Genomic DNA, 243962 nt, shown 5'->3' on the forward strand with positions numbered 1-243962 from the left:
AGTCTATTTGTCACATAAAGGCAGATTTGTATTTGATACTTCTTTTGGTGGAGGCATCAACAATAGCTTACCAAGCTGTTGCCAGTGGCATTTAGTGAATGATATGTCCGGAGAATTGTCTGGCAACAGTAAACAATCCCCATTTTGTTCCTCAAGTTAATGCTGAGTGACATAGCTGTGTGGGGGTATGTATTGTCTTGTTGAACATAAAGTCTGGTTCATTTAGTGGAAATAAGGGACAAGTGAATGATGGTACCCATGGTCTGAACCTAAAACATCCAGTATGTTACCCTTGTTTTTCTCCCCAGTTTATAATGTTCAGTTATGTCTCCTTATCACAGCAATGTCCCACAACAGCTCAGGAGAACTGAAGGTCAGTGGATGTCCTCCAATCCCAACCCCCCCCCCCCCCCCCCCCACCCAGGACCCAGTGAAGTGAAAGAGTACCCTCAGGAGAGGTAGGCCAATGCTCTCTGGGACCCCCCAGTGAAACCTACAGTTGCTTCAACATATAAACAACACTCACATCCTGTTGGTCTCTTCTGGCGATTAAGATACAAGTTGTTCTATGGTTTTACTTGCAGTGGAGGTCATTCTGATTGCTGAAGTCTAACTCATGTATAATGTAAACCTTAAAATGGATCATCTGGATCAAGAAGCATGTTTAAATTGTGGAAACAATCAAATAGCACCTTGGGCTGTTCCATGTGGTTCCTGCTAGTGGTGAGAGTACAGTGTAAGCAAATATGGCAGGCATTATTCCATGGAGTCTACAGACATTTACAGTATACACTTCACATGGTGATACTAAAAACATCTAATGGTTAGGTGTAATGGTACAATCATTCAAGACCTTATTAAAGTCCCACAAATGTAGCAAGCTTTATATTCTACACAGGGCTTCATCTTCTACAGCTGAATCGGGCTTATAAATGTGTTGGCATCACTATTCCTGCACTTGCCACCTTAATTACATTCTGGTTTTGCATCACATGGTTTTGCTTAGCACTGTTGCAGCGGAGTGAGGGGTGTAAACATGGCTATGCACCAACTAAAAATTTGTCAAGACATCTTTCAACAGACTGAAAGAAGAACCTGCTTTGAAGACGTCAGCATACAGCAGTTTTCTGATACACATCCCTATTAAAAAATGTAAAATGTGTTCCTATCAGCTGATTTTGACCTTCAGTAGCAGAGTTGATAGATACTGCAGACAGTTCAAGGACAGATTATTTGCAGTAATTTTTCTGCTTATACAGGCAGCCTTATCAGTACTGAGAGACAGGTGTAGAGTAATTGTATGTTAGCACAGCTGCGGTATCGCTGGTGCAGATCTACATCACAAAACAATTGTTTGAATGTCATACACTTACCACAGCCAACAGCTGGGTTGTCCCTGAATTGTAAACGTAGTAGAGGCTTGCAAAAGGGAAATAATGCAGATCATAAAGTAGCTCTAAATATGACCTCATTGACTTTCAAAAGTATCACATAACCAGGGGACTGGTTCGTGGGATCGGTTTTCTTTTTTTTTTTTTTTAACAAACCTGCATTGCCATTATGTACATCAAAACCCATACTTTATTTTATGTATAGCAATACAATTTACATATTAAATAACACTATAATAGAATGACTTGATATAGCTTTCAACGGAACAAAAAAGCAAAACACCACATTTTTCAAATAGGTCAATGGGACAAACTTATTCAGGGACTGGCTAGATCTATTCCTATTGTACACACTGACAACAGAATTGTAAAATAAAGAAAGCATGAAAGAAAGAAAAATAAGATTCACTATCACTGCCCCAAAAGTAATTGTACATGTGGAATTATTTTGGAATGTGATGACAGTACTCACTACCTCAATGCACGGAGACTTAGTTTCCACATATCCACCACAAAAAAACTATGAAGGAATTGAAACTAGAAAAAAAAAAGCTTTATATGAAAATATAAAATTCTATGATTATATACCATAGATACAAAGTTACCAGAAGATTGGTTATTAAAGCAACAACATATTTACATTTTAATGATATACACTAGTATGGAAATGAAAATGAAATAAAAGGAATTTATGACTTAAGAGATTTGTTCAATCCCTAAGAAACAACGGCTGCATGTAATTCTAAACGAAAATAAATTCAATCAAGCCATTACTCCAAATGTTGGAGAGTTGTAACTTTTAATTGACTCCACTTCTGGAGACAAATAATAAAAAAAAAAAAAAAAAAAAAAGGTTGAATGTTTTCTATTTTTTGAAGTTTAAAAAAATTAAATTAAATTAAATTAAAAAAAAACATCTCTCTGAAAAATTAAGAACAGTACTACATTTCACTAAACTTTCCATAAGCACAATGTTATTGTAAGCATTTGTGTCCCTACTGTTACAGCTTGGTTTGTGGTATGCCCTTAATTAAAATTAAATTAAATTAAAAAAAAACATCTCTCTGAAAAATTAAGAACAGTACTACATTTCACTAAACTTTCCATAAGCACAATGTTATTGTAAGCATTTGTGTCCCTACTGTTACAGCTTGGTTTGTGGTATGCCCTTACATGACAGGAACTGTGGTATGACTTGAGTTGGAATAAACGCTCTTAAACAGCAACTGAAGCAGTAAGTTCACAGGGTTAACATGTGGTGTTATGAGTAGCTTACATAATATCATTTAATAGTATAAAATGAAACACATTAGTTAACAAGTAATTCCATCACATTTCAGAACAAAAAACAAAAAAAAAAACACCTCACCTAAAACAGTCAAGCAAACCTGACATTTCTTTGTCAATAATTGATTAACTCAAATGTTTGCAGAACGAAAGCTCCTTGCAAAAATTAGTAATACTATATATATATATACTATATATATATATATATATATATATATATATATATATATATATATATATATATATATGTTTTTTTTTTTTTAATTTTTTTTTTTTTTTTTTTTAAATAAATACAACACAATAAAAATAATATCAAGGCAGTTGTGCTGTGTAATTAACATGTTCAATTGGTTTAGCTTCTGATATAGATCTATTTTCCAATATCCCCAATATAGACCCAAATATCAAATTGTTAAAACCAGACACTGTTGTTATGTAGCAACAAACAAGTCAAAGCATTGATCCACTCAGCATGAGCCTAGAGCACACTGGTAATAAATTTGGGAGAAAAGGAATAGAAAGCTTTCAGCACAAAAACAATATACCAAGACATGTTGAGTCTGTGGGGCCAAGCTTGCTCTTCTAGAAACCCATGGGTCAGTGTTGCACTCAGTCACGTGTGATAGAAAACGCCTCTTCACTGAGACCAGATAGTTTTAACAAGAAAACACCCTTAAAATCACATGTTACATATCCTGCTCATCTTCAGCAAATGCAGACTATGGAGGGAGGGTATGCAACACATACAGTGTTGAGGGTACAAACAAATAAAATCAAATACAAATAAAACCTTACATTTCTCATGGTGAGGGTTGAAAGTGTATTATTGTCCTTTTTAAAAGGCGAGGGTGGGGGGGGGGGGGGGGGTCAACGTACAGTATATGCTATGTTACAAAACACTAGTGAGAGTTCAGTTTTTAAAAATGGTTCTAACTTCATAGAATTATTTATTTATTTAATTTTACCAACTTTTAAAAGAATAATATGATGGGCTTGACTTTTATTAAGAATACCTTATTTAGAATAAAAAAACAAAACAAAACAAAAAAGAAAACATTTATTTACTCTATTGCTGTAGGTGTAGAAAGTAGCCTGATAATTTCCTAAGCGAAACAATACAATGTTTTCCTTTATAAAACAAAGCATAGTTTCATCACACTGAATCAAAACTTCTTAATGAGATGTATGCATTAAAACACATTTAAAATGGGGTGCTCAAAAGCAAACCCAGCTGTGACTGCATTACACAAGTTTCATTGTACCATGGTAAACTGCAGACGATACACTGCCAAATGCTTGTTCTGATCAATTCAAGAGCACACACGCTGAGTGATGCCATGGAATGTTACATTAGGGCTTGATTATCAGTTCTGTAGTTTTGATTATTATAGGCAGTAACACTGATTATATAGTGCAAACTAGGAAAAAAAAATTGTGTTTCATTGTGTGAAATTAAACATAGGTGCAAATGCTCAGTAGGATAACATTAAGACATAAAATGGCAAAAATAAATATCAAAAACTTTATCAGTGTAAAAAAAGTAATCAGGTTATTTTTTTTAACCTAGAGTCTGGCAAAAAAAAGGCCTCAAAAAAGTCTGCCTAGTCCTTGAAGTTTTCCAAATGAACAGCCTCTTCAAGGTTTTTCAATCTTCAAACGAGAGACTCCATGCTTTCTGCTGGGTCCGATTCATCCATAATCACAATAGTGCCATTTTTGTCTATTGACACAAGGCCATTTCCATTCTCCTTGGTGCTGACCAAACTGAGCATTGACTTGTATAGATACTGGTACTGTTCCTAGGATTAAAAACAATTCAGTTAGCAATTACCACCACAGTGATGTATGTGTGCACAATATCAGTTCCAGCACAATATCCTTGACAGTGCTGAGAGCAGCACAGAGAAACAAAAATAAAATCAAACACAAAACCTCATCAATCTTCAAAGCATTCAGCATTGCACAGGTGAATGCTGGTTGAATTAGTTTTACAGGGACCACCGTAGCACCAAAAATTGCAAAAGCTAATTTCTGATGCAGGTGCATTCCAGAGGCAAGAGTAATGCTCAAGTGTTGTTTCTGAATATGGCCATTACTGCTGTAACACATAAGAAACACTTCTGGTTTATTCATATCATTTGTTCTTTATTAGGCTAATTAGGTTATGAGTAAACTTATAACATTGATTTGCTCTTCCCTAGTTACAGTGCCAGTGATGTTAAATTGTTTGCTGTCCCCTAATCTTATTCTGCATGAAACAAGTTCTCCTCTAATTCAAACAGGCCCTCACATAAATAAAGAAATAATAACACTTACGATATCTGTAAAAACTCCTGGCCTCATGAGGTTTATCATTTTTGCCACCTGATAGACATCCACAGCATTTTCACTCTCTAGCTGCTGCGACAAGGTTGTAAGGGCACAAAGCATTCCAGCCGAAACAGCACCACACCTGGAACACAGAGGTCAAGCATGATCGCAAAGATACATTATACTGAAAGCCAACTGGAGTGTGCGGTTAACTGCACTTCTGTTTGTTACTTTACCAGTTTACTGCTGGATTGAAAATCATTGGGTAGAAAAGCTATCCTGATCTTGTAATTTACACTAACATAAAAGATAATAAATATGTTGATCCAAAAGAATTGACAGTTATATGTCATTCGAAAACTAATGACAACTGTAAATCTTTAGTAAGCCCCTGTTGGTTGCCATTAATTAGAATGACAGATGTGTTAGGTAAAAGGGCTGCCTTGAATCTTTCTGTCCTTGCTTGGTAAATATGCTGTAAATCATATAGACGGACATTTTAAGCTTCTTAGGATTCAAGATTATCCAACTGCTCTGTACTTTGCAAAATATAAGTTTGATAATAAAAACATCTACAATGCGGATGGTTTTAAACAACTGGAGGGGGTGTGGGTTGTCTGAATGAGATTACGTGTCAGGGCTTTTGGATCAGTGTTCAGTTTGGCAGCGCTAGACTAATTCGTACAACACAGAGTTGCCCTGAAGCAATAAACCTGACAGCAAACATTTCTCAACAGCCCACCTTCTGTAGATACAGAAACTAAAACTATGATCCCAGTAATTATGATACTAAAACAAATAATAAAAGGCAGATTTAAAACAACCACCCCTTAGGCATTTGAGAAATAATTTACTGAAGAGCATACAAAGCTCTCGGGAGTTTTCATTCATTATACAGTTTCTCTTGGATGACTTTGTTGCTCTCGGTATGTTGTCACGACGCCAGGTAAATGCAAAGACAACACATACTCATCATGAACGATGGTTGGTCCATCTCGGGTCATGGCCTCTTCCTTAATTACATTGATAAGTTCAAAGGTGCTGCTGAGTGGCGCATCTGGGTTTGGCCATTTAGGGCACTGAAAGTGACGCACTTCAAGGACATAGTCATCCTGAAACGGAAAACAAATGTAAACAGAACCAAACCTAAATATATGGCATAGCAACTAGTTTTGTTTCATATCTCCTACAATTTTATTTATTTATTTATTTTTTAAATTGCAAAGCAGGCCCAGTATACTACAATGATGCTTTCCTTTCTCTGGGTAGCCTTTGACCTTTGATCTCACAGGGATTGTGGGTTTCTTTAGCATTGATGCCCACAAAATAATAAAGGCAAACTAAACTGAAGTCTAAAAAACAATTAGCGAATCTTCCAAAAAACCTGATTTTTTTTTTTTTTTTTTGCCATTACCAAACTGCAACTTTGTCATTCCATTAATTAACAGATAAAATGAATATTGCTATTTGCGAGGCAAGGCTGCTGAACATAATTAACAACCAAGTTTTAATGACACAAAATTGAACATATTACAATTAGAAGCTGCAGCACGTTAATGGGTATATGAATGAAAATGTTTTGCAGGCATCTAATAAAAACGGCTTTGACATCTTAATACCTGAGTTGCCTCTAGGATAAAGTCATGGATGATAATTTGCTCTTCGTTTGAGAGGCACAATCTGTCTTTGCTGATAAGGGTAACGGTAAAGGCCTCACAGTTCATAGACTCTTCACGGCTTGGCCAATACACAAATTCATCCTCTGCCTGAAAGAAGAGGAGACCGCAGGTCAGTTGTAAAGTGGAATCCAGAATTGGTGTTCACATACAGTACTGTGCTAAAGATAGAGAAACGATAGGCTTTGCCCTCACACAGCACATTTTAATAAAACTTAACACTCAAGAATAGCCTTTCTAAAAATGTAAATGTAAACTGAACAAGCACACACACACAAAGAACACAAAACATTACCTTTTAAGAAATTGGATATATAAATGCTTTTATAAACAGACCATCACCAATATCACTACAATTACCTATGTAACCTCTATAAACAAAATACCTGAATATACAAAGTCATCCTTCAGATCCTTCTAACCAAGAAAAGCATTGTAGCATTTCGCATTTCTGATAGCTTCCCTGCTGAGGAGTATCTGTAAGTTGCAGCCCAAACTCACAAGGGAAAATGAATAAGGCTCTTGTTTCTTTGTCAGCTTTAACCTTGGGATCTCTGTGTTGTAACTAAAGAAACCTGAACAGATTCTGTCTGTCTGAAGAAGGATAACATAACATGCCTCTTTGCCTCCTATAGACCTTTTTAGATTGCATTTGGGTAAACACCAATTGATTAGATTTTTTTAACCCATAGATTAATAATGTACAGCAGTCTGAGATTATGAGTGTGTATAAGATTATTCAGTGGTATTGGTATATAATACGAGGTTCTGAGTACTGCAGTTCACTTTTAGGGTTTGCTAGATGCAATATATTTTACAAACACTTAGTGGCAATGTTAAACTGCTTTTTTTTTTGGTCGGGGTGTGGGGCTTTATGCATGCCATAAAGCAGATTTAAAAGCATTGCTTGCAAATACATTATTGCAGTACCGAGTGAAAGAGCTAATTATCCTTCAGGCACCCTGCTGGCAAAAATCTACCAAGAGACCATTAGCTTGTATATTCTATAATCTTCTTTTAAGTACATTTTAACTTGGTAACACATTCTTTCTCTCAGTAAATCAAACGCACTCGAGAATTCTGCCTTTAGATCTTTCAGGACTTTACTGAATGAGCCAATCACAATAACCTAATTCACTGATAAAATGGCTTCAGTGTAATGCAGAGAAAGAGTAATAACAATGTGCATTAGATTAGCTTTTATACTACAGCAGCACTCTGTAGAGTGACAAACAGCATATGCATGCACGGACAAAACAAACATTGAAAGCATCTTGTTGCCGGGAATATGCATCCCCTGCTGGGGATCCATATACACTATAAACAACAGCTCCCATGCCCGGTTTGAAATAACATAACATTTGAATTAATGTTACTTGGTTTTGTAACACTAACACAGCTGAGAAAAACTTCAAACTAGTAACTTCATCAACACAAGGATGGATATTAACAGTGAATGCATGAAAGTGAAAAAAATGAATGTGTTATTCTTTCTCTCTGATTAGTGTGAAGGGCATGATGGCACTTAAGCTTGCTGACACTCACACCCACAAAACTTAAGGCACAATTCAAGTGTAAGAGGACATATGGGGAGTAAGGTGTTGTTAGTATCATAATTAACAATCTTCTCATGTCACTGTAGCACTTGAAGTGTAACTATTGCTTTGGAAAATCATTGGCCAACCTTTGGCTGAATGCAACACTTACCAAGCCTTGGTTATCTGGCAACATGACAATGATTTGCGCATTGTGGTCCCAAATCATTCGCCAGAAGTCCTTTGTTGTGTGAGGCAAGGGGTGTTGTGTAATGATGAATTCGTTGCTTCTGTAGTAACCCTGGGATAATACATGGTTTGCCAAGTTACTGGACCAGATACAACCTTCAAATTGTAATAGCTTGGCTCATATAATAAAAGACATGTCACATAGCATGTATTATTATTATTATTATTATTATTATTATTATTATTATTATTGCCTGCTGAATGTTTTTTGAAAAAAAAGTAGAGCAGTAATTTGTAGTCCCTTACCATAATATAGGAGGCATTGATATAATCTGTTCCTTTCATTCCAGGCAGTGGTGCAAGACCCACTCTGGCACGTTCAGCTGTATTGGGAATTACAAACATAATAAGTTTCACATGTTAAATCCCTTAAGATATAAACTTTTTTTTCAAAGTGAAAATCTTTTTGACATCTTTTTTTTTCTTAATTTTAATTGAAACACAGCACCAGTATTGATTCTGCTGTGAAACCTGAATGAACTGGTCTCCAGTGGGACTGAACATTTGCAGCTTATTAATAAAGATGACTGCTTCCTTAGTCAATTGCATTGAAGAAATAAAGTAGCTGGTATGAGCTGGTGATCAGTAATACGTTTTTTACAATGCTCAAATATGTTATATAGTGATACATTACTAAAAACACACAAGGATACTAAAATCACACGATTTTCCCCTGCATACAATCTTCCTTTCGAGATAAATACTAAAAAAGCAGTGTGTATATTTTTCTTAGTCTCCAGTGTTTTGCCATTTAACAACAAAGCACCAGTGACAGGAAAATATAAAAATAAAAGCTAGAGAATAAAGCTTACATGGTACCACAGAAGAGTTTCTGTTTTTCTCTTTGTTGCATTCTTTCTGGGCACTGAAACATTCCACATATCTTGCATTGCACTGCGTCACCAGCTGGAAAGAAAGAAAGAGAGAAGTGTTTCAGAGGGCTGTACAGAATCGGCAGGGTTGGTGGTGTGCGTGCATCCACGTATGTGCAATTTCATGCAGTTTTTCAAAAGTGAAAAATAATATTTGCAGGCATAGGCTACAATGAATGATAATTTTAGTTTGTTATTACAAATGCCCTTGCATCTCAAGGTTCACATTTTTGAAGCAAAGTAATGAATTATTAAAACACGTTATTATTTAATACTAGATATAAAAAATAAAAAAAAAATCCAAAAGAACATTTCTGAATCCTTCTACCCTGGCCACCATTTTAAATTCAGAGCTACCTACATTGCTGTCTGTGTATTTGAACTTCTAATATGATCTTTAAGAATTTCATACGCACTGACTGCTTATATAACTTGCTTTGAACTGTAAAAAAAGATATTGGTATTCATGTGGATCTGTAAAAGGCAATGGCACTGCTGGAGGCAACTGAGATTAGAAACCCTTTCAAATCAAAGAGACGTTTATCCACTGGTGGTTGCCATAAGGTCACTTTGTAATCCAACTGAAGCAGTAAAATACATTCATTCCTTCCTCATGTTAGACATCGCTGTATTCTCGGTCAGTATTTTAGAAGAACCCATTTTTTCATGCACCATAACATTGCATGTGCTTCATGCGTAAAGTTTTTTCAGCATATGCAGAAAAAGTAAATATTTGCTTTTTTACTACATAAAAATAGGTTGCTTAAATGGTCATGTAATACGTCTTTTTTACCTGTTTACAGATGATTGTTAATTGACAAAAAAAGCATAATAACATGAACGTTTATAATTGAAAAAAACACAAAAAACGAAACAAAGCAAAGAGTGATGTAAACACTGATTGCTATGTTATAAGTGCCACATTGTTTCCAAAATTATAGGGGCGATAAGGCTACAGATCAATATCTCATTACTGGTTAAATAAGAACACTTTTTGTTTGATGATGCTGTTCATACAAAGATTAAAGCAATGCCATCTCTTTGACAAGCTGCCCACGATCAAACAACTCCTAGCGACAATCAGAATGAGGAACACCTTTTTTTAACTGGTATCTATGGAGAAGTAATCATCTTCTGAATGAGTCAGTAAAAGTATTTTCAAGCTTTACAGACTGAAATGGGTTTTATTTCTGTACTGTTTTACAGAACAAAATAAAAAGCTTCAACATAAAGAGAAAATAATCTTCAAGCCCACTTGCTTGAAAAATAACGACAGCTTATTACCATCTGTGTGTCACCTAATTCAATTTGAATTCAGGTACCATGCTGGGAGATGATAGTGGAATTACTGAGGGTACACATTTACTGCTATTTATAACTGTGAGGTTTGTCGACTGTTAATGCAGGTCTTGGAAACACTTGCACACAGCTCTGTGGTGGAGAATAATTTGCAGATTTTGAAGACTATCTTGCAATATCCATTTGATATTAATGAACACAAGTTTGTTAGGGAATACAAGTACAAAAAGAAAATAATGCAACAGGATCGCATACCCTAAAATGTGTCCACAATCTGTATTCATTGCACTATGGCATTTACTTGGTTTTCTGTGAACAAGAAGCTTTGCATTAAGTATAAACTGCCAGCAGGGGCTGCTGACCTTAAATTGCTTTTCTAGTCGCGTCTTCCCACCAGCCCCTAGGGTGAGGATGCTGTTAACATAGCTGTGCAGCTGATTGGCAAGTACTTCTGTTTCTTTGCCAAGGATTGCTTCCAGCAAGGCATCGTGGATAAAGACGTACTGCTCCTGCACAAGGGAACAAATGAATGTATAGTTAGAGAAACATCTTGAGGGCTGTTAACCTTCCCACTATACTTCCTTGTGTACACACTTATTTTGTTACAGTGCAGCTTTCAAGAGCATTCTGGCACAAGCCAGACTGTCACGGCACCTTTTCTGCTTTTCCCACTTTCAACAAAAAAAAGATTTGGCATGCAAGCATTTCTTTTGTCATGCACTGACACTGAAAAAGCCAATTCAAAATGTGAATGTTTGAAGAACACAGTCTGAACCACAATAACCCCTAATAATGCTTTTTAGTTGGCGGAAGTAAAGGAGGCCAGGATAGATGGCACACTACCATCTCCCCCAAAGTGTTCATTTCCTCAACAATATGCTCCTCCAGACCTTTAATGCTGGTTAGGTGCCCTGCATTCAACATTTGTATTAACTACTGCCAGATCTGCTCAGTGCAATGAAGGCACTGCAATCTTGTAAGCCAGTTAGTCACCCTGACCCCGACCTCAGCTGACATGTGTTCTGGGTCATTGTCTTGCTGGTAAAGTAAGACAATGACCCAGACCCTTTCATGGCACTATATGTCTTTGACAGGCAGATGTATAGTTAGTTCACTTTTGTCTTGATTTACAATTATCATCCAGTGCAAAAGCTTGCCCATTTAAAAAGTTTTATATCCTGGCTTATGCTTCCCACTGTCACTACTTTATTGATTTATAGATGGAAATGAAGCATATTCTAAGGTTTATTCCAAGTATTTTGATTACTCCACTGATCAATGCAGTAGCTGTGAACTGGTTTAGTTAAATAGAGCTTGGCATGTTCAACTTGATCTGTACTATTTGGCTGAGTAATCCAGGTGGTTTATTAGTGGAGACATATTTAGCGAACATTTGGTGAAAATCCAGCATGGCACAAATAAACAAAATTATATATGAAGAGAATGATTCTGACGCACAGTTGGGTTCCTACCTCAGTTTGGACGAGGTAGTTGCGCTGTGTCCTGATGTGTTTGAGGAACCCCAGGACATTGACTGTGCTTTTATCTTGTATCTGTTGCAGCATGCTATCAATTACTATATAAGTTCCAGTTCTGCCAACACCAGCGCTAGACGGGACAAAAGACATCAGATCTTTTAGGATTCATGAATTAAATGAAGTATACAAGCCAGAGATTTGCAGTTCACGACCCCCTGTTGTTTTAAACTGTAAAGAGATCTGCATTTGCCGCACACTTTTTGTTCTCCGGTTTGCTATGTTCACAAGCACCAAATTAAAAAAAAAAAAAAAAGTGCTGCCCAGCAGATTAAAATAAATAAAAATTTGCACACGTTTTGTAACTTTAAATGCTGTTTGTATTAACAGCACCTAATAACTGTGACATTAATCTAGCAAGCATATAGTTTCTGTTACAACTTAATAAACTACTGGTTTAACAAATAAGCAAATAATAGAGTCTGGTACCTGCAATGGACAAGCACTGGGCCCATGTCTGGAGTCCTGTCAGCTGATGATCTTCTCACAAAGGTGAGAACTGGCAGAGCGTACTCTGGTACTCCCATGTCAGGCCACTGCGTGTAGTGATACTGAATCACTGTCCTCTCATTCTGACGCCCTTTGGGGTTGCCTTTCTGTCCCTGGTGCAAACAAATAAATAAACCTGTTTTACAATACTGTACGATTCGTGAGATATGTGTTGTTTACACAGCGATTCAGTTTCACTCTACTGACCTTTTTTAGTTTTGTATTCCTGATTGTGAAACGGCGCAGGGTATAACAGGCGTGTACTTTTGTGCTCTTCAGTGTAACAATAATGTTTCCATATTCTTCACTGTTCTCAGACGGCCAGTACTGATCACATTTTCTCTGGAAAATTAAGCAAAAAGAAAAAAAAAAGTTTAGTCAAGTCAGAATAAGTTTTTTTTTTGTTACTTTTAATGAAGTGTTTAATTTGGAAAAAAAAAAAAAAAGCATCCATCCATCTATCTATAGGTATACATATTCAATGAATATTTAGAAATACAGAATGGCACCTACTCGTCCTTTTTCAACTAAATTTGTGATCATAACGATGATTCCAGTATTCTGCTCCCAAATCATTCTCCAGAAATCTTCAAACGTTGACTTTAAAGGTCCTTGTGTTGCGATGTAGGCCTTTGATTTGTTGTAACCCTGCAGAGAGGGGGAAGACAAAAGAGGCAGGACCTTATTTAATTACTGTTTCCAAAGACAAAAACACACGTTACCACACAAACAATTACCTTAAATGTCAGCCTTTTACACGTGACAGTTTCAAAGGATAAATGTGTTTAACCAATCAAATTACTTGTGGGGTTTCTAACATTAACAGCGCACTTACGTCAACATAATTGCCGTTAATGAAATCACTGTGCTTTGCATCCTTCCCTGCTAAAGGTCGCAACTTCACTCTACTGTGATCATCTGGGAAAAAAAAGAAATAAAAAAGTATGAAACAATTCACTGATATTCTGGGAAACCAAAATTTCAAGCTGTGTAGAGACAGACCCTATGTTTTTTTTTTTTTTTTTTTTTCCCCCCCAACTATTTTAGCTGTGACATAAAAACAAATACCTTTATGTTCCAAAACCCTTTGAAAACAATCCTGCAAAAGCAGTACAACAAAATATAACATTTTCCTAGGACTCAAATCCTGTTATCCTGCGATAACTCCATCGGGTACAGTTTAAATAAGCAAACGTTGCAAACGGTACATTGACAGAACAGCGACAGTATCTGTCGGTGAGCTGGACGTCTGTTTCAGTTGAAGTCAAACTAAGAGTGGACACTTGACCAAAATTTTGTTTTTTTAAATTGGACCTTTAAGCAAGGTGACACTCGTCAAATAATAGCTGCGTATCTGGAGCATGCATCTAGTGTCCTTGGAGACAATGGCCTCCCTCTCTAGTATAAAATCCTTGACTCTCAAATGTTATCCACTTGGAAAACTGTCATCTCTTCATACACTTGATGCGTCCTGAAGTTCTTGCTTGATAATAAACAGTTTATACAGTGTCTTGGTTTAAACTTACATGCAACAATGTTGATGTATCTGTTTTTGTGCTTGTTTTCTGGGTGACTGGAGTGCTCTGCTGTGATGTTCATGTCAACAGTACAGCGTTGCACTTCCTATGAAAAAGGAAAAAGAAAAATAACCCGTCAACTAAAATCCTGTCACTGCTTAAAACAGGAAAAAAAAAAAAAAAAAAAAAAAAAGCAACATAACGTATTCATTCCAACACTTTTAATAACATTTATTAACAGCATCTTCCTTTGCCAATAGAAACTGTGCAACCACTGTCCTTGCCTTCCATGTGATGGGCTGCACACAGTATGCTTTGCCCTTGAAAAATGAAGTTCAGTAGCTGGGTGAGGGTGTTATCTCTGGAGTCTAAGGTGGCAGTTTTCCCAAATGGGTTTACATTACATTAGATGAATTCTCACTTAGGAGAGGAACCAGACAGGGATGCCCGTATTGCTCCATCTGTTTTTCTTCACCCCAGAGCCCTCTGACACTACAATCTGGGCCACTTCCAACATCACAGGCATCTGCTTCCTTTTACAAGCTCATAAAAACGCATGTTTTATGCAGATGACAGTCTGCATCTATTAAAAAATAAAAAGGCCTTAGAACTGTCAACACGCTCTGTGGCCAAGACAGTCATTTGTTTAGGACTTCTATTAAACTGTGACAAATCAGAGCTAATATTAATTGTCTCCAACGTTTCCCAAATTTGTTCTGTCTTTGAACCATATTTGTACCCATATGTGATTAGAGGACTAGGTATTTTAAATAGTGGCAACATACATTTACCCGATTCTGACAGACGGACTCAGCTTTTTGTATCCCTGAGACAGCAGATCATTGGTTACTCCTGCCTAAAATGCTGCAGTCAGGTCAAAGCAATTACACTACAGCGTGGTCTCTTGTCAATTCGTCTGTAATAACAATGAATGGCTGCCCATACTCTCTCTTCTGTGTGGGGTCTCTTGTGGTCAGTTTTAGAGCCTCCACTCATCTAACAGCCGAGATGTTTTAAATATGACTGATCGTTTGCAGTTGGTTAGTTCTCTGAAGAGAAAACTACAGAATCCTGTTTTAATTTGCTTCAGGCTCACATAACATTACACCTATAGCCTAACAATCATCCTCCATGCAGAATGCTATTTGCACATAAAAACACTACAGCTGATTCCTGCTTGCTGCTCAGAAAATTAGCAAGATGGGACAACAGAAACCCGAGAGCAAGCATCCCAAGTAAGAGGAGCATCCCATTAAAAAGAACCCAAGCAGCCTTTTACAAAACTCATTGGAACAAGGTTGTTTTTGCTGGATGACATTCATCTTTACAATGAAATTGTCTTTTTGTTGTTTTTTTCTAATGAGGATCTCTGTGAGCTGCGTTCCCTGATAGTATCCTGAAATATGACGTGCAGCCGGTCAGAGATTTCTGTTTCTTATACAAATGACAGGATTGAACTGATTATGCTAATACAATACATCGAAAATTTCACCATTTAACTTGCATTCCAAGTCACTCTTAAAGTAGAAATGGACTGAGCAGATTTCACAGAACTTACTATATAAATGGATACATATTTACCATGTAAACAATGATTTGGACATTCTGGCTCATATTTAACAGATTGTAGTTCAACGTGTGGCACCATGTGACTCTACAGCAGCAGTTACAAATGAATAGCAGACACTCCTCTATTCAACGCCAACTGCAGTTCTACAGCCACAGCTATACACTAGTGATGGAACTTGGCTGCCTAACCAAAAGGTTTTGCTCTGTTGCGTTCCATGTTTTTCCTTTTCTACCCCTCTGGTTGAATAAAGGCTTTTGATAGGACACAGCCTTTCATTGAGAAATACCAACCCTCTCTTTAAAAGCAATTAAACCACTTCATAGTGTACAATAACAATAAAAAAAAGCCTGCCAGTGTAATGAGGAAAGCCATTAACACAGTGATGTCTTTACAGCTGCTCCCGGGAACAAGGGAATTAAAAATAAAATGACAAAAACATGAACACTGTGCCAAAGTTACTTACATGTATGGTTAGAATGTGTTCCTGATTACAAATCACCACACTGACAAGTTATATAAAACTACTTAACTGTGAATCAAAATCATTTCAATTATACAAGGAGGAATAATGCATCATTTAGTCAAAAGGAAATGTAACGAACTATCCAGGAAGACAAGTCACCGACGACCCTGGTGAACTTGGCAACAGTCTAAACAAAATGGCTGCTTTAAAAAGAATTTGAATGGACCTTAACTGTGTCTCTTCTGTGCAGGAGTGTAGCTGTCCTGCAAGTTGTATTGTTAAAAAACAAATTCAGTGCCTAACCCCGGCTATCATCGTTTCTCTCTTCACATAAAAATCCATCTGAGTTAGTGTTGAAATCATATTTATAATTTCCTGTGGGAATTTGATTGAAAAGCCTTATTTGAAATGGTTTGAAATACATTGAGCCATGGCAGGCAGTATCTAAAGACCAAGCGTGTAGATAAATACTGTTATTCTGCCCTATTATTTACTGGTGTCAGAACCAGATGTGACTAATAAGACAGGAGCCTGAAAATCACGAAAATCATAAATAATATATCCATCCCGATTTGATTGTTCCAATCAAATTGAGCTCTCAAAAGGGTAAATGTTAATCTTGCATACCATCAACATAGTTAAGTGACTCAATATTCTTGCTCAGCCAACCAGCCAGGAGTCAGTCAAACAAAATCGCTTCCATTCCACAAACATCTGCTCCCACCACGAACAGGAAAACACATATACTCAACCACATATGTGGCTAAAATAAATTGTGACCACATTGATAATTACGTTTTTCTAGTCCTAAATTAGAAATATCCTGGGAAAATGTGTTAAACAAAAAAGACAAAAAACACATTGCTTACATACACACACACACACACACACACACACAAACATAAATATGGTGACCAGACACAGTACTGTATATTAAATAAACACACAACAAAATTCTGAATTTCCACCGCTCAACTTTCCAGAAGGAAGCTGTAATTATCCCCCCAGAAGAATTTAAACACACAGAATTGGTCAAATCAATGCCATCACTCACAGAGCAGGGGTTTCTTAGTCCTTTTTTTAATAAAATATGCTACCCTCTAGCAAATATTGTGACTTAATATTTATGCAGACATTTGTTGGAGGTTTAGTGTGTGTGTGAGTATACAAATGCATAGTGCATATCTATATTTCAGAAGCACTGAATTTACAGCCATACCTCAAAATCCTCTGAAAATCCATGCTGGTTATTGGAATACAGCTCGCTGACATGCTTCATAAACTGCTTGACTGGAATGGCTTCCATGTCATCTGAAAAGAAAAACAGCACTGAGTGTTGCTAGGAAACCAGTAGTCGCCAATGCCTGCAATAAACATGCAGAAAAAAAGAGGAAATGCAAAAAAAAACCGAAAGAAAGGAATGAATGAATCAACACCAAGTGAACGTTACAATGAATAATACAAGAGTGCAGTTATAGAACAGCAAATCTGAATGACGATCTAAATGAATGAACTAGGCTTGCAGACACATTTTTCTTTAAGGTAAAATAACTTTTTTGTGTGTCTTCAGACAACTGAATTTCAAGCTATGCAACACTACTCTCATTTGTAAATGTGCTATTCCAGAAGAGTAACTGCTTCAATGAATTACTTAAAAGTTACCCTTAAAAATAATACTTAAAAAGGTGGCATGCAAGGGATGTATGTATGCGCGTTTTCTTGTAGCGCAAGCAAATAGGAGGTCTGACTAGTCTTTGTGTTACTTTAACTGGATCTCAATCCCTTGACTTATGAACACATTCAGCTTCCAGTAACAAATGATAGCAGCAAAAGCAAAAGAAATTACATTTGGATCCATTTTTTTTTTGGGATAACACCAGGATCTGTTTCTTTGTCTTTCCAAAAATGAATATCCCAGCAAGGTAACTCAACACAGAATGAACATTTTCACAGGTACTGTACATTAAAAATGTGTCAGACCTCTTGAAACAAACAAACAGTCAGGAGGTACAGTAAATGATTGACCACTGACAGCATGTATTCCTAATGATTTACAGCCCTTTACCATAGTTACCCTGTTCCTTTCATTATTGTACATTTACCAGAAATACATTCTTTAGTGACTGGCATTTACCACACCTACATTATGCCCGGCTATAAAGTGCCAATCCATGCTTGTTCTTGTGCCTTGGCTGTAAATGGCCTTTGTTTATTCATCCTGTTAGCCAACAAAATGTCAAAGCGCAGTGTTGCTTCAGTGTATTCTTTGTTAACTGTCAATTACAGCAAGTGATGACAGCATTCTTAAATGCTGATAGGTTAATCGAGGTACAACAATTCCACAAGTAAACAACATGGTGCTAATTACATGAATAATTCAACACTTCCATCTAAACTCCTCAAATTCTCTGTGAAACACTGATAAACTTAATTACACTAAACTGCAACAATTCTAGTTAAGGGAAAATGCTTGTGCTTTTTGATATAGAAAGTATTTACAAACCTTCTGTCACAGCAAAACTACAACAACTTTTGATTACCCATGCTGGTAAACATATAATACTGTAACAAACTATAAATACAAATACCAATAGACATTAAGGTTGCATCTTAAAGTGTATGGGAGGAGTCTGAGGTATTCACACAAGCTTTATTATATATGACTTCCCCAATAAATTGACAATGGTATTATCAAAGACAATGGTATTATCTAGAGACAACTAATCCAACATCAACTGGTTCAAAAAACCCAAATGAGCATTAATGTTGCCTTAGTTAAGTCCATGATTAGTGCTAATCAGTTCCTGTGAAACCAACCGTACAATATGTGAGAGTAAGGGCAATCTGTAAAGATCGTAAGAAAACCCAATGGGCAGGATTTTCAAAAGGTCATAAATGAGAACTCCAGTGTTAGTCAACAAGTCGGTATGCAGTGTTGATTTTGGCATTTTCAAGAGGTTGTTATGCCTGTCTTATTATTAAATAATCTATGCTAATGTGATTTCCGAAATTATGTTTATTATTAATATTTTAACAAGATGCGTTTTTTGCAACTATTTCTTTTGCTTACGTGGGAATTTAAAAGGAAATCTGTGTTAATTGTCATAATTTATCAGGAGTTAATGTGCACTTGGAAAAGGAGGATTTTAAATGAATGAAAGAGTATATAACTCACCTTGAAACAGAAATGAAACAGACCGCGGCTGAGACACCGAAGATAGAGAGGGAGTGAACAGGACCAGGTTTAATTTCTTACAGACTACCTAGACAATTCAGTATTTGTAGTTATGAAAATATTAAGCCTTTTCTACACTTGTGGTTATGAATGAGGTGTGTTCACTTGTCTTAATCATCTGTAAACTTACATAACGTTTGTTGTATTGCTAAAATGATATACCATTATTTGCATACAGTGTATTGTTACAGAAATTATCAATGCAACCGTAGCTGAACTCTGGATACGTACATTATATGACAACTGACCTCTACTGTAGATTTTAATTATACAAGTAAAAACCTAAGAGTAAATAATGAAAGTTGGTATATAAAACAGCATACTAAATATTACAATAATGTTTTCTTATCCGATCATTGATTTTGCCTACATGTATTTGTAATGTTGTCAGACTCCCCCCCACACTAAGTACAATGTACACTTTCACCTTCACATGTTTGTATGAATATACAATTTTCGTATAATACTGTAAGTGTTCAGTGGCTACTTCTAATCATGTTGGGTTTATTTATCGCGGAGGGGAGCAAATAGTACCAGAGAAAATGCATTCAAAATGATTAGAGGAATTCCCCAAACAATTATAAACAAATTGTGTATTGGGTTAGGATGTTCTATCATAATTTTAAAAGTGTAATACATATATAATGAAATGTTACATACAGGTGTATATATAATAATATATATATGTATATGTGTGTATATATATATATATATATATATATATATATATATATATATATATATATATATATATATATATATATATTAATCAAATTTATTTTCTTAACAAATTTCATTTGAAAATCATTTGCTACTAAAGATGTCGCTACTGTACCGCGAGTTTGATACAATAATACTGTTTTTTGAAAATCTCCACAACAGGCAGGACATATCCCAATTGTACCTTTCTCTTCCACAGTTAAACTCTTCGTAACCACTGCTACAATATGAGAAACCTTGCTTGTCGCATAATATCTAATAATCATGTTCATCCATGAATAACCAGATCAATATCATCCAAGAATAGCCAGTGGGTGTAAATCATGTCTGAGATTGTATTCTTGGTTAATAGAGTGCAGAGCACACAACTGCTTTATTATATACCAAGAAAAACAGTTTCTCAGTTAACATAATAATTACAAAATCAGTAAAAAAAAAAAAAAAAAAAACAAACAAAATAAAATCATGCAATTCTTGACTAAACTGCTTTTCGATTACACCTATTGCAACAACATTGGACATCTCTGTTCTGAAAAGAAGTAGGGAAGTAATAACTGTTTATGACACAAATACAATCCTGGCAGAATAATAATTGGGAACAAAAGAACATATGACACCTATAATGAGTATCACTGGAGCAGTGTCTGCTCAATAGCCTGTATAAATAAAACAAGTGAGCCACATGGTAGGTATTGTTCCCTGGGCTCCCAGGCTGCGTGCTCAAAGGCTGTTAAATGCCAGCACCCTGCTGCAGCAAGCGACCTCAGAAATATTGATATGAATTTTAATTATCAAGGTTCAAGTTGATCAAGTGGCTAGTTAGGCACGCAAGTACCGTATTCTCCTGTGTTTGGTCAATCAATCATCACTCCAAATTAATAATACAAAGCCTAGATCACTGCACTTAAAAAGAACGGTCAATGGAAGTGAACGTTTGTTTTAAAAATCAAATGGAGGAAATGAAGCTTGAAGCTTTATGCCACAGGAAATTGCAATTAATTGAAGTCATCCATAACTCCAGCGATAAATAATTATTAATTATAATAACAGAAAAATAGAAAATATCAGAAACCAAGCAGGCGACTGCACAGTACAAAACAGACATTTGATCTCATCACTAACTTCAGAATCAAGGTTGATACTATATCCAATTTAATGACAATTTCCATCACATAAGTCAACTGCTTCATGATGTTAAGATTTTAAGGCTGTAATGCCAGTTCCTCCCAACTAGCAAAGGTGTGATAAAAGCAGCCTCATTAACAGGCTATGTGTCAGTGAATTTTACACTCAGAGGCTAATAAAAATGATGGGATGTTGACAGCCCATTAAAAACTTTGCATACATTTCCACACTGCTCTCTCCCATCCCAGTGTGTACACTTGTCACCAATTATTTAAAATGGAAGGAAGGGAGGACCAGGGAAAAAGAATTGCACAATAAAAAATCCTAGATGGATAGTCAATAATGACAATTTATCCAGGCAACAGCTGTTGTCTTTCACTAAAGCACACAGCCATAAAACATTAGGCGGTCATTACTGTGGTGTATTTAAAGAAGCAGTATACCATTCACTATTGACTGGATGTCACATTAAATGTAGAGCTAAAGCCAAACAGCAAAATAATTGTGACTGTGTAAAACAGCTGTCAGAGGTTCAGGAATAACTAGCCAGCTAGGACTTCATTAACTAAACTACCTGGAAAACAGCATATACTGCAAGAAAGTGTATAAGCGTGCCAAAGAATTACATTTTTGAAAGGGCGTTTCTTCTTTTTATAATTACTATTATAATTTCAATAATTACTATTATTGAAAACCACATATTTCCAGTATCTGTGGGTTACAGAACATGCACATTCATAAAAAAAGAGCCTTAATTTCATCTATACATACTATCGGAAGATGTTTTTAGTTTACAGGTGCCACTTTCATATTGCAAAATGTATTTATTTATTTATTGTTTTTACGTCTATGCATCACACAAGACATGGGTCTTCACTTTATTATTTCATCCTTTAAAAACTGTTTAAATGAAACAAACTGTATTGTACCTTGCTGGAAATCAGATGTCTATTCTACATTATTTGACCCATGTGCGCATAATTATACAAAGTGAGGAGTGTTAAAGCCAATGGAACATATCCACAATGTTTCAGAATACTTCATTTTGATCAGATAGGACATTGTTCAGCTCATGTATATGCCACAAAAGCGAGGAAGTAAACTATAGTAAAAAAAAAAGTGTTCAGCTAGTTTCATATTGAACAAAAAAGTCACGTACAGCACATGTGTTTCTTCCGCTATATAGTGCAGTGTATTGCTACAGTAATCTATCAGCCAATGTAGCCTGGAATTTGACATTCATTGTGACAACTGGGCACACACCTGTTTAAAGCTGAGGGGACTTCTCTGGCTTAAAATCAGATCTTTAGGTACCTGTAGGGTTAAATACAAGTTTCACCCACCTGGAATAGGGATAATTGGGATGCTTTCATTGGGGACCACCCGGGGAGAGCTGCTGTCTTCCACATAGAAATGAGCCGTTTGGAAACACTTTCTGTAGGGAGATGAGAAAGAAGGCAAGTTAACAGACACGCTTCAGAAAAACAAGTCATTATAACGATAAAATATAATAAAACTTTACAGACCCAATCCATTTATCTGTCAATCAATCAAATAACAATTTCAATTATTTGTTTACTGCGATACCATGAGCAGACTTTGTGATATTTCTTAACTGCTCAGACAAGGTTTTTTTTTCTCATTTCTTTAAAAGGTCCTGTTTCAAAACATGTGCAAGTGCTGCCCATTCCTAAAAGGAAGCACAGAAATCAATCTTTAAAACACAGAACGTGAGAGATCCCATTTCTACATATACAGTGCACTTCATCTGCTAGATATATTGCTTCAATCACGTTAACAAGATGAATCCTCGAGCTGCAAGTGGGAAGATTAGAAATGAAGATAAGCTTGCCTCTACCCACGAAGAGATAAAGAAAAGTGAATTACAGACACTGAAATAGAAAAAAAATCAATAGGTAGGAATCTGAATGGCCCAAGGAGCTGCCTGAGAGCAGCAGCTGTGCCAGATGATCTGATAGCTCCCCAAGTTAAACAATCAGAATGAACACAGCATCAGAAAATGACAAGCGGTCACCTCAGTAGTGGTGGTTGTTTTGTTATTTTACCTGTACTTGATGCAAAGTAAAGAGCACAGGCTGGTCATCATAGAGAAGGCACTGAGCAGGAGAGAGCTGAGAGTTCCAGACAGCATTTGCATGGTGCTGTTGACTGCGGCTGGACTCTCAAGCTCCGGCGTTACAGCTCATTGCTGATTTAATGACTTGCTTGGGGCCGGAACTGAATAGCTAATGAGAAGAGCCTCTGCTGGCCGATCTCTACCTTGAGGAGGGGAGGGACTTTCACAATCTACATGGGCGCTGTCTCCTTCTCAATAGAATTACCACGACACAATAGTGCCCCTTCTCACCCAGACTACTCTTAATAAACTCTAGCACCTGCTCTTTCCTCCCCATGCTGCCAGATTCTTGCCTTCATTTTTAGCTTTATTCCCTGCGGTAAACATTTGCTAAACAATAATACATCTGTGGACTGAAACATCACATGTGGCTACATGAGAAAACAAATCTGTTATGGTCTAGCATGATTGTTACTATATAGTGTAGCGTATGCTGTTCTGCTTTTCCCTTGAATTGATCAAAAAGTTCTAAATATCACCACTGTTTAAATTAAAACAGAACCATCCTTGGCATTTTACATACTCAAATATTTTAGAGATGTTGTTTTTGATACCTTCGAAAACAAATGGCCCAATACAACCCCTTTTTGATATTGGTAAACACTTACAAGACTCTTACAATGTTGTTGTCGTGCTTTACAATAACAGCTACGTTATATAGTTTCAAAATGGCAAAGATGCTCAGAGTGTTGGCTAGTGGACTTTAAAACTGAGAAGGTAGCACATCCCATGTTTATGTTTAAAATAAATACATATATACAGACATAAATACATAAAACATTGTATGGTCCATATCCCTTTCCTGCAGGTTTTATGCCAAATACTGAATCACACAAGGGTTCATTAACGTTGCAAGCAGCCAGAGGGTATCACCCCCACAATTCTACTGAAGCAAAAAAGAGGAATTTATTAGCTCTTTTGGAAGGGCAATTTCCCTGGGGCAATAAAACTGTGTCTAGGGTCCCATCATACACCAGACAGTGGTTTAGTCACATATGGGCTCCTGGTAGAAAACAATGCAAATTGCCATTTGGTTGGAATCATCTCAGAAACACAAAGCTGACTCCAAATGCCCATTTACTCCCTTGCTAATTAGGTTTTAATTAGAAACCTTATTAAAAGCACCCCTAAATAATGCCATACACTATTTCAGGAATAAAAACACACACACACACACACACACACACACACACACATCTCAAACAAAGGAAAGCACTGGAATTGTGAAAAGAAAAATGTATCAAAGAGCCTGTAATAAAACATTTTGTTTTTTCTCATTGTTTCCTTATTCCTCTTTTGAAGCAAAAACAATGCAATACATTTATTCAAACAAACTCTATGGCAGTAGCATCATATATTCCACATGAATAAATCTCACTGAGCTGTCAGATTAACAGCTGAAATAAAACAGGGTCACAAACAGCTAACCCAAACTTCTGTTAACAGATCTTCGGTAATTGAACTATTGCCTAAAGAAACCTCCTGCATAACTTACAAAGATTACAGAAAAACACAGGTGTTCAGCACTGAAACTCAATTTTCAGTAGACCATCAATACAAATTATCATTAACCAAATAGTGACTTAACCCAATCTAGCCCATCTCTAACACACAACACTGTCTGCTCCCATATCTCAACTAAACACCACCACCTCCCTCCCACATAGAGTATTTTGTTCATTAATCCTATTTTGAGGGTACATGACTCAACAGGAAACTGATATCGCCTTTTTGAAACTTCTGACACATCAAGTAAAAAAATAAATAAATAGTGCATTACCCATTTTAGATCAATACTGGCAACATCTGTTTTTGGTTTTTTGTTGTTGAAGGGAAGTGTTATTCAAGAATTCATTTTAGTACCATATATGTGTGTTGCAATTGGTCTACAAGTGCAGGCTTCCACACATGCTGACATCACAGTATACTCATTATAAATGACAATCTTGCCTCCCTTAGATTTTCTTCTGAAAGCAAGCACATTACTACAATGTTATAGAAACTAATACATTTTTTTTTTTTTTTTTGCTTAAAATACTTACTCAGAAAAGTAGGAACCTAAATACTATATTCACTATATTGAAGAGTGAATTAGCAAGGATACACAAGTGCATTATACCAAAGAGGAGATCTTCATTTTAGCAGATTGCAGTTAGGAGAGGACACAGCTGGATTTATAATGACATAACGGGATGAGGAAGTTCATTTCCCACCCCAGTCGGCACACGGCTATTGTCTTTGTTGTACGCGTGTAAGCCAGCCTTTGAAAGTATCATGCAGCATGTTTCAAGAAGCCGTCAATCACTCAAGGATCTCTCTTTTTTTTTTTTTTGCTTAATGAGTATGAGCTGGTCTGCTCCTAAGCCCAAGCGGACATCTCGGAGCACAGCCAACAGCAGGGGGTCCGGCTACCATGGCAACGGACAACCCCCCCCCCCTACCCCCGAGTGGGCATTTGGAAAACACTCGGATAAGTAAAAGCTGCAAAGGATTGATGGAATTAGTGACTATGTGACAGGGTGCCCACCATACACAGCTGCACACCATTATGTCAAGAACTGAAGCAAAGCAAAGAAAACTGCCGCCAGCTTGCAAAAAGTTGAGAAGCACAGTACAAAACTTAATTTATAAGAAACATTAAAAGTACACAATAGAACCCAGCACATACTGACAATGTGTGTATTAAGCCTAGATTTACATTAATAAATGGTAGATACAATGCTTTCATGTTCGTTTATTGATAATATTGCAGTTCTACTTAACATTTCTTTGAATTTGTACACAAACACAGGTTTGACATTAAACCAGACAGTGAAGAAAATTGCTATTCATGCAGCAGGGCTAATGGCAGTTGACTTCCTGCTTCATGGTTATGTTTTGCTTGCACTGAGAAGCTGGGTAAAAGATAATCTAATGAATGTCTATTTTTGTCAGTTGCTGTACAGAAGGTATCAAAAGGTCACACTGTATGCATCGTAGACGGCCTCCAAGTGCCAACTGCATTTTTAAGTCATCTAGATAGTCAAGCACTTTTTAGTAGGTATTTTTCAAATATATTTCGTGAACACGCCACCCCCCCCCCCCCCCCCCAAAAAAAAAACTATGATGGGAATAGAAAACTGTATGTCTTATATCTTCTATCATACACGTTCATGTAGCACATTCTACATTGAATGAATACATAATACATGCTAAAACATGTCCATAAATGTGTTTTAATTTGATTCCACACAGCTACAGTACACTGGATTTATCAAAAACATGGATCATAAAAACAAAACCGTAATTATCAACCTTCATTAAACTTGCATTCCAACAAAAGGCTCTCAATACTAGTGAATGCCGTTCGTCTAATCACAGGCTAGCTCATAAAACTGTGTGATGGCACAAATGGACTTGATAATCCACATTCACAGTTTTATGTACCACTGATAGTAATTTTGCCACTGATGACAAAATAATGTGTCCCAAGGGAATCTCAACACAATTCTCCCTGCAGCTTCAGTGTGAAATGCACATCACACAGCTTTACTCTGGACTCATTTACTTCGGTGTAATCACTAGCTAGATATACAAAGACCATTATGAAATATAAAGAGAATGGCCTGTATTATGGTATACCCACATTACTAAGAAAATGCTTTAACTCAGTTTCTTACATTTAATCCGGCATAACTTATACACAGGAACATAACACTTGGGAGAATTCATTGTTTTGTTCAACTCTGCTTGAATGAAGCCAAGCTATTTAACTCTTTCAGCACCAAGTCATTTCAAGCTAGAGTACATGAACAGCTTCAGTATCTCCTGTAGAAAAAAAGTCATACAGATATGATATACTGTGGTGGCATACGACTATAACCCAGTTAACACTGCTGTGATAAGCAGAAAGTATTCACCACAAAGGATAAAAATAACACAGTTCCTGAATCTGAATGCTTAATTTCCCTGTGATGTGTTCCACCTGGATAGTATATTCAATGATTTATTGTAACAACAGGATGGGCACAGTTTGATAAAATTGAGCAGACCAGTTACTCAGAAATCTTTAAACAATCACAAACCTGAACTCTCAACAATTTGGGCTAATCAGTGGTCACACAACGTTTCATTTCCATTGGACGACCTGTGCTCTAGATACAGCTAATATATGTGACATCCATCGATCTATACAGAGACAGTGTGCAAGACTTACCTCCAGTAAACCAGCACAGCCACAAGGAGAATGAGGCACACGAAAGTGAGTGCAGAGACAACCACTAGCGGGATGATCCACTCCATCTTGTTCGAAGAGTGCCCCGGGTTTCTTGCCATATTTGAGACGCTATTATTTTCTGTAGAATAAAAAAAGAAAGAAAACTGTTAATACTATATCCTGCCAAAAAACGGTAAGCAATATTCCAGAAACAAGACAACATAATGTTAAGAAGGATTTAATTAACCGTGTGAGTGGAGCTTTTTTTTAAAAAAACAAGAAAGAAAACAAGGTCTTGTTTTCAACTGCCCAGTGTCCAATATATCTGACACTGAGAAAACAGGCATGGGAAACATACCCCGGTTCTTTTGTGTCTGTGCTGCCTAAAATGGATCTTAAGCAGCACAAACAAACACCCACACACGCACCACAGAAGCAAAAAGTCAGTAGCGACTGTTTTCTTAGCCAGGGATCTAAAAATGGAGCAAAGATTCCGTGCTGCTGCAGCACAGCTTTCTGCTCGACTGTTCTAAAAGTAGGCCAGGGCTTTAACAGGCAGGCCTAGCAAAGGTGCTAATCAGTGTGTAGCAGGGTGCTGAGCATTTATGGAGTTCAAAATACACAACTGAACAGACGTGGTTTACAGAATGTTCCTGGCATTACACCAAGCAATGACAACAGAGACCAGTATGAATGCAGTCAAATTAGACACCAGCTTACAACACAGCATGTGGCAAGGGTTCTTAATGCATGTTTCATCCACATAGATATACTAAAATATTCTGGTAAATGGTTTTATTATAAATTATATTGCATCTATAAATGTACCATATTGGTCTCAAAAACACTACAACTAAAACTACAACTAAAAATAATAATAATAATAATAATAATAATAATAATAATAATATGTGCTAAGGCAACATAGGATTAAACAACAAATTATAAGAACTATAATTACAATATAAAATATTCCACTAGTAATATGTAATTTAATCAAATGAATTTGCAATATTCCCTAATAATAAATTATAGATGTCTTAACACTAAAATTATGAATCATCTCAGTTTAACAAAACCACAAAGATGGGCTTATAAAATTGGAGTTCAAGAGGTCACGTCTTTGACGCTCATAGTGAGCAGGTGCAACAACTGAACCATCCCTCCTACACTGGGTGAATGATGACTCAACAGCTTGACTCGCCCCAGATTGGGTTCAAGTTCAAAGTTGAAGAGGTAAAGTGCCCAGATGCATCTTGTCAAAGTAACTGTTCTTATAAAACGGACCAAAAGTGATTTCAGTTGTATGATGGGGAATGAGTCAATCATACTTCTAAAACTGGAGCCAATATGGGATGCCATTTGGTCTGTATGTACTATGACAACTCAACTGTACAAGGTTGCGCCCCCAGGGCACCAGCAAATATTGTCTGTAGTTATTATATAGTCTTGCACAGTTACTGTATTGTGAAGTACAATAAAAATGACTTTCACATAACTCATGTCACGTCAGTTATGAAACACAGCTGTGTACAAAATTAAAGGTTAAGCCAAAGCAGTTTGATCCATTCCTGGTTTTACTAGAGAGCTTAATTAGAGAGATCGTTGCAAACACACTGGCTAATCAAGTTTGTATAAAATCCTGCAATAGGGGTCGTATTTCCATTTTTGTACATAATCTAATTCGACTAATCATCGACTAGTTCATAAGGCATGACAGGTCAGAGGTCAGTATCAAGGTGACACAAACACATTTTGGGAGGGAAGTTATTTTAACCCTACAAACTTAAAACACAACAGCAAAATCTGTATACCGAACACAGGCCAAAAGAAAATCCAATGAAGCTGAAAAATGCAGCACTTACTGAAGTCTAATGATTAGGACGTAGCTATACAGTGTCATTTCTATTGAGTTAAAATGCAGGCACAGAACCGTAACCTAGATACATCTGCCTAAATAAGGAAGCACATGTTTTCTTATCCCCCATGGCTGTTCAGTATATGTGATTAACACACTGTATCATACACATTTTAACTCATAAGCAGGAGGATAAAACACAGGGGGCGGTCATGAAGCTACATATTTTTTTTATTACTTTTACTGCACTGCTAGTGAATTTTAAAAGATTTAAAAATATAATCTGTCTACTGATGTGATTGTTACTTCCTCTGCTACTTTTGCACCAGTGTTACTGAATGTCCTTTTAGATACTGACTCCTTACTGGACAGCTGCAGGCAGACTTTGGTAACCGACTGTATATTGCATGTAACCTAAAAACTGATCAACCAGTCTTTTAAGCTGTACTGAACTATCATGCACAATGCATCTAGTTTTCAGAAACCCTAATGTAAATAACGATTCAATCAGGAATACTTTAAATGAACACTGAGTAGTGTAACTAATTACAAGGGTTAAAGGCTACCCACTGCTGCAGTGTTTAGTATCATATCGGGGAGCCAACAAAAACCATATGGTGTTTGAAACCTGCCAGGAGAGCCAGAACACACAGCTGTCACAGAGAAAGCCTTTTCTATTCTCCCCAACCTAGCAGCCTTTTCACAGACCATTTGCTCTTTTCTAATATTATCTTTACTAGAAGACAATTTCCAACCATTGTTGAAGAGTGAATAATGACAATTTCTTAAAGATAAAGCTCCAATTAAATTAATACATTTATTATTATTATTATTATTATTATTATTATTATTATTATTATTATTATTATTATCATCAAGGCCATTAATAGTAGTAGTTCCGGTAATAGGTTGATATGTTCCACGGACAGGTGAAACTTATTTTTTATATAAATTTGATTAAACATATCTTTATTTGGAAAAAAAAAAAACAACAAAAATATATGAAAAACCAACATATATGATATCACATCAATAACCTTCCCAAGAATACTGACATTGTTCAGGCCCGTCTTTGTTGAAGAAAAAGCTCTAATAACAATTCTGACTTCGTTTCAATTACTTTGCAACACTTCACCACTTACAATTTGCTGCCCTCTGTTGGAATATTTAAGAACTACAGCCTACAGAGGTGAAAAACAAGAAAACATTGGCTCTTGGGTCCCAATACAGTTCACTTTTAGCTGGGAAAAAAGTCAATTAATGCAATAAACAAAAGCAAACAAGTAGTATTTTTTTAAATTTGCAATCGATTAACATCTTTTTTTTTCTTAAATCATTTTCTTTAATTGGTAAAATATACTAATGAATATATAAATGGCTACTTGAGTCAATAATGGAAAGAAACATAAAAAGTGTGGGTCGTTTTATGATGTAAAAATATTTATTTACCAACATACAAATAAATAAATGAATAAATAAATATATACAAAAAAATCCTCACCTTTATCAACCAGAACAAAAGTCTTTTTCTTTTCACCAGTTTCTTCATCTGCGGTCATTGTTGGCCTTTTTAAAACCACACCTGGTGCTTTGTGTGTAAAAGTGGACAACATTTGGGTTGGGGTCACTGTCTCCATATCAAAGGCTCTTTCTATCTCTTTAGCAAGCTGGTGTTTAACTGTTCCCATGGGGATCACGTTTTCCTCCACTTTCGGGGTCTCGGATACTTCTTCCTCTTGTTCTTTCTCTTTCGCAGTTGCAGTCGGCAAAGCAGTGGTGGCCTCCTTGGTTTCGGACTTGTTCTCCTGTGTCTCTGCAACTTCAGTCACCACTTTCTTTTCCTTTGCCTCATTCCCTTCTTCTCCCTCCTCTTCTCCCTCTTTCTCCCCCTCCTCACCTTCCCCTTTCCCATCTTTATCCCCTTCTTCGGCCCCCTCGTTGTCTTTGGAGACTGTGGAATCCCCCTCTGAGCCAGGGGAGGATACAGCCTCAGTGGTGGGCACAATGGGCTTCACCACCTGTTTGGTGGTTGCAGAAGCAGAAGGGGGCAGACGGGTAGGCCAAGCTGAACTGGGAAAGGAAGAAATAACACCCCCGCTAAACCCAAGGCCTGCCAGGAATGTACTAGTCACCAAAGAGGCCACAGTTGCTTGACTCCCACTGGACGAAGGCCCAATTCCAGTTGCTATAGAAACAAATGAGAAAGGGAGGCCAGAGGAAGTCCAGGTAGAGGACCCAGAGCTTATGGGCGCCATGTCTGCTGAAGAGGCTGGGGATGCAGTAGGCTTCAGTGGAGATAAAAAAGCATAATATGAAACAGTCATAAATAGTAAGAGCACTGAAATAGATGTTAAGCTGTGCAATTCAATTTAGACCTAAATTAATTATACAGCAGTCAGCACAGATATTTTATGTGGCACTGTAAAGTACCTTCTACCTCATGCAGTCTGATGTCAATGGTTTTGTCAACATAACGAACGAAAGTACAAGTCATCACTAATGGAATAAAATACAAAACAGGGACAAACTGTTCACTGATTTTTTAAACATATAGTGCTACCTTCTACTCATCTATGTCAACTACTTCAAATAGTACGTGAACTTACAGGTGTAAAAGCTGTTATAGTGCCATCTTCTGGCAACAACTAGAAAAACCTGCACAAGTCATCCACTTACCATTCCTGTTTTCACAATTCTGGTTCCTTCAAATATCCTTGTAGTGTTGGCTGGAAAGTAAAACATTATTGTTAATTTAACAGCAGAGAGAATTTTAGAATTACATTAAGTAATTTTGCTTATTATTATTATTATTATTATTATTATTATTATTATTATTATTATTATTTATTATTGCCTCACACAGTATTGTACTATTATATTTAGAAACTTAAATAGAAACAGAACGTACAAGAATTAGACCTATCTTGAAATGTTTTCTTAATGTTTCCCACAATATATACATTCCACCTTCTTAAGAATGTAATTTAAAATGCTATCTCTACTTCTCTCTTGTCCAGTAGATATAGGACTAAGCCTTCATAGTTGAAAGATGGTTTTGCTGGGAAATGTAATCCATGTGTTTGGAGGAGATAACCACAGCAGATTCATCATTTCAGAGCTTCAACAGCAATAGTAAAAGTTTGGAGAATTGAATATTACTAATTCCTTGGGACTTGTATAAAGAGCTACAAACAATGAAGTCTTGAGTAATTTTAATTGTGTTTCTGAACAAGTAAAAAAAAAGAAATCAGAAGCACTGCTTTGCCCATTGAGTACAAAGATTTGTGCTGTGTGTTTATATTACACTTGCATGCATATCCACCTCATTTTAATTCACATCCTGAACCTCTGAATATGAGCAGATTCTAGTATTACAGTACAGCACTGTCCTATTTTATTATTTTTTAATACAAAGCCCTAACAGAAGACATATTTGCATGTGCTTCTCAGGCAAGTTATTTGTTAAGCATTTGTCAGCATCAGGCTTTGCCAATTAATTAAAAGGTCCTCCACCACTCAGGTACATTTTACAGTGAAGGGATTTAAAGAATCTACATAGTAAACACTCAAGACGCTTAACAGACTGGAAACTGGCATTGCCTCCTGTTACTGAAGTCTGTCCGACAAACTCGAATAGCCTTATGTGCTTCCAAAACTCAGCAGGAGTAATTAATATGCACAGTTTGGGAGTGGGTGGCTTATAGATTTTCCATTAAGATTTTCTTTTTTTAAATATCTTTCATGTTCGCTGTGGGGAACTGTAAATGCACACAGCTGTTTAACCCAATTCAGCTACCCAGCTTCCGATCGCAGTCATCAGTTTCACTTCTGAATATAAATAAATAATTATTTTTTTAAAGAAACCAAAAACAGCCTTGCAGGCTACCAACCCCCCATCCCCCCCTTAGAATTAATGCCAGCATTAACAGCTTGCCAACTCCCCAACAGACAAGCAGATTGTAAAATGCTAAGTAAACCCAAGATGAGCCACTGTTTGTCTGTGATCAGAGGCTTTTAGTTATTTTTTTAGGAAGCTGGTAAAACTGAGGTCCAGTTTATATTTCTTGTACTACACCTAGGTAAGAGTTCCACTGCACACTTTGTTCAATTACTGGTTAAAGCTTTGAAACATGTAGCAGTTTATATTACTTATGGCTGGATTCATGTTATTCGCATGCAGTGTTGAATTCATCATGAATCGATAATGGAAACAGAACAACGTACTATTTTAGTTCACTGTAATGTACTACAAATGCCGGAAACTGGATTTCCAGTGCTCACGCTGCCGTTTACCCCAAGTTGATTCAATATTGTACGCTGTTTCCCTGGGTTTAAGCTGGACAGCGTGGCAGTTCTTCTGAACATTATCCTTAGAAAATCAGTGTCAAATATTATAAATGTTGGCAAAGGTGGCTTGACTACTGTGGGTACTCATTTTATTCCCACAATAGCAATTTTTATCACAATTGATAGGTTGTCTACCGATTCTGACAAAATTCAATGCCTCCACTGAAACATCAGGGGACCAATTTCCAACTTTAAAATGTAACATTTTATTAAAAACATTTGTACAGTTACTGTATATACAGGGGAATAGGCTTTTTTTTTAAGCTAAAATATTTAAGCAATATATATATATATATATATATATGTATGTAGCAGTAGTAGCACAACTTTTGATTTATTTCTAATGTAAGCTCACCTCGAAAGAGCATGGTCTGACTGAAGTCACTTCTCATGTCATTCTGGCACACAGCTTGGACTCTGAACAGGTAAAGAATGTCCGGAGAGACAGTGTTGATGACGGCCTCCTGCAAGTGAAAACAAAGAAAATACCTCTGGGTAATAATGCAGTCTGTCACATGACTCTGCCTCCAGATTCTACGCTGCCCTGGAAGTGTGCTACTGAACCTCTCTTTTGTTATACAGGAACACTACAAACAGGACACACTCATTGTGCTCCTCCTGTTAGATTGGTGTCAAAGGTTATACTGTTCAACCATTCAAAAGGAAGCCGGGACTATATACAACGGTTTCAAAGAATATCTGCAATCATAAAACATTCAGTCTTACTCTGACACAATAAAGAATGGATGAAAAAGTTACAAAAGAACAAAGCACAATAGTACCCTTTATACTACTGTATATTACATTCATTGAAACTTGGGAAGCGGCTTTAAACAGACAGTACTGCTGTTAGATTGGCACCTCAGTAAAAAAAAAAAAAAAAAAAAAACTGGGTAGCCCCTCCCTCCCCTTGCTGAGGCCAAAAATGACAGGCCTGAGAGTGTTTGCCACCACTTAAGGGATGTTTACTGCCAGCACTTAACAGCGTGAGGGCTCAGGATCATTAACTGTTAAAACTTTATGAAAGGCATATGCATATCTTATCACATTCCTTATAGATGGGTTTTCAATACAATGTTAAATGCATGAGGGGTGACTATTATCATAATTTACTTTGAGAGAATCCATTCATCAGACGCCCTGCAGCCCAAGTAAGTCTTACATTAAGTAATGGCGTTTGTTCTTTGTCCACGTCTCCATCTCTGATTTATGCAAGTGCCACTCTGTTTAATTTTGTTAAGGATCTTGTTCAAGAATGGCCAATTATTACAAGTGGGAGGCTGTAAAACACCCAGGTCTTGAGTGCTTTTGGATTGATTTGACTGTGATTTTATAAAGCATGCCAGTCCCTAATGTGACCCAGATAACAACGTCTTGGGAGCAAATTGAAAATAAAAGTGCAAATGAAGTGAGGGGCCATTGTTTTTCAAACTGATTGCGAGGACCCAGCACATGAAGAAAAGATGACAAGGAATTGCATTCAACTCTCCAGTGTTTTTCCTTTTCCTTCTAGAATCACAGACTTAATCAATTCTTAGTCCTCCTTTAATAACTTTACAGAAAGAAAAAAACAATTCAAGGTGCTTTGTTTCAAACATTTGATCACCTTATTCTTTAAGATTGGAATTCAAATTTATTTTTTCCACTAGATACTTAAAGCATATCTGTAATAAAAGAGTTTCATACCAACTTTCAAACTGAAATTAGCTAGGAAAAGAAAAAAATCTATATATTCTCGGTTAAAAAATTATAAAATATGTGGCATCTGGAAAGTCTTGCACAAGGTTAAATGTGAGAGTAATGTATTTTAAACCAATAAGCGGTGATTGTACAGTATGCACATAAAATGGTTTTCATTGTTAAACCGTACTGTCTAGACAACTAATCAGATGCAGTTACATATTATTTTCAGGTCCATTCCACATTGTATTTAACCCTAAAAATAATCATTCATTGCTCACCAGCAGACACATATTGTATTGTACAACCTCAAAATCCAAGTGACACAACTTCTATGTCTTTATACCAAAGTTTGCAAACTACAAATCCAGTACAATGCTGTAGGGAATGTGTGAAATATTGAGCTTTGCTCATCCTGCTAGTGTGTAACAGACTGGATAGAAACAGAATCAAAGGTCCTTTCTGTAGCTGCATTGGATGCATTCCTAACAGTACTTACCAGGTCCTGGTCACTGTCCTTGGTGAATGTTTGGTCGTTTGGCTCTTCGTTCTTATTCCAGCTGTAGGAGATCATGAAGTTGATGATGGGAGGGTGGTAGACAGTTTCAGGTCTGTTCCAGCTTACTACTAATGCAGTTTTATTTACTGGCTGAACCTTCATATTGATTGGAGGAGTGCTGCATACTATAAAAGAAGAAAAAAAAACAAACAACAACGTCTATTTAGTATTCATACAATTACATCTATAAAGAATGAACGAATAAAAAGCTAGAGCAATGCTTAACCACATACATTGGACTGAACACGAACAACTACAAAAATTGAAGTTTCAGAAAATTAGCACTTGACATAAGACCAGGTGTCTATGTCAATAAATAATAATAATAAAAAAAATCTTTATTGCAATGCAGCATACTCTGATTTACTATATTATCCCCATTGCTGTATCAGAAATGTCAAAATACTGCATGTGGCTTCCTTGCTGTGCAATGATGTATGCTGTAAACACGTCAAGTGTTTTAATACAAGGGACCACTAGATGACACTAGAATACAGAAAGAGGATTCGTCAAAGTTTCTCAATGCATCATGGTTCACTAAACATGGCCATTATCCAAGCTTCATGTAATCTCAAAAGCAGAAGGTGTTCAATCACTGAGCATGCCGGTAAACTGAATAACACTGCTGAAAACCAAACTCTGCTTAATTCAGCAGGAAGCCGAGCTGAAATCCTCTCCTTTTCGTTATTGCTGTTTGTTTACCCTGCGTTGTTCACACATACCAAGGGAGGAAGTGCAACTGATACGAATATGTACATTATTCGTCTTAACTGTTTACAACAGGTTCCAGAGTTAAACACAGATAATTATCCTCATCTAAGCCAAAATGTGTCAGTTTCCCTTACGTTTTCCCCAAATGGGTTTGGTCTTCCCTTGTCAACATAGCCAGTCACTCCAACCATGCATTTCAGACATTGTTTTAGCATCTAGGTTCTGGTGAGGTGTTCATTTCAGTCAGTGCATGTTACAGTCATCAGTATTTTTGTCCTTGTTTTAAAATACATGAACACCCAATTTTGAGGAATGATTCTCTTTTTTTACAAGGACTTTTTATATTATTTTCTCTCTTTGCCTCTCTCCCTCTCCCTCTCTCTCTCTCTCTCTCTCTGAAATTGCGGTTCCTATGCAATTTGGACAGCAGTTTTCATTCTCATTTGTGTATTCTGGTAGCACACTGCAAATCCCAGATGGATTTCTTATCTGGTAGGGGAAAAAGAAAAGCCGATATGTACCCAATTTTTAGACGTGAGCGATAGACTTTCCATTGCAATCCTGGCAGCCTGAAAAATGTCTGCGGCAGGTGGAGGCATTTTCTGTGATGAAATGCTAAATAATACCCGTCCATCCAGAATGCAGTCGGCTCACTCTGAAAGCTTTTCAGATTGATGGGTGGGTAATGGCAAGTTTTATAAAACTAAACATACGGTATATTAATTTGTAAAATCTGCTATTTTTTGCAATAGGTTCCAAAGCCCATTGGTTGTGTTTGGGGGATTAAATGTGGTGGCACTGAATAATAGAACTAGAAGAGTGTAATTTGGAATAATAAAAAAATACACATGGAGCAGAGGGTTCTGTAACCCTCCTCAGGGTCATAGGCCAAGTAAGAATTTGAAGAGCTGTAAATTAAAACAGAACAACAGCGTTAAATTAATGGCTGGAATGGCAATACAAGAAGGCGAGGTCAGACTCATGGGGAAACATAATGAGGGAGGCATCACCTGTAGAAGTCCCTTATCTCCCCTTCTGGCCGCTCGCTTGGAAAAGCAGCAAGATTAATATTAGTAACTGATCAAAAACAACACCAGCATGCAGGTTAAATAAGGGAAATGCTTTATTCTTTGGAACAATACAGCACTAGCTGTTCTTATAATCTTGCCAAAAGGCAGTCCAAAAGAAGCTCGATTTAGAAGTATGCCATCTCCTGTTTCCTCCCATTCTCGTATGATGATTAAGATCCTACTCTTAGTTCAAAACACAGCGTTTCATTAACTTGGGTTTTTAAGACTGACTTGTTATGGTATAATCAACACAGACAACACCACAAAAGCCATTTCACAGTGGAGTTCCAATTTCTCTTGGTCTATTTTTAGAGTTAATATTAATGACACACACTCTCAGCTCAATTCCATCTCCTCACTTTATCAAAGTAAAGAGGACAATGGGTGTTCACAGCGTACAGTATCACACTTTTTTACTCAATTTTTGACGTCTAAATTAAATAAAGAACGATTATTCAGCAGAAGAATCATCTCATAAGCTTTGGAATATCGACTGACAGAAATATCAAGATAATTATTTCAAAAGAAGTCTTTATATTTTAAACATACAACTGAAATTATACTAAGCATATACCAACACTCTTGTAAAGTATATTAAGATATTTTTTATCAGTTAGTGTATGGTGTCAGGAAAAACACACCAATCCAGAAATTTATAGAGAAGATGACAAAAACACAACTTTAAAATGTTAACACCAATCAGTGTGGAAATAGGATATACTGGTGCGATGAGCCACACAGCACAGCCGGATTTTATGACGTCTCTAATAAATATCCTGACCTTAATGCTAAACACCCTTGTATGTCTGTGAGCAGCCATATGGCAATGCAGATCTCTGTAGACCCATCATTATACTGCATGTTTTAAGTCTATTTCCTATCTCAATTCACAACTCTGTATTTAAAATGCACACAGACCCACACATTGTTCATATACAAATTTTCAAAGGCATTTCACCGAGTTTTTTTTTCTTTTCTTTTAAGGAAAAAAAGAACATGGGTTTTATTTTGTATGTCAGTGCAGCGGCTTGAAAACTACTCAACTCAATGAACAGTCATGGATTTTGCACCCTAGTGGCATCAGTAGAGCTGGGGTCAGCCTGTGCTTTTTAAACTCCAAAGAATCAGTAAGGAACATGACTCCTGACACATTGAGTCAGAGTTCCAGATGCCATTATCCAAGAGGGGTCATTGTTTTTCAAAGTTTTAGTGGCTTTGGAGGACACAAGAAAAACACTGCAAAAAAGCAGAGGTCTGAAAAATATAAGTGGATTAACTTTTAGCATGACCCCCCACAGAGCATCACAAATTCCTTAAAGAAAAGCAGGATCACATAGGCCCTCTTTGACCACACTGAAATCTAGCAAGGCTTCTGTTTGCACTGTCTTCATAACCATGGATTTATAACCTCTATATCTCCCTTTACACACATTTATTATATATATCTATATATCTATATATATGATATATATATATATTATATATATTATATATATATATAGGGTATATATCTAATATATATATAAGATAGATGTATATATACTTTATATATATATATATATATATATAACAGTTGTAAGTCATTGTAGCTTGACACTAATAGTCTAACAATTCTTGCAATGGCTGTTAAAAACCATAAGAAACTAAACGTACAGCATTTTTAGTTCATTTGAATTTGTATGTTAAAATGAATGTCATTGTTTATCATTTGACAACAGACACAGCAATCACTTTTACTCCTGCGTGAAACCAGGTAGCGAGAGAAGTGTTGTCGGTACACTACACTACAGGAAATGCTTTATTACCAGAGGACCCTGGGAAAAAAAATCTGGCAGAATATTGTTCTGAAACTTCATAAGTGGAAATGTTATTCCTATCAACTTTTCTCCTCCTCTGTGTCTTTAGACAGCAAAACACTTTACCGTGGGTAAAACCAACATTGAATTGTACTTTGTAAAGATGCAAATGCACAGAAAACTCAGTGTACCTTTTGAGGAGTCAGTTCCATACGGATTCCCAAGGCTGTCGGTCATGTCTTGGATCCAAGCATCTCTGACGGCTGACTTGTAGACCACCCTGCCTTCCTGGCTCTGCAGCGGTCGGAAGTTGTTCCTCAAGTACTCCACTGATTTGACATGGTCCTGCTGTTCAGTGGTAAATATGGAATAAAATGCCTCCAGCTGCACCCAGCAATCAGAGGGAAAAGAGAATTAGAACATTCATTTCAAAAACAATGTGGTGAACATCCAGGAGGCTGATATGGATATAAAAATGGCAGGAAGTCCTGATGCCAATACTGATAGTCCATTCAGGATACTGGACTGCCCACTGCAGGCTGTGCCAGTGAGCTTATCTAGCAACAGTACTCACCCTGCTGCACACTGGGAAACACGCAACTGGTGCTAAGCTAAATTCAAGTGTTCGACATCTTCATTGCACAGAATTGACTTTATCAAGATAGTTCCCCCCCCCCCCACCCCCCCAGCCCAGCAAACTTCTATAGTTCAGTAAAGGCAAAAAACAATCCTGTAAACAGGCTATTCCCAAATCCTGTAAAACTATTCCCAAAGTAAGCAGAATGAGCTAAAGAAATATACCTTGGCAGAGAAAAGAGTAATATCTGAAACCCAGCTGGTTGTTTCTTAGCAGTAAGACCTTTTTGTTAACACTCAAACTTGTTCCTTTTCATTAAACTGTGCCGTGTCTTTAGCTACAGAAGAGGCGCAGGGCTCTATGCAAATCAGGATTTAATACAGTGAGTGGAGGGTTGATGGTTTTCCATGTCTTAGTTGCCCTAGGAGACCAAACCACAGAACTGTTGATAAGCAGGAGCCTTTTTATAGGGTTTTGTGGGGTATTTCTAAGCTTGCACAAAATATAAAATATGTATAAGGCATATATACATAGTTTTATTATTAGAGTTTAGTTTAACAAGCACATATTACAAAAATAATAAAAAATAAATAAAAATAAAAAAATGCTATGGATCTTTCAGATTTTGTGCAGTATCTTGGTTCTCTTGCAATTTCAAACCTACATTTATTTTCTAAAAGAATCAAGCACCAAGTCCCCTCAACTGTGTAATGGTTTTCCTGGTCTTGAGCTTATGCACAGTAAGTTTTTCGTCAGTCCTCAGTGAAGGGACACGTGGCAGCTGTGCTAACACAATGTGCTCCCTCGAGCTCTGCTCTTACTGCTGGTCCTTCAGGGGACACAGGCATTGGAAAGATTAGACCGTTCGACAGCTATGTGCCAAACCCTTATGCCAAAACATAACACTTGATAGAAATCATAAAGTATTAACTCTATAGCAAAGAATATCAAACACTACAGGTAAATCTTTGCATGTACTGAACATATGTAAATCTAACAGCACATTTACTGCAAGTCCTCAGAGCATTTTTGTCAGTCAAAATAGTTCTTCTTCTGTTTACATAAATAGACCTCAATATTTTAGTGGAACAACAATTTAGTCCTGCTAGTCCCATGGCTTTGGCATTTTTAAGCAGCTGTCCTACAAAACAGTAGCTATTCTGGTCTTAACCTCTGCAACAGTTAATTTCCCTAGTTTCTTTGTGTGCACAATTTTTAAAACACTGACATTAATGCAAACTGTAATCATACCTGCTAAAAACGTGCTGTAACAGGTGCATACAATATGACTTAATATTTTATATTTCACTGTTGTGATTTCATGCTGAAAAGATCATATTAACAGTCAAAAAGGATTTGGAATTAAGGGGTTAACAAAGCAAGAACCACCTGTTCTATGCAAAGACGTTTCAATTGCTTAAAAGCCCAGTAGCGGACAAATGTTGTTGTTAGGCTGCACAGCTGGGTGTACACTGTCTGTATGAGGTCCAGTGTTATAAATGGAATCACTTTAACAGGACTGACAATACAAAATAGAAAAACACTGATCGATTGTATTAGCAATCCACCCCAAAACAGCAGATTTCACCCAGCATGACATGACACTTATGTTCAACAATAAGGTAACTTATTAAAAAAAAAATATATATGAGAACAAAGCCTCTGCCTGTTCAAGCCGCATCCAGTGTGTAACGCTGTCCAATAACCAATGAACTACACTATTTTCTGCAGTCATTGTGAGTAAACAATATACAGTGTAAGTACTCAATATAGTTTGCTAACTATAAAAAACAAAAAAACTAATCCACCCATTTTTCCCCTCAAATGCTGTTCATGGAGTACAGCTGGTCCTTCTGGATCAGTGTGTTTTTCTGAGATGTTGTGTGACCAGAATAAGGACCTACTTATGAGTCAGCTTTCCTCCCCCTCAGTAAAACAGGAGCACTTACTGAAGAATCACTGGAGCAGTGTCCTTCGACATGCAGCCTCAAACTCTAAGCTACTTCAGCTTATTTGTATTCTTTCTCCTCAATATATCTTGGAACTTCAAGACAGACAAAGACAGAAGCTACTGTACAATAACAAATATTTTGTTATGATATTTCTGGTAACTTTTATATTAATTTTAGACATGTTCCCTTCCTGCTTGCTGCAGTTAAAATAGAAGAGAACTTGGAAAACATACATGTGCTTGATACCTGATCTACATTGTTTGGGAACATCAACACCTGTACAACTTGGTGGCTTGCAAGTTGTGCTTCCAAATTGGGTTAGTGTGGACCAAGCAGGTTTACACAGACTAATCCATTATTTCCCAATTAAATCTGTTTCAGAAGTTAATAAAAACAGTGTTGGGTAATTGAACTGCAGCAAAAAACCAAGCCTGGAAACACTTTGACCAGTGTTGGTTTAAATCAGCTTTCCTCTGAAGACCTGTCTGTCAATTTACTAGGCCCAATTGTGGTTGAATTGCTATACCTCAATGGACTTTGAAATGCTTTCTTTTCTTGGTTCCTAGTCTAGAATCAGTTATAATTTGATGTGAAGAGCTTATCAAAGTAATTGTGAAAATTGATTAGAAGAGCTAGCACTGTAATATACATACATTAGCTTTTAAGACCAGTATAGTACAGTAAATTAATTCAGTTACCAGTACAAGCATACAGAAAAGAAATCAATTCAAAACAAATGCAGACAACCCTAACACACACCACCATTTTGCATGATGTTCGGTACATCTGTGGTACACTTGTTACTATTTGAGATCTTCTATTCCCTCACTCAGTGTGCTGTGTAATTCACTCTGCATAAAAAGGGTGAATAATTGTGGCCCGATGATGACTCACCATGTAATCTAATCAAGTTTCACGGTTCCGAACAAACCAAGTTTAGAGTCTTGCCTGTCATTGAACCAGCACTGAAGTACTTGAAATGCGTAGTGCTCAGGTACTCAGTGTTTTATTTCAAAATTCACCCTTTCATTTTCCACTCCAATAGAAAAAAAAGAAAGTAAAAACAGGTCTCTTGGCTAGCTAAAGACAAAAAGGACTGAAGGCTATTGTAATTAAATCAGCCATGAAAAAAGATATAATTTAATAGTCAAGGCATAATCAGAAGAGTTGTATTCATGGCTGGAATTTTTTTAATCAGCATCTCTTACTCTTGAAGTTTAGTGCTATAAAATTATACATAATTCATATAATATATTAACTATGTGCCTTATTAGAAGGCTCTCAGGTCTATTTTCATTTTAGATTTTGATATGTTTTGATTGAACATTTATCAGGAAAACATTACATCATTTCCATTTATAGGGCTCTCTGGAATCTATTAAAAAAACAAAGCAGCTGTTATGAAGTTAGTTCTTGTCGATCTTTAAGAAAAAAAGGCGCTTTTTAAAATTGTTTTGAATAATAAAAAAAAATCCTCAGGCATCAACATTATTATGATAATTACCGGCACGTAATAATTCAATATCTAAGAAAAAACTAAAATCTGTACTTTATCTGAGAATGCAGTGCTTCATAGTCAGTATCAGTAAAGTATGGGGGGGATGTAGTATTCTAGGGTCACTTACTTTAACTTGGGTTGCCCAATTGTTGGAAATTAATAAGGATTGTAATATAAAAAAGGACAAGAACAAAACATAAAGTGCACCTGAGTGTGTTAAACACAGTGCAGTAGGAACAGCACCTATAAGCCATGTGCCCAACAGCAACCTGCCCTCTTGACAGCCTTTTACTCTTTGACATTCTTTCAGAAAGAGTCTGAAACACTGCCAATAATAGAGCAATTCTACAATGAAGACCATGTGCAGGTAGGATTCTTGTTGGCACAGCTTACCTGCTGATATGAGACAAAGACAGGCCTGCTGAAGACTATCCACTCCACAATCTCACTACAAGGCGGGGTTGTCAGGGAACCAGTGTAGCGGTAATAGCTTCCAAGTGAGGTTGGCAGCAAGTCTCTCAGCACAAAAGGATCCAAAAATGTTTCCTTCTCTGTGGAACAAGAAGCACAAGATACAAAGTCAATGAACAGGCCAAGACGTATTAGTATTTAAACCAGGAAGGAACATGTACTGAATGGCGTTTTCATACTTCAGGCATATCAGAAAGACACACAATCATATTTCCCACATGGGCCAAGGCCAAGCCTTTTTTAAATATATATTTATGAAGCGTTTTGCATATGTAAGATTTATTTTATTTTTAATGCCCATGCCTCTTTATAAATGTTTTTATGTCTAGAATTACAGTGCCAGTTATACAAGGTATTAGATGTACATATGAAGATTTTTTTGGTTTATGTGATAGGCTAGAAACCTGAAAAACATGATCACATCAAATCTCCCTTTTTAAATCTTAAGTTAAAACAATTATTCAGTGTTTTTATAAAGGTTATCCTTTTTTTTATAGCTAACTGATGTCCTGTTACAATAGATGGTGACTTGTATATAGATGGTGTGCACTGGTTGCTTGATACACACTTACATTGTCTTTTCAGAAATCATCTATTTGTGATTATGATCATCAAACCCTACATAAGCCCCAGGGTGAATCTCTTCATTTACATATGCAACACACACATAGTAGTAAGACAAACATATTAAAAGATGTGTTATGTTATAATTGGTCTTAGATCAGAACATGAACATTTCCATTCATTTTCTGAAAAATTTAAATCATCCCCATCTCCAAGCACAGGAACATTGGCAAGACACACGCGTAATTCAAACCACTGTAAACACATATTGAACAAGGACATAACATTCAAAGACTTTACAGAAACAGCCTTTTGGTTCAATATGTGAATCTGACAATTTCCTTGTCCCCACCATAATGAATTGCATTATTAGCTTTTAATAATGAATTGCTACATCATGAAAGATATACAAATTGAGGTAATGAAGAATACACAAATAATATTAAAGTATTTTTAAAAATATCCCATGTGTTTGTGAAAAATCAAAAAAAAAACTTGTGGGCAAATACCACCAGTTGGCTTGATGTGGTCTGAACCAAACATTTTAAATATTACAGTCATACTCAAGCCTTGAAATGGGGCAGTACTCACAGGTACAGAGTCCTGCCACTTCTCAATTTCAAATATTTGAGTCCCGCCACTTCTTAATTTAAAAGTTTTGAGTAGCACTTCGGCTCTTATCACTGGCTATCTGCCCATTTTCTTTTCCAAACTGTCAGCTGCATTTGTGTGACTTTCTAGTTGTTACTTTTTTGTCCCAGCAGCAGCTGCAAGATTTAAGTCACAGCAGAGCATAGACTGCAACTCCCAGAGTGCACTGCAAAACAGAGCGGGGGAATTTATTTTGAATGTTCCAGGTCAAGTCGCGATTAGAAGAGATGAGCTGGACATGGAGAGAGGGAAAGAGAAAGCTGGATAGGATGCCTGAGAGGCAGCTGGACAGGCAGACAGAGCTAAAGGTGGAAAGGGAGACACAGAGAGAGAGCTAGATGGAGACAGAGTCAGAGCGAGCTGGACAGGGAGCCTGAGAGTACTGTGAGTACTGGCACTTTTTTTTTTCCATTTCAAGCACTGGTCATACTTTTCAATTTAGCAAATTATATTTGCAAGGCCCAACACAATGCAGACTCTTTCATGATTGATATATCTGTATATCTGTATAAATTACATACTGTTAAATGTACTAGAGAGACTTGCCATATTTTAGTGTTCTTTAACAAATCAAGGGATTAAAAACTGGTAATCATTCAACAGTGAAGACACACCCATCTCTTACAACACCTTACTAGCTTGTCATGTTAAATGGCTGATGTCATGGCTTCTCATTGTGGTCTTCCACCCTATTGCTGGTGCTGTAGCAGACATTTTTACAGTATATTATCCTCACTTCTCTAAATTAGGGGCACTTTGTTCCTGTGAATGCACACAGTCAATAGTCACTATTGCTTTTATTTATATAAAAGTAATGTTCAAGGAAAGATACAAGCATCTATTGTGTGATGGATATAGCTTGCCAACAAATAAGCAGCAAAGTCAAGCTTTTCTGACAGAGGATACAGGAATCATCATATTGCCACATGAACCATTTACTGAGCAAGGTATGGAATTAATGTCTCTTTATAGCCCTCATAAAAATGAGCAATGGACACCTATCAGAAAAAGAAAATTAAATAAGCACAGAACTGGAACACACATACAGGCAGCACTTAATGTACCTGTTATTCACAGCTGATACCTTAAATCAAGTTTGTGCGAGACCCAGTAAATAAACATTTTATGGGGTTCTTGAACAAAAACGTACCATATGCAGGCTGTTTCTTTAAGTTACCAATATTTAAAGTATCATGAATATCTTTGCAGTACTGAATACTGACATAGTAACTGTTGTCGAAGTCAAAGAAGAAGGATGTGGAATTCTAAAGCATGTATGATGGATAGTTCACATAAAAAATGCCATGCACCATAAACACAGATGCAGAGTTTGCAGAGTGTTGCCCCCGAGTCTGGAAATGTTAGGAACTGCTAAATGATTCTGGGATAATTGAAAAATATTGGCCTAATTATTTCAATATACATTTCAGGCTACATACCTAGAATTCAGCTTTTAAACCACATGCATACTATTTCATATTGTGCATTCAAACGTTCATATTTTACAACAATGAAAAACAAATCTGTTTACAATGCCAGGGGCAACGTAAATCGCAACGATATACTTGGATTACAAATTTCACAAAAAACAAAAGGCATATTACATGCCTAAATCTGAACAGTGGTTTAGTTATCGTTCCAGGACTACAGGCTGAAGCAGGGAGGCCTTCAGCCGTGTTTATTTTTTGTTTTCTTAGAGAAAGAGATTGTTTTAATGCACTTATACAAGGTTAGGAAATGGAAATATTGTCACAAGGCCCAACCAGTGATGTGATGGGATTATTACAAGGGTCTGGCCAATGACCACAGCTTGTCCAAGCCATTTTATATACATAATGTACTGACCGATTCAGAGGCAGTATTCACAAATTTCAATGAGCTACACTGTACTTTAATGCTTAGTAAACAGCTTTAAACATATTTATCTACATTGCAAAATCCTTGCAGGCAGCACTATGATGTTGCCTAGGAGATCATCTCTTTCTCAGCAATACAGTTTGTGTCGCTGGTGAATTAATTTTACACACAACTGTCCAGATGTATATTACAATAAGCCCTTTTTTGTTTTCAAAAGGTACAGTACATTTCTCTAACAAAACTTCTTAAAGAAAATATTTACTTTTCTTTTATTAAGACATAGCTCAGTTTTTTCAGGATTTATCATGTATCACAGCTGCAACATTAAACGCCCCTGAACCAGAAAAATTAATCCAAAAAGCTATGGATTTTCATCAAAGACTGTCAACTTCTTTTAAGCTTCCAGTCAGGAGAAGAAATGTTTGTTAGATGTAGTTGTATTAGTCAAAAACAAAGAGCATATACTGAACATAGAAGATATTTTCACACAATTAACGTTTTAACGTATACCACTGAGGTTTACTGTTATCTTTCAAACAGATATTACACAATCTACTGTAATGTTGTGAATCCAAATCCATTAATGCTTATGTTCCTGTCTAACACTGTTCAATAAGGCTAGTCCTACGGGCAGGAAGCGATAGTACAAAAGGAATATATGCACAGGAGAGTAACACAATACACAATTTTTGCTCAGCAAGCAAGTGCGTGTCTCTATTTGTCTGTGCATCGATCTACTACAGCTACCACGAACAGAATGTCTAAAAAAAAAAAAAAAGTACAGATTTAAGTAGCACACCAAGGAAAGAGCTTTACAACATTGCCTTTAAACAGAGTGAATCAGGACATATTATATAACTTGAACAATCACAGCCAATGCAAATTGAAAATTCCTGATGAGTTTTTCATCTGGGGTTTTTAACAGCTTTAGCAAACCAATCCACCCTCTTGGAAAAATAAAACCTTTGTGTTTTCAATATATTGTGCCAACTGTCTCCATGGCTTTTTATTATTGAATCTGTGAGCGCAAGCAGCAGGTAGACAGACATGAGAAAAACACAGGCTTGATATACAGATATATCAATCATGAAAGAGTCTGCATTGTGTTGGGCCTTGCAAATATATTTAAGGTGCATTAATTCATTCATTAGGTATAGTACACTAGCAACAATCTCTGTATATGAAAACATCTTATAAAAAAAAATCTCTGTTGTTTTGAGCTAAACCATTCCGAGCCTGCTGAAGCAACAAAAAAGGAAAGGGCTTTGTCAGCTCAACGGATTAGCAAGGAGATATAAAGCCTTTCACAGCGCAGGGTCGCCAGTTCAGTTTCATCCTATTTCAGTAGTAACTGAAAATCATTTCTGTCAGCATCAGTCAAATAAAACTCTGGTGGTCTCTGGACAAACTATCATCACAAGTAGCATGGACATGACAGTCCTTCTGCACACCAAAGTAATAGGTGGGGATGAAGCTTGAGCATTGCTTTCAGCAGCATGTGTGTGTGTGTAGGTAAAAGGTTGTAAAGGAGCTGCCATGCTGTACCAGTGTCAAGGATAAACAGGGCTGCAGGATCCGGGTCTGTCCAAACAGTTTTATATATTTTACTCTAAAATGAGAAGTAGTTTACTCACCGTGATGAACCACCCCTTTCAGCCCATGGATAATGGGGTCCACTGCTGGATTGTCCTTCAGCCCAACCTACATGCAACAATACAAGCCTGGTTTAATCTTTGTCAAGGTGTAGATGCTCTCAAACCAATACTCCACAGTTGAAAAAGGACCTTAGTTAGTAAGCCTGATAAAGCAAAAACAGCAAATCAAAAATGATGCAAACCCCACATTATAGGATATTTAAAAGGTAAGACATGAAATACAGATCCATACAGTATAAAATACATGTTTAATAGAAACGAGAGTATAATTGAGGTTAATAAGCAGCAAGGGTAAAAAGCAAGGGAGGTAGGGTCATACTTAGGGGTCTACCTAAATCGCGTTTTTGCAGAAATCTGGAAATTGAGGGTTCAACGCAAAATTCACCTCTTTTAGGGGCCAATGCATACCGGACAAGTATGGAGAGAAAAAAAAAAAAAAAACCTTGTTTAAATGAACTACTGCACAACGCAAGTAGTTTTTTATTCCTTCACGTGCTGTGTGTACTGCACTTAGGCAAAAAAAAAAAAAAAAAGTCCTTAGACAAATAACATTAACAAAAAATCTAGTTATCAGCATTGGAGGTAAAATACCAGAAATAGAAGACAAGCAAAAAAAGCAAAGTATATAGCTATTTCGCTTCAGAATTACTCAATAAACGAAAGGCTACTACAGAGGCTGCTGAATAGAACATAAAATAAAACAGCTTTCAGAAAACAAGATGGAAAGTCAGCGCAGACAAAATGTATGCCTATCGGTTCTGTCGGTTGTAGCCAAGTTAAATCAGTACTACAGATACAATCTAGTACAGCCACCTCGCTTCAAACAACCTGCTGCTTACTTTTTAAACACAGTTAGAATTTTAGACCTGAATAGGCATGTTTTCAGTCTTTCTGGGTGGTATTTATTGCACTTATTCATATTTCTGACTAAGTGCTTGGACCTTCTTTCAGTACTAGAAGTTAATATGTCACGCGAAGGTTGTCTCTTGCACCACGGTCCCTGAATAATGTGTACAGGCCTACAGGCGCTGCGTCACTATTTATTCAAAAGTAATGTGCAGCCGCAGAAGCTTGCGTCAGTAGCATTAAAGAATAATGACGCATCATTATGAACAAAACTGTTGAAGTAACTGGTGCTTGGATTTAGCAGAGGTAAAACAGTTTGCATTTGGTTAAGTTTGCATGAAGCAAATAGTTTGACCTATTTTACAAAAGGTTTTTGTTTTGTTTTTTTGAACATTGGAATTAGGTATGGTGTTTTCTGCACTGGAAGTACAGTACTGGGATTTTGGCAAATATTTTACTGTGATTGGTTGATTTCTGACATGTGATTTATAATTCTGTTCTACAGACATATCCAACACAGCTACTGTAACATGTATTTATAGAAGCAACTGGCAAATCACAGCTATGCACAAGATGGCGATGGCCTATAAAAACACCATTATTTGATTATTGAAAAAAGATCTTAACTATAAAGAATTATAATAATAATATAAAAAAACATCCAGTAGTTTTGACGTCAAATTATTCAGCCTATTTCCCTAGATTTTATGAAAGCGAACACTCCCTATATCCTGCTGATGTAGCAAATGCAAAAAATAAACAAAAGGATTTCTAAAGGATTGATATGGTAAAGAAAAAAACGACATTGATATGACTGATTTTAAAGGCACGCTGGCAGACAGTGGAAGATAGAATTTTAAAAGCATAGGGGCAGGTATTTTGGAGGGGCATTCAACTGGAGTAACATGCAGAGGACACCAAAGTCTACCAATAAGGTTTTAAAAAAGGACTGCTGTCAGATTCAGCTGGAAAACTCACAATTTACAAAGAAGTGGCTGTGAACGCACATAAACAATACGTCTCAGTATGGCACCGGTATTACTTTACCTACTTAGGTAGGGTTTCTAACAAAGACATTTTGGGGAAAAACAGAGCAATCATGCCAAACAAAAGAAACATTATTATTATTATTATTATTATTATTATTATTTGGCCACACAAAATAAACAACACTTTATTGTATAATTTAGTTAGTAACATTTCAGTGAAACTTCTAAACACATTTGAAAAAAATAAATAAATAAATAAATCAAAACAGCAGTTATGTTTTAAGAAATAAATTTTCCCTGAACTACTGAATAATCCACTTTAGTGCCACCTTGAACAGCAACAACAAAAGTTTGACAAAAAGGCCCAAGATGACATCCTTTGATTGTGGTCAAACTGAGAAGTTCAATACAATATTTAACATGGCACAGCTGTATGGAAGATCAATTAAAATCACAGCCCATGATAGGCAGACACACCAGTACAGCGACAGCCATGCAATATTGTGATAGACAGAACATAAAGCAGCTACCAGAACAAAATGAGAGATATTAAACTCAAACCACTTGGCGATACGACAGCACACGTCACTCTGCAGTACAAAAATAACAATATCTCCTCTGAACTGGGAACCAGCTTATTTTAGAAGCATTTTGCCAGATGTGGCTGCCTTAACCCAATCTAGCTAGAACAACACTAGTAAGGGAATGTTTTCTCATTATAAAAGGTCTGCCTTATAAAGTATGTCTTCTGTGAACATCAAAAAAAAATTAGTACGCTCTCTTCATTTGCAAACACAATCCTGAATGAGCCAGTGCACCTGTTGCAACTGCTTGAGGAATCGGGTTTTGGTCTCAACGGTATTAGATATCTTTAGCCAAATGATAATATCTGTTCCTTCTCAGAGAAGCTTCCTTATTTCTTGATTGAATTGTCACTTATATTTATGCATATTCAGTTTAATACCGACTACAGTAGTTCAAGGAGAGAAATAAGTCCTTTCTGTAACATGAAAAGATACATCTTGATACAGAGTTTGCGGTAACGACATACTGGGGTCTATTTTAATGATCTAAAGAGGAGTAGGTATTGTTACCACCTGCCCAGAATTCATAAACCTGCTTCATATTTGATGTCTCATTACTTTTTATCTGATATTTGGTTAATACGTTCAATAAATTAACCAACACTTTAAGTAGCAGTATTTAGATTTACCTCTGTTAAAACCATTCTAATACAGCTAGTCCCACTGTGCTCAACAGTTTTAAGTTCCACATCAGTGTAACAGATCATAATGCTCTCTGGATAAGGTTCCACAGCATAATAAACTGATTTCTGTTTTTACATCCCATGTATAAAGTGGTTTAGATTAACCTACACCTCTTCAGCCATACACTTCACACAAATAATATTAAGGGCAATAACCCCAAAGAAGTACAATCTTCAACAATAATAAATTAGATTAAACAAGATTGAGTTAGAGCAGTTCTACCCTAGACTAAAATAAATGCACTGTTTATGTTGTGAGTGTATTAGTTGCTTTTCTTGCAGAACTTCACTATAAATTGCCTTGTCTTGTAGTATGCATACTTGGTTTATCTCCCACTTGGTTTATCTCCCACAAGCACATACAAACTGGGTGTTGAAGATATCTTCATTAAAATCCTTCAGGAAAACCCTCTGGCAGAATGTGTTTGTGTTGCATACAGCACATTATCCAGCCATGACAACATCTTACCAAACACTTAGAGAATTGGGTGGTGAGGCTATTGTACCATAAATCTTACTGTATACACTTTAATTCAACTTGGGCTATCAGTAAAACTGAGAATTTGACAATTTTCAGCTAAACAGAGTAAACAAATGGGTGAATATTATTAAAATATGTAAAGGAAGCAGTGTGTACTTTTAAGTGCCATCAGTTTTACTTATTCTACAGATAGTGACACAAAGCAGTTTCTTTTTTGTTTTCCAGAACAGACATTGGGCTGCTCAAAAAGAAAAATAAATAAAGACAATACATTTGCTTGACATGTGGATTTTTCTTCAATTTTCCACGCAGTGCCTCCAAAAATGGTTCACAGATATACGCACAAGTTGGCCAATTTGGCAGTAAAAGTGTTGGCGGAGTTACGAAAAAAAAAGCAGCAAGGCATATTATTAAAAAGGGCAAATGCGAGGCTGAAAGGACCCAATCAGGCCTAGTCACAAGCCACCTGGATCAGTAGCCAAGCATAAAACACAAGCAGACTTTAAGGATATGACGTGTAAAGCAAGGTTTGACTAACGTGTTGCCTTGTCCTGATAATGGGCCTCAGTGGACATACCGCCATTCAATGTAGCTTAAAGGCACACACCACGACAGGTAACCAGACTGAAAGTGGAGGCTGTGAATCAAGTAATGCTGCACTTGCTGGAAACAAATGAACACAATGCAACCTCAAAGAACAGGCTGGATAAATGAGTTTGTTTGCAGTATTCCATTATAACCAAACTGTTTCTGCTAAGCCCTGCTATCCACAAAGGTATGGGTTTACCCTACAAAAATAACACCACTGAATTAGTTCAGGTGTGGTACAATATATTTACAGAAATGGATATGAAACATACTAACTGAGTTGCCTCACGTGACTGATTCATTAGTTATGCAAATCTAATAATCCAGGAATTCTAAGGCAGTTTTAAATCTCAAAGGTTTGTCAGGTGGTATTCATGCACTGTGTGTGTGTGTGTTTTATTTTTTTATTTTTTATTTATTTTTTTTCTCTGTTAACAATGTGTGAATACTATAAATCGTGCATTAAATGTCACTCGCATGCAAAAATTGGATCTTTGGATTTGTATAATGCATATTAAGTTAAATAAACCAAAAGCATTGAAGCAAAACAAACAGCCCATAACTATTAACATTATCTGCTTCTTTCACAGCCTGACTTGTTCTTTGGTAGCGGATTCGACATATTGCAATTTTTTTTAAATCCTGCATTTTAACAAGCTGTTAGTTAGTATCACACATCTGCCAGCAAAGCAATCGCATGACCTTAACATGACCTATTGCCAGAGCGCTTGAATGATTTTCGAATTTGTGTTTTCAGTAACAGTCCGCCAATACTATCTTGTTGCAATTTTTTGAATCCCAGTAGTCTAGACAGCGCCTATATATATTTTTTACGTTTAGTCGTTAAAGTGGGCTCAGAAAAAAATGAACTCAGTGCTGGGTCCGGGTGCAATTGCAATTGTATCCTCTGTCCTTTAAATTTAATGGAGTGAAAAACAATTGTACAACAGACCACCACATTTGGTTTCTTTGGTCTAGTCTAGAAGGGATCCAATTATGTTAATATTTATTTTTCAGGTTGTAAAATACATCGTACAGGCCTAAATCAGTATGTGAAAAACGAGACTTGCATTGTTATAACTTTCAGAAATTCCTTTTTACTCTCTTGTTGAACCGCATTTCATTTTGCATTCTTATTAAAAGTGGCAGTGAAACATTCTTTATTCACACACTGTACGCTTGTGACACGTCCTGAATTCTAACAGGACACGCTAAATGCACAAAGGATCTTACCTGAAAGAACACAGACATTGCTCCTATTATTCTCTTATCCAAAATTGCTGCTTCAATGTTGTCAAAGTCGTCTGAATTATACAAGTAAATCTGCATCTGTAACAGTGGAGAAATACAAAACAGTGTTAGGAGATGTACAGCACACTGCAAACCAGACAAAGATTTTCACAGTGATAGAATGTGAACCCACTCTTTGGAGGGCAAAAACTATCCCTGCTATCCTTCAAGATTGCTATAGTATCTTTTATATACTGTAGAACTGTGTAGTATGTTGGTATGTGCCCTATATACAAGCTAGGATATATCTGGATGTACTATACACTCCCTATGTAATTCCATTTTACAATTACTATCACACACAGTCTGTAAGAGTGCACTATAGGGGTCTCTTAATTGAATGTGACCAAAAACACAAGGCTAATACAGGGTCACTCTCTTACCTTTTTAGTGCTATTGGGTTATTTAATAGGACTTTGCACAAATGTGTTAGAATATATTCTACCACCAGAGGTAGCCCAGGTAGTGAAAGAACTGAACATTCTGCACTGACAAACAAAATAAAATCTAGAGAGTATTAGGGCTACAGACCAACAAACAACAACTTTGTGTTCCCAAATTAAAATAAATGGGTGTGAAAATTTTCACAAAAAAGAGGCTGTTTTTCAAACACTCCCAAGCACGTTAATAAAATAAATGTGTGTACCCCCCCCAATAAGTGGAAGTTCTGCATAAAAACAGTGCTTTGTCAATCTCTGCCCACACAAACTTAAACATTCTATTAACCTCATTCTCTAATCAGCAACATAACTAAAACAGCACCATCTTTTTTTGTTTGTTTTTTTGATGACTGCAATGATATTTCAGATTGGATTAAATGCAAAGGAGAGAAAAAAAGATTAAACTCTTATCAACATTTTTCCTTATACTAGACTAAATGAACATCTGAAAATGCCTAGTGCTGGCAAAAAAACAGCAATCTCAGCTAGAAGGCTAAACAGAATAATACAACTGAAGGATAGCAGTCTTACACAGACAATACTCAAACTTTGGGCAGAATTTTCAGCATCCCATATTAATGTATTTCCAATTTGCTCACGACTTGTTTCCAAGACAACAGGAGAAGCAGGCAATATCATGCACACTCAATTAAACACTGTTCAGTTTCAACAAAGTCAAAAACATGGAGAAAGTGGGTTTCCAATACATTATATTGTGAAACGCCTTAAACAAGTAAAAACCTTGTTCTACAGTGTCTAATGCATCCCATGATGCAGCTGCCCTTGAAACAAATCACAATGGAGCTTCCAGCTACACTCATTAGACAGCATTTGCAACATATGCCCACATACAGTCCATTATAGTAGAACTTACTCTATATCACAGCAAAGCACCACAAACAAATAGGGTACCAGTATTGCTACCGAAAGTCTACAGGAAGAGATTGCTCTATACGCCCCCTACTATATAGACTTTGCTAGAAGAGAATGAAAGAGCACCCATGACAGACAATTCCAAGCTAATTTTATGTGCTGGAGCTTTCAGACATTACATTTCAAAGATATGAACATGAGAGTATCCTGATTCACAGTGAGGAATATTAACATATGGATAAAGTGCATTGTAATGGTGTGCACTGCAGTCGTCTCTTTTATTGTTTGCACAGTATGTAACAACGTGTTTAATTAGAGCTATTCCAATAAAGTGTTACCAACACTATAAACAAATGCATGCAGAATAGCATTTGGTATATACATACAATATGGTTGCTTTGGGCTTTTTATTGCACATGGATGACAAATCAGATAAAACAATTACAAATACCTGCCCAAGTGTTTGACAGACATGTCATTACACACCTGTTCATTAATTGCAAAACATATGTTTGGGTTTTCTCTGTTGCCTACTGTCATGTGTGTGGTGTCAGAATTATTCTTCCACATCTGTGAACACTCCTTAAAAGTTACCAAATCCCAGAGTAGCTCAAGTCGTTACGAGATAAAGTAGGCGGTTTTATACTCCTATGAGTATCTGACAGTTCTTTAACCAGCCTCTCTTTACTGTTCAATCCCATTTAAAGTTTTGTTCTCAAGTGTTGAGCTGTCATCTACCTAAATCTATGATACATGCTATCAAACTTGTCAAATGGCTGCTGTAAACAGTTACTTTACTAAACAATTACAAAGTGGTGCTTCAGTCACCGACACACTATTGTGTATCTCTGGGATTTTATGGCTTAGTTTCCATTTGACAAATAAGACAAGATTCCAAGTCTATTCCCACATCAAACCATGAATGTCTGTTTCCATCAGAATCAAACATACAACTCGCTGGAAAGTTCATCGGCTTTGCAGTGAGTCGATCTAACATCCCAGTGAAAGCATTTACTGGTCCAAGGTTTTATTTATTACATTTTTTTATACTGGGTTTATCAAGGTAAATCGTGATAATAGATTCAGAGACTGCTTATTAGACTAACTGTATGATACAAGCATTAGCTTTCAAGACTTCAACAATATCTTCTTCATGTGCACATGGATATGAAAATGAAACAGTTGTTATTTTTGGCATTTGCTTATCAGATGAATTGTCCTTGTGAAATTTATACCCACGAGAGGTACGCATCAACTGGTCAGTTAACAGGACCAAATAAAGGAGGAATTGTGTGGTTACACTGAAGCATAGAAAAATAGCATGAGATGATATCACTGATAGTACAGCTTCATTCACTTTTTTAATATTCTGAACCATCATTCTGAGTTACTGTATGCTGTTCCAATATTGACACATTCTTTTTTAATGTTTGGCTATTGTCTGGGGTTCCTGATTCCAGAGAAATCACATCAGACTGATTTTCCACTTCAAACTACCACAAGGCTTTCTCATAGGAAGTTTAAAGACAAGTTTGAGGAACTGCTGAGGAATATTTTTAAATCTTAATACAGTATATGAAGAACAGAATTCTGACCCATGACAGAAAACATCAAAAGGAAAGAATAGAATGAAAACATTAAATTGGCATCTAAGGATATAACCTAAAGATATCTAATTTACAACACTTTTCTTATGTAGAAATAATAATGCAGTACTGGCCACAGGCCTATACTGAAGAACCACTAAATCCAGTAGGACTTATTACAGAGGACTTTGATGGACAGGGTTCTACTGAAGATTTTACATACACACATACATACATACATACAACAGCTTTGTTGTGATCCAACATCAGAATTAAAAACACATTTTTGGTTCTTTTTTATTATTATTATTATTATTATTATTATTATTATTATTATTATTATTATTATTATTATTATTAACTCTGGAAACAAAGCCAGCCCTTTTGGCGAATTCAGAGAATAAAATAAAGTAAAATAAATTATATAAGAGTATGAAGGAGAATTACTGTACCATACAGTCCTTAGAAAATAACATACACATTTAGAGTATGCCAATAGTGTAATAAAATAATGTACTGCGCTGAATTTGTTAAATAAATAAATGCATAAATAAATAAAATACATAAACACATTAATAAGTAATTAAATAAATCAATACATACATTGATAGTTTGTAGACATATGATTACTTGTTTGATACTTACGCCTCAACTATATTTCAGTCCACAAATTCAGTCTAGTTTAAGTCAACAGCTGTCATAATGCAGCTCTGAAGTGCACAGTCTCTACAGTTGTAAGAAAGCTGAAAGGAAATCAAAAAGGCTGAGCTGTACAATGAAGATCAACAGACCCCCAGCTGACAATACAGATCGCTTGAAGAACAAGCCGACGAGGTGTGCAGAATATAAACTAGTAGTGATGCAACCAGCTTTGCTACCTAAGTTACATTGGGTTTTCAGCACACACAAGCTACACCATTCACATCAATATTAAATCCTGAAGTAAAACATTAAACAAAAATATGAAACAGTGTTATAAACTGATGACTATCAGGTTCCTGCAGTCCAGGTCTTGTACACTATATTTATTTCAATATGATTTTGTAGGTAATTAAATTGATATTTCTCATGCTTTTCTCTTTATGTTTAGAGAAATGTGAATCAATTTGTTAAGATGACATGCCAGTGTCTAGATGGTGCCAAAAGCAGTTTAATTCTAGGCATTTCTGTTTCCAATGCCAAAGTCACTTTCAATGCAGTCTGCAAATATTTACAATATCTGACATGTTTTATAGAATGGTGACACCTGAAAGAAGCCCTGGCTGGAAGAAATAAATGTACGGTGACAGACGCATTAATGAATCGGTGAATAATAAATTATACAATTTGACAGAAAAGGTTTTTAACATCTTTAAAGACATGAAAGTACTTCAGGAGTTACAGTAGTTAAGGGGAAACCAAATTTGAAGGGCAACATATTTACACAGAAACAAAAAGACACTACCATATTTCAACAAGAAAACAAATCTGAAAACTCAAATCCCTGCGTGCTGTCAATGCTATTAATTTACTGAGGCAGCTGCCAGTGTTGCTTGCTGTTTTTCCTCTTTGTTTCTAGTGTGTGATATGTATGATGTGTACAAAGGTGATTGTTACATCCAAGTATTTGTATGATGTACAGTATCTGGGACACTATTAGAAATACGTTGCTTGTCAGGGAATCAATTAAATTCAGTCTGTCCTTGATAATAATAATAATAATAATAATAATAATAATAATAATAATAATAATAATAATAATAATAATAATAAATGACATAGCTTCAGTTTAATTCCCAGAACCACAGGTGTGAACCAGATGCTCTGGTTTGTCAGCTCTGTAAATACGTGTGAGCGCCCTCACAGAACACCAGGACTGTCTGAATACTAATAGGAGTTTATACCATTACTGAATGTCAATCAACATTTGTTGGCTGAATTAAAGAACCTGTAAATGTAACTGCTCATAAGCCATATTCACAATGCAATAACAGTGACACTCTGCTCCCTTACAGATTCAAGGGAGGGAGAGCGGGCTCTGCTGAACACGCAGAAAATCCCAGCGGTAAGTCAAGAATATGCTCTGTGCCCCGCTTTGAGATCAAGTGCATACAATCAACCAAGATAAAGCACTTTACTGTGTGCCACATGAATAAAAGAACCATCCTTAACACACTACATGACAACCACTAAATGCATATATTACAGAGAGCCTGAAAATACATTTCAGAGGAAGAAATACATCACAGCTTTACCTCATAGCAAAACAGACATCGGTTAGAGACACGACTAGCACAGGATATGACATACAATGCCGCTGAGCTACTCCATTGTTGCAGAGGCAAAATATAGCCATTACTTTTTTATTGTTACTTTTTTTTAAATTATAAACCCAATAACAACCTTGTATTTATTGAAGACTTTGTTAAAATGATCATTATAGTGATTGCTTTTCCACTACTTCCAAAAACTGCATATAGTTTATTAGACCTTTTTGTTTCTCATCAAAAAATGCCTCCGTAGCTCTGAGTTTCTATTATTTTTCTTTTGTGAATTAAGAATTTCCATGACTTAATTTATTGCTCTTTTCTCTACTTTTTGAAAGTTTTTATTTATCTGTTTGTCTAATGGGCAGGTCATAGTGGAGGAGTTTGATTGAGACCACAACTTAATAAGAAACTTTCATGAAACATCCGAAACACACAGAAACATACATTTCAAAATACAATAAGCGTATAAGAGGATAACATGTCTTTTTTATGTCTTTTTATCCAACTTTTAACCCTTGTCACAAATCTCTCTACAGTACATGCTTTGCACATCATATTCTACTGCATCTGACGTCACTCATTAGATTAAAAGAAGGAAAAAAAGATACTTAACTGAGCTATCTTATGCATAACAATAAGGAAGCTTTGTGGTCTCTAATATATTCCACATTTTTTTTTTAAAGCTTAAATAAACCTACAGTCTCTTTGTATGCTACAGCTGAAGAATGATAGGTTGTGGCACATTCTCCATCTGCATTCAGCAAAAAGATGTCTGATGCTGACAGAATACAAAGCAAACACATATTCAAATCGTCTTGAAAGCTGCTGGATAAAAAGCTTCTGGAAAACGCAGTCTTTTTTTTTTTTTTTTTAATTGGGTTGAGCGTTGCGAGAACTGATCCCAAAATTGCAAAAATACGGGGGGGGTGTTATTGTAGGAGGGGATAACTGACCATGATAATGGAATTAATCATGCAGTATTGCATTGCTGAAACAGATTATGCTTAATGTCAAATTAAATTCACATGTATACTGACATGCCAATAAGTCATTTAAAAACATAAGAAAAAAAAAAAAAAAGTTTCTGCACCATCAACAGCTATTCCAAAATCCATTATCAATATTAAATGAGGCTGCTGCTGGGTAAAATAGTGTTTTTGTGCATCAAAATAAAATACATCACTGTGACATGCTGAGCTAACAGCAGGGATCCAGCTTCAATATATATCAAGCAGCCCTGATACATTGATGATAGGTTAAAGATACGCTGCTCCTATCCCGTTGTCAGTCTTACTCAAACCATTTGCTTAAGATAATCAGCCATGTGTTTACCATATAAATCATAGCATGTACTTTATAAATCAGAGCAGAAGCTCGCTATTGACTGTTAAGATGAACACTTCTTAAAATGCACTGCCTTTTCCCAGCTCTTTCAAAAAGCCTTTACAAATATGCAGAGACTTACAAGGGCAAGCAGATTTCTATCAGATCCATCTCAATGTTGACTTCAATCCCACTGCTTTATGCAGTTCAGGGAAAGGCCATGCTAACAATATCAACAAGCGGGCAGCATTTGGTTTTGTTAGATCATGCTTTGATTATCTTCCTGTCAGTTCTTTCACTGAAGTATGTACATTGCAAAGGGACCGACTCTATAAGACTTTAAAAAAAATTACTTAAAGAGCACTAGATGTCAGGGGATCATTTAAACTAATTTGGATCTCAACATCAGTGTGAGTCAGCACATGTGGAAAGTGCTGATTCACAATATTCACAGCTGTTGATACCATTAGTATCTGTAAATGCTCCAATCACTCCACATATGAACATGCATGAGTAAATGGTTGTTTTCCAACTACGTTGAAAATGCAAAGACTGGTAAGAGCTGTTAGGTCTTCACATTCCTGAAGAACTTGGGTGCATGTTGTATTATACAGGTCTTGTGTGACATTCCAAGTATGAAATATTGGGAAAACATCATTGCCTTTATATTCAACACTGGGTAACTGATATATTATTATATCCACCTTGTAGTATTTTTTTTTCTCAAATTGCACTGTCTTTGTGTGTTTTTTGTTTTTTTTCAGCAGCCACTAAAAGGAGGAGTGCTGATCTATTGGGACCGGTTTTAAACTTACAAGACCTGACCCCTTTGGAGGCATTCACATCTAACTGAATTTGAACCTAGCTCTCAAGGAGTCAAGGTTACAGTCTAAAAATACTTCACAAAACCTAGAAAGGACTCAAAAGCAGACTGAACCCCCCCCCCCCAATTAAAATGTCTCGAAGTAAAAACAACAAACCTCATTTCATAATATCAAAAGATACAAAGAGGAGAAAACCTCCAATATACTAATTCAAACTAATCAGATACTTCCAAAGTTCCTTTAACTAGAAGCAAACAGAGATAATTTATTGTCTGTCTAAGTGTTTCAGGGTAAGTACACGGACCATCAATCTCAATTCCAACATTCTTAACTGCGTTTGGCAATTATCTTGCCCAGGGGTATAAATTACTTGTTTTGTTTAAAGGAGGTAATCTATACTCTCCGGAAGGATACATTTACAGATATCTAATACTTCGGTATTAAAATAGCTTCAAAATGATATGATATTAAAAGATTTTTCAGAATAATAGACAAACATAATTAAAACACTAGCCTTTAATATGTTGAATCTTTTAATTTGTGCCTTTTCTATTTGAGGACCTGATTTATTCAATTATAAATTGTTTACCTGCAAAATACCCTTGAAAATAACCAATTTTTACTGGTTGTATTGCAGAAATGTTGTAGCTTGTTTCTTTTTTTTTTTAATGGAGTTACTTAGCTTTGTATGGATTTCTCTAGTAATCTATGGCTTTTTGCATCAGCCTTTGTGCCGTTATGTTTCATAAGATTACACCCAGGAGTTGTGTGTGCTCCAGAAAGGACACCCCTTCAAAACCAGGATAATCCAGAACTGACCAGTACAAGAAGCAAACAATCACAAAGGAAAACAGCATGCCTACTCTATAATGAAAAAAATTAAATCTAGTGCAGTGTACACATGTACACTATAATAAAACAATCCACAGCTCTTTCAAAATGCAATGTTAATTTAACTCCCCCTTCCTAGAGAATGTATTCATTTCAAGTTTAAAATATTTACAAGTGTCAAACAGTGTTGCAATCACACATTTAAATTTACAAAGCCTTTTCATACATCTCTTGCAAGTGGACTACGCAAGTGAATATTTGTAAACCCGTTTTGTATTTTCATTTGAAAATAAGATACTTATAAGGCAGTTCAACTGTAATTAACCCGTTGCAAGTATATTTAGAATGTATTCATCCAAAATGCTAAAAAAAAAAGAATACCAGGAAGAGGTAAAAAAAAAAAAAAAAGTGATCAGATATCAATAAATAATTTCATAAGGGTCATATGTGTCACTTAATTACATAGAAAGAACACACTTGGCCCTGAATGACTTGAAGGCACAGGCAAGGGTGAAAACTGATTAATCATGTACTCAGGTGACATTTTAATGCACATTATTACAGATATTGTAAACACTCTCATGGGAGCACACACGGTTCATTTTTCATTATGTTAGATTTGAACAGCTCAGCAATTTTATTGATTTTTATACTTATTCATTTGAAAACAATGTCAATGTCACAGATTAAATACATTATTTTTTAAAGATTGAATAGCCCTGCATCAGATCCCCTTACTTCTCACCTGGGATACTAAAAATCTGTTGGCTTAGTGAAGACTTTGTCTTGACAGATATTGTTTTATATTTTGTGGGGAAATTAAATTTTTGGTAACATAAGCAAGACAGTTATCAACACCATGAAATCAGCTTTATCTTTCCATGCTTAATATTTCAAATATTTGCCAGCGATCGTTATACGCGACAGCAAAAACGTGATTAAGAAGACATACATTTATAACTATTGATTCATATCGTGATTGGCCTTGGTATATTATGTTCGGTCAACTCTGACTTAGAGAACACTTTGGCTAAGAGAAAACTTTGCTTGCTTCCCAAGGGGTGTTCTCTTAGCTGGAGACAACTGTATTGACACATTTGTTTTTCCACACTACATGCTACAGGGATGGAAATAAGACGCACCTTGCATAAGAGTTTGGACCATTTCATTTTTTATTATTTATATATATGTGTGTGTGTGTGTGTGTGTGTGTGTGTGTGTGTGTGGACTGGTGAGGACGGCTATAGTGTACAATTATCAACCTGAGGGAAGACCACTGTTACTGACAGGGGACTATAATGTCCGAATCCGCAGGCCTGGAAGTAACAATAGTTCCCGAGGGGCATTTCATTTTCCACTATTAGCCGAGTCTGTAGTACATAGTTAATATATGAGTCAGTCACAATAATAAGAGAAGAGGCAAGTTTGGATAGTAAATATGACTTTATATACTGTAAAGTCATAAATATTTGCAAGCCTTTTGTTATGCGTTTTTCACGTATGAACAAAAAATGTAAAACAGAATTTCCAAGCACGCCTGGCAAACAGAATTTCCAAAGCAGGACCGGTGTGTGTCTGTCTATATATATATATATATATATATATATATATATATATATATATATATTATATTATATATATATATATATATATATATATGTTTTTAATGATGAAAGCTAATTTCAGAAAAAAATGTTTTTCACTCTGGATATGGAATTCTTATCTCATTTTAATAAATAAAGCACAAGCCATCCAGCTGTTTCCAAATAAAGTTTTCACCATTTTTTTATTACACGATATTAATAATAAAATAATAACTACAAAGACTAATTCGAGATTAACGTTTAGTTGAATTTTCGGGAGAAGACTCCAGCCTTTATCAAAGCTAAACGTAATTATTCTAACGTGAAGCTAGCTAAATAAAATTTAAGACAATCCATTCTACGACATATAAAAATAATAGTGTTCTTATAATTGTTACATTTGTAAGATTTCATACCAGTGTGTTTCAATGATTTGAATTTGTTTGAGATTTTGCGATTTTTATGGATGTCTGCTCAATATGGATTAGGCTTTGTTTTTGTACATCATGAGTTGTACGAGATATGACCAAGACAAAGGTCAGTTATATAGGCTAAACAATGTATATATTAAATTACGTCAACGTTAATTACTAATACAATATTTACTGTGTTGACTCGCTTTGTTTCCTTGTATAAGGAAAAAAATACAAGCATAAATAAATCAAACAAACAAAGACAAATATGTTGATTTTCTATCAATAGTGTTTTCTGGACTACTGTGATTTACATAGTTTGTATATGCGTGTGAAGTCTGGTAGAAAACTTTTGGGCTCACACTTTAGGGCCCCCCTACTTTTTACCCCATAATTCAAGCACTGGATCCTAATAAAATGCAAAGCAATTCTGGTTTTCCCTGCTGTCTTTTGTTTCCTCTTCATGCAAATACATCATTATCTACTATGAAGTGTCAATCAAAAACACAGTCTGTGACTATCCCACCCTTAAAATACTAATCTGACTGGCATATTTTATATGTATTAAAAAAAAAATTAAAAAAATAAAATAGTCCAGATACCTAATACATTTCCAAATTTGGATTTAAGAAGCGGCAGACCTAAAAATTGATTTATATCCAAGGATTGCATGTCAAGTTTGAAATGCTGTTGCGTAAATCACGTCAGTCTTCAAGACTGACAGAAATAACATTTCAGCTACAGTACAATGTATACTGCTTCCTTCACAATACATTTATTGCTGAGAGGTAGATCTAAATTCCAAAGCATGTCCTTACTAAATCTATTTTTCTTCTTTTTGATATGCACACAGATGTCCATTTCAATCTGCAAGGCTCCTTTTAAAACATGCCATAATTTGCCGGTAATTAAGAGTTTTTTTTTTTTTTTTTTTTTTTTTTTTTTTTTTTTTAACAGCCTGCCCAAAACTAATCAGAATTTTTGTTACCATGGTTTTTCCTGTTATGTATGCTTACTTTAGAGTGAATAATGATGTTATGACAGATAAGACTGTCTTGGTCTATGAAAACATGCTAAATTAGAGCTTTCCAGTCAAGCTCAAATCATTTAAAACATTTACAGTAATGTTACACAACAAAACATAAACAGCAGAAAATATAAAAACAATTTGAAACGGTTGTTTTCAAGGGACTAAATTCTACAGACTATTCCTATTTTACATCAACGCTTGTATATAAACATTAAGCCGTTATAAAACAGTTTTCGGCAAAACTAAAAGCCTAAAGCTCATGTTCAGCCTAGCATTGTGAGCCGTTGTCTGTGTTGACAACCGCCCAAGAATCTGACAGGAGATTACCGTAAACCATGAATTGTATGCATTAATGTGAAATGTCTGAAATAGTCCCCATTTTCTGGTGATGACTTAAAACAATGTTTATAAATTAAGTCAGTACATGAATCATTCTACCAGCTTGAAGCTCAGCGCCAATTTAAAAGGCAGAAACACAAACTCTTCTCATTTTTGTTTTGTAAAGCGTAAACTTTCTTTAAACACCATCATTTAGTAAGGCTTGTTGGGTTTTTGTGATAAGAATATTAAAACAAATATTTAGAAACCGTATTCACTAAAATATATTTAATTCAAGCAGTTGCTTTTTGTTCTTCTGAAAAACCAAGACTAACCAAGCTAAACTGAGTGGCAGGCTATAGTGCAGTCTAATACACTGCATGAAGCCTGAAGTAAAGATGCTGAATATTGTCACCAGCATAGAATACTGGATTCAATGGGTTGGACTTCAAAAGGCATATGCTGAATTCTGCTGGCTTATATTTAAAAGTAATAATCCATAAAGTGTAAAGATTTATTTCCGTACCCATATTTCAAGAACTCCTAACTGATAGCAATAAACGCGTTTGGAGTCAAAAAGAAAAAAAAAAAACACAACTTGTAGCATGTACATAAAGATAATGTTTTCCCCCGAAAGGTTACACTCTATAAAATTTGGACCCTGACCAAAAAACACAGGCAATCCTGGACAATCATGTTGCATGAGATTAACAGATTATTTGGAATGAGGAGCAAGAAATAAAATAACAATCATATATTCATGACCTACACGGACTGCAATTTCTTTTTTTTATTGCACAATAATATATACATCAAATTGCTTCAGGGTAGTTAAATGACATGAATGACCATTGTATTGTTTTTTCTTCCTTACTGTCATAATAATGATCGTTTTTGTTAATGTATCTTTGTTTTGTTTTTTATTCTTTCTATACCTGTGCTGTAGCAAGTCAAAGTGGCAGTTACTGTTTACAATAAAGTCAATGCTGCCAAGGACGTTGGGATTACCCATGGAGGCATGCATATTTCAAGAAAACCTGTTTTCAGTATAGCATATTTCTTTCCATACAATACAAAGCAATACTTAACGTTAACAGTCGCATTTACAAAACAATTAAAGAAAAGGCCATTATACAGCACAGCGAGAACAAATGATACAATATTGATTGTGCTGCCAAGAATCCTATAGATTATTCACTACAAAACATGCTTACTATGGCAGTACTACAGATATGCACTGGGGTTGTCTGCATCCACAGATCTATGTACAGTAATAGTTACCATTCTATAGTGATAATGCATTTTCATCTTGGATACGTTTTGCAATACCCCAAATTGAAATACAGTCTGCTGCTGAGAAGTGGGCCAGTTTGGGCAGGAGGAGAGACTTGGGACACCCAGCCACCTGGAAACATGGAAACCCTTTCTGGGAGAGTGTGGTGGTCATATTAACTAGCTAACCACCAAGCATTATTTTTATAGTTGTCTAGAGCCAAGAAAAAACAAAGCAAGCCCACCACTCTATAAATCCACACACACACACACACACACACACACACACACACACACCACTTCTTGTTCCAAATGATTGAAAGTCATCAAAAAAGATACATTACTCAGAATTATTGTTCAACTTACAATTAAAATTCCCCTGGAAACAGCATACTAAATATAACATATTTTACAGCTGTAATTACTCATAATCCCTTTGTCACTTACATTACTGTATTCTTCAAAATGTAAACACTACATTGAACTCCATTAGCATGGTGATTTTGACTGCAAAGACTTCTCAACTGCCCTGAGAGATTACTAGAGCAGGACTACTAAAGTACCACATGACAGATTAAAGCAGGTCTGTCACTCATGCTGTCACTCATTAACTCCAAAAGGATATTAACATTTCATAGCCTTATTAATATACATGGACTGGGGTTCCTATAGGGAAAAGAGAAAAAAAAGTAAATTAATAAAAACTACTTTTATTAAAAGTTCAAATGATCTTTAAGAGATGTTAGTATACATGTTGAGAGGCAAATGATGACTCGCACATACAGTTAATTATAAACATAAATTAAAAAGTCTAAATATTAGTAATGAGAAGTGTCACGTTTATTCAAGGTGATCGTGGTGCAAGAAAGATTATTCTTCAGATGCTCATTCACATCAATTATACTCACTCAGGCTGTCCTTTCTACTGTAATGGCTAGTTCCCATAAGAGAAAAGGATGTGTCACATGACTACGAAACAATTAACTTTTTACACATTTGTCCTATTTTACGAATTAAATTGTCGGAGTTGAGATTCCACCCCCCTCCCCCAGCACTATACCTGAAAATAATAGCCACATAACAAAAAAGGTCCTGTTATCCTATATGAATTAAATTCAACCTGTTTTATTTGTGAGAGTAAATGAACCATGCTAAATTATTACAACAAACTGCAAAAAAAATAATAATACATTTAATTGAATTAAGGTTTGATTTATGAAGCACACCAAAACTGCTCTTCAGGTTATGTATTACATACACTATAAACACCTGCAGATGTACCTTGCAAGCTGTTTAGATTAATGTTTTCATTATAATAAGTAAACAATGTTTCTGCAAGATATTCTTCTATGTGTTTTCCTATTAAGCTCCATGCTCCTGTAATTTCTCACCAAAACCATGCTCTTATTATTATTATTTTTTTTTTAATAATGGAAGGAAATTGTTCTTGCCATAACAACTCATGTTTGACTGTTTAAAACTAAGAGGTCACTATATTTAGAAACAGCTGTTCCAGGAAAACTACAGTAGTTCAAATAAATAAATGCAAAATTAGTAACTCTTGGAAGCTAAAACACCTGTCAATCTTCCATTACACCTGTCAATCTTCCATTACATCTGTCTCTCTAGTTGACTGTTGCTCTGAATTAGACTTCAGATACTCTGGGGCCTCAGAGATCACAGCATTTTCTGAAACATGAGGCTGTGTGGTCCAGTGGTTAAAGAAATGGGCTTGCAGCCAGGAGGTCCCCGGTTCAAATCCCAGCTCATCCTTTGACTTATTGTGTGATCCTGAGCAAGTCACTTAACCACTGTGTGCTCCGTCTGCCAGGTGAGGCGTTGTTGTAAGTGACTCTGCAGCTGATGCATAGTTTACACACCCTAGTCTTGTATCTTGGAAAGTGCTTTATGATGGTGCTCCACTAGGAAAGGTGCTATATAAAGATTATTGTTATTGCTATTTAACCAAGCCATTAACATTACTTAAGGTTTGAAACAGCATTTTCACTGAGTATACTGACTGACCTTCGTTTTCTTTGAACATTTAATTAAAAGTTTATTAAAGTGCAATTGGTAAATGCCATTTTTTGTAGATCATAAATCACTGATGTTCAATTAAGCTTGTATTAAATCAGCACACAAGATGGCTATGCCTGAATAAAGATTTTTCACTGTCATTTACTTTTTCCGCCATGAATATTTGTGCAAATGAACCAGCACAATATTTTTTTTTTTTTTTTTTTTTTTTTAATACAAGTACACTCTATCTGATAGCATCATATAGACTTAAGGAACACAATTAAAACAGAAAATATTTCACAACACTTAGTTATAGCTTGCTTTTATTTATTTACTTTATTTTTCATATATCATTACTAAAGCATGCACTACAATTCAGACTGAAAACGTTCAGAGATTCTGCAGTACATTTAAGTGCAATTTTATTGCCACTGTAAAAAGAAAAAACTAATAATAAACTTACCATGAAAAGAAAGCCAGCAGCACTAAAGAACAGAGCAGGCTCTGGTTCTGTAATGCATTACACTATGTGTAGACAGTTAAACTGATGCTACTCTTTTCTGTATCTTGCTATTAGATACTATGAACCAAGGAAAGAACTTCATGATCGGGTCATAATAATACTCTGTCGTTTTACCAACTTAATTAGAAAGCTAATAGTAATTGCTGGAAGTTACTTTAGAAACAATTTTACTTTCATTAGTCTCAAATCAACCGTGCTTACATCAAATTCCATTGCACATATGGAAAGACACCAGCTGGGTCGCGATTAACATGGAACTGCAGGGTTTGTCAGTGACATAACATGTAAACCATTTAAATGCATCGAAAGGTACACTTTACTTTTCCCTTGTGACACATCAGCTTACTAATAAGTTGTGCTGCCAACTGCTCTCATCTGCAATCGTCCTACCCATCACTGTAAAGCACAGAACCACCATCTGAGCCTCTGGGTGCATTTGATGTGTCAGACAGATTGTAAGTCGCTCTCAGATCACAGCTACCTGTCGACCCTGATCTGCTGCCCCATCTTTCAGTTTATAATCTACTAAAATTTAACATCTCCCCACCACAGAAGCGATTGCTTTCTTATGCCAGGCAAGTGGCAAGAAAACAAGACTTCAGTACCCACCAAAAAGATGCATTCCACTCATTTCTAATAAAAAAAAAAAAGAAATGTAACTCAACATTCAGAAAGAACGCATACAGAATAACTAAGACTGGCATTTCTGTATTCAAAAACAGAGAGGTGATGTTTGCTGACAAGAGCTTAGAAATGGTGCAAACTGTGTGTCTTCTCCAATAAATTGTCCATTGCACTCTTTCAACTTTCAATTAATTATCTGTTTTATGAATTATTAAAAGTCTCCAAATGTGTGTCGCACAGCCCTAGTGGTAATCTGCACTACAGAAATTCCACCTTGCTCAGTGACTTTCCCAAAGCATAAAATATGCCGGTGACTTATACATACATATATTGAAAAAACACACAATGATTAAATAAACAAATAGACATATCCCACCAGGTCACGATAATTCGCTTCAAATCACAATTCTGCCTGAAGTGCAACCTTTTTCAGGAGACTGTTTTCATGTAATATCTAAAATAAAATGCAAAATTCTGCAGGGCAGTGTACAGATGCTTAAATAAATACAATAAAATAAATAAAATAAAATCTTATAGTGTATAGTCATATTACTATATCAGATCTTTCTGGAAGAAAAAAAACAAAAACAAACCTATAAAAGGATATTTTAATTGTCCCTTTTCCATGGTGTACAATTACTAACAAGAAAGAAATTTAAACCCCAGAGTATCTTTACAAATGATGTTTCAAGGACAACACATTGACTTTTTTGCTGCTATCTGATGACAACAGCATGGTCAGCCTTGAGACAAGTCAAAAAGCATTAATCCCTCTTCACAACTGGTTCCACTGCAACTGACGTGACAGGTCATTGCAACCTGTCAATCTCCTGCCTGTAATAAAACCCCATAACCAACAAAGTATTGCCAAATGAATTACCACACTACAACTGGATTATTTAAAATAGCAATGTCACGGTCTGACTCACAACTGAAGACGCTACATATATATATATATATATATATATATATATATTATATATATATATATACATATATATATATATATATATATATCAAGATTTTGGGGGCTTACTGTTTAGTTATGAATGCACTAAAATAGAAACCATGTTAATCCAATTGAGCGTTCCAATGACACCCGTTACCAAAGCAACCTTTCTATGGTTACAGAGGCTTTATTTTTTAAATCATTTAGACTCAGTATCAGGGGAAATACAGATTTCAGAACTAATCAACTTAACCATCTGCAGAGTTTCAGACCATTTAGATTTAATGGCTTTTTAATTTCACTCACAATCAACTGGCAAAATGGCACCACACAACAGTACAGAATCTCCTTTCAAAATGTAACCTGTGATTAAAAATGCCCTAATAAAACACGTTCATATCTCTATATAGTGCTTGTCCACTACACAAATGGGATTAGCAGAATAGATGCAGTGTTTTGCAGCAAGCATTAGGTGCTCTTTAGGAGTGCTAAAGTGTATGCCACACAGTAGCTGTAATTGACTGCCACTTGTGTTGCTGTTTTGTGATGTTGACCCATTCCTGCTTTGTGCCAGATGGAGAACCAGAACTCAAATAATCGAATCCCCAGAACATATTCAAACTGAGTTCCAGGTGCGAAAGCCAAATGTTCCTCCCAAATACATATTAACTGTCCCAGCCAGGCTGTCAATGTCAGACATGTCAACCCCTAACTGGAGACCCCTTACAAAAAACCTTCACCTAGACCCTTTGATTTTGTTTTGGTGGGGGTGCTGGTGACGGATCAAGTTTTTGCACATGGCTGACAGCCAGCTACTCCACTGACCTAGACTTAAGGGCTATGCACACCAGAAGCAAAGCAAAAATACAACTGTAGCTAGTCATGAAAAGAAAATACTGACTGCTTTTGCTCCTTTTGTGGAGACGAAATTAAATAAATAAAACAAAGAAATAGTCTGGGTACACCACACACACACACACACACACACACACACACACACACACACAAAAGACATCTGACAGTGATGTCAAAAAGAATACATCTACACATTTCTTTGTAAATACTGAGAATTAGTCTAATATACTTTTTATTGATTTTCAGTTTTATTAAAATCTTTAGTTAGTGTGTGAATGTGATTATCGGTCAACATTATTAAAACAAAGAAGCATCATTTTACAGAAATACGAAACCAGTGTGTGGCGCTCCCTGTCACTAACTAAAATTAAGGTGAAATAGAGATAGATATGCCATTATTTCCAACTGTTCTGTTATTTCTTAATATATAACATATTTATTGTTATTGTCTTTATAACCACTGACACTGGCATCATAAAGAACATAATATTTTTCAACTTAAATAATTAAATTCTCATCGATGTCCGATACAGTGACAGTCTGACAGCCTCTCCTTCAAGAAACATAGAAGGCTTGCACAGACAAACTGTCAATTAGAGACAAGGGGGGAGTTTGCATAGCAGCTACAGGACTATAGAATTGTAATTTACACCTGTTCATGGTGACCCCCCCCCCCCCCAAAATGAAAAATATGCTTGGACAGTTGTAATGGATTTACTGCTGTATCATTTATAAAGGGTTTTGCAGCCTTGCAAACAATAACAAACCTATGCACAAACGTGAGAATCCACTGCATGGCTGTGAGACTCTCAAAATTATGAAAAAACGGGTAAATCTTAAGATTTGACACCCATGCAATGTATTAATCCTGCCTGGCTGTTCAAGAAGGCATTACCAATACAATGTCAAAAAATATATGAATAAAACACACACACACACACACACACACACATTTACGCAAACTTACAAACCAATAAAAATTATTATTAAGTAACAATTTAATTGAACTCTTAATGAGAAAGCCTTGCCAGAGACAAATTAATGTGATTATAATAAATACATCCAAAAATAAATAAAATCAACAAACAAGAGACTGCATTTCATGTGACATCTCCAATTAATTTCCGTATTCAATTCATCCTCCTTGACAGAACACTAATTGTTGATATTCTGTTTTCTTAATGCATGGTACCACTTCATGTTTATAGAGGGGGCTGTGTGTTGAAAAGTGGTCTCATTTGCATTCTCTGGGGCTGTGCTCTGAAAGAAATGGACTCCGCTGCTTGCAAAGTCAGTCTACATTTGGTTTCTTAATTAAGTTCGGAAGAGTCTGTGGGAAATGAATAGACATTTCAGAAGCAGCAGCCGTGCCAGGCTCTAAATATCCAAAAGGATAAGCAGCTAAGACCAAGCGCTCGAGTCCTTTTCAATTTCTCAGATCATGAAAATGCTGCTGTTCAGATCTATCATGCAGTTGTGTTTCAGATGCCTCTGTGACACAGTTTTTATTTGTTTTTTAAATGGCAGAATAGTCTCAAGACTACTTTTCCATTAGAAGGCTGCAAACAATCATTGCGCCTAACAGAAGACTTGCTTTAGTGAACACGTGATGTTAATTATTTTCAAAGCCATAAAGCTCTTTAAAATTTTGTCTTTCGAAGTTTGGAAATGCTAAACCGAATCTGTGATATGATGTTATATCTAGTGTATACTGTATCTAAAGTATACTTTTCAGCTATGTTTTAACACGGTGGTCTCTTGTTATTTCACACAAGTTCAGTTAATTCAATTATATTTACAGTAAACTGTATCGTACTTGTCAAGGACCCCATCAATCTCTTCTCTCAATATTTCTGTTTGTACATATTATATACCTTAATTAAAACAACTGTGGGAAATATTGTTTCACACATATATATCCATTCCATTGATCTAAATGTTGGCAGATTAAAATAACATTTGAGAACCAAGGTTATTTGAATCAAACAATTAACAGTAGATGGGAAACACTAAAGCCTATTTCTTCTGTAATAATTAATACAATGCCAGAGAGGGTCCTATTTAGTGATTACAGATACTTAGAAATCTTCAGTCAAATGTAAAGCCTCTCAACCCCAACCAGAGTTATACATAAAATATAAGACTTTGCTAAATATGGTACATTGAACAATTTGGATGCCAGGTTTAATCTGAATGATAATCAAATACAGATCAAATTGCTTTCTTCTATCTGCAATCTTGCCTAACCTATTGTCAATTTGAACAAAATTAGAGCACAGTCACAGATTTGGAAACATGACGTCATAATACAACCAAGTACAGTTACTCTAAACATTGACCCAAAGTATTTTAAGACCGTGGTTCCCAACCTTTTTCAATGGAGGGACCACCTTGGTGTTTCCCACCACTTTGCCAACTTCGCTCGATGTCCATATAAAAAACACACCGGAACATGAAGACAAGGTTGGTGGGAAGCAATTTGAAAAATAAAAATATTATTGGAGAGTGTGAAAGCAAGTAGAACGAGCACAGATTAGAACAATGTGCATTTACGTAAATGCTAGATGTAGATTGCATTAAATAATGCTAGCTAAAAAAAAAAAAGTATGTGTCTTCATAATGTGTAACAGTTATTTTGTTAGTATTTGTTTCACTTAAGAAAGCTGATTCAGTTAATGGTGGCTTTGAAGGCCATGGGAGCTGTAATATGTTACTTTATAAACACAATATCGTAATAAAAGAAAACAGATAAAGGGGAGAAATGCAGACTATATACATATCTTATTATTATATAGAACGTGGTTACGTTTGTTTTGTTGTTTAGTAATACATATTGTAGTTACATAACCGAACTTCTTAACCAAATTTTGTGAGTTGTTGGTGGACCACCTGGAGTTTACTCAAGGACCACAGGTTGGGAACCACTGCTCTAAGGGGATTCTGCATCATGTTAATGTCTCCTCAGAATCATCAGATGAGAACACATTACTGTACAGCTTGTGTGACAAGGAAACGTGTCACATTTTGCTTATTCATCTTTATTGCAAGCTGTGGACTTCTCTCACCTCAACTGGGAATCTCCTGCCGTTGACGCTGTGTTCTGAGCCAGCTGAAGCATTACTCTGACCCCAATGGAACTCCACTTTCTCTGCTTTGAATCTGCCTGGCAGTCCGGCACCACTGACAAAATAATCATCCTTCAGCAGAATGGCAACTAGAAAGGATTCAAGAGGCTTAGTAAATCATCATATTTGCTTTTATTAAAACTCAAGACACACTTCTATCTAAATATTTGGCACAGCATGTAAACTGAAAACAATTTGGAGCAGCATAGCCACTGAAAATGTCTAGTTTATCTGTTTATACTCTGGAGTACTTTAGGGCAACGAGCAGTACATTAAGTGCACTCATTTGTTCTCTTGTCTTTAACCTCAGAGATGTGGTTCCATAGAAAATTGCTAATTTGATCAGCAGTAGCAATTTATCTTTCTGTTTTAAATCTATACTTACAGTCCTATTGCACTTAAAATAAGCAAGGAAGTGTGTTTTCTTTTACCATCATATCCTGATGGCAGATTATAGAACATGTACTGTAAGGCAAGGACATCACTTTATGTTTAGTTGAAGTACATCACCATCGATAGAAATGCCCCCTAAACACCACTTCCTGCTGTACCTGGAATTTTCAGGGAACTGTCCGAAGGTTAACTAAGGCTGAAGGTGATCTGTGTTACAGGCACACTACCAAAGGGAATATTCTGAAGTTTTAGTCGTTTAAACTGGCTTTAGAAGGGATGCGTAGACAGGGGGTTAGTTTTGATGAGATTTAACATGGACGATATAGGTGCTCTTCCAGTCTGACAAACTGCCCCTCCCTCCCCTCCCCAGAGTATCAGTACAATATTCAGTAGATCACTTCTGATAAAACATTGTATACAGGCTTACGTTTTTTAACAATGCAAATTTATATTTCAAGGTTCCTACGCTTTTGCATTCACTAAAGTGCAGTCTTGACATTCGACTTGAATGATCTTTTTCCTTTGTAAAAAAAAGTAAATTGTCTAGTGTCATTACAGCTTGAAGACAGTTGACTATTTGGGGAAGAATGAATAAATAGACAAATACAAATAAATAAGAAAAAATGCTAAAGCTCTGATTTAGAAAACGAGCTTCCCCTCAAGAGTTGAAGTACACTGAGGACAGCTGTATTCAATTGCAGTTTATAAATAGTTCAAGATCTATAAATCATTCATGGCACTATAAGAGGTCATTTTTCTTGTTTCAGATAAATAATTTAAAATGATAATTAAGAGGCTGTACATTTTGAAATGTTGCAGTAAGTGTTAATTTTACAAGATTTGATTGCTTGCTGGGAGACATGAAACAGTAGATACTGACCGCTGCCACCCCATTCCTGCCAACTGTAGACTTTTGCCATTGTTCAAATTAATTGATGCTCATCGTTTATACTGCAGCAAGTCCTTGGGATTTCATCCGCACTACAATCTGCACATTCACGAAGAATGGCAAAACCCCTATTTAAAATAGCTCTGTGGACATTTCAAAGCAACCCAAAGCCATTTCAGAGGATTGCATTATTAATAACCCTCTTTCTAGTCTTATTCAACGACATCTGGTAATGCATTTTCCATGAGTGGGATAAAATGTACAGTTATCATATCATAAACACAGCTAATTCACTCAAATGTTACGCCAAAATATTATTTAAAAAAAAAAAAGCTTAAGTAAATCAGACTTTAATGTAATGGTAATGTTCGATGTACATTACTCAATTCTTTTCAACTTGACATTTATAGTTGTGCTCATTTCATCCTAAAATAGGTTCAGTTGCCTACGATGAAAAGTTATTTTATCCTGCAACATTTATAACCATGAAAGATGAAAAACTGTCATTTCTGGCCTAGTTTTATAATGACTCTCCTCCCTCCCAAATTTAGATAAAAATAGACAATACTTCCTGACAGATTAAGGAGAATAGATGCAAAATACATTCACATATTCTTTTAACTTACAAATAACTTCTTTAACTTTTTAAATCTGAATCCAGATAGTAAACACAGACACACATGCACATATGAAAATACTCTTAGCACTGCATGCTAAGCACTTACCAGTTTTCCCTGTATTCTTCATCCATGTTTTGTTTGAAGATTCAGCTTCAAACCCCTCAAGGATGAGTTCTATGTTTTCTGGTACAACTTTAGTATTTTGGTCTGTGATGTCTATGGGGGACTGGCTCGTCCCTCTACATTCTGCATTCAATGAAACCCAGTGCTCAGGTCCATAGGTTCCTAAAAATAAACAAACAAAACATGTTTTAGAAAAAAAAGGTGTGCGGAGGGTCACCGCCACTGGAGCTATCAAAAATGAGGAAGAAACAAACATCTTAAGGTGAAATGAAATGCTACGGTATATAGAATAGAAAGGGTTAATAATAATATAAAGTTTGCTTGCCATACTAAAATAAGGTCAAGCTTGAGGTATATTATCACTGGGAGTGAATTGAGCCCTTCACAATTTGACACCACAACAACATTGTAATATAAAAATGCTTAAGAAATAAGCAGTTAATAATGTTCGCACCTGCTGGGATTCTGCTCCATCTGGCTTATGAAAAGCCCATTATCCTCACTTTAGAGCAATCCTCACATTAACTCAACCAGGTGTTTCTTGAGGTCTTTGGGCCACAAAATGGCCATGAGGGACTTTACCTCCATGATTATAAAGGTCACATGCACTGAATGATGGGGTGTGTGATAAAACTACAAAAACACATTGAAGAAAGAATGCTCTGCAGAAACTGCCCTTACTCTTTTTGAAAAGGTTACAATTCATGTAATAAATACTTAGGGATCGAAAGTAATTTATGGTGAAAATTGACAAAACATAGCCTGCAGAAAGCGAGGAACAGGGCCACCTTATTGAAAAAAATAAACTTCTAGTTGAAGGTTAACTACTTGTCTCCACGTAACCTTTTTACAGTTGTGGTGATGGATAATAGTTAAAGGCAAACGTGCCCCTATTTGTCATCTTGATGTAATTTTAATGCATTCAATACATAAATAAAACCTAATAAGCAGAGTTTAAAATGCAAATCTTTCAAAGACAAATAGACTGAAAAGATAATAAAGTAAGATTAGGGATCCTGTCATTCAAAAAACAGGGTCTTTGAACGTGAACGTGAATGCGAAAGTCTTTGAACATGCCATTAGTTACCTAGAAAGCGTACAAAATTGCTCATGGGGGTTACAGAGCCTAAAAGGCCTACTGAAAATGCAGGGCTGGCTTGAACGCAACCTGAATGGTGCAAAATTGTGTTGAACTCTCCTGTCCAAGTAACCGGGAGTTTATTATTGACTCAAACGTGCCGCCTTTTGACAGGCATTCATTTCATGCCCTTCTCAATAGCCTGAGGGTGTTCCTCTCCAAGACCAACCTTGAGGTCATAACCAATGCCTTTATTAATTCACTAGTCGACTACTGCAATGTCCTTTCTGTCGAGTCTCCTGATAATACTCTGGAAACTCTGATCTGGTGCCAAACATTCTCTTATGAACAAACTGTGATGCCCCAACAGTGGTTTACCTGAGGTCCCGACACATTTCGACAAAGAAAAAAGACACTGGAAAATGTTTATGGCAACGTAAACCTCTAAATTAGTCAATGGCTTGAAAAAGGCAGAGAAAAGGCTTTACTTTTTAAAATCAGGCATACAGCTAGTACTAGGTTTTATATATTAATGCTGCTACAGTATGTAAAACACCTTAGGATAGTCGGCAAGAAAGGAAAATACATCTTATATACTATATACAATATTGATATTGGTATCTTTAGAGTGGAGGAACACTGGAAATGCTTATAAAACCATACCAACACACAACAGCAATAGAAAATTGAAGATTTGTAGAGCCTTTCAGAACCTAACAGGCAATTGGCTTTGCATTTCTTTTGATTTTTTTTTCCCTTTATCATGTAGAGAGTTAAAATAAACCAAAATATATCAAATATCAAGAAGCAAGGTATGTTTTTTTCACCAAATCCCTTCTTAAACCAGACCAAGGAGTGGCAGCATGTCAAGCTGTCGAAATGCAATCTAGAACACGGCCCAATGGGATTCCGACTGCAGGGAATCATTCTTATACACCACACATTCAAGTGCACATTTAATTGAAAGTGATCTTTTAAATTTAATTTATTGAAAACGGCTCAGGCATAAGACCAAGTGCAATACCTATTTCATTAAAAGGAGGAAACAGATTTTTTTCTCTCACACAGCCTTGTGAGTATTGATAAATACAAATCTGGACTTCATATGAAAGCATACACTATCGATTTCAGGAAACAGAACTGCTAATGAATGCTGCAACAGTCACGAGACTGCTTTATACTATTATATAACTTCAACTAGACCACCTTGTTGGTACTCGGGGGGCAGGCGGGGGTTGCTAAATATCTTATTTGTGCTGGGAAATTACTTGTACGTGGTTTTAAAATCCTCTGTGGTTTAATTAAACTTAAGTAAGTCTTGCACCATATTATACACACATACAGTTGGTATCACTCCATCCACATATCTGTAAATGTTACTGAAAATAAATAAGCAAAACAGACAAATCTGAAAGTGGGCATACCACTATATGCAAAACACTGGTGTTTTTATAGATTCTCAAGCTGTTTAAAAACCAAGAAAACAAAAACTTGATAAATCTGCAACTTAATACAGAACTGTCCGATCAATGTAAGCACCATCAAGCACCTTAAGTTTAGAGTTACACCTTAGGTCTATAACCAAGCCACAGGATGACACATCTGTGTAAAATAATTACATCACTCGAAACACAAAGACAGATCAAGTGCAGGAGTAACGTTGCACTTTCTATACAGTCACAGCCTTCACAGATTTGTATTTGTACAGATTACCTTGGATATGCCACCCTCATGGGAAGGGGTATTTGATATAAGTGCCACCAGAATCCCCAGGCAATCTTGTAAAGAACATGCTCTTTAGCAAACCAAATGCATAATTAAAAAGCAGTAGGAAGCTCAACTAACAAACCCTGTGTTCACAAGCTGAACAGTGCAATTAAACAATCAAAACACAAGTCACATAACAGGATGATGGGATTTGGAAATATAAAGCGACTGTTCCATTCTCTTCCTTTTAACTGAAGATAATAAATTGGATTATTTCATTATTAAACTGATAATAACGCTGTATTCAAATATATTCTGTTGATAAGAATTGTAAGAATTGCTGATCAACAGACTACAGACTTTCAAAGAAGATCATAGGAATGTTTTGCACACTGTAAAATCAACAATATACTTTGGGTCATAATAGTTATGCAAAAGAGCTGTATTGGATTACAAGCCTTTTGAAAGACATAGTTTAAAGCATTTTTGCTCTACAAGGATAGAAGTACAAGAACAGCACCTCTAAGTAATGTTATCATATAAAAGCACCCAATGATGGATTCATATATTAAGAAATGAAAACCACATGCTGTGCAGTTATCTAGTAGTAGTTGTGTCATAAAAAAAACATATGACCTCTTTTAAGCATTTCAGCTCACAAGCACGTATACATTTACAGTATATTAATACACAGCACACAGCCAGCATGGTATACAGGAACCACTAGCTAACCCTTAAGCGTTTTTTGTTTGTTTTTGTACAGCAAGTATTATGAAAGCTGTTTTTTTTTTTTTTTTTTTCTTACAACGATATGTTATCAAAATGTGCTCATAGATTTGTAGTCCAAATTAAATTGTGTGTGTCTTGCATGATAATACTTGAAGATTATGATCTGGTAAATCAAGTTCATTTGGCAAAAGCCTATGCCTCAGACTCAGCCTGGAGCCACGATGGAATCAGGTTACCATCTTCGAGGCCACTTTGTGATAATAAGGTGAGTCGACAACTACTGGTACCCAATTTAGTCTTCAATTTAAAACTCTCACCTCCAAGACTGACGAGAATACAAGGTTGAGCTGGTCCAGCGACGAGAGCACTCACCAGCCTCTGAAGCACCACTGTAAACATCTCTGAAGTAAAAATTGCTGCCTACTGTATTCTAAAGATTCAAGGAGAAATGTTCCCTCTGAAAAGGATGACAATTTAAAAGCAAGATGACAAAACCTATCCTTGAGATCTGTTCCAGGACATGTTTCTTTGTAACATGGATTTTAAATGCTTTTTTTTTTTTTTACAAGGCACATAATAATAATTTTAAAAATGCCTTCAGTATTTTGTGTACAGAGTAAGTTGCTTCAAATTGTATTTCATTTTCATTACAGGTTGTATTAATGACCCTTACCTGTCTACATGGTTTGAAATCATTCTAAATGTTTTTTATTCAATTTATTTTACGAGTTAGTCTTGGCCTCTTCACATTTCATAGAGCCCATGGCTAGCGATAACCAGTTATATTGTAGAAAATTAAAAAGAGAAAAAAGTTGTTTTCAGCCACTTACACAACAGTGATTGATGTAATTTAAAAAGTGAGTTTGTGTTTAAAAAACTGCGCAGACTCAATTTCTTTAATAAATGTCAGGTTTATTTTAATATACTGTATGCAGAGAGTCATTCTCAGATCCAAAAAAAAGATTCTCTCTCTCAAAGGATTCAAAGACAGATTCAATGAGCAAAAGGTACCCAAGCACCCAAAACTACACCCGACTGATTTATGGCTGTTTCAGGGTCCGTGTGTCGTGTGAGTGGTGCCGTGTGCATAAAATCTAGTGTTGTGTGCAAGCAATCCAGCCAGTTAAAACAGGACTCTATCTTATGGCCTATTCTGACTACATCTCTCCTTAGAGTCTTGGGCCCCCTTGTAGCTTCACAGTTCTGTTATTTATTATCTCCTAATGTGCTTGCGATCCTCCTGGTCCACCGTGCTTTGCATTCTAAAGAATCTCCTTAGAGCCTGGGCACCTTCCAGCCCATAGTGCTGTTATTTATTGCCTGCTTGCTGTCAGTGCTGGGCAAATAACCCGTTAGGCCTAGTCTGTCACTCTGGACTTCACCAGTTGACAGCCATACGTGCATTTTGGAACTATCAATCTGCCACCTCCAATGTCAGTCGCTTTTCAGAAAATAACACGTGTAGTTTTGCCAGTCCGCATGCATAGCAAACTGCTACACAATTCTTGTTCCATGTTTTCCAACAATAATAATTCACACATGACCATAACTATAAATTGGATTTTCCTTTGTGTGATTATTTGAGAATTAAGAGAATTGAGCGGCTGTGAAGTTTCTAAACTCTTGGCAATGGTGACTCACTTTTACAAATGAAAACCACTAACAGGAGTTTAACCAGGGGTGCTCAGCACATATGATTGTTACTGGTGGTTTGCACTCATATTCAGAACAAGCTGGAACTAACATTAACGCCATGAAAAGGATGCTGTTCACCTCAAACTTTTCTTCACTAGGTTTCTGACACAAACACCTGTACCAGGTGTGTCAAATGAGGATCTACTCTAGACTGCCCAGGGTAGCTTTTTAATTAACACATTCCCTGTTAGGAGATTACAGCTCTTAGATGTGCAACATATCAGAAGTGTTAAAGTAAAAGCAGTTAGATCACAAGGCGAGAACTGTATTCCCACAAGTCTATATATTTTCAGCACATCTTTTATGCTGTTGTTACTGTTGCTCTACAGCTTGAGTCTGCTCTTTATTTCTTCAGTGTCTTCTTTTCCCAAATGTAAATATATCTGGGACTCAAACTGTATTTATTTTTGTATTTAAAACCTTTTAAAGATGAAATTATTGATTTGACACAATTGAAAAACTGAATGAAGTTAAAATAAAGTTAATTAGCTTGGCCTACATTCACAGCATGTGGAATAATGTAGAGTAGAAAATAAACCATTTGCATTTTTAAGAAGTCTTGGGTCCAGTTAAGAGGTTCAGAAGAGTAAGCTGAAAATGCAAGTACATGCTGTATGTGGGATGCAATATATTCCCAATTCCGGGGAGAACATCCTCAGAAGGGAATCATTTAAATATACTTAATTTTATAGGAGGACTATGTAATGCATCACCAAAGAATTGCCCCCAGTGTACATACTGTGCACGAAAGCTTTTTGTTACTTAAATGTCACTATTAGATCCTTGATGCCTCCAGGATTTATTGTACAGAGACCCATTAGGCTTTGATGGTGCCAGCAGTATTTCCTGGCAAACAGAAAATAAAGCAGCTATTGTGACTAGTCCTGTTTAGATGATAAAGTAAGCAGCTGATTCCTCTCACTTCTTCTACAATGGTATGTTTGTCAAGTGCATTTTTAAATTTTATTTCTTGCACATTAAAATGTTTGTATGGAACACAAGCATTCTATACAAACATTCTAAACAGGGCTGACAGATTTCGGAACAGACAAAAAAGAAAAAAAAAAAGCAACCTTGCTCTTCACAACAAGCCAAACTCTAGTCACTCACCATTTCCGACTGGACTGAAAGAAATTAATTTACAGGACACCATTTTTACCCAATTGGAATGTTGTGTTCGGGATACCTTAAACTGTGTTTGTAAAACATTGTCAGTACAAAACATAGCCACACAAAAAAAGAAGAAAGTGGGAGAACACAAAACAAATTGGGCAGTAGACCTCTTCATTTTAATTCAAGTAACAGTAGTTAAAAAAGACACATCTGAAAAATCAGTAATCTGTATTATTTAAAATCAAATGAACACATTACTCAACAGGTTTCAGGTATGAATAACAGAAATATATCAGAGACCCGTTCCCTTCATTCACTGTTCTGCTGACTGCTGCTACAAAGGACTGCATTTAGAGCAGCCCATTGGATGTTCTGCAATCATTCGATGTCTAGGTTAAAAATGATACAACAAAGCATACCGAGCAGAAAATAAGAGCTCTTTATTTAAAACTACAGTATGCCAAACCCGTGCATGATGTATGAATTAACATGAATTGTTAATATTACTTTTGACATGAGCAACCCAGGAATAAAAACTAGCCCAAACTACAAAAGCGAGAAAGTACAATTAAAAGCGACTGGCTGCACGGGCAAGCCCAATTTCGCTGGTTTTAAGTGGGACCGGCAACACTGATGCTAACCTCCTCAAAGAAATCAAGCAACAGTTATTACTGAACTTGGCTCAAGTAGTATGCATATTTAAGGTCTCTAAATCATAACTGATTTAATGCTGTGGGCCTCTATTTTGAAACATATGCAAGGCAATTAAAAAAAAACATTGGGGTAAAAAAAGTCATATAGTAAATTGGTCAAGTCCTATAGTAAATTGGTCAAGTCCTATAAAATATCCTATAGGATTTCTTTAAAACCTTTTTAGTCCTATAGAGTGTCCTATAGTACTACTGTAGGGAGACCCTTTTGAGTACAATAGGAGGATATTTTTTTAAAAGAATCCTTTAGGATTTCTCTAAAACCTTTATAGTCATACAATATCCCATAGTACCACTATAGGATCATATAGGACATTTCTGTAAGGGATGTTATACTAATAAGAAAAAGAGAAGAAAAAAAAATGGATCCCCTTGATTCTCTAGTGAGTACCGACACATTTGTATCTGAAGCGCAATAGATCAAAAGGTGTAAAAATGTACTGCCCTTCTAGTTGACAGCTCCCTGTTATGGACTCAAGACTTATGTTCAATGTATTGACCTCAAAAGAGGCTACCATAATAAAGGATTCGTAATGTTTCATCCTTGTGGATTATAAAACTCTGTCAAATGCTATTATACATAAAGGCATTGATTCAATCCACCCAATGCGAATTGTAAGAGCTACCAGATGCATTTCTAGTGAAATATAGATGTTAGATAGAAGAAGAAAACCAAAATGAACAAGGTAATATTAAAACATCACTATAGTAATCTACAGAATCCTTGGGGTCGTCAAATAAAGGAGAAAAACATTTATAGTTTCCATTATTTTTCAGTGGGAGTGAATTGACTTCAATCGTCTTATGTGATAGAATGGAAAATGCTGGGGTTTAATTACTTGGTCAATCTTCATTTTCTGACTGATTCTTCAATACCCGAACAAGTGTACAGGTTTTTAAAATTGCCTCATGCTCTAGCTTTGCACTGAAAAATCCTGGTATAGCTATTCTAATGATATTACCTTTAACAAATGTTTTTGGTGCTTATATTCTGGACATCAGCCTTCAAAATGTATTCATCAAAATAATGAACGTCTAGTTCAGCGCTACTCAATAGCCATTCATGACCTCGGTCAATTAACATCTCAGTTATTTTACTTTAACATAATTATGGCATTATTCCATAGATATTGTCCATGGTTAGCAACATCTTTTTAAATGTGTGAAAAGTAAAGACTTCAAGGAGGGCTTTTCCCCCCTTTTGCGTTAAAGTATTTTTTCCCACAACTTTGTTCCAGTGTGACTAAAGGATGACCAATTCCCACACAGCCTCGCTGTATCTTTATTTACAGTAGACCTCCAAATGCCCGTATAGCCTATGCTTGTTGCATATCACTCGTCTCCCTGGAGTCTGGCCTCATATCTGCTAGGGCTCATCAAACCCCGGTGTATTGTCTTTACATGCCGCTTGTATTTGTGCACAGCAGACCTGACAACTGTGAGATGAACAAACAAGGCAGCACACAGGCAGCCTCTGTCTTCACTATCTCATACTATAAGAGGCTTTTTAAAAGTCAAGTAGCAGCTTACATTTTCTTAATGGAGGACAACAAACAATTAGGCCTTACCCTTAGTACCTATTACACAAGCACTGCTAGTAGCATATACTGCATTAACTACAATTTAGAGATGATTTGTGGCCTGTGGATCCTGTAGAAAATAAAACGCAGCTTCTCTGGGAATAATTAATCAAAAAGTGCAATAGGATTTTTCACAGAGAAGAAAAAACTGCAGTGCAGGGTAGGAAACCCCCCCCCCCCCCCCCAAAAAAAAAAAACAAAAACAAAAAAAAATCTTGTTTTGTCAGAGTTTCTGACTAACAATGTGAATTCATTGTGTTGAGTAACATTCACTTTATCCCACATCAATCATGGTGTGGAAGGGGTGTGGGTAATTCACTGACTAGGAGACAGACAGGTGTACTTGAAAACACCACACAGGTGCCCAGTTTTATTTGCAAACAGTTCTTGCTTGTTCCGGTAGAGGACACTGTTGACCGTGGGCTGCCTATCAACGATGATAGACAGCATCACGGAAATACCACAGCTGGTACGTGAACAGCAAGTGCACTCTCAGGTGCTCAAAGAAATAATAATGAAAACAGAAGGCGAAAAGAACAATGGAAAATAAAACAGTAATAAAACTACAAATAAAAGGTGCTGCACTCGGCAGCGTTATCCCGGTCGCCGCTACCCGCACGACCCGGATCACCGTCCTACTCTGTAGGCTAACTAGCCTGTTCTGTCACAATACGCCGGGGTCTGCCCAAGGGTTCCCCGCTCTCTCTGTCTCGCTATGAAACTCTTTGTTTCGTCTGATTCCCGGTCCTGGATCAGAGCTTCCGCACTCTCGTTGCGTCTAAGTGGGCAGACCTGAGGAAACAGCAGAGCATTTTTTTATAGGGCTAGCAATCTGCCAAGACTCGCCTCTCAGCCATTCAGAGGGGGAAAGTCCGCACACCCACTTTCCCACCTCCCCGTGTCACTGCCATGACTCACAGGCGGTTGTTGGACGACTGCCGCCCTCTTCCTGCAGCCCGTGAACACGCCAGCAGAGTCAGCACAGATCTCTCCCTGTTACACATGGATTATTGATTTGTTAAGCATTTTAAGTTATTGTACTGTATAATGAATAACTTGTACTGTATATCATATTGCACTTGCTCTAAATAAACACGTTAGGCTTATGATACATACTATTGTAAACTTACTACAGATACTGTGCTTGCATAACACCTCCAATAATTCACTACACATCCTGTTTACCCTATAAAATGAAACATGCTTGGACACTGTGGGTTGTCGCAATGACTCATATTGCCAGTTATGTTATTTCTGCCATTTTATATTGCTTTGAGTAAGAATACATGTTTTGTGTCTTGATACTCATGGCTGCATGTCAAGATTTGATATAGCCAATGAGGAAACTTTAATACAGCAGGAAATAATCAACCAATTAAAAATAGGAAAGATTAAGCACAAATGCATGATATACAGTAAGGAATATCTTTATTTATTTTTACTTATTTGCTTTACAGCATAGAACTACATTTTTGTTTTCTTTCTAGATTTGAATTCTAAATTGAATTCTTAGTGCACTGAGCATTGGGAATGGCAATGACACAGGTTAATCCTGCCCAAACCCAAAAGAAAATCTCTTACTTTTAATTTCCTAACAGAGACTGATTTAAGTTTTACAGTAGAGTACACACACTTTTGGGGTGAAGTGTCTCAGATTGCTTACATTATTGTTCTGTGGAAAAATTGCCCCAGAAAAATGGACCTTTCTTTTATAACACACAATAACCAGTACTATAAAAACTCCCTCTACAGCAAAAGACAGGACATACACACACACACACACACACGACAGCTCTTTATCAAGGGTCAAATCACATTGTGCAATCCTAACTGTTGACCAGGGCACCTAGTGCTGGCACAGACTTCCCTTGTCTGGTTGTCCTTTGAGTCAGGGGATCATTAATACAGATCTAAGTCACAATTTAAACTTGTAAAATCAATTGTGTTTCTAGTACTAATACTGAACTAAGCTCATGTAAAGAAGACTCTGCCAAACTCCTAACTTGCAGAAGGGCTTGATTTTTAGTCAATTGCTCCTTAAACACTGAATTCCAGATTTTTTTTTATACAACCTACCACAATTTTCTTCATATTAGGGGGAGAAAAACCCCAAAACAAAACAAAAAAAACATTGTCCCTGAGCAAACAAAACTTTTAAATTCTTATGGCAAAAAACACAAAATGATCGCCAGATCAGATAATTTTCAGCTTTCCTTGCATAAAGTCCAATGAACAAGATATAATATAACCATAATCCCTGAGATTTCAGGAGAACCCCTGAGCCAACTGAAAAATAAATCTAATTCAAGTCCAATTTCAAAAGAGATTTTAATCTTGTAAGGAGGAAAAGAAAGCTAATTCAGCTAAAACAGAAATGGAAAAAAGGAGAAACACTTCTGTGACAATAAAGCTTTCACAATACACTGCCTTTGGCAAGATTCTCATTTAAATGAACAATAAAAAAAAATTTAAAAAATCACAGCCAATCACATTTGCCTCTGGACGTCTCTTAAAGCTACCCCCTGTACTTTCACCAAGCATGAAAAAAAAAACACCACTGTATTTGAATGTGATGGTTCCTTCTCTCCATCATCTTAAAGCTGACCAGTTGGTTTTGTAATTTGTCACATTCAAGATGGACATTTTTAATAACTTAGTTTATGAAATGAACATCTTTGAAGTCCATATACTGTATCCCAAAAGGCCTTGGTAAGCTGCATCACACCATATCTGAGTACAACCAGATTTGCCTGCTAATTTCTTGTTTCCAGGGGAGGGTAGAGAAGGGGAGAGGAGGGGACGAGAGATCATTAAACAGCCCACTCTCTCTGGTGTCTAAAAGACAGTTTTCAATCCTCTCAACATTGGTGTCTTGCTGTTTGTTGTTGCCTCTCGCTGCACACACAGGTAATTAGCTCCCTGTTCTCAACCGCGTACTGACACACTGTCAGCATGGAACATTCCATCAGTTAGTATGTTGAGTTAAGAATACATATATTTATTTATTTATTTACTTATCCATCCCTGTGCTGTCAGCATGGTAGAAACTAATTTAATCTGATCATTTTTATGGTACTGCAGATTATTTTAAGATTATCTGAGCGTCTTGCAATTAGACTAAAACGTGTGTCCCAGTCACTAGAACTCTGAAAAACGAAGCGAGAATGCCAAGCTGCCGAACAAGACTCAAAACACATTTCTATTTTCCTGCCGTGTCTGAAGCTGCAGTATTCTTTTTAAATTGGATACATACCCTGTCTACAGGATCAATTTCAAAACAGTGTAGTGTTTGCTTAATAGCAATTTGTACACAGATGCATTCTGTTCACAACGTATAACACAGTTGTATATTAATCCATTTCCTGCTACCAACTGCACCTATTAATGACAAATTTCTAGCTACCTACAGATCAACACCCAATTTGAATATGTGATGGATTGAGACCAGTTTTATTGACAGTCATATCATGGTCCCTCTTAAACACTTCTTCACACTGCATTTCACTATTTAACCAAAATAAACTATAAATCCCCACCAGCAATACAATTCTCAACCCCAAACTGAGATGCATGGTCCTGATGCAGGAGTGTCCATGACTGCAATTATGCACAGTGCCTCAATAAATTAAATTCCTACTGGTAGTACAAGAGTACCAAAATAGGAATTTAAATAATTCTTGTTAAAATTGACACTTTCTGTGTAAATGTAACCAGTGACAGATTTGAAATGTTACATTCATTTTCCTTTCAGAAATAGATTACATTCCATTTGCCAGGATAGAGATAATGTTAGCCATTAAGCGAACAGAAAACGGGAGGGGCTGACCTCAAATCAGATAATGAGGATTGCTGAGCGGTTGATTAATGCTACTCACGATAATCCATCACACAGATCACTTTTATTTGCTTTGCATATCCACTCAGCAGCCAATGACTCCCTTTTTCAAATACGAAAGTAAGCCACAAGAAAAAAAACACCACCAGAATCAATCTCCTCAAACACAACATTTGCTACAGCAATACAGCCCAGGGAATAGACATATTCTTTAGAAGGTGCTTTTGAGCAGAAAGCCTTTGTGCTTGCTTTGAACCATATCAAATTAAAAGAAGAAACAAACTTTAGGGTCTGATTTTAAAGAACAGATAGGCACTTTAAAAACCGAGGCTGGACACAATGTAGAAAGCTGTTTATTACTAGATAGCTAATTGCTTTTGTTTTCTGGCAGAAAATCAGAAACTAAGAGGACTAAGGGAGCTGCTTTTGTAGATTCTGGGTTTGTACGTGCTGGGGAGGCAGTGCTGTAGCCCTGTTGTGCATTGTAGTCTTGGATGTAAAATACTCATTTGCACTAAGATGACAGTGTTTAATGTGTTTAAGTTAATCACCTTTACAGACTTCTCTACTTTCCTCCCTGGTATCAGATTGCTCACCCTCCCCATAGCAAAGGTGATTCACATAGCATAATGCCCATCATGGTGTACTTCAACTTACTGTCATTTCACTTCAGTTTTGAAGCTTTGTCGCCTTTGCTAATATAAGCGAAGCTATATCAGGAAAATTGTATGCAGAGTACAGTGGCAAGCATAACAACCTGTGTCAGTAATATGTAAATGTTTTACCTTTAGAGTTACTATGCCACCCACATACAGATTTAAAAAGTCAAGGAATCCGTTTTAATTTGCCTTGTCTCCTCAAATATACTTAACTGCCATTTATGAGCGAGAAGCCTCTCTCACCAGGCCGCTGTAAAATTGCCTCTCTGCTGGTTTCCTATTAAGAACACACAGCAACTCTCCCGAAGGATTTCCAGCTCTCACTCTTCGCACAGGCGGAATTCGAAAGAAAACCAAGTGCTATATTTCAAATAGACCGAGAACGACAAGTATCAAGCCTCATCCCAATTGCTTTTAAGTGATTTTAATTAAAAGATACAACTCGCTTCAAATTCAGAAGCAATTTTTCTTCTTCAGCTGACATTTTGGATTGTTTCAGCAACTCAGACCTTTACAGAATGACTTCAGTAAACAAGCAAATGTTCTTCATGCGACCAATGTCTTAGATATCCAAAAACTACAAAATACTACAAAACACAAACTGATATAGTATTTGCAGACTCACAAAAAATTGCATGCACAAAATGTATTAAATTATTTTTTTTTTCCCAATATGGAAAGATTTTCTACTGTGTGACAATGTTAGAAATATAGTTAATCTCATTTACATGTTGCAAAGTGATTGTTCATGGCTATAAGAAGGCACAACAATCTTTTAAAAATGTGAATTGCACATCATTTTTATTGATTTTTGATGCAGAATAAAATATACATCTTATTCTCAAGACAGACGTTTTGCAAAAGGAAAATAACAGTTCTCCCCATCTGTGAAACATTATCCAATGCGTTGATTTCTAATATAATATTTAAAAACACAATGAAGGTACTTTGTTTCCTAACCCCAGTCCCATCACCTTTACCCCATACGAGACATATTATAAATCAAAATGAGCTGTAAACAACGTTTCAACCATCAAAAAATGGATTACGCCTTTCACTAGGAATGCAAGATCCATTAAAATTCAATTTAGCCAACATTTACTACTCAAAATAAGTAAAATTGCCTGTCGTCAGTTTCCTGAAACACCTCCTCCATACTCCTGAGCTCAAAAGATTGATGAAGACGGAGATTGCTACTTTATTTTCAGATGGACTGCAACAAAGGCAATTTGCACATGAAAGAATAAAAGGCGCAGCTGTGCTAATCTACTGTACTCAGCAGAAGGCACTGATATAAGGTAGGGGTTGCATTAAAACAAGCATGCAATCACCAGGCACAAAGTACTGTACTACTATCCACGAACGTAGCTCACGTTGAAGCAGCACACAAATTATCACAAGTTCATTTCCCCCGATATTAGGATTGTTTCCAGTCTACTTCAACCCACCCCCATGACAAAGTTGTGTTGTTTAAGCAAACCTCTGATGAATGCAGCCTTTTCTCTTGCATTGATTTCTTTTCAAGGCGCTCTCTTCCATTTGATTTGTTAAGTACTAGCAGACTGCTTCTGCTGACTGCAGTTCCCATGTGCTTTGGCTCTCCTTACACTTTCCCTGCAGGCCTGTCCAGAAATGGCTGCAGATGATTTTTTACTAGACGTTTTTTTTTACAGCTCAGTTGAACAGTGATAAATGTTTTTCAATGAGTGTTGCCTTTAATAATTCTCTTGCCCCTTTTTTTTCTTTGCTTACCTGGCACACATTTGGCTAATCCAGTCACCATGCACTATGAGAAACCTATTCATAATGGCCAAAATAAAACACTAAACACACTGACAACCCCCTGCTAATTTTCAACAGCTAAAAGTGAAAGCAGATTGTGCTACACATCATGTTGCATGAAACACCCAGTAGGTGGTTAAATTAAAGTTTTGACAAAAAATACTATAAAATGATACAGTGATAAAGCATCCCTTATCTTCTGTGTTAACCTTGAGCAGCTACATAAACTTACAACTGCATGGGTCACAATGGGAAATGGCAACCCCACTTCATTGGCTCAGATAATACTGATATCAAAGGTTGTATGTTACTTGGATTTACACTCCAAAGAAACAGCTGACAAAACCTCTACGATATAAAAGAGTCTGAACTATGGATAAAAAAAATTAAACATGTTTTGCTGTAAAACATAAAAATACAAAAAAGAACAAAACAAAACACAACAAAATAAAAAGCATTGAGGTCGGTTAGCTAGCGACTGGCTCGAGGGCCATATAAAAGTACAAACTATAAAAGTTTCAAATTCGCTCGTGCCACGAAGGCGTTCACTCACTACTATTACACCAGACAGACTTTCACTCCTCTCCTGCAAACACTCTGTCTCCCTTTTATATGTGGATATTACTGATTGACAATTAATTATTCATCCCCACCTGGCCACATTCCACACTTTTCTCCCAGTCACTTGCACAGTCAAGCAATTAACCAATCACACAATGCCATCACCATGTAAGCATCCAAACTCACCCACACACGTGCACAACCATGTGTATTGCCTATGCTCTGTCATATATACCAAGTACCCAGTACTGTAAATTAATAAGCATACTAGAGAGGCTAACATTGTAACACCATCACATAGTTTTTATTCATCAAAAATTTAAATATGGTGTATCAGTGGTCAATGTGTTAATTAAAACAAAACAAAACAAAAAAACTGCTACCCAATCTATACCGTGTTATATTCTCCTTATCCAACTTCCTATTGATATGAAACACGTAATAAATAATAATTTATATACAAAAATGTCAACAGTAAAATATAAGTGGTTTCTTTATTGGTCTTTTCGATCCAATATTTGTTTGTGTCAAGAATAGAACACATATACAAATGACTAGAGATGCACTCCAGGTCAATGCTCACTAAAGACTTTGCCACTGTGCAGCTAAGTAGCAGGTACTGCGTAATTAAATGTACTGCACAGCAGTAGGAAGTTTCTGAAGGAGAAAGGCCTGTTTCAGCACAATCACTTTGAGAGGAATACACAGGGTACAAGTGAGGTGAGGAAGTCAGCCAAAAGTTTCCTCCGACCAGCTCAAGCTACCATCTGTCAGTAACCAGTAAATGAAGTCTTTTATGTACCAATGACCCTGGACTGAAAACCCATTGAAAAAGTCAAGCCAGTAAACAGGACTACTAGACAGTTTCATTATGCTACAGTCAGAACAGCTCCTGGCTCCAAAAAATCTATGAATCTAGAGTCTGACAAGCTTGTTACAGAATGTTTAATTCAAATCAGTGGTCAAAGATTAATTAATTCCTGCCTTTGTGCTTTATCGTCCATGACAGCCTTATAGATCTGTGTATTAACAAGGGAGCAGGTTATTCCACACCCTTCTTAGAAACAGGAAGGCGATTCCAAATTTTTGACACATAACCCCAAAGCCTTTGCTTAGTTCAGATTCCGATCATGCATTGAAAGGCCAGGTATATATTCACCTCAGTGCACCTCACTAGATTTCATTTACCACTAGACCTACACAGATAATATTCATCCTTCAAAAGACCAAGTCAGTGTAAAAAGGTATATGTCACATATTTTGACTGAACTTGAACTCCAGCCACTTTTGAAATACTGTACGTGTCTAGAACCAAGCAACCATAATAAGTCGCCGTCAATCTGCATAACCTCCTTCACTAACTACATCAAGTTACGTACAGATTATTTACGGTATGCACCAGTTACAGTGGTTTATAAAGGTCATTTGTGTGTCCTGTTGAAAATAGATTATTCCACAAGCATGGGATTAAGCTGGGGGTGTTAGATTCTGCCCTATTAAATGACATTCCCTTAGTAAGGACAAAAGGTGTGTAAAAGGGAGGAGCCTTGAATCCGTTGGAAGAGCCTCCACCGGCTGGTGAATAGCTGGTTCTAGTAACGTCTACTACCAACGATTGACAGGCTGGATTTACAGTAGTCAAAAACTCAGGAGAAGTGAAGTAGACACGTGTTTCAGCAAGTGCCTTAATCAACCAGCTTTTAGAGTAAATGATTCAAAATACAAAAATTCAACAACTACAAGACAAATGTATTTTCACAGCATAGTGAATGGATAATATTATCCACCTACTAATTCTTTGTGCTGTAAAAGCTTCCATAATAGTCACCTTTCATTTCATATGTTCAACAGTAAAGGCCACTTCTACAGCAGCTACACCATCAATTCCAGCCACCCGTCTGTATAATCATCTGAACACCTGGTTACAAGTATGAAAGTTGAAACATGTGCATTATTACAGGCAGATATTTAAACATCCTTTAGATCTTAGCCAGACGACGAAGCTGTTGATCAAGAAGCATGGTGATGTATATCCTTTAAAAGGAATGGGACAAGAGAGCAGGGGGGTATCTTTAAATATCACTGCTCTTGTGGAACATTAGGACATTAGACAAGCACAATGCATATAAAACAGTTCTGGGAACGTTACACAATGACAGATATTTATAAAACCATTAACCACACCAATACCCAAATGACACAGAGTCTTATCAGAAAGCACAGACATTCAGAGTACTGGATCTGCAGAATTCCTGTCCTCCACCACCTTGCCATTGCAGCAATGAATCTCATTAGAATTGGTTGCATTTTATCAGGCTGCTCTGAGATCAAAATTAAGTTTCTTCATCGAACAAATCACAGGCTGTTAGGAAAGGTAAATATTTCACAAATACATGGGTGATCAATATGGTTTTAATTCAGGTAGTCACTGAAGGACAACTTCAAAGGAAGGAATGGTTCAGGTAGTGAAGGTATACATGTAAATAACATGCAGAAAGGCTTTCTACGTCCTTCGGAGACTGGCTTGTTGACCAGTATTAAAAAAAAAAAAAACTTTGAAGAATACAATACAAAATCATAAGAAGTTTCCATGTCAGCAAACCAGAGGGTTACATCACCCTAATGTCTCTATATATTTCCTCCCTTCATACTTTCATCTCATTGAAGATATTGAAGAAGACTTTACTACAGTACCACAGATCATTTTAATATTAACTCTTTAATATTAAAAAAAATGTTCTACATTTATGGATGGTAGGCACTGTAGATGACTCACCTTGATAAATAAACTTATTTTTAAACTCTGTTGTTCTCTATATACACAAAGTCTGGTGTATATGCCTGACTAATGTATATTAGCCAAAACTCAGGTCAAATAAATCCTCAGTCTATATTTATATAAATGGTTCAGAAAAAAGTTTATGCCCTGTAAATCAATGCATGCTGTATTAAATGCTCCACTGTTACGTGAAAAAATGACACAATCTTTGGGAAAGATTTGCCTTAAGAACACAAGGAATTTAATTAAAATCTTCCATTAGACAAAACTTGCCTGTAATTAGATTTTTCTGAAAGTGAAATTGTGCAATTAAAGAATACACAGGGGGAAATTATTTTTTTTGGCTCAATCAATTAGTAGTGAATTATGTAAAGAAATTATTTATTACTTACTAATAAAATGTTAAGCTTGGTTAAATCTCCAATATATACTGCATATATAAGTGTGAGTTCTGTCCACCAAATCACTGCAAGAAGAGCAATAAAAAAAAAAAAAAAAAAAAAGTGCACATGGATAATGTACTGCTGCATTACCGGCTTGACAATGTGGACAATAATCCGTGCACTCTAATCCTTACACTATCAGTGCACTAGAGCGGCCAATCTGAAAAGTGCTTTGAAATAAACTTTAAAATGTTTAAGTATAAAAAGGTTTTCAGGATGTTAACAATTAAAAGAAAAACGACAGATACATTATTTAAACAGTAGTAGCAACACGTGGGGATGTGTAACGCTATATTTTTCGGAACCCCGCTACTTACTCTGTTATGTTTAAAAACAAAACGCTTATCCAGAGATGTGACGAAGGTCAACCAATTTTCTCAGTTAATTACTGTAGATGAATTCGAGCTGGTATATTTTGTAATGAAGGTATTGTTAATAATGCAATGCCTGCATTTCAACAGTGGTACTCTTTAAATCCAGAACTACTGGAACATTTTAAACATGCCATACATCTCCTGAGATGCACACTGAATCCGGTTAAACTTGCATAACCGAACAGCCTATTAAAGTATACATGCTACAGTAAGCCAAGCTCCAAACTCTGTAATGATAGGAGAATTAGTTCAACCAGAAAGGCCTGTTGTACCGAACCAGTGCTGTAATCAACACCTGTACATAACAGATATTTTCTTAAACACTTAATCTTTTTCCTTGGTATCTAAATGATGATAGATATTGCTCTAATTTGATTGTCCGCAATGAGCCAGTCTAAGTGCTAAGTGCTGTAAATTATTCAGCCCAACATGGCAATTCAATGATGTGGAGCAGCAAGAAGGGGAGGAAAAGGGCTCACGTGAAATTCAACTCTTCAGCAGCATAGTGACAAGACGCAGGCCTGGCCTGGCGTGACTTACAGCCAAATTGTTCAGGCAGCCCAAATGTTGCATAAGCATGACCTTGAAGCCATTCTGTTAAAATCTGCCTAATTTAAATAAGATTTTATAAACCACACCATCTTTACGCAGTACAGAGACATAACTCATTTGATTTATTAGGGGTTGTTTTCTACATGTGCAAGTATCTTTGCTGGAACATAAGCCATTCTCTCTGCAATCTAATTACATGATATTTATAGGACACAAATGTTATTGTAAATTACTACCTTTTCCTCCAGACTGCGTTAGTATCAACCACTACAGTAGCTCCATGCACCACTGCTGTTCATACGTATGGGACTTAAGATGATATTTAAACTGTACATGTGCAAATACACAGCAACTTCAGTGTGCCGATTATTTTTCACTGTGCCAAATGAAAACTAGCTGTGCACTGAAAGTACGTCTGTGGATGCCAAATATCTAAGAGTGTTTAGCCCATTGCAGACTTTTAATATTTCCTTGGCCAAAAGACAAAAACCCTGTGAGAATATGCAGGTATCGCCAAGCCTTTCCCAAAAATGACTCAAACGGCTTCAGTGAGCTAGAGGCTGTTATCCCATTAGGTTGCCTCAGGTAAAGACCTGTTCCATTCAAAACCATGTTGACACCACCATCTGCTTCATAGGGCACAGTGGGAAATTATGGTGCGTGAATCTCTAGATTTTTCACTTTATATTAACATACTTGAAAACCGACTGCTACTTTTTTCTTTCGTTTTTACCTTTTTGATATACGTTGATTAATAAAACTACCAAGCTTCAGTTAAAGCATTATTCAGCTTTTAATGCAAGTAGTCTATTTAATTTCAAATTACTTTAATCGACTGAAGTAGTCAAATGGATGCACGGTTGTATCCATTAGCTCTGAATAAACATATTTCTGTTCTGTGACTACTTCTATAGTCAGCACTCGGTTATCCATTACCCAGATACACACATCAGTCAGTCACACTTTATCGGCCTTGTATTAAGAATGAAATATATATATATATACACACACACACACACACACACACACACACACACATATAAAAAACAAATTAATGCACTTACTATTTTAACTCAAGAAACAGTGTTGTTTTTTTATCTTTTGGTTTTGCTAAATTTTATTGCCTTTTACATTTTATCCAGTTATGTGCATCGATAACATTAATATTTCATTTTGCTGTTAGGTCGTTTATGGGAAATTTTACATACTCCTACAATACGTTGCGGTTTTAAAAGTATGTACTGTTTTGCAGTTAACGTGTCGTCTCTAGTTTTGGTGAGGGATATTTTCAGAATCATATCTTCCTGAATTAAAACTTATTCTGTTGAAAATATAGAACTGTACCAACAAACCCAATAGAGTACATCTAAAATGAAGCCAACTTATTTTAAAACACAATCCTTTCGTATATGCATTTTTGATAGTGTATTTATTTATTTTTTTTGTATGTGTTGTTCCGTGAAAATAGGACAAAGGTTGGAACGGGCCAAAAATGTAATAAACAGATATGCATCACTCACGTTTAACCATCACTGAAGTCCAAATTTTATTGGGTTGGATATGAAAGTGCTGACTGTATTTCTGCACTTCTTTTAAGTGGCAATAAATACAAAAAAAACTGGCAGACATTCAATGCCACTGTATGGGATATCCTCTATCATCACCCCAGTTGCAGATGCTAGCGCATTGACATCCCTAAATAAAAAAAAAAAAGACTGTATTACTGTAATGACAAAAGGGTGACAGTCTGTGCAGGAAACTGCCTTTCCTTTATTGTAAACCTAGCTTTAAACAGTGAACGAAGTATAATGAGTCTTAAATCATTATTAATACAATAAATAGTCTTCAAATGTGCAATTTATTAGCCATAGCTCAAGACACACAATCAAATTATTCCGTTTTTAAAAATCATTAAAAGGTAGACGTACAGTACAGTGATCTGCTTTTAAAAAAATAAATAAATAAAAATACATGCTCCTTAAATGGTAATCCCTAAAAGCCTGGGTTACGTCCTACAGACTTAACACATAAGGCAAAAGATCAAATAACCTACAGCACTGTTCAGTGGTCTGCAGTATACGGAATCACTCATTTTGACAAAGGCAGTTATTTGACATTAAAGGGTAATTGGTTTGTGCTTATGTGAAAATCTGAATGTTTCAGTTCAGTAACCAAGATCTAAGATTTAAAAGAGGCTTAATGTTTGAGTGAGTATGTAGATCTTCAGTTGTGTAATTACTATTTTTTTTTTTTTTTTTTTTTTTTAATGAAAACATAAGCAGCGCAGCATGCATGAGCTTTATTTGTTCATTTGGCTTTTGTAAAGCCAAAGCTGTTCTCGGTGGACATGAAGAGGAAAACTTTCCTGTTCGTATTCTTCTTGAGTGAGTTACAGCGGGAACATTACATTGCTAGGTTTATGTAGTTGCTAGAGTTGCACTAGTACAATTTATCCAAAAAGACAATGCAAGCCAAAAATAAACATTAACTGTAATTTTATTTTATTAAATACCAGTACAATAATAGAAACCAACAGGTGACATTTTATAAGACTGACAATTTCCATGAAAAATACTGCCAACTTATTATTTCACTTCCATGTACTAACTAATCCAGCTATAATACAGTACACTTTAGAACTGTGAAGAAAAAAAAAACTAAAACACTGCTCTAAAAAAAATAATAAAAATAATAATTAGTAAGAAATAATTTGTGTCTTGGATGACCTGTTCAGAAACTGGAATTGGTAGAAATTGGTAGAGTGTGCGTGTGTGTGTGCGTGTGCGTGTGTGCGTGTGTGTGTGCGTGTGTGTGTGTGTGTGTGTGTGTGCGTGCGTGTGTGTGTGCGTGTGTGTGTGCGTGTGTGTGTGCGTGTGCGTGTGTGCGTGCGTGTGTGTGTGTGTGTGTGTGTGCGTGTGCGTGTGTGTGTGCGTGTGCGTGTGTGTGTGTGTGTGTGCGTGTGCGTGTGCGTGTGTGTGTGTGTGTGTGTGCGTGTGCGTGTGTGTGTGCGTGTCACAGTAGTAGGTAATATAAACTGACGGAGATAATGATTGCTTTTGTCACACAGCTTCCCATCATCATGGGTATTTGGTGTTTTTTTAACAGAATTTGTTCATGGCTTGGTACAGTATCAAATTCAAGGACTTTTGAAGAAAGCCTAGGGGTAAAAAGTCAAAGTCAGATAAGCTGTAACATCTGTTTTTGAATCTGATGGAGAGATTGGGAGACTCAGTCTATCCATTACTGACATCTGGTTGGTAAATGGTTTATAATTGTCTGAAACCACCAGAGTGCTCTGTGAGATACAGTAACTGGAAAAGACCAATTCGCTCTGAACAGCCATTTGTTTTCATCGCTGTTGCGCTTTTTAATACAATGTTTAAGATAATCCTTCTGCTTTGTGATACAGTTAAAAAAACAGAATCCATAAACAATGGGTTTATCTACTGGTAAGTGCAGTTGGTAACCTCAAAACACATTCTCCTTTTTTACATGTGCAGGTATTTTAATGTATTTGTTTTTTTAAGTAATTTTTACTGATGTGAAATAAAAAAAAAGTGAGTTCTGAAAAGTGTTAGGATTTATTTAACATCATGTAGAACTGTATAGGGATAATTGTGGTTCTTATTATCACACCACTGTACATGCAAAGCCATTTTTATTCAGTTTTAAGTTTACATGTCTGACTGTGTGGCTGGCGTCTCACAGTTATATTGTTACAAAAATTCTTTCAAGTCAATAAGCAGTAGGCGATTTTGGCTAAATAAATTATACCTAAAAATAACCCATTTTAAACAATTGCCGTAAACCCAAGAAATAACTTCTGTGTGCTGTTACTCGTACTGCAACAGTCATGTAATCCATCTGAAGTGCAGAAGCCCCAAAACAGCAAGGCTCTTGTAATGAATGAAGATATTTTTGAATCAGCTGTACTATACAAGATATACAAATCCAACCAGTGTGCCTTTCTACCCCGTGTATCCAGCTATTGCTGGACACCACTAGCATACATAGTGAAGAGACATACAATGGAAAAATTAAGGCAGACAGCTCCTGCTAGCAGCTAATTAGTACATGCAAATCACTAACTACAACTACATACTTCTTACATAATACCATACCAATACACCTGGTATGTATGTGTCTGAAAGTTTTATTAGAATACAACTACAGTATCCAGACACTAACCAACTTGAAAAGTTTAAGTTGATGACAACTGTATAGTAGCAGGGAGTTTATCTCTAACCTGCAGATGTGTTCACTTAATATTTTCTCTTAAGCCTTATATATTTTGGTCAGATTCAGTACAGTGTTCTTCCTGTTTGTATGCATGCCATGTATATCAGGATAATTATCCTTGGATGTTATTGAGAGAGAGAGAGAGAGAGAGAGAGAGAGAGAGAGAGAGAGAGAGAGAGAGAGAATGAATAATAAAAGATTTTGATAAGCCAAGATACAGTTGTTATTGACATCAAATGTTACGGCTTCAGTACATTATTTCATGCGTGCAAGGTTAAAGATGCTGAAAAACCCTGCATGGTGTTTTCCATTTAATGTTAAGCTGTGTGGCTCAATGCTTCATTGGGTTGTTGTTAACTCACCATGTCATGGATTTGTCACACTCAAATGGGACAGCTATAAGCCTCAGTGGAAGGGGAAAGTGACAGAACAGTCCTGTGTCTCAAGGTGTTACCAGCAGGAAGCAGAGACTCAGAGATAGAAACTGCTGTCTAAAGCGCAATGCACACATTTATTAAAACACAAAAAAGAAAAAGGCACAAAGGCCCAAACAAAAGGTTTACACAAAATAACAACATATAGACTGGACATTCACCTTGACTATATAGTTCTCAAAAACACAGTACACTCACCTAATTCCTTCTCCAAAAAAAGGATTCCTGCACCCCTTTATATAGATGGCCATTCCCAATTAGCACTCAATTACCTAATTGGGGAATGGCCACACCTGTGATTGTAGGCAGGGACAGGATTTAACCAAATCCCTGCCACCGGGACATTGGGGTTTGTTCAGTCGGATACTCGACTCTGGAACTGTTGGCTGGGACCTATAGTTTGTGGAGGAACAGACAACTTTCCCCTGAGGCTAGGGCCTTCGTTCCTAAACCAAAGCTGCTTTCACAAGTCTTGATAATTTGACAATGACTGAAGCAACACAAATCTCCATGCTAATGTTAAATTAGACTCCTCTGATAAAATGAAAAAGCAAGAGACCACGTTTTCACGTCATACTTAATTTTCTGCGTGCAATACAGACACTTCCTCATGATTCAGCAGTAATTTCTGTAGTTTGTACATGAAGGCTAGCCAAGTGCCTATTAGCTGCCCTCTGAAATGCAGATTTTTATTTATTGCAGAATACTTGTCAAACATGTTAAATGTGTAACAAATAAACCAGTCATACTGCAGGTGTTTGTAATGTAAATTGACCTCTGGAGAATAGTTTGTGCTTTTGTTTATGTGTTTTTGTTAATGCCAGAAGTAAGTTCAATATTCAGAGTATCCATTTAGTTCCAGGAAAAAACGCCATAACAGTGTATGATATATGATAGCACCTATGTATCTTTCATTTCACAGTTGTGAGTGATCTACAGCTACAGTCAGACCACAGTGAGACAATAACAGCTGATTTTCCGACTGCAATACACATACCAAACCTAGCCATCAATCATGATGCTAGCAATCAGAATTTACAAAAGAGCTTCTTACTCATGTGTTTAAACAGGATAATCCCCATATATAATATTCATGGATACAGTACAGCTTGTACAAACTCATCTATGCAGATATTTGCACAAACTGGTTTGATCTTCCTGTACCCTGCTGAATTTTAGTAAATCCACAATGGATTATCTGTTCTTTACAATGTAGTGTCTAGAAGATGCTCAGTATTCATCTCATTTTGACTCATCTCCCTGATTTATCTATTTCATTTTGGCATTTACTATATTACTGCTGAATATTGCTCTAAATGACAAGACATTACTTCTCTGTTTGATTAAAAATAAAAGCTCTTTGAATCAATTTTTCAATCTGAACCACATAATTACAACCAAATACCAGGCCAACATCTAAATCACTGCTTCAACTCCATTAGCATGAGAATTAACAGCGTTGTATTGTAATAAGGTCCCTTGATTATAGAACTTCAACTAGACTGGTGTTCATGTGTTGTACAAAATGAACCCCCTAAGAAATTACATAAACCTTTCAAATAAATGAGAGGCTTCAAAGACTCAAGACCAGTTTAAAGTCTTAGCAAAAGCAAATATTCTGAACAATTCATCATATAAAAAACTACACATATCAAAAGACACAGATTTATGTGGTTCTTATATTTATGAATCATACTGCTTTTAAAATATATTTAAGCAATTTCATTTACTCAACTGTCCCTGTTTATTTTAAATATATTATAATTTCAAGAACATCTCACATACCTAGATCAGTGCCATCTTGGGACTTTGGCCCATTTTTCTTCATTTATTACTACAAATAGACATAGTCTATATACGATTTTGCATGCTTCTTTTACATATAGCAAAAAACAACAGCTACAAAGTGACTGGTAAAAGATAATAAATTAGATTACCGATATTAGTTCATTACCTAGAAGAAAACAACCCCAAAGAACACTTCACACTGAAAGGACTTGAGAGAGATCATTGATTTGCAGTGGACACAAAGACATCAGTTCAAATAAAAGTTATATATAATACCAGTTATCTGAAGAACATTTTTGTTTATATAATGTAATCAGAATTAGCAGCTATTCAAATTAAATTCTCCTTTGCTTTCAGAGGCTAATTATGGTGAGATTAAAATAGAGTGTTGGGGCAATAGAGAATTTTTAATCAATTGAATTCTCTCAGCCTCAAATTTTACATTTCCATTCGAAGACAACTGACAGTAGGGGATGAATGAATACTTTGAATTAATGGAACCTTGCGACGCTTCTACTGTAGGAAGGAGAACAATATGGTTAGTAATAGGGGTGCAAATAGGTGTAAATGTAATTTGCTTTGTCAATTTTAAGAATCCAAACTAGGATCAGAGTAGAATTAACTTTTTTTTTCAACATTAAAAAAGATTATAGCATACAGTACCACTGTAATCAGTCTTTGGCCAAATTAAGTGAATCCCAAACTTGAATCCAACAAGCGCTCCTTAACCACTGGATTGAATTATTTGTTTAAGTCGATGTCTGCACTGATCAGTTTAAAACCAGTCGTCAAGCCTAGGAAGGGCAATTTCCTCTAAAAAAAGTTTAAATTGTATACATTTCATGTTTAAAGTTAAATTATAATAGTACTTACACATGAAGGGTAGCAAAAGCCAGTTATTAGTGCATACAGAAACTTGCTTCCCCTCTTAGTCAAAAACAATTTCTACATTTTCAATGACAACGTTAGCTAAAGGTTATTCGCTGTATATTTGAAATACTGAAACCTTTCACCCCATGTTCATTATTCCCGTTAGAGAGGGCTTCTCCTGTCTTCCCTTACACAGACAGAATCATTATTAACCAACAAGATGATTTTGCTAACTGACACATTTTTATACACCCCCAAATTAAATCACAGCATCTTTCTTTTTTTTCAATAATGATATGTAAATGTACTATAATTGAGGAAATGCATCTGCAAATAAATAATCCCTTCCAATTTAACATTTACATTAGGAACGCAGACCAAAAACTAAATAAATAAATATTGCAAAAGGAGTGGTTGACAAGCCATGATTAATTGGCAACATTCTTTAGGCACTTGCATATTTATCATTGGCCTGTGTTGATGACTGGAGCGATTGAAGTGACATGTTAAGAATGTGTCTACCTAATTGGCTCAATAAATAAGCCATCAAATGAGTTCAAATGAGATCATTCAAATACACCCCAGCATTGTGGTACTTCTACTACTGTGTTAGTGTGACATTCTTGTCAGGTATGTCTTCCCCAGTCATTTCAGACAACATGTTTATCTGAGGGCCAAATTCACAAACTACCTAAAAAAAAAAAAAAAAAAAAAAATATTACAAAGAGAAAGATGTGCCAGGTCTTCAAACAGAGCCTACAGCGCGGATGCTTTGTTCGAAATGCACTCAAACCACAAGCCCCGTCAGTGAAGCCCTATTAAAATTATTTTTAAAAGCCAAGAAGATAATGGCTATAATCTGCATTTGAATCACACTGGTGAACGTTTCTCACATGCACCCATGATGTATTTTTAACATTTAAAATTATGAACATGTGCTTGGTTTATAATCTTAATTAAAACAGCTCGAGCTCTTTCCTGTGCAAACCTACCAAGCCAACGAGATGACTTACAAGTATACTCCTGAATCCCTATGGATTCCTAGTCGAGAAAAATAGACTCCAATTAACAAGACACCCTGAGAATCAAGGAGCCTGGGGAATACACAAACACTAACAGCGACACCCCGGATAAATTCAAGTGTAAGGACATAGTGGTGCCATAGTTTTAAAGGTTTCTGATGTTACACTGCCTTCACGGTAAAACAATTAAATTAGAGAAGCTGCACAACCTGTCTCCCACAGTATAACATGTTACATCATCTCAATTAGGTAATTGTTCCGCTTACTGAGTTAGTGTTATTTAGTTTAGATTTCAGCAAGGGCTGATGCAATAAGCCAAATTAATTTAATATTTCAAATCAACCCAGTCAGGTTCCCACACAAGGTATAAGAGCATGGCATGCAAACTCCACTCCACCCGACCCAACCATTAATGAAAAAATACATGCTTTCACAACCGAAAAACACAATCAGCCACAGCACGTCATTCTCAAAAGACCAAAAAAAACAAAAAAAACACACAAAGTAAAATCAGCAGAACCAGGACATTTTCCAGTATTCCTTCATTCCTTCACCCTAAAATCAAGAAACAAAACTTACTCATAATTATCATTCTTGTTAGGCTAGAAGCTATCACGTTTGCAATGATGAGATTTCTAAACCTCATTGAGGGATTCAATTTTGCTATTTTTGAAGTCACTTAGCTATGGTTTGCTCTGCTGCAAAGTGGTTGCTGCAGAAACATGCTTCATCAAAACAAAACAAAAAAAGGTGTCATCTCAATACAGAAACCCTTAATTAGTCTCTTTACTCCCAAGCAATTATGTTGTAAACAGGCATTACTATGCATTTTGCACACAAGAGCTAATAAAGATTTATTTTTTAATAATACAAGGCTCGGAAAACAGATAACGTAGAAATAACTTGTCACTACAAGCATATTCACAAAGCAAATCAAGAGAATATTCTAGTGGAAGCACTGCTTTGTGCTGCTTAGAGGACTTTCATTATTCTAAAGTGCTCAGTTAACACAGCCTAAACGTACAAGGCGGATATCAAAGCTATTATCTGATCAGCTGTTGAGGATGGGCATGAAGCTGTGCAGGTTAGGGAAAGGATAAAGGGGAAATGAAATAGTCACAAAACTAAACCTGTAATACTGTTTGGTTTTTCCTGCAATTACCGGGTAGACTTATTTGGGCGAGTATTGCTTAGGTCCTCCAGTGGTTGGCTCATAACTTCTTCTGAGCTTCCTAAATATTAAAACACATCAACCTGTATTGCATTACATGCACTTGATTAACTCAGCCCAACAAATTAAAAATACATTAACAGGCCAATAAGATATCATACTAAAACAAGTAAACTTGCCATTACAGAGACAGAAGGCTTAAGAAAATCCAACTGTTATATATATATATATATATATATATATATATATATATATATATATATATATATATATATATATGGTCGTGATTGCATAAATTTTGAACTCCTGGACAAGTATTACTTGTCATTCTTCCAAAGAACTAGGGCAGAATGCAAAAATGACAGCTCAACTAAATCTTTCCTATTTCCTTATTACGTACTTTCTGTTGTTCAGATCAAATACTTTTTTAGTTATCCTAGAAAAATTATTTAAAATGTTTGGGGGGTTTATTACATACAAGTATATTTTTAACATAGACACCACGGACTTAGAGAAAGCAAATTTGCCTATGAATAAATTTGCTTTTAACATAGACACCACGGACTTAGAGAAAGCAAATTTGCTTATAATACTATTAATAAATAATAATAATAATAATAATAATAATAATAATAATAATAATAATAATAATAATAATAATAGTTATTATTATTATTATTGCTAGTATTATTTACTGCTCAAAATTGGTGCAGGGGATCATACTTCAATGAAAACAGGGCCTGAAAAAAAGCCTGCCCCTTTTAATCAAAGGTATAATTGTTGTAAATCCTTAAGGGGCTGCTCTCTGTAGTTTTCTCTCTCATGTTTTTAGTTGTACTGCTGCGCATGAAGTCCTGTCCTTTATCTCCAGAGAAATTACAACATAAAAGGAATCTGATGAGGCTACATTTATAACAAGTCTAGCTTTGTTAATGTTGTCTGGACCAAAGAGGCATATACTCAGTATAATATGCTGCTGGCATATTTCATTTTGAGATCAGATAAGTCGCAGCAGTTTTTACAAGATTGATGCAAAGACCAGGAGTCGAGCTAATTAGCAGGAGATTCCAAAGCATTGCATCTACATAGTTAATTAGGTCACTGCTTGGGAAATTAAATGGTTTGAAAAACAGCAGCATTTCTTGTAATCCCATCCTGCAAAGGCCAACACATAGCCTGATGCAGAAGCAGAAATGCATTGGGGGTCAAGTTAGGGTTACGAGTACCCAAGTACTCAAATAAAAATCTTACACGTTACTTAACAGCAATTCAAATGTGTCATTGGCAGAAGGCACTGACTTCAGCCAGGAAACACTAAGGATTTAAGCAGCAGGTTTTTTAAAATTTTTTAATTTTTTTTATTGAAACCCTGAAATACATACTGTACGCCCGAGAGGGCTGCAGCATACAGTTGAAAGGCGAAATGTAATCACATACCCATTACTGTACATTCACGGTTCATGTATGGCATGGGCACGGATGTATTTTGCTTCTAGCAAAATAAAACCACAATACAGTCCATCTTGGTGATAAATGGGTTTACATAACAAAGGCTCATCTGAAGGCATGTAACCTGCATCTATATAGTAAGCTCAACATTATTTGGACACCACTTAGATACAGCATTTCAACTCGTTATAGGCAAAAACAAGTGTAGCCATATAGAAGAATGGTTGGATGAATGGTCTTTATACTTTCACTGCTTGAATTGTATTACTTTTAGGACCTAATAGTTTTCAACAATTTGCATTCTAATACAGTATCTGGAATAGCAGTAAAAGTAGTTAAAAGAAACATTTCTGTCCTGATGTGCGCTGCTGGAGTACCATATTTTTAGTCTGCACCTGTCTGGGAACTCGCCACAAATATCACTTAAACATAACACTGCAAACCTCTGACAGCAACCTCTGCAGAATACAGCTGACACATTGAGTTTCTATGGAAATGTAACATACAAATATGGAGAATTGTGGCTGCATCACATAACCACAAGAGACTCTTCTGCCTACATTTATACCCACAGTGAATGTTGACTCAATATTTTCAGTATTTTACACATGGAACTTTTAACTGTTAGGCAGATACTTCAATAGTGTTTAGCAGATGCTAACAACATTCAGCCTACATACAAGAGCAAAAATGCAATGTTCTTAACTTGCTATTCCATTTCCTGGACAAAGACGCCGAAGGGAAACTGTCACTGTATTCAAGCAACGGCTATCAAAACACAGTACTCTCTGTGTTATTCATCAACAGGGTCTTTTTAAAAATCAATCAATCAATAAAAAGGACTCCAGGACCTTATAAACCTTGCCTCTGGTTATAAATCCACACAACAAATGTGCTAGTCCTACACATATGCTCACAAGTATTCTAAAGCATTTACATTATAGAAAACTGCATTGCAGCCCTATGCATTTACTATAGTGTGGGTCTGCTTCATTTTATTTCAGGTCTTTGGTTCTGTCGATTTACTTCATGCCAACAAAGTTGTAACCAAATGCTTCACACAACAGACATTTAGCTTCAGTGGGCTGGTAAAACTATTACTTTTAATTGATAGCTGACAAAAGTGTTCTATGGAAGGATAGCCAGAATGGGTGCTAACAGTGTTCTACAATAGACTGTCAACAACAATTTAACACACCTCTTTAACCTCACATCTTCTGCCCTCTATGTGTACAACCAGGACTCCCCCGAATTTAAAGAGACTTGCTTCTTAAGCTCACTTAGGCAGAGAAAATAAAGCACCACCTTATCAGCATAGCACAGATATTCAAATTAAGTAAGAGGGTTTACATTTTAGTGATGTTTCATACTTGCAGAAGCAAGGAAACCCACTCTGTTGCTTGCCTATATATATATATATATATAATATATATATATATATATATATATATATATATATATAAAACTGGGTACATAAACTACCTATATTTTACCACTGTTAAACATTTTAATAAATCTATTGTCTGTCCTGCTTGGCACTTTTAGTCTGATTTCATATATTACAGCAATATAAAAAAGGGGCCCAATTAAAGTTTTTTTTTTTTTTTTTTTTTTCTTTCTAATTAAAAAATAATAAATACAAACTAAATACATTTTTTACAAGTTACAACATTAAATAATGACGTTCCAGGGTTTCTCAAATGAACACGACATAATTAAACCGCAGCCTTACTCTGTCGCTTTAAAATACCATGTGGTGCACGGCTGTTCTACCCTTTTGTGATTTGTGATGACCCTTAACGGCTAGTCACCTCAACTATAAGAATCACATATTCTTCAGGTCATTCCAATTTTAAAGCATCCAACCTGCTCACAATTACCAGCGATTAATGTAATCAATTCTGCAACAATTTTGTAGCTCATAATTATTTCGGCACTGATAACCTGTTACTGTTATCTCTGCATTCTAGATATATGGTGGGCATGTTAACCAAGTTAGGTGCTTCATGAACAATGTAAGTTCTGTTTTGAGGAGATTTTTCCATTTCAGTATCGCAGAGCTGTTACTCTATATTAATTCATTTTTCTAATGAAAGACTCCCCAAGCTGTTTGATGCAACAGAGCATGATATAAGTTATGTAAGAGTGAAACTACTTCAATTTCTACTTTAAAAATGCAATCATGTCATCTAGTTTATAGAAGTTTTTTTTTTTTATTTATATTTTTTTTGAACACACTGCTATCTCTTACTTTCACCTGTTACAACTGATCTTGTTTACTGCACATTTTGACATGTTTTCTTGAGGATCAAACCAATTCATTACAATCCAGTTCAGCTTGAGATCAGCGGAGGAAAGTTTTCTTCACGGGAGTACGCCGGCATTTCCATTAAACAGGAGCTGTTAAAGCTTGAAAATCCACCGGGAATGCAGAGGAACTTGAAATAGAGAACACAATATTGTGACTACTGTCAGAAAGTCAACTCAGCCAAACCAGATATCTAGGGCAAAACTGCCTTTCAGGTCTGCTGCCAGAGTTTCACAGAAAGGAAACTGAAGGCATGCTTGACTGGTGCTATCCAATGAAGTATTTCCCTTTCAATTCAAAGACGACCACCAAAACATTCAGTATGGGATATGCTTGGTAGGTGTTCACTGAGCTCTCTATCCCCTCTTCCTGGATGATATCCGCCTACCAAGGGGTTAAAACCGTCATTCCTCGGATTCCGTGGAATGATGGTTTTAACCCCTCGGTAGGTGGGACCGAGGATGTTATCCAGGAAGGGGTCTATCGGCAGCTGTGGTACAGAGAGCTCAGTGAATACCTACCAGTAGGCAGGAATATCCCATACATAATGTTTTGGTGGTTGCCCGCAGATCTTTTTAATTACCACATAATGTAATACAAATGCCTTTGTTATATTCCAGCACTAATTTATAATAATGTTCAGACTTTATGCAAATGTAATCGGATTACATATGTGTTTACAAAATATTGTGAAAATGGTGGTGGTGCTGCTCTTAAAACAAACAGGGAAACCATGGGCTTGTCCCATAAGGGTATATGGGATTTTCACAGCCAGCAATAGGGACTATAAAACACTTCCTAGCAACATCAATGTTATTATTATTTACTCCACCTGCAGTACTGTATACAAGCAGACTTAGCAACACTCTGCATTTGAAGTCTCATCCCCATTAAAACTGTAACAACACAACACGCTTGCAAACTGAAGCTTATAGTTATAGATAAAAAAAAAAAAAAAAAAAAAAAAAAAACAGATAAGTTTTGCAGGCAAATGTTCAATTTTAAAAGAGAAAAACCAAATTTAATATAAATGACATAGATATCCAAATAAATGCGTTGCCTAGCATATTTCCATGTTGACAATACATATGCTTGGATAAAAGGGTCTGCAAAAATCTGTAAAAAAAAAAAAAAAAAAGAGGAGGACATTTTTACCTTAATTTGGCAACTTATTTCTCTTACTACATGACAGGTATTGACCCCACCCCCCTACATTTGACATACGAGTGTTGGGAACTATATATTAAAAGTAAAATGGTGCTTTTGGCTGATTCACTTTTGCTGCACAAACACCCTGAATACTTGTAAACTAATCTGGCTGCTAAAGAGTGTCTAGTAGTTCTCGCTGGTAACTACCGTTCCTCTCCATTACTGCCCACACTGTCAAAGAGGTAACACAGCAGTAATAATTCATGATGTGGCACAGAACAGAAAAGCCAGAGGACTTATGTTTTTTTTTTTTTTTTTTTTTAATTGCTCTTCCTGTTTTTGACTTAAAGGATAGATCTCAAACCCCTTTGAACTAGAGTGGCCATTTTGAAAAGAGCCTTACAACTATTTTCAGCAAATAAATAATGTGCATTTTGATGTTGCCGTTATAATTCAGTTGCCACAGTCCACTTAAATCTGATCAACTGGCAATTTAAATATGTTACAAGTCAGCATTGTATAAAACTCTCAGATGCATTAATTGAACAGACTTTATATTTAAAAAAAAAAAAATAGCAGTGCTAAGTGGACCAAACAAATCATATTTGCACTCAAGTACAATATGCGGTCTGTTTTTATTTAGGCGTTGCATTAAAACATAAAAACTAGACAGGCAGTTTATTTAGCTTTGAATAAAGTATTTTGTTTTTGCCAGCGTGGCACGAACAAAACACTCAGGTATAACGTCTGCTAAGAATACATTTTAAAGTCCTCAGTTTTCCCCCCAAAGGATAACAGTATTTAAACACACAAACATGTCCTTAGCATGCATGCTTGTGGAAACTGTTCTAAGCTGAATTTCCTAAGTCCCAGGCCTCCTGTATACTTTGGCAGTGGTCAAGCAAGAGAGTAAGGTTACAATCAGGAAGCTGAGATATGCATTTCCAGCAGTAGTCTTTCTGGGGCCCCCGTTATTGTTAATTGATTCCATACTGTTCCCTAGACATTGCTGCTATTAAAAGCATTCCAGAAAATCTGCTGTGAAACAAACAAGAATATTTTTTAGAACATGTTAACAATGCCGTACTCCATATTATCTATAACTCAATAATAATAAAAAAAGAAACAGGACATATATCATATTAGTTTTTTTTTTTGTTTTGTTTTTTTGTATGTATAGTGCTGGAAATGTTAGAAAACAATTAAATAACGATACATTCCAAATGGTCAAAGTTTCCTGGAAGGAATTCTACTCAGTTCTGGTGCGGAAGGTTCTGCTTAGTAGAAATATAACTGTGAAAGATTTTAAAACATGCAAAAAGGCAACACAGCAAAGGGACGCAATTTCTTGAGGTGTGATAGCGTGCATTCCCTCCAGTTATTGTGAGTAAGCCATCCACGACAGAGCACTGTTCTGAAATGAACCCTGCTTTCTCCAATCGCTTGGCTAGGTAATGTTCAGAACAAACAAGGATTTAAAAAGGTGAGAACATACCGTTAATGCACATCCAGATCTACGGGTTATTTAGGGGAATGCATGCAAAGTAAAAACATAAACCATTTAGCAGTAGAGAAAGCAGCATATCCTGAAGGCACAATATTAATGTCCGTTATATAAAATATCTGCATAAAAGCCTAAATTAGCTCACCATTCGTATTACATGATGCAGATCTGAGGTTCAATTGACAGATGGTTTAATATTACAAAACTCTGAACAGGGCAGCATAAAAAGAAGAAATGTACCGCATCCAAGCTTTTTAACCTTACCATCCATCCTCATTACAAACCAATGAGAACTGTATGTTTAGAGCTGTTTGTGCTGCAAATAAACAGCTTAAAAACCCTACAGGGCTGTTGCTTTGGCAGAGTTGTGGGTGTCAGAGCTACAACCATAGCTCTATATTTTTCAGTTTGCTGTTAGTTTGTATCATTGCAGCTTTACACAAGGATTACAATAAGGAAACACTTCCCTTCACATTAGCTCTGTCCAGGGCATTAGCTTGGTTAATGGCTTCCTGTCCGAAAGCTATTTCCCGTTGAAGCCGGTGGAAAAGAAGAAAAGAAAATCCCATCAAATACTTGCTTCAAGAAGGACTTAAAAGGACAGTAATGGCTGGGTTTCTTTGGCTACTTTAAGGCAACTTTGCACTCAGAGCATGTGTCAAACAGGAAACACAAAAGTGTTCCTTTTTTTCACATCTTTTCAAGTTAAAATCCTATGATTTACATTGTTATTTACCATTTGTTTCGGTTTTTATTTTCTATTCAGAGCCACTGAAAGCCATGATTTCAAACCTTTGTTTCAAGCTTTAAAAGCACTCTCTGGATCTCCCTTCAGTACCATTATTTAATGTCAAGGCCCAGGTTCAGAAACCGTACCTAAAGCCATAATAAATAGTAAACAAAACCTCAACACAGCTCAATAAAATTGACAAAAATCATCTGTTTAATGCACATAAATAAACTCAAAATCATAAATCTTAAAATTGCATTGAAAGAAACACATTGAAATACAGTATGTCATATGTCCATTGCAGGGATATACATTTGTTTATTGCACAGAACTTACTAATTTAAAATCTCACAACATCAATAAAATTCTACTTAGCAACTGATAAATGCTTAACACTGAAATAAAATGAAGTATTACATGTGCAGCCTTCACTTCTTGTCATTTAGTCCAGATGCCTCTTTAAAATGCAGAAGCCTCTGTCAATTAGAAACATGTTCATCTTGAGCTGTCTCACTGCTGCATCTAATGGTTCTGGTAACAAAAAGCATCTCACTAAGTGAAGGGTTCAGAAGATGCTGTAATAAAACACTACAGTACCTAAAAGCTTCTAATTGCATTGTGTTCATTTGTATTTACGGGAATAGCCAGCCCAATACCACTTACGAGTAATAGGAGGCATTGTTTCTTATTTAAACACATGAAGTCTATATTGAGTGCACACCTGATACACTACCCTTTGAAAACATATGTGAAAAAATATAACTAGTATACATTATATCTTAAGATCATGTTTTGATGTTACAGATACAATACTACTTAGATTTATAGAGCACCTTTCACGCAATTAAACTTCCCAGTCTACCACAAAACAGCATTTTCTATGTCCCAAAATTGCTTTTGCTGAAGTGACCAGGTGAGTGCTGGAGAGACCAGTGCTAGCTGGATACTTCAGTTACTTTAAAAGCATCATTACCACACAACGGGTTTCATATGGAATGACCTCTCAATTCAAAAGCCAACAAGGCTATCTTGCACCTCCAGTTCGGAAGAAGTTAAGCTCACCCTGAGGAACTTGGGAATTCACTGATCTTAACTGCAACCTAAATGATGAGCTCTTTCATCTGTGATGACACGAGCAGCTAGGCTTGCACATTGATTGAACTGAAGCACCACCAGCTTCAATTGGTAAGGTTCCCGCTGTTCCGAGTCTCAGGAGATGCCACTGCCTTCAATGCCATTTACACTGCCCTGAGGCCAATCAATCCCCATGGATAGCATGGTAACGAACAGAAACAATAAGTGCAATAATGCATTATCTTCACCACCCCTCTGCTACAAAGTACATTGTCTGTCCATATATGTATTCTACAAATAAACTCAACAGCAATATCTGAATTAAAATAATTATTAATAGGGACAATTCAGGTATATCAACTCTGTCACTGTTTGTTTGCTAAAATAGGAAACAAAATAATACAACATTTGTTAAAGCTGTGAACACAGTTTGGAGCATGAAGAAGATATTGTAGCCCCTGAACTTTCAGTATTCTATTTCCCAGGCTATGCAAACACACACAGTTATTGTAAGTAATCATCCTCAAAAGAAAAAGAGGCCCATTCCACGTTCCGGGTGTTACAACATCAAGGATTCTGAAATTTTTAAATCAAGAAAATGTTCCTTTAGGAAGCATTTGGCTACATAATGTTCAAATATTTTTCACAACAAGTTTGTAGCCTACATTACAATGTGTGGTCAAAACTGTAACACGCGTTAAGTGGACTGGTCCAACATAACAGTCTGGTACATGAAAAGGAAATCGTTCCACTTCAAAAGTGACACAGCCAAGCTCGACTCGTTGCCCTGGAGGTCTTGTGTTTCTATTTAGAGCAATGGTTTCCTTTCTGTAAATCTATTTGGAACATTTCAGAACAGCGTTTACTGATTCATCGCATCTTCTAAAGTTAAAGTATTTAAACAAACAAAACAATCTATATTGAGTTAGTCAAAATATATTTTAATGTAACAATTTAAGTAAATCATCAGTTACAAAGTCTCATTAGTGGTTTAAATTGTAGACTTGGGAAGATAAGTTCCAAATGTAAAGGTAGATAACCCCATTGCCAAGCACGTTTTAAGATGCCAAGGCAGAAGGAGGACCGAAGAAAATATGTGTTTTTCTAGGTTTCAACCAAACACTAATTATGCACTTACCTCAACTCTTAACAGTGAGATAGTGCAGTATTTGTGGCTCCCTCTGTACGCAAAAACCAGAGCTGGTACTCTGGTATGCAAAACCAGCTCCACCACAGATACCAGTCCATTTATTGAAGCCCTGTTTTTAGTATCTAGTTTAATACAATATTAAATCAGTGAGCGTGAAAGCAAAAGTACATAACACCATTTAGTTTCAAAGCCCTATATGGCAAATATGGTAAACCTTATTTTTATATTTTGTAGGTCCAGCAGTCCACTAAATACATGGAGTGCGCTACTTCATCTTACCCTTTCAGTCTTTCATTGAACAGATTGGATCTCAGGATATTCAACTGGCCTAGTGATTGGTTTAGACCCGCTGTGTCTAAAAAGCACTCCCATTGTGAGTCTAGCTAGCAGGTCATAGACATTGCCTTTTTGCTGGCACCTCTTATACTGCCACTGTGACAGTCATCAGATCTATAATTGTTATCAAGTCAAATCACATCGGCATGGGAAGGGGCGGCTGTATTTTAATAGTGGCTCAGCAGCAGTCAAACTTAGCAGTCCTTAACCTGTTGAAATAATACATCAAGAGCCTATCATTTTCAGGACCATTACTTCCAATCCATGTACCTTGAGTCATAAAATTAATGAAATTACATCTGTACTTTTAATTCATGCTTGTTTTTAAACAAAAAATAAAATCCTTATTAATGCATGATGAATTCAAGTAGGAATTTTATAGAAAGCTACTAATCACTTACAATATAGTTATTACCAAATTGTGTCTAATTCCAAGCAGAGTAAATGCTCAATACTGTAGCTGCAATTTACTTTTCTTTCATTGGATGGTGCATTTGGTGATGCAGGTATTTTGACTGATTGGCTTAAGGGGTTCATGATAAACAGCGACTGTGCTTTGTGCCATCAGCTAAGTGTCATACAGGGCTGGCCACTGTATCGCAAAAGTCATTCATCATACAAAGCGAGCAAACAGACTGCAGCTTTGAAATAAATCACAGTCATTACGGAAACTCACTGCATACTGGCTTTTCCTTCTACACCACACGATGCTGGCTCTTCCACATGGCCCAGGCATAGTGTAAATGTGCTTATAGATGATCAGATTGTACTTACTGCAGATAACAGGTACTGCAGCTGAATCACATTCCCAGGATTGTTCCTGCTACTCACACAAACCAAACAGACACTCATCCAAAGCATGTTCTTTAAATAGCCTGCAGCTCGATACCTTTCTGCAAGGGTGCATTGACAAAGATCCTTACCTAAGTTGTAATGGCCCAAAAAAAAAAAAAGACACAGTTGTATGATATTGTGGACACTGCAGAGGATTCTGACTTTAGTGCATCTCTACACAGAGTTGGTAGCAGCTGGTGAGTCTACTGTTTGTTTTTCTACCACTATTTTTCTTTCGATCTTTGGTGTGATTATTATACAGATTTAGAGAATTAAAACATTAGTGCGGATGCCCCTGTAGGTTTGTGTAAATGCTAAGGTCCTACTTGCCAAAGCATTCTAAAGTAATGCTTATAAATTATGCATACTACTTTCATAGTTAGTACTGTAGTTTTTAATTAATATTTCGGTTCAAGTGGGGGGGGGTGGTGGTGGTGGGGGGGGGGGGGGGGGGGATAAAAACACACACAAATCCCAATGAGTTCTACATTATTATAATTAGGGCTTCTGATTTTTACCGATAAAACACCCCCGATACAAAAAAAAAATAAACTATTCAGTGGATGGCCAATAAATACCGGAAAAGCTGTGTCAATGGTTAATCTATTCACATTGACTTTGCCCTTTTCCCATTAAAAAATAAAACCTACTACAAAAATAATAAATACATTTCCCAGTGCTGCTGGGCGATGTCCTGCCTTCCTGACTTGTATCTATCATTGATTCGTTCTGAATACTTTAAACCCACCCCATTCCTACATTCCTATTGGAAACTCTGCTTATGAGATTTAAAAGGAGATTACAATCAGGATGGAGGCTTGTTCGCAGGATCTAAAGCTGTATTACAGCTAAGATACAAAGGATTTAAAACAGAATTGTGGCTAAATGTGCAAAAATGCCTACACACAAAAACCCCAGAAGAATGTGCCTGTGAACATAGGACTTTTGTTGTGGAAGACAGCAAAGAAAAGAAGTTACAACTTAAGTGTTCAAGTACTGTCGAGTTACTATACATATTTTGACACACACAAAAAAAAAAAAACGCTCAAGCATTTTAGAAAGTAACCGAAAACACTAATTTCATATAGCATATCAAAAACGAAAGCACCGAAAAATTTTTTTTTTTACATTTTTTTAAAACTCAAAAATAGCTAAAAATAAGCACCGAAAAATACAATTAATAAAACCCAAAAAACAGAAGCCCTAATTATAATTCACAACATTGTAATAAATTTATTTTAAATTTAAAATGCAAACTAATTTGTTTATACATTACTATGTTTAAGGAATTGTCAGATATAAAAAGTATATAATAGAGTTGGCCAAACCATGGCTCCTGGGCAGTTCAAGTGAGTCTGTTGCTGAAATGTTGGGTAACGCATGTTTGCGGCTCATTTTTAAAACAATGATAGTATTAAAATTGTCTTGCTCGCAAACATTTCAATGACAATTCTGGTAAGCGGCTTGTAGGGTCCTGAAGTTTGGCCATATCTGGTACATAAAGTCCGTTTCACACTGGCATGTTCTACCCAGGTCAGAACCTATCCAGGAAGGACCCGGTGTCATGCAGGTTGAGTATGCAATTTCACATTGCTTTTTATAAAGCAGGGCTGACCTGGGTGACATATGCAAGTTTCAATGCCCCAGAAGCAGCTTGTTACGGACGCTTCCATCCAAGCTTCTCTGGATTGAACCGTCCATCCAAATGTTGATTAGAGCAAATGTTTCTTCATCCCTGCTGCAATCTAGCTCATGGTGTGTGTCAAGAAACAAAAATATGGTGAAACAGAAATGCTCCTTGCGGAAGTGAAACCTTCATGCAGGCATGGCTCTTTGTTATTGCGTCGGCTCACGAACGGCCGTCAAGCATTATGTCTCGCTTAACCCGGGTCAAAATGTGTCAACCCACATCCCGAGGTGGGTCACTTGGACCCAGGTTAACCTGTGTCCGACCCAGGAACATGGTTTAACACTATGCGTGACTGTGACCTGGCTAGCCAGGACCCGGGTCCGGCCCTGGGTAGGAGTGCCAGTGTAAAAGGGGCTTAAGATATCTTTGTTTACTGTAGTTTGATTTATGTTTAACCTGTAAAATAAGCAAATCAGAATTGGTCGGCCTAGACTACCGTACATTTTCACAGGATGTAAGGCGGTTCTTAGTCAAGGATGGTTTACTTGGCGTTTACTTTAGTATGCTCAACTAGCTGCTGAAGTGGAACAGTGAGAATGGAGAGTCCAGGTTTACCCAGTGGAGGTGGGCTAACGAGGATTTGTGGCACACTCTACAACAGTTTTTCAGAGATGTCGGGTTCAGTGGCCAAGAGTTGCGTCGCACAGTGAAGAACTTATCTGAAACAGCAGAAAGGAGCAGCAACTGGCTGTGGTTGAGAAGGAAAGAGTCTTGCTGCAGATCTCAAGCACAATAGAAAAGAAGGCAACGCTGGTGTACAGGTAAGTAAGCTGGGCTGAGCTGAGTGGGGGACAGAGGGGGGTGACTCTGGGACACCCGAATTACTGTCGCGCCCTCTTGAGGTGTCGTGGGCTAGTCAACAAAACACCGAGGATAGAAGGTGCCCACTTGAAGACCCCAGAGATGTACCCTACTTAGCTCCATCCAGACAGTTGTCATGCTGATGCACTGGGGAGACCGAACTATGGCTGATCCCCGGAGCCAGCTTCGCAGTCATTGTGTGTGTTGATGTGCTGGGGATGCAAAATAAGCTGATCCCTGGAGCCAGCATTACACTTCAGCCATCAACACCAGGCAGAAGGATATCTACATCATCAGATGGAAAGAAACACAAATGGATGGAGATGCAGATGGATCACATTAGTTTACTGTAAAGCTACATCTTAGTTGGTACTTATCTTGACAAGAGCAGAGTTCAAATCATCATGAAGTTTTAACAGCTACTCTCATGTAGTGGAAATCATTATGCTGTGCTTTTGGTATTGCACATACTAACAGAGTTACACAAAGTTCTTACAACACCCACAAGCAAACTCTCACTTTCTACAGAAACTGTATCTTTGCAGTACATCATACATATGTACAATAACACAGTTCGTAGGTTGCTTGGACTATCCCAAGATTATTTACCATCTGCAACTTTCTCCTTTGACAACTCATCCCCTGTTGGTCATCCTAGCCTGTCACAATCATTCCAAACCCCCATTAATCAAACTCCGGACACCTTCCGTCAAGACATTCTGCCTTTACCAGCAAAATGGCTACATATCTACATTTCTTTTTCAGCCTACAGTAAACTCACACAGCAGAAGCTGGGAGACTCTAGCAATACGTTTCACAAGATGAATGTCTGACCTCCCCTAAAGTTGCCAATCGACACACTTCTCATTAGCTGCACTGCATGCTGGGGGCACAGTTTTATGTTCAGAGGACAGCTAGCTAATGAGGATCGACACAGGTCAAGTGGGATGTGCAAGGACACAGGCAAATATGACAGCTTGCACATAATGTGGAAAAATTCCTTCCTCTTTTCTCTCTCTCGCTTGATTCAAGACCTCACATCTGCAGTACATAACATTCTGGAGGCGGGCTTACAGTCAAGAGCAGCGCAAAAAACATTTAAAAAGATTATCTTGAAAATATGGCACAAAAAAAAAAAAAAGTGGTACACACTTAAATTTACTGGCACTGACACCATTTCATTAAATCTAAATTGAAAAGTACATTTTCAAAAAGACAGCTGCTTTATAGTAACTGAACATCTTTAACATAAACACGCAAGCCTACTAGTGTAAAAACGCTAACGTATTTTATATACTGCATTTTATATTAAAGTACCTTTTTGCTCCCAACTGTATGTGTAATCCACAGGTGTCTATTTTGTCAAAGTGGCCAGTTATTTAATACATAATGGTATTTAAGTTTGGAAACTTTACCTCTACTGCAGCAGAATATCAAAATGTCCAGTTAATTATTTAGAAGACACTGTCTAATTTACTGTTGACTTTTGGCAATTCCCTTTGAACTTGATGAGATGCCAGCAGATCAGTGGTTAGAGTGTGACTGCAATGTAAATGGCAATGGGTTACAAGCTTGGGACTCAGTATAACCCTGCTTGTAATGATAGTAGTGGATTTTATATTTTACCTTCTGTACTGAGACAGTACGCACCCCCATAGTGTACATTGTGCTATACAGATCAAGCAGGCCTAGTGCTTAAAAAAAAAAAAAAACACATGCCTCTTGTTCTTTAGATTTCAGTACAATTGACAGAACGTTCTCTTCGTCCTGCGTTTTACATGCCAGCCAGTATGGAAAATGTCTCTCAACCCCATGACTGTCTAGAAATTAGACTTTAGTTTTAAGGGCTACTCATCCACATAAAATATTTTTTAAACAAAAAGTTTGGGGGGCAAAAAAAAAAAAATGTGTTTAGAAAAGGTCATTTGCCATGGGAAATTGGAATTATGCGACTTGCAGCGGCAACGTGAACGGACGTTTTCAATAAGTATCCTTTTGCTTGCTTAGAGATAATTTAGTCTTTGTGGTTTGCACTTCAGTGAAACATACTTACATTTTATACAGATAAAGGAATTTAGTAACAAAAAGGTAAGCTTCCCAGCAAATAGCAACTGTACTGTACAGTAACTTGGTTTCATTGGATCAAAATTGCACATATTATATATTTTTTGTGTGCATTAGATGTTTCAATGTTAATTGGTAGTAAGCTATTTCATAAACTGAAAAATCAATGTTCCCTTATTAAAAACACTTTTGCTGGGCAGTGCTTTGTCACTTCCAATCTATGGTATTGTATGTTCAGTACAGTCTGTGGGTGTGATCAGTTTATAGCTACAACTATAAATAAGTTCGATTTAATAGGGCCCTTTGTGTATGCAAAATGCAAGAGTGTCGCTCTAATGTCTTTTTGTCTTTCAAAAGTAATCAGAGCTTAGAACGATGTGACCAGAAGTAAAGAAAATGTGACATATCTTTTCTCAGGCAGACTGGCAAGGAAAAGTAGTTATTAACACTTTTGCCACTGTGACAGAGAGTGAATTAATCCAAGTCAACACTCTCCCTCCCGATCTGTGAGGGCACTGTATAATCGGAGCAGTGCGCCCCATAATGTATGGTTTGGCAGTTCGTTCCAGGTCAGTCGGAAGCCGGCCATCCAGGAAGGGGGCGGGGTTATGACACCAGAAGTCACTGCCTTAATACGGTAGGTGAAGTGTCAGTCACGAATTGGAGTAGATGTGATTGGCCGCGCCACCGAAAAAGGGTGTGGTGGAGGGTATTTAGGGGAAATTGCCCCAGCAATCTGTTCCTTTTGATGTGGTTACCACTGGGACCAAGAAAAGAAGTGATCCATTTGTAAATCACGAATTAAGCATTTTGTTTATTTTTGTAACTGTGTATATTTGTCTTTGCCAGATGGCTAATAAGAATCTGGGAGATGCCGCTTTAAGCCAGAGCTAAACCCGGATTGCACTGCACATGTGTTCAAACAAACACCATTGTCTAATCACCACACCTACACCTAGACCACTCACTGTCTGGAGACGTATCTGTATCTGTGTTGGGTATCTGTGTTTTGTATTATTATTTTAGGACTGCAACCCCTTGGTTTGTACGCAGGCAACACCCATAGTTGGGTAGAGCCAGTATTATTATTTCAACTGTCAAGCCGACCACTAAAGAAAATAAAAAGAAAATACTTTTGTCGTTGTCTGGAGCACCTGCAGCACCCCTACACCTACTCACTGCAACCCATACGTTCACACCACCCATCGCAGCCTACCTGAAATAACCTGCAGCTATTACCACTATCAGTTCCAACACTAACAAAGTATGATTAATTACTGTGATTACATTATTAATTTCAGCCCTAGAAAAGATAACACAAATTAATATGAAAATATGTTTAATAACCAGTCTCCACTCTGTAATTACTGGTAGATGCAGTATGTGCAAGGCTTTCTTGGCATGAAGAGTATGACGAATGCTATTCCTGATAGAATACGACATTAACATTTTGATTAATATCACATTTTGCAAATGAAAGGTTGTGCAGCATTTGTCACATAAAAACAAACAGAAAGCAGCTGTGTGTTATTATACACTCTCACATGTGCCAAATGACCATTAGAAGGACTGTTCTTAAGTTTTTTCTTCCATCCTGCAAAGCCAGAACTTTAACTTAAAACATATTAGTTTATTAATATATTGTTACAATTCTCCACCGTTAAAATGTAGTAAACAGTTTAATACTCTATTTTGGTTTACATGGCATACATAATGCACACCCAAAGCTCTAGAAATAGGCTTACACAGCACACACAGGTGAAAGTCTGCCTCTATGCCAATGATATAGTTTTCCAAAGCTGTGCTATTGCAGAGAGAACAGGGCATCAATGTACTGTGAAATGTTGTCTGGGGACAGTCATTAAGTATAACAGGTAAATTAGGCATACACTTGATGTACCTACTGTAGTAAAACTGCCAAATATGCAGAGCCCATGCTGTCTGTCTTGCAGCAGATGATCTTCCAGTGAGAATGAAAAGCCACAGGATGCCCAATTGTACCTCATTATCAATCCTATTTTACATTGCCAACTATAAAAGACCTGGAATATCTACTGTAAAAAAAATACATGCAGTACATATCAGAAAACACAATTTAACGAATCAGCAACCCCTGAAAATCTGATTCATCTTAAACTGATGGTTTTTCCTGTTTGATTGTAGCGCTGTGTTAATTAAACATGCCTTTCGCAAAAGCCAAACATAGTCTTCCCTTAGAAAATGCAACTACAAAAGTACAGCTCTAAGTGTCCAAGGGCTTTCACACAATTGGACATTACAAACATGATTCCATTGAAACAGCAGCTTGCTAAAAGATTTCAGCTTTTTAATAAGTGTCAACATTTTAAAAAGAGTAAAACTAACAGATGCTTATCCCCCAAGGGTATACAGGTTTGTATCCAAGAAGTATAAAACCGCAAACAAGCTTTTCTTAAAGACCCACAACCAATTTTAAAATTAAACTGGCATTAGCTTGACATACCTCATCATAGATTTAATGTTCTTCAACAAATAAAGTGGAACTGTAGATTTTTTTTCTAAATGAAATACATTTAAATTTGCCATTGAAAATGACAAGGGCTCTTGACAATGTACGCGTATCTACTGAACGAATGTCTGGCATACCCTAATGTTGCCAATTGACACGCTCCTCAAAAGTGTATTTGAGCAGGAGGATAATTGATCAAGTTACGGATTTGTAACACTTTAGTAGCAAAATACTATTTTTTTTTTAGGGGAGGTTATGTATGTTTTTTTGTGGCCATTGCACATAAAAAAATATAAACTGCTTAAATACGAACTGGTTGATATGAAAATGACACCCAGCTAAAACCTTCCCTTTCTATTAACCATGGTCCAATTCAGGTAAAGCATTAATTGTACAGGTGCTGTTCTTATCATTCTGAAAGCACCAACAGGGAGTGATGAATTTCAACCTCAGCATTTAGCATCCATCTGTTCTACTCTTGCACAGTCACTATTCCAAATAGTTTATTGCAGCTGTATGTTTTCCAGAAGCACCCTCTCCACTACATGTTTGATCTTTTTGGATTTGTATGCCGTTTCCTTGGTCACATATATTCACTGCAAGTTTAGGTTTAAATACCCTTCAAGCCAATAAGCCACTGGAATGAGTATTCTGCACGTAAATAATCTAATGCAAGCTTTATTAAGGATTTTAGTGCTTGAATTTGATATTGTTAGCTTGATTAGTTTCTTTTTGTTTTGTTTTGTTAATTACTGCAGTAGTCTTAAACAAATCCTTTTCTAACCTCACTCTAAAATGGAGCGTTCCTCTGAATGTGAAGACCCACTCAAAAGTCTCAATTTAAGAGATTTTCTCGTGAGGTCTTTCCTTCAATTTGTTAGAAGCAATCTGATTCCTCCATCTGCATAACCACATTATTGAGTTCAACCCTCTAGGCACCTTGGCTCGTGCTTATGAATCTTCCCACTAGAACATCACGCTTTGGAAGGAAATCTGATTCTGATCACAGTGCCACAAAGAAACCAAAAATTAGATTTTTAGCTATACAAGCTACTTTTTTTATACGCACCTTCATGTAGATAGGCTTTTCAGGAAAAGCACACAACTAAAAAAAACAAACAAATGACATGAAAATTCGAATTGCTCAACCAAGTACCACAGGATTTAAAAACAACAGCAAAAACAACAAGCCACGAATGTCCCTTTGGTGAATGGATAAATCAGAGTTCACTAAAGGATGGATTGGCTTGATCAGAGGAAGTACTGTATACATAAAAACCTTAAGGACTCAAACTGATATAAAAAAAATATTATTAGTCTGTACCTGGAAGAAAATGACAATATAATTGAACTGTCTCCATTTCAAGTTGCAGGCAAAAACTATCTATTCACATTTAGAGGTGCAAATGGCAAGTTTCCCACTTAGCCGACACGTTTACAACCACCTTACAATACAAAACATTACTTGAGATCACACAGCTTGGCACTGTAATCCTAGAACACAGAACCAACCACCGCAGCAAGCCTTTTCTACGTCTTAGAAATACTGCATGTGGGCTGCTGAGAGATACATATTAAAACCAGCTGCTGTAGCAGGATTTCATTGTGAATTCTTAGTCAATTTAAAAAATGATCACCTGATCATCAACGGGATACACCTAACCCTTGTGTAAAAAAAGGGATTTTCACTTTAAAACAAAAGAAAACAGTTTTTTTGTTATTGTCAGAGTAAAGCCAAAACAATCGGATTGATTCAGTTGATCTAAACATTGGCAGATGTAATAAGTATACAGCAGAACCATCAGCTACGGTATAGGAATAGTTATGATGTTGCCAAAATAATTTTTACCCATTAAGTGCCAAATATATTTTTCTTTGAAAAAAATCTGAACACAAGCTGCATGTATATAATTTGATACATTTCATTTAGACTTAACGTTTGCGGTTAACAAAATTAGAGTAAGTTCTCATAACAGTATCGTTAAAAAGAAAATATAAAACAGGTAGATGCCAGTTAAAAATGCTCCAAAAATTACACAGTAGCCAAATGAGGACAATGACACTTAATCCAGGCCCCAGTGCTTTCTTGCAAACCAGAATATAACCATGAAATACATACAGTACTGGCATGCAAGATTGATTTATCATCCCCACAAAAAAAACCCAGTCTAAAGCCTAGGGATTTAATTTATTAGTTTAGCACTCATAAGTTACTAATTTATTTACATTTCTAATATATTTACTTTTTTAGAAGAGCAAGCCAGGGGGGGATATGATAAGATGATTTAAGGCTCAATTCTACAACTAAATTGGTTCCTGCCAAGTCAATACATCATGCAGAATTAAAAGGTGATTCCACACAGTCCTTAACCTCAAATTCATAGTACACAGCTCAAGACCTCTTGGCAAATCATTCAAGAACCTGTCCTATGACAGAGATGTATGGTGTAGTCAAAGTTGTAAATTGCTGATCTGAGCAATAAACGAGAACCAAGATGAACCCCAAATGAAAATGTGAACAGTGACATTAATTTTTAATAATTAGGGTTTGGGCAGTAAAGATTACAAAATAACAGGTCTCCAGAACTAAAACTGAATCCGAAGTCAGTATTGAAAATTGCAGAATACAGTGCTCGATAAGGCCCTAATGTCACAGTTCACTTACAAATAAAAATGTACAAAAACTAAAGTTTTTTTTTTTTTTTTTTAAATGCATCACAGTATATAAAACTGTTTAATGACTAACTGTTACATAACCTTGCCTTGTTCGCTTTGCTTTTGGAGGAAGCTCTGTGTAACTGCAGTGCACAATAAAAGACTTAAAAAAAAGACAAAAAAAAATACTCCGGGTTGAGATGGTTAAACAAGTATATTGTAACATTGAAGATATGGGCTTTGTATCAGAGAACTGGTCGTGTGACGGGTAAGTGCATTCATTTGTTACATACATATAACGGGTATTGGTTTTATTCTAAAATACAAGGACAGTAAAAAGCGACAAACGTGTATCTGAGTGTCGTATATACGAGTCCTGACTGTGTCTGTAGGGTAGGGGGTAGGTTACAATGTGCTAACCTACATACACCAAATCAGATATGCGTCACACTCATTTAACTGTCACATATGCATATGCCTACTACAATATGATGTTTATTGTCAGCAACTTGTCTTAATCACTGGATTATAAGTGTACCTACAAAGTTAATTTAAAAAAATATACAGCATAAAAGTAATCTGCTGGGAAACGTGAGGCATTTGTCATGTTTTAGCTTATTTTGACTTACTTTTTTTTTCATTTTCCTTAACTGTTCTTTTTCATTCCCTCCCTTCCTCTCAATCTCAAATCCTTCCCATGTCCCTCCAGGCCTATGAACTATTGAGATTCTGCAGTTTCCTAACCCTCTACAACCAGCCTCACACACCTGCACAGAATGTTAAAAATCCTTACTTTTGGCTTCAATGACGATTGCATTTTAAAGTGATCTATTGTATCTGCCATACACAGGTAAATGGTAGGTGTTTCAGATCTATAGAGAAATCCAATTCTCACAACCCCTCTGTGACAGAGATTGAATGATTCTTGGTGTTAGACCTCCCTCCCGACCTGTGAGGGCACTGTGTAAAAAGGAACAGAGTACCCTGGACTAAATGGCATGACAATTTATTCCTTGGGTTAGGTTCAAGTCGGCCATCTAGAAAAAGGGCGGAACTATGGTAACCAAACTCAGTGACCCAGTCGGGAAACGGCATGGTATCTGCGGATTGGAGGAGCGGATGCGCTCGTTAACCTAAGGGTCACGGGGGGGGGGGGGGGGGGGGGTATATAAGGGGTCGTAGTGTGTAAGTAAATGGTTAGATTCAACCTACAAGGAGCACTGGTTGTAAACTGCGAAACCAAAAAGTGTTGTGTTTGTTTGTCTGTGGAAGTAAAAACTGTTGTTGTCATTTCTACACTACTAGCACGATCCAAAGCTGTCGCTACTCAGCCAGCATCAAACCCGGACACCAGCACTTTCCCTTTGTTCATGGAGAACTGTCTTTGCACCACGAGCACTAATATCACTCACTGTTAACGGTGTCTGTGTTGTGTGTTACGTGTCAGTGTGTAGGACTGGACTTTTGGTTACGGGTCAAACCCGGTGATTATAAACAGAAAGTGATACACGCCACTGTATCACTCCATCATTATTATTTACAGTTGTTTGCCGTCAGGCTCTGGACATTGTTCATTCAATAAACACCCTCGCACCTGGAAATCATTGTCTGTCTGTTCATTCTACCCTGCTGCATTGCCTTCACCTGCATTCACTTACCCACTTGTCCACACCCTCCTATAGGAATCCTTTCTGCATTTGCTGGCACTGAAGATGGGCACAGTGTTTTATGCAGAAATGGCTAGCAAACAAATTGATCTCTGTGATTGATTCTGGGCTTCTGGCAGTTTTCGCTTGAGTTTACATCCAGCCTTGGTGTACAATACAATGCAATACAATACATCAAACCACAAATTGCACTGCTGTAGTTCTGACTGATGTAAACATGCCTGCTCTGTAGAGACCCCATGTTTCCGACTTCTCTTCAACAACTGTAACTGCACTGACGTTTGTGAGCTTCTGCACGGTGAAGAATGACCTTGGTGAATCTGTTTTTGTTAAGTGAATTGTTTATTATAAAACACAGCACATCAGAAGAGGGGTTTAGGGGAGGTAACTATTAATATAGAAAATGCTGTGGTCTTGTGTGGAAAAGACCCCTCTGGTCCTACGCTAAACCAGCTGGCAGCATTTATAACCGGTGGACATCTAATTTAACACTTGATAAATAACATTTAATTAACTGAACAGCAAAAGGAAATCAGTTCTGACCAATATTCACATTATTTAGTCCAGCTAATTCAGTACAGTTCTGCCAGACCGAAGCCGACTGTGTGAGCACAACACGTCACTTTGGATGCTGAGCCGTGTTGTGATTAGAATATTCAAGTTAGAAGAGAACACTCTAAGACACTGGTCTCACCAGGTCAATTTAGGGTCCCACTTAAGATCTGCAGTATGTTCCTCATAACTGTGCATTTTCTAAATTACAAACAGTGCCACCTCTGAAGGGTTACCAAAGGTTCACCACTTTGGACTGACATTTTCAGCAACAAGCACAGAACCAACTGGGGCATTCACATCATGCAGTGTTTATCTCATGCAGTCATTATCAACACATCATGAGAGCTGACAACACCACTTAAATACAACGATGTGGAAATCTGCCAGCCTTGCTAGAATGAAGACTCAGCATGGAAACATTTGCAAAAAACCTTTTGTTGTACAGTACATTATGTGTTTTCCTAGACCTGATTCTGCCAGTTTTGAGCCTGGCTGTGGCGAGATGTTTAACAGATACGAAGCCTGATGTTTTCAAAAGCAATGCCACTGGCAGAGAATTGTGTGCTATTGTTTAAAACTGTACAGATACACCACTTCCCTATAAACATCTGCCACCACCCCCCCCCCACACCCCCAATCACCATTCTTTCATTACTAGGTCATTAGAATTTCTACCCACAGCTTAATGTCAAAAATAAACTGTGTCTCTAGAAAGAATTGAAGATATTTACCCATGTGGTTTCCACTTCTTTTGGAGGGGGGGAGAGAGAGATGACAATTTTACCCAGTTGGTTTTCTATTACTGCTCACACTTTCTTTGAATATTTTAAATGTACTTTGTAAAGTGCTTCCTGGAACCAGTTATAATGCGATTTAGCTTATAGTTGTTATGTGAGAGCAACGTAGAACTGAATTACAATGAAGCCCACAGACACGTAGAGTAAAAACAATATTAACACCCAATATGGAAGCGCAATCTATCTACAGGAACTGCTCTGATATATACATATATTAGATAAATGCTAGTCTGGACAGAACTGAGATTGCTCCCAAGAAATAAAAGCATGAGGGATTGTAGCAGCAGCAGATACTGTACATTTGAAGGTTATGATAATGGCACACTGGTCCTTCAATAGGATCCTGTCAGAGTTTTGTCCTAACTGATCAAGCAATTACACTGGTGACATCCTTGTAAACTTAAGTACCATAATATGTCATCCCCCTCAATATCAGAAGATTGTAAATGACATGCAGGGGAGTTTAATAAAATCTGTGATCCTCTGGGAGTCCAGAAGAAAAAGCACAAACCAAGACGGCCGAGAATGATGTATTCCCTCAGTCAAACCAAGTCATCTGGATTTACATTGGCAGCAACTTGTCATAAAGCACATAGCAACTGCATAAGCAGCTGTCTGGTCTGACGTAAATAGAGTACGCTTAACTACAGCAATTCATTTGTGAATAAAAATAATGCAGTCGTATCATGGTTATGCTTACACACTTTATAAATCTGTGTTCACGCGAAGCAATTGTTCTCACTCGTAATGACCAGCCATTCTTGTTCTACACAGTTAGAAACAATAAAACAGTCTCACACTCTCCAAACATACATTTATTTCAGGGCCTTGCAGAAATGTTTACAGCCGTGTCATTCTGTACTTCAAGCACTATTCTGATGATGTACGGCAACATTCTGAAAAATGTAAGCAGGATGATCCAAATGAAATATTAATTCATTTCACAGGTGAAGTGTGACTGAGCCTGGTTTATATTTCAGGTATAATTAATGGATTCATACACCTTTTCACAGGGAATTGCATCAGCACAGACACAGATATGGAACAACATGTCTGCTTTTTAAACATCTAGGGCTCCTCTTAAAAGAGGAAGCAGCTCCCAAGTCTTTTCATTGGTTAAAGTTCTTTGAAGTTAAAGTTCATGGAGCCACTTGTCCTGCACGCTGGCATTATCTGTCAATCAATCAATCAATAGTCATTACATCATAGTTCAGCCAGCGTGTAGGGGCATGTGACGGGGTGCCCACCCCTTGTGGATATTAATTTATTTTATGTATGCATTTTCATTTGTATTATTTGTATTGTATTTTTATAGTTGTGTTTGTGTGCGGACAGAAGAAAGCCGGCCAACGCTATTGTTTATTATTGGAGACGGGCGAAAAGCCGGTCCTGTAAAATGTAGTCAGCGTAGACGGGGTTAAATCCTCATCCCGACAGAGCTTGTGGGAATGTGGCTGGAGCCTTAAGGTAATTGTTTAATGGGTCATTAAAGCTCCAGCCACAGAATATAAAGATGCACTCCAGGGAGTTGAAATGCTGAAAAAAGTGGTAAGAGTGAGAACGAATGCTACCAGGACGCAAACTACGTTACTCGTTTTATAAAAATTATTTTTTGTTAGCGTTTACGTTATTTTGGCCAATGTTCCTGTTTCTTTGCGTTTTGTTCAAGCTGTTTATTTTTGTTTAATTAATAAAACACCGAGCACCACAGAGCCTCAGTTTTGCCCCATATATTTTACGTTTTGGTTTAATTTCCTGGTCTAGCGTCACCACTACAGCCCTCACTGCCACAGGCTCCAATGGACAAGGCCATGGGCCAAAGTACATTATGTTTTATTATGGGCTTGTCTGATATAAAGTGATTGTTAGTGGTTATTTACACCTCTTCAATGTTTCCATTCATTAGACTTCTGTCATCATCAGTCTGCTTACTAAACCTTACCTGACCTACACTGGTTACTACCTGAATGCTTGCCAAACACTGCATATTTAATCTCTATGCTTGAATTGTTAATCCTAAAATTAAATTAAGGACTGAGCCACTCATAATCCAAAACGTACGTTTAAACCTTTGACGTACCCAGCACAGGCTAATCTCACTTAAGAACATTAAATGAGCTGCCACCATATTGTCACAATAGCAACAATGTAATAACATACAGTACTCAAATATATAGCAAACACTGTGCCATCAGCACCACAACTGGCATCCACTGCATGTAACATACATGTGTAATGTACACTAAGTATGAAACACCCACACCATAAGATCAAAATACTGTCCCACAAAACTACACATTCATATCAAATATTGTGCTCTTGTAGGTAAACGGACAGCAAATGGCAAATTGCTCTGGATATTCTCCCATTTACTTTAAGAACATTCTGTAGAATGTGCTGTTATGTAAACACACAACCACACTGGAAAAATCTGAAGACTTGACATAATCCCACACATATTGCAAATTATACCAGGTCTCTGTTGCAATAATTTTTAAACATATCTAAGAAAAAAAAAAAAAAAAGAATTCCAAAAACACCTTACTGCTCGAGTTAAAGCACATATGTTGACTTGTGCAATTTTCATCAGCTTAAGCTACTGCATTTAAACCAGGGCAATGAACACCATTTCTTTCGTGGAATTCTACATTTTCTCAGTTTCACATACGGCAGGAAATCATTAAAAAATGGGTGAAAATAAAACCTCAAGAAACTGTGGAGATCTCACAGAGGTCTCCTGGTAATTGAGGATTTCCCCAGCGAGCTGGGGCTGGTTGAACCTTTGAAGTTGGCTGGCATTCACATGCAGTTAAGGCGCACAGAAGTTAAACACTCAAAGAAAACCTGCAGAAAAGCAGGAACTCACAAGAACAATACACAAGCAGCAAGGGCAAAGTGATTAGCACCCCAGAGGGGCATCAATACAAATTACTGCTCTTAGTTTCAAACGTTTCCAAAGTAAAAAGTAAAAGAATGCTCTCTGTGTCTGAAAACATACACAAGCCTGTGACAGAAAGACAATGATTATTGGTGGTAAATCTCCCTCTCGAACTACGAGGGTGCTAAGTAAGGGGAACTGAATACTCTGGACTACGTGAATCTGACACTTCGTTCCGAGGGTAAAAAGGAAGTTGTCATGAAGGAAAGAGACAGAGCTTCGGTACACTAACTCATTGACCAGGAGGGCAAATGTGGCAGCTCCAGATCGTAAAAAACAGCTGCAATTGTTTACCAAGTGATAGGTGATGGTATAAAAAGGGGGCGAAGCAATGTGCCCGTTCCTTCGTTTTTGGTTATTAATAAGTGACCTGGAAGCACCTGTATTTGTCTGGTGAATAATCGTGTTTGTTTTGTTCTATCTATTGTTGTTTTTAATCACTAGGCGGCTAACATGTTCCAGAGCTGTCGCCAGAGGCCAGCACAAAGAAGGGACAGCACTTCAATTGTACCACTGTAAACGGTATTGCACCACAATCACGAATACACGTACTAAACTGACTTGTGTATGTGTTTAATGTGGGGATACAATAACGGGACTGTTATTTCGGGACCAGCCAGAGGATTACAAATGTAAGTAATACACGCTGCTGTTTTACTTACCAGCATTATTATTTATTGTTTGTTTCGCAGTCATGCACTGTATTTAAGGAATAATAATAAACAAACCTTTTTCAACAGGATTACAAATGTCTGTGTTCTTTGATCACCTGCACACTATTAACCACTTTGTCACAAAGCCCTATTGTAATTTACACTGATGTAAACTGACACTGTTCTTAGCAATTTCTCAGTCAATGTGATTTATGTTTAACCTTCATAAGACAGGCAAGAGGTCACAATGAAATGTCTCTATGCTATAGACCTAGACATTGTATCTACAAAGCCTGTCATCAAAATACAGGTCTTACACACTTGAACAACCAGCTGAGCAGTGAAAGAATAGAATGTACTTCTCAAGAAAGCAAATGTGTCCGTAGATTGTCTTACAGGCCTCCATTTCCAACGCTGTCCGTGTATGTGGCTTTTATATACAATAAGTGTACCGACACGCTTCATGGATATGCTGGGTTAGTCCAACAATACACTTTGTTTTCGTTTCGTTTATTAATAAACATGTATATGCTTAGGCATGGTTGCTCTTCTTCATTCTGTATGCTAAGCAAAAATTACTTTAAAAGGCAAAGACAGCAGCTCTTCAAAGCATTCTCTTTCAAATGTAGTTTGCGATCAGTTGCCAAACTAATAGAGCACAACCGCCAATATCACAATCACCTTTAGTTGACTCTAGCTGAATCAAGTTGACTCTAACACTTCATTACATAAAAGTGCACTCTAAACAGGCTTACCCTAGTTTGGCGGTTAAACACATTTTCTACACTAGCTAACAGATAAACAAAAACAGTACTCAATCATAGTTTATTCTAATACACTTAACTGTTACACTCTGCCAGCGTATGTTTAAAAATGCACTGTACAGAACATTGATACAGCATTTTGATTTCAAGACCACATCACAAACATACTTTGCATTAAATATTTTCTAAACAAAGTTGTTATGGAAGGAGAAAAGCAGGCACATATCAAGAACATCCTACACAGACTACAATTTACTAAAATTAAATAAATAACCAACAAAATAATTATATACCGTACAGGGGAAAAGATTTGTTCCCTGAAAAGTAAGCTCTCGGTGTAACAATGCAAGATGCGTACGGGTGCGCAGTGTCTTCTGGGAATAGTAGTTTATCTGGTACACGCTAAAAGGTGGTTCCAGTCAGCAGAAACGGGAATGAAAACTACAAATCCCGCCATCAGTACATGCCAACAACATGCTGACTTTGTATTTAACTTTCTGTCAAGTTTTTTTTTTTTTTTTTTTTTCCTGCCATTAAGATGGATTTCTATTATTATTATTATTATTATTTATTATTATTATTATTATTATTATTATTTTTTTTTTTTTTTTAAATCTCCTATAGAAAATGTAATACGAAACCAAATTAAGCAACTTCCATTACTAAACACATCACTCACAACCGAGCACAGAGTAGCAGTGCTTCAAGCATGGGGCGGGGCAGTATGAGTTGCTCCTTCAATTGACCAGGGCTCAGACTACGTCACTGGTGGTTATAGAGAGTTTATAATCAGATGCTTAGATCCTCTGAGGGGCCAGTACTGCTGTTAATACAGGAATGCTGAATCTGGTTAAAATGTCATCCCCCCCCCCCCCACTTAGAAATTTTGATGAGTCCCTACACACTGAGAAGTGTGTGTTATGTGTCAAGTAATAATTGGTTTTGGGGGTGTTGAATTATGTGATTGTGTGACTGAAAAGTGTGGAATGTGGCCAGGTGGTAACTGAATGATTGCGATCGTCAATTACCCCTGATCACATCCTATAAAAAAGGGCAAAGGAATGAATGGTTTGGAGTGGGTTGTGTAGGAGAGTGAGGAGCGCAGAAGGACTGTAACAGTGAAGAGAGTGAGAAAGGTACCGCGATAGCTGTTTTGTTGATTTGAAGAGTTGTGTGTCGTGTTTCTATTCAAACTGTTATTTTGTTCCTGTGTGTTTTGATTTAATTTGTAAATAATAAGTATGCAAAACTGCAGTTAATGTGTCTGGGTTTCTTTTACTGTCAGTCATATATATGGTCAATGAATCTATAGCAGATGTGGATTTGAAAGAACTAAAGGGAACACGACTGGTATCAACTACTTTACAGAGTAGCATTACTGTCAGGAACAGCTGTCGTTAACATACAGTTTATCTACCAAGGCAAGTTTACCATAGCAGGAGAAATGCACTTTATTCTATTAAAATAGCCATTTAGATGTGCATGTAAAGATGCTATATTATTACAAGGGATTCAGCCCCCACAATGTATATCATAATACTACAAAATCCAACAGGCACATTAAAACCAGAAGGAAATAAATTGTATGATGTACAATGGGGAGTATTTGATTTAAATGTACTGACTAATATGTTTGTGTGTGTGTGTATTAGACACACACACAATCAGTAAGGGTTTTAGTGTAGTATAGACTGGGGGATGAGTGCCAAGTTAAAATTACTATCAGCTTTTTCATACTATGAATTATTAGTACACTTAAAATGTACTTGGTTACATAAGCATTATTATTATTATTATAGTAGTACTGTAGCACGGTGTTTTGTAATGCAGTTATTAACACTGCCATCTCTTAGAATAATCACTTTAATTCTAACTATAATCTATAAGTTAATTTGCTAAGCAGGGAATGCATTTAATTACTGGACCACAGGATGTCATTTCTCGGACTTAATTGGCCCAAAATGGGCTCCCTATGGATTTTTGATCAAATCAGACCTGCAGGTTTAGAAATCTGAGAAATTAGGATCGTAAACTAAAACTAAAGAACCACTTCAATTCACGGTTTGGGAAAGACATCTCAATACACACAGTAATGTGCCCAGTTAGAAAGAGGAAAAGGCTTCGAGCTCTGCAAACTTCAAAACACAATTATTGCACAAACTAGATTAAGGTAGACTGAATCAAATATTTTAGGTCACAAATATCAACTGTATTGCTCCAAGCACGGCTTAAAAGGAATCTTGTTGACACTGCCTAAATACTGTTCAAGCACAATATAACAGGATAATTCCTAAAATGTGATTCATTGTGTACAATATGTGTTAAACGATAGTGGGTGTTAATCTGCAATTATAATTAGTATAGCTTCAAGGACTACAGAAGCTGACTACTTCTACATGTTATATAGATTTCTACCATTGATGAGAGGGGATGGGTCCCTAAAGCAATTTTTTTGAATTAAAAAAGGCTGCAGTGGTGAATAATGAGAAAAAAAAAACACCCAAAAGGATAGCTGGCAATGTAATCACATTTTGCACGTGACCCTTTTAAATTTATTTAAATGGATCAAGGAAGTGTCATTCAGCGAATCAAAAAAAGTAGTTTTGTCTTTCCTCAGGCATTCGCCCGTGGGATTGTTCAAACAAAAACAGAAATTGTTCAAACAAAAACATTGTGTGTTTGCTCACAGCAATCCAGTACAACACTGAAGGGACCATCTCAACTGTCACTTTCAGCCATCTGAGATTAATTTGAGAACGTGTGATAGTGTCAGGCGTATTTTACAGTTTAAACAGAGGAAGCAAAAACACTTTAGGTTGATCTGACTTCAATGTATTAGGATAAGACTAAACAACACAAAGATCTTGGGTATGATATTAGTCAAATATTAACAGTATACAACAAGTACTATTTTATACCTTAACACTTTCCTGTCTCAACTGACCACAAACTGCAAATTGTATGTATGATGTCTGAACTCATTCCAAACGGTTCAGTTTGCTCCAATATTAAGATATTTATTCTTGGAGAAGGCATTGTTGTTTGGACAGTTGCCTGTGTTACCTGATTCCATAGAAATTTTACTAACTTTTCAACTTGGTACCAGATACTGAACTGCAGAAGCAGGTGGAACATGCAGTGGGAAGCTCTATGTGTGACCTGGTTTTACTTGAAGCAGGCATACAAACAAAAGGCTAACACAACAAGGCCTTGGTTTCCACGTGACCATTGCAATAATCTTCAGGATAAGCCTCTGTAGTCATTTAGGAGTTGCTGGTAAATCATTGTTCTTCCTTCCTCGTTACACTCACTTCATTAGCAGCCAAAGTATCAGGGAAACACTCTACTAAGTCAGCACTAAATCAGGAAGAACTGTGGTCAATTGACAACTATGGAGTCGCTATCTTCTCTACACGTAACAAAACAGATTGACCATTTCCTTTTTGGGGCAGGAGATTTATCAACAAACAAAAGGATGCAAAAAGCAAATTGATGAGGTGTAATTACAGATCAAGTGTATATATTTTGCTCTATTGAAAATTTGAAAGGATAAAGTAGTACATAATTCTGTTCCAAAATGCCTCAATATTATTCATTGGGAAACAAAGACTATATGCTGGCTTTATGAGGGTAGAGAATGTAGGCTCTAGAGCACCCATTTGCCACACGGTGTATTTTTATGAACTGCAGGAATTGTAATTAAGTAACGAGTCCTCTGCAGCTGCTTCAGCTGAAAGGGGTTGCAGTAATGGATTGAGACAGGCTAATTCTGCTGATGTGATAACCACCTTATATGGCCGTTCTTAAACACTGTACTAAAATGATTATGGTTTGGTTTGCACACTGCTTATTACTGTTGTCCTCAGGCATAACAACATTAGATATTGAATACATTTGTTAGATCAGAATAGTTAGATAATCACTGCTAAGTTAATTAATAGGGACCATCACAGTTGCAAGGAGTACTGATAAATGTACTGCTTTAAAAATAAAACGGCTGATTTTCGAAACCTTTTACTCCAAAGACTAAAATTACTATTTTTTTTTTTTTTTTTCAAAAGATGATAATTTCTGCAACAAGAATTTTAAGGCAGTTAAAATAAGTCAGGTAGTTAATTTCTTATTGTGTAACATACCAATTAATTTCAAATGGGTGAAAATTACTCTTGTACGTTACACTGTGGAGTAAAAAGCATTGAAAATCAGCCCCAATATGTTTTGTCCTTTTGGTACAAAATTGTATAAAAGTCAAGAGAGAACAGAATTTTTTCCAACAAAAAAACATCAAAAATTACATCAAAAAATGCCATCACTTTCTGAAATTCAGATTCAGGCAATAAATAGTTCAGTATACATTCTTCACATCATACTTTCTACATGTTAAATCAGAGGCACATACAATGAACAGTATGGACAGGATAAAAGACTTACAACAAACAGACTAATTAATTTAATGAATAAACTAAACAAACAGATAATGTAAAGAAAAAACAAACATTCAGGCCCAAAGAAGGGGCTGAAAACGTCTGCCACAAAATACTGTAAAATATGTATTACCCTATTTGCCATATTTATCTCTGCGGAATAACAAAAGCCTTGTTTTTTTTTTTTTTTTTTTTATTTCCCATCAAAGAAACATTCATATAAAATCCAAAACGAGTCTCTAAAGCCAAGACAACGTAAACAACCCTATGTGGGGGAGGGCTGTTAATAATCCCTATCACCAGAGGAGTCTTTTACTTGTCAGGCTGACAGTCGCTCTCACCTGAATAGGCCCAGTAGGGATCTCCAGATGCCCTTCTCCTCCTCCCTAGCAGAGCAGCTCTTCCAGGCTGCTTTCCTTGTAAAGATCCAGGCTGACCTCCTGTCAAAGCTAATAAAAACAAAACAATGTTAGACAAACATTATATAGATTTGATATATATATATTTTTTTTTAATGAAAACCAACTGCCGCATTTAAAAACACATGTGAAGAACTACTTTAAATGTAGCAATCCAGTCAATAAACCTGTATATTTGTCACTTAATTCTCTTAAGACATTGACATGCAAAAACGCCCTAAAAGCTTTTCATTGGAACTTAAATTTATTCAGTGCACGGAAAACCACCAGTGCTTGCAACATACAGTGTAGGCCAAGTAATCTATCTTCACTCATGACAATGTATTTATTTTTAAACTGTATTAAAACACTGAGTGGGATGACCGTTTATTCAGTGCCAGTTCATTTGCTTTATTGTTTTTTTAGTTACTTATTTATTTTAAACACTTATGAATCTCTTATGTTCATGACTATACATAATTCCATTTGTCAGTTCCGATAACCAGCCCAGTTTACTTTGGGATACTCTGATGTGAAGAGGATTGAAAGTATTAGGCTGGAATCACTTGAGTAGACTTCAGTTCACTCTAAAATCAATGCAGTGTGACAGTACCTAGGGTTACTGCCAGTAACCCTAGGTTACTAGGAGATGAAATGCAAAACAAATAGCATAAAATCTATAGTGCAACATATTTTTTTGTATAAAATACTGGACCACTTCTACAGAAACAAAACACTTTCAACGGCACAATTCATTGCATATGATATCAATTTTATAGAAGGGCAGGGTTTCTTTTTAGCGTCAGCAGTTCTAACCATGTTTTCTTATAATGACACCACCCCATCTTTTGGCTTTTGTTTCCCTCCGCTAATTTTTTGGGGATGTAAGCTCAAAAGTACCCCTGCATGCCAACGAAGGCGCATTCTATGGCTTTTCAAGAATTACATTATTCATTGCCAATGTTCTTAAATATGTAAATATGCCATTCCTACTGGTTTTAAAGCTCCTGCCCTACTGCAATACATCTGGTTTGTCCCAGCCTTGTTGTTCATTTTTATTAAATCTGTCTGAGCCACCAAACCCCTACTATCCCTTAAAGAATAATAATAAAACATGTCTACAGCATTGTTTTGCACTCTAAAAATAAGGTCATCCAAGCCATTACACAGTCTACTAGAAGAAATGATTAATATTATATTCGTTAAACAGTTAACAGTGGCCATGCTAACTCTTCTAATACAGGATCCTGTCTACACCCAGTTTTATAGCTGGGTGTTACCAATGCACACCATGGTGAAATCAGTCGGCCAGGATTGTTCAGTGATGTGGCTCTGCTGGCATTCAAACTACAATCGACCACTTCTAGGCAACAATTCCTTACGAGAAATAAATAGGTTTTCAATCTGAAGCTAATGTAACAGGGGGATAGGGCGCTTCAAGAAAACAAGGCTACTTCAGACGGTGTTTGAATATTCATTCCTTTATAACTCAGCACTGTACATCTTTGATTTTTAAAACAAACGTACTGAAGCTTTTAGAAGACACCAAGCTATAGTTTGTAGTCTTGTAAGGATAAATGTATTGAGGCTTTATATTTGCATTTCAATAATAACATTAACATGCTTAGAACAGCATGGCAATAATGCTGAGACCTGTAATTGGGACAGCATCATAATGCTTTAAAAAGTCCGCAAGCTACTGTTTAGCATAAATGTTTTCCCAATATAGATCGCAAAATTATAACGTGGGTTGGAAATGTTTAGTCAGATAGTGACAAACCTGTGTGGGTTAAAAAAAACTAAACAAAATGAGTTGGACACAGAATGAGCCTCCATTAGCTGGCCAGGTAAATCACGGGCAAGCTAAAAGACTGCTTCCCTCTGCTCCCGTGTTAAGGCACCAAGCTCAAGGAGGATGAAGGGGAATGTAATCCAGGCCTCTCTAATTGAAAACTGCCTGTTGTGTTGATTCAGCATCAGTGGAGGCCAGAAGTGCACTTATGCACAACAGGCTGGACTGCGACCAGCTAGATCTCCTTCAGCCCCAAAGTTAGCCAATACAAAAAAGTGCTGTCACCTTTTTGCAGTGCTGTAGCCAGTTTATTATTGAATGCATTTATAAACACTTACAAAATCAGAGAAGAAAATGAAATGCAGGAAATTACAATGTCTTCAGAAGTACTACAAAAGAAACGTAATACAAATGGTACTAGCTTTAACAGTAAGTTTATTAAAGTCTTAATGCTGAGCATTTCAGTACTTGTCAAAAGGTTTCTCAAAACTTTAAACTTTTTTTTTAGGACGATTGGGTGTTTAAAGGTATGGGTGTTTGAGCTATCCAGGGTTCTGTCACACAACATCATAAATAAATTAATATCCTGGCCCCTGCGTTGTAGATGGTATGGTCGCTTTGCAGCAAGACCAATAGGGTGTGTTGCTGCACAAAGGGAACAGAGTGCTCCGGACTGGATGCTCAGATAACTCATTCCAATGGTTAGGTGGAAGTCTGCCATCTAGAAAGGGGGCGGAGCTATAGTACACCAAGTCGTCGCTCCAGAAGTAAAGTGATGTGGCAACCGCAGATTGGCGGAGAAACAGTTGAATTCGCTAACCAATGGGGCGTGACTAACGGTACAAAAGGGGACGTGGTCAGGTGAGTATTTGGTTTGTTTGTATCGTCTAAATTGTACTGTTCGTTATTCATTAGACGACTAACACAATCTGGAGCTGTAGCTACAGGCCAGCACAAAACCGGACAACATTTCACCACTGTGTACATCATTGTGTATTGACAGCCCTCCATTTCTTTACTGTTGTCATCAGACTTGATTATAAATAAACTACCATCTCACCAATACTTTGTTGTTTGTCATTGTCTTGAGCACTGCACCACCTTTACACCTGCACAATGCAAAAATTAGGTATTATTTATTTCCGTTGGGAGTCAATAATCATGTAGCTAGTAATAACATTGATTTTAAGCCTTGATTAGATATCCTCTGAATTGAGACACAGTACACAAAAAGAAAACATTTGGAACACAGTTATTTTGTACATATAATTTTTTTTTTTTTTTTATTTGCCATACATTCTTAAACCTTCAAAAGTGAAGCCCAATTTGGTAACAAACAACTGTGTCCCAGATAAAGCACTGCAACAGCCAAGTCCTTCACACAGGATTCTGCCCTTCCAAATCAATAGGTCTACCTCTCTCGATGCCAAGTCAAGAAACTATTGAATCCTTCATCTTAAGTAAGGATTACAACAGAGAATCCATTTTACATACACTTAACCTTCATTTGTTTTCTTCTTTTATTTTGTTGCAGGAAGGACATTCACACCTACAGAGTAATGACTGAAAGCGATCCAGGGCAAACATCACTTGAGTGACATATCAATTCTCATTAGCATTCTTTAGATCTCACTCCAATACCTTCAGCTGAAGGACATACACGTTCTGACATAGCAACGCAGTCTGCTTTACATTCCTGCAAAATAGTCGAGGTAACATCTGTCAGCATCAAATGTTCACGGATGATGTTAAAGTGACAGTGTCCCCTTTCTGACAGACTAATGTTGGAAATACTAAACATAGAAATAAATGACAGGCTCTGCCAAGATCTGAACCCTACTGTGTAGCAGCAGTGCATTGTATGACAGAGTGCTGCCTCTCTTATCATGATAGTATGTGCTATATCAATAAAACTGTGGTTTGAAAGCTTTCATATTTATTTCTAGTTCATATTTTGACTCCACGTCTAACTGTTTAACAACAGCATATGAAAATTACGATACTGTTCTGTACAAAATGAATCAAGTTAAGTAATAACAGGCAGTGCAAGATGTCTCCAGTTATCGTCTTTAAATAGTTCATATTGGGCGTAGAACCGAAGCAAAACAGCCACAGAGTTAGCCACTGCTATCTGATATTCAACACCAATGTTAAACATCAAAGTCAAGAATATATTTCACAGATATCTCCCTGCATTTGTCAAAACACGTTTCAATCCCCCCCCCCCCCCCCCCCCCCAAAACATTAACGTAAATGTCGAAGCTGATTTTCCAAAAACATGAAACTAAAAGAAACCTGTTATTGGCTACTACCTTGAGGAATTCATGATAAGCCCCCCTTCAGATGCATCAATGCGTCAGTTATCTTCAGTAGGAAACTAGTCTATTAAAAAAAAAAAAAAACTTTATACTACTTGACTTGTAAAATCAATACAGAAACACAAGAATAAAAATATTTTAAAAAAATATACAGCAAAGTAGTAATGTGCGCCCTTGAAATATGTCAAAAAATCTGAAGCATTCTGAAATGCATTAATGCACTGTGAAACGTATTCTTTCAGTGCAATTGCACTTTTAATAATAGTACTGCTTCAGTTCTCTGGGGAATGCATTTCTTACTCCTCTGTGTTAGCAAAGGAACTGGCAGATGTTGTCAAGGATAGCCAACTAGATTCGATGAAAGTAACATAGCATATACAAATTAAAGAAGGGACTGAGGAAAATCTCATATAGAAACAACCTAAATGAGGAATTAAAACCAAACTTTCAAGGGACAGAAATAAGACGATTTGTAGAAGTCGCCCCGTAAAGTGTGCACAAGCCAAGAGAAATGAAATGAATGCAGAGCTATATCAGAGGATCTCGAAGGTCAATGAATCTATAGCAGATGTGGTTTTGAAAGAACTAAAGGGAACACGATGGTTATCAGCTACTTGACAGAGTAGCATTACTATCAGGAACAGCTGTCATTAACATACAGTTTACCTACCATGGCAAGTTTTTCCACAGCAGGAAAAATGCACTTTAAATTATTGTATTAAAAACAGCCATTTAGACTTGCAGGTAAAGATGCTATATTATTACAAGGGATTCAGCCCCCACAGTGTATATCATAATACTACAAAATCCAACAGGCATATTAAAACCAGAAGGAAATAAAGTGTATGATGAGCAATGGAGAGTATTTGATTTAAATGTACTGACTCTTGGGATACATTTATACTGTACATCTAAGATAAATAAAGCAGAAAAGAAAAATCAGCTGGTTGTGATGCACTGCTGAGCATAGAAACCTCATGTGCAATGTAAAATATATATATATATATATATATACATACATACATACACACACACACACACACACACACACACTTTACCAGTACCAACCATGATTGTTCAATATAGGGTTATTGTATTTATTCTTAAAGTACTGTGCCTGAAAGTTTGAAAAAAACATAGCAGACAAATATTTTAGTTTTTAACATACAACTGAATTCATGAATTGAACATTATTCCCTTAAATACAAATTCCCAGGTCAATATAAAATTAACCACAGCTGGAGGCCAAGTCAGCCAAAAAAACATCCTGCGAGGACTAGAACCTTGGCAAAAACCTGAAATATTTATCTTCCCGGGAGGTACAAAGTAAATATTTGAAAATAAAATCACATTTAAAAAAATCCAATGCATCAAGTCTGGTGAAATCAAGTAGCCTGCTAATATTCCTCCAGAAGCTTATGATGCTCCACGTGATGATTTTTCCTGGTGACAGGCATCAATTTGTAATAACATAAATGGAGGTAATGATCACAGTTCTTTAGGGGGAACCTAAAAACTATTATCCCATTTTTACATTACACAGTTTTTGTTAAAATTCAAAACCTAGGGACCATTTGGCTTTCTCCAAAGCAATAGGGCATTATAATGCAATTACACTCCTCCAAGGATAGTTAAAATGTTTAACAAGAATTGTAATAACTAGAGATTAAGCAGCTAAAAGTAACTAAAGAGCCATGGCAGACATTTGTTGGCAAGTCACTTCATGTATTCTAGGCCATCTTGTTGGATGGAATCTAGATTTTAAATGCTGTTGAACAAGAAGACACCTGCAGGTCTCTCTTAAAAGTATTCATCTATTAGCCAATACCAGCTTAGATTGGAGGAGTCAGCAGTTAGTGACTGGTAAGTGCCAATGAATTTGAGGTACCAGTACTGTTTAAAGAGGCATTAGATACCCCTCACACCCACCTCCCCCTGCAGGATGTTAAGGGTCACTGTACGGTCAGCATGGTCATGCCTTGTATTAGGACCTATTTCGCATCCATGAAAAGCGGGTGCAACTTCCTGTATAAACGCTGCAAATATTAACAACGACAACAATGCAGATCATTCATTCATTGCTTTGCAGTCAGTACAGCCCACACAGACAGTAATACCACCAGGGAAGGGAGGGGAGACAAAGCCCAAAATAGCACACTTCCTAACTTCATGATTTACATACAAATGCTAGGCATCAGGCCACGGTAGTTAACAAATCCGGAGTCGTTAACCTGAGGCTGAAGGCTTGTACAGCAGAGGGAACGATGCAGATGTTTGTCATCACAGAACTCCTGGCAGTAGACTTATCCCTTCATTATACAGTCGCTCTAGCATCTCATCATTACCAAAAGGTTTGTTTTTGAGAAGTGTTACGCTGGGATTCCTTGCATTTCATAGACAGGACCACAAGCACGTTCTGTCCCTTTAGAGCCATAAGGCTCAGCATGCAATCTGATTAACCACCAGAGAAGGAACTTCGAAAGGCTTGGCGACAGCACTGCTCTGGAGTGTGCACAGCAGGACACATCGGGACTTAAACAGAACAGAGAGCAAACCTGCAAGAAGCAGACACAAGCCTGCATACAGCAGTGTTTTAAAAGGCAAGCTGCATATCGAGGCCACTCTGCAGTGGTTTGGTATAGGATCGCTGTATTATTAAACACCTTTAGCTACCCATCTGAGCATTCCTAGTATGAAACAGCATGCCAGAGCAATGAGATCAAATGCACTACCTTTTTAAATCTCTGAAGTGGAGTAATCTCTGTATGTACTGCCATTTCAATTCCAGTTCCACCTTGTATTGCCTGCCTTCATGTTCTACTTCTCACTTGCAAGTTAAACATGATTAAGAGAGAATAGAGTTGATGCATAGTATTAAGATAATTATCCTACTATGTTTAAAAAAACGTATTTTGCAAAAGAACAGTTTTTTTGTTTACCAGTATCATTAAATACACATTTAAAAATGTAATAAAATAGCCTGGTAAAGAAACAACACAGCACATCTGTGTCACACTCTGCAAGGTATTACCAATGGTTGCATCACTACACAGGGAATTAATTAAAAGCTTATTTATTTCCTTACAACAATTAAGCCTGCTATCCGTGTACCTGTTTATTCCAGTTTATGAACATTGAACCAAGTACTCCTTGTTAAAAGTAAGTAACTTCTTTCCTTGACATTTTTATTTTCATTTTTTGTAAAACGTTTTGATAAAGTAAACTTTTGCCAACAAAGTCACCTTTACTATAAAAGAAATACAAGCTTCAAGTGTATTTCCACATAAATGTTCTTTCTATAATTTTTAGATCTTAAGGTATGGAACACAATGTCATGGGATATTCACCATTATTACTGCTTGTGTGTCTACCTTTAAATTAGCTCTCCAAACATTAGTTGGTTCTAATTAATTGGCCTGAACCTTAGAGGGTTTAACAAAAACTGCCACATCATCAACGCTGGATAGAAATTGAGAACAGGCAGTAGTTCTTCCTTTCTTTTTTTTTTCTTGGCACAAGCTCTGGCAGTATTACCAAAAATGAATGAGCTTGAGGGCTACAAGTGATGATATGTACCTTTTTTTAAATAAACAGAAGTGAACAGGGAAGCATAACTTCAGTCTTTAATGTCTGACTGAGTGAAAAAAATATATTGCGCCTGCAGGTTGGCCTGATTACTATCCATCTTTACCTCCTCTGCCCAGTTAGAATGAAATCTCAACATGCCTTTTAGTCTAAAAAAAAGAAAGTCTAAAAAATATTGTTGTAGTTCTACTGCAACACAGCAGAGCAGCAAAGAAAAACAAATCTGATTCCAACTGAAAAACAATTGGAGAGTCAGACTGATTCAGAGAAAACCTTGACCTATAATAGAAGACCTTGGCCTACCTTTATTAAATGATGAAATCTGATTTATATATAGCTATCAAAAACTGGAAGTTCATCACATTTTGCTGTGCTTATCCATCCATCATCAATTTGACAACAATTACCAATCTGCCTAAAGCCGTATTAGACAAGGTTAAAGGTAGGAGGATTTTTATTAACAAATGTTTTTTTTTTTTTTTTTTCCTATTGGCAACTGCAGATTGAAAGAAAGTCATTCTTCTGAAACTAAAACCTTGAGCAATAAATATGTCTGAGAAAGAAAGCAGAGATGTTTTAATTTAAATGTGTCAAAAATATATATTTCCTCAAAATTATACATTTGTGAGAAAAAGGCTTTGCACTAATGGCTCACAGCAGTTTCCGATAAAGCAGCTGTCTGGTGAAGTGAATCCATCTAATAAATGACTATAGCCAGTGCAAAATATTTTTAGCACAAGATAAAACACACCTTGGAAATATTTCTCTAGAGACACCCAAATCTAATTATTCTTTAACAAAATTCTATTAAAAAAAAAAAAAAGTCAGCTCATAAAACAAGGATGTACCTATCCATATTTCCATAAAGGAAACTGGAGTTAAGTTTCTATTTGGAAGACGCATATTCCTTATGACTAATTCATTAAAATAATTGAACTACATTTTGTGTACATCTTTATGGAACCATAAAATAGCCTCTTCTTTCTTCAATAGCTGGCTATAATGAACACGCCAGTACAGTTATCATTAGTTTTTAATACTCCAGAAGAAATGCAATTGTGCTTTCCCATTATGGAAGCAGATGAACCTTGGCTTGCTTTTACAACTTTAAAATCACAGTAGTGAATGCAAAATGATCAATCACCAGAAATGTAGGGGTTATGTCTGTATGCCGACAGATCTTAGATTAACATTTGAGGAAAACTAAAAAACTAAAACAAGACTGACCTCCCCAGCACCCATTCGCATTGTATGAAAGCATTAAAACTATATAGGAATGTATGGCTCACTATACTGTACTAATCATCCTTGAAGAAGCCATTGGAGAAGAAAAATAAATGCGGAATGTACTGTACTTCTTGTACAGGGATGTGTGTGCTCCCCTCTCAGCCATTATCACCACCAGAGCAGCATTCCCCATTCATCAAAAACTACATTCTGGTACGGTCGAAGAAAATTAAATTACAGTCAGCACAATTCACTTTATTTGATTCGATTCTCTGTTTTTCCCTTCCTTCATCTGTTATAATGCTTTTCAGACATTAATAAATACATAAGGAAAATACACAAACCATAAAATATTGAGCCATTATTCATTTTAAGAGCAAGAACAATTCTTATGATTAAATTGCAGGCCTACATCTGATATAGTTTTGACAACGAATTGAAACCGAATTCCTGAACAGATGCTGAATGTTAAATGTGTTTCATTTTTTCTGTATCTTGTAAGCAAAGCGTCCCAATAGTTCAAAAGCACCAGAGAAATAAACCAAAGGAAGCGCTTGTACTGTAACTTCTACAGAAAGCCTCCAGAGCTGGAACCAATTCACATTTATGAAAAAATTATACACTTTCCATTGAGTCGAGTGCTTGTAAGACTTTCATCCAGGAATACGAGTTATGCAAGTCAATTATTTGAAGACAGAATTTCAAGACATCTCAAAACTAGACAGGAAGTCAATTCGAGATATCTCAAATTCAATTTGAGATATCTCAAATTAACCCAAATTTCAAGATATCTCAATTCAATTTAGGAGTACATTGCAATGAAAGCACTGCTCACAAGAACACTCTCATACAATACAACAGAGTGAACTGGGGATAAAATGTTATTTAGCTGGGATCTCAATTCAAAATGTGAATCCTTATGTCTGTCTGTCACATTCCATACGATGAACATGACAACTGCCCTGAATTTATTTACTATTGTTAGTTTGTATATATTGATTGACAATTAGACCTAAAGATCAACTTGGTGAGGGCCTGAAATAACTAAACTTACATAAATGTGTTCTTTACTTTAGATGTAGACCAAACTAAAAGATTAGGTTCAGGATTGCATGGCCTGTAAAAAAAATTAAAATACTTGGCCTTGAAGGACAGCTAACCACTGCACTTTTTATCATCTCCCAAATTGGAATATACTTTCAAGGTCATTTCAAAACAACAAAAATTGGATTTACCTTGTAGTATGCAAAAAGAAACCGATAGACTTTCATATAACCTTTAAAAAGGTCCAAGCACTTCCTGTCTTCTAAAACTCTAAAGGGCTTTCTGAATTAATCTTGCAGTATTCATCAGTCTGCTTCCTACTCTCTGAAGTCTGTCTCAAATAATTATCAAAACCTCATCTGCACGGTATTAAGGGAATGTCAGCAACGCTTTGATTTTGCTTACAATAATCTATGATGAAATTCAAGAAGTTGTGGTTCAGGCTGTACCTTCCCCAGGGTTTGCAATGACCTAGCAGAAAGGTGGCGTCTGTCAGCAAAGCAACACCGGTAAATGGAGGTTTAGGCGTACAGTAAAAGATGACTTAGATAATGCAAATAATGACCCTCCTGAGTGTGGTGCCTTATATGTGCAGTGCACAGTAAAACAATGCAGACTTAAAACTGAAACAATACCCAACAACCTGGTCTCTCTCTCTCTCTCTCTCTCTAGTCTAGCCCTAAAGCTGTAAACAAACATGGCTTCCCCCAGAGCCAGGAATGCTTACTATAAACTCTCCTTCACCCTGTTTACAAAATAAACTTTAATATTTAAAAATATATTATAAACCATAACCTAGGTGAATATACTTTTGTAGAGAAAATGACTGAAATACATAAATTAAGTCATTACTGTGCACACAAACATTGCCTAGCACTCAATAAGCATTTAGTATTTAGACCTAGTTGTTTTTCCACCCTATAGCAACAAATTTCAAGACAGAACACAGATTTTCGTCCAATACAACAAGGCTTTACAGAAATACATTACAGGTCTACAGCTAGCATTGTATATGGTAATCCAACATTAGCAATGCAAAGAAAGCATCACTTTTTCATAATCTTTGGGAATAAGTGAGCCATATGTTTTATGCCTGCAAAGAAAATATGCATCTTGCATGCCCTACAGTACAGACATTCATAACCTCTTTCTGAATTCAGCGCTTAAACATATTCTTTACCTAAGGTGACATGCACACAAGACTGTTTACAGAGCAAGAGACTCCAGTCGAATTCAGGGACTGGGGAAAGACTGGAGTGCTGCCAAGGTCTGGGTTATATCAATAGTTAGAAATCATTTCACTCAACAGTGCTTTGACAGCATTAGACAAGCGAAATAAACAATTCATATCACCTCTCTAACACCCTCTAACAAGTTAAATCTATGAAAAAAAGGACATTGGTTTTAACATAAACAGTGAAATGTCCTGTTATTCTTTAAAACTTAAATTTATTTATATAGTGAAAAAATGACTTCTCTATGAGAAATTAACTTAGCTGGGGATGTGGGCGTGTCTACCCATGCCAGTTTGTTTTCTACCTCCAAGCAGCAAATTTTGTTGCCGTAACAGTAAATATGATTTACTAAACATAACAGTGCACAGCTTTGACAAAAGAAATTGGACACATTATGAATTACATTTTCATAACAGTCATTGAGGTGAACAGTAATTGCAATTCCTGCAATGGCCACCATGCACCAGGGCTTCAGGGAAGCTACAGTATGTTCGATTCATTTTTTAAAGACTGGAAAGGATGAAAGGAAATCAAACATTCCTTTGTCAACATTGATATACTCTGCCTAAGGCTGGTGTTCTCAAATGTTATACCAACCCAGTAGGAAACTTAATGGCAAATAAATGAATGCTAGTCATAGAATCAGCTCAAGCTCATGTTTTACCAATGTTCTTTCAGAAGCAAAACACTGCCTTGCTACATTACATTATTTTAAAGAGCTGAAAGCCAAGATGCCAAACACACATTGTACTGCATTACTCTTTTTCATTATTCAGAGAATGGGTTGTTTTTGCAGCAATAATTTAAATCGATGAATTTTGGGCCAAAATGTTTATCTATACCAGCAAAAGTGTTCTTGTCATTTGAAAAACCAGAGCTACAGGAAAAGCCTTTTTTAAAATAAAATTAAAAAAATAAATACACTTTGCAGCTCTGCATAATACTGAACATGTGATAGTGCAGCCAAAAAGCTTTAAAGCCTTTACTTTCATAACACTCTAACGCTTGACGGCAGTGGGAGATCGATTTTAACTTGCCAGTCATTATAGCCTGGAAAACAGAAGCTACAGTACCCCCTCGGAGTGAAAAAGGTAATGGGAGCAATCAGCCTCAAGAAGGGTAATGCCTCTCCTGGTGACTTACTGTTTGGATTCACACAGCCTCAGTAACAAAAGATATTGCAACATTACATTCTAACACCACCAATCTTTTTAAAAGGTTATAAAAGGTGGCACAAAATGACCCACTTCCTTTTCATTTTAGATATTGCTTTCCCCCAGTTTTGTTTGTTTCATTCAAGTAGAAAACAGAAGGATATAGGCTAGTCATTTACAAGGTTTAAATTCTTAATCCCTTTAATGTACTGTACATGTATGAAAAAGGTTTGTGCAACAGTGCAAGCAAATGTATGCCTTGTCTTAAAGCCCATGAAATCAGAAAATAAAATAAAAAAATTTAAAAAAAGAAATTTAATTGACTGATCAGGTCTATTAGCCATGTAGATACAAACACGCTTCCTGGTACAGAGTCAAACCACAGTGGATTGTATCGAGAGGTTTTATCTGACAGAGTTCTTGCTTTCACCTTTATGCAAACCCAAAGTCTTTGCTGTGGGAAAGCACAATGAACTCAAGATGAACCAGTGCTAGGGAGAACACAAGAAGATGCTGGGAATGTGCCACAAGCAGGAAATCACACAGTTTTTTTTGTTGTTTTTGACTGAGAACATGAACATGAGTCATGAAATGATTCTAGTCTCTGCCTGCAAGGCCTTGAACAACCTGCTTGTTAAAACTTAAAGATAACAGGCATCTGAAATAACTTTGGAAATAAGAATACTACGTGATGTAAGTCCAGTATACAGCATACTGTACAAGGCACAAAACATATACTACAAGCTAAACATCTAGAAACGGTAGAAGTGTGATGATCAGCTGATTAAGAATACCCTGTAGGCCTCATGTAGTGAAAACTAGTGCACTGTGCCACTACCAATATCAGAAGCAGTATGGATCCCCTGGCATAATGCATGAACTCAAGTATAACTGCCTACATTCTCAAGCCAATGGTCAGGGAACAATGCACTTTTGAGGATGAACATTGAAACATGTGCTGTTCAACTTGGAATTTCCAGAGAACAAGGCATCTGTGTAAAAGATGTTCTGAAAAAGTCAATACATTGATAGGCGTTTTAAGAACACATTTTATAATATGCCGAGGGATTCCATGGTTATGTAATTACAGTCAGTGAGCTAATACAGCTTAGATTGTGTGGCTCGCGTCTTGCAGGAAAAAATGAAAAGCAGTGAATCTCAGTTGTCTAGGAGGAGGTTCCACTGTTCGCTGAAAATACCTAGTATTTATTCTTAATGAGTCAAGAGTGCAATGCAAAGAAAACAAACACAGCATGTACTTTGCGGAGACTGTGGCGATTTCCTGACATAACTAAATAAATACAGGGTTACTGGGGAAACTTGCTGTACAAAATAGGGGCCAACTATAACCAGCCAACTCAACAACCCAACAAGAGCACCGCTGTGAGTGAAGAAGACGGTGGCAGAAGTCAAGACCAGGAGCAGGAAGAGAGGAAGCTGCCAGAGCCAGCTTTGGGAAGGTTGAGTGTAGTTATTTGGCATAAAAGTGAGAAAGTTAGGCAGTTGAATAGGCCTAGCGCTGTATGACAAAATAGAGAATATATGAACACCCCCATTCTCTTTCTCTACATAGTTCTTGTTGGGTATTTAGGTTTCTGTTACAAAGAGGCTATGCTGCTGTTAAAAATAATGGATACTGCAAAAAACTGGGAGACATCTGACTGTAGCATAACAGGTACACTGTAATAAGAGGAGTCTAAAGAGTTATTGTAGTATAGGGTTGGCTTTTGTCTAGGCCTGTTAGTAGTGTATCAGGTAGCAGAATATAGAACAGACTTTACACTTAATCATAGTTGTATTTTATTATTATAGGTATAGTATTAAAGCTTAATTAAAAGTATGTATTGCTTTGAAATGTAATTTTTTTGTTTTACTTTGAAATTTCAAAATGCAACCATGTGCTATCTACACTACTTACAACTTTAACCTTAAAATGTGATGTTTATGACATTGGTACCTTGTAATTTTTTTTTTTTTTTTTTTTTTTACTTCAGCACTATATATGGTAAAACACCACATTTATTGAAATCTAAGAAAAAAATTAAATACAATAGAGCTCATTAGAGTTACACATATTGCATTCCTTTGATCTTCACATTTCATTTTATAAATAATTGACCAGGTATATAAACTACTAGACCGTCTAAACATATGCAGTGCAGAGGAAACGTATTTAGCCTGACAGCTCCCAATGATCCAAGGCTGTTTTTTGTAAGTAAAGCCATTAAAAAATATAGAACTACATAAGGCCAGGCACTGAAACATTAGATATGAGAGTTATAATTTTACACAAAAGGAGCTTCTAAATGATTGGGCTTGATGTTAGTGCCAGAAAGGTGCTACTGTACTATAATTTGGGCCACTGAAATAAATATAGGAGGCTTTAAAATATATAATTTGGTCAGCAACCCTTATGGAAATAACCTATATAAAGTCCTACAGTAAATTGGCCAGGTCCTATAGAATATCCTATAGGATTTCTTTAAAACCTTTTTAGTCCTATAGAGTGTCCTATAGTACCACTATAGGATCCTATAAGACATTTCCATAACTTTACCACTTGTACCACACACAAATGCTTTTAACAGCACAACAATGGGTGGATTTAAATATTAGTCATATCACATATTAGGTTTTTTTTGGTTGTTGTTTTCTTTACAGAAGTCATCATAGTATAACAAAATAATAATAGTTAACTTCCAGATACCACACACACACACACACACACACACACACACACACACACCTTTGCAGTGGAAGGCCCTACACAGAATTGGCTAGCAACATACAAAAGAACACAAAACACTTCTAGAATGTGCTCAATTTTGTCTACTGAGAAGCCAGTAGAAAAAATGGCTCTTGTGGAACATATGTTAGCAATAATATTACCTTTTCCCTCCTGAATGAAGAACAAAGCATGGGGTACGACAATGAAACCTTCACCTTTTTCTCCATGCCTTGAGCTAAAAGTATCCTCCACATCGATTAACTGTAATGTTTAACAAAGGTTAATTGTGACCAAGAAGCTAACAACTCTATAGTGGCATACACTGTACTGTATAGTCTTAGGGCTCACTACAGTGTAATAACTCTAATGCAACTAACATGCAGAAGGAAAGGGTGGTGTATAGCACATTTGAGATAGGAAGGGGATAAGGCCTGGTCTTAGAGCTGGTAGAACTCTTCCTTCTTCACTGCTGTAGAACAGGGTGATTCAAGAAGTCAAAGTGGGGTTTATGTTCCTTATTTGGAGACAATTAAAAGCATTTCCTATCCTGCTACCACTCCTCTGCCTACTCTCGCTGAGGTTCTTGATACAGTACAGCCTGAATCGTGGGAAAAATACAAAAAAAAAAAAAAAAAAAGCAAAACAAAACAACATGATCCTAGAAACAACAGGATGATCATCTCAGGCATTATAATCCAGTTCAAGGTTAAAAGATTTGCTGTTTCTTTAGCTTAAGCAATGCAAATCTTGTTTTGGTACAGAAAGTGAATAGCTTCTACAGTAATCCAATTAAACAGAAGAATGTTGTTGATACACACTACCTGGCCACTTTACTATAACTTGTCTACATTATTGGATTTCACATTTGCATCTCAAATGCAGGGCAATTAAATTTATCATGTGATGTCACATGTGACCCCTACAGCACTATAAAGCTGCCTTACTTTACTGATGTATTATTTTATAAAGGGGGTAAACTAATTTACAGCCAACAGTTGATATGCAAAACTACTGCGGCTGCAGCACAAACATTATTTTATACGGCAAGTAAAACAAAAACAAGCAAATAAATAAAAAAAACAATAACTCTGCAAAGGGATGGTAATTGGGTAAAGGTAATAATTCTAGGCACAGGAAACCAAAACCGTACATTAGCTGAAATTACTGCAGATCTGATTTTGCTTTCAAATGATAATCACAGAATCAATACTGCTGCTGAGCTTAAATTATTGAACAAATATGGGATGCCTAGCCATTAAGCACGGCAAGTAATCAGTGATTGACAATTCACTGCTTTCACATCAGAATCCAGTTACAATACCATAACGCCAACAAGGTCAATGCAGCAAAACAAATTCCGCAGGTGCACATATACTGTATAGCATGTGTGAAGCACACGAATACAGTGTGTAGTACTTACAAAAAAAAAGTAAATCAGACAAACAACCCTGCATGCACTGGAAAATATTTAAAACTGGTATTAATGGTCACCAGTTATGTGGACATCCCTTGACGCCATTTGTCAGTACGTTTCTGTGATCTCACTCCAGTTTGTTAGCTTTATTGATTGTATTAGAAAATGTTTTAAAAAGTTGTCGATTCCTCCATGTCGTTCCACTACCCTCGACTAAAGAACAAATTTCTCATTATTCTATTTGTAATGTAGATATATTCCACTGGGACACCAACTGAATAAAGTGTGTGCAGCTTGTTAGATTTGGCACACTACTCAATTGATTTCAATCTTCATTGCCAAAACTTACAGCAGCCAGATTGTTGTGTACTACAAGGCCAATTTATTGCATTTAAGTTGCATCAGGAGAAGAAAGACTGCAACTATAGCTTAAATCAGGATTTATCAACTTATGCTGTGCAGAGCTTTAGTGTATTTGTAAAGTTTACATTTCACACAAAGGCCATTTTGTTTATACAAGAGAGACAATTCTACTAAGCAGCAAAACTCATACAGCAACTTACTTTTAGGTGACTTGTTGTGGGAACAGCAATCACAATGAGTTATAGTATTGATGTATCCAACACAGTACCAAACAATGATCTTCTAAAGACATCTCTGCTATGAAAAAACATAATTGGGCTATTAGCTCCAACATCAACTTACTCCAGGTCTCACTGCCATTACTTAGACTGTGCCCTATGTTAAATTTATAGTCCAAAACGGTCTTACTATGTGCTGATTAAGAAGATTCGCTTTCAGTAGACTAATTAACAAGATTAATCATAAGCAAGCTGTATAACCACAGGTCGCGAGCCTTTTTCTACTTATTCACCAAACCTTCATTAATTTGTCTACACTGTGAGAAAGTAACTATTTATCAACAGAGGCGCATTCGATTAACAAAACGATATGGTCATTATAAAAATCCATACTGCATATTTTAGAAAGCTATATTCAAGATTTATTATGAAAGGAGGGTCATATTAGTCCACAAGAGGTATACTGGTCTATATTATTAGGTCCAGGGTCAGTCAGCAGGATATTTACAGGAGTAATGATAACTGGCATGGCTAGGGAAGGTTAGCTTCTTTTTTGCTGTTCGATTGATGCAGAGTACTTTGATAGTTAGCATATGCTAATGTTTAATAAATAGATTTAACAAATGACAGACTCATGTTCTTGTTTATTTTAAGCTATTGACTAAGGCATCAAGAAAGGGAAATCAAGAGTGCAAAAAAAAGCAAATATTTTTCAAATAACATCAGTTTATACTACTATAAGCGATCCCTTAAATCTTACAATACTTACAAGTTAGAGATAGACTTAAAAGTTAAAAGACAGGGGCAAGGAACCTACATTTCACAATACAGTATACAAAAACGTTTCCAAAACAAAAACAGCAGCTTCTTGGAAACGGTCGCCATAGCTACTGATATAGCCAGCCCCACCACTTTCATTGTCACCTGCATTAATATTTGCGTCAAACCCTCTAGCTGCTGAACATGACAATGAATATCCATTACAAATCCATTTGGGCTACATTATTATCAGTTCAGACTGCAACCAAATCCCATTTTCCCCTTGCAAATTCAATTCCCATCAATAGCACCATGTATCACTGGCTGCTTGCATTTTCTGCCTCATTTTCTTTCACACAAGAAATAGAAATATACTCTGAGCATACAGTATAATACACAAAGTGCAATTTCAATTCCTCCACATGCCAGAGAAAGAAGAAACAAATGCTGGGAGGAGAACAATGCAAATGAAGCCATGGTTATCAGCTAAAAATTACCCAAGAGACCGATGTGCTTTATTTCTCCAGTCACGTACTTCAGGAAGAATCACGTAGGCTGTCACTCAAGCCAGTCTTTCTGTTTTTATTTCAAATGTACTCCACCTTCTTTAAAACAATGCCCTTTGAAGCCAAAAAGTAATGACCATATCATGCAGACACGGTGTTAATAAACGACGATGTTAGTCATGGGACTAAACATGTTTAGGAAGCCTAGTTACAACAGGATCATCTACAGTAGATGAAAAGAAGGGGGGGGTTAACAGCTGTTTTTTCTTTAAGTATGCCATTTCCTAATGCTGTACTCTTTTATTGTCACATAATCAACCACATTACTATTAGTAAGTGCCAAACATAAATTATGCTCAGGATGGGGGGTTTTTGTGTTGTTTTTCTTCTTTTTTTATTCAGGGTCACTAATCAAAGGAAATGCAGTGAACGAACCTGCTGTCCATTATACTCCCTATACTACTCCCTGTGAAAACCACAGCACATGTGTTATGCAGCTTTGTTTTCCCAGGCATCCACTCTCTCCAGGCTAAATTCTGTTGCTAGGCACCAACTTCTAATGCTCTTAATGGTTTTCAATCACACATTTACAAAGCGGTTTAAAAGGGCCCAAATGGCTTTATTTTATGAAATTCAGACTGTATCTGTTTTAACCCAAAGTATGCTATATTCTTCTATCAGCCACAATCATTTAAATAGTAAAACAAAACACTGAACTGATATTTTTTGTCAGGTTGCAAGACCACTGTAACCTTTTGATCACAAGCTTGAATATGAAAGAAAAAGAGAGACCTTACTTGTTTTAACATCACAAAAAAAAAAAAAAAAACATTTTTTAAAAGAACCACAAAAGGCTAGGTGTTGCTACACCGATATGAATCTGAAAATGGCTTACTGCTAGGAAACCATTTCTATCAACCTTCAGAAGTGAAAAGTCCTAAAATTACACAAAATGTACTTATCCACTAACCGCAAAAAAACAGCACTTTGTATTTAATATATACTCGGTTCCAAAAAGTAAATCAAAGCCAGCCAATCGGAAATCAACGAGTACATTAACAGAGTCTAAAAACTCCAAAGTAATTTGCTCTTTGCATGTACATCATATCCTGCTGGCAACAAAGGAAAGACAAAAGATGGAGCTAAGTTGCGAAGACAGCAGCAACGTATCCCTGGTGCATGGGCCAAGAAGGACAAGCAGCTTAAAAGCGACATTCACCTGGTAGGATTGATAAATGTTTCTTTGCTAGTTCATCTTAAAGAAACTCAAGGGATTATACTCAAATTGCAAAGCACTTCGCTTTACCTAAATTACAAATGTGGCTGGTCTATCAGGACCAAAATCTGATTATCACTGAGTAAAAGGCAAGTTACTTTAGGCTCTTGATACAACGTCATGGCAGATGTACAGGTGTTTTACCCTATAACTTCCAGACCTTTTTTTTCTAAAACGATACCGAACCAGCAGATCTAAAAGCCACAGGGAGCAAGAATGTTTGAAGGAAAAATGTTTCTTATACATTATAATTTAATATCGACTGTACATGAAATTGCTATTTATAATGACAGACTCTTGCACTTTCAATTTATATGTTATCCACCCACTCAACTTATTATATTTTTTATGACAATATTCATACGATTAATAGATTTTGAAATAATTTAGCCCCAGATTTTTACTAATTAACAAGATATTTTGCTATTGTTAAATTCAAACCTCTTATTTTATGCCAAAGACAGAATTTTTTTCCCCTCATTGTCAGTTCTTCTAATACCGAATCCCTGAAAATGGTGGATTTTGTTTTGTTGAAGCCTTGCTATCTAATTTACATTTTAAAAATCCTTTATATAGGTAATGCAACAGTATTTTATTCTGACAGGATCCGGTTTATTTCTATGAATAGTAAAAACAAACATATATGAGCAAATATATAACGGAACAAAGAAATATGATATTGTTTAACATTAAAAAACAAGCAAACATATGTTTTAGGTATACTGTATCTCTTAAACACTTCAGTAACTTAAAAGACATAAATGTCATACCCTAGTAAAAATAAATCCAAGTGATGAGCAATTCTGTCAAAGACTTAGCTCAGGGTGATAAAGAAATAGTGCAGCAGCTTCCTGCCACAGAACTGTCGCTGCCTCCTTTGTGTAGTCATAAAGCTTTGGATACTTACCAAGCACGAGGGAGTCCCTGGGGATCAACATAAGATTAAAATCGTTCAATGACTGGTGATGTAATTGCTTGGACCTCCAATTAAACAGAGCAATATCCAGACCACCTGGGCATTAAGCTTCTGTGGTGTTAAGGCTCTGTAACTGGCAGAGCCAACACTTATAGGCCAGAAGGGGTCTATATTGATGAACAGTGACACACTGGCCTCAAACTCTAATCCATCCAGTGGTAAATATCAGGTTTAAAGACTTTAAGGTGGGGATGTAAAGTTCTGCCGTGGTTTAGATCATTAAAATAGACCCCAAAGACTGTCAGGAATGGTCCGTTACCTATTAAAAATCCTAGTCTAATAAACCAAGCTATTGTCAACATATTATCCAAGTGAGCTGGTGAAAGCTAACTGCAAAGCAATCAAAAGGACGATGGTAATCTGAAGTCTAGCAGGACCTCATTGCATTTATGTTTAAAAGTAATTGAAGGACAGGAAGTATTCAAGGCCAATTCATAGAGCTTTGGATGAATACTGCATAATAGGGAACTGAAGAAAAAAGAGAGGTAATTTCGCTCTGCTATTTGGCACATTCTGTTCAACTCGTGAATGAGCTAAATAATTTAAAACAAACACACACACACACACACACACTCACACACACACACACAACCTTGGACCACCTACACAAAAGACGGAGTCAAAAAGCTTTAAAACATAAGCGGAATAGAATAGTGTTAAACACCAGCCTGGTACAGCGATGAGACTAAAGACACTTTTTCTGTTGTCAAATTCCAAACAAAATAAAAATGTGAACAAATTTTATAATTTATGTGCATAAGAAATGCTTCCTTCAGAAGGTGGCAAGTCCAATCAATTCTATACATGTTTGGTATTATAGGGAACCCTCTGGTTGCTTTGAATTGTTGTTTAGCAGGGATGGAAAAAAGGACGCCAATGCATGGCAGTTTTAACCATTTGTGGCTTAGTTGTTAGCTTAAATACTCACAATTAGTTATTTGTCTATATAGTGTGGCCAATTAAAGCCATACTGTTGTAAACCTGGTGTTGCTCAAACTGTTTTGAAATAGGAGTATTGCTGCCAAGTCTGGTGTTAAAAAGTTGTAGAATATTTTCCATTATTCATTAGTTCCCAGCACTTTTTGTGTACCAGTGGCCTGATAAGAAAACAACAGAGGACTCTGCTGCATGGAAGTGTTTGGCGAACATACTGAATTGACTGCAGCAGATGGTTGGGAAGAAACTCATCATATTTCCGCTTGGGGTTGTGCTCATGGCCAAATACTGTGTGACACAGCCTTTGGCAGTAATAGGATTCAAAGACATGTTTGTCACAATCTTTATTTTGAGATGAGAGTATCATCATACCCACCTGCTACTGATTTTTACAAAATGCATTAAAAGCAAATAGAAGCCAGTGGTTTTTAAAACCAGGCAGACAGGAGGCTGGAGGCAGTTTTATTCACCAACAATGTTGTATGTAGGTAATAAGTAGGTATGTGCCATTACTCAAATTTTCAAAAAAAAATCTAAAGTTTGATATGAAAAATGTTCCTAAGAAATGTGTCAACCAGAGGGAACTGTGTGATTTGCTTATGTGCTGCTTTGAAGTAATAAAACAACAAGAAACATCTGCTACACAAGGATTACTGTATATCCCAGTAGCTCTTCTATTCCGAGTGCAGGCTATCGTTCCGTAAAAAAAAAAACAAGCAGTTCGCCACATTTGAGGCCTACTTTTCAGTCACATCTCTTAACGTGCAAAGGCGCCTTAAAAACGCAAATGTGAATGCGGTTGCAGACCTAAGTACAATGTGAAAAAAATTGTCTCAGTGAGAAAAGAGGATGCCGAGAGATTTCTGGTTTGAACCGGGATGTATCTGAAAAAACTAATATACAGACAAATAGTACATGTGCATCCCTCGAGTGAGGCAGTTTTTCAATTTAAACATGTGCCATCGACACAAGAGAACCATTTTTAGTCCCTAAATGTTATGCAATATCACGCCTCGATGAGTTCTATTTTGTTTTACTGCTGGTCATCTGTTACTTAGAACACGGATCCTATAGAGTCAAATGATTAACTAAAGATATATCACTGCTGCTGTAACATAAATCTGGACAAAGGTTCATGTACCACACACAGGCTACCTCTAAAGACGAATGAAACAGGTCGATCAGCTCACTAAGACTATAAATTCAAGATCTATTTTGCAACAGCAAACAGAATGCTTTCTCAGCAGATAAGTTTAAGAGAAAGAAAATAGCCACAACTAAAAAGCACCAAAACATCTGCACGAAACAAGAGAATTCCTCCTTTTCCAAAGGTCTGAGAACTGTTTTTTTAATTTTTGCTGTGAAACACTCCAGCACGGAAACCATGATGTAAAATACATATTCCGTCATGCTGAAGTAGCTTCCTGTGTCTATCGATACTGATTTAAACAAGAAGGGTAAATAGCTGTAAAGACCTGATAGGGTTCTGGGCCTTGCCAGCAATGTAGCTGCATCAAACAGATAGCAAAGCTTTATTCAGTGGCCCTAATGTATGCCAAATACAAATAATACAATAACAAAGCACCCACAAACATTTTGTCCAAGCCAAGAGATAAGAAGTTATGTGTTTAAATAGAATAAGCACCAGAGCTTACACTGGGATATGGAAATCCAGTAGAGCTAACTGCGACCTTGGGTACGCACTTGCGCAGAACACTGAGCAGCAAACTCTGTTATACCACTGTGGGATTTTCATTTAAAAAAAAAAAAAAAAACAATGACCGATTGTTTCCTGTTGTATTCTGTAACTATGAATGCTCTTTACGCCAAAGGAAGCTTTCTAATCAAGCAATCCGCGGGATGCACATTATAGACAGACAATTACAGTATTGGGAAAGCACGATCAAGTTCAATCCTGAAACTAAACAACAATTCTACTGATCCCACTGCAGCCCTGCTGCTCATAAACTAAATCAACTTCCAAGTTCACCCTAAGGAGGCAAGCGAGACCAGGTTTAATTGCCAAAATATGTAAAAATACTGGTACGTATTTTATGAAGATAAAAGAGAAATGTAAAATACACCAGATTTATATTTATGAGATTATATACACACATATATATAAAACAGAGTACATATTTTTGTTTATTCCCTGCACTAAAAAATTCTGAGTGTGATTAAACGGGAAATAATCAGGCTCAAAATTGTTTACCTAAAAGAATGAATCTAGTGTAAATGTGGGGATTCTGCTACAGATTCATGTTTTACTCCTCATTTTCACAGACTACTCAGTTTATCTGCTTCAATCACTTGCAGACTCATCGGTAAAATGCATCTCAGTGGGCTAGTACTATTTAACATATCTGCATAGTAGACATAGCAACCATGGGAATTCTAGAACAATCTTGGGGTTGTGTAATCCTGGAACACTTGGTCTTAGCTACATCATCAAATTTCGTTCAGATGATTAAATAACATGCAAGTAAAATACTGCAGAGTAGGAAATAACTGAATTATTGACCCAACATATTAAAAGTACTTTTCTTTTCAGTGGAAATCACGCCATCTTAAGCTTCAATTTTTTATTAATGCAGGTATCTAATTGTTGTGGGGGTAAGACTACCCAAGTGTTTGCTAATTGGCTTAAGAGAAACATTTGTATCGATTCATAGGTCTGCCAACAGATGGAGATGATGTACTCATATTAAAATATTTGCATTGTGCTTCTGAAGTGGATTATGCAATCCAAATGCAAATTAGCTTTTAATAGAGCACTATGTGTTAGGAAATAAAGAAAGATAATGAATGGGATTGCAGGCCACCTATACCGGGGTTGAAGGGAATGCATGCATCAAATACCCTCCTTGCGCAGCCATATTCTATTGTATGCAGATAAAATAAACCCAAGTCAGCACAAAAGTAGATCTATAAGGCAGGAATGCATTTATTTATTTTTCAGTAAATACATCTGTGGAATAATTTAACAGGTGGCATCTGAAACAGGTACACCATGTTTTCTACGGCGTGCTTTGGCAGTGACAGAACTTGGTCGGCAGCTTTCTATTCTCATTGTCCATGTTTTGATGCTTTAAAAAAATAAAGATGTGAACAGAATGTTTCAGACTCCATACTAATTATACACTGCAAAAGACCACAAAAATAGGGCTTTATTATCTGTACACTTTGATTTTTACAGTGCACTTCCAAAAACATTGAAGTTTCCTTTTTCTTTCCGCCACAAAATGTCCCTATTTTTTGTTTCAGGGTGTGTTAACCTTAAACATCCTGCCTTGAAATAAGGGAGGCTGAAATGCTATGTAAACTGCCGAGTGCTCTATTGCAACAACAAAAATGATTTAGCTGAGTACGCGCAACAAACAACTGACGAAAGGAAGTAAAACAAATACAGCAAAGACTGTTCGCATGAAAGTTCAAGACCACTGCAAAAATCAAACAGAGTGCCTCTACAAGTATTCTACAAAATCACAGTAAGCACTTGACAGGGCAGCAGTGTAGCAAGTGTAAAGTGCAAAGGATCCAAGTTATTCCAGCCCTTAAAACTGATGCCAGGTGAGTTCAAGTTTCTAATCTTGACAGTGTTATTGCAAAGTGACAAAACTCCAAAGTACTGCTAAGGAAGGGAAATGATACAAAATACTATTAACTGTTATAATGACATGTACTGTATACTGTCGCTTCTCTCATATTAGATTGAGGGCATCATTAAAATGCATTTTCCAGTCACTTCAAATTGATAAAAATATGTAATTTCTAGACAGAAAGGTCAAGCCAGTTAATTTTGGGGCAAAGTTTGCTACTGAAGCTACGGTTGTTTTGACACAGACACAACTTCTACTGGCAGATAGACAGGACACTCCTATTGATTTTGAAAAGCTGCACAGAAGCTCTATAGAACACAAGCTGGCTAGTTCAAGCAGAATCAACACAGCTGCGTGCTTGTGCAATAAACGCATCCTGAAATTCTCCCTTTATCCAATTACTACAAGAAGTCATTGTAATAGGGGCGGGAGTATCTGCTGACAGATTTACTGGAGGTTGTGATTGACACGCCGCACAGGTTTTATTTACAAATATGCACAATTAAGCAAAACGTTTAAAATAAAACATGGAACAAACACAGCTAACAAAAATAAAGTTGTCCTAAAAGGAGAGTCCTGTTCCAGGAACTCAAATAAACTGGTGGGATTAGAATCCCCTACACTAATGCTTATTACAGTTGGAGGTTATCCCGGCCTACACAGGATCATAACCCATTGGTCACCCTGGTTTACACAGCAGCCGTGAGGGTTCTCTACACATTTGTCTCTGTTTGCTGAGACATGGCATGTGGCTAAGGTTAATTTACAAGCAAGCAAGCAAGCAAGCAAGCAACACCTGGCCACAATCCACACATGGATTTAGTAGGCATACATTCAAAATATCTAAACTTTATTTACAACCCAAACAGAAAACACACTATTTCTGCACTGTCACAGTCATCCTTTCACAAGACAAAAAAAAAAAAAAAAAAAAAAGTACAGAGCTTCAGACACTTCAGGTGCCAAAGAAACTCAAAGCTAGGTCATTAGCAGTTTGGATAAGCAGTGCTCGTATCCCACTTCACTCTACTGCTGGTCGTATCACAGTAAGAAGCCAAGTCAAATAGACAAGCATTGTGGCTTGTGCTTGCGAGTGTACTGAAGGCACTTCATGGCACAAGCTGAAACATATGCCTATTTGTTCTATATAGTTTTACCTTAGACGTTTGCAATTACATGTTGGTCAACACAACATGGAACTGTACTATGAATTTTAAAATTTCCAGGCATGCACCGTTATAGCGTAACACTGATAACAGCTGTCACAAAGACGGCCGAAGTGGGCGGCGTCAGACCAGGAAATAAAATACACAAACACAGGACGGATGAGTTGAAAGTATGAGGACGCTTGCTTGCGCCGGTTTGTTGAAAATAAACAGTTTGAACAGACAAAAAGGCAGGACACGGCACTTTACGCCAAAATAAATATACAAACAAAAACTTAACAAAAAAGTAAGTTTCAATAAATAATATCATGCTGGTCCCACCAGCAAGTAATAGCAATTGATATATCTAACTTTCTCCTTTTCTCTCTCCCGTTCCCTACTCACCAAACACCCAACCCCGAGTGGGTGAAAACATGTTGCTTTTATGCTGCTTAATCCAGTTCCTAGGTTAATCACACGGTTTAACTTGCCTATTTGTTTTAAGTTTAAAACCAAACAAATAAACACACATGTTTACATTGTACTTTTATATCAACAGAATAATAAATGAGCATTAAGTTTCTAATGAGGACGGCCTAACAACCACAGCGTTCTCTATTTATTGTACATAAAGAAACTAAATAAATACAATCAACACAGAAATCACAGTTCTCCACTTCAGGCAACACTTTCAAGAACACTTTATACCAGTTACAAAAATAAAATAAATATATATATATATATATATATATATATATATATATATATATATATATATTATTTATTATTTACCATGCAGGTTTCCATTTGAAAGGCATCAAAGCCGTGAAACTACACTATGTTGCTGCAGAACCACTATTGCAGGATGGTGATCCCTCAGGGGCAGGGCTTAGGCATGCTCTTGTAACTGGTTAAGCAGCTAACTCACAGTACCCACGTCGGAGTCTGAACCATTATACGAAGGATCAGATCACTTTATACGTATAATAACGTACAAATACATGCATCTCATACATATATCACTTCATGTAACCAGCAAAAGGGTCTGTGATTAAGGGACTATGGTAAGTGGTGACACCAGGTCTTACTAAAAAGCTGTTGATTTGATTGAGGACATCTTGTGCTGAGCAGCACCGACATGATTGGCTACAGGTGGGTGAATGCGATGGCTGCCGTCTAATGCATGTTTTCAGAAACACTGGAATCTGGTTGCTCACCACTATGCTGTGCAATCCTTGGTTAAAAAAAGGAAACACTATAATGAAGTTTAATGTATTTTCTATCTTAAAAGTGGTCTATGACCACGGCCACTTAAATATTCTTTTGGTACGCTTTATTTCTATTTTGCTTGTAGCCGGTATCAGATTGTTCTCTTTCTTCTGCCAGAACAAACTGGCCATCAGACGAAATGCTTTAACAGCATTATATCCAAAAGACTGACATCCTCTTTAGTAGAGACGCTTCAGCAGCTGTCACTGGGACGAATTACATCTCATACTCTGCTTCTGACATACCAATGCAGCTCTTCCTGGCACGCTGTCCTCTTCATTAGGTACCTCTGAATGGAGAAACTGCCTAAGGTAATGAGAACTTCAAAGCAAGTCGAGAATTTACTCCACTATGTAACATGTACCAGTCTTGATTCACTCTACAACGAAACCCCTCAAATAGAGCTGCCAACATTTGTTTATGTACAAAATATCCAGATGCCCTGCTTAGTTCTGAGTCCATGTAAGCATTTGCACATTTACTATCTCTTAATGCAATATTCTTCAGAAAACTGTATGACTAGGGCCAAGGAAAAGGAAGGTAAAGACTGCCCTATGGATTCTAAAACTGGGGCAACACTATGCAGTGGTTTACACAACAACATGTGAACTAGCAACTAGGAAGGGTTGCAATGTTTTACTGGCTACACTTATCCCCAAAAACTCCTGAGGATTACTGGTTATTGGGTTTGGAGGTGGTACGTGTCAATCAAATCTTGTTTTGCCATTTTCCTTTACTTCATATCTACAGTATTGATACAGATATTCACACACACACACACACACACAACCTTTTGTTGACCTCAAAAACACACCAAATGCTGTCCCTGGCTCTGAAAGAATTATGGGAAATTCCCACCCTTCCTACATTTAATAACTTAAGAAATATTTAAGGTTCTTTTCCTGACTCAAACAATGAAAAAGGCAACTTGAGAGCCCTCTATTGAAAGAAGTAGAATACATCAAAAAAAAAATACATACTAAGGTTAATATTTTTTGATTGGGTCATGTTAATGTCAATAGAAAAATGTACATGTAGAATTTACTAGACACAAAACACGTAACTGTACATGACTTAATCACTCTGGAACAAGCAGACTACTTCCAATACTTCAGACAGAACTACTGAAAAAAGTTAATAAAGGGATATCCTGTAAATCTTTTTTTTTTTTTTTTTTTTTTTTTTTTTTTTAACATTACAGGATATACCCAAAATGACTTTTTGCTTTGGACTGTCTCCCACTGCTGTGCAATGGGAGTCTTTTTTTCCATCCCTGTAGTATATTTATAGAGAACATGCTGCAGGGTCTTGCAGTTAACTGTCTGTAAATCCAGATATATTTTAATCAATGCTTGAACCAACGACAGGACCTGTGGACCTCTGACCCAACTGACAGAGACCTGGCAGGAGGGTGTTTGAACCACTTTTATTCAGCAGTAGACTCATAATAGCTACTGCTCCTGATAATGTTTATGTTGTAAAGTGCACATCCTGACATAATGTCAGCTATCACCATACTATATGTGATTTAAAATTTCAGCTTTTGCTTAACAGGGATGTAAGTGGTTTGCTTACAGTAAAGGTTTAGCATGATGTAGCTCTTTCTTATCAGTCAGTGTACTCTAGAAATTGCTCAAATGACACAATAAAACCTACTCCTCACAGCTGTTTTTAATAAAACTTGTTACTTTTTTGCAATGTCTGGAATGACTAATGAAAACTAACTGAATTGCTGTAACAAAACTACCCCCCCCCCCAAACTATAAAAACGTAAAAAGTCAGCAAAAACACTTTTAATTTTGACTTTTCATAAACTGTGTGTGTGTCTCCAGGCACCAGGCGAAGGATTTGTTTCTTTACAAAGAATTGCACAGAAACTACACAGAATCAAAATTTTCAGCTTCTCCAACATCCTTGCATCAATAAAGGGCATTTTACAAATGGACACATGTCGAAGTATTACACTTAAGAGCTATAGGCTTCATTGCAGTTCAGAATTCAAAGACAGACCGAGGTTCTGTCAGAGTACGCAATTAGATGCAATGGCACCTTCACAAATGTCATAATAAAACTGCATGCAAGCTCAGTAGATTTTAAGGTTAAAAAAGCATGCATGCCATTTTTTGGTTTCCTGGATATTAAATACATTGACATTTTCACAAATGCTGGGACAGTAGATTTAAAATGGAGGGAGGGCAAAAAAAGTACAGATGTCCTTGAGGATTGTTGTCCTTTTCTGACAAAGTCTTATTATTTTAACATTAATCACCTTCCTAATGAAGCTAGTAGTGCTGGAGAAAGATACTCCAACACTGCCTGTCTGCAGTAACCCTTCAGAGTACCCCCCCCCCCCCCCCTGATTTATTACAAGTAGAAGACAGGCAATTCAAGAACAGCAACCCTATCAAAGCTTGGGTTATTTTTAAATATGTATTTCCTTTTCCTGGCAAAACTTTGAGGTAATTGCTAAAAAAAAAAAAAACACACACACATTACAGGATGCAACAGCAAGCTTTCCTATTCATTTGAGGAAACAAAAAAAAAAAAAAAAAAAACTGGGTTAACAAAACCAAAACTGGCATTAAAAAAAGGCATTTTCAATTTAGACGCAAGTCATTGTTCAGAGAAAATTAAAAACTAGAACAAACGTACTTCAACATTTCATTATTGTATGAGCACCTGTTTCCAATCTATTCTGAAGCTGAAACTGTCAAGTATCTTAAGCGCGGCAGTATTGCCAAAGCCTCCCTTGTTATGAGAAACATGGAAAGCTCTTACAAAGTACAATGCTTTTCTCTGCAATCGCCATCACGGTTTATGAATTCTTTACAAAATTATCAACAATAATAATAATAAAAAAACTGAATTTGTGGACTTGTTTAATTTCATAGCAGTAAAAAGAGCATTTTTGTCTATCTGTCTATCTAGATTCGATAACAGTTGTTTTACATTTTCAATCTGATAGCGTTACTGAGAAGTGTTAATGTCTTAGCAAGTCATCTTACAAATCTTAAATTATATCACTTGTAAAAATGTCTTCAATTGAAACACAAATGTATCAGTGCAACAGTTTTGTATTATTATTATTATTATTATTATTATTATTATTATTATTATTATTATAGTTGCCTGCATCCACATTAACGTTAGAGCTAGACAGATGTACGTAAATATCTGAGGTTTCAGTTGAATGGGAATACAAACGTTAATACAAAAATAACTGGCCGGTAATTCATTACATGTTATTTAGGTAACTACTTTTTTTCAAGATTGTAATAGTTTAATAACATGTGAGTTTTGCGGACCCAAACAATTATGCAAACCCTAACAGGCCTCGACACATCACCATATAATAACATGGATGACCAATTGATCTTCTCTCTAGTGTTAGACGTTGCCGCTGGTGTTAAATGTGTCTATACCTCCAGCAATATGAATCAGCGCATCTCATACTGAGCCCGCATCAGAGTGTTTCTCTGCTCCTGATGTAATTACTGTACACTATATTTCACAGGAACAAGGGCTCATCGGTTAGGACTGAAATCGAGAACAAATCGATACACTGTAGACACGTGTTTCTGCCCCAGAGCAACACAATTCCAAACTAATAGCGTTTTTTTTCTTTTTCTTCTTCTACCCGCTTCGTGCAACCCCATTACTCCCATCCCCATATCTAACATCCGGTTCAATAATAACGACACTTTTTTTTTTTTTTTTTTTAATAAGACAACTTAAAATCTAAGCGAAGCTGAGACATAAAATTAAAAAAACAGGGAGGACAAAGTTTTGACAACAGCACGCCAACAACAATAAGACAATCAGGTATACTGCGTTGATTTTCTGTGTTAGATACGATAACCAGTTCAATTTAAAACGCTGCAAACCACTTTCTTTAGGTTCACAGATAACACCCGTTATGAATCTACAGATTGTTTTCATCAGACCAGCAATGCTGCTTTCAAACATGCAGCATATTTCATATTGCAGCTCTCGCTTGATGCGTTATCAAATGAGGTACTTTGTAGCGTTTCGTAGAGTTAGCTGGTCACTGGTGAGACTTTGGGTGGACTGGATCTCCTTCTTTCTCAAGGTCAGTCAATAAGGATCAGCAATCAATAAACTGGTCTACAGTCTTCTTAATGCCGAATTCCATCAGCGACACATACATACAATGAAGCAGAATCCCTTCCAAAAGATTCTAAACGCCCCTTAGAAATGATAGAATGTCCCCATAAAACGATACAGAGCAACTCGCCAGCAAAACGAATCTATTCCGTACGTTCTGGATTCCCTCTATTCTAAATTCTGCTTAGTAGAGCACTGCGCCAAAACACAAAGGATTCCAGAGAGCCAACATTCTAGTCACCTTATATTCGATAACTGGAACTGTAATCAAGTTTTGATTTTAAAACATTTATTGAACGTGAAGCAGCGTACAAATTGTCGAGCGGGTTGGACACGACGTTTTTGTAATGCAAAGCTATCCGACTGTATGCAATATGAAAATGAATGCAATAATAAAGTTAACACTCCATTGCGATACAGCGGGAGCAATTTTCTCACCCGGACAAGTCGGTGTGTATATTACCCTACAGATACCTAATGAACATGCCAAAAAGATGTATTCAAATCACATAGACTTTAGCGGCTCATGGTCACATCAGCGCAGAAAAGCGCATGGTCGCAAAATCGTTTACCCTTTTTAAACGCAAATACAAAAAAAAAAAAAAAAAGTAAGAAAGATTTTGAAATATTTAACTTACCAGGGTGACTGTCGGCCCCAAAAAGCACGTAGTCAGATAAAATTAAAGAAATGATCCCCCAACAACACGGTTCTAGTAGCCTCCGCATGTCAAAATACACATTGAGAGCAACAAAGGGTAACTGCTGATAAAGTTTTAATGTCCAAAAAGATGCGCAGGATTTAAACGTCGACGAAGAAAGCAAAACAACATAAAACAGGACAACGATTGAGCACAACCGCGGGGGCCAGATGTTGCCGCAACAAATGCTAGCTGCTGTTTCTTGGAATTCTTGAAGTTACAACGGCAAAGAAACTGCACTTTCTCAAAATCCCCTTCATGCACACAGCTTCTTCACATTCCAACAAAAGCACACGGTGAGACTCGCTATCGTCAAGCCGCAATCTGTCTATATACTGAAGAAGAAAAGTGAAAACGATGTTTTTTTTCTACTCAAAGTGGTAGTCCTTAAAGCTGGGAGCTGCGGGGGCTCGTGCGAAAGCAGAAAGGGAATAGTTGCAGCTGAGCTGAACGCCTTCCATTCCATCCAGGAAGTAACATGTGAGCCAGAGTCTGGCAGAGACTTTAAAACAGGCAAGGGAGAAAAAGACAGGGGGAGTGTGAGGGAAAGAGGGTAGGGTTCCCTCAGGGTCCTGGCGCCTGCATAGTACACACTATCTATACAATCTTTACCTACACTGGTGGTACATAATAGGTAAGCCTACGTTAAAACCTATTACACTGTAATGCAGTACTAAGTACAGACATATATGTATTCTGTTTGGTGGTGTTTAAGAATAGAGGTCCGCAGGCAAAGAATTCTTGGGCCCATAAAAAAGAGGTGGTTGCAGCAGATTTCACTGCAATAATGTACTATGGCCCTAGGCTGTAATTTAACAAGGCAGCAATCAGAAGCGTGATTCATAAGGTTGATTCCAGTAAGGAAGGGCCCGCCAATGATACTGCCCTCTGTTTGCGTGAGACATCTAATTTAATCTACTATAAATACTATATACGATGTGTGGAGAGAAGTAGCAATCACATTTCAAAATAAAAAGACATAAATTGTTACAGAATATACAGTATAATATGTGAAACCAGAAGCCGGGTCAAAATTCAGTGTCACCCGAAAATTGGTCCCGTATGAAATCTGCCCCCCCCCCCCCCCCCCCCCCCCCCTGAAAAATCTGCCTTATGCAAAACTTAGTCCCCCCATGAAATATAGCCCCCAAACTATTTTTTATAGATCACCCTATGAAAAATGGTCTCTGCTAGTATTGTTGGCGCTCACATTAATGTTTAAATAACCAGTAGACTATAAATATATAACCTGCTTCAATATTTGACATAGCTGTTTACTTTATCTGTAGAAATGCATTAAAATTACTTTTTTTTTTTAAATTGTGTTTTTTCTATGACAGTAATGTTATCAATTATATTACAGGTGGGGGTAGACAACCAGACAAAGGTATGACTGTACGACCTTTTCTGTTGTAAAAGCAGCCATTAACTGAACCTTATGCAGGCACACGCTCTGCCTCTTGCATTTTGTGATAATCCTGGATCACAAAATGCATCAAGTAGCCGATTACATTTGCATTGATATATCAACACCTGTTAAACCATCCTTCTGTTTCAGGCCTTTTTTTACAATATGCGTGCTTAAAAATGTAAGCTGTATATTTCACTTCAATCTATGAACAATAGACTGGAGGGGCCATTTTTCATAGACTGGTCTATGCAAAATAGTACAGGGGAACATTTTCCAGGAGGGCACAAATTCCGTGTGGCACCTGTCATCAACGAAAAAAATAAACAAAGTATAATAACCACCAGTGAAGGGTAAACTTTGTATTTCTCATATCTGAAAACAACATTTAACATAGTTTCCAGTAGAATCTCATTCCATATGCATTAGCTGTAAGTGTGAATGAGTCCCTGTTTATTCTTCCCCAGGTCACAACTGTAAATTACCATTCTTTCCCTTTTTTATTTTGTAATGTAGTAAATTCCCACTGAGAGTCACCCAGACCTGAGATAAAAGCCATGGACCAATGGTCTGTTTATCTACCTTGCTCCACAAAATGGACAATATAGAGCAAATGGAAATCTTAGCCTGACAACCATTTGTTAAAAGAGCCCCCACAACAGAAAGATCGCTTTAGGCCCAGTGGAGACACACAAGAGCTGCAAGTGCTCATTGAAAACAGATAGAGACACATGATCAATTATTAATCGTTTTCATTGACTGTGCAAACTATGCTTTCAAAGTGATCAACCATGTTGCACATTTCAATGCCTTAATTGAGATAGGTTTCCTGAAACATCTCATTGCCCTGCAGTGGACACTTTACAGCCATTATGCTGCAACTGTAAAACGAAACATAAAATCCTACAATGCATAAATGAATGAATCCTTTCCCAAGGCAGGCGAAGAAAAACGGATTAAAACAATGGCCTCTGATAAATCAAATGGAATATCATCCATGTAACATTTCAACTGTACTTGTACATTCATTTACGTGCTCAATTGTGTATTTCTATTAATCCCAAATTTCAAGTGCCCTGTTTGAATATCATCTCACCTCTGCAAACTAAGTACTGCCTGAAGGTCAGAAGAGAGTTTGACTGATCATCACATGCCTTGTCCGGTGTTTGACTACTAGAGGTCACTGTGTCAAGGTGATAGCACGCCCCATGGGTTCAACCGAAACCAGGATTTGAACAAGCACTCTCCTGATCACATTGCTTACCCGGTACTCTGTGCACCACTTCCTTTACTAACTTAAGTACATTTCTTATATGGAATTGAAAGTAAGTAATCATCAGTTCATGACATAATTCGCAATCACTCATAATTAAAGTCTTATTCCAATCCATATGCACTGCCAAAACATCTAGAATAGGCTCATAGTATAATGTTGCAGCGGGATAGCTTTGAATGCTGTTTTAGATTTAGAATGAGCAGCTGCTCACATGAATTAGGAACAGCTGGAATGGCAAGAAAGAAAATGAGTGAAGTGGACTCCAGTTTGAAAGACAAGAACCATTTGAGTTAATCTAGCAAAACACTTATAATTTGGGCTTGTCTGGAGTGCTTTCTTAAAACTGAGAAGGAGCACAATGTGTCACGGCAAGGAATGGTAGTGCCGAGGAATCTGGCAGAACAACAATTCATCTCCACCCTTTTGGAATCGCTTCTATATCCAATAACTCCAGTGTTCTCAAGCAGTAAGAATCTTGTGTTTCTCATACTACACCACACAAGCCCCTTTAAAACCCCTGGATCCAATCTGTGCACATATTGGTGCAAGGAACAGATGCAGGAGTTTTTGCAGATTAATAGCATTTTATTTTGGGTGCTTTATTCCAGGCAGGCGAAGATGTCAAAAATGGTTGGAGGATTAGGGGTTAAGGGGTCTGTTTCCTGCCAAGAGACAAGAGCAACACGAGGATGTGAAGGATTACTGGAGTGGAAAGAAGGTAGCAAAGCGAAACCACTTGACAGGGGATAGGCACCAGTGGCACTGGACAAGGAAATGGGATGCTGTGATTGCCCTTAAAGGGTATTGAGGTTTGTTTTCTAATCCACAGATATGGTGAGACACATTCAATTAGGACATTTTTTTTTTATAATGAGAAAAAATATGGTGAGTATCAGTAATACAGCAAGCAATGTTTCTTTTTATTGTGCAAATGTTCTTTACTCCTACACCAAGCCTTACAGTTAAAGGCATTGAACTTGAAATGGAAAGGAGTATATTGTAAGTGTTCTTTATAGCATATCGGTTAGATGCTGATGGTGACGTTCTTTTAAATAGAGGTGCTGCAGAATAAAAACGGAAGAATTTAACTCAATCAGTGGTAGCTTTTTTTTTTTTTTTTTTTAAGAACTCTGATTATATTAAAAGCTGTATTTCTGGAATAGAAATGCTTGTGCCCAGTGATTTGTCCTTAAGGAAATGGATCTGGAGTTAAATATTTATATATTAAAAAAAAAAATGTAAAACCTTCTGCTAATATTATGGATATAGCACAAGAGACTTATAGCCTGTTTGATATACTCTCTTTGGACTGAGCTTTTAAAAATGACTTTAAACCTCAAAAACGTATACTTATAGAGAATGGCCATTCTGTTGCTGAGTAATTTTCATTTTTGAGTCATCTTATATATTACTGCCTGATTAGCCAACGCGTTTGATAGTTTAACAGGATTTTAGCATTGTAATAAGGCCTTCTGTTTAATTTTGTGTGTGTTTTGAAGGTGTTTTGTCTGTGTTTATTGTTAAATCCTCCAATCGCAGACCCTAATTATACTCTTGATCCAACAAATACAGTACCACTAGTCATTGTTGGTACCTATAGTACCGGTTGTTGTATAGTTTGCAATATTTGCATACTTAATTTAAATGTTTTGGGTTAGCCAGCACACAAATTAGCTACAGACTGCAGTTAAAGGCCATTTCCATGGGGTAATGTTTGATTATACAGAAAAAGAGTACTGCTGGACGAGTAGACTATGTAAAAACTCTTTGCTCTCTGTGGAGGATTTATTTATTTATTTTTTTTTATTATCTGTCATGTCCAGATATCTCATAATTTGTCTGACTTCTGCAATCAATACCTGCCCTTTGTCTGACTTCTCAAGTCAATACCTGCCCTTCGCTTTGACTGCACATAGTCAAATCAAACAAAACAGTACGTTTGTGACAGCATGTCTTTGAAAAAATCTCTCTAGTCACTGGATTTTTAATATGCATTACAGCTAGCAAGAGAAATGTCACTACTCTATTTGGTAACTTTTTATTTCAGGTTGAAATAATTATATCATAATCATCTGTAACTAAATATGTAGTTGTGTAATTACAGTGTTATTACATTTTTTTAAGTTTTAGGAAGGGCTCGTGCGTTTCATCAGTGGTTTTAAAACAGGTGTCATAATGCTGTATTTGCCAGTCGGTTATTGAGCAACATAACTCCATAGACAACAATGGATGACCATATGAAGAAAATGTCTTAGAAAAACGAGAAAATAAACAGTTTTTCTAAATAAACAAATATTATCACTCGGCTCCAGGCAGTACTCTAGGTTTATTATTATTATTATTATTATTATTATTATTATACAAATTATTTCAGTATACGACTCGATAGCTGAAAAGTGGTATTTGTCAATTCAGTGGGGTACTTAATGTAGTTCCTTCCTTTTCCTGATAACAGAAAAAAAAAAAAAAACACTCTCCTTTTCTATCATTATACAACATGATGGCATTTTAATTAGATATTAAATATTTCGATTGACGACTTTGTAGTGCCAGGATAGCTCCATCGTTCATTTCACTGTGACTCTGCGTAACACACATGCCATAAATCTGAACAGCACATTGCACCCTGGCTCTTGTAGTTCGATAAAGGTATTTCACAGCCTGATTCGCGCTAATAGACTACACTTTCAATGTTGGACAACTTCCTGGATGCGTAATGTACATGCAGTCCCCAAGTTCCTGTGTAAGTCACATTGCTTTTTATTTTGTTGGTGGGTGGTGAGAATGAACATGCTGAATGGGATATGTGGGTATGCATTTCGTTATTAAATAAACTAAACGTATTGTTCAAAATAATGGGTTTATAGACTATGTTATTCGAAGAAAAGCGTGCCTGTGTATTTACTATTTCGATACATCGTTAGTATTTGATTTCGAGAATATGATATTAGACTTTTAGCATAATTTATTTCCTCTAGTTTATTATTTTCATTTTATTCCTATCGTATAATTTTAAATATATATATATATATATATATATATATATATATATATATATATATATTAGTTAGAGCTCAGGTGTACGTGTGTAATTAACCCTCCACACACAAACGCACACTCCTACTAGTTCAAACTGAGAAAGGAGAGAAGTTGAGGAAGCAATTATAAATAGGTCTATAATTCAGTACTTTTTGAGGTGTCCGATATAGCATTTGGTGTTCGAATGCACAAGTGATATTAGGTAAACGTGTGAAAGTGTCTACACCTGCTAATTCATCTGCTACTTGAGTACCGTTGTCCCAACGCAGTAGCTTTTAAAGTTAGAAAGTATTTTGTTTTATAGGTCCTATTTTTTTGTTTACAGTAAAATGCCTAATCACAAACACCGTTACAGTGAAATACGAATGAACTGTCTAGTGAAAAAGTAGAGCAGTTCATTATGTTGTGTTGAAAACGAAACTTAATCAGGGGTTTACCAGCTGTTAAGAGAAGTTGACCGCTTGTTCCAGGTGTCTGTAAATAACGTCTTTACTATACTTGTTAATACAGTACTGGTACCTAGAGTTTACTGTTCTACTTACTTTAAAAACAAACACAGTTGCCAGCAATGAGTACAATGAGAGCATGTCTTTGTTGTAAACTTGTCATTCAGAGTCATGGAGTATTATCACCTGTCAGCTGTAACAGAACCACCTTATCCTATTGCTGCAAAAGCCTCATCTGAAAAACAAGGCAATTCAAATCCCCCAAAACGCTTTAGCAGGATGCTGCTGCCATTCTCTTCAGTATGTTTGTTCAGTGCTGCAGTTTAGTGTGGTATTGTTTTAAGTTGAACTCAAATCTAGTCTGCTATGAAATAAAGTGTAGCTTGATTCTTTTGCCACTTAATGGAGTTTTCCAAATGGTTGAGACTTCAGTTTCACATAGGTTTTAGTTTTGTGTAATTTACTATATTAGAATCTTTTAAAAGCTCCAAAAAACTGTCCACTGCTTTCAAGTGCCATTGGCAATCAGACATTCATTCCAGTACTATCCAAAGTAGTACTTGTCAGCACCAATACAATGAAATCATTTCAATTAGTTGAACATGTTTTTCCTTAAAAGTACACTGGGATTTAAATCTAATATATATATATATACATAAGTTTCAGATCCAGGTAGGGTACTGGTTTGCTTTACTGGTGTATTGGTAAAAAAAAAAATAGACAAGTGTAAAAGCACCTTTATTGTAGACCAAGCATTGTTTAAAGAGCCCATGTAGACTGTATAAACCATTAATTGAATTCAGCTGTCTTGGTTCAGAGAAGTGTAGAGACTAGGAATTAAAAATGGATTTACAGTCATGCAGGCTGTATTTGTTTCAGACTTCATGTAACACTTTGTTTTGTTTTGATACATATATCACAAATAATGTTTTATGCCAACAACAAAAAGAAGGCATTATGTTGTCATGTTGTTCTAAAAAAGTTGAAGTTCATTAAATCATTTTATTAGGTATTAAATACATTTAAGCCAAGAAACAGTGAAAAAAAATACTTTCTTTCCTGTAGCTTGTATTTTTAATTTTTTAATTTTTTTACATTTCTATGTATCTTTTACAAATAGCCAAATATGTGATTTTGAGGATTCTGCTAAAATATTATTTGACTGCATTTTAAACCAATGTGACTCTATTCTATTCTGCGTACAGTCTGAATATGTTTGTAGGCCACAGCTATGCTGGTGCTTGAGCTCTGGTCAATTAAGCACTTTATAGGGTACGTAAATAGCTTGAGTGGTGTTTTTTTTTTTTTTTTTTTTTGTAATCACATTCATATAATCCAGAGGTGGTGGTGGTGTGATGAGCAGAGAAGTCTTTTTTTTCATTTAGGACTTTGATTAAAATCCTTCTTAATCACTTCATGTATGCTCGGGTACTGTCAAATGCCCCACCCCTTAGTATGGGCCATCTGCGTTCCCACCCAAACTGTTAAGCCGCTTCTCAGATGCATTGAGCTCCAGTTATATGAAAGGATTTGTTGCGGCTTTACAGGTATGTTCAATAAATTCAAAAAGTACTGTAAGATTTTAATTGAGCCCACAGTTACACTGGAGCCCTATAATATAAACACATTAGTAATCCCAATTGATTTCTTTAACAGAAATCTTTATTTATCTATTAACAATAAAACAGCATACCTTAAATTGAAATTTAACTGCTGAAGTTAGTTACTTATTCCCGATTCGAGGGCTGAAGCTAGTTACTTATTCGCACAAGTATGTATTGAATATTTGCTCACGTTCTAAGGGAGAAATCACATAGATAGTATGGATGTGCCACCTCAAGCAGGGTATCATTTTAAAGCTTGAGTATTTCTCTTCAACATAAAGTAGATTGCAGAGTGGCACAAGTAGGCATTTACAGGCTATGCCGTGAAATATACACACACCCTTCTTTTCCTGCATATTAGTGCACATTGTGAGGGCCTCAAACTGAGTGAGATGTTGAAGGTTAAGCAATTGTCTTGTGAATAGAGTATGCTTCAGCCCTCAAATTGGGAATAAGTAAATAACTTCAGCCCTTTCCTTCTGTAAAGCTCGAAGCCACCATCCAGAACTCGTCATCTGTTGAGTGTCAGTTTTGGGCTACAACTAAAGTTAGCTGTGATTGGCTGAACGTGTCAGAAGCCCTGATTTCCTTGATGGAAGTGGGCGAGGCTGAGGGGAATGAGTGACACTTTGTGCTTGTACAGTTCAAATACAATTTATTTAAATAAACTGTGGAGCAAAAGTACACAGCTCAAATAAAGATCTTGCGCCCCCTTGCATAAATTGAATTTCCGTTTACGTGAAGATGTGTTTTTTTGTACACCTGTCAAATAAAGAATTGAATTTACATTTACGGTATGCTGTTTTGTTGTTAATAGATATTTTTTTTGTTAACAGATGAGTTTGCATTCTATTATTTACTTTTCGATACTTTCAGCTCTCTCATACAGGTGATTAGCACACTCAAATACTATCAGACCATGAACTTCATAAAGACTTAAGTTGAACATCATGTACGTTTCCTAAAACCTGGAGATGTTGATTTGCTCAACTAAGCAAGTGTAAGAAAGATTGTTTTTAATGATTACATATCTGTTTTTGCTAGCTACAGTATCTTGTTGTCCTTTTGTAATTCTAACCACAACCCCTCCCTCCCCTCTAATTTTAACATCAATGTGCTTTTGCATCCTTCAAAGCAAGAGCTCTTGGAATTTAATGACTAACCCTTTTTTGAACAGATTCCAGCAGGAATAATCCATACCATAGGTTTTAGATCAGGTGAACTCAAGAACCTTTTGTAGCTCAGTGTTTTTTTTTCACTTATTCAAAAACATGAAGATACGTGCAGCTACAGCCTTTACTTTGATTAGTTCTCCATACCTCTATACACTATCATAAAATGATGATTACAACTTACCCATTTTAGTATTTTAAAATTTTACAGGAGGTTGTGTAATTCAGAATATAGAATTCACCATTCACCAGCTGTTTCCAAAGCATCTTGATGGAAACATGGCACATCTTGTTCTGTGAGCACTGTGCTCAGATTTAAAGTCCACAGGGGGAGGGGGGGACGGGACAAATGTGGCGTATTGTATTGTGGTGTTTTTTTTTTTATTTATTAACTTTTTTCAAGGAAAATGTTATGGTAGAAACAAATAATGTGTTCAGTACACTTTTAACATGCACATAATTGTACGTATTATATATATATATATATATATATATTATATAATATAACTTTATATATATTACTTTATATCTATATATAAAGATTTTTTTTTTCTAAAGTTAGTCATAGCAGGATTAATGAGGGCTTTATTTACAATGATATGATGGGTTGCACAATTATTTCCAATGATATCTTTTGGTTTTGTGCAACATGTTTTAATCATTACTGTACTCTACTATAATAGAGTAAACATGGAAGGGCATGATTTATTTTCTTTCAGAACATCATCAACCCAAATTTGATTACATTTTCTGAAAACAGCATTTCTGTCCTACATTTTATGAGGCTTCACTGGAATAAACTGAAGTCTGTTATTTTTCCTGTTTGTACAGCAACTATATCCTTTATTCCACCAATAACCCCCCTGAGAATAAGATCTTAATGCGACTGGACACAGGTGGAAAGCTATTTAGAAAATTGGTTTGCCTTGGGTAACAACAAACTTCTTATGCCACATGACAGGCTGCTGTTTCGTGCTGTGATTTAGCCTAGTGTCAAAATTGATCAAAGATGACCCTCTAGCTAGATTTGCTTGTTGCCACCTACTAGCTTTCTGGATTATTTTTTATTGGTTAAATTGTATAAAAATCAGTCCACTTCTTCTGAGCTATATAGGGAAGGGAACCTGTATACAACAAAAAAGAGGGTCATGGTACTAAATAAACACATTTATAGTTATGTGAAATTAGAAAGCAATTAAGTCTTAAGTGCGTGGGGCATGCTTGAAATACATATTAAATTATTTGCTTCAATTAGTTTGTTACCTCCGAATCTCCATTCCCTACTCTTCATTTTAATAAAGAGTGTATGTGTGTACTTGAAATATTATCATATTTATGCATTATCTACATCAGCTGGTATATACTGTGTGTGTGTGTGTGTGTGTGTGTGTGTGTGTGTGTGTGTGTGTGTGTCTGTATATATATATATATATATATATATATATATATACACACACACACACACACACACACACACACACACACACACACACACACACACACACACATACGTATAGTATGCTGCACACTGATACTAAATATTATGTGCAGTAAATGCCACCTTTCTTTATATCAGGGCAAGATACTGTTACCAGAGGCAATGAAGCCTGGCTAATTGTATTTCTTAACATGTAACATTACTTAGATTTGGAGGGGCAAAAAAATAAAAATAAAATGCAGGACAAAAATTATGTTTAGGAAGACTGGATTTCTTAGAATTACATTTAGGTTTGGAACAGCTATAAATCATTACTGTCATATTTGGATAGTTTGGACAAATACAGCCCTTATAGATATGGCATGTAGCCTACATATCATGTTATATATTAAACACTATAGTGTATTTCAAGAATGCTTTAGGTACTAGTAGGTATTTTAAAAACAAGTCACATTTTAAATGTTTTAGTCTCCCAGGTTTTTCATTTTCTTAACTTTACAAATTTAAATGTACTTTGCTGGACAATAGAATAACCCTCCATGTTTGGCAGCATGTGATAGAGAATCACAATGCTGTCCATTTCAGAGGAAGGATTTTACTCTGTCATTCTCCCGGACCACACATAGTGAATCAGGAAGACACATTGGGTGTTCTAACTGGAAAGGGAACGTAGGGCATTATGAGGGAAACAGTAATAGGTAAGGACTAACACAGAGGAGAAGGTAGCATAAGTTTAAATACAAATGAACAGTTTATGGGAGGCAGTGAAAGTGATACTGTCGCTAATAATGGATAGAAAAATGGATTTTAAAAACTTAGAGATTACAATGTTTTATATATTTTGTGTGCAAAATAAACATTAAATTAGACCTGTGGGTCAAACTGTTTGACAGGTGGTTTAAAAGAAATGCAGTTAGTACTGATACTGGATTAGTTATACAGGTACAGATCTCTTTCTCTGAACTACATGGCACCTACTGTAAGAATTATTTTCTGTGCCACCTGCATTTAAGAGAGGAAGTGAATAAAAACATTTTCTTTATCTAAGGCCTTGCTGTGACGTCATTGCTCAGTAAAGAGGAACATTTTGTTTTGGAAAGTAAATAATTAAGTCATTTCTCAGGAGCTGGATGTTTCATCCGAAAGTTGACAGAAATACATGTATGTTATGTGAAGCACTACCAATTTAAATAGGGTTGATCAAGTCCTGTATTGGCTTGATATTTTTCACATTTTGGTAATTGATGGTCAACTCGCTGGCATCTACTGCATAAATATTTAAAAGAAAACACAGTAAAAAAAACAAAAAACAAAAAAAAACAAAGAGAAATAATATTGTGAATTTAATTAAATATTTATAACAAATAAGATTAGGTAGTTCACCCAAAATACAACAGAAAATCTTGTAAGTGCTGTAGTATAAAAAGAATAAAAATAAAATTGTATGTATCTGTGGCTATCAGCATGCAGGATGAATAATATGGAAACGACCAAAACATTTCATGCAAATTGCAAAGCACTGAAGCGTGGATAATTGAAGTTTTTAACCACATCAGTGCTATTGTGAGGCAAGGAGTGCTTGTGCTTTTAATTAAAATGCATATTTTTTATTCATTGAAAAAAAAAATAAAAAGCATGGTATTGAAACGAGGGCTGTATAATTCTAGTTCGAACCAACACAAAGCTTCCAGTCAAAAATGGTTTGGTGAATCTCAGTTATTGGAAAAAACAAGCAATGTTTGTTCACTGCTGTTGCCAACAATCCACTCAACATGCTCACTGTGAAAAAAGAGTTTATTTTATAGAGCAGTGTATTTTACATTGTTGGTAAAAAAAATAAAAAAACATTTTTTAAAGAAAACTGAACCGTACCAAATTACAGTTGGACATTTATTCTTTCCCAGTAACTGTCACAAACATGGCATAAGGATTCCAGGAATTCATCTGGGATTTACAATAAATGCATGCTGTTTGGTCTAATCGATGCAGTTTCTAGGAAAACTGTACAGCACATTGTTGCTAGGTTTTTAATTTTTAATTTTTATTTTGGTAGTTCTTTGTATGTGGTATGTTAGAAAATAAACCCTTTTATGTTTAATTGTTCATTTAAGTATGGCATTTCGGCTGTGTAGATGTTTGATATGATGTGTTGAATAAAACTTTTGAGTATCCGATAATTAATTTTAACATTGATGGTGTTTAAAATGTACCTGCGGTTAGTATAACGGTGGTGGTTCTAGTGTTGAGGTAGTCCATAAATGTACAGTGTGTGTTTGTGTGTTGGGGGAGGGGGGTGGGGGGTTGTGTCTATGTTACATACAGAATTAAATCTAACTTTAAAATGAATTGCTTTTGTTGTAAGCTTCATACTTTAATAGTACAAGGCCCTGCAGCATAAGGTTTTTAAAGATTATGTGCATTGGAAAAATGTAATAAAACAGGTCATTCTTGAATGCGTTGACTGCTAACTAACTTTTAAAGATTTTTAATGTGCAATCTAAAGGATCTATTAAGTACACTAGGAAATAAAGCAGGCTTTTCATGTGTCAAGGTTACGAACACTGAACCATGTTTCATGTCATTTGATTGAACGCAGAGAGCCGTTTGATGTAAGTAAACTGGCCATGAAATGGGTACACACACACACTATAGAAGTAAAGACTGGTTGTGTTGGTACACTGTTGTGATGATCACTAATATGATTGGTTGCACTGTTGACCAGGCACATGTGATGGATGCTGCATTTGAAAGTTCCTTGTGTTGTGGTTGGATACTCACACATCAGGGCATCAATCAGAGGTTTGAACAGAACTTTGGAATCTGAACAGAAACTGATACTGTACCTAAGTCATATGATATTAGCAGCCAAAGGGGTCTAAGTTACAATACATTGTATTAGAACAAGAAAGATATCAGGTAACTGGAACCAACTGAATAAAGCCAGCTTTACTGTTTTTTTTTTTTTTTTTTTTTTTTTAATACAAACCTGCCATCTGAATAATGAATAGGAATTTCCATCGTACCGTAGAATACTCCAAATTATTATTATTTTTTAAATAATTTCAGCTTAGGAGAGCATACAAAACAGATAATTATACACTAGATGCAGTGTCAATTACAGATTTGCTTTTGAATTTAGATTTACTCGAGATGTTTGTGCAACACAGAAATAATAATAATAATAAAAAAAATACAGCTTGAGTTGAAAGCTTGCCTATAATTTTAAACTCAACAGGCATACTAAGGAATTTACTCATTAAGCATAGTTTTGTTTAAGAGATTGTGTAAATAACCAGCAAGCAGAATTATTTCTAATGTGTAGGGGCCTGGTCAAATACAGTAGCCTACAATCTACAAATCATTTCCATCCCAACCAATTTCTTTTATAGTTCTTTATTTTTTGCTACAGTTTCCAAACTAGTACCTTAGAAGTACCTTACAAGAAGGTTTTTATAACCAGTCTGTAAATAACAGACCACTAGTAGTGAAGACGTAATTGACGTGATCATGAATGTGGCCTGCATATTCTCCAGGACTCATGTATTGCTATGGCTGTCCATGCCCCAAAAGTTGTGTCTGTTTCTTCAACCAATACCATGAAGAAGGAAACACAATTCAGAAATACTGTAACAATACTCCCCACTGTCCTGCTCATTCTGTAAGTGGAAATACACCTGCAGCTGAAAACCACAGGTGGCAGTACATCTTTTAAAAGGAAAATGTACTCTATATAATAAGATTATTCCTGAGACTTATATAAAGTTCATGGTCCCTTTTGACTTAATGTAATGAAAAGAGTTTAATGTCTAGTTTATACTTAATAGTAAGGACCAAGTAGTAGCTAAATCTGATCGAAAATGTCTATAGTAAAAGCTGAATACCATAACATTGTTTTTGACCCTTTAAATATCGCCAATAAAACATACACTTTGGTTTGTCATACAACATCTCATCTGTATCTTTGTTGCCTCTTTGTTTCTAATTCCTTAACAGGTTGAGTCTGCTGGGAGCAATCTGTAAAGGTAAGTGTATTTATTGCATCACTTTGACAACAAAATTGGTCTACAACATTGATTTCTTTTTCTGGGATGTACGCTTGTGGATTAAAGATGTAGATGACAGAACAATTTGTGTTTCTACCAGTCTGTCTCGTCACACAGAATGCTGAGCAGCAGACAGAGGCAAATGAGAGCCGTAATAGTGCTCAGAATATTGAAAGCACTCGGCACGCCTATTGATTCTGTCTTTGTTCACAGTGGGCTCAGTTATTCCTTTGTAGCATCATCGAGTGGAAACCCTCGGTGCTAGATGAAGAAAATGCTGGAAAAAAGGATACGGTATGGTTTGCATATCAAAGATATGGCCAGACAGCAGCATTAAATCAACCCTTTTCAGCTATTCTGTACTATTGTGGAGGTTAGCAGGTTTATGAATGTTCAATTTGGATCTTTAATCCCTACAAAGTAAAACTTTGTTGCTGTAGTGTACAAAATAACCTTTTTTAAAAATAATATGTATATACAAAATATTTTATATGTGGAGTATATATATATATATATATATATATATATATATATATATATATATATATATATAGAGAGAGAGAGAGAGAGAGAGAGAGAGAGAGAGAGAGAGAGAGAGAGAGAGAGAGAGAGAGAGAGAGAGAGAGAGAGAGAGAGAGAGAGAGTAGGCATCCGGAGTTAAAAAAAAAAATTGACTGTAAGTAAAGGAAATTTGGTTTTTATAAATTTTAAGTGGAGTTGTGCCCTGTATGGTATGCTGTATTCACTGGTTATAGAGCCCCCGCTGCACCTGCTGAGGGTCAGGCTAAAAATGGATGGACAGTAAAAAAAAAACTCTCCACACCCTCCTCTGCCACAGTGAAAGTGTCTGCCTACGCAGACGATGTGACAGTGTTTGTGAGGGGGGATGCAGATGTCCAAGCGCTCCAGCAGACTCTAAATGAGTTCCAGAGGGCATCTTCTGCCAGAGTAAACTGGGCAAAATGTGACACCTTCCTGTCAGGCGGCTGGGACGAGGGCACCCCTCCTTTCCTGCCTGAGGGGCTGAAATGGAACAGAACAGGTATTAAAGTGTTGGGGGTGTACCCCGGAACAGAAAACTACATGAAAAAGAAATGGGAGGGTTTGTTGGATAGGGTGAGTGGGCGGCTGCAGAGGTGGAAGGGACTTCTGGCTCAACTGTCCTTCAAGGGCCGCGTGCTTGTTATTAATAATCTGGTGGCCTCTATCTCTCTCTCTCTCTCTCTCTCTCTCTCTCTCTCTCTCTCTCTCTCTCTCTCTCTCTCTCTCTCTCTCTCTCTCTATATATATATATATATATATATATATATATATATATATATATATATATATATATATATATATATAGGGAGGAGTATAGTATCGTGTCACCAGCAATAGGTGAGGAAGGTGACGGCGGTGGAGCGAATGGAGGGACTTTGCTTAAATTACAGAATGTGGAGGAAATTATCTTTCACAAAATGAATGGAAAACAGATATACAAATTGTGTGTTAAAGCCACAGAGTATAGTAGGCTAAGGGGTCTGGTAGACTCTGAGTGGCGAGCTTACTTGGCTGTAGAGTAGGGGCACAGGCCGGTGTGGAGGGTGCCGTACAAGCCGCATCTCGCCAAGAGAGTGGGGGACCTGCAGTGGAAGATTCTACACTGGATTGTGTCCACAGGCAGGTTTCTCCATAAAGTGGACCCCAGCATCAGTGAGCAGTGCGCTTTTTGCCCAGCAGAGGAAACTCTCTTTCATGCCTACAGAGAGTGTGAGAGGCTGCGGCCGGGTTCCGGGCTGCGGCCACTTTTTAATTTAATGCAGGGAATCCTGAATAATTTAGGGGTTGTTTTCCCCTCCTTCTTACTTCCCTCGTCCTTTTATTTCTCGTTTCAGGTTTTTAGTAAGGATCTTTTTATTTTTGGGGTTCTATACAATTTTTTAAAATGAAAAACAGATGTGTTCTTATTAATTTTTTATTTGGACAGGCAAAATTGGCTATTTTAAAGACAAAGAAAAATCAACTCTCTGGTTCTGGACCGACCAGTTTAGTGGTTCAGTTCAGGGCGCTCGTGGTCAGCCAGATCAGAGTAGAATTTGAGTATTTTAAACTGGTCAGTAACCTGGAGGACTTTCAGGCGAGGTGGTGTGTGGGAGACGCCTTGTGTGCCGTGAGTGAGGAGGGGGAGCTCCAGTTTTTGTTCTAATTTTATTAAATTTTTGTTTTACAGTGTTTTATTTTTGGCTTTTATCTTTTTTCAAAAAAGAAAAAAAAAAAAACACTGTTTAATATTTATTTTTTAATGATCCTTTTATTTTGTTTAACATCTGTTTTTAAGGAGAACACAATGTATTTTAGAATTTTTTAAATTTTGCTCAGGCAGTAGGAAGGGTACCGTTTGGTGGGTTACCTTTATTGAAGTGGAAGGGATGGTGTATTTGGACCCTATTTAAATAAAGGAGCGGGAAAAGTCTAAGTCTATCGCGCTCGTCTGCGCTCGTCTCTCCGCTCTCTCTCTCTCTCTTCTTCTCTCTCTCTCTCTCTCTCTCCTCTCTCTCTCTATATATATATATATATATATATACTGGGCTCTGTAGTGGAGAAAAAATAATCTCATTGTATCAGGTCTTGTGGAGTGTCCTGCCCTGGGCCATGTACTGGGCAGTTAGTTAATTGGGCACTGAAGGTCACTGTGGATCCCTAAGTATAACTTTGTCCAGTGCTGACTAAAGTGAATTCCAGCTAATTGTTCTGTTCCACTGATAATACATCTTAGTTTGTGTCATCTTTAATTACTTCCTGCTTTTTTAATGTGTTCAAGACATTAAGCCTGCATTCTAATGGACTGAGTTATAACATTATCTATATTACATGCATGCCTCCATGCACAAATCTTTGTCAAAAGCCTTATGGTAGCACATTAATAGGGTACATTTTAGTAAAGTAGACAGGTGATTTAGAGTACATCCTGGCTCCACATTTTTTATATAAGCTAAGTTTTATGTAAGTTTAATCCTGACTCCCATGGGTTTTATTGGAGTTTTTGTAACCTTAGGTTTGTTAAATGTACATTTTCAGCGGGGTCTGCTTCAGCAACAGTGTGTGTTTTTTTTCCAATAACATTAATTCAGGTCCATAACAACTCAGGTGCACCAAAGAGCTGATTACTTTTGAATGTGTATCTACAGTGCCCTGTTACAGAATTGCATAACCACATTTCCAAAAATTTCACATTTTTAGATTAAAAAAAAAAAAAAACCTCTCCAAAAAAGTCTAAATGTGGAAAAACGTAAAAACTTACAGTATAATGGTTAAGTGGCTTTTCAGCAAAAAAAAAGAAGAAAAAAGGTATTTTCTTAGATACAAATCTTTTCCCCAGTCATGTAGTCCCTGCAGCTTCTGCATGAGAGGGTGTGTGAAGGCAAGATGTTTTTTTCCTGTTCTGAATCTTGTGATGAGACTTGATCATTTGGGATTTAGAGTACCACTGGGACATAAGAATCCTGATCCACTGGGACAACACATGTTGAACATTAGGTTCCACTGTGATTTGAAACAACACATTTTTTTTGTTGTTGTTTTGTACTGAAGGATTTCCAAGAAAAGAGGCACGCTCATTTTATTTCTTGATTTGTTTACTGTTATTGTATGCTGTATTGAACTAATTCCACTGTCTCAGTTATAAAAATAACTAGGTGGTTGTCTGGCTTTTTCTTTTTAATTCATGGAGTTTTCTTTGTGTCCCTTCTGGCCGTGTAGCTCAGGGGAGTATTAATCATTTTTGATTCTCCACACGAGTGTAATTAGTCAGACTAGATATTTCTAGGAAGCGCTGTAGTAATGCTTTATGAAATGTCTACAGTGATTTAGATTTTGAGTGTCTAGTAAGATTCAGATTAAATGCAGAGTAACTGGGCTTCAATTTAATCACTTTTACAGGTCATCCTGTGGACAGCAGATAGCATTGAAAAATCAACTTGTAGGATTACATTTAAAGGAGACTGTAACGAAAACCTGTTTAACAGTCAAAGTATTTTAAATTGACTTGGTCAATTATTTTCCTGGTCCAGTCATACAAATTTTAATGAATTCATTATAAAAAAATAAATAAAAAAGAACTGTAACACATACTAATACACACTCCGTGCTATACATAGTTTTTCCCTTATAGTATGATAATAATTCCTATGAAGTCACGTAGTACGTATGGAGCAACTCATGTCATTGTCTTTTTAAGAAGTCTTTGGTGTATATCGTAAAGCTCAACATAACTGGAATTATGTAAATATAAACCCAGCTGAATCAGATGCATCAGTGTTAGCATTTATTGCAATCTACTGATCACAAATGTTTTTGAAAAGGTAATAATATATTTTAATAAATCTATTATAATTTTCAGAATACAACAAGCACTCTGTTTGTTACCCACACTTTGTGCATTACAAGCATGACTGAGCAGCTTTGTGTCACAACCCTTGCATATTGTAAAGCTCTCACCTCTTGGTAAGCAGAAAAATCCAACCCTGAGCACAGGAAGTGTCTATAGAATTTAAGGTCAATGCATTGTTTTAGAACACTCTTACTTTCAAATTTTAGTTGGTAAATAATAACACATCTGGCCATCATTTGCAAGACATATCCTATGTTTCGTAAGGAATATCAGATTCCCTGTTGAATTTATCAAGAAAAAAACAAAACAAAACAAAAAAAAACATATACAGCATAATTTTGTGCATATTTGGCCAGTTTCAGTTTCCTGCAGGTGAAAACAACGTGCATAATAGTTGTCTTTGGCCATGGAAAACCTGTGGTTCAAAGTGGATAACAGTAATCACAGTCTTTAAATAGTGACGGTCAAGGTAAAGTGATTGAAGAAAGCAACGCTTTTCGCATATTTTTTTTTTCTACATGAGTTTCCTCTATTACAGTACTTGAGAGCTCTTAGGATCCTTGTGTTTAATTTATATTTGAAAATGCTTCCTTTGATGACATAAACTCTTAATTTTGCTGGATGTACTCTCTGATATCTTAATTATATAAATTCAGTACAGAGTGATACTTGGGCAGATGGTGAGGATCTGTGTTCATTATTGGAATATTTGCCCTACTTTATATGAGTGTTGCTTTTCTTTGTAAGCTTGTACATAGCAGCTCATTTTATAAGAGGCAATAACAAACTCTATAAGGGATAGTATTTTTTGATGATCGTTGTCTGTCTGCTGCCTTATGAGATGAGGACCTCTTGTTGCCCCCCTGTATGGTCACAAGAAGGACCCTTGAGATGAATGTAATGACTAACAGTAGAACATATTTTGGCCTTTTGCTAATGTGCAGGCAGTATAGCAGTTTTTGAGTCTGTTATTATTATACTCAACGAGAGCTGGGCAAGACAGACTTGGGCTATTAAAATCATACATGTTAAGTAAAGTGCTACCTCGCAAAAACAGTTCACATATAAACGCCACCCTCGCAATCCACCATATTTTAGCAGAGAATTCAATTACTGTCATGTACTGGGACAATTGGCAGGCCAAGCCTACAGTACCTGTAAGTTAAACCATCATTGCTTCTAAACTACCACATTTTCTAATTAATGAATGTAATAACATACACTGGAGTTACACTACTGTATAATTTACTTTATATTTTAAAAAAATGCTATAGTATACTATTACCAACTACTGTCTTTGTGATTAGAACTGGCAATACTCATTTGAATATAGGACAGGGGAAGCATATTGTGCTTGACTGGTGAAAACAAATGTAGTTTGCATTCATTTATTCATACAGGGATTTAATGATAAAGTTCTGTATTGTATGATATGAACGGGCACATGCAGTACTTTTCCTGACGGTTTGATGGAAGATATTTAAACCACAGTAATTAATTCCGATAAGTAAATTGAGTTCAAATGCTCCACATTTTGTGGTTAACTATATTAACTCTTTCAACACTGGAACAGAAGATGAGAAAAATAACTCCACTCAAAATGACCTATTAGTAAAAATAAGTTCACCGAAGCCATACGGTATAATTGGTATGCATGTCTAAAACAGGCATAAGTTACTGAAAAGTGCTACACTATAGAAACTTAAACAAGTAGGTTGCACACCTAACACAATACATCACACCTATGTGTGCTATCAAATTATGTTGCCCATTTATGTAGAGTATGGGTTTCCAGGGTGTTTCCAATGTGTAACTGTGCCTGTTTCATCCCCCACTATTGTAAGCAAACCTCAAAACAAGATGCATAAAAACTTTGTCTTCTGCACATAAATATCACTTTACTTGCACTATTGTCCTAGCCTCGTCAGTCCATTTTTATGTCCTTCCTAACATGCAAGATAGTCCTACTGTATGATCTTTAAGCCATTTTTTTTGGTTTGTTGAAAATTGATGCAAGAGCAGACTGCACATCTATTACAGATGCATAAACATGAATAACATAGGCTATGTACAAGTACCTTTTAAGTAATTGTTGAAACAACAAATCTGACAATATATATTTATCAGTTTATTGAAGTAGAATTTTTCATTAAGTTGTATTGCATTGTGCATGAATGTTGTTTATGGTTTATAGATGGCTCTTTATTAAATAGCTCAATGCTGCTCTTGTTTCCAAAAGAAAAAAAAAATAAAGAAAACTCTCTTGAGCTGGCAAGATTTACAAAATAGGTCTTCAAAAGAGCATGGTTTTGTTGAATCATTTATCAAAGTAAAACAAACTAAGGAACTGATCAAAAATCAGAAAGGGGGTTATTAATGAGTTTAGTGTTGAGTGCGTTTTTGACAAACACATAATACACCCTTGCTTGTCATTTGTTTTTAAATAATTAAAAAAAGAAAAAAAAAAAGGCTCAATTAATTTACAATGTTTCAGTCAATTTGCACAAAACGCAATCACAAAATACTTAGATTTAGAGATCGTTAAGGACTGGATACCCAGCATAAATATGCAAAGCTTTGTAAATAATGTCCTTAGTGAGATTTTTCTTATTTTTAGCTGAATTTAGCATCACTCCCAAGCCTATCCGATGTTCATTTAGAAACTGTCAAGTCATCGTATCATTAATGGTCATGCCTCGCACTGACCATTAGTAATGTGGGTTAATAATGTCAGCGGGAAAATGTGCAAGTAGTTTGTTTTTAATGATGATTGCACCTATTGGTAAATGTTATCTGCATGTGTTCACAATGCATTATATTATTAAACCTGTTGTTTGAATGAATGGTCTGTATCCGTGAGGGACTTGTACATGCCATTGGTAGTACATGTGACGTTTTCTGATGACATCTACATGCAATTATCCAATTAGTATGTAGTACACAGTAGACATACGTAGTAACTTCACTTCAGAATACCAATAACAGCATGAATACTAATGTTGCTTTTGTTGTAAATGATAGCTATAGAATTTTGGTTTATTATTGCTTTTGGCTCTAAATATATTTAGCATTTATTGTGGTGTTAGACAAATATGTTTTTACAGGTTCTATGTGTTCTATGTTTATACATTGTGCCATGCTTTGTAAGCTTGTTTGGTAAGGACCGCTATAATTTAAAAAATGTATATAAAGTAATGGGATACTTGTAATACATCTTGAACATTTGTACAGACAGAAACAGATCAGATGTGCCTGGATCATGCAGTTGTTTTGGTAACGTGCTTTTCAAGTACAAAAAAACTAAGTGACAGCTCCTAGAGTTATATATCATGGATATCACAGACTAGTCTCCAAAGTGTAATTTGGGTAAGGGACCTGTCTATTCATGCTGACTAATGTCTCTTGAGGGGTTAATGGACAGAGCTGTGAATCTATTTATAAATGTGTACTCAAGTTTAACCAAAATGTAATTTTAATGTTAGTTTTAGGTTGTGAAAAAGTACAGTAATTAAACTGGTACATGCACTTAGTTATGTGTTAACCAAAATACATAGTGTATTTGATCCATTAAGCATTCTGTTCTTTACCCTTGCAGTGATCTAAGCTGAATCACATCGTGATAAATGGTGCATTCTGCAATGTGTTTTCATGTCGTCATATTTCAAGCAGCATTTATCAATACACTACACTACTGAAGAGTGATCAGACAGGCTTCCTGGAATTTCATTTAGCTCCATATTAGTATCAGAAAATGCTAAGAAAACAACCAATGTCTGCCTTTTCAATTACATCTACAGTAGCTGTTGGTCCCCAGTAAGCTTTTGGTTTAAGCTTGAACATGATAGATTGCAATTCTACTCTGTATTTCGAAAACTTTTTGACCCCAGGACTAAACTGGGTTACCTAAAGATGGGCACACTTTAAGAAATCAATGCACAGACTTTTGTGCAAAATAATCGTACAGTGTACAGATACAACTGTAATAGTTTATTTGCAAAAAACAAAAAACAAAACCTCAATTTGTTTTCTGCTTTTTGTGCCACTTGCCTTTTATAGTAACCATAAGATTTTGCAAGTTTTGAAGAAAACCAGGTTATGGAGGGAGCATCTAAAGCAAGTGGGTTTTAACACTATAAAAGAAAATAATTGTTTGGCACATTAGTCTGTCAAATCCTGCTGATTTTATTCCTATGTGTCACACTAAGGACTGTAACTAATGGTAACTCTAATGAGGTGCTATCTCAATAATGTGAGTTCAAGCACAAAATAACTCATGAATCCTCATCATTTACTGCTAAAGTTTGTCATCACTTATTATTTCCACAAGGAGGCTCAAGACAGTTAAAGTCATGTTGTTGCAGAAATTATGTATCTATTCAAACAAGGTACATCCTTAACTCAAATAATAAATTCTAAGGTAAAACGCATACAGTAGACACAGATTTATTAGTGTTCTTGACTTAAAGATCTATAGTTTAACCTTTAAAACCATAAAATATTATGACCTTTAACTGAATACTGTTTTAGAGCCGACAAGGGACCAAGCAACGTATATTAACAAACAGAACAATGAGGAAAAAAATGTAAGCATATTAAATGAAGAAATAAATTTAAAAAAAAAAACGCTAAATGGAAATGGCATATGTGCAGTAGTGAGGGAACTCATTATCAGAAATTGCAACCAAAGTATTTTTATTTCTATTTTTATACACTAAAAAGAAAAGAAAAAATACAAGCTATGCTAAGAGTTGATGTATTGGCCAGTTCTGTGGGACTCCTTTCCGGGTTATTGCCTCACCATTCCACTAGAGAGGCTGCTATACCTGGCCACGTTCCACCTCCTGCCCCATAATATGTGTGAAAATGTCTTTGCTATTTTCAACCCATTTCATTTGCTCAGGCACTCATGCCCATACATTAGCATTTGATTGTGATCTTGTGTCTCTTTGTAAATGTTTGGTTTGATCACATTTGTGTTGACTGCTGCATCTTTTTCTGTGCACTTGTGTATTTAGAAACTGGAATTGGATTTTACAAATGCTGACTATTAGGATCCACAAAACCAACATGGGTGCACCATTATTACACAACTGCAGTTATCAGTTTTTGTTCTTTTTTTAAAGTTCCTATAAAGATTGAAATTCCATGTTTAAAATTAAATTCTAGGGTGTGAATTAGGATGAAAGTTTATGTTTCAAAACTGCGAACAACATGCTGTTCATTTTACACCCCAGATCCATTTCTTTTTTATTCTCCATGCCGGATATCAGTTTTCTGGACAGGCAGCCACCCAGGCTGTCCTTAGAAATAATTAGGCGTGCTCTTGGCAGAGTAATACAAGCCAGGAAATTAACCGTGGTACTGCAGTCCCAATTCCAGGCCACACACGCTTTGGGAATTACTCCAGACATTTTGTTAGGGACACCACTGTAGTACGTAGTCATCCTACAATTACGTAGTCATCCTACAATGTGGGACATTTTCTGTTTTCCAAAGGATTATTTAAGTAACATAACTCTTTACCTTTCAGTCTTTTTTCATGTATAAGAGCCTATGTGAAGGGAATTTGACCTGCATCTAAGACTTGCTTTTTCTGCCCCATTGATGCTTACTTTACTTTAATCATTGCCTGAATACAGTCTTAGGTTACATGACAAATGCACTAAAACTAATCATCACTTACTGGTAAACTGCATCAAACTTTGTGTGAGGTCTGTGTTGCTTGCTAGCAATGCGCTCGGAGATCAAGTCCTCCCTGACAAATACAATGAAATCCACTACAGCAGTAATAACAAAGACTCTAAGGGATTTACAAGGATTCAAGACCACTAAGGCAAGAGGGATGCCTAAAACCATTGCAATTGAGACAGTCAGGCGTTAAAATGCGAGGACTTAAGTTTCTTGTCAAGGTGATGCCACACTGTACACAACAAGCTCTGTGAGGTCCATGTGTGGGTTTAAAGGAAGGAAGTGAAATTACTCTAGCCTTATCTGGGATATCCGTGTTCCAGTAGGGTATGCTTTAATCCTGGAGGTGTACTGTAAATTAACTTTAGACCATGACTGAATGAGAACCATGCATTTGATTAGCTTATACTTTTACTGTAACCTTAGCAGCACACACTCAGTCCTGTCAGGACCATTGCAGGATTTTCACACTTCATCATATGGGGGTGGAGACCACAACAGCTGTGTGGTATAAGAATGTGACGTCTGATTTCTACGTAGTAGACATTGAGAGACTTCTAGTCTAAGCAATTGTCAAATAATTGTGTTCGTTCCTTATGTATTACCTCATAACCCAATTAAACAGGGAATCCTAACCAGTTACTAGATGTATCAATAAAAGCTCGCCCACTATTACTACTGTTTCTGCATCTCTCTTGAGGAGGTTCCTCATTGTTCTCTATTGCCCCTAGTCCCAGTGAGCTCCAGCTCAATGTTTCATTAAATTAAATCCAATATTATACATGCATTTTGGCTAGAGATTTAATAGTCAAGGCTTCTTATTCCATCATTAATTTTCTTGTATAATATTTGATGGATTCGTCAATTTTTTAGCAACGACCTTGCAGGTTTTACAATTTCAGAACAACAGCAGATGAAATAATAGCACACATTTTTATATGTTAATAACAGTTTGGTTAAGCATTATATTGAAGTAAATGTAGGGCTCAACACACAATAAACTTATAGTTTAGCTATTGCTCCTGCCTTTTGACAAATATCATATTGTTTTAAAATAAATTTTGAATAGAACTTACACTATGTAAACTTTAGTTAAGACTTGGAGAGCTCAATATTATAAATCAATTTTCTGAAATAGCTGATGGGTCTTTTTCTTCCATAATGCGACAAACCATATTGACTAAAGAAGAAATGTAATATTGTCATGAAACCTGATCCCCTTATTTGCAGCTGGCCCTTTGCTGTGGTAGATAATACCCAATATGTGCTGTGTATGTATACATGTAATAAGAAGCACTATGCAGACAGCCAACGGCTGGTGAATTTTATTAACTATTTCAAATCATAAGTAAAGCAAACTGACTCTGCCTTCCACGTGCCATCAATGGCCTTCTGGATCTGTATTTCAGAACTTGATGAAAATCTACTTGAGGGTTTGGTGCAACAGCTTCAATTTTAATTTTTGCATTGCTTTTTTTCTTTGTGTGGTTGCTGAAAATCTTGTAACTGGCAAGAATGTGACCAGAATAGAAACATCTTTGCACTTAGTTGTGTCTGGTATTGAAATACTGTAAATGGTCAAATATTGATCTTCATTTTATTAACTAAGTTCAGGTGATGGAGCGTAATTGTACAGTGGAAATGTTTTATGTACTACCCCTGCAGTTAGGTTTAATCATTATCATGGAGTGTTGCTTTCCAGGTCACCTAATGCAAGCCCTTAAATAAGTTAATAGGTCATGCTGCATAGACAGTGATACATAACTCCTGTGTTTCTGGACATACTTAATCTATATTATTGGTCATACAATTACAAAAGTGTGTGTGTTGAGGACATTAATCTCGTTGCCAAACATACATTTTAAATAAATACTTAATTTTTATTTAAAAAAAAAAAAAATCCCAGACCCCACTCCAGAATCCCAGTTTAAAAATAAAAGTGAATACATAATATTGGATATAAATGGCATTTAAATTCACATAGAACAGTTGTTAAAAAAACTTGTTATTTCTTATTCTTCAACTCTGTAAAAGGTCACCATCAAGGTGTTCAAGGGCTTTGCTGCTAGCCAGCATACAAACATTGTACAGGTTAAAAAGCTTACAGTATGGCCTCACAATCTAAAAACAGGCCTGTGATTTTTAATGACTACCTTTTATTAATGCAAGGGCCTTGTGTGAAATGAGAAAGTCACACATATCTTCCTAACAATCTAACCCTCCCTTTTGGATTTTTTCCCCTTTTGTTTTGCAACAATTTATGTTGTTTTGTATTACATGTTTGAATTATAAACAGTATAAACAAGATGTCACTTTTCAGTACTAAGTCACACGTGTAAAAACTTGACTGCATTCTACAGAAGCGTTTGTAAGTAAGTTTAAAAATGATGAAAAAAAAACTATATGGTTATGTTTTTGAAAGTCAGCAACAACAAATGTACTTTAATGAATGTTAATGTACCATATTGATTGTACTGTCCAGGTGTCTTTTACTGTTCGTGCTGTTGCTGTCTACCATGATGGATTTGTAAATGAGTCTTGGACTCAATTGGCTTACTTCTTGGTAAACAGATATCATTTGAATTTACATTCTGCGTGATAGCCAAAGTGAAAAGAGAAGAAGCTGAAGTGCATTAGCTGCTCAGAAAAACACACTTTACTATTTGGATCCTTTTGAATTCCTGAAGGACTTACTGAGCTGTTCAACGTCTGTATAGAACTCTTATTTTCATGCATTTTATTGGTTTATTCAGCTGAGACTATAGAAAGGGCTAATTCATAACATTGCATTTCTTATGTACTGTACAGTATACACATAGTGTATCCATTGAACTTCCACCTTGACAGCATACCTGCGACTTCTACGGTTCTGTAGAATATCATTATTTGAGGTAGAATAGACAAGGAGGAATTCTTTTATCTTTGAATAGCTCAGGTGGTCAAGGCTGCAAAGAAGTGTTCTTGGGTTGCCATTGGTAAATAGAAAAATGAAGTCCTAATATATTTTACTTCATATAATATATCATATATATATAATATATATATATATTATTATATAGTATATATATATATATATATGCCCCACGACCTCTGGTGCATATATAATAGGTTATATGTATTAGATATTGGTTATAATAGCTCTGATATATACCTTACACTGTACAGTATAAACTTTTTCTTCTTTGTGGACCTAAACTTTTTCTCAATGATACTGTTCTCAAGGTGATAAAGATTTAATTGCAGTCTGTCTCGTAAACACTTATTAAAATGAATTATTTTGAGCCAGCTATGGAGAAATGTTTTCGACAGTCAGATTTTGTTAATTAATATTCTACTTACAAATCCCCATAGTGAAGCTACACTAAGAAGATGAATGCCATAGGTTTGTGTTTCTGTTTTTATATTACCTAAGGACATCAGGGATTTGTAATCAGGGTGACAGTAGAGAGAAGAGCCAGAAGAATACATATTATCCTTTGGAGGACTAAATAACAAGAAGATAAACGGGTATTACCGTGTTTGTGAAATTTGCCTTTATTTATTGATAGGATTTTTTTTTTTCTTTTTTTGATTTTGTGTTTCTATGGTATTTTAAGTGCCTCTTGTGTTTAATTGTCATTCCCCAACAGAATATAACATATCTGCAAGAACAGCTTTGGAGAATCCGATTTAAGCATCTGTATTGTACAGGCAAGGCAGGGAATGTATAAAGAAGAAGAAAAGAAAACATGTTGAAAAGCAATGTTTCAGCAGAAATGAAACAGCAGGAAGATGTCTGATTTCTGCTTTGGATTTTCTGTCTTGTTTTTATCCTAATTCCAATGCGTCTGAGGGAGCCTTTTGACACGGTCAGTTGCTGGAGGGAGGAAAGAGAAGGAGTTGTTGGCTCAAATGAGGAAAATAAAAGTGCTTGCAAAAACCAAGGACACGCGTATAGGACCAGACAGCACAACAACAGGGGAAGGAAGTGTCATTGCTAATCAGGAGAAGTTGCTTTGCTTATTCATATATTCATGCTAAACCCTTTTGAATGCCACTGTAGTGGAAATGATTCACACTTTTTTGCAGTACAACTTCTGGACTGACATAGTCCAATCTGTTCATTCTAAGAAGAGAGGAACACCTGATACAGGTCATGCATACCAACAGATCCGTGCCTAATACTATTGTAGGGTTAACCAAGGCTTTGGTTGCCATCCCAGCTGGGAAAATGCCCCAGCCAAATGCAGGTATACAGATACAATAGAGTTAGATTTTGTTTTTTGTTTCTTTCAACTTTAACACACTGCACCAAGAAAAAAATCTGTAGATTTTAACAATGCAGCTTGTAAAAGATTGTTGGGGAAGCAAACACTCAAGCCCACTCAACTGTCATACAAATCCAGTACAGTTTCGAATTTCCAGCTCTTTAACGCTTGTAAGACTAAATGCATAATGGCCATTCTTTCAGGTTCATGAGGATGAATTTTTAAGTGTTCTTTAATGTTGGTGTTCGTATTTCAAGTCACGGTTTGCAACTGTTTGCTCCTGATTCAGCCTTCACATGGCATCCTTGCATGCCTTTAGATTTGTGCGCTAAGTGAATATAGACCTGAAATTTGTATCTGTAAACACTACATATAATCAATGTATGTCTTTTTAATATTTCAGAGTATCCTGTGATGGAGTATTGTGTGTTTTTTGTGCTAGCTTTGTACTGTTTTACTTGAAAAACAATAAAGTAACAATTAAATCCACACTATTCACCAGTAGTTGTAACCTAAAAAGAGCAGTGCTATTACAAGATGATCTGAGTCTTGTTTAACATGGCAAAACATGAAAAGTGTTTTTGATCCTTTTTCAGTAATTGCAAGAAAACGGTTTCTTTTAAAATATCAGACACATATTAGACATAAACAATTCTCTTTCATTCACAGAAGCCAATCGATATATGTTGCATAATACAATAATTACCTTTTGATTTGAGGTTGGGCTAAGGTTAGATTGTATTCCATGTGGTTTAATAGAGAACTCTCCTGGCATTCACACCCATAAGGTATGTGCTGTTACAGCATGTGTAACCCATTCTTACTCTTCCACATTTATTTAACACCATGAACAGGCTCTTTTTGTGAAATGTTAATGGTAAAACCTAATAAGGTCATAATTTTACCCTAGCTTATTAAGCGTTTTTGATTTTTATTGGTTGCCATAATTTTATAATTTACATTTCCAGTCAGCATAATGGTGTTTGAGTAATGCTCTGACCACATAGATAATGAGCTAATTTACATATTTTCCCCAGATACATTTATATATATATATATATATATATATATATATATATATATATATATATGTGTGTGTGTGTGTGTGTATATATATATATATATATATATATATATATATATATATATATATATATATATATATATATATATATAAATAAAGTAATATATTTCTGTACAATACTGGTGATAATGCTGCACAAAGCTTCAGTATTGAACATGCAGGATACAAAGTTCAAACCGTAAAAACAGAAGGAAAAATACAATAGGTTTAATATAGAGCCTACAATCCTCCTCTCTTCCAGACATACCTCAGAGCCTGCCTAGAATAAATTATTACACAGCATTTCAAACTGCTCTGTTTGACATCTGCATGTAGGAGTGATACAGTTTGTGTTGCCCTCAGCTCAGCCAAGAAAAGGCAGGATCACTACCATCCACTCCTGCACAGCTAAGCAAGCCCTGTTTTAAGAGGAGACTTTATTCAAATAACTGCACAGACTATTACCTTCTCACACCAGCAGAGGGAGGTCCTTCCATGTTAGGGCTGAGACGCATCAATCGTTGTCTGTCACAAGGCTGTTCTTCATCTAAAATGTTAAGAAGTCTGTTAGGAATTTTACTTGTAATGTCACACTGCTGATTGTGTCATTTGACAAACTTGTAGAAATAAACATTGTCGTGGAATAATCTGAAAATATAAAAAGTGTACAACTGTCATAACGTGTTAGTTAAGTTATAGTCGAAAAATGCTAATTTTGTTTAATGCCAACCATTAAAAAAAAAAAAAAACTACAAATACTGTCAAAAATGGCCCTCCTGCCTCTTTGGTCTTGTTTTTATGTGTTAACGGTATCTGCTGATGTAGATCACTACTTTTGAAAAGTGAATCTGTTGCTAGGCTTTGAGTATGAATTTCTTATGCAGCTTTTCTAAAATTATTTCACATAGAAAGACTTTAATTAGTGATATTAAATGGTATTATGTATTCCTACTGAAGAAAATACCGCTTCAGATCTGAATGGAGGTTTAATAAGGCAATATAATCCTGATTTAGAGGGCATCAGACAGTTGATACTATGAAAGCTACTATATGGACAAGGTCTGCTACCAATTTTTATTTATTTTATTTTTTTTTACGTTTTGAAATATTTCTTTCCTTCCGTTTCACTTTTTAAAAGCTAGATGTTCAGTCTGAAAATTCTGCTCTCAACTACTGAAAGTGGGTGGGCCTTGCAATGCCGCGTCTTGATTGGTGGGTAAAAGATGGAGTGCTTCTAATTGGTTCTTTTCAACAGTTAGGGGTATGGGTATGGTTGCCCTCCTCTGGTCTATAGAGTCAATAATGTTTGTTTTTAGTCAGTGATATAAGTAACATTTACATTTGAGAACCACTCATTTGCTTATGGTAAAAGTGTACAGAAGTGTTTTATGGCAGTGTTAGTTTGCCTGTTTTTACTAATCACAAACTGACACCACTGATATTGTAGGTGTCAAAACTGTTTCTTGAGGCTTACTAATTAATTGGATCTTGATTGGAGAGAGATCTTTTGTGGTTTGCGTTTTTGTGATGCAAATCTGGCTGGTTTGCTTTTTGATAAGCAATTAGCATCTAATCAAGAGTACATGCAAGGCTAATTTATTTGTTGTTGTCCCTGAAAAGACCATGTAAGATACAACATCTTGTTTACAAGGGAATCCAGGGGGACAACGGCAGTACGTATTTCGTTTTCAGATGTTTTGATATTGACCTGATATTACGTCTTGCGAAGGGTGTCTCTTATTGTGTAAGCAGTCTTGTCTCGTACAGTTTGGGTGAGAGGACTGCATAAGCTAGTTCTGCTGCTCAGACTGTGCGAAATTACATCTCTTATGCAGCAAGAGACACCCTACACACAACGTTATTCACTTAATGTAAATTACGCAAAAGAAGGTTGTACTCAGATAGCTTTAAATCAAACAAACTTTATTTTTGTAAAATACTATTTTCGAATATTGAAATAAAGTAGTGTTCTGTGCACGGGATGATATCTGTACACAGGATATGAAGTACTGGAATTTTGGCAAACACTGTGATTGGTTGATTTTATGACGTGATTTATACATGTGGACGGTAGTGATTTAAATTCTCCCTTCAGTGCTGCACTTTTGTCTTTGTTACCCCAATAAAAGTTTCCTATAATAAAAGCATAGCAAAGTGTAATAAAACACAGTGAAAGCATGGTAAACCAGAGGTAAGCATTGTAATGCACATATAGGTATGGTAAAGCATATTAAAAAACGGCAGGTTAAACTATGATACGTAGTGTGAAAAGCATGGTAAAAGTACAACAATACCGTGTTAAACTTATATAGGGAGCTCAGTTCTCCCTGGTTAAGTTTCTTACTGTTCTAATAGCAGTCTTGGTTTTGTGTTGACATTTAATTTCTTCGGTCTCTTTTACTTTCCGAAATATACTTTACCCTCATCATAGCTGTTCTGGGGAACTACACACTATGCAATTTTTTAATATGATTTTATCCAATTGAAAACAAAGTCAGAGTCCACTTAAATCAGAAAATCTATCATGTCAGAGAGCCTTTAGTGGCAGACATGGCTTATTCTCACTAAGAATACCCTGGGTTTAGAGTGGTATTCATAAAGAAATATCACGCTGGCCAATGCAGTTCATTTACAGGCTCTCCAAAGCTGCATACCATTGAGCTGTGTAATGTATTTCATGCTATGTTTTTCCATTTTGGCATTCAAAATTTAAACGTGTCGTCGCTTCAGCCATCTCATATCACATTGCCGTCTTTATTTGACATGGTAGGCTTACATTGCGAACTATAAAGATAACAGAGAAGGACACTGCAAATATATTTATTAGAGGATTTCCCTTTTATTCTCTATGTTTTATGAATAGTTACAAATCGTTGTCTTCAAGAGTAAGGAGATAAAATAAATGAAAAACCTAGTTAATGTTTTAAACAATAAAAGTTGATTGCTGTAATTGATATATACATTAGAAACGTTATCTGAAACAGTGCGTTCTTTTAGTAATGTTTATTTGCAGTTTTTCATTTTAATTTCTTTATTTTATTAGTAGAGATGACAATCATTAAGAAATCATTTAACACTTAAAATTAAGATCCTTTAACTAAATGTCAGGAGTATAGATATTTATTTGAGTGCTAGTGTGGAGCAATGTAAAGAGATTTACAGCTGCCAAGCACAATTTTAATTAAAATCACCCCATGTCAGATATGGAGAACTATGACAAGTCTTGAAGTTTCGCCTAGGAACCAGTGATTTTCAATCTGGGGCCATACAAAGCTCATATGACAGATATGTTTTGTAACATTCTGCTGGCTCCTAGATTAACTATAAATAAAAGCTTTCTAATTCAATAGAGGGAGATTTTTGCAATACGTTTCTACTTGTGTACAGTATTTAATTTTGCTTCAATCGTCTGCTATTTCAATATTTTTGTGTTGTGTGCTACACTAATATAATACACCCTTAAGTACCTTTTTTTCTCAGGTCCCCATGATTTTGTATGTTAATTCTCTCACATATCATGAACACTTCTCCTGTTATAGGAACACATTTGAGTTCAGTTTTACTTTTCCGCAAGGGTGTGCCAGAATCCGAATCCTGAATCAGTCAAACTATTGGGCTATTCCCTTCAGCAGGTATTGTTGATCAAATAGTATAGCACTGTTCCCCAATATAAAACACATGAAAAAGATAAACCTTTATTTTCTTTATACTTCCATTAAGGAACCATTAACAGAAACAACCAGATTCTGAACACTCCTATGAAATTGCGTCAAACCAAATTTCTTGGACCTGGACACCCGCCTGCAGACAAGGTATGTTTTTAAATTTTTCTTTTTTTTTTAATGTTAGATAGAAGATGTTTTTAAAAGACTATACAAATGTGATTCAAGGCTCCTCCGACTTCAATGAAATATGGAAGATTTGTGCCGATTTGGATATTGAAAAATCCCAATCCTAGCTCCTGATTTTAGGTTTACAGGTATAACAAACCTGGGTGTATCAAAAGCTACAAATTTCAAATTGCTATATGTTGTCAAATATGAATAACATTGTTAGGTGTAACATTTTTATATTCTCATAAACATACTGCATTGGAAAGTTTTATTATACATTGCATCATGCATCAAACAATAAACTGATTAAATTGTTGTGGTTTATAAAAGCCAGAGGCTGTTTTTAGGCAGCTGCCACTTGATGTTTCAAATTTTGTCTCTAAGGGTAATAAACCAGTGATATAAATTAGAAAAAAAAAAAATGCTGTTTATTGTATGCTGTGCATATTGGAAAGCCCTTTCACTTTTATTCACCATTTTGAAGTCACAGAATGCTGGATGGGGAATAGAATATTAATGATTTAAATAAAAGTGATTGCTTCTTTATTTCAAAAAAATCTTGATATATGCAGGGTATTAAATATTTCATTCATAATTTCCAGTACTGTATCTTATAGCATCTGCTTTATATAATATGAAGTTTTTAGTAACTATAACTTCTAAAATAAGAAGTGTCTTGTGATCTTTGTTAGGCCCCAGAGTGAAAATCAATGGTTCCAAGGTGAAACTTCAAGACTTGTCATAGTTCTCCACAATATTTGATAAGCAAGACCAAATTATAACTGATTTAGCATTGATGCCCTTTCTTTTGAGAATTTGACCCTTTTCTCAAAATAATTGGCAGTAGGAATGGTGTAATAATAAAAAAAAAATACAATCTGTACTTCTGATCATCTGCCTTTTCAAGAAAATACTTGTGTGAACAAGCAACAATTATTGTTCTGAGGAGTTTCTTGTTTGTTTTGTACAGTTACAATACTGTTATTCCTCTGAATAACTGAAATATAAATTTTTAGTGCACTTCAAAACAGGTGGGTCCTCAGTGGTGTTAAAATCACTGATGCTTGGAGTGTAGGATGAGTCATCTGAGTGTGTCGACTCGAATCCCACTCACAGTAAGTCACCTTACTTGGCTGGGGACTGTGGCAAAGTGGTTGCTGATAGTGAACAGTTGCAGGGGTGATGCGGTGCAAGAATAATCACAAGCAGACAATTATAATCCAGTTTTTAGAAAAAGTGATGCTTTATTTTGTAATTCCTGGTCTGATGACCTCAAACAATAATCCCATGCAATACACAGCAATGTGTGTTGTACTGTTTAATAATAACGTGTTGCAGTCCCATATAATAAACACAGTTAGTACAGCCACAATATACAATACACGGTCACCAAATCTGGGTGCATGCTGTAGTGCTCGTGGTGCATGATTGCAGGTTATTTTTAGTGGCTGTAGTGCAGTGTTGATCCAGATATTAGTGCTGGCACGAGGTGACAGCGCTGGATTCGTGTTTAGCAGTCTAGTAGTAATAACAAACACAGACAGTTACTAAACAGACACAAACAATCAAAACACTCACAAATATTTTTCACTACGCTTTCTCTGCGTCTCACACGGTCCTTCCAGTTTCTCACATAAACCAAGCGAAGGAAAAGATTTACGATTCTCCGTCCCCTTTATGCTATCACTCATGACCCCTTGGTAAATGATTGCAGCTGTCTCTATTGCCTGCAGCTGCTAAATTGTTTACCTTCTGGTCAATACATTCTTGCACCGGAGTCTCGCCTTCTTCCAGGCTGACGACTTCCCGACCATGGAAATGAACTGTCAGGCCAGCCGTAAAGACTTTCCCTTTCATTACTTAGCGCCCTCGCAGGTCGGGAGGGAGATTTACAACCAGAACTCAATATATTTCTGTTACAGGACCTAAAAAGCACTTCATTGGTCTTTGTGCTCCATTGGGGTTGGTTGGGAACTGTTTGCCTCATTGCACTTCAGCTTGGTAACATTTGTTTAGGATTGTTGGGTTAAAGTTAAAAATAGGCCTACAACGTATTTTAATTGTGTAAACTTCAGTGTATAAGTTATACATAGGCTTTCAGGACTACTGGTACAGTACATTCATCAAGGTCCTTTAGCGTTTGAAAAGAAAAATTGCATTTCTGTTTTAAATTCGAATTGGAATACGTAGGACATTCCACCAGAATAGAACCGAGACCTGTTTGAACAATATTTTTATTTAGAGAATCCTTTTTTTTTTTTAAAGTGCGTGGTTTTTATGTCATTAAAGGCACCGTCTAGTGGCCTAGCCTTTCAGTTCCCTTGGTAACGAGCAGCTGTGTGTGAACTCTTTGCTGTTAAAGTGTTCTATTGGCTGCAGGAGGGGAATGGAGACACTGCGAAAAAAGGGGATCGGACAAGAAAGAGGCAAAAAAAAAAAGGAAAATAATGATGGTAGTTTGAAAAGCACAGGAGGGACAGGGTGAGAAAACTTTTAAAGTAAGGGAAACCAGCAGGAGAGGATAGCAGGGGAAAGGAAGGAAGTAGGGTAATGAACAGAAGGGCTTGATTTTCAAAAAGATGTACGTATGTCATGTTTTTACACAGGCTTGCATGTGTACTCCCTGTTGCAAATCGTGCTGCAAAACAAAGCATGCCAATCCTCTTAAGTCCTTTTATGATCATTCTGTGTAAAACAGAACAGTATTAAGATTGGAACATTTAATCGTACTGTATTAAATGGTAGGCTTGTGCATTTTAGTTGGTTTCATGAGTACCACATACCAAGCAGAAAAGGATGAGGATTTTGTGGTTTGGTTTAAAAGTGAGTAGCCTACTTTATTTGTATAGATCATAAGAAATTTAGCATGTCAGTCAAAATGCCAATAGCATAATTTTGTAACCACTGTAATTTGTAGAACAATAAATCAATTCCTTCTAAAACCACATATGCATTATTATTCATACTCTGTAAAAATGGATGTACTGAATGTTAGTGGTTTAAAGCCAGGTGGGAGCATGGACAATATGCATCTATTATAGGTACACTCATCCACTGTAGAGGAATCTAGCTCTGGTTTGTTCTTTCATAGAGAACATCAATCTGTTTATGGTTCTAAGCATGTAGTATCACCGTTTCTAACTTATAATTTATGTCATTGTTGTAGTTGCTGTACATGCTGGAAAATAGAAGAGTTTGTCAGCAGTGAAAGGGGAAAAAAACTGCTTTCTTGCCTATTGTGCAGCAGTATTTACTTGCATTGTGAAGGCTATTGTTATTGATTTTTCCATTCTGAATGGGTATCTAAGTTATTAAAGATGAATGGCTCATACAAGAAACTTTGTGCCAGCTCCAAATATTCCAATTCCAAATATTAAGGATCGGAGGAGAGAAATGCCATACATTTTTAATATTGAGAGATTATTGCAGTAAGATTGAGGACAGCTAGGTTGCTTCAGTTGCCATCTGGAAACCTCCAGCTGGACTCTAGACATATAATTTATTAATAGAAATAGGCCTATATAATTCATGTCAAGATAAAGTTTGTTGTATTATTGTGTTTATTACCCTGATGGCTTAGTGATAACTGTACTGTATATATAACAACAACGACATTGTCATTTTAAGTGTTATATAATTAGTTGTATTTGAAACATTGTTTTTACCTGTAGTGCTGTGTAGACTGTATTATTATTTATTAATATCAGACCTAAAGAAAAAAGCCTCTTATTTAAAAACACACATTTTGAAAGTGTTCTTATTGTGACAAAATCAAATCAGTAACGCTTTATAATGTAACAGCAATGTTGATCAATTTAGTTAATCTCTCAGGTCCTAATAAGAATCTGGGGACAATTTGTTGTAATCCATGGCAAGGTGCTTATAATGTCTGTTAAAGTCCTGGATGCAGAACAACAGAATCAGGCTCATGTCAAAGCCATTCATCCATGGTCTCTGGCAACTAATCTCTATTGCTTACATTTTCATTTTCTACATGTATTTTTATAACCTGTTTGAGACTTCAAAATTAGACACCATGTCAGTATCTACCAATTTGTTTGATCTTATATATTTGTGGATGAATATCAGGCAAATGCACTCTTAAAACAACTGTGAAAGGTCAAGTGGCTGATGACAGAGTTACTGATTTATTTTTTTAAAATGTTTTTTGCTCAGTGCATTGTTTTATTTAGAAGATAGTTGTAAAATATTCTGTCAATTCAAGATATTGTATTTTAAACATCTGATTCAAGCTAATCTACACCCTAATGTTTCAATGCATTTACTACCATGGAAATTATTAATGCTTACTGCTTTAAAGGTTATAACATTTTTGCAAACAGTCTTTCACTCATCTGGTGTGATTTTTCATGGTGCATCCTTTGTTATTTTTTTCATTATGCAGCTTCTGTTGCATTGTCAAGATTCCAGTTTAGCAGTGGTAAGACAATGAAATACATATAGATTATATCATCTAATATTGGTATACATTTTTGCATACAAGCTACCGTATTTGTATTACAGAATACAGGTATCTGCATTGTAGAACTGGTACTGCTTGATATTTTAAACATTATACAGTAAGCAAGACCAGACTGGGGACAAAAAATTGAATTAAGCATATCAGAGCTACTGTGGATTCAATTTCTTAGACACGTACGCCTACAGGACTGAGTTCTGATAATACTTTTATTGAAGAAGAGAAATAATGTCATTTATAGAGGCAATTTTGATTTTCTTACCTTATTTGGATGTGATGGGTTAGATTGATGGGTTTTCACTTTTCGGTATGAGGATGCTATTGATGTTGAGGACCAATCTCTCTAGGGTCAGTTCATAAATGCACATTGCTTTATTGAAGTAGATTTATAGCTAAAGGAATAGGCAATAAAGTATCTACTGCATCGAAAATAAAGTGTGTTAAAAAATAAAAAGAATCACTCTGTTTTATCAAGGACCAGGTAAGCTGGATATCTGTGGTCTTGATTTTAGAAAAAATATACAAATATCACCCAGTAGTTTAAATTACAGACTGATTGTATGCACACATATGTTGTGTAAGTTAATATAGTTCAATGAAAAAAATTGTATTACCAAATTATATATATAATTTTACTTCCCAGCTGGCTGTGCATTAAGGCATTTAAAACTAATTAACACTTTAAGCTACAAAACATTAAAGTTAAGATGATCCTTGTCAGTTTCGATCAAGCCAGACTGCTAACATCATTGTGGTGAATGAGGGCATTATCAGTGTTATGGGCAGAATGTGCATGCTTCTGCAGTGCATACTCGTGATTGGCAGTAAGACAAAGTAAGTTCTTAGTTGCTGCCGAGGGACAGTATGTGATGGATTTCTGATTGCAGCATACTACATAAAACAATGTAAAATACATTCCTATTCAGCCCTTTGTCTATAATCTATAAATTTTGTTTTTTATACTGGGGAAATTAATTAATTAGATGATAATAATAATAATAATAATAATAATAATAATAATAATAATAATAATAATAATAATAATAGCTTTATTCTGACTGTATTTTTCAGATAATCTGAACTAGCTGTAATCAGTTGTTAGTTGTGTTTCAAAACAGTAAGCAGGACTTGCATTTCTCAAGGTTTATTTTAATGACTCTGTCAAGCAGCTATATAAGTGAACTAACCGATAACGTCTCCACCAGCCTACTCAAGGGTAACTGAAATGGAAATATTAGATAAGAAACTGGGCCATAGCCTGCGACCACACTGAGATTAAATCTACTGCTCTTATTATAGATTACATGGATAGTTAAACTCTGTGACTTGTTTAGTTTAGAGGCTAAATAGATATGTAATTAGAGTAAACTGAAACTGGAATCTGCTGATTTGAGATCCAATTATTTTAGGCACAGTATTATTGCTAGAGCATTGTTGTGCATTGTTCTTTATTATTAAATGTTGTTGCTGTAGATATAAACAAGAAAAGAAAAAAAAATAGAAATTATAGATGAAGTCTAATTCTAATTTGCAGGAATTTGTATAAGTGCTCCAACCCAAGAACATACATGTAATATTTGCCAAAACATTTAGGATACTGTGGTAAAAAAAAAAAAAAAAATAGATCAGTTGGTATCTAAAACTCTCCAATTTATTACATTCTGTTTTTTTAGTAAACAATCCACAGACATATATTCCAAGACGTTCTCAGTTACATCAGTCATTCCACTTTTAGCTTCTGTTTTCCACCTTGGCATTAGCCTTGTATTTCCTCATTTTGTTTACCTTACAATACTGGAGATAAAACAGGGAATTAAAATGATTCTTTCTCTTTGAGTGGAATATAATTGCTATTCATGGTAAGAGTCAACTTTTTAATCATACATACTTTAAATAATTACCTCTAAGGCTTGCTATTTGCGGAAAGAGTATATATAATATCTACAGAAATGCCGATATAACAAGAGATGATAAAATATCTCAAATAACTTGTGGAAGAAGGTGACATTTTTGTAATTACTGAATTTTGTCTTTATAATTGAAAATGCATCAGTTTGATTCAAAATGTTCTGATCATATCTCACTTCATTTAGCAGTTCAATTAAGCTATTGACTTGTTCAGTCATCTGAATAAACTTCAGCCCTCATCAACTCAGCACTCATTGACCATGCTATATTAATGAGCCGGCTATGCAAGCGCACACTGCTTTCACTCACTGTAGTTGTGAAAAGAAACTGGATCATATCTGCTCTGTGAGATTGCTTCTTGAAGAGTTTAAACGGTTTCATAAGAATGAAGCTATTGATTTAGGAGGAGATGACATTGAAGATCCTCTTTCCTTTCCATTTGACTGTATCAAATTGGCTAATTCACAAAAGGCATGGGTCACTGACCATGTGCAATTCATAATACAGTGGATCTGTACTCTGCTCTAGAGAGTAATTCACACTGTTTTCAGGTGTCTGCAGGTTTATATTGACATATCCTCAGTCAACATGTATTACTCATCCTTCTTGGTAAATAACAAACAAACAAAAACACTTTGTTTTTTTTTTTGTTTTTTTTTGTTTATCAACACTATGAAATACATACTGGTACTTAATTATGTCACTTTCCCTGCATGATAAAATAAGTGCTAACATTGTAAATAGGCATATTAATAATTTGCCTGAAGCAGTTTTCTTATTATTATTATTTATTTTATTTTTTTTACATATTGTAACTTCATCAATTTAATTTTGACTGGCTGTGTACCTACAAATTTTACAGTTTAATTAAAAAAATATTCCAATAACATTGTAAATTTAAATCTTTTATTTACTCTGGGGTTGTGTACTGGAATACATTTTGCATTGCATCGCTCACAGGAGAGAATTGTGGAAATGACAGATTCGAGTAACCAGGTTTCCAAACACAAAAGGCAATATTCATTTTATTGAAAAGTGCTAACATTATGTAAATGTATACAAACCCTATGGGTGAAACCTGCAGCAATGCAATTTTGCATTTCAAATTATTCAGTTTAATAAGTGATGGTTATTGAACAGTGTGTATTGTTAGATCCGTCTGATACACATGTTTAGGGCAGCAACAGAGCAAGCAAGTCATCTTAATGGATAAAGATATACAAAAATATAGGTTTGCTTCCTGTCTGACATGGGAGAGTGAAACAGACAAAAAAAAAACATCCATTTGATCTTGTTAGTATGACCTAATAAGTAACAGCAAGATGGAATGTACTGCTGTATAATGTACCGCTCGTCTGTTGAATGGAATACATGTGCTTTGTTCATGATGTATCTCCTATCTCTATTAGTTAGAGACCCTCTGTTAAAAAAAAAAAAAAAAAAAAATTGACAAAGCAACTTTGTAGAAAACATTGCAATCTATTTTAATGATCTAAACTTAAATGCAATAAATGTTGCTTCCAAGTTGACTCTATAGTGAAACTTTTTCCACCAGACGTATTATTGAATAGAGTCAGGGATCGACATGGATAACTCATTTTAACTTAAATGGTAGGTATTAGGCATAACAACCCACTGTGTACAACTAACACATACTATAGTATGTTTTTGTGTACTCTCACAAGGCTGATATGGCTCACATTTGGCTATGGAGTACCAGTGGTATAAAGAACTGATTGAATGTTGCTACTGGTTAGGTCCCCAAGGTTTAAAACCCGTTGAAAGCTTTAATGGACATCGACTTTCCATTGTATTTCTGTCAGTAAATCCAAAGAGTAAAATGTGCACATAATCTAATCTGTAGGTCTAGGAACTATTTGCCACTGTTGACTACTCCTACAAATCGCAGAGATCACAGCAGTGCCTGAATCTATCAATGATGCTTCATCCCGCCAGGATCAATACCGTTCCCTACAGTCTTCAAAATCTGAATCGTGGTTCACACACAACTTGCAACTTACAATTTACATTCTGTAAATATCCCATGCTTTTAGGAGCATGTGTGTTTGGAACACACAGTAGTGTTTTACACTGGCAGGAAGGGCTGTCAGATCTGAAGATGACTTAAAAAAGAAACTGTACAAAACTCTTGAGGGGGAAATACAGGATATCTGTTTGCTTAAGGGAACTTACATTCATAGATACGCTCTGATCTCAATACACAAGCATAAAGGCCATACAAAATTAAGTAAATGCTATTGGTTATTCAGAGTGCTGCTGTGAAATACTAGACTGACAATGTATTTTTTAATGTATTATTTTTGCATAAGGAAGTATACCAAACATCACACAAAGAACATTAAGTAACTGAGCTGGACTGAGTTTTTTTTTTTTTTTCGGGGAGAAACAGCCAATATGCATTCAGATTAATTTCTGCTAAAACAACACTTTGTTTCAATCAGGCTTACAGAGAATTAGTTGATCTGATGAACTTCTATTTAAAGTGTCATTTAAAGCTCTAATTTATTATTTATGAAATCAATTAAAGTGGTTGATTGTTAATTTATGTATAATTCATTCACAGAGACTAATCTTCAATTTGTGTTTAATTCACTCAGTCCTATATTTTAAAAACTATGCTTTGATGTGCTCATCCATAGATATCAAGGTTATCAAAACAGCACATCAAAAAACAGATCCTTATACAGTACAAGTAGTTGTATGCTAGAAAGTGCAGACTTCCTTGGTTAAGCTTGTAGATGCAGCTGAACAGTTACATTTTCTTAACATACACAATGTATTTGAGGTTCCTGGTCTTGTCTGATGTCACATTGAGAATAAACACAATTTAAGTTTTGTTACACTTCCACATGGATTTCACTATCAATGCCAGTGGCTTTGTCCAGAAATTGTACAGGAGAAAAAACTTTGCAGCCAGCCAGTGGAACACACGCTCTGGGTCAAATAACTTTTGACAGTCAAATTAAATGTAGCTCACAGGGTATGTATCATTTTATTGGTTTTTACCTTTCTCTTATGTTTGTAGTCAAGTAAAGAGATACAATATGTTCAATTTTTCTGTCGCTGTTTAATTGTATTTGAGCCTGTTTTATTTTATGTTACATAAATATTTTTTCAAAGATGGTATGAACATTTTTTTTATTCTCTTACTGAGAAGTCATGCAATCAAAAGCTGCTTTTATAGTTTTCTTATTCATTTGAAAAGTCCCCCGCAACTTGATAAGAATTACAGTTATGCAACAGTTAGGCCAAAAGCATTGGAAGACAGGATCATTTGCATGAGTGCTCGACTATGTAACAAACAATGCCAGTGTGGTATCTTATGCTTTTGAATGGATGCACATTTGTCAATGATATAGAATTTCATAACAGTGCCTGTAACTGAGAATTAATGCAGATTAATTGTATTGTTTTTTCAAACATGGTGCTGAAGGACAGTTTAAGAGCCTTGTAACCTTCATCATTGATCCTCATGACTGTTACTAACGATCCATAATGTTGCTGTTGTCTTGTAGTATCAGATCTGTTGCTGAACTATAAATCCAAGAAGCAATGGTAATATGTGTACATGTACCTTATTAGTTTGATGACCAAATAGTTGTAATTGTAAGATGATATACTACTCTTGCTAAAAGAGCAGATAAGATAATCCATATTCAGCATACCTGTCATTACTCACCATTGTTTTGTATGGTTCCCATGTCCACTGCACATATTTTCAGGTCATCCAAATCACATGAGCCTTTTTTGTGTTGAATTGGAGGCATTGTTGTTGAAGGCTGCTGAAACATTGATTGTCTGGACTAGAAAAATGGCCCTGATGTTACAATCAAAGCTTAATACTACTCTACAGGGGTCAGATAGGGAATGAACCGTTTACCAAAGTCAATTTAGTCCTGTGGAAAACAGTTGTAATAGTGTTTTTTGATTGGGTTCATGACTCGAGTGTATTGAACAGTGGCAAATCTAAATACAGCAATACAGGCCTTATGATGTATGTGTATTTCTCTCAATACAATTTTAAAACAGATATTAAGCTCCTGTTTGACAATGTTAAGTAGGCCATCAAGCAAGGTGATCTTTTGCAGCACTCCTGCCAATAGGTGAGATGCACTGTAGAGTGAAGCACATCCCTTGTGTCTGCCCTGCAGACTGCTTGAGGACTGAATGTCGAATGTTAGAAAGCTTTACTCTGCTGAGTCATTCATGAGAAGAATGTAGAGCTGAAACTGGATTGCACTATTGGGACCGGCATCAGTCGACTGGCTATAAATGTTAACTGCACCTTGAAGCAGACAACATATTTCGAGGTCAGTTGTTCCAAGAAAGTATGTACCAAGTGATTGGTTGAACTGGTTGTTTTTTTTATTTTATTTTTTAATTTTTTTAATTGTATGTTTGTGTGTTTTCCAATACTTAATTTACCATATTGAAAATTGCATCTTCTTATTGTATTATAGTAATTGAAAGTGCCATATTTGATAGTTGTCATTGATAACAAAAATACAATAATAATATATGTTTTTAAATCACAAACAAATTTAGCTATTCATTAAAAAGTATTAACAAATCTCAGGCAATCCTTTAGGCTGCTTGGTGGTGTCCATTGCTGTATTTGACCACTGACTTTTCTTATATAAAGCATGTTATTTTGTTTCTGCTGATGGTGGTGTTAAAAAAAAGATAAAAACCTTATAATGGAATTGAAAGAAGCCAATTGTTATCACTAACCACTGTAATGCATTGTATTGTGGACAGCCAATAATCCAAAAACAGATTAACATCAATAACTATTGTCTTGGGAAATTTGGATCGAACGTCACCCTAGAATAGGGCATTTTTTATTTTTACTGAATCAGCTAAGTCACTTGGGAGTAAACTAAACCCCATCATATTACCTATTAAAAAAGGAGAGAAATACTTATTTACAGTGGAAAGTGTCATTTTTTTATTTCAGATGTCTTTTATCTGTTTGGTTTCCTTTTAAATTATATTCTTTTGATACAGTAATTTATGCATTCTTATACATGAACAAATACATTGAAGACTTTGAGAAAGACTGGGCCGAATAGATCAATTTCTAAATCAATGAATACAAAATGTACTTACAATGTTAATAATAATAATACTAATAATAATAATAATAATAATAATAATAATAATAATATAATAATAATATATTAATCCAAATTCTGCAGGGCCAGTGCGGGGCTCTTGGCAGTAGAAAGTTGTTTTGTATTTGTTATATTATAGTTCCAGTATACTAGTAGCCAACAGTTTTGTCTTTTTCTTCACCTGTGAATTAGGTTTAAGATCTTTTACTTCAGCTCTTTAAATGGTTGCTCTAGCCTGGTGCTGAGTCTATATACTGTAACATTTTAAAATAGGTATTTTGTTTTGCTTTATTCTGGTAATACAATTGCTGCTGGGCAACTAATGTATTACTGGCCAAATCCAGTTAGAGCCATGTTATCAGGAGGTGATATATTATGAGCGATTACATTATAAGAACTCACACTGCACAGTGTCTATAGCTAGGAGATCATCAAAAACATTTATGCTACACTGCAGATTCAATTAGTAGCTGGATTCCCAGGTGTTAATAAGGGTAACATGTAGAAGCAGCATTAACTTTAGGTGTAAAAAACTTAAAAAAAAAATCTCACTGGCAACTAAAGTAAAATAGATATTTTAAATATCTATAGTTTCACACATAGTTTCAATTGATTAACATATTACATACTACTACTACTACTACTAATAATAATAATAATAATAATAATAATAATAATAATAATAATATGGTGAGCAAAAACAGGTCACAGAACAGTATACAGTATCAGCCAATATCCCCAGGTTTCTCTGACTTGTTTTACAGGCTGTGTAAATGGCTTTTTCTAATAATTTGCATGTGGCAGCTTATAGAGTACTTACTGCATAGTTAATTCACCTACTGTTCTGTGCTGTTAGGGTATAATGGCTGTCATGTGATACAGTTCGCTTGTTTTTGAGAATTGATGGATGAGGAGCATTGATCTGAAGATGCTTTAAAGTCATGGATACAATTGGCTGCTTTTGAAGTGTGATTTCTCACAGAAATCACCATTCCAACCTAGGGACAGCTATTCAGCAATAGAGGTGAATTAAAATATCTGACAAAAATACATCATAGGCAGATTTCAGTTTTCTCATAGTAATAATAACCTAAACATGTGATATGGTCAAATAAATGCTATAATCCTGCAATATAGTTTTTGTATGATACATACAGGGTCAAAAGGTGTACTGTATTACTCCATTAGCTGTTTCCTGTGTGTTACTGCTTGTCTGTCTCATTTCTGAGTCAGAATTTGGACCCAGTGTAAACAGATTGAGTAAGTATGCAATTTGTGATACAAAATGTTTTTCCAATTTGTGACTCTCTTATTCTATCAAAGCACAGTATGCCATAAGGTTATATTACTGAAGTTATTAAGGCTGGGCAGTCCTGTTTCTCATAGACACAGCAAATATTTCACTCTTAACAGTTGTGTCCTTCCAGCTTGATTAGTTTCTCTATTAGAAACAACATTGTGGTCTTTTGACAGCCTCTGTTGCCATTATTTCACAGCTGTGTTGATTTTCAGAATTCACCTATTTTGTTCAAGGCTTAAAAATCGCTTCCCTTTTCCCAGTTCAAATTCACTCCCTTTTCCTTTCCATTTGAATCTGCCACCACACTATATTTTCTCACTGTGTTAATCCTTTCAGATAATATACCAACCCTGGCTGTTTTGCATATACAATATCTTGAAAGAAAAAAAAAAAAAACGCTTATCCAATTATTTGTCACAAGTTAGTTAGAGTATCAGAATCTTTGGCTATGGAGGCTCTTGTCTATCTTTCCATGCAGTCATCACAATCCATAGCTTTAAGCTTTAAACCTTTGTGATTCTAGGCATGTGCTTTGGGGAGGTGGAGGGAGTTGTAACTTGAAGTAATTAGCTGTTATTACTGCATGGAGTTGTGGTTAGAGGTATTCTTAAAAGTGAGGAACACAAATTACCGGTATGCATATTTTGTTTTCCTTCACAGACTTATCCCCAGTGTTACCTGCCTTATGACTGTTAAAAAGGTAAGATTAGTCTGGAAAGGAAGAAAATAATTGCTAGAAGTGACATTTGGGTCAGTGGGTCTTCATGAAAGGATCAAATGAAGTGACAGTGAGTTGTTAGGTTATTTGTAAAGAGATATGAGAATAACGGTTAGAAAGAGGCTAGAGGGGAACTGCCAATGAGGGTATTGCAGTAAACTGCAAGGGATAACGGTAGGACAGGGGTGTCGTGAGAGTGGCGCTTAAAAGAAAACCAATTGGACTCCTCATTTGTGAATAGCATTCCCATACAGTACTGTTAACACCCATACTCTGCCATCATATTTTAGCCCAGTCAAATCCCCAGTTTTTCCTGCCTCTTGCCATTATTTTAACTTTAATCTCCCTCATTTAATAGTACTTGGGACTTGCACGAAAAACTTGGTTGCATTATGGTCATTTCGAAATAAGATGTGTTTGTTTTTGCTTGTTAGCATTTATACACCAAAGGATTGTATTAATTGGAAAACACATATATATATATATATATATATATATATATATTACGTATCTAAACATGAAATCCCAAGCGTCTTAAAACTTGAAAGATATCATTATTGTGATATTAGGGACAGCAAATTAATGGATTATGCTAAGCAGACCTCATTAGTTTAGGCGAAGGAGGTTAATGAGAAAAAAATGTACTTTGCACCTTTATAAGAAAGTGATATCACTGATGTTAATGATTATTTTTAGAGAGCAACATGTTACACTAATATGCATACCCTAATGATATTCATGTATTCATCCTATTTAAGACACATTTGCAGGACGATACAGAAATTGAAATGCTGATATAGATACAAAATAGTTTTTATCAAGCAAGTGGTAGTATTTAGTCTAAATTTAAAAGCATTTTAATTCCACAATTTATATCAACTGGTTTAAGATAATTAGCATGTTTACACACTTGACAGTTATTTCCAACACCTGCTAAGTGTACACATTGCCTTATTTGGAATGATGTTGTATAATTCACAGTTAATTTGATTATACAGATGAGGATTACTGCAATAAATCAAGATTAATCCGGACTTGGTATGAGGATAATCATAATGTATCAAGCGTATTAGGTGAGTGTGTGGAACAGAATGTGCTTCTTTGTATATGTAAATACAATGGTTTTCAGTCAGATGCAAGTAATCTACTCTGATTAACTATTTTAGACTTCTTGGGTACTTTCATGAAACCATTACGGAGAATAATGATTACTTTTGTTCATTGTGCTTTATTTGCATTTACAAATTAGACTACAAACTACAACCAATATGTGTAAATTATAAGTGTTGTCGATAAGAATAGCAAGTGAAACACCTACGATTGACAAAGTTCACCTTCAGAGTGCATTACAGGAACAAACTATGGAGAACTAATGATTCCATTAATTACAAAATACTGATTGAATTAGTAAAAATAATAGTGTCATCACTCTGTGGATCAGAGAATATCAGGAGTTTGTATTCATGTAGTCCTGGTACTCCTGTAGTCAGATTTACTGTAGTTCTAAAAGCTACTACTGTGTAATTTATGACTGGGTCAGTATGGTGAATATGCGTGGTAATAAATAACTAAATTTTATTGGTAACCTTTATAGGTTCTGTTAGTACTTTAAAAAATATATAGCATTGGTTCGTATATTATACAGTTGTATTTGAGTTCTAACTTATATTCAAGTTTTCGGTTAAACCTGTATAACTCGGACCCACACGTTAGAAATGTGTTGTTAAGGGGCTCCCGAGTGGCACATCCAGTAAAGGCCTCAATGTGGAGTGCAGGATGTGTCCTATAGTCTGGGGATCGCAGGTTCGAGTCCAGGCTATGTCACAGCCGACCATGACCAGGAGTTCCTCGGGGGTGGCGCACAATTGGCCGAGTGCTGCCCAGGTAGGGAGGACTTAAGTCAGCAGGGGAATCCACAGCTCATCGTGCATCGATAGGGCGCCTGTGCTTCTGCAGTGTAGCTGCCAGGTCTCTGTTGTCCTCCAGCACTATAGGTCTGGTGGCCTCGATGTGGATCCACAGTGTGAAAAATGACGGATTGACAGGAACATGTTTTGTCGGCGGGGGGTTGTGAGCGGTGAGCCGAGGATACAGATTATAATTGGGCACACTAAATTGGGGAGAAAACTAGGATAGAAAAATTGGAGAATTAAAAAAAAAAAGAAATGTGTTGTTATATCCATGTAAGATTGAGGCCAGGTGGAGATTACTCTCGCTTTACATTCAGAGCTCAGTGGCTACAGCCCAGAAAATAGCTGGCAGGCTGTTGTTATAGGAGTGTATGAATTGACAAGATCCAAATGTATTCAGAGTGCAAAATTCAGTTTTTAATCAATTTATTCTGTATGTCTTGGACTAAATAATGTGTCCTCTGTCTATTATGCATTGAACTGGATTGGACAGCTGCCAAATATAGAATATGAATATTTTGGAAAATATTCATAATAATAACAAAATAAGAGTGCACACATTTGACCTTCCATTCTACAGAAAGAAGAAAGGGCTTTATCCATGTATAGTACAGCTTTTAGCATTATGTTAACCTGATCGTAATTAGTTTAAACTGTTTTTTTTTTTGTTTTTTTTTACCCTAGAATAAGGTACCCTTGGGAGTCATAGATCATTTGTTGTTGATAGTGACAATGATGAAAGAACCTTTTACAAATAATACATGGCAATATAATATCAATGCCTTTTTAAGTAGCATTTCTTTTATTCCATCTCAAAATCGTGACCTTGTGTTTGAAGTATAAATCCTTGCCTCTGGTTATTGTGCGATTTACTTACCCTCTTCCTTATCCTTTTTGTGCCCTCTGGCACATAAGACAGTGACAAATCTTCTCCAACCCTGACTGTCCTTGGCCTGACTTGCTGCTGTGCCCCAGCTCAGGTGGAGCTGCTTTGGCTCTGCATCCACAGTCCTTCTCCAAGCTCTTTTTTCCTTGGCCTTCAGATGTCCAACACGATTTAGAGAAATCCTGCCTTCTGATTGTCTAACAGGGTATATGTGAAGGCAATCATAAATAGCAAATTGAGCATACCTCTGGAGCTACTGTCAGTGCTTGCACACCTTTTGCTGTAGAACCGCATCACTGCAAAAAACCTGAAAAATACTTAACAACTTTGAATATTGAGGTTACACTCCATGAAGGGAGCTCTGACTTTCTGAATCTTGCCTTACTGTTATTATCCCACTGCTCATTTCATGAAGTGTACCCTAAGTATAACGTGTGCTGTCTGAATACCAGTCAAAGAAAATTATCACCTGTTTTCTTCTTCTGTGGTCCAAGTCAATTCTTTAATCCTTTCCAAGTTACCCACAATTTTGTTCAAATGTGTCATTACTCTCCACATGAGAAATATCAAACATCCATTTACCTTTAAAACTCCCTAGTTATGCTTACTTTCTTTAACGGTTTACCACAATACCATTTTTTAATGATGATTAACAGATTATGAACAGTGATTGTTAGAACAGCTATTTTCTTTCACAGTTAAAATAACACAACACAGTTTAATTGATCAGTTACAGTATGTGTTTTTTTTTTTTATTTACACATTTTCTATTCGTAGGTAAATTACCACAATGTTATTTGATTTTTCTCATTTGCAAGTCAACATAGTCATTGTTTTAAATAATAATAATAATAATAATAATAATAATAATAATAATAATAATAATAATAATAATAATAATAATAATAATAATAATAATAATAATAATAATAAAAATCCAGTTTCTTTTAAAACTTGTGAATTGGGCGTTTGAAATTACATTTTCTTATTTTTAAATAATTCAAGACACACATAATTACTAACTAAAAAAAATACAGCATATGTCTAGCTAACCCTTACAAGCACCTGTATTTATATTTAATTAGCCTAATTTCCCTCCTTTGAACTGTGTTGTACTAGAATCTAATAATTAGCAGAGTGGATGGACCACATTTGATTGGTATTCGAAATGGGTGCCTCTGGAGGTTTGAATTTAACTGCTAGCCTCTCTCGATTGAGTCAAACTTCCACTGCAAAGAGATGAGATGCACAATGTGTATTGTTGCACAGCTGAGGTTCAAATGATTAAATAGCAATAACACTGGGGTGTACATTACATGTGATTTGAGGACAGTGAAAACTTTTGAATGACTTGACCTGTGGTCTCGTCCCACAGTCCTTTTAAACAATCCTCAAATCGCATGTGAAGTACGCCCCAATGCTTAATTCATTTAGTCTCTGGCTATATTATTTAAATACAATATTGGCATACAGTACAGTAAGGATCTGCTTTGAAGCTAGTGCTTCAAAAGCACTTTTTTGTTTCAATGGATCCATACACTTCCCACCATGTCATTTATTTTCTTCCTTCCTGACTGAATAAATCAAAAAAAGCATATTTAAAATACACTTGGCTATCTGTGGAAACTAAATACAAAATTAAAGAGCGGGTATTATTCTATATTCTAAAAAATTTGCTTGTTTCCAATAGATCGAAAAGTAGTTAAAATCAGCTTTTGGAAATGCTTTGGTGTTTATCCATATATATATATATATATATATATATATATATATATATATATATATATATATATATATAATAAACACCTTTCTTCCCCTGTTGCTAGCTATGTTGTTATATGTACCATGACTGAACACAGTCCCAGAGGTGCAAGATTAGACCAAATAAACATAAAACTTTTTTTTTCCCCAGGCTGTGATGTTACTTACTGTGAATTAGACCATGTTTCCACCCCCTACCTCACTGGCAGCTTGATAAGGTTGGGTGGACGCTGGTATAGGCTGTTCGACGCACATGAAGATGCTTAGTTTATTTTTTTCGTTTCAAAATAATCAGAGGGGGTGTAGAATGATATCTGAACTAATATGCAATACTGTATTGATGATCCTGTTATACTGCTTCCATTATATTCCAAGGTTTTTTTTGTCTGGTATATCTGGCTATTCAAAGCCAAACCATTACTCAAATAAGGTTATTTTATCTCAGCAGGTCAAGTTCAGTTATCATGCTAACATTACTGAAGTTGACATCTGTTGGTGCCTTTAACCATTGTATGCGTATATTTGCGGATTTAGAATGTCAACTTTATTTAAGGGTATACAAAATGATCTAGAGGGGTACATTTCAAATGAGTTCTAGAAATGTGAAACTGTAGTTGTGCAACTGTCTCTGGGTTTATCTATATAGTACAGTGTTTGTCAACGGGGGCGTTACCACCACCCCAAGAGGCGTTCTGAAACCAAGGGGGGGCGTTTATATCCAAGAGGCATTTATAAGGAAACTTATTTCAAAATGCTGATTAACTACTTAAACACAACGTGCCAGGAGGCAGTGTGGTCCAGTGGTCCAGGGCTTGTAACCAGAACGTCACCGGTTCAAATCCCACCGCTGCCACTGACTGACTCACTGTGTGGCCCTGAGCAAGTCACATCCTGCGGATGAGATGTTAAATCAATATCCTATTGTAAGTGACTCTGCATATAATGCACAGTTCACAGCCTACCTCTGTAAAACGCTCTGTGATGGGGGTCCACTATGAAAGGCACCATATAAGCAACTTTACATCAACTTCACTACCATTTGTGCTATCCAGTCATGCAAATGTAATGTGGTCCAATCAGAACAAGGCAGCAGTTCAATTTATGCCTGTTGCCATGTTACAGTACACATCTGAATTCACATATATTCTTATTAATACATTTACAACATTAATTTAGCAACTTTTGTATACTTGTTTGATATGCCTTTTATGTATTTCCTTTACAAAAAAAAAAAAAAAACCCCAGATCATTGTATTATATAGAAGCAGGGTGACCTAACTTTGCATATCTGATGCCTCTGGATATTCCTTTTGAAAGCTTTGCAGTCAAACTAGAATGTCATTGCTCTTTCTTTTAGAAGTTTTACAACTAATTAGGAGGCATCACAGATATTATATAATTGCCTCATACCATATGCTAATTGAGATTGTAATCATAATTACTTGCTAGCTTTAAACTCAGATATGAATCAGTTGCATAAATATATGCATTTAATGATGATCATAACAAAGACTTTGATGAATGTTCATTTATAATATTTAGCTTTATTCTTGTTTTAGTGGTAGTACCAATGATAATAATAGTGCAACATCTTTTTGTTTGATGCTGAGATGGTAATGCTGGACAACTGAGAACACAGTGCTTTCAAGGTCAGGCTTAAGCTGTGTTACTATAAAAGGGCAGGCTTGCACATACTGAGCCAAGGGTTGCATTGATCCTTTGCTTTTACCAAGTAAACAGTGGAAGGTAATTATTGGAGGAGCTGTCATTCGTATTGTTGTGGGTCAACCCTCCCTGTGTTAACCTGGAAAGCAAAGTCAGACGTTTGATTGGCAGCCTTTTTAGGTTTGTTTAACCAACCGTTTTACCTACTAAAGGGGATAAGTAATTGTTCCCCCTGATTTATCAGCTGTCAGCTGCAAAACACAATTGACTTTCAAAACAGTTTTGGACTTCGAGTCAGTATCATGTCCATATAATTTATAACAATACCTGTAAGATGTATTTATTGTACCTTGCTGTGCTGTTTTTTTAATCATCCCAGATTTTTTGCTTTCTAAACTGCTTCGGGCAGCTCAGATCTTTCCCGCAGCTTGGTGGTATTGTTTTCATTTTTGGCTGTTGTCTTGGAAAAAGCATTCTTTCTGGTCAGGCAGCACTGTGCACTCACAATCAAGAGTTTCCCCAAGCTAACTATTACAGTAGCTGCCCCTGTCTCAGGTCTGCCTCGCGTTGTGCAGCAGTGTCATCTGGCACAAAGAAACTATCCGTTTTAGACATGTTTAATTTGTGTATTTTAGACACCATATAAACATATTTTTAAAGATTTTGTAAAATGCCTACTGCAAAGGTAATTGAATACAGTAAATTAAATAGCAGTAGCTCTCTGGTTGTGAGCTGAGGTCTGAACCTGTGTTCGTTTGTCATCTCCTGCCCTTTTCCTAACCAGAAGCCTGGTCCTTCTGAACTGTCGTTCTGACGTTTTGCTTGGGATATTTATTCATTCATTCATTTTTTTATATATATTACAGTAACGTTACTATAATCCTAGAAAAAAAAAAAAGACTTGCAAACACATGTTTAAATTATTCAAATATCAATAAACTCTGAAAAGCATCCCTAAAATGAAATGGAACAGCATTTTTTTTTAATATATAAATGTCTATTGTTATTATTTTTAAGGCTACAACATTATAATACAGTAACTGTTGCTTTGTCGACTAGATATTATATTTTATTTTTATATTGCCTTTATCCTTTTATTCTCGACTGTGGTCAGGACAGTAAAGAGCAAACATTTATAACACATGTATTTTGAGAAGTGATGTTATTACTAGCAATTTTAGAAAAAAGCTAGCCATTCTCCTTCACTGGCAAGATGGCAGTATTTGAATGGCAAATTACTTCTAGTGTGGTGAGCAGGTACCTTTTGATTCCTTTTTTTTTTTTTTTTTTTAACTACAAGTTGTGTTGCATTTTGATGGCTGGAATTGTATTGGTAAGGTATTCTGTACAAGTGGAATCTCTCCCATTTACATTCATTGAGATTCCAAATCCTGTTATCCTTTGATAAAACGACTAACCTCTGGGGAAGTAAAGTATAATGTCCACTCACAGTGTAATAAATACAATACAAGAGAATGAGACCATAAGCAGATTGCTGACCACATTCAAAGGTGCTGTTTCTGTGCTGGGGAAACAAGACTTAAAATTTCTCATAAAGGTATTGGGGAATAGTTATATAGTAGCAGTCGTTTATTGCCTTCTTTTCTCCTATCGAAAAACAAGTGCTTTCATACTGGGGGTAAAATGCTCTTTAAGCCTATTAACATTACTGTCCATTATACAAATACACATGCCATGTTTTAATTAAATCAACACACATTTACTAAGTGGATCTTTTTTTCTATTTTACACATGGTAACGCATTGTGAAAATGCTTTTCCCATTTTTTATTGATGTGAGGCTTACACAACATAAAAATTCAGTTCCTCACAAAACCATGTAATTAATGACTGAATATATTAAACTTTCATCTCACTGTCATCCCTCTGAAAAGCTACAGTTCTGTATTAAAATATTCTCATATTTTGTGATCAAAAGAATATTGAGTTCTGGTTGAATATAAATAAATAGGTATTAATGGAGAGATTCTTAGCTATGATAAAAAAAAAAGTCATTTAGTCTTTTAATTCTTTAATACAACAAAGGTTGAGGACACTTGCAAGACTCTACAAATGCAACAGGATATTAAGAGATGCTATCCTCTCATGTAATTGACTTTCTGACATTTTTATTCCAGGGAAAAAGTGCAAATTAGTAAACGGTTAGATTACGCAGAAGCAGTGTACTAAATGTAATAGCATTCTGTTTTTTGTTCCCTTTAACTTCAAGGTTATAATGCATATTGCATGCATGTTCACGTTTTTCTTTTTTTCTCTTTTTTTTTTTTTTAAATCTTCGGAGGTGGGTGAAGACAGTGTAATGTGCATAATACGTGTTGATTTGCGTGTTTCATCCAACACAGATTGAAGTGGTGATAACTCGGGACACATTTTACATTTGAAAGCATATGTGATTTTTATTCCATTTGTCTGTTATGGTAGCCTGGTTATTCTGTCGTCTTTCTTTTTTTTTGTCTGCCTTTTTAAAAAGATCACCGTTGTAGTAATCTTTATTAAAACCTTTTCTCGGATGAAGACGTCAGTTTTAATCGGTTACACTAGGATCTCCTGTTCAAGCCAAACTCAGCTGCATTTAAGATCTTGAGAGCAACATAAGACAGCGCTTTAAATGCAATATTGGAACAGACAGTAGAGTGCTGTCTGTAAATCAAGCATTGTTAGCAGTGTAGGACCATAGAACGTGATCTGACCAAAACACTTAGGGCATTATCTGCCTAGACTTTTGCCCAAATGCATTTTTTTTTTTTTTTTTTTTTTTTTTTTTTTTAGCAAATCCATCTACTGCTGCAAACCTTTTATCAATATTGTTAAATTAAGTTGTTGCTGTCATGTCTTTTCTTTGCAGGAAGCACAAAAGCAATGTTTGCCATGGTTTAAACAAGAGAGTGCACCTCTCAGATTATCTAGAAATCACTATAAACTAGAACTTTATTAGACAAGTTCTGGTTTTAAATAATACATTCATATTTAAATAATAATTGTAAACAGTGAAATCAATTATTACTTAACAAACAGAGTATATTATTAATATTTAAACATACAAAACCTAATGATCACACTGACAAAGCATCAAGTTAACAGATTTTGAGATAATGTTATTTTTAAGTTGCAGTGTATATCACGTGAAGTTACCTATCAATCTTAAGACTTCCTATAAAACAAACATAAGAAATGAATGGTGTTTATGGCAGCAGGTGTGTTTCATAGAGTTTTGTTCTTCCAGCACTTCCAGGCTGAATCTGTTTCATATGTCACAGGCTACTGCCTACACTTTGGAAACTCATCACCAGAATTTGATTGCAGAAAAGCTTGTAGGGGTGGTGCAGGGGTGGATTTTTGCTTTGAAGCCATAGTGGTCCTTAGATAAAATGTTGTTTGATATTAGCTTTAGCCACACAATGCCATTGGAATAGTGAAGGAAACATAAAATAAAACAAACACATGTTAATGAATTGAGTGCATCAATAAGCACTTCAATATGTCTCTGTCACGGCAGAACAATTTCCTTCCAGTTTGTTTGAACAAATACCAGCTAAAGATAAAATGAAGATTAAAGAGTTGTTCTAGCTTTCTATATTTCTGTTGGAAAAATCAAAAGATGAATGGGCATAGAAAATGACAAAGGCGTATATAGATCCTTTAGGTCTCTGTTAGAAAGCAAAACAACAAAAATTGATGTCTTACTCAAGGCAGTGTTTTTTTTGTTTTGTTTTGGTTTTTTTTTTATCTGTTTGGGAATTTACATTTTTTTAAGTCCTTGTGTGGTTAACCAGTTTCAGATCTTAAATTGAGCAAGCATGGGAAATTGGTCATCCTCTTTACAATGCCCTTCTAGAATGTATAGTGAGACAAGGTTACTGTTTTTTGGTGTAGCTCTGTGAGGGAATGGGGTCTGTGCCCTTCACATATACTCTTCAGTGTCATTGATTTATAGATCATATTATAAAACTTATTGTCGTGTATTGCATAACTGTAGTTGTAGAGAATACCAGGTTAAGAATATCTCACTTTCCAGAAGGTCCTTGATTTTAAAGACAAATATAGTGGAGAGAGTTGGTTGAGTGGGTGGTGGGAACATACGGGAGGTATCACAAAGATAAGATCCCTGTGAAAAGGTGTTAACTGTTGTGTATTAATATTTAATTTAAAATACGTTTTCTTTTGTGAACCCTTATTTGTGTGTTATGTGTTGTGATTCAGAACCACTGACCCCCATGAGTGGGGAATCTGAAAGCTGTCAAAAACATGTGTTTGAGTGGACTGCTACAGAAAATCCTTTGACACCAATTGCATCTCATGCAGCTGTCTGCACAAGGGAGCGAAAAAGCATCTGACCTCAAGACTACTTCATATATAGTATGCAGACAAACCTTTTGTAATTTACTTGCAAGACACTAAAGGAGATAAAAAAAAAAAAAATTCTCAAATTCAATCATGAACTCAATTACATTTTTCAAGTTGGTTCAAAAAAAAATTGCAAGTTATCATTTCTTTTTGGAGACGATAAGTCATCTACATAATTTACATGGGACTGTGCATTCTTATTAATCTGAAATAGTGTGTGCTATTACTTTCTCTCCTTGTCTGGTCTTACTATAGTATTTACTGTTCTTTTTATATTTTTTCTTTAAAATTGCATGTTCTGCTTCAGTTTGCTTTTATTTCTGTTTTATTTGACCTAATGTTCTTTATGAATTATAATTTGAGTATTTACACAGTAGCCAGAAGTAAGTCCTGCTTTCCACAGCTAAATTGGATAGATAAAAGGACTAGTTTCTTTGTTCTTCCAGTTTTTGTAAAATAATATATACGCTGACATAGGTTCTATTCTATCACCAGGAACATTTTATTTATGTTAATTAGGCTTTGCAGAATTAATCTTCAAACTACAGCTGTGGACAAAAGTTTTGCATCACCGTACAGAACTGGCACATTTTGCTTCAAAGTCGAATGAAACCTGCTAGATAATGGTATGTTAACATATTGAATTACATACCACTTTGTAATTTTTCATATATGTAACGAAAAACAGACAAAAATTAAAAACTGTGGCATTTCAAAATCTAATGTGAAATACTATTCTACTAATATGGCTTCTGGTAGACTTCTGCGATATCATTTTGTAGTTTCTTTGATAATATATATATATATATATATATATATATATATATATATATATATATATATATATATATATATATATATATGTGAGGCGTGTGAGTAAAAATGGATTTTGCAGACAGTGATTTACGTGTAAAAATTAAAATTTTATTTTATTTAATATTCACAAGACCTTGGTAAGGGAAGTCCCGAGTTGGTTTGATGCCTTCTACTGTTGGGAGGCTGAATTGCAGACCGAAACCCCTTTGACTCATCACAATATATATATATATATATATATATATATATATATATATATATATATATATATATATATATCTCACCAATTCCAATGTTCTCTATTGACATGAAGCAATTACAGAGAGTGAACTACAGATGAGATAGTAAATCAGATCATGGTAAAGTAAATACATGGAAAAAACAGGATATTTACCATAAGAAGCAGATGCTGTTATAAGCTCATTTTACCATACTAAGATTCACACTAAATACTAAATAAATATTGGATTTGTATTATTTTAAGCTGGCTGAGTTACTACGAGTCTTCCATTCCAACAGAAAGTGGTTCATTCAATTGTGATGGCTCAGTTTGCTCAGGGACATTGTATGATTTTCCTCAGCCAACCAAGCCAAGCATAGCACAAGGTCCCTACTTCTGCTGTAAAAAGCACACCACCGCCTACCAACATGTTATTTTTGCTTAGAAAATATGACTGATTTATGTTAAAACCCTTTGTTGTGTACTTGTAACTCATATTTTCTCAATTAAATGTAGATAAAATCAAATTGTCAGAGTGCATTGTACGTAGTATACCCTGTGTTATGACTCATAGCAAGATCCATCTGCTTATAATTCTCATGATAGTTACTAATGAGTTGTTCAATGTTCAAGCCTTTGTGGGCTTGATTGTGACAGTTACTGAGAGAAACGGTTTATTACTAGAGTTTAAAGTTGTTTTTAAACTTTATTTTGTTAAAAAATAAATCATCGCCAACATCACAAAAGCTAGCAATGACATTTTTTTTTTCCTCTGACAGGTGGACTTTAAGTGCCCACTGCTTACAGAGTTTGCAATGCAGGTCAGCAGTATTTGTATTTAATGAGTTACTTATGGTGAAGGAAGACATTACTTAAAAGGAAACAATTCGTTAATTTGTTGTTTGGACAGAACTAGGTTTTACACAAGCCCAGGTATAATAATGCAGAGGTGTATCTGAGGCAGGCAGTTCTATTCTTAGGTAATGTACAGAATCTGTAGAACACTGAAGGTTGCTCTGACGATTAGTGCATCTACTACAAGCAGATGATGTACTTGAAAGTCAATGAACGAAGACTTCAGCTCTTAATTAGCTGATGCAATCATTAAGGAAACCAAGCTGTCAATTCCCATTAATTTGAATTGGCAGCAGTTCAAGAAACCCATGCCTTGGTACTTAAGGTATTTAGAAGATATTTAAATATAGTGGTTTTATATTAGTTGGATCCACCATCACAAATCTGAAACACACACACACACACACACACACACACACACACACACATACTTATTCTCTGTAATTAAAGGAGGTTCATTTAGTGTAAAAATGCAGTTCAGTGTGAACTTCAATAATATTTTATTTAATTTTCACCATACGTTATGGGTAAAAAATACACTGTCTGTGGAAAACATGTGCTTTGAACATATCTGTAGGTTACTCTGTGATCAGGGTTTTAGATTTTCTCCACAACAATTGAATGAAGATTAGTTATCCCAGACTCTGTACACCTTGTTTCATTACTGACTGAAACTTTCTCTTAGGAGGCTGTGCAAATGTAGATACTCTGCTGAAGTGCGTGACCTACTGTACCTTCAGGTTATTCTGTTGCTTTACTCAGCACTGGAGTTTCCATCATAATTGCAAAGTCAATTTCACCTTTAGCTTAGTACATTTTTTTCTGCTTGGTTAGACCACCATATACTAATTTAATTGGCTATAATATTAGCATTTTAGGTCAAAAACAAGTTTGCACCCTATGATTTTTTAATTTATTTTTTGCTTAGGAGAATTGCTTTTATTTTCTTATTTTTTTCATACTAATTAGGCTATTTCTTATAAGAATCTATTTAACAATGATTTATCCCCCTTGTGACCTTGGATGTCTACCTTTCTCTTCATAATATGCTGCACTAAAATGTTTTCAACTGGAGTCTTTATCAATAACTTTATGGGTAAACTTAAGTGTGGGCATTTTGGGATAGCTTTCCCCTATCCCTGTTTAACTATTTGAAGCCACTGCAAGAGTGGACAGGCTGTCATAAGAATGGCAACATATACAGTAGTAAATCAGCATTAACACATGGTGTTCATTTTTGTTAATGGTAGTCTATTTATAAACTAATAAAAAAAAAGCCCTTCTCAAATATTCAGCAAACATCAGATGCCTGTTTAAAGGTACTGTTAAAATAGTATTTTATACCTTCATATATTAGTTTATAAATTAGTTACTGTATATTAACTAATTATTAACACAAAATGAGTGACAAAACAACTCCCTTCACATTTGCAAGTGTACAGTTTTGTTCCTCTGTTCTCCTGACTGTGACTGCTTGATAATATTTATTTTTTTCTTTTTGTAAACAGAAATCCTCACCAGTATTTAGTTTTTGAATGGATATATTGTATTTCTGCCAATTGTGCTAATCAAGTTGCTTCTTAAAGACACACTGAAGTGTACTGTGTATCCTCATAGAGATGGTAAAGCATACCACAGATTATCTGGTATCCAAACAACAGCAAAGTGGTTGCCATGGTTGCACAGTTTATCAGTTTGTTGGCTAGTAACTTGTATATAGGATTATACCATATTTGGACGGGGATTCTATTATTGACAGCCTGCTGATATATTAGGTATAAAACTTCAATCCCACAAGATATCCTCTCTGCAGTACCTGCATCTGAGTTTAACCACTGGGTCTCTTTTGTGGAAGGTTAGGCATTTGTCTGTATTAATAGGGTACAGCTTTTATTTTATTTTATTTATTTTTTTTAAAACATACATCAAGAATAAAGAAACACAAGGTGTATGCCCACAAGGCATTAGAGAACTACATTTTCGGTTGGGTCTGGGGTTGTCTTCTCACTGCCTTCTGCTACAGCAAAATACTCTCCCTGTACTAACAGTTTACACATGTAACATGGCTTAGCAGTGCATTCTTATGTGGCTCCAAAATACTTGCTTCTGCTCAGGAAGTCAAAGTGGGCAAAGCAGTTATGGTACACTTTACAGATAAGCTTTCGCATGGATGCAGTGAGAGATCCAGCTCTGCCTGAATAAATAGTAACCTCGGAAAAATGGTTACACCAGTGTGAAAAGTAAGCGTCAAAACGCTTTCGTTCCAAAAATCCTTCAACACAGTTCATACCGTAATTTGACAATGGGCACCAACCAATAGAGAGTCTCCATTCATTACTGCAAAGAGCAGCATAGCAACGGAGACGACATCCCATTGATCCCTGGAAACTGAAAAGTCAGTCCATTTGCATGCAAATTGGAAATATTTAATTCACAGAAACAGCACACTTGTATGGAAAGGTGCTTTACTGGAGCTGATCTTTTTGACTCTCTACTTCAGGGAGTCGTGTTAAAGGTCTTTGTATGACCCCTTTCTTCAGTTGTACTATAACACATTCTCGCTGTAGATGGTGTAGGCTTAAATCTTGATTATAATTGGGTTCTTTCCAGCATCTGATACATTATTTACTAGGCAGCTCATTTAGAACAAATATTTCTGAACGTTCAATGTTCCCATTAAGACTGACAGATCCAAACCACATCATAATTTCAGACCAGGGCCTGGAATGACCTTGTGAGAATGGACAGGATTATAAAAATTGTTTCCTTTATTTATGTATTTATTTTTGTATTCCAGTTCTGTCATGATAATGACATAAACTCAGAAATGATTGGCCCACTGTAAAATCTCAGAGAAAAAGCATTCTAGCCCCCTGCTCTGAGAATCATACCGATAAATACATGACAAGGGTACCTGAGATTGAAAACCATTCAGTACAAAGAGTGTTTTCAGGTTCTTAAGAATGGCAGAGCAAAGGGACTTTGGAGGGACTTGATTTAGTGTCTCCTTGAATCATTTTTCAAATACTGTTCAGCTTCAGTGTTTCAAATTAGCCTTTACTGTTAAAATAAAAGATGAAACAATGTTATATAACTGGGCTTCATGATAAAATCTAGAGCTCTGTATACAGTGTGGGCTGAATATACAATGAGGAACGGTGGATATAAGCAAAACAACGTGTTGTAGAGTATCTACAGCACCATGTACATTTTAAATACAAATACATGTAGTTCAGTTTTTTTTTTTTAAATAACATCTGTTGTGCAAAAAAATCAGTGAAGTCTCTTTTTGTGATAGGTACACATTTAATTTATGTTACAGAGATGTATAAATGAGGTTTAAGATTTGGTATTGTCTTTGCCATTTAATATTCATAGTTTGTAAATGCAATTTGAATACTAGTTTTGTTTATAGTGTATAAACTTTCATCCGTTAATATCTTCTTCGTATGTAGCCTAATAATTTACATTTGCTACATGGTGGTGTAACTCCAAGGGTGTTGTTTTGCGGTTTATTACTTTTAATTATGTGCCTCCATTTTTTTAATATAATATTTTATCATTTATTTATTAAATTTTTTTAGTATGGTACTTTTGTAGATAACAAATGTCTGACATGTGGTTTGCTTTATTTATTAAATTATTTTATTTTCTGTCATGTACCTTAATCACTAGTAATGCTTTTTTTTCTAGCATCAAATAAAATTGTTAATCATTTTAGTAACATATTGCTCACTTATATGTTTAATAAGAGCACACTTCTCTTCAAACAATATTGTTACACAAACAAGCACATTTTAATACAAAACATCCAAGCTAAAGGGATAATGGTGCATATATTACATGTTATTCTGAAGTGAAAGCTTGGTTTGAAGTACATTTATTAATTAGCCATCTAGTAAAGGAGGCCACTCGATAGCATAATACAAACCTATTATAACAGTGCTGCATTGTACATATTTCATTTTTCCCCTTTTTCAGTATAACAATAAAAACCACTTTTCAGTCTAATTTCCTTGTATCTCTATGTTATTTTGCAATTCTAATTCCTGTTTTGGCATTGAAATATAAAAGGTGGTTGGAGCATTAGACTTGTATGAAGGACATTTTATATTCCAATGTCAAGGCTTGTTAATCATTTTCCTTTGCATTTATCTCTGTGAAACACAGCCCAAGAATGCAGCAGATATTGCTAGGGAGGAATACATCTATGAAATCATACCTGGGATTCATTTCCCTCATCATCTAAATGACACAACCCAAATTAGAAGAAAGGAAACCAATAGCAGCAAGGCTGCATGCATTTGCATTTCTGCATAATGCACATTGTGACCCTGTGCTGTTGAGAGCCTGGATTCTATCCTGGCTGGCATTCATAGTGGGAATAAGGGCCTCTTTTTGCAAAAGACAATTTTTGATTTATATATAAATAACATTCTTTCAGGAGAATTGAGGGAGCTGGTAAGCAGTCTTCAGAGATTCAATTGTTCCAGCCTATTTTATATTAACTTAGATGGCAAAGTTTTTGAAAGATAACCCCTCTCCTTTTCTTCAAAACTCTTCAGAGACCTAACATGATCAATCAGGAACAACCTAACAACTGCTCTGATGTGGGACTTTAACAAGAATCTTTTCTTAGTCGTGTTCTGTTTAACAGTTGATATTATCATAGTACATTGGGAATTTATATACCTGTAGTTTATTAAAGCAGACTGGATTAGTTTGGAAAGTTATTTTTAACAGTCCTTATTTTTCACACATGTGTCTTTCATCCAAGTTCTTTAAAAGGAAATTGGAAGTTCAAAAAAAAAAAAAGTTACACAGAGGAAAAATATACAAATAAGCTAGGCCCCTTATTAAAGGGACTGTCATTTTTCTTTAAAGCTGAACTTCTAATCGTGGAATATGCAATCAAAAGAAATAATCTTCAGTTGATAATGCTTGTTTGTGAATTGCAAGGAACAATATTGAGAAGAGAAGATAACCACTTACAGTAGAGCTATGGCCGTAAGTTTTGCATCACCTAGAATTTTAGGATTGACACATAATAAAAATAAACTCTAAACGTAATTTAGATATTTTATTTAACATCATGTAATCAAAGAAACACAAAATTATATTGCAAAAGTCTAACGGAAGCCACAATAATAGTATATTATTTCATGTTAGTTTTCGAAATGTCACATTTTTGAATTAAAACTATAAAGCAGTATGTAATTCAATATGTAAATGTAACATTATTCAGCATGTTTCATTTGCTTCATGAAGCAAAATATGTTAATTCTATAGCATGTTGCAAAACTTTTAGCCATACTGTAACTGTATACACCAAAAACATTTTTTTTCCCAGCAAGCTCAACACTAAATCCAATAAAACCAGTAACAAGCTAAGCATCGATTCACAGAGAAAACCATTTATCGGTGTTTTCAGCTGAAAAATGACAAGTGTTTTAAAGTCTTTATACAGGGTGACAGGAGATTAGTCATGTGTCATTTTTTTTCAGGTGTGCATTTTCATACCAGAAAGGATTTAGCTTAAATCTGGATTTTAATATTTATTGTTGGACAAAAATAACTTAAATATATATTATGTATGTACTTTCAATAATATTATACTAATATTATTAAAACATATTACAGGTTATCAAGAAGAAATTCTACCGTAAGACTTCTGATTATATGTGTAAACTGTGGTGAACCAGATGCACTTGAAGGTTAGACATCAGGTTAGACTCTGAGAACTATATTAGGGTGGGTTACTTATTTATAACAGAAAATGAAACAAGGTGAATCGAAACCACAGGAATGATACATTAGTTAAGATAATTTTCATGCCTATACCAAAATGCTCATTAATGCATGTATTGCAGGAAATAACTATTCCAGTCTCATTATATCATTGTAAAGCATTACATTCTTCTGATTTGCTGGAACAGTTTGACAGATGTGTACCTTGAGTCATAAATTTTAGGAAGTACTATGTGAAGGTCGGGAATTCTAAGATTTCAGTGCAAATGGAAATTTGTTGCAGCCACACATCTTCAATTACAGTTTAAAGGTTACAATGACAAAATAATCAATGGCCTTACAGAAAACCCTCTGAGGCCTCCTGGAGTGTGGATATGGTTATTTGACCAACGATTTAATCTTCTTGAGCTAATTCTGTTGCCCTTTTCTCTGGCTACTTGTCTCATTTAATGTTGTTTCTGCTGTTAATGAAATTCAAGAGACAGTACTGTGTGCTGACACTGCATGTTTAAGATGATAATTTGTGTTGTAGTTGGGTGTGGAGGGGGTCTCTCAGAACAGCTTTTTTTACGTGTATCAGTATAATTTTTTTTGAGAGTATCTGTGCTAAGTGGTCAAACCATTTTTGACTGTTAAAGAAATTAATAAATTAAACAGTTTGATAATATGAATCATTGGCTGGGTGTACGTGCAAAAAAATAAATAAATAAAAGTCCTCTATTTGCCACAGTATGTAGCTAATATATTTTGACCAATCTGGGTTTGAATGTAGTTTGCTTTTAGGGAGAGAAATTCTCCTTCAAAATTTAAGTGATCTAATTAATATTAAAATATAGGAGGGTATGTTTAAATATTTCTCTTAGTGTACCAGTTTGGCCTTGCGCGATTATCTTTCAGCTTTCTTAAACTGGGTTTACAATACGTTTTTAGATTCTCTTGAAGAACTGCAAGTGCAGCCTGCCTCATTTGACCACCAAAATAAATAAATACCATTAAAAGATTGAGGCAACAAAACAAAAACTCAGACATGGTGATTTTCTATAATTTTTAGTCAAATGAGACAAACTATCAGTGGATGGAAGTGTTAGCGAAATATGGAAACACGGGGTTAAAGGTTGAATAGATTTTTTGTTAAGTGCTCAAGGAATGTGGGACTGTGGGTTTTATCTTTTCAGAATATATTTTACATGAAAAAAGAACAGAACTCTGGACTCTCAATGGACAAAGTGCATACTCATGTATGTATAAAATAGTTTTTTTTTTTCAGAATTCTTGTTTCGTAACAGTAACAGTTTTTTCTTTTTTCTTTTTCCTGGCATCAGAACTGCTTGAGAAGCCAAGTAAATCAGTCCAAAAAAGTGACCTCTGAAACAATCAGTAAGGATGAGTGAACCAAATGATCTTTAAAAGGCAATATTATCTCTCCAGGTTGAACATATTTAATGTATTCATCAAATAGATATTATAGTGGAAGATATTATCATTTATTTTGGAATTGATTTGAACCATCATCAGCAAGGACTGTATGTCCAATAATGACACATTTTTAATGATTAATTATACAAGCAGAAGATGTACAGTTATGAGAAAAGGCATTACAGTATATGCATGAAATACAACTCCATGTGTTCAGATGAGGCTGCTTTGTAAGATTGTTTAGGAAGAATAAACATATTTTTGAATTTGCCTTTGACTGAGTGCAACCTTTGGAGGCTGGATGTGAACCAGCAACCATGTGGTTGCTCAGGAAGCTTCTTAACCACTATACTGAAGGATTGATGTATAGCACCTGCTGATAATTGTCTAAAGGCAGGTTGGACTGTGTTTTTTGTGTTGGGCCATTGCCAAGAAAAGTCCTTGCTTGTATGTTTCAGTAAACTACTGATAATAGTTAATTTCATCCAGTGGCATGATAACATCTCTATTTGGAGTACTCCTGACACTGCCTACACAGTTGTATGAAAAGCTCCTTTATTTATGTTCACACTTCTTTTATCTCAAGATTACAAGAGGGGACTGAAGGCCAACCACATCCTATAGTCTATGTGGCATCAATGAGGCTCACCACATTAACCTTGCAGAAAAGTAAATGGAAGGCTGTGGCATTTTTATTATTTAGAGTTCATTAGGTTTTCCTTCTTTTGAACAAAACTTTGTTTTTTTTACATTTTTGGTATGGAAGAAAAGCACCATTAGTGGCAATTATGTCAGCTAGAGGTGTCAAAGATATGAATGCCTTGTTAAAAAAATATCCACTGTGTGTGTACACCAGGATTTTCATCAACAACATCCTTGTATTACTCATTTAAGCAAGTGTGTATGGAAGATATAGCACATATTAATGGTGTTATGAAAGGCCCTTCAGACTAAAAGGAGCAGTTATTGTGTATTATTGTTTTCAGTGTTCCATTAGTGTAATCCCTAAAACCTTCATTCAGGTGGGCCTGCATAATAATGTGATGCCTTGCATATGTAGCAATGGATAACAGATCCAGTATATTTATTTTTGTAATGGGTTTAGGTTTGCAATTGGACATGCCACTAAAAATATGATTCATTACCAATGCATTTTACCAATAAAGTAATATATATCTATATATATATATATATATATATATATATATTTATATATATATATATATATATATATATATATATATGTATAGATATATATATATATATATATATATATGTGTGTGTGTGTGTGTGTATATCAGTGTTTTTTTTAAATGTCTATTTAGCCTTTTTTTTTTTATTATACTGTTCCCCAAAAGAAACCTGTCCTCTCTGACATATAGAGCGTATGCAGCCTTTTAATATGAGGTTGATATGGTTGATGTGTTCAATTTGTATGTAGGTGTTCATTTAACTGGGCATATAGTCTTTCTTGGGCAATAAAGATACTGACAAAATAATAAAAAAAAACATTTATTACTTTATTTTTTTTAGAATACTTCTTCAGTTTCTAAAACTATCATACTTTAAATGATCTACTCTACTCCTAGACAATAGAGACATCCATTGCAATATGAAACGCTACTGCATTAAAATGGACTGCAGGATAATGCATTCATTTCAACCTGAAAAATGATTGGAACTATAATTGTAAAGCACTTGAAATTGACTTATTTAAGGTTAATTTCATTCTTTCTTAATGGCTATTGATTTTTATATGAAAAACATGTTCTAGTAGAGACTGTGTGTAAAGGATTGTATTGAAATAAATAATCCAGTAACAAATAAGAAATTAGCTGCCATTTATTTTGAGTAAAACATTTAGATATTTTCCTTAATTGTATCTGCTGGTGAATAAACCCTGGCTATCCTGGATACATTGTGAAATTACTATTTTTAATTCAACTGTCTGTGGTGTATTTTCAGTGGAAGAATTGAAAATGTATCCGATCATTACTTGGCATACTCCTCTTTTTTGTTTGGATAGATAGTGCTTACAGTAGTCTTTGCAAATATGTACTTCCCAGCATAAATACATCTACTTTATTTTCTTTACTATGATATTGTACTTTTGGGTAAGATGAGTGACTTCGTCTTAATCCAGTTCATAATTCCACAGTGTTCAGTAAGAAATGGTAACAGCCCCATTGATCTGATCGACTAGGCCCTTTAATATCAAATCACCCATTGACCTTTTAAAAATGTAACATTGTGCATACACTTGAAACCTACATGTTTTCTTCTTATGCTCCATTTAATTTTACTATCCTAAGCAAACAAAAATGCATAATTAATGCTTTAAGCGCTTACACTAACCCAGCAGGCTGCTTAGTTATGAATTTGTTACTGCACTTTTAAAGGTTAGAATTAACCCTTTAGCTAAATTTGCAGTGACACTGCAAGCTTGTAATGTCAAATCTAAAAGCATCTTCAACCTAGATTTCATTTTCTTCCTCCCACAATGAAATTCTAGCTCACATAATATTTATGGCTGATTTCACAGATCCCAGTTATCACTAATCTTGAATGACATAAGTAAGCTAGGGTATGGTAAGGTAGTCCAAAATCAGTGCTAATCAGGGTCTGTAAAATTATAGACAGCTCAGTGTGCCATATTATTTGAGGTTTCTTTCTCAGTGAGAGGCTAGTCAGAATAAACATAGCACAATGATTATTTGTAGGGATATATATATGTGTGTGTGTGTGTGTGTGTGTGTGTGTGTGTGTGTGTATATATATATATATATATATGTTTACAATGTCCATGGTTTTTTTAGGGCTTTGAAAATACTACTGTAACAGATCCAGAGGATCTTCTAAAGCAGTCAGTTATTATGGAATGTTTAAACCCTTATATTACACAGAGACTTGTGTAAATACAATGGTTCGTAGCAGCTGTTGTGCCATGTGTCCACATGTGCAATGCAGATCATATCTCAGGAATCAAAATAACATGTACACTACTGTGTAAGCAAGATATGAAAGCTTCCTTTTAGCACTTCACGTGGTTCTGCTGTGTTGTTTTATGCTGTGAAAAGCAATTTAGATTATGGCACAAGAGATAGCACAGATAGGCAGCACTTAGCTAGAGTTACACCAGTGATAGAAATAGGAAAATACTTCCCCCTATATCTCTGTATGGGAGAATCCTGGGTTAAGAGTCATTTTTAATGGTGTAACCAGGGTGCTTAATTGCTTAAACTGTAGATTTCTTTGGCCATTTAAAAATCTGTTGCTCTCCTGGAACATGAATGATAAATCTGGAACTATTCCTGAACAAAACCAGATATACCTTTTGAAATGAATTCTCATACAGGGAGTTAGAATAATGTATGCCTACAATGTATGGTTTCTAGTTAATTTACATTTAGTGAAGTAACCTGTTACTGAGTCATTTGTTTTTGTCTTGCTAGTTTAGAGCGGACTCTTTTTTTTTTTTTTTACCACACATTACCACGCAGTTGGCCTCTCCAGCTCTCCCACTTAGTTAGTGGAACGGTTTGCCTATGTGGTTATTTCTGTTTCATGCAGTTTTTTTCTTTTTTTTTTTCACTCCATTAGGGAAGTTTTCAGTGTATATTTTGGTAATTCATAAAATTATAAGCTTTGACTTCCAATAATTCCTCACTACTTTATTTATTTATTTATTTTTAGGTGTGACAGTTCAGCATGGATAATGACATTTAAAAAAAAAAAAAAAAAAAAAAGAGTAAAGCCATATGGTCATGTAAAAAAATCATATGTCTCCTATTAAATTCACAACTTGCAAGGTGATTCTGAGAACACGAAGGCTTTTCGGAAGCAGGATTTTCATTTCAAGATCTATCAGTGTTGGCCCCTTTACTGCCAGTACTATGGCGAATCTAGAAATGGCAATTCTACTGTAAGAAAGATTAAAACGACTGGATTACATTTTAATGGTGGAAACTACAAAAAAAACAGACCAAAATTATTGTTGCTTTGTGACCTCTAACAGGCATGACACCTGATGCAAAGAAAATCCCAGTTTTCTTTCAAAATATGTCACTTGCGTTCCATTGGAGGTACCTCATATTATATTTTTGAAACAACAACTTTTTAAACAACATATTGATCCATCATGGTACTGTATATTGCAATCATAGTGAACCAGGGGCCAAATAGATGAATAGAAACTGTTTGTGTTTTTGAATGTTCACGCAGTAAAGGCAAAGAGAGCCGTTAGTGTGCTTTACCAGTGATTGGCTTATGTGCATGTGGTGTTACATTGTTTGAACTAACTGCTAAATCACAATGGAGTCAGTTTATTACACCTTACTGCATTTAAAATTACCAGTTTCCTTTACAGTTTCCTTCACTCATAAACTGACTTTGTTCATTGCAGTTTAAAAAATAATATTAATAATAATAATAATAATAATAATAATGTTTAATTCTCTTTTATTAATAAATTGAAATTGCCTAAATAAAACAAAACATTTGTTGAGTAATGGTTATATCCTCCATAATTGTAAATAATATTGACATCCATTTCCTTTTCTTCAATAAAAATGTATGCATTTAATGTAGCAGCGATCATGCCTTTTTTCCACCTTATCACACAGAATGCCCATGATTGATTGCTGTGTACAGCCATAGGGCTTCTTACTTGTTTTCCCATTTGTTTTATAAGAAACTGGTTGCAGTTTGGCTAACGATGCATTTGCAATCAATACCTGGTTAGGACTGAAGGTGTAAAGCAATGGCTTTTGGTGATAAGATTGACCCTGGGGCTTAAAGTGTCAGCTATAACAAGATGTTTCATTAGAATCTTTGTCCAGATTTATTGCCTGGTAGAACACCTTGGGTCAGAATCTTGACACAGAAACTGATAAAGGTTAGAGGTTAGGTGTTTCTTGTAATTGGAGTAAAAAACCCATACCAAACTGTACCGATATGCACTGATCAACAAAGGTAACGCACAAGTTACAGGTATAGTCAAATTCTGTCATGTTTTTTGTTATACTTGGACCATAACAAATATTTAAGTGGTCCCACTGGTTGAAAAAGGTGTCATGTTGAAAATGCTTTAAAAATTCATAAATTGGTTGTGAATCGGATTTGTTCATTGTTTGTGAACTCACTGTGTTAAAAAACTGCCTCACCAATGTCTGGAGAGTGAAGCTGAGGAGTGAAGTTAGGGTGTTTCTTTGATTGAATACTGCACTGCGCAGCCATGGCAGGGGGTGACACCGGGCAAACAGGGTGTTCAAGTAGCACACTCATCAAGGTGATCCTTTTATTATATAATGGAGTCATAAAAACTACTTTAAAAGGACAATTGAGGTTTTTTCTATTGTTTCCAGTGTTTTTAGATCCTAATATATCATCTGATAGACTATTACATGCATTTATCAGTCTCTGTGAAAAGAGGCTTCCTATCTTCTGCTCTAAACTTTTTCTCAGCAATACCCTCCTCCTACTCTCTGTGCTTAATTTGAAGTAGTCTTAGGTTAACTTTATCTATACCAGTTATCATTTTATAGACTTCAATCAAGTCTCCTCTTTCTTTCTTTTTTTTCTAGGCTGAAGTGATTACATTTTTGTAACCTTTCCTCATAGCTCATGTCATTAAGTCCTGGAATCAGCCTAGTTGTCCTTCTCTGTACCTTCTTGAGTGCAATGATGTATTTTTTTGTAGTGAGGCACAAGAGGCAAAATAATTATGTAGTACAATATGAACACCCTGGATTTTATCGCACACCATTCAAGGCAGATATATAGATTACTATACATTATTATCATTGACATTGTTCTACTAGTTCAAGTATTATAGTTTTGTAAATGCATGTGTTAGGGAGAGGTGACTTGGCATACCAATACGTAAGCCAGCTTTTGTTCATTTTTCTAAAAAGCAAACCCGATAGAACACACAAATAAATTAATTTTACTCATTTGAACTGCAATAATTTAATTACCTGTTTTCTTTATGAAGTAACTATAAGAAGCATGGTGTCATATTTGGGAAATGGCTGCTGCTGCAATGAAATGTGAAGGTTTCTTT

The 243962-nt window shown here is 36.0% G+C and overlaps 1 protein-coding gene across 2 annotated transcripts; it reads right to left on the reverse strand.

Moving 5' to 3' along the window:
• Nucleotides 1–3516: 3516 nt before the first annotated feature.
• LOC121328630 (receptor-type tyrosine-protein phosphatase gamma-like) lies at nucleotides 3517–171562 on the reverse strand. Of its 2 annotated transcripts, XM_041273489.1 has the most exons (29): nucleotides 171031–171562; nucleotides 138667–138774; nucleotides 77157–77336; nucleotides 75090–75238; nucleotides 54256–54351; nucleotides 48831–48897; nucleotides 44047–44204; nucleotides 39818–40010; nucleotides 35990–36174; nucleotides 34166–34274; nucleotides 32140–32189; nucleotides 30965–31748; nucleotides 27606–27744; nucleotides 22617–22708; nucleotides 17413–17504; nucleotides 14170–14266; nucleotides 13479–13561; nucleotides 13157–13291; nucleotides 12851–12985; nucleotides 12584–12756; nucleotides 12092–12227; nucleotides 10982–11128; nucleotides 9261–9354; nucleotides 8695–8771; nucleotides 8372–8500; nucleotides 6608–6754; nucleotides 5958–6100; nucleotides 4995–5130; nucleotides 3517–4477 (listed from the first exon to the last, which is right to left on the reverse strand). In XM_041273489.1, the coding sequence occupies exons 1-29, from the start codon at nucleotides 171116–171118 to the stop codon at nucleotides 4331–4333; spliced, it is 4269 nt and encodes a 1422-aa protein (XP_041129423.1). In that variant the 5' UTR covers nucleotides 171119–171562; the 3' UTR covers nucleotides 3517–4330. The 2 variants fall into 2 exon arrangements, with proteins under 2 accessions (XP_041129423.1, XP_041129425.1); XM_041273491.1 differs by lacking the exons at nucleotides 75090–75238; nucleotides 138667–138774; nucleotides 171031–171562 and having other exon boundaries at nucleotides 77157–77231.
• Nucleotides 171563–243962: the final 72400 nt, after the last annotated feature.

The sequence above is a fragment of the Polyodon spathula genome, chromosome 16, assembly GCF_017654505.1.
Source record: "Polyodon spathula isolate WHYD16114869_AA chromosome 16, ASM1765450v1, whole genome shotgun sequence".
Lineage (NCBI taxonomy): Eukaryota > Metazoa > Chordata > Actinopteri > Acipenseriformes > Polyodontidae > Polyodon > Polyodon spathula.

Excerpts from the sequence above, each read along its gene's own strand:
- LOC121328630 (XM_041273489.1), bottom strand. The coding sequence starts at position 171,118 with ATGCGGAGGCTACTAGAACCGTGTTGTTGGGGGATCATTTCTTTAATT. Across the intron at positions 14,267-17,412 it reads GATTTTCAGAGGATTTTGAG|GAAGTGCAACGCTGTACTGT; the intron begins GTATGGCTGTAA and ends CCTTTTTCATAG. Across the intron at positions 12,757-12,850 it reads GGAATACAAAACTAAAAAAG|GGACAGAAAGGCAACCCCAA; the intron begins GTCAGTAGAGTG and ends TGTTTGCACCAG.